Source organism: Hoplias malabaricus, chromosome 14 (assembly GCF_029633855.1).
Source record: "Hoplias malabaricus isolate fHopMal1 chromosome 14, fHopMal1.hap1, whole genome shotgun sequence".
In the NCBI taxonomy this organism is placed as follows: Eukaryota; Metazoa; Chordata; class Actinopteri; order Characiformes; family Erythrinidae; genus Hoplias; species Hoplias malabaricus.
The window spans coordinates 34,104,129-34,335,833 of record NC_089813.1 but is presented as its reverse complement, the minus strand read 5'-3'; the positions used below and the strand labels follow the sequence as shown (position 1 = coordinate 34,335,833).

The 231,705-nt window shown below is 37.9% G+C and overlaps 16 protein-coding genes and 2 long non-coding RNA genes across 34 annotated transcripts; 3 read left to right on the top strand and 15 right to left on the bottom strand.

Moving 5' to 3' along the window:
- Positions 1-964: 964 nt before the first annotated feature.
- Positions 965-9,502, bottom strand: elovl7a (ELOVL fatty acid elongase 7a). 2 transcript variants are annotated; one of them, XM_066643929.1, is made up of 8 exons: positions 9,431-9,502; positions 6,308-6,390; positions 5,381-5,571; positions 4,151-4,231; positions 3,744-3,800; positions 3,535-3,640; positions 2,627-2,763; positions 965-2,511 (listed from the first exon to the last, which is right to left on the bottom strand). In XM_066643929.1, exons 2-8 carry the CDS (start codon positions 6,369-6,371, stop codon positions 2,269-2,271), a joined length of 879 nt encoding a protein of 292 aa, XP_066500026.1. In that variant the 5' UTR covers positions 6,372-6,390; positions 9,431-9,502; the 3' UTR covers positions 965-2,268. The 2 variants fall into 2 exon arrangements, with proteins under 2 accessions (XP_066500026.1, XP_066500025.1); XM_066643928.1 differs by having other exon boundaries at positions 9,418-9,490.
- A 577-nt stretch (positions 9,503-10,079) lies between these two features.
- ercc8 (excision repair cross-complementation group 8) lies at positions 10,080-21,785 on the bottom strand. Its single transcript, XM_066643383.1, has 12 exons — positions 21,305-21,785; positions 20,260-20,355; positions 19,365-19,466; positions 18,952-19,075; positions 18,590-18,671; positions 16,738-16,806; positions 16,325-16,391; positions 14,308-14,411; positions 13,518-13,642; positions 12,666-12,863; positions 12,045-12,140; positions 10,080-10,428 (listed from the first exon to the last, which is right to left on the bottom strand). The coding sequence occupies exons 1-12, from the start codon at positions 21,379-21,381 to the stop codon at positions 10,366-10,368; spliced, it is 1,203 nt and encodes a 400-aa protein (XP_066499480.1). The 5' UTR covers positions 21,382-21,785; the 3' UTR covers positions 10,080-10,365.
- On the top strand, positions 21,715-23,689 carry ndufaf2 (NADH:ubiquinone oxidoreductase complex assembly factor 2). Its single transcript, XM_066643385.1, has 4 exons — positions 21,715-21,946; positions 22,922-23,011; positions 23,120-23,160; positions 23,275-23,689. Exons 1-4 carry the CDS (start codon positions 21,832-21,834, stop codon positions 23,512-23,514), a joined length of 486 nt encoding a protein of 161 aa, XP_066499482.1. The 5' UTR covers positions 21,715-21,831; the 3' UTR covers positions 23,515-23,689.
- A 100-nt stretch (positions 23,690-23,789) lies between these two features.
- On the bottom strand, positions 23,790-25,401 carry smim15 (small integral membrane protein 15). Of its 2 annotated transcripts, none has more exons than XM_066643387.1 (2): positions 25,247-25,352; positions 23,790-24,570 (listed from the first exon to the last, which is right to left on the bottom strand). In XM_066643387.1, the coding sequence occupies exon 2, from the start codon at positions 24,539-24,541 to the stop codon at positions 24,314-24,316; it is 228 nt and encodes a 75-aa protein (XP_066499484.1). In that variant the 5' UTR covers positions 24,542-24,570; positions 25,247-25,352; the 3' UTR covers positions 23,790-24,313. The 2 variants fall into 2 exon arrangements, with proteins under 2 accessions (XP_066499484.1, XP_066499483.1); XM_066643386.1 differs by having other exon boundaries at positions 23,797-24,570; positions 25,254-25,401.
- Positions 25,402-25,546: 145 nt separating this feature from the next.
- Positions 25,547-29,434, top strand: LOC136665703 (transmembrane protein 252-like). The gene is made up of 3 exons (XM_066643384.1): positions 25,547-25,651; positions 27,639-27,931; positions 28,855-29,434. Exons 2-3 carry the CDS (start codon positions 27,657-27,659, stop codon positions 29,171-29,173), a joined length of 594 nt encoding a protein of 197 aa, XP_066499481.1. The 5' UTR covers positions 25,547-25,651; positions 27,639-27,656; the 3' UTR covers positions 29,174-29,434.
- Positions 29,435-29,608: 174 nt separating this feature from the next.
- pgm5 (phosphoglucomutase 5) lies at positions 29,609-52,979 on the bottom strand. Its single transcript, XM_066643382.1, has 11 exons — positions 52,525-52,979; positions 49,546-49,708; positions 48,923-49,069; positions 48,691-48,816; positions 48,362-48,552; positions 47,686-47,840; positions 40,921-41,036; positions 39,848-39,983; positions 38,449-38,632; positions 35,825-35,962; positions 29,609-31,648 (listed from the first exon to the last, which is right to left on the bottom strand). The coding sequence occupies exons 1-11, from the start codon at positions 52,780-52,782 to the stop codon at positions 31,559-31,561; spliced, it is 1,704 nt and encodes a 567-aa protein (XP_066499479.1). The 5' UTR covers positions 52,783-52,979; the 3' UTR covers positions 29,609-31,558.
- LOC136665706 (uncharacterized) lies at positions 35,863-41,413 on the top strand. The gene is made up of 3 exons (XR_010795303.1): positions 35,863-35,968; positions 36,902-37,001; positions 40,947-41,413. It is a non-coding gene; the product is annotated as an uncharacterized lncRNA (long non-coding RNA).
- A 1,644-nt stretch (positions 52,980-54,623) lies between the features above and the next one.
- Positions 54,624-55,687, bottom strand: foxd5 (forkhead box D5). The gene has a single exon (XM_066644804.1). It carries the CDS (start codon positions 55,647-55,649, stop codon positions 54,663-54,665), a length of 987 nt encoding a protein of 328 aa, XP_066500901.1. The 5' UTR covers positions 55,650-55,687; the 3' UTR covers positions 54,624-54,662.
- Positions 55,688-57,440: 1,753 nt separating this feature from the next.
- cbwd (COBW domain containing) lies at positions 57,441-71,757 on the bottom strand. Of its 2 annotated transcripts, none has more exons than XM_066643337.1 (16): positions 71,569-71,757; positions 70,548-70,647; positions 69,746-69,832; positions 68,392-68,488; positions 68,164-68,255; positions 67,252-67,311; positions 66,601-66,638; positions 64,708-64,754; positions 63,357-63,443; positions 63,091-63,135; positions 62,639-62,695; positions 61,340-61,391; positions 59,507-59,575; positions 59,312-59,377; positions 59,005-59,134; positions 57,441-57,993 (listed from the first exon to the last, which is right to left on the bottom strand). In XM_066643337.1, the coding sequence occupies exons 2-16, from the start codon at positions 70,639-70,641 to the stop codon at positions 57,932-57,934; spliced, it is 1,083 nt and encodes a 360-aa protein (XP_066499434.1). In that variant the 5' UTR covers positions 70,642-70,647; positions 71,569-71,757; the 3' UTR covers positions 57,441-57,931. The 2 variants fall into 2 exon arrangements, with proteins under 2 accessions (XP_066499434.1, XP_066499433.1); XM_066643336.1 differs by having other exon boundaries at positions 57,442-57,993; positions 70,548-70,715; positions 71,569-71,754.
- A 1,913-nt stretch (positions 71,758-73,670) lies between these two features.
- Positions 73,671-79,017, bottom strand: LOC136666617 (tumor necrosis factor receptor superfamily member 5-like). 2 transcript variants are annotated; one of them, XM_066644921.1, is made up of 8 exons: positions 79,002-79,017; positions 78,783-78,908; positions 78,539-78,694; positions 77,715-77,799; positions 77,437-77,633; positions 77,035-77,057; positions 74,053-74,084; positions 73,671-73,943 (listed from the first exon to the last, which is right to left on the bottom strand). In XM_066644921.1, the coding sequence occupies exons 1-8, from the start codon at positions 79,012-79,014 to the stop codon at positions 73,907-73,909; spliced, it is 669 nt and encodes a 222-aa protein (XP_066501018.1). In that variant the 5' UTR covers positions 79,015-79,017; the 3' UTR covers positions 73,671-73,906. The 2 variants fall into 2 exon arrangements, with proteins under 2 accessions (XP_066501018.1, XP_066501019.1); XM_066644922.1 differs by lacking the exons at positions 73,671-73,943; positions 74,053-74,084 and adding an exon at positions 76,793-76,925.
- A 2,151-nt stretch (positions 79,018-81,168) lies between these two features.
- Positions 81,169-88,443, bottom strand: LOC136666492 (tumor necrosis factor receptor superfamily member 14-like). The gene is made up of 8 exons (XM_066644694.1): positions 88,203-88,443; positions 87,921-88,004; positions 87,702-87,827; positions 87,456-87,611; positions 86,458-86,547; positions 85,772-86,362; positions 83,978-84,027; positions 81,169-83,871 (listed from the first exon to the last, which is right to left on the bottom strand). Exons 1-5 carry the CDS (start codon positions 88,249-88,251, stop codon positions 86,477-86,479), a joined length of 486 nt encoding a protein of 161 aa, XP_066500791.1. The 5' UTR covers positions 88,252-88,443; the 3' UTR covers positions 81,169-83,871; positions 83,978-84,027; positions 85,772-86,362; positions 86,458-86,476.
- On the bottom strand, positions 85,772-144,306 carry LOC136666491 (tumor necrosis factor receptor superfamily member 14-like). 2 transcript variants are annotated; one of them, XR_010795371.1, is made up of 8 exons: positions 144,005-144,306; positions 142,947-143,030; positions 142,728-142,853; positions 142,481-142,636; positions 141,473-141,557; positions 141,171-141,377; positions 140,735-140,757; positions 137,303-137,670 (listed from the first exon to the last, which is right to left on the bottom strand). XR_010795371.1 is itself a non-coding variant. In XM_066644693.1 (7 exons), the coding sequence occupies exons 1-6, from the start codon at positions 144,042-144,044 to the stop codon at positions 141,209-141,211; spliced, it is 660 nt and encodes a 219-aa protein (XP_066500790.1). In that variant the 5' UTR covers positions 144,045-144,306; the 3' UTR covers positions 85,772-85,794; positions 141,171-141,208. The 2 variants fall into 2 exon arrangements, 1 of the variants encoding a protein (XP_066500790.1); XM_066644693.1 differs by lacking the exons at positions 137,303-137,670; positions 140,735-140,757 and adding an exon at positions 85,772-85,794.
- Positions 116,715-118,912, bottom strand: LOC136666330 (tumor necrosis factor receptor superfamily member 14-like). The gene is made up of 6 exons (XM_066644440.1): positions 118,701-118,912; positions 118,419-118,502; positions 118,200-118,325; positions 117,953-118,108; positions 116,948-117,037; positions 116,715-116,853 (listed from the first exon to the last, which is right to left on the bottom strand). The coding sequence occupies exons 1-5, from the start codon at positions 118,747-118,749 to the stop codon at positions 116,967-116,969; spliced, it is 486 nt and encodes a 161-aa protein (XP_066500537.1). The 5' UTR covers positions 118,750-118,912; the 3' UTR covers positions 116,715-116,853; positions 116,948-116,966.
- A 2,351-nt stretch (positions 144,307-146,657) lies between the features above and the next one.
- On the bottom strand, positions 146,658-160,999 carry LOC136666256 (tumor necrosis factor receptor superfamily member 5-like). 3 transcript variants are annotated; one of them, XR_010795354.1, is made up of 10 exons: positions 160,751-160,999; positions 156,212-156,295; positions 156,010-156,135; positions 155,763-155,918; positions 154,922-155,006; positions 154,629-154,825; positions 154,223-154,245; positions 152,332-152,381; positions 152,043-152,233; positions 146,658-147,473 (listed from the first exon to the last, which is right to left on the bottom strand). XR_010795354.1 is itself a non-coding variant. In XM_066644352.1 (9 exons), exons 1-9 carry the CDS (start codon positions 160,794-160,796, stop codon positions 152,197-152,199), a joined length of 804 nt encoding a protein of 267 aa, XP_066500449.1. In that variant the 5' UTR covers positions 160,797-160,999; the 3' UTR covers positions 150,056-152,196. The 3 variants fall into 3 exon arrangements, 2 of the variants coding, with proteins under 2 accessions (XP_066500449.1, XP_066500450.1); XM_066644352.1 differs by lacking the exon at positions 146,658-147,473 and having other exon boundaries at positions 150,056-152,233; XM_066644353.1 differs by lacking the exons at positions 146,658-147,473; positions 160,751-160,999 and adding an exon at positions 156,864-156,919 and having other exon boundaries at positions 150,056-152,233.
- LOC136666254 (tumor necrosis factor receptor superfamily member 5-like) lies at positions 160,930-178,775 on the bottom strand. Of its 6 annotated transcripts, none has more exons than XM_066644348.1 (11): positions 178,698-178,775; positions 177,699-177,861; positions 170,980-171,312; positions 170,665-170,787; positions 170,139-170,294; positions 167,551-167,676; positions 165,974-166,129; positions 165,804-165,891; positions 165,328-165,503; positions 165,195-165,242; positions 160,930-161,064 (listed from the first exon to the last, which is right to left on the bottom strand). In XM_066644348.1, the coding sequence occupies exons 3-10, from the start codon at positions 171,128-171,130 to the stop codon at positions 165,199-165,201; spliced, it is 1,020 nt and encodes a 339-aa protein (XP_066500445.1). In that variant the 5' UTR covers positions 171,131-171,312; positions 177,699-177,861; positions 178,698-178,775; the 3' UTR covers positions 160,930-161,064; positions 165,195-165,198. The 6 variants fall into 6 exon arrangements, with proteins under 6 accessions (XP_066500445.1, XP_066500442.1, XP_066500446.1 ...); XM_066644345.1 differs by lacking the exon at positions 160,930-161,064 and adding an exon at positions 162,795-162,973; XM_066644349.1 differs by lacking the exon at positions 160,930-161,064 and adding an exon at positions 162,795-162,973 and having other exon boundaries at positions 165,804-165,885.
- On the bottom strand, positions 161,126-228,441 carry LOC136666252 (tumor necrosis factor receptor superfamily member 14-like). Of its 3 annotated transcripts, none has more exons than XR_010795349.1 (11): positions 228,343-228,441; positions 222,700-222,824; positions 220,341-220,753; positions 219,629-219,754; positions 218,942-219,097; positions 218,750-218,837; positions 218,046-218,221; positions 217,917-217,960; positions 217,755-217,795; positions 213,150-213,392; positions 161,126-162,800 (listed from the first exon to the last, which is right to left on the bottom strand). XR_010795349.1 is itself a non-coding variant. In XM_066644343.1 (11 exons), the coding sequence occupies exons 3-11, from the start codon at positions 220,576-220,578 to the stop codon at positions 216,892-216,894; spliced, it is 1,122 nt and encodes a 373-aa protein (XP_066500440.1). In that variant the 5' UTR covers positions 220,579-220,753; positions 222,700-222,824; positions 228,343-228,441; the 3' UTR covers positions 216,692-216,891. The 3 variants fall into 3 exon arrangements, 2 of the variants coding, with proteins under 2 accessions (XP_066500441.1, XP_066500440.1); XM_066644343.1 differs by lacking the exons at positions 161,126-162,800; positions 213,150-213,392 and adding exons at positions 216,692-216,999; positions 217,112-217,256; XM_066644344.1 differs by lacking the exon at positions 161,126-162,800 and having other exon boundaries at positions 212,893-213,392.
- Positions 183,971-186,730, bottom strand: LOC136666562 (uncharacterized). 3 transcript variants are annotated; one of them, XR_010795383.1, is made up of 7 exons: positions 186,627-186,730; positions 186,025-186,097; positions 185,402-185,872; positions 185,064-185,295; positions 184,905-184,966; positions 184,523-184,669; positions 183,971-184,407 (listed from the first exon to the last, which is right to left on the bottom strand). It is a non-coding gene; the product is annotated as an uncharacterized lncRNA (long non-coding RNA). The 3 variants fall into 3 exon arrangements; XR_010795381.1 differs by having other exon boundaries at positions 184,905-185,295; XR_010795382.1 differs by lacking the exon at positions 186,627-186,730 and adding an exon at positions 186,253-186,611 and having other exon boundaries at positions 184,905-185,295.
- On the bottom strand, positions 188,583-198,486 carry LOC136666146 (tumor necrosis factor receptor superfamily member 14-like). Its single transcript, XM_066644183.1, has 9 exons — positions 198,355-198,486; positions 194,708-195,101; positions 194,028-194,153; positions 193,349-193,504; positions 193,157-193,244; positions 191,690-191,865; positions 191,561-191,604; positions 191,422-191,462; positions 188,583-189,105 (listed from the first exon to the last, which is right to left on the bottom strand). The coding sequence occupies exons 2-9, from the start codon at positions 194,901-194,903 to the stop codon at positions 189,084-189,086; spliced, it is 849 nt and encodes a 282-aa protein (XP_066500280.1). The 5' UTR covers positions 194,904-195,101; positions 198,355-198,486; the 3' UTR covers positions 188,583-189,083.
- Positions 228,442-231,705: the final 3,264 nt, after the last annotated feature.

Genomic DNA, 231,705 nt, shown 5'->3' with positions numbered 1-231,705 from the left:
TTTGTGAACGAAACGCTTCTCGAAGTTCTATGCAAGTTCTAGAAAAACAAAACCCCGGAAGATTGTGAAATTCCGCCCGGACCTTTTTTAAGTCTAAAAAAGAGGACATGTCCGGGTAAAAGAGGACGTCTGGTCACTCTAGATAAATTAAAAGTTAACTTAGGCTACTTATTGTCAAACTGTGTCACTATCACTTGTGTGAAAATTAAACATTTCTCTGTAACCCACTACCTTCAAACAAAGTCCACAACGGGCCACTAAATCAATCCTTTTAAACTCTCTTTCAGTTCTAGAAAAAGAACCACATTTAACTTAGAGAAACTCCATGCCACCCAAGATAATGAATATGAATTTGCTGTTCCACCTTAAAGTGGTAAAGTGCAGCCAAGTCTGGTGCCTGAATAATTTATAGTGAAATAGATTTCGATTTTGAATGGGGCCTTGACAAGGTACGAGCCACCTGAGGCAGGCTTGTGAATAAAAAGCCATTTCCTGGAGTGACACAACATATCGGAATGATATCAGGCGAGCAGTTTCACCGTCTGAAGCAGCAATGTTAATTTACGCATGTTATTATCGTTGGTCCTTAAATATTTTACCATCCCAGACAGTGAGCATATATAGGTCCACTGGCTTAAAAAGGTTGGCACACCACTGACTGTAAACCACTGCTGGTCCACCATTGGACCACTTGTACAGTATATAAATCATTTTTAATAATTTTAAACTTTTAAAATGTATTCTTAATACTCAATATAAATATATATTTAGAAAACTTAATTTTCTAAATGCTTGATAAACATGAAGATCAGGATTATACATATATACTTATACTCCAAGCCCAAAAAATACTTTTAACATGAACAACTTCAGATTATATGATGGAACGAAAGGTTCATCTAAATGTTCTTTGTAAATGAATTATTACAGAGATCATAAAAACAACTCAAACACAATCGCCCTTTAGCAGTGAACACAGCATTTATTTATTTTTATATAAATACACATTCAAAACAGTTGTTCAATTAACTTATAAAATGTTTCCACATATAAAAAATGTAGTTTTCTGCCTTGAACAAGAAAGTCAAGGATATGCGTAATCACCAAAGAATTTACATCTACATTTTTCTCTCCTACATTAGGTGACATGCTGAAATATGTACCATTTAAAACATTTTCATGTCCACATTCGCCAATAGTGCAGTTAAGTCTAGACCTATGTTAGAATACATCAAGCCAATCAGAATATGGGTCTTGATTCTGGATCATTATTTCTCCTTCATATCCACATGCAACTGATCATACGGTCAGAAAACAGTTGATCCTAGATCAGCACTTATTCTGAAAGCTTGTCAGTATAAAACGTGCAGTCAAGAAAAGTGCACTGGCTCTTACAAGGACATTCATACAAGTCTCTGCTTCTCCCTTCTCTAAGATAAATGTTATGTACTGAAGAAAGAGGAACATAATATAATATAGCAGGAACATTGCACTATTTAAAGGCAGCAGAGACCCTATTTGTGATATCACCCTGTCTCCTAACGTTAAAAGAAAGGCCAAGGAATGCAGGAGAGAACATATATAAGGCACTGTATTACTGGGGAACCTGAGAATGTACTAGTTAATTCAACAGGCAAATGTTTTGTAATGTGGTAAATTAATCAAAAGCACAACCAACTAAACAAACATTTAAAGTATTTAGATAAGTTTAAAATATTAAGAAAAAAAAAAAGAGAGGAAGAGAGTCGGAGTCTGCAGTTAAAGCTGAAGCTCCAGAGTTCCACAAGTTTGGTGGAATACGTCGAGCTGATTATAGATTTAGAGGAAGAGTCTATCCCCTCACATCTTTCAAGTAGATTAAATGAACACTGGGCCAGTGTACAATATATATATTTATATTAATAGAGCTTTATCATCATTACAGATGTCAGCTCATAATTTAAATTACCTGAAAATCAGAGTTTCCTTCAATTATCTTTTTTGACTACATTCAGACAGGCAGTCAAACTAGATTCCTTCCTCCACATGTATGATACAGATCACATTTGATATTATCTTTGTTCTCAGCATTGCACCAGCTGTCTACGTCTAACCAAAACTGACAGTACTATGTAACGCAAGTTTGTTTTGGACCTATGAAATTTGAAAAGTAAATATAAATATCTGTAATATAAAAGTCAGTGCACAGCATGCCAGTAAACAGCAGAACCGGGGAGAACTTTGTGTAAGAAAGATTGCAGTTTCAAAAATGTCTCTGGAAAAGGCCATTTAGTCCCGTTTACTGTGGTGCACTCCATTGTTGTTGTTGTAGTTCTGTGCTTTTCTTGTAAACTGAAGACCTTTGGGCAGCCTTTTGCCTTTGATGTATGCATGATACCAGAAGTTGAGGAAGAGAAAGAAGAAGGTTACCCCATATACAACAATGATGTACATAAAGATGGGATAAGGGTAGGGGCAATCCTTCAAAAAGAAATACTGGCTAATGTGGAGAGTGATGATCACGAACTGCAGCTGAGGAGAAACAGAAAAAGAAAATCAATATAAAGGGCATGCAATAAAGTATCACTGTACTTAACGAAACCATTCAGTCTGAACAGTCCGAGCTTAAACATTACTGAATACGTACTAGCTGTATAGATGTTAAGTGCTTCTTCCACCACAGATACTTCTCAAAGGAAGGACCCAGAGCAGAAAGGCCATAATAGGTGTACATGACGACATGGACAAAACAGTTCACAACGGCATGGAATGTTCCCAGGCCACCTGAAATAAAATCAGATATTTTTGACTATGATAAGACCTCTCTTTTCTCTAACTCTCCTTCTGAACTAAGACGACTTGACCCATGTTAAATGGGTTACTGTCAAATAAAACGTCCAAAACAGCTATAATAATATGTATCAAAATAGATATGTGCATTTTAATATTTGCAGTGTTGGTAGAACTATGCTGTGCCCAATGGAAAAACTGGAATCAACCAACGTGTGGGCACCTGCAGTTTACTGAGATACCAACATTTTGTTGTTGTGCAGCAGGTAGGTGTCGCAGTCACACAGCTCCAGGGACCTGGAGGTTGTGGGTTCGATTCCCGCTCCGGGTGACTGTGTGTGAGGAGTTGGTGTGTTCTCCCTGTGTCTGCGTGGGTTTCCTCCGGTTTCCTCCCACAGTCCAAAAACACACGTTGGTAGGTGGATTGGCGACTCAAAAGTGTCCGTGTGTGTGTGTGTGTCTGTATTGCCCTGTGAAGGACTGGTGCCCCCTCCAGGGTGTATTCCCGCCTTGCGGCCAGTGATTCCATGTAGGCTCTGGACCCACCGCGACCCTGAACTGGATAAGTGGTTACAGATAATGAATGAATGAATGAATAAAAGCCTAAAATGAACTATAATTTGATGCGCTGAAAATGCATAAAGGATGAAGTATTAATAATTTATTTCTTAAAGTAATACATTTGACTTGTTTACAAAAATGCACATAATATAAAATGACATATTTGCATATCTGCATTAAATGTTTTGATAAAGGATGTTATACCTGGAGAAACCTTGACACCAAACCACCAGGTAAATGGCATTACGGAGTGATGGAAGACATGCAGGAAGCTGATTTGGTTATTCTTTTTCCTCAGGACAAAAAACACCTATCCCAAAAGAAACAAACGACCAAACAATTGATAACTGAGTGAACAGTTAACAGAAACATTTCTAGCCACTACATGCCACTGTTCTATGCTTGTCACATACCGTGTCCAGCAATTCTATGAACTTGGAAAAGTAGAACAGCCAGCAGGTGCCTGCCATCTAGTAAACAAGAATAAAGTGTGAATGTTACACATTTGCACTGGCACTCATTTACTCAGTATATTAATCTTGTCATAAAACAAAGAGGATGTCAATGTAATGCTTAATTCACTGGGACAAAATACAGTCACATCAGGTGAGAACGTTGCACTACGTGAACTATGTGATGTGCTACACTGTCACTCTGTGATGGATATCTAGCTTTAGGGATGGCGAACTGCCAGACAAACATCACACCATACACACACCCACAGTCATACCGATGAACTGTATTGATAATAAAAGAGAATGATAAAGTCTTTCCGTTCACCCACAGCAGGATGAGTAGCATTCCTCTCCTTCTCACTTACCCTCATAGCCTGTGGAGCGCGAGAGTAATCAACCAGGTCACAGCCGAAAGTGTAGCCCGTGCCCCAGCCAGACATCACAAACTGCACACACAGAGACAACAGCCCCTTATACACAGCACACAAGGTTTTTATAATAGAGAGCTGGAAACCCCCAGTGAGGAGAACTCTCATCACCACATCTGTGGTTTCTTTCTTGAAAAGCTTTGTAATATTCAGAGAAAAGGATACATTAGAATGCTACAACACAATACAAATGATTACAATAACAGCATTGTTTATGTTCAAGATTAATATAAGTGAGGTGAGAAAGCAAAACATTGTTGTTTCCAAACTACACCCTTAGAAGCCTTCATAATCCAACCAATTTATTGTTTAAATCTTGATGTGTTAGTATGTATATCAAAACTGTAGGCTTCACAAGAAAAGTAAAGGTAACTGTGATTGACAGTTTTGTATTCTGACTTACTGCCTAGGCTGGCAAAGTGGCTGATTTACAATCATGCTTCCTCGCTGTCAGTATTTAGTATTTCCCCAATGTTGAGTGATACAACTCAAATAAACCAATAGTATTTACTGCAGCCCTATAACATATCTCAATAAACGTCTTCTGCTTTCGTTTGTCTACAAGTATTTGTCTCAAACTGACACACTAGATTTACGTTCTGACATTTTAATAACAGGACTGGAGCTGTCACTGTGGAAAACAAGTGCAGTAAGCTTAAAATAGATTAACAAAAATGAGACAGAACAACATATACTTTGACTGTAAAACCTTAGTCTAATGAATGACGAGAAGGGAATACTTTGTTAACACTTGTTCCTCATGCCTCTGGACATATGTCATAGCCTGCAGACATACAGTGTGAATATAACCACTGGGATTCTTAAGACGAGGTCAAAATGAATTAAAAATAAGACACAAATTATACCATGAATCCCCCAAATCTACTGGATACAAGCTCTTCCATCAAAACCAAAACATCAGGTGTGGTGCAATCAACTATAAAAGATCTTTAGGTGTGATCTCTGCCAAACCAGATTATCACGACCTGACAGGCAACAAAAAGGAATCCAGTGTAACACGTTTCATGATGTACACACAAGTACTACACTCAGCTTCTTTTAAACGATCACAAGGAAACGTATTCCCCGTGTCAGTTCATGGTGCTCAGTTTTACAATTTGCTTCGCTGGCAATAACCAATCAGAACGTGACCTGTGGATCACTTACCTCATGAATCATGTAGATAGAGAGGATCACCACGCTAAAGTTGTAGACTATAAGGACTCTTTTCAGATCAAATGGTTTCCTGTTCTCCATGAGCTTGGGGCCCAACGACATCACAAAGTAGATATAGAAGCCGAGTATTATGTTCTGAGGCAGCATGGAGGACATGAGCAGCCAGTCTTTTGTCCTGGGATCTGAAGAATGACAATATCATATGAATTACCTTTTATATTGAGCATTTTGTGTGCCATTGTCACTGGAAGTTGGTTGTTGAAAGTACTCTTATCAATACGTAATTATCATCTTAATACAATACCATTACATTAAGGAATCATTTTAGAGTTTAAATTTAAAGTAATTTTCCAATTTCTCAAAATGTAGTCAAGACATGCTATACATCCATAATTTGGAAACGTTTTAGCTAAATGGATGGTGTAGCTTAAAGGTAACGGTTGTTTATAATCCCTTCATTCTTCAGTCAGCAGTGAATGCCCAAATCTACAATTGAGGAGTCAACTACAAAAGAGTCGATAATTTGATTCATCTAGGCTGACTCTGAGCGACGAAGCACATGAACTTAGTTAACTGCCTTTAAGATTGTTTCATCTCTGCAATAGCTATGGCTATATCATTGATTCATTCATATTCTGTAACTGCTTTGTCATGTTCAACTTTGCAGCTTTTTTGGCTAAAACATTTCTTTATAGTTGGTCCCAAATGTTGTATGATTACTGGGAATCGCATTATAACATGATTCCAGTCACATCCACCTGGCTTGCTTGTAATGACACTGGAACAGGATGTGATCACCTCATCCTTAGAGTGATTTTCTCCATTACTGTTAGACTGACAAACATTCACTAATATTTTAACAACCAAATCACGTCATTTTCATATCTGACACTTATTGTAATTGTAAATTAATGTTACCTTCCACCTGCAGGAATCTATCATATAGCTGCATAATGCTGGAGGTTAGATCAACAAGAGCCATCTCTGCCTTAATCTGGAGCCTGGATACAATAGAGAACAGGGACAGAATAAGATTCAAGAGTTAATCAAGCAAAAAAAAAAAAACATCTGATACATCCAACAGATAAAAGACAAAAGCTTTTGACTTGAGTGAGATTTTGAGCAGTATGTAATGTTACTGTGAAAACTAGGGCTGGATACCATTTAACACCAGCACAGATGCCACTTCAGTGATGAGAGATGGTTCGTAAACCCTAGACTGAAGCTTCACATGTTCAGGTCCACAGTAGGACAATCCTGCAAAGCCTCCTCCTGAGGAGCTGATATTTCGCTCCAAATGGACATTCTAATAATGCTGGGTTGCAATGTCTTTTTAAATTAAATCATGAAAATATATTTTAAGACAAACTCTAATTAGCAGACTTTGATTTTCTCAAAGTTTATAGTGTTCTAGTCTTTCTCTATGACAAACGTGCATCGTGCATTATGGGTAAGTGAAGGACACAAAGGATACACTGAGAGTGTATGAAGGATTCTTAACATTGTAAGAGGCTTCAGTGACATAACAAGCCAGAAAGACAGCTTTCTCTGCCGTTTCCTTTAAATTACACACCAAAAGTGGGCATGGCTGTAGCATAAACCAGAAATGAGTGATTAGTGCTGGAAATGGGGGGAGGTTTACTGACTGTAAGAGTTAAATTAAAATGAATGAATGGAAAACTGAACAGAAACCTAGACTACTAAAGTTAAATTAAATGTAAACCATAAGCCATATTCCTAATGCTTTTATTAACAAACTAAAGAAATACTTTTCTTCTGTTCAATCAACGCAGAACAATTCATAAACAGCAATAAAAGAAGTCAGTCGTGAGATTGTACTGAGAAAGGAATGGGAGTAACCATCTTTCTTATTGTGGACACGATGAAAGATGGCATTGTAAACAAATAAAAACCCAGCGATCCTACCACTCTCCATTCTTCTCAGTAGGTTTCAAGACAAAGAAAGGGCTGAATGTTGGGTCACAATGACCAGCAGTCAGTTGGCTGTGCCGTCAGTTGGCTCTAACTCTCTGGAGTAGACGATTAAACATTTTAAAACTTAAGGGGAATATTTGTTTAATTGAAATATATGCAAAAATGATCAGACTACGAAGGAGGTTATAATCAGTTAATCTAATCTAAATAATCTTATAATCTAAAACTTAATTTTCCATTATATAACGTCAGGATTAGTGTCCAGGACTCGTACAATATACATGCAAAGGAAAAATACAGCAAAACCCAGTGTCCCAGTGAGAGTACACAATGTACAAAATTGGGCTGTTATTTGAGTTCCTGAAGACAGGTTCTCATTCCAAGCCTAGACATAACTAATAGCTGCAGGTGAAGGAGCGAGACTGAACATCTGTGACTGTGGTTTTGGAGCATTATAGATGCAGAACTAATGTCAAAGCAAAAAACAAAAGGTCAAGCAGAGCTGCATATGTTACTCCACTACATGTTGTTTCTGACACACTGGAGGGAATAAAATCCTGAAGATATGGCAGATGACCTTATTAGTTGTAGAGGAAGGAGCAGAATGTTAAGCATCCTTTTAGGTAGGAGCGTATAACAGATTCATGGGTAAAATCATATGCTTTTTCTGTTGCAATTTAACACTGCACCATTTCAGAGTTTCAGCACGGTTATCTGCATGTACCTCCTTGTGATCAAAGTGAAAAAAAAAACAATACTGAAACTGGACACACCCACCAGATCTGGATCAAGTTCTTTAGGAGGGACACAAATCTGGCAGACACTAAGCTCTTTTGTCAGGTAGAGAGATAATACACAAAGACAAATCCAGAATCTTAAGTGAATCCACACCTCTGCAACACCCTCAGAAACACAGAGTTCGGTGAATCAACCCCAAAGGCCTTAACAAACCAAGAAAACCTTGAAATTACAAAGTTAATCACTGGCCTGCAATTTCCAAAAACCTTGCTTTTCCTAAATGACAACAACAGCATATATTAATCCCCAGCAATACTTACAAAGCTCTTATAGCTCTTATCAGCTAGAAAAATGATACTTTTTGTAGGAATGGACCAATAGGAGTACATCTGATATGTGGATGGTAAATAGTTTTCAAGGGATATGCAAATGCATAAACACAAACTTTTATGAAGTTTAGAGATAAGGACTATATCAACCTGGAGGAGCATTAAGGAGTAATACAACATTTATTGCAGGGAGTATACATTGAGTACAATGACAAAAACACCAGCATCATACAAATAATGATTTCTTTGTTCAGGACCCCCAGTAGACCACATGACACTAGGAACACTGTAAATGAACATGCATTGTTCCATTACACAAAACATAGAAACCGTGCAGTATTATTTAGTTACTGTAGTTACTAAATAACTAAATAACTTTAGTTATTGTAATTAAATTAAACGTAAATTCAGTGTAAAATGTGAAACTGCGGTTGAACGCTCCTTCAACTAGAAAGAGTTAAACAATAGCTTCTCTTCACACAGGCGCCTCCACAACTAGAGAGAAGTGGGCGCGTTCAAATAGGCGCACTACAGAGGCCGCCTACCTAGGGCACATGAGCCGAGATTGCTTTTCGAAACACAGCCAGGCTTCGTCCACTCCTGCACTTGTTGCCCTTATTCTCTGCACAGTTTGGTGCTTTCCTCATGCAGCCCATGTTAACCCCATAAAGGATTAACGAATAAACTCATCAACCGTAACAGCTTTTAAGATTATAGTAACAAAACAGTGATATAATTCGTCTACACTCGTGTTTTACCTCAAAAAAAAAAAAACAAACAAACTCCCCAGTAAATCTCGGAAGCTGTTAAAGTTGTACCATTTCATTTACAAGCTGCATTTTAATCAAAGACAGTGTCACTATTGGGGCAGAATGTATCAGAGAATACGTTAAGGCTTTGAGAGAAACAGCAGTGAATTCTTTCAAAGAACAGTAGCACTTTACAGGTTAGAGCAAGGCAGAGTTAAGTCCCATGTATTTTTTAGACAGGTGTTAAGAGAGTGTTCTGTATCTGTTTCTCTTTTACCTGTTAGACTCACCTCAGGGTCTCCTCGTCTCCCTTCTCTCCTCTCAGAGTTTCTCACTGTGGCGCAGGGCTGCCTCACTTCATCAATTAGCCTCAGCTAGGCGTTGACATCAGTGGGCGGTGTCTAAACTTAGACGGGCGACTGTGATTGGTCCATCGACGAGTCAGCGCTTCAGCTTATTTGTGAATCCATAGAACACAACGACAGGTAATAAACTCCAGAGCAGAGGTGAGCAGAAACTAGCACTAGTCTTTTTACCAGGAGAGAACAGAGTGATACTGACTGAAATAAATGTGCTGATAGATACAATAAGTCCCACTTAAGGTCTAGAAGATTCTTAAAGCAGCTTTTTACTTGGATAATGTTTAATTCATTTAAATCAAGTCACTATTGTACCTTAATGACAAAACTTGCCTAAATATGAATTTAACCCCCCACCCCACTAGGTCTCAGTTATAAAACACACTTTAAATTTTACTGTAATATCTGTAACACACTATAAATGATTTTTTGCTTTTTGGGGGAGGAAATTTTAAACATCATTGCTTTACTTGAAACTACAGATGAAATTACCAAAAAGAAAATTACCACAATTGTGAGCTTTTTACAGATTTATTCCTTGCTACATTTGGAAACACAGCAAGAGACATAGGATATTTATTTTTTTTTAAAAAAAAGGTTTATTTGAGGAAACAATACAAAAAATCATCATCATCAGTGAATATGTACATCTTACACCCCTCTCATTGTACATTGTGCAGTCCATGCTGGACAAAGTTAAGACTTAGTAGAGGTGTGGTCATTGCACCTGGCCACACCATGCAAATGAATGTGGACACTGCAGATACTGTATCTGACTTCTGACTGCACGTTCCTTTTATATAGGACAGGAGTGCCCAGACCCCTCAACGTTTCTGGATATGTGGCCATACTTGAAATTTCCATTTTTAATCTTCGTCACTGCTCCAGGCATCTTCAAAAGCTGGATTAACTGCTGCTTGGGCCCCACCCTGTGAAGAAATGTTATTAGTCGGCTGCTAAATATTCAACATGGAAGATGTTTTCCTGTGTATTTTTTTATGTTACTCACTGACCAGAGTTGAATGCTTCCAAATAATGAAAACAACCTGAAAACAGTTTATAATTATTTCTGTGTGTCTGAGTTGTAAATATTTTTTAAAGCAGAACCAGTGCAGCAGGACCTGCTGGATTGCTCCAGAGATCTTAACTCTTTGCCTGAGGTATAGAGAGGAAAAGTGAACTGTGAAGTATGTACCTTAACGATTTGTTCATCTGTTGGGGTGTCCCTGTGCGTCATCACTGACAACTACAATCTGAGTAGGATCTAAACTGGGGTATGTTTTCACAGTAAAGCATACAGTGGTGTGAAAAACGTAATCCCTCTTTTTTTATTTATTTATTCTAATAGGACATAATCCTCTCAGTCCTATTCCTGTCACAAGGAAAATTGTTCAATACATTTTTTTGAGAGTTAAAGATGAAACATTCATAAATGTTCCATGAAGCTGGTTATGCACACAGTCACACAGCTTCAGGGTCCTGGAGTTCTGGGTTCGAGCCCTGCTCAGGGTGACTGTCTGTGAAGAGTTTGGTGTCCAAAAATACATGCAGGTAAGTGGATTGGCTTCTCAAAAAGTGTCCGTAGGTGTGAATGTGTGAGTATGTGTCGCCCTGGGAAGGACTGGCGCCCCCTCCAGGGTGTGTTCCTGCCTTGAGCCCAGTGATTCCGGGTAGGCACCAGACCCACCACGACATTGAACTGGATAAGTGGTTACACACACAAACCAATGCCCATGAGAAGCACAATTGTTCAAAATAATCAGTGCATATCGTCTCTGTCCACTGACAACAGATATCTCCAAATATATAAACTTTACAGAAGAAGGAAAAAACGTTATAATTCTCAGTGGAAGGCATTTCTATTTGTCAGTTCATCACAAAATGTTCACACAATGTGAAGGACAGTTGTGTTCACGTGATGTAGTAAACCTAAAATCCACAAAAATGAAGATATATGTTTTTAATTGGACAGTACCGATATGCTGTATACAATGACTATATCCTACATTCAACATGTTCATACAGATTAGCTCACTGTAGCTCTCAAGGGAATAGTTTCTGATTTATCCACTGCTCTCCTGTGTGCATCCTCCAGCCTAGTCTGCAGAGTGTTTATCGCTTTATAACACATTTTAAAGCTTTATGTAAATGTGTAATAGTAATCACAGACTCTTTAAGGGCAACATTCTTTCAACAGTCATTTGTTTGTCTCCTTAAAAGGTTAGAAACTTCTGTCCCCAGGAGTTTATCCACTTTTGCTTCTATTGAATACATTTGTAACAGGAGACAGTAGATGAAAGTGCCTGATGCTCAACATAGAATACACCTCTACTTTTACAATACATATTTTTTAAACAGGTTCTAGGAAACTATTAAAGGTTAAAGGTAGTTCACTGTTATTATGTATGTGTGGAGACTAGCTTGTTCTGTTTGGTGGGTTGTGATGTCATAACAAAAAAGAGCTGGAAATGTAGAGACCACTTTGTTTATGTAAGTGATTAGTTAAGATATAATGGGCTGCTTTCTTTTCTACCAGGTGTCCTACCTTTACAGAACCAGACCCTTCTTCCTCAGTGTCAGACTGACGTAGCACAGGAACCCACGCCAAGATGTTACAGTCCTTCCCACCACTATAAAGCTCCTGAGGACCACACACACACACACACACACACACACACACAAGAGACATACAGGAATAATGAGTGAGTGTTCTCTCAGATACGAATTTGGTTACAGTGTCTTTGTACAACGTAATCCCTCAAGACTCGTTGCTAATTTGATTTCAGGGGAAAGGGCAGACATCCCAAAAACTGGTATAAGAGGTGGAGTCTGGAAACCACTGGTACAGGTCTAAGGTTTAACAGAAACTGTTACCTGATATTCAATGCGGTAAACAAACAAAGGGGTAGTAGGTGATATATAAAAGCTTTTTAGGAATCTATTCTATTACTCTTTCATTTCCCTAGCTCTTAACAATTATCAGGCTGTACTTCAGCAATAGTCTGGAACATTTAATACATGTTAATTAAAGTGGCTTACTGTGAAAGCTCAGAACTAATGATAAGTGTGAAATATGTTTAAAACAAACAGTATTTCATTGTGCAATTCTCACTAAAATTTAGAAATTATTTATTCATTAATTCACTCCAATATTGTATAATGTTACCTGATAGTCGGAGTGGAATTCACAGCAATCTACATTATTGTAATGTCCCCTCAGCATGGTGACCATTTCACCAGTGTGAAGCCCATACACTGCAATGGAGCTACCACATGGCACAAAGACAAAATCTGGGTTGCAGCCTCTTGACACGGTGAACTTCACGCCTTTACGGCTTTCGTTAACCACCTTCCCATAGTTTACCTTAAAAAAAATGGTAGGAACATATGTTAATTCCTGTAGCTTTTACATGACACTTCTAAAGAACACAATACTTATCACACCATTTTGAGGAAAAGTTGGAACAGAAACAATGCAGTTGTAGTCCAACATTAGTAAATGCTTTAAACTATGATAAACATTTTTTTAAGGTTTTACATGTTACACATGTCTATATCAACAGTAAACTGGACCAGTTCTGTTCCCTGTGAACATTTCAGTAAGTTAGATGAGGATGCACATCTTTCCACATCTTTCACATCCACGCTAGCCTGGGAGAGGGGGCATCCTACTCACCCAAAAGAGCAAATTCATCTCTGCCTGAGACGGCTGAAGAAGAATCACCTGGAGTCAAATGTTCGAAAGTGACAGGGCCAAGGCCCATTCAATATGAATATTATCTTTGCAAAGAGACAAGCACAAAGAAAGATGCTTTCTCCACTGCCAAAGAATGACCAACTCTTAAACGCCCTGTGGAAACGCATTGTTTTGTCCCGAGACATGAAGGGACAACATATATTTTACTAACCTCCTTATTTAGGCAAGTTCAAAAGAACACATAAAAAGGTTTAGCCTGCAGTTTCCTAGCTGCAAATTGTATTTTAACTTTAAGCAAAGCCCACGTGATTCACAGCCTACCAGTGTGTTTTCGCCTGTGGCACTGTTCCACATCCGCATTCGATCGTCTGTGCCTGTTGTCAGGAGGTAAAGGCCGTCGTCAGTAAAGCACAGACCATTTACACGCCCATCATGAGCTGTGTTCACTGGGGAGGTTACAGAAAGAATGCAAATAATATTATTAGGAATGTTCCACTAAAACTAATGAACTGAATTCACATTTTTGGGGAAACAAAATGGTAATCATCTGTTTATAAATATACACTTTCTAAATATCATACGTTGCAACAGCAAAAACAATAATGGTCCATAACATGCAAAATCCTATTTTTTATGTAATATAATATGTAAACATTGAGTAGGTTTTAGAATACACCATCTTTCCCATTTTCATATTTGGAAACTAATCTTCACACAACATATACACTTCACCAATTCAGCCAAGACTAGTATCAGTCCCTTCCATTTACACAGACATTTTCTGAGTGTTCAACCTCAGGCTGTTATTTGAACTATTTCAGCAGTAGATCATCTTCAGTATGAAACTGTTACCTGAATTATTACCTGACAAGGAACATAACATCTTGCCAAGTATGTAAAACATACAGATTTTTTTCTAAATGTGCCATTGACATTGACATTGACATGATTGAAGGATATGCATTGTCAGACATGTTGTTTAAACATTCAGCTTGTATTATTAAAATCCTGGACAATTTTGATTGGCAAAACTTTCTTAAAACATCTAAAGACCTTAAAAAACAGTATATATAGTTAATCAGTACATGATAACTTTAATTATTGAGCGCACCTGTTTCAGAAGAGGCTTTCGATTTGTCCCCGTTGTGCTGGTCTAAAGTAAATAGGCTTCCAGAGGCACGCCTCACATCCCATACACGCACCCTGCTATCAGTGCTGAGGTAAAGACACATGACATAAAAAACATAAGCCAAAATTTCAATGTAATCTATTCTCATATTCATGTAATACGCAAAAAAATTAATAAAAATAATTAATAATAATTGCTGAAATCTTGCAGTAACATGCTGCCGTGTTTGTTTAATTGTTTTTCAAACAGGCCTAGTCTCAAGGGATAAATTAGGCATTAGAGCAGGTGAGCTCCTTAACCACCTCACAGGCTGAGGGTGCACATTATTTCAGCAGCGTTCAGCAAATTAAAAAGAACATTTATTTTTATTTGACAAAAGTACAAAGATTCCCAACATTTTCTCTGATCACCTTGAAGATGTTTTGTAAACATAAACATGTTTTGAAATTGATGCTGCAGTACACTTCAAGAAAGATGGGATAATATAGTACAATAACAGTAAAATATTTATAGATAATTCATGTCACTGTATAAAAAAATAAAAAAGGGCAATCACCAAAGTTTTGCAGAAAAATGTTATGCCAAACTTCATGAAAGAATTCTCAAATAGTACAAAATGTATTTTTTTTTTATGTAAGAATCCAAAGACACTAGGTATTTTATCATCAACTATACTTAATATTATACAGGAAATCTGGAGAAATTGCAGTTCCTGTACGGTAAGGCTAGACACCAATGTTAAATAAGCATGACCTTTTAGCCCTCAGATGGCACTGCTAAGAAACTGTCATGCTACACTAATAAATATAGCCACATGGGCTTGGGAGTGCTTCAAAAAATGAAGTCCAATACTGCATCAAAAATAAAAATACAACCTGAAACAACAAAAATGCAACCTGAAAGCAATACTTCAATGCCATGCAGAACTACGAACAACTTTTCGGTGCCAAAGTTAATTTCAGATTGTCCAAATGTCAACAGAAACATCAAATATTTTCAGATTTTGTTTAATGAATGTAAAATATTCAGTGTCCACAAAAGGGACCATCCAGATTGTTAAAAGAAATATATGTAAATGCCAACATCTCTCATGGTATGGGATGTGCATCTGTGAACACAGCATAGGTGACTTGCATGTAAGAAAATTTCCACTTATGTGGAGGCAAACACTGGGCTTTTATTAAGACAAATGCTGTCATCAGGTTGACGTCTTTTCCTGGGAAGTCCATGGTTATTTCAGCTACAACAACTTGGCTTCAAAGACACTTCATAGATTTAATGTGCGTGACTGACTTGCCTGTAGTCCAGATCTGTCTCCTATAAAGCATCAGGAAGAGGGGAATCAATAATTACCAAAGACTGTCGAGCAGCTGACGTCTTGTGGGAAGCCAAAATTAAGTTTAAGTCTAATTAAGTTTGTTTTGTTTCTCAGGGCCCACAGTGTAAATGCACAAATAATATTGTATGAATATCTTCCCAAATAAATGTCTCATAATAAATGCATTCACCAGTATTGCTTTCCTCTGGATGTAGAAGGGACAGTTCTAAAATGGGTAAAGCTTACATGAGCTTTACCCTGACCAATCACAAATTAACTTTGCTCCACCCTCTTTTGAGTCTGAGCAACCTCACATTTGAGCTGGCAGCAATTCCAAGCTTCACACTCATCTCAAAGCTCACACTAAGTAAAACCTCTACTCGTTTCAAGGTTCACACAATTGAAAGTAAAAATCTAAAAATAAATAAGTAAATATAAATCTTATTTCTGGGTTGTGTTTTCTATTTAGACATTGTTGACTTTTTAAACATAACACCAAGTTTAGTATTAGAAAAAAGAATTCAACATTATCAAACTCCCAGAGATGTTCTCATTTCCTCAGTGAATAAATGGTGTAACTAAAAGGAAAGGTGATATAATACAGTGTAAAATATGATTCTTTGACAATTGTTTTGGAGTGTATTGCATGATCTGGGTTTCTGTGTGAGTGACAAAACTTACCTAGCAGTGGCCAGGATGTGCTCATAACGTGGGGACCATCGCACAGAAAGAACCTCCCCTCTGTGACCTGAACAAAGACAAATTGTAAGTAAAAGAGACTATATTACTTTTGCAAGTGTTTCACAAGATTTAATTATTAATGTTGATAGGACAATGCTGAAAAACAAACTTTCTGCGTGGACGAACTTTTTAAATATCAGTATGATGTTAGGTCTACAAATAAAGTATAAGGGTCAATGTGTTCTTCAATAATTTTTATTATTTTTATTATTATTTTAGTAGTAGTAGTAATAGCAGTAGGGGTAGTGCATATAATATTTTCAGTGCGGATATAATTAATATATGCACAAAGGTGGTAATATATAATACCCACTTTTGCTGTGCTCCTTCCAGCATTGGAATGCATTACTCACCCTGCAGTGTGTGAATACGAGAGCCCGACTTCAGGTCACAGAGCTGGACTTTAGGGTCTTTGGTACCAACTGTAAACACATAACAATTAAGAGTAGTCATTCAAACATCATAAACACACTCAATACTAACAGACAAACCTTTAGAGGTACCCTGAATGTACCAAAGTGGGATATGTACAGTTCATTTTGCTAATACCAATATACTGACAGCTTCATATACATTTAAGCATTTTGGTCAAAATGATGAATGAGAGGTAAACAAGAATAAACAACCTGCATAATGGATATGTAATAATCACACTTGTGTAATTAGCATAACAAATACATGCTTGCAACATCACACCTATCGGAAGCAAAATAGGACCCATTGTTTTCACTTATTCGATTGGCATCTTTGTTTTAAAAACCAAACCTGTTAGTCATCTAGTTTCTTGTAGATAACAGATATGAATCAAGGCAGTTTAAAAATGATGTATATAAGCTGAAACTACAGTTTTGTTTTGTTTTTTTAATGAAACAGATGTAATTCTAGGACTGACACCTATTATCTGTGTAGAAAACCACCTCTCTGTGTCAGTGAAATTTGGGAAGTTATTAAGTAATGCTGCAGGTCATGCTCAGTTTGTTAATGAGGCATTGACCTGTCAGAAAATGAAAAGAGGAAAAGATGAGGAAAGGAAAATTAAATAGTGATTTTGTTTGTGAGTGAGTGTGGACAAGGGAAATGACGAGTGTGATGTAGAGATTACAGCAAACATGAGATAATCATTTAGAGACAAAGGTGTGGGGTAGAGAGAGATATGAAGCTATGAAGTATACAAGGTTACTAGCTCTTCCTGCTCTGGTATGGATGGTGGTGACTAAATTCCGTTCATGGTTTGTATCTTCAAGGCATTCTTTCTTTCTTGTTGCACAGGAAGAGACCAAGCACAATTAAATGCATATTTTTAAATGGTCTATATTCTACATTTTATTCTTTTATTTTCATTTTTCTCTGAGATTATATAAATTACTTCTGTTCTAACTCACTATATTTTTCCTGAGCAGTCTCGGATGAAACAATCTTTATAGCTTTTGTTAATGTGCATAGCTAAACTGCTGTAGGCTCATCGGATATTCCATCCATCCATTATCTGTAACCGCTTATCCAATTTAGGGTCGCGGGGGGTCCAGGGCCTACCTGGAATCATCGGGCGCAAGGCGGGAATACACCCTGGAGGGGACGCCAGTCCTTCACAGGGCAACACAGACACACACACATTCACTCACACACTCACACCTACGGACACTTTCGAGTCGCCAATCCACCTGCAACGTGTGTTTTTTTTTTGGACTGTGGGAGGAAACCGGAGCACCCGGAGGAAACCCACGCGGACACGGGGAGAACACACCAACTCCTCACAGACAGTCACCCGGAGCGGGAATCGAACCCACAACCTCCAGGCCCCTGGAGCTGTGTGACTGCGACACTACCTGCTGCGCCACCGTGCCGCCCTCTCATCGGATATTAATGCTACTAATTATGTAATATCAACAAAAATAATTTTGTTGACTGACAATTACAAGTCAGCACTGACAATTATCTTAAGATTTCCTGTCTCTTTGTCTTAAGCTGCATACTTATTGACAACATTGAAGTTATGCTGAGAAAGAATGGGGTAGTGCTGATGTTGTGAGTTGTACTTTAGCATGTTCCAAATAATAATTATAGTATTCTTTTTTGTTAGTTTTTTTAGTTTTATCAGCTGTTGATGCTCAGATTTAGGAAAACAACAAGCAGACACACAGAATATAATAAATGCAAATGAGTGCATAATTTAAACCAAAAGTATAAAACACTGAATGAACATACCTGCTATAAGACTGTGTTTACGAGCAACAGGAGACATATGGTGGCAGTATACATTCCCTTCAAACTGGAACACTTCAGCAGGCTATTTGGATACAATGCAAATGTTAAATCAAACACTACAATCCTCATTATTCACAGGCTGAATATATGTGCCACTGTATGAACTGAAAGCCAGCATCTTGATGGAAATATAATATGTTGTGTGGTGCATAATTTTACAATTTTAGAATGTTCCACTCGGCCAAAGGAGAGTGTAAGTTTGTGGGTCTATGTTGGTTTGCATAAGATACAATGCAAAGGTAGCATGCAAAATACTGGCAGTTAGTAGATAGAGACGGTACATTTAAAAAGATGAATCAGACCTTTAATGTTTCTGTATCCCACACTTTCATGGTTTTGTCAAAAGAGCTGGATACAAACATGCCAGTGTCATGAGGGTACCACTGGACTGTCTCCACACTGAACTTGTGCACATATCGACTTGACCTAAAAGAGAAACACACAAACACAAAAACAACAGTTGGTATCACTGAGAAGCATACATTCTTTGAAAAAAAAAATATTTAAAAAGGTAACATTACTAGAATATTTCTTTAATTATGAAATATCCCATCACAAAATGCTTTTCTAAATTCAAGCTTTCCTACATCATATTTCATCTTTGTTTAGTTAATATTCACAGGACAACTTACAGGTGAGACGCGGTTTTTCTTATTTAGGAAAATACTGGCACCTACTGATCATTGGTCAAAAGACACATGCACAGGAGACTAACCTGCCCACAGTGCAAACTGCTTTGCAAGTGTAATGAGATTTCTTGCTGTTGTTTTCCAGGTCATAAATCACAATTACTCCATCTGAACCTCCCGATAACATACTGTAAATCAGAAATGTGGTTGTAAGAGGCTCACTCACTGATAACCATTGTAACCATTGAAAATAAGTATAACATTCCAATGCTGTATTTAAAAAAAAGAGAAAAAAATCATCTGTGTATCAGAGAGTAATATTTAATTGAAAATAGAATCATAATACTTTAAAAATCACAAATCTTAATATTACAGAAAAATAGAATCACAATATAAGAAATTAACATTATGAAGGAAAGCGAATTAGCTGTGTCTTAATAGTCAGTGGTATTCTAGGACCAGAGCTGAGAAACTATGTACTAAATGTTATGTATAGGAGGGTCTAGGCACAGTTTGAGTCAGTTTGATCATACCAGTGTTTTCTGATTCAGACAATCACATACAGGGTGGGCCATTTATATGGACACACCTTAATAAAATGGTAATGGTTGGTGATATTAACTTCCTGTTTGTTGCACATTAGTATATGGGAGGGGGAATACTTTTCAAGATGGGTGGTGACCATGTTTGTCATTTTGAAGTCGGCCATTTTGGATCCAACTTTTGTTTTTTCAATGGGAAGAGGGTCTTGTGTCACATCAAACTTATTGGGAATTTCACAAGAAAATAAATGGTGTGATTGTTTTTAATGTAACTTTACTCTTACATGAGTTATTTCCAAGTTTCACAAACTGGAAGTTAATATAACCAGCTATTCCCATTTTATTAAGGTGTATCCATATAAATGGCCCACCCCGTATATTTTCAATGCACATTAAAATAACTGACAAAATATAAGTCATAGCAAGACACATGACTTACTATCTCCTTTCAATCACTTCAATGTCAATAGTGTTTATTCCATTCCCATGAATTCGCTCCACATCTCTGTCATGATTTAACTCCAAACTTAGTACCCTAAAAAAGTAAACAATATTGATGTTAGAAGGACCATCATCAAAATAACGTAAACAGAGTTATGATGGCTAAGACAGACTGAAGTGGATTGGTTTAAAAAACCCTGCCTGGACAAAAAAAATTCAAGCTGTTGCTCGGCATGCTATGTTAGCCCACACCTTGATCTTCAATGATAAGGACCCCCTCAGACCAACACAAAGCAGGTATGATTAGGGTGGTGGTTCATTCTCACTGGTGCAGTGACACTGATGTGGTCCTGGTGCGAGTGGATTTGACACATCAGTGGTGCTGGTGTTTTTATACACAGTGTTCCCATACTGTCCACTCTATTACACTCTCCTAACTTGTTGGTCCACTTTTAGATATCAAGGCAGAGACAATAGCTCATCTGTTGCTGCACAGTTTGTGTTGGTCATCTTTTTTGTCAGTGTAAAATGGATACACATTAGACGGGCCCACAGTATGACTGGAATATTTTGGTTGGTGTAGTTTTCTGAACCAGCAACACTGCTGTCTGATCCACTCATACCAATGCAACACACAACCACGATCTCATTGATCTGTACATGGTCTGTGCTGGTCCTGTTTGGGGTCCAGACTATCGAAGAATAGTTATAAAAATAGACTGAAAAGTTTCAATCAATGTATGCACAGCAAAAAAATGGATGACAGTCTTTAATTGTAGAACTATGAAGTGCCCTTACATTGTAAAGTTGAGCTGATAAAAGGACAATGAAGTTGTGTAGTTTATTTAGAAAAAATATCTTTAAATTGAGACTTTAAACATACTGTGTTTTAAAGAACACTTATACGTAATAGGAACACAGTATTTTTACTTTACAGCTTCAAAATCATTGTGATATTCCAATGAGGGAGAACAGAACAATTTAAGGATTAGACAGGGCATCATAAAGCGTCTGAATGAAAATGCAATAAGTTCAAAATGTACCTCCTGGTCGACTCTGCTCGTCTCAGGCGAACTGGATCGTCCAGACCCGTCTGTCGAGCGGCGAGGAAACTGAGCATGTTTCAGTATATTAATCCACAGCCCGGACATTTAACAATTATTTACAGTTCACATTCTGAAGTATTTTATCCTGAACATGTGTGAGGAGGTGTTCCCTGGGGTTCTGAACGCTCCCCAGTGTAGCGATGATGTTTAAAATACTCATTAAAATAATATTAATATCAAAAATGTTTAACTGATTTTAAAGCAGCTTCAGTTTTGATGGTTTTACTCATTGTTTGGTTGCTGGAGCATGAAAGCTGACATGTTGGGGACGTCTGTAAACATAACTATAACGCGAGTTGTGATTGGTCAGAGTAGTTCCAAGAGCCAATCATATTAAGTGTTCTTTTGTTCCGCTAGAGGTTAGAAACACTTACACCACTGTGGAGTGCTAGCGTACCACCGCTTACATCGAGCAGCCAAAGTCAAACCTTTGCCATTAGAAATTGCTCTTAACCTTGGTCAGAATGAGCCGTTTATCCTCTCTGCTGCGGAGGACCTTCGGAGTTGTGAAAGAACACGTAGGAACTGACCATTTCGGGAATAAATATTACTACGTCCCCGAACAGAAGACATGGACAGGTTAGTTAAACACTCTGACCTAGGTTCAGTTCTTCGGCTCCCCCAGCTTATTAGAAATGGGATTTCAGTCTTTCTAATAGTATTGTAAACACCGTCCTGGTTCTCTCTGTCTGTTCCAATTATTAAAGTTTTATGTCATTATTTTCTAGGATTGAGAGATAAAGGTTTTACTAGGATTGCTGCCATGGATACCTGCAGGGCATTGGAGTTATCAGTGCCTTAATTTAGGGTACTTCCAATGAAAAATTCTGCACAAATCAAATTAATAAAGACTATTTATTATATTCGCCCTCCAACCATTCATTAAACCCCTGAAATTAATTCCCGTTATTCAGAATTGCATTTTTAGAAGTTAGTTTCGAGCAAAATGCCTCAAAAGGGATTAATATATAACTCTAAATATTTGCCTACATTCAGCACACATTTATAAATTTGCAATTGATCCCCACCTCAGTCTCCAGCCAGCACCAAACCCACATGCAGATTTGGTCTCTTAAGTTTATGACATTAGCCTTTTTTGAAGATTGAAAGGGTCGTATAAGTAGACTACAAAGTAAAAAAAGGAATCATATCTAAAGCAATAATGCCTCTAAAAGTAATATCACAGTACATAGTAAGGTGCTGTTTTTGTTTGTACCAAGGTTGTTGCTATATGATGAGTGGAGAATTATGTGACCCTGATTCCTATCACCATCACTAAAGAAAATCAATCAGTCAATGTGTTTCTCTGTAAACTTTTGGTTTTACATCAAAACAACGTATATGAAATTGATTACTTCTCAGAGTTTGAGTCATGGAGGAGAATTTGGGGTTGTCTTTTAAATGTATGGTACATTATTTCATATTTTTGGTCATTTTTGTCTCTGCTCTTGTAGCTTGGCAAGGAGTTTGAATACATACTAAACAAGCTTTGAATAAAATACTTTTTTTTCCCCTTCAACTGTCGGGTAACATCTGTTTCCCTGTGAATTTAAGGACGAGTTGTTCGGGCAAGACGAATGGTTGAGGCCTTAAATCCAACAGAATTTGAATACTTGGAAGGAAACATTCCCTCTGAATGGGATGGTAATGATTCTGGCTTAATATGACCTTTGTGTTGTGAGAATTCACATGATTGAATGATGACTGTATGCTTTTTTAGATTTTACTATTTTTTTCTTGCTGTTTTTGCAGCTTGGATTAGAGGTAGACGCAAGGATCCACCCACTATAGAGGTAGGTTTTTTCATTTTTTTAAAGCAGTAATTAGAACATATGTTGATGCCCCTTATTATGTAGACTGATGACTGACAGTGATGCTTGTCTGTTGATCACCTTGTTTCTGTGAAGGAGTTGCTGAAGAACGAACGTTACAGAGAACATATAAAGATCAAAGCTCTGGAGGCTGAAGAGAAGGACATCACACTTCAAGCCAAAGAGTATGAGGAGGGACTAGTTGCTCGACCTTTGCAGACACAAATCAAAGGTCATGCTTCTGCTACACAGTTTGGACAGCCAGAAATCAGCGAAGATCCCATTAGCACTGCCAATACTTTCCAACCTGGATCCTGGGCACCTCCGAAAAAATAGGACTTACCTGACCTGACTAGTGCTCAAATTCAGGATTGTCACTTGACAGTCCTGGAAGACTGATGAATATGTTGCTCTTGGCTGTAACTTTAGCACTTCATTAAATGATGGAAATGCTGCAGTATGTAACTTTTATAAACTTTTATAAAAAAGCAAGCATTCACAGATGTCTTGTGGAAATGTTAGTGTGTGTGTGTTGTAAATGAATATTAATCAATCCTCTGCCAACAATTTCCTATAAACTTTAATTGAAATCAGTTTTCAAATTTAGTAAGAAACAGGAATTCAGATGCTCAAGCGGGGTTTTATGCATTTTGTTGCTAGAGTGGCCTAGATAGTGATTTATCAGGAAAACACAAATGAAGCTGCATGTGGTTGTTCTGTGCAGCTTATTTAAAAATAAGTTCATAAACTTATGTATATAGTGCTTGTTTATATACTTCCGGCTAGTAATTTTGAAGCATTTCATTAGTGTTAGAGCCACAGCAAGCTTGATATGAACTTAAGGTTGTAGGGTTTTTTTTTAGTAATAAGAACAAGACATTTTGTGGATTTGTGGAAAACATAAAAAAAATAATTGGAATGAATGAGTGAGGCAATCGCAACATGTTACTGCAGTGCATTTTCCTAGAAAATCACAGCAGTCCAGCCATTGAGTACTTGATTAATCAGTCCAGACGCCATGCACTCTTCAAGAGCTTGATAAGCCCACTGTTAAGCCCTGAATCACCCTGGCACAGCAGAGAATGGGGCTCTGTTCGACATGGGAACACATGTATTGATCCCATGAGATTTCAGTTCAATCTTTCTTGGCTCTCTTGGCCTTTGCTATGTTCTCCTTTCTCCTCTTCTTCTTTTTCTGGTCACGGTCCCTGACCTCAATCATCTTCGCAAGTTTCCAGGAAAGCAAAGCACTGGCAATGAAGAGCGGTGTCAAGGCCAGAATGACAGTCGCAAGGAATCCATAGGGGTCTCTGGCTGCCCACTCCACAACATACTCTGCCCAGGCTTTGGGATCAATCATCATCTGATGAATGTGGACCTTCAATGAAAATGCTGTGAGTTGAATAAAGATAATCAGTTATTAATTACATAGTAAAACACATTTGTAGTGTGCCCTACGGCAAACATTTACAAATTTCTGTATAACATTGGCATATGTTATAATGTTTATATTATTTCTGAACATGATCATGATTTATACACACACACACACACACACACATCAGGGCGGGGGAACATCTGGGTTAATAATCTCAGGTCACAGAACATTCATGATGACCATTTCCGGGACACCTTGCCTTACGTTAAAATCTCACCATCTAAGATTTGTCAGACAGCTACTGATGATTGACCAACATGTTACAAATGTGAAAAGTATAAACGGGCTCTAGGGATACTAAAAGCTGAAAATAAACCGAGGAACTCAAGCAGCGAACGTTAACTCGCTACACACACGACATATTCTGAAAGAAATATGGTTGCTCAGCTTCTCAAAATTCAGTGAAGTTTATTAACAATGTTTCACAGATCACGAATCTTTCCCAGGGTTCTGTAAACCCACTAACATTTACAAATTTCACTGAGCGCTGACATTAGCGTGAGCTAATTATTTTTTTTTTCTCGAATTAAATACGGTTTACTGCGGTTTCCTTCTCGGTCTAGTATCACCGAACACTTCCGAAATGGAGCCAAAAAAGTAAAATAATAGCCATAATTTAAAGAGACATACCACTGACCTGTGGAATAAGGAGCGCTGTTAATTTTAGGCTGGTTGCAGACGCGGCACCAAGCTCATTCAGCTACATTTACAATGAAGGCGGAAGTGAAACGGCAATCGGACACGCTGTGACTGCTGGGAGTTGTAGTTTTTCCAGACGCATGCAGATGCTTGTACTGTATTGTCCGCTGGAGGGCAATATGCTTGTAATATAGTGAGAAATGATTTTCCAATGCTGTCTCTGTCCAGCTCTCCGTTTCAGTTCAGTGGCCTATATCCTCCAGTTCACCCACTGCTCTGAGGGTAGAGCAGATTTATTTTGCGGCTAAATTCCAAGAGGCCAAAGAAGAAAGAAAGAGCCAAAATTAGAAAAAAAAAAAAAAAAAACGAAATATAGGACAACTTCCACTTATTTTTGTAAGTGTTTATTCTGTTTATACCCCGGTTGTTTAATTTTTTGTTTTTATTTCTGCTTAAAGGCTTGTCTGTAGATAAGTCGGAGTAATTTTTTAAATACAGTTTGTTTTAGATGTGTGCAACAAAATAACATTGTTCGTTATAAACAAGAACTGGACTCTGGACTCAATGTGTGGACACAACAGTGTAGTGTTTCTTTCAGTCCATAAATAAACACATCAAAATTTAGTAATATAATAATAATAATAATAATAACAATTTTATAAATATAAATAAAGTACATATTATAAATAGACATCCTACACAGAGACATTATTTTTACAAATTATATTTTGTATTTGATAACTATGACATACTTGGAACAACATTATGAAAATTTAAAACAAATTAAGATAATTGAAGCCATTATTTAAGCATTTTCCATGTAGAAGTTCAGATTTCTGTTCATCCTGTTTTTTGTTTTGTTTTGTTTTGTTTTTTACATATTTATGAATGTTTGCTGGTCATATATAAAATAGCTTTAAATTTAATTTTCTCAGATGGACAAAGACTTTTGTGTAACAATGTAAATCTTTTTATTATTACAAACATTTTCAAGCCCTTTGTTTTTTTGTGAAGTGGTTTTTTTATTTCTAGTTTATATCTGCATTCCCTATGTCCGTATTTTATAACCCCAACCCACCAAATTAAAACAAAAAACAAAAATACAAAGAAAACAAATTGTGATTTACTTGAATTGTGTTAAAACAGAAAGCTTACACTTTCTAAGTTTGAACTTGATCATAATAAATCCTCCTGTAGTTGTGAAGATAAAGGAAGGAACAGTGATTTAAAAAGATTAGAATATCATGATAAGGGCCATTAACCTTACCATAAACTCAGCATTCACGAGATAAGACCAGATAAACTGTTTCCCTGTGAAGACATCCAAATATGTGCCATTAATAAATCATTAACATTGGTTCATTCACAAGATTTCCACAATTAGTATGCAGTGACATATTTATAGCAGCAGAAAGCTTGTCATCACACAGACGTGCTGTACGCATGTTACGGTTACAGAAGTCACAGAAGCAGAATCATCAGCGCAGCCTTCTTGGTCAGTAGTGATGTTTATGAAGTAGCTGCATGTATTTAAAAATGATATGCAATTAATATGGCACTGAGTGACATACATACTGACATGATGCAGAAATCTTAAATAAAAATGCAGTCCCCTATACATTTTAATACACATATTAATGTGCATCAGAATGCACTTTTGGGAAGTCTGTTTATTCAAAGAGGACACCCAGGGCTTGGGGTAATGGCTAAACAAACTTCCGATTGCTAGTTAATCTCCCCTATGACTTGACTAAAGATTGCCTTTTCAGCAGGTCTACATTGGTACTGGATTTATAGCCTCCCTGGTTTATTAAATGACACACTTGTACATTTGAAGTGAAAAGTAATAAAACATTTATTCAAATGATTAACCATTTCAACACTGATAAGTCTAATTGAGGTACTAGACATGACCTTTGAATTTTTCCATGAGCTAAATCTTTTTCCACTGGCTCGGATGTGCTAAATACACGTAAGAAGTCAATTATCAGGTGATAGTCTCTGGATAATTAGCCAATGCCCTGTAGTGTCTAAGACTGTGTGTGGTCACTTTTATAGTGATGCAGTAAGTCTGCTGGCACGGAGCTGAAAATGAGGCGGAATACCAGACAAGGACATGGCCTTATGTTTTTACACAAGCCTTATCAGAGATGTTTTACACAAGCTTTATCACAACACGACTTCCTTTCAAACAATGGAATGCAATGGTGTGTGTTGCTTAATTCAGACTAATTAGACCTAGACCAGTCACTATAGCAACAGGTCAGAGAGGTCAAACTTCAGAGCTTATTAAGCCCTTGCCTAAAGCATCTCTGACTTAGATCTAAGTTGCTCCGGCACAGTAGCATCTCCTCATTTACTCATGCGTTTCACGGCTCTTCAGTTTGGCAGAACCTACACCATGAGCAAGAAGAAAAACCTACTGGCCGCTGCCCGTCTAGTGATGCCCACCATTGGCTTATGTCTCATCTGTGGGGGTGCTTACATCAAATCCATCCAAGGCGATGACATGCAGATGCTGAGGGATGTCATCACATTTTTCCTCATCGTCCTGGGCTTTGTCCTGCTTTTCATTGGAGTGCTGTGGTCCCTTGGACATGGAATGAAGAACGCGATGGTCAAGTGGTCTGGGAGGAGGACCCAAGACAATGAGGTCCATGTTTTTACTGTGGACAGGTAGGACTGGATTTTCCTGTTATTTTAGTAGATGTTCTTTTGATGTATGGGCAAAACTCATATTTCATATCTGCTTTACAAAGGCAAAGAATTCTGGCCAGTTGTAAACTTATCTGTATAAACAAATCTAAATCCAAAACTCAGACTCCTGAGATGAAATGCTCTAAACAACTACTCTAAACAATGGCACTGAAAGTGCAGATAACAAGGATATCACATTGATAATTCAGTGTAAATAAACATTGTTTTGATTACAGCAGTTCTCCTATTAGTTTCTTCTAGAAATGTGTTTGGAGTTAATGAGTTTTGGTCCTTGTACTAAGCAAAGAAAGACACACTAAAATGGTTGTCCATTGTAACCAGTAGTTTTCTCTCCATCAGATTGTATAAATTAACATTAAACAGGAGAAATTAGAACTCTCCTGATTGTTTTATTCATATTTTTATTGCAACATTCCATTGCAGTGCTGTAGTAAGGATACCGATTGATTCATTTGCATTGCAATTAATTTGATTTATTTTACATAAATATCATATTCACTTTGTTTATTATTGCAGTTTTACATTATTTGAATTTCCACTTACTTATTGGTTATTATACATTATCAGTTCTAGCATTGCCACCTTATTTGTTACTTTACTTAGATATGTCACTGGTTCGTTTTGTTATTGTCAAGTGGTCAATAACACGTTTTGTCGTTAGTGTGTGTAAGTTCATTTTATGTTTTGTCCTGTTAACTGGGGAGTTGTATTGTGCCTTGTGCTGGTTTTAGCAAAACGATTATCCTCAGTAAATCTCAATAAGATTTGTAGAATAGGACCAACTTGAATCAGTATGTTATTAAAAACAGTTATTATTTAAAGTGCTGGCTAATCATTTGAAGATGTCATTAATAATGCCATTGGTAATCTTTCTTCTTCAGGGCTACCTTCTATCCTCCATCATATGAAGAGTCTCAGGTCAGAGATAATGTTGGTGAGAGTGTGGACATATGGTGGCCAGGCGTAGCTCCTCCAGTTTACTCTGAGATCTGCTGCGAGACCAGCAATGAGGACTTCAGCCATGAGGAACCACCTTCCTATCAGCAAGCGATTCTCCAGAGCCAGGCCTTTATACAAAATCCATGCGCACCACCATACAGCACCGCAGAGCCTGTGGTAGCATCCCTTGACTCTGGACTGGTCTCTGAGAGTAGGCCACTGAGTGAGGGAAGGACTTCAGAAAGTTCAAGGCAGTTCTAGGGTCTTCTGCCTTAAGACCCGTTAGCTGCCCATGACTTTTAATCAAGTCCAAGAGGAACATCTCAACTCTGGAGGAATTCAGAAAACGTGTCACATTCTTGGATGACATCTGCAAGCTTCAAATTGAACCTCTCTGTCCATACACCTTTATTTAACTGTTTTTGTAAATAAGTTGTGAGTGTGAATATACTGTTAATAGTATTGTTTATTCACAACCCTTAGGTGCCTTTATTCTTAAGGGCGTGGAATAAGTAGGAACTTGAACAAAGTAATAACCTTCAGTGATAACAATATAGCTATGACCAATATTCTGTGGAAAATGTTGGCTGAATTTGTCTCACCCAACACAATGGGTGTAACCACTATGTTAAAGCCAATGCACTGATAGGTCAATAAGCCAGTCATAGCATGCTTTATTTTATGTTTGTATTAATAAAGAACTTTATTTAAACATCCATGGTTGCTGTGTAATTAAAAGAAACTTTACATTTGATATGGGTAAACTACGTTTTTCACAAGTCAGTGGTTAAACAAAGTAATTGAATGTGGGTTGATGTGAAATGCTATGTTTCACACTGGTCGAATGAGAATTGTTCTCAGTGGTGGTGGTAGGTTGTTATTACCTGTTACAAATATTCTGCTTAACGACTGAGAAATTGTTTTGTGATAGATTTTAAATAATGTATTGTCCTTAAACATATATTTTTAAAAATCTATTTTACATGTAGTATACTGTCAGGCCAATTTGTCCCCAAGGCGATCAATTTTAAGTTTAAGAAACACCTCCATCTTTAATGCATCTCAATAGGGAATTCTGAGACACACAAAAGACAGTTTATTAAAATAAAACATAGGATACAAAAATTAAATACACTGTTATTGGTTTATGATTACGGATTACGGACTCTTTCTGTTATTCTTTAACTTAAAATTCTTAATCTTTTAAAGTGGATCACAAGTTGTAAGTATTTGGATTTCCCTGTCTGGAGGGATGAAATATAGCTCAAGAATTTTCACGTTCCAAAAAGTGGTAGTTGTAGTCTTCAAAAAGACATGCAAAATTAACCCAGTGTTAGCAGGCCACAAGCTGTAATATCAACAAAGTCAACAAAAACATACTTCATACACAACATATTGCATTCTGGACCTTAATTCTATATTTTTCATTATGCCCAATAGCATTGTGTAAAATAAGCTCACAGACATGGAGTGACAATAATTTGCTCTCTCACATTACTGATGCCACTGGAAATATTTTTCTTTTGTGTTGCAGTCCTATAACAAAAGCGCAGGTAAACTGCACACAGAAATGTCTTTTTATGGATGTGCAGATGTGGGAATTCTGAGCTAATGCATATGTCTGATATGATCTGTACATGTATTTGTAGATGGCACTGTGATGTTTTCAGTCAAATTTTAATAACTGTCTAAAGCTGTTGCGCTTGTCTAAATATGCTGATTTCATGATTCAAACCCATGCACTCTGTAAGCTGCCCATTTCTCACAACAGAATATACAAATTCAACCACTCTGAGGATTTATGGGCCCTTGAAGCAATGCAAGTATTACATGCAAGAGTAGTTGTGTACTTAAAGCAACACGAGGTAAGATTTGGTAAGGAGCTCCCCCTACAGTTGTACAGTGTAATTCACTTTTATAGCACTTTCTTGAAATTAAGGGGGGGGGAAAGGGGGAGTGGGATTACATTCCTGCACACCTCCAAATTATACACAGTGCAGGTTCTGCAGTGCTGAGCCTGGAGAAGCAATGACAGAGGATTTATTCTCACTATTACAGGTCAGTGAAGCATCACAATGACTACTTAGTGTTGCTTTAAGAAATACACAAGAGCAGTAAATGTTTGAGCTCCACTGTGGTAAATGTTCATGTGTCAACAGATTCACCTAAAATCAGAGCGGACCTTTTCATCTCACAACATTCTTTTAAACATCCTATGGACAACAAAACTGAGGCCAAAAAAAAAGCTGTGTGAAAGAGGCATTATGGGTAATAAAATACAGTAAATATTCTGCAACCTTTTGATTTTTTAGTGGTTTACATACAAGTGTGCAACATAATTCAAGCCATAAAGGCAGAGATAGCTGGAGAGAAACAGATTTGGGGTTTGGGGAAAATGGAAATAAAAGAAAAATCATAAAAGAGAGGGATGTTGTCTGTGAAACAGCAGCAAAAAAAAAAAAAAAACATACACAGTGTAAATACGCCAGTGAGAATTTGTGCAGACTAGCAGTATACGGTCATGGCTGCAGGATGGGGAAAGTGTTGGGTACATTGTGAAAGACCATAAGGAACATTGTGGAGACCAGATCCTAGAGGAAAGGCTGTCTGGTGCTTTGGCCCCAGGTGTGTATTGCTGCATACATCTCAGGTGATCACAGTAGGGCCCCTGCGTCCTGTCCGCTCGTGGATGTCTGAAATCTTCAGAGCAATGGCAATGAGAGGACCCAACACAACCTACAACAAGGCAGAATGATGTGTTACAATATATTTTGGTGCAGTGACGTAGGACTGGTCTCGGTATTAGATGTACATCAGTTTTAAAAAAGGAGAAATGTAAACATTCTTTGTGATTTTAGTGCTGTCTGCTATGCTAGTCATTTTTATAGATGCATTTTGTGCATCCTGCCATTTTTATGGAAGACTAGAGGATGACCGACATCAGCTGTCTCTGATTTTACATCTATATGGTGGACTAACAAGGTAGGTTTGCTTAGAGTGGGCAGCGTGTTGATAATGTTTAAAAACTCCAGTATTCCTGCTGTATCTGATCCACACCTCCCACACAACAAACACTGAAATACTACCAACACGCCGAGAATGATCCACTATCCAAACAGAATATGCTCTGTGGTGATTCTGATCACTGAAGAACTGGGTGAAAGCGGATTAAAAAATTATGCAATACAAAAGACGACAATCTTTAACTGTAGAAATACAAAGTGCACCTATATTGTAGGTCCAGCTGATAAGATGGAAAATGAATGTAGAAACCAGGTGTTTTTATTGTTATGGCAGATCAGTGAATATTGTTGCGATGAGAATAATCAGGTTTGTAAATGGTCCTCCCAAATGAATCACTAATTCTGTGGTAAAACGTATGAGAGTGAAATTAGGGTCTTTAATAGTTGTAAAAATATAAGATAATAAGATACTGCAAATAAAAACACTTATCTTTTTCATTTATACTATTTTTTCCACTTTACTCTCCATTTGATGATTTTTGCCTAATTTTAATTCATTTTTATATTTTCCTCTTCATTTTTCTTTATATATTATTTTTGACCCTGCTTTGACCTGGGAGGTGGGGCAACAGTGTAAGACATGCCCTGAGAAAAAGGCATGTCATGTACATTTTATGTCATACGTCGTCAGCTGTTCATCTCATATACACTACTTCAGGTGGCCAAATGTCTGTATCTGTTCATCCAACATTTCTTTTGTTAGAAAGTGTGCCTCTTTGCTGAATGCATTTTAACACTGTATTTCTCCACACTCCCACAGTAAAATACAGGAATGTCACACCACACAAGGCTAGGAAAGTTGTTTATTATAATGGATTTCACTGGAACAACCTGATTTTTGGATACAAGGAAAGTTCTGTATTCCAACATTATTTAGACTTTGTATATTATCTACAAGATTAAAGATACTCTTTCTTTCAGGTTTACTCTTTTTAACCCATTTTTTTAGATGTTTAACGTCTGCAGTAACTGTGCTAGCAGCATGAAAGGTTTGCAGATTTTCATTCTGATATTCTACCTGTTCAGAGACTCTCATAGTGACATGAGTAACTGTTACACAGTGCAGCACTGTAAAGCTTTTATTGCTATTGTTATGCATTATATGTCTGTGTCTACGCACTGCTGTCTACTTGGCAAATTTTAAATGGTAGCGATGTTTTCCTTGTAAAATAATAAAAATATATAACTGGTGGTTGGCAGGTTTTATTGGCTGGTAGATCAGGCTACCATACACCAGACAAAAACATCACGAACCCATGTGTGGTTTTATTGGATAAAATCCATCCGATTGTTCACAATACACAAAAAAATCCTTGATGGAAACAAAGCATTTTAGTTCTACATTTGTTGATATATCACGAAATATAGAACTGAAAAGCTCTGTCATTTTTTTCTAAATTTTATTCATTATTAATGAGATGGGCTTGGCAAACCTTAAAGATAAAATTATGATGAATGTATGATGAATTAGTTAGTTAGTTTAGTGTTTATTTCAGGTTTAAAGATGAAAATGCATAAATTCCTACCTTATACTGCAAGCCCAGTTAAACCTAGTAATGCATTTCTAATCCAACTGTTCTTTATTTTATCATAATGTAATCATATCATTTTTAAGAAATTATACAAAACGAAATGATTGACTCTGTTTAAAAAGATATGAATTATATGATTTATAATAAAACCAATAAAATATAACAAAATGTATAAAAAAGATCATAGAAAAGGGTTTATCCATGTTCTTTTCTGATGATTTAATGTGATTTAATAATTGTTTTCACACCTGGGTTTATATCAAAGCAAAAAAGAACTATAATTTATAGATAACACATGAACTCGTTTGCTATTTCTGTGCACATTTTTCATGCACTTTTTAACTGCTTGTTTTGCATTTAGGTTTTCATTTATCTGAATGCAAAATGATTATAACCGTAGGCAGAAGAACTCTTGCTCTGTTTTCTAAAGCAAAATCATTCTCAAATAAATCTTTTGCAAAGTTTGATTTGTCCGCACTTCAGTATAAGCACAAATCACAAACACAGAAGGAAAATAGGACCATCAAGTCCTTCCTGAGAGAGACATGTCAAATGTTTACCTTCAGATCCTGTCCGTCACGTAAGCACTGTCAATCTAAATAAAGGCAATAAACATAACACCAAGAAAAAAAAGATGTTTTCCACTTGATGTCTGCCCTTTGGTTGCTTAGTCATACAACATTCCCAGAACAGACTGTCCTTTAATCAGTCTGGATTGTGCTGGCTGCTGGCATCATTTATTTGCTGATGGACTGGTTCGGGGTTAGTTGAAGTCAATAAAATCTTACCAAGTCATGCCAAACAAGCAGACACTGCCCTATGAACAGCCTTGGGTTATTAGCAGATAGGACTATAGACGCCATACAAATAATCTTGATAAAATATTTTATCCAATAAAAACCAATCTTGCTCTCCGGCTGCAGAACCAAAAACTAATTTGAGCATCCAAACTTTTCCACCATAAAACCTCCAGACACACTCCGTGACAAGGTAACCTCATTTAACCAAATACTGCTTGCAAAAAATTTTAATCACGTCAAGTTTCTAAGAAAAAATGTCTGACTCAAAAGAAAACTTAAATAATCAAATGCACTAATAAAATGGATTAATTGATTCAGGAAAGAAAATCAGAAAATATAAACCGCTCTCAAATTTAAACTGTAAAAATGTGAAACACATCCCTGCAGATTTGAAATAAAGGTCAAGCTAATTTTGTAAATAATGGCAGCTGTAATATTATTAATAAAATGTATTTACATTTTTCTCTTTCCCAGGAATCATCTCTGATTGTCTGCTTTGTATTCCACTTATTTTTACTGTATACTTCTTTTAAAGTATAGCTTGAGTAGTTTTTGGACACTAATCCTATTTCTACTGGTGAGGAGGTGTTTTCTGAACAGTACGACAAAATACTTTTTTTAAGTGGCTCTGGATAAAGAGTGCCTGCTAAATACCAGAAATGGAAATGGAAAGGTACAAGGCTGTCACAGTAAATTATGAAAATGTGTTATTATATTTAGTTGCTGGGTCTTCAGAATCATTTTCTGTTGAATACAAATCTGTTTCCATGTTTCTAATGAATCAATAATTTGCATGTAGCACACATGCACATAAATATATAGCAGAAGCTTCAGTCACAAATCTAGTGGCTAGTGTTTTAAAAGAACATTGACTGAAGCTACATTTATATTAGGAATATTCATATTGTCACCGTCCAAAGAAAAACATATGATTATATGCAGTGGCATTTGCAGTGACCAGAACTCTCCCCAAATCACTCTGCAAATACACATATTAAAATATGAAATAGAAGTATAAAATACAGATATAACATACTGATCATTTTAAGAAAACGATGAATTGTTTTAATCAGAGGTCTATCACAATTGTGTAAAATAAATATTTAACAAAAACACTTATCAATAACTGATTGTTTTGTTAATACCTGTCGTTACCATTGATAGCAGCGTCAAAACATGAGCTTTATCATGCCGTGGCTTTGATAACACTCTGACTGCAAAGAATAATCACTGTTGCTTATATAAGTGGTCTCTTGAAACAGAAATTAGCACATCAAATATTAAACTGTCTTTTAATCATTAGCTTGATGTAAGAAAAAATGTTTACCTTCCTGATTTGAGACACTTATATATATTCTCAATAATCATATACTAGCTTTTGCAGGCAGTAAAATAAACTGGAAATTAAAACTCAGTAGAATCACAATGACATTCTAAATAAAATCTTTAAAAACATATAAAATAATTAAATAGTGATATCACTGTTTATTAGACCAGATTGTCTATATAATGTCTTTCTGTCCTGTGGTTCAATGTGTGTGTGTGTGTGTTGTTTACCTGTGTCTCCCTGCTTTGCCTCTCTGGGTCTCTCTCATAGCTCTCGGCGTAGATACGGATGGTAGCTCCCACTCCGGCCCCCGAGCCACTGAGCCGGAACACAATACGAGAAGAGTCTGTGAAGATGATCCTCAGACCCTGCAGGTGAAAAAGCAAACAGATCAGCCATATGACGATACATGGACATTTACAGTAGTGTGAAAAAAATCAGAGACCACCCTTCTTTTATTTAATTTTCCCTTTATTCAGTGAATAATGATCAGTTTTGGAGACATTTCTGACAAGAGTGTACATAAGATAATCCACTAAATGTTATATGTTTTTTTTTCTGAACTTGCAAACTCATTTAAATTAACGAAGATATCTATGATGTATGGTCTTTTACCCAGGATCTGTCAATGTCCCAGCTCATAAAAAAGGCACCAAATATCAGAACAGAAACTTTTCACATGTAAAAACCAATCAGGTTTATTTGGAGAAAAACATTTGAATGCATAAATATTTGTAAAAAAAACATTGTTAGAACATAATACCAACTTTTACAACGACCCTGAAATGGATTAAACCGAATATTATCATGAAAATATGTTTTGTTCTGCAATTATGATGATTCTCCACTAGATGACAGTAAAAGCAAAAAAAGAACAAGATAAAGCGTTGGAGCAGTACAGTAAATAAGTGTGTGTGTGTGTGTGTGGATATTCAACAAGTATAAGAATGGTATGTGATTGAATAAGTATCAGAATGGTTAAAAAAATAAAAGCCATTCAAATTATGCAAATTAGCTGCTCTCTAACCTTAATCTGAATATAGAATATGACAGAATTGACTATTCCTATTATATTGAACGGCTTTTTTTTTATCTCACACATTTCTACCAGTACTACAGTCTACTAACACAATTACAATTATGTGTGTATATTTTTTGTCATGATGCATACTTTGTAGGTGCATTTCTATCCATTGTGACTTAAAGACAGAAAGATATATTTGACACTGAATATTTGACATTGATTTTTATGTTTATAAATGGTAAGTGACCCATTTCTGTTGTGTGTGGGTGTCTGATTCTAACAGCTGATTGTCTCTTTGCTGGCCCCCCACTGGCAGCCACAGTGCCGGCCTGGGACAGCTGACACAATCCGGCCAGGAGTGGAATGTCTGTTGGAATAATACGGTACGTGCCGAGGTGTTGAGACGCCTGGATATTTAGGCTGGACAACCGCAGAGGCCAAGCTAGTCTGTGTGTGTGTGTGTGTGTGTGTGCTGGACTTGCTGTTGCCACTCTGTCAGACAGTGAAATCAGGCAGAGGGAGGTCAGTCATAGAGGATATAACACTGCATCTTTGTTACTATGCAACAGTGGAGCATTAATGAGATTCTTTAATTCATTGAATATGAAAATTACCAAAGGGTTGAGAAACAACACTGCAAAACACACAGGAATGAGTGTGAGTGGGTTAAATCCATGCCAGCATCTAAACTTGGTTTGTTTTTTCACATTAAATATCAATATATGTTAATGTGTCTAAATGCATCAAAATTATTTGTTGATAAATGTTTATTTATTGGTCTTTAGTAAATGTATATTTTTACCATTATACAGTGAAATACTGTGAGGGAGTAGGGATCAATTTCAGTCACAGCCTTTTTGATGTGAATGAGGGGCAATGTGAGGTCAGGAGTCAGGGGTCAAGAGGTGAGAGCATGGTTAGTGTAAAATGCAGGTGAAGTGTCAAAGTTACTAAACTGTCTGTGGTGACAGAGTGAGGGAATGAGTAAGTGTATGTTTCTAATAAGAGAGAGCTGTCAGTTGTGTGAAAGAAAGGTTGGGGTGGGGGCTTCCATAAATTCCTGGATGAAACACATGGAGTCAGCTGAGTAAATCTGAACAAAAGGTGGAGACTAAGTGTTCACACATTTTCGTATCACCCGATTCAATCTTTTCCTTCTCTATTCAAAAAGAAAGGGCTGTACTCAGTGACAAATCATGTGTGAAAGGTTTGATAAAAATAATATAAAAAATAGTAAATTCCTTGTTGATTCACCAGATACCTGTTACATATCCAAGCCTCTCACTACCAGCACTTGCACAACCCCAAACACACAACTTCAAACAAATGTCCCTTCCAAACACCCCTATACAAACCAGAGGACATAATAGCTAAAATGGTACTGAGATTACAGGAAAGAATATCAGTTACACTGACACATTTTTGGCTTGAAAAATACTATGCCCTGTCCAATGTCCTCTCTCGACTGAGTGTACTGTACTCTGGAACACAGACAAACCAAGACAACCCACTGCACAAGTGATTAAACTTCAAAAACGGCAGTGATCACACCTATTAAAATGTCTAAGAAAAAATAGACAATCAATGCCAACTGCCCAAAATATCTGTTCCACTACAATTACTCTAATATAAAATTGGCCTATAAACATTGATTGTGTACAGCTTGTGCACAACCTACATGTTTTTTTTGTTATGGTTTGGCTTTATATGTGACTCTATTAATAAATTGGCAATACTGAACTCTCAGAATTACTCTCAGAAATCTACAATTTCTTAGTAAAACGATCCACATTTCCAACTGTTTCACAAAAAGCATGACTTGAATCTCACCTGATTTCTGGAAACACTGCCATCCACTGGGTCAATGTACTCAAAGTTGCTGGTTTTCTCCACACTGTAGACGTTGTTTCCCACAGCAAATTTCTGATTGGTGAAGGCCTTGTCAGTGATCACTGCCTCTAGATCTCTCATGAGGTAAAATGCTGCTCTGGGATCTACACCTTCATAATCAAATCTGCCATTTTAGACACACAAACACAATATCTCACAGTGGCATACATCCACTTAAAACGTTTTCTCTTATTTAACTGATTCAAGTCATTTAACAACAACTTGGCAAAATGTCTTTAAACATAAAATAGTTATCTGTTCTTTAATTGTGTTTATATCGAGATGTATCTGTTTGGTCAGTTTAAACTAAAATGACATACTGGGGACACTGATAGTTAAACAGGGCACTAGCCTTTGACATTACTGCTGTGGGAAATTTGTATGGGAATAGGAGGATGAAGGAATATGGGGAGCTATCTGGAGTGTCTTGGCTCTGCTGGCTCTCTCTCATGGGGCGCAGCTAAATAAAGGATCTTTAATGCCACAACAACAGGCAGAGGATGAAGTGGTTGGTTTCTGTTGACTTCCAGGGAGAAGAATAGTTTTTTCCTGGAGTAGTGGCTTCCTAACCTCCCTTCTCTAATAACATGTATCAGGCTAACTCCTACAGGGACAATGCAGGTACGGGGACTTAGGGAGCTAAATCTCTGTGTTTCGATGATACTCTAAAGTGGACAATATTTATACTTGACTTAGAGAGATTTTTTTCCACCTAAAACATAATAGTGTGGTTTATCTTTATTCACGAGGAAAAAATGTACTTACTACTTTTAGTAACTCAATATATGTAAATAAATTGAATACTGTTTGATTTTTTTTATCTTCAAGTGAGTGCAACTGTTGTTTATGTTCAAGTTCCTTCAGGATTGTAGCCTTTCTAATATTTATACTACTACATTATGTGTTGTTTGAAAGGGAAGTATAGTTTCCACTTGCTGTTGCTGATAGTTGATTTATCTACAGATTTCCAACAAGCCATATCCGGCTTAGTATCTGAAAGTCGTCCTCTAGAGATAATGTTCTTGTTATTACTGATACTGGCAGCATTAGCAGTGTGTTCAATATTCAGTCTCAACATAATAGGTGATAAATTAATTACATAATTTTATATAACTTTTATCAAGTGGAATCAGTGGAACCTGCCATTTCAATCTTGTATTTGATCAGGAAGAGTAAAGTGCAGAGTTATTGCAACATACAGCGTGTGAGCAGCTGGGTTTATGCCTGGAACTATGAATAGTTTGTGGCATAAATAATTTATCACATTGATGTTATTAACATTAACTTGATGAACACTATTTTAAACAAGACAGTCAGTCAGACTGAAGCCCAACCTTACCTACAATAATAGTTGCGGCCTAGCTTAGCCCAGTGGTCCCGAACTATTTCCTCTACCCCCTGTTTGCGCACAGCTATAATAGAGAGCCACACTAGCACTGACCACAAGCCGTCCTTCTCTCGTATGTGGTCTGACCCTGTGGTGAAAGAGGCACATGGCAGTAGAATTAGAATACATTTGGTAGCTGAAAAATCATTGTTGTCACTTGCAAAAACATAGCTAATTCCGCAATGCCTACGTAATTACACAAGCCAGCCCTGTGAGTGATAACGCTGCATTTTCAAATATCGAAAACAGAAATAATGATGAGATCCAAACAAACGATTGCGCTCCTGTGATTTCGCTTGTTTCAGAAGCCATATATGGATTTGGAGGCGCACTATCTGCAGCTTTCTATAAACGATGACTCTCCTCTCCTCTGTTTCAACGTCTCCCCCTTTCTCCCTCACTAACTTCCTAATCTCCCTATCTTGCTCTTCATGACTCATCAGTAAAGGAGTTTTTCTGAGTCTGGAAGAATTTGCCAGCAGAGAGCACTCTCTTTTTCTTCCCGAGCTCAAGTTAAATGATTCACTGGCCTGTCTTCCTTTTATAGCAGAAGAATGGAGGAGGTACGCACTGAGGCTAAAGTCAAACATGCATTACAAACATAACAACCAGAGCTGCCTGAGGTGTTCCCACTCATGATGAATGAATCAACAGTGCTGTATGCTTTAGTATTTAGACAGGATTGCAGTCACAGCTACTGGTGGGCTTTGAAGGCACTACTGAGGGCCCTCACACAATATAGAAAGTGAATATAGCTTGTGTATATGCAGAGATTTAAGCGATCAACGATGTGGTCTTTGATTTTAGTCCGCTTTATAGTTTATATATCAGTGATTGCTTTTGGCACTTGTAATATATATATATATGTATTTGTGTCAGGTAATTAAGTAAATTGAAAGCAATATTATTTTTCAGTGCAGTACTTCCCCTGGTTGACATATTCAATTAAATTTTATTTACAGAGTGTGGACATAAGCCATTTTTAAGCAGGGCTTTAAAAAGTGTCTGTGTCAAAAAGGAATCACCTGTTCCAAAGCTTTCTTCTCCACAGAAAGAGCACCTGCCAGAGTCCATCAAGTTTCCAAAGAACCTCCAGCCTGCAGGAGTTTCATACAGAGCCACCTTCATAGCCTTGGCCACCCTGCAAACAACAGCATATGAAAACATCATCAAAACTCTTAAAAAGGCGGTTTTGTTTGTCTGCCCCTACCTGATTTAATATTAGTATTGTTCTGGTGTGATGATGTAGCTACACTGTTTAAAAGACAAAGTTATTGTGTATTTTGTTAAGTTTTTACAACACTGATTCACATTATAACATAGTTTTAGGGTATATATGCACCTACGGATTATATCTGCAGTGTCAGATATTTGTATTATGTTAATGTGTTGAACATAAACAGCTCTAAAGGGAAACCACGCTAAACCATGTCTTATAAATGGAAGTTAGACATAACAAGACACAAATCAAAGATGGTGATTACTGCAGTGATGATGACAATGACTGTAGAGAACGAAGCCCATAACGAAAATAAAAACTGAGAAACCACAAAGACAACATGATCAAACAAGTTATGAAAAGGTCACTGCCGGACATCATACATGAAAGCAAAGACTGAAGATGCAGAACAGAGTATTTCATCATTCGTTGCATTCATAACACTGACCTTTTGAGTTTGGAATAATACAATAATACAGTTTATAAATGTGCAACCTTAATAAGGCAAACGCAGCAGGAACAAAGTGGGCTAACCTTTTAGTTAATGTTTGTTTTGAGTTATGGCCATGGTCAAAGCCATGCACGGAGGAGATGCAGCAAGGTGAAAGAGAAAAAAGTGAGACAGGAATGGGTAGGAGGAGAACAACCTGCTAAAAAAAAGAGTATGCAGTATGAAACCACTTTCTGATACCGCTGTCTGATATATGGTACACTTATGTCCATGAAGATATTTTCTGATACCAGTTTATTACACCAGTTTGTTTAGATTATATATTAAATTATATAACTAATAAAAAGGCTCATCATCCAGGTCCTTTCAATGCTACCAAATAAACTGTTTAATTTAAATTCACTTACGAAATCTAGGTTCGTTTAGCCCCAACTAGCCCTAAATAAGCATAGGAACAACTCAAAACAAACTAATTACGCATCCCCTCCTGTTTGTTGCTCTTGGAGACTGGTCTACATACATAACTATTTTCAGACACTGTAATTTGGCATTATGGGTAGTGAGCTGCTGAGAGAAGGGAGCAGTAAAATAGTGAGCGCAGAGCCACAGCTGTTTACTCCTGGGTGGAATTACTAAATAAGAGTAAAGCGGAGTTATTCGCTGGGGGACGTGGACTGGAATGGAAAGCTTGGCACAGGGACAGCAAATGAGAAGTTCTGACCTTTCAACTTCTTGTTGACGATTTATTTGCATGGTTTAGGCCAATACAAGCAGCACCCCCAAACCTATTCACCACGAGTTGACGTTTTCGTATTGTGTTTCAGACTATGAAAGCATACCCTGCGTGAGCGTGTGTGTGTGTGTGTGTGTAAAAAAGAGAAAGTAAAATATCAAGAGAGATTGTTTTGTGTGAGTGTACTTTGAAGTGAGAAAGTGCTTGACAGAGAGATACAGTACTGTGCAAAAGTCAGAGACTAGTTTACATTTTTACAGAAATACGCAGGAAAGTCTTCCAAATGTCAGTAATAGAAACAGATTTAGTTTTCTGTCTTTCATGACCTGACTAATCAAAACATTAAGTGATGTATGGGTCTGGGTCCATAGTTATAAAGTGATCAGCAGTTTTTTTTTGATTTGCACGTTTTATTTTTTATTTTTTTCTGTTGGTCTCTTTCTAAATAGACAGCATGTTGAATAATGCTGGAATATTCGTTTAAGAACAGCACCAGCTGGCTCTGACCTCCTGGCAACACAGCTTGATCTGTGGCCCTTGGTGGCCTGAACTGAACTGACAGACCGGCAGTGTGCTAACAGTGCAGTGCCTTTCTAACTTTCTCAGGGAAAAGCTCTCCTCTTTCCTTGCCCTAAGATGGTTCTAGTTTATGTCCTGTGAAACATTTGTCAGATCCAAAAATTCCCAAGAGCAGGGAAACATCTTAAAAATGAGGACGTGCATTCCAGCAGTGTTCACTATGGCCTTCCCTCGTAGTCCCTCTTCAACATGCCATCACGGGCAAATGAATAAACAAATAAACAGACACAGTTGCCTGACAGTACAACTACAGCCCTGACTCAGGAAAAGAAGCAGAGGAATACACACATAAATGCATCTATTTTTTTGTTTTTTTGATGCAAAAAGCATCTCCTTAGTCACTAAACCAAGCTTAGCACCAACCAAGCAAATACATATGCATTATGTCATTACTCTATATTATGTCACTAAGCTTTTTAGAATATGTCATGTATATCACCTGTACTTCCAAGTGGCATAACTGACCTATTTGATCCAGACTAATAAGAAATAGTCAAGCACAACACATGAAACAAACAAACAAACAATCAAAACCCCATCAACACTCAGGTTTTAACTTTTGTTTCTGCATATGTGGGACAATATGAGAGGTGTATTTTGACTCAGCTCAATTTTACCCAACCATTTGGCCTGTTGTTTCTGTTGTTACATCTTTGTACACAATCTAAGGGTTTTCTAATCTAAACAAAATACACTGAACTCCACTGAACTAGAACGAGCTAAAATGGACTAAACTAAACTATAATATATCCTCACTGTAGTCCTTCACTCATCCAGAGCAACGAAGCAGATGTTTCCTCTCTCACTTTTCACCTTTCATAATACCACCCCACACACACAAGCCTGCATATACACCTACACCCACACACGCTCATCTTCTTCCACAGTCACACACACACACACATAGTCTGATTCCAACTACATAAACACACACTGTTAAGTGGCTGAGGGTTTAAACACCCAGCTATACTTGCGACTTTTCAGCACCTAAAAAGGCTTTCAGAAGCAGAGAGGCCATTCAGGCCACACGCTAACACAACATGAATCTTTGCACACAAACTCACCTTCTGTTCCTCAAAGCAAGCGCCCAGCCAGCTCTCAGTCCAGCCATTAATCATGCTCAGGCTGGCTTTGGAAAGACAAATTAAGCACAGTCTTCAAAAAAGTTACAGCTTCACTAGTGAGTACTCACTGAATATATTTATGTAGTTTAAGACTACGTCCAGTCTGTATCTGAATTGAGACAGGTTGTGGAAATAAATCTAAATATTACATATGAATAGGAAATATTCAATCAATATCAATTTAATTTGTTTACTGCAATCATAAATCGTTTGAAATTTAAAGTTTTGCAATTCGGAAATGTTAAAAAATCTAAGAAAATATTCTGAAACAGTGTTTTTTCTCATTTAAAATATTTAAGATTTAATTTTGCAGTAGTAGTAGTAGTGGGGCACGGTGGCACAGCAGGTAGTGTCACAGTCACACAGTTCCAGGGATCTGGAGGTTGATGTGTTCTCCCTGTGTCTGCGTGGGTTTCCTCCGGGTGCTCCGGATTCCTCCCAAGATCCACAAACACAAGTTGGTAGGGGGATTGGCGACTCAAAAGTGTTCATAGATGTGCATGTGTGAGTGAATGTGTGAGTGTGTGTGTTGCTCTCTGAAGGACTGGCGCCCCCTCCAGGGTGTGTTCCTGCCTTGTGCCCAGTGATTCTGGGTAGGCTCTGGACCCACCACAACCCTGATTTGGATAAGCAGTTAAGCAGGAGTACACAAATGGTTAGGGCTACAGCATTGCTAAAAGTGCTAAAAATATATTTAAGGACTACAAATAAATTAATTTCTAGCCAGTAAACAATGTCCTCTGGACTATGACAGCCAATCCCAGAGGCCTTACAAGCTTCTTTGTTAGAAGATAAATGTTCATTACAGTGCTCTAAATGTGAAAAAATCTACCCACTTTAATTTATGTTTTTTATGTTAATTCCATGTCAACGTCTTCATCAAATACAGTTTTATAATTAATCTGCTCATTCAATCTGCCTTCAAATGTTGTGTTACAGGTTGTAATGTACTGTAAAGATATGCTTAACTGAGGTCAAACACTAACCCTATTTTTTCAAATTTGTTTTCTGTTCAAAAGTAAATTACATGTATTTAAAATATGTTGATTTTAGCCTTTGATATTTAATGCCATATAGAGCACCCTTTCTCTAGACATAAGCAGCCTGCTATGTTACATAATTTCTGGGGTAGCCCAGTTTCATATCCGCTGCTCAAGGGCACAGCAGAAGTAAAGAACTGTACCAGTCAATGTCCCGCCAGGGATTACCAACAGGAACTGTCCAGTTCCACACACACTCCAGACCCTTGTGGACAGTGTTGACCCAAAAAGCCGATGAGCCCCCATAGATTTGAATTAATTGCTGGATTAACTTTACAAAGATAGTTAAGGACAGTGTGAAAAAGTCTGGCTCCCCATGGAAAATGAGACATCAGAGTGGAAACAAAACTAAAATAATCCTCAGTTTACTTAGCTCCATTTGCACTTTATCATGAATAGTTTGGGAACACTTGGAAAACATTTAATAACTAAAAAAAAATACATTAATACTACTACTCAGCTTTATTTATACTTAAATAAATGATAGCTCCAGTACAGAACACATTCCCAGAAATATCTATTTCTTTTCATAATAGCTTAAACTTTAAGAGTTACTTAGGAGTGTGCAGCACGTATCATGCAGGCCCACCCTTAAGGGATAGGAAGGAGAGGTCTTACAATGCTCTTAGTGCTATGATGTAGACTAACTCTAAAATTCTTCCCCCTGATCCCACTGATTTTAACTCCTTACAGATGTGCTGTGCTTTATTATACCATGTTTTACCAGAATGCTGTTAAAATAAATGTAAGCATATTTTCCAGATTTTATAATTTAATTAATTTTCCAGATTCCAATTTTAGAAAAATTAGATCGATCAAAATCCCATTTTAAGATTTTTCAGAATGTAATTTTGAGAAGCTTGGACCTAGACCTATGCATATTTTTCAGAATCCAATTTTAATCAGTCTGAGATGTTTCAGGATCTCATTGTGGTAGGTCTGTACATACTGCATGTAAGTAAGTAACTTGAACCATGTAATGAGTCATTAAACATAAGTGAGGTGTTCCATGGGAGGGAATTCTCTGTCATATGACAGGAGTGGGTGGCTTGGAATAAGATCACTTCCCACTTTATTGCCAGTGTTAATAAGGGTGTCACATTCTTCCATTACAGCCAGTTTCCTGTCATCAGTGGACATGCCAAACTTTTGTATGAGGCAGAAAGTGGGTCAATGGACATTAGAGCAAATAAAATTACAGCATGGCCTCAAGTTGATAGGCCTCACATATTTTACAACATATGTATCTCGTCTTGGTTTGAATGACGCCTGCTACTTAACAAAGTTCATTCAAGAATATGTTAATGTCCCTCAGGTCACATTATTTCATTTATCTTGGGGCAGGGTAACATTACATAAGCTGGTCTTTAGGGTGATGAAGCTCAAAGTTATTTTTGTCGGTAGGTGTAGGCAAGGATGAGCTAACTCCGTTATTCATAGAGTGTGAGTCCCCACTCCACGACTCCTCGACCCATCCCTATTTCTGCAGCCCTCAGGCTGCCCTCCGACTCCTTTAACCACCCTCTCACTGTCTCTAGAGCAATGTTACTGTGTTTAGAGCCCTGGGACTGTTTCAACTGCTCTGTAAATAGGAGGGTGGTCTTTTATACATTGTCTGCTCTAAATAAATAAATAAATAGATAAATATCATTCTTAGGGATAGTGTCCTACCTAATCTCTAATATGCCCGTTTAGAGCGTTAAACTCAGAAACTGTCGCAATGTGTAGGTCTCTAAGTGCCAAGTACCAAGTTACAATACTATATAAATATTATTAAATCTGTTTATATTAAATGATTAATAATAGGTAAACAGTTCTTTGGCTAACTAACTAATGTTATTTGTGCCGTCATGAGGGTCTGTTAGCTAATTTAGTGAGTTTTATAAATAATTTTATTATCACTACATTCACTAAACAATTTTTATGAAATTCAGATTCAAAATTAAGAAATAACTAATAGCTACTGAGAAGTCTGTTTTCGTTTACGATTACATTCTCTGATGAAGGCCTCACACAATAAATAACTTTATTGGATAACAAGCACACCCAGCCACTCTGTTTTTAAACAAATCTCTAATTTTGTTAGCTAGTTATATTTCATGCTCCCATCTTCAGTCATAAAACATCTTTAATCCATAACATTTCCACCCTGTTGAATTGAAAATGGAAGGCTGCACAGAGCCTGAGTGAAAGATGTAACTCAACAACTGTTCTTTTGGGGGGAGGTGTGATGGTAGATACATTCCTACAGCTACTTAACCACAAGCATGAACGAAAGACAGCTCAGTCCATTGTAATGTACGTGTGTGAGGCTAAATGTAATAGTCCAATATAATGCAGTACTATACAAAAGTAAAAGACCATCATATCACGTGTTTCACTTGCAGAAAGCATAACCCTTAACCACAAGTTTTTGGTTTTTCAGGGAAAGGATGCTGATTAATACAACTTTTCAACTCAACAGACAATTTGAAAGGAAATTATACAAATTATATATAGCCTCTGTCTTTTGAACAGTACTCGGTATACAGTCTGTTACTGCCTGATATTATCCTTCATTTATCCGTTTGTTTTCATTGTAAAAATGAAACCAATGCAAGGTAACAGTTGAGTGTGTGTCTAAATGTGTGTAAGTTTCTCTCACCTGTCCAGGGCAGTGCTAGTGGGCATGCTGCGGGCAAAACCGCGAATGCCCACCTGTCTGAAATAGGGGACACAGGACAAGTTGGCAGCCATCACTGCCAGAGAATCTGATGGATTCACAAAGAATCCATTTTGACCAAGAATCATACAGCGATCCTGCACAGAAGAACCAGACAGAGGACATTTTTACACTGAAGTTTTGAATACAGGAACATCAATGAAGAAGTACATATATATTTTAGTACTGTTTAAGAAATAATATCAGTGAATCAGACACAAAAATAATCAATAAATTAAACGAAAAATAGCTTCTAAAATACACATATATTTAATCATTCTAATTTCCTCTAAAATACAATTCCAAGATTATTGATTAAGCCTTATTGTCAAAATTCCAGGCAGTTTCCACTACAAAAAAAACTCAAATAAACCTCACAATATAAACAGTGCCTTGAATCAAATAACACTCACATAATAGATTGAAAAAGCTGGAATTCTCCTAACACAGCTAGAGAGAGCTGGCAATGATCAAGCTATAATAAGGTTTAGTAGTGTTGGCTAGCATTGTAATGGCCGTTTGATAAAATGAAAAGCATGCAAATGTTCTTCATAAATCTGTTCTTGATATCTTCTTCTGCAATTACAAAAGTCAGTTTCAGATGGTCAGAAACACTCACTCCATCTGCATCGAATGCTGCCCCAAAACCAAACTCTCCTCCCTTCATGGAGTCCATAAGGGACACAGCGAATGCAGGGTTAGGGTTGGGGTACTGGCCCCCAAAATCTTCCAGTGGAACACAGTTAACTGCAGAGTTAGCAGGCGCTCCAAGCTCATCGCACAAAATTTTCCTGACATAGGGTCCCATCACTGAAACAATAAAAAACACAACAGTGGGGTTCTTTTAATTTCAAGTGTGGTCACTCTGGATATTGGATTAACTCTCATATAATTAGCATTTATATGTAAGTTATGGGCAGTACAGGATGGTTCAAGAGAATTCTCTACCTCCATTCATAGCATCTATTCGGATCTTCAGCTGTTCTGGACCTGTCAGCAAGCTCTTGATGGCAGCAAAATCAAAAATCCCATGCAGCATTTTCAGGTAAATCTCAACGGAATCCACAATTTCAACTGCAAAACAAAGATACAGGTGGTTGCCTTTCACTCACAACAAATGACTTTCAAATACTAATGAAATAAGCAATGATGGATGTAAAAGCTGAACACGAAACCGAACCCCTGAATGGCTTGAACTTATTCTCTAGGTCAAAATCTTGGCGTCCTAGGCGTGACAGGTCGATGTGTAGGTCGGGACAGATGGCATACTCTTCCAGAGTGCGACTTACTTGGTAAATCCTATCCATCACAGTGTCTGGTGAAGGACCTGAAATAAAGGATCAACAAAAGGTTTTATATTAAAGCAGGGCATTATATTTCAGCTCAAATCTATTTATCTCAACTTATAATTACGTTGTTGTGCCACTCTTTATCCTTTTGAACTAAACTAAGGGTTCTTTTGAATGATACTTTTTAAATAATATTTGAATATTAAATCCAGGTGTTAAAGAACTGGAAACTAAATCAACAACTATCAGCCTTTTTAGAGTAATAGTCGTCTGCAGAAAGAAGTGTGGATTGAGCAGACCTGGACACACTCCTTTTAAAATGTTATTATGCTTCACACCACATTTCTTGAAAATTCCTCAAAAGCTGTGACATATATCATGGCATATACTCTGAGAATTAGTAGTATTGTAAAATGTATGTGAACATATTTTTTAGGACATTCACTCTAAACAAGAACCATATGATATTATATTTCTGCATCCACGGGTATTGTATAGAAGTACGTCTCCTCACCTCCATTAGCGATATTGAATTTGATGCCAAAGTCTCCAGCTGGACCCCCTGGGTTGTGACTGGCAGTTAGAATGATCCCACCAATGGCTTTTATTTTCCTGATGATGCAGGACACTGCTGGCGTGGACAGGATGCCATTGTGCCCAATCACTAGTCGTCCTATCTGTGAAATGGACATGGGATTTTAGATTTCCAATGAGATGTCAACAAAAAAATATTATCATATTCTTCACAAATCAATAGATGTAGCCCCTACACGTTTCACTATGTAAATAGTGGCAGAAATAAACACTGCTGTCTCTCTGTTTTGAATCATCACACACAGAGCACATTCAGAACACACTGTCACCGTTGACAAAACTCAGAAACAGTTTTGACAAATGTAATTATCTTGGCCATTTGAAATTGTAGAGATGCATTAATTTCTAAGACTGAATGCACCAGGCAGGTGTACAAATGATGTAACTGGTACCAATACTGATTTTAAGAAGTGGAACATTTGATATAAATAAAAACATTGGCCAGTTTTCAATCAATATTAATTAATATCAATGTCCAAAATAAACTGGATCAGTAACCAACTTGTAATATTAATTTTGTTGCTGTCCAATGAAAAATATGTATCTACCCAAAGAGTGACTTTAAAGGAGAAGGAAAGAACCTTCTTAACTTTCATTTGAAATAAATGTGAAGTCATTTTGGCACATTTCTATTGGTCGGTTGGTGAAGGACATCTGCTGTGTTCAAATGATGTAGTCAACTAGAAATCCACAAAAATAAAGATACATGCTTTTATTTCGACAGCAATCATTTATTTGTTCAAAGCATCTTTATATAAATATTAATATAAGCTTTAGGCTTCGTTGGCCCAGTAGTATTTTTGTGTAGCCCTTCAGGATAACTGAGAGACAGTGGAATGGAGGAGATGACACCGAGGAACCTAAAGCTGTGAGTAAGGGCCTATTGGTGTGGCATGCAGAGGTTATCATAGCAAGAATAACTGGGTCTGAGGTAGGCTTTAAAACCTGCAACCTTCAGAGGCGCCAGCCTCAGCTACTGTTGCATACCAGAGCGACCAGCACATCCCCCCAAACACACTGGCACTCAGAGGTTGGAATTAAACTGACATGAGAAAACTGTTTTACAAAGAACCAAATGGCAATAGTTTCATCTGTAACCAGAGAAAACTGACTACAAGTCAGTTGCTTTGAACATACTCTCCAATACCTTATTTTAGCCAAAGGCCTATACATTGTGATCATTTCTAGGTATGAATCATTCAGCTGAGCTGCTTGTTACCACATTTCTAGACTTTATTCAGCTTGAACACTGCGTTTGACCACAGGAAGCTGGACAATCACAACAATTCACTGACTCACTTTTACAAGAGCATCATTTTTACCTTCTATTTATAGTGAATTATCTGCCTCTTCACATCGGCATGTTTAATGATGACCCAGCGCACTGTCACTCCTCTGTTTCTGACATTGCTGTTACACTAAGCTAATCTGCTTTTCATTAGGCTAAATGCTTAGCTTGATGCCTGCAACTTACTGCCTGTATTGGCCAGATTCAGGCCTGGGGAGCATGAAGAGTATTCTAAGAGTAACCCTTAGAGAACTGTATCCTTATAAGGTGTTGGTTCTGGATACACAGTGCTGGGGAAATCACAGCCTGAATGTTACATGCCCTTGAGACTTACTGAGTTTATATGTGTGAGCGAGATAGAGAGTGTAATTGAGTGAAAGGGTGAGAAAGATTCTAGAGTGAGTGTGGTTGGTTAACATCCACAAATGCTAAACATACTACACATAGATATTCACGGCTAACAAAAGACAATTACACTGTAATTAGGATTTAATACTCAGACTAAACTTGACAAACACTTCCTTGAATGTAAATGTGTTTTTAGTAGCTGTGCCGAAGAGTAAAAGTGGCTTGGCCCTGGTCCATCTCTCTGGGTTTCCCCCTGCTGCTGGCCTGACCGGGAGGTTAACCAGAGGAAAGCAGCGCGTGGGCAGGAAAGGGATGGAGGAGGGATGGCACAGCAGATAAGACATGATGCTCTTAGCTGGACCAGTAGAAAAATATGAACTTTTTCCAATGATGTGATCATTTTGAATGCTGTCAGATCTGCTGCCAAATGGATGATTAAAGTTCAGTTATGCTCCCATTTTCTGTGCTGCTTTACACTAATGGGCTACAAAAAAGCACTAAAAAGCCAAACAGAGACAAATGAACTTTCGCCAGGGGTTTTTCCAGCCTAGGCAAGGACTAAACATTGTCCAAAGCTACACAACACACTGAAAGGAGATTCTCCATTAATAGGAAAATTTTGCTTAATCTCTGACTGGGAAACAGACCCATGGTGTCTAATGGGAAAAAAAGCCAAGCATGAAATACAGCTGCCATCACTTTCCCTGCCAAATATGCCTTGTGTCCGTTGGATACACTGGAAATTGTTCTTCTTTAGCTGAACAGAACACGTAACCTGCAAATGTCAATATTGCTGCCAGTTATCTTGTACATACAAGAAGGCTATGTTCACTAATAACAAGATATTAGCTTAAAACATTTCAAAATTCATTAAAGAGGCACCAAATATGTTCCCAAAGAAATCTTTTTTCAGAGCTTTCACATAAATATGACAATTACATAAATGCTAAGCATACAAATGAAAGTTTACTGGTCTATGTGTGTAACAAATATAATGGATATATTTACATATAAGGCATTATATCCCTAGTTATCACTCTATTTTTCACTGGAATGGGTCATTTCATATATAATGCACTGAAAGATTTCTCTGTGACTCAGTAACAAAACTTACTAAACACAGTTTTCAGCCTCAGTAGGAGTAGTTTCATATTTTCTAGTTCTGCAGGCAGTATTTCTGCAGTTATTTCCCCTCTGTGTGAGGGAGGGGAAGCTTGAAGAGGTGAGTGTTAAGAGTTTAAACATCTCAACGGCAGTATTTACCCCATTGGCAGCAGACATCTGTACAATAACTTCAATAGCAGCCCGGCTGAAGTATCTTCCGTCGCTCCCTACCACCATGGTGCATCCCTGTCGGTCCCTCAGGTCGATAGAGGAGAGGACGCTCTGGATGTAGTTCTGGAGGTAGTTTTTCTTGCTCTCAAAAACCGCCGTTTTCTTCCTCAGTCCGTTAGTCCCGGGTCTCTGGTCGTCGAAGGGGCTCGTCTGAATGGTCAATACGGGTATAGGGTTGGTCTCCATGATTCCTATCGAGACAAAATTGAATCCTTTTACTTTAAAAGAGTGCGTCTGCTTCACTAGCAGCACACAGAGAGATATTTCCCTTCAGCGGAGTTTTCACCAAAATAATAAACAAAGTGTGCGCATGAGCAGGAGGGCTGTGAGAGTACATCAAAGAGCCAATGTGAGGTTTAAAGACGAAGAAAGTTGAGGGTGTGTGTGTGTGTGTTAGAGCTCTGAAGCTCAGCAGTGTCTAGGACACTTCTGTCAGGAGATAAAGTCAGAGGGGTGTACAGGACTCCTCCAGTCATCGCCCCCTGACAGAAATAGCCCGTGTGTGCGCGCGCTCTCGACGCCTCTACTGGCCATAGCACTCAACGACTCCGGCCTGAACCCCTCAGGAACAAACAGCTGATAAAAAACCAACACAACCATTTTACAGACAACTACAGTAAGGTTTGCAGCACTGATATGTTACATCCCAGTCCACCCTCTTTAGTGGGGCCCACGGTGAGAGCATGGGCTAGCTGGGTTCCGTACGGGCATGTGTTGTGTTTCGGTTGGTACATGTGGGTCTTAGTGGCCATTAGATGGTCACAAGAGGACTGATTGTGTTGGATAAATGTGGGCAGTCTCTAAATACGGGGCCCACCTGGGGCCATGGTGAGTTGTCTCAGAATATAAGAATATATAAGTCATTCTTGTCCCTTCACTGACCCTGGATCAGTGGGGTTTAACATTAATCATGATTTTAAGGTGTAATATGACGAAATTAATAGGCAAACACTATACGTTTTAAACAATCTGCGAATCCTTCATAACGTTAACTTATTGTAAATCTGAACAATAAACAAAACAAAGAAAAAATAAAATGTAGGGTGTGGGCCCTTATGGAGTGTGTAATTACTTTATATCTTTATTCTTTTTTTGCCTGTACCACTTCAAAATACCAGTTTACTGAATTTACCTTCTAATATTGTTCGTTTTCAAATAAAATTAATAAAATGATCTGAAAAACGTGTGATACATGGGAGTTTTACCTGAATAAAATAAATATGGGCATATAGTATTCAGTGAAGCTGAGCTAGGCTTAGTGTCATAATACAGGTCTGCATCAGTATTTACATAAATAACGACTGTATTCTAAGGAAAATGTGGTACCCTGTTCATTCAAAAAATATTGTATTTTCTCTACCGCGAAGTCTTAAATATTTAAGATGACGATTCCTCAGTCAGAAGCGCTTTGATCCCTGACTCGAACGCCCTCTTCTGGACATCAGGTCTAACAAAACTCCAGGGTCCTGAAGGTATTTTCACAACCTGATTTCACACCAAGCATTTTAAACTGTATTAGCTCTAATGATTCACTCCTAACTGAGAATAAGCTATAGGAATACTCATGCAGGTAGAAAATGCCTAAACATTGGATGTCTATATTATTAATACATTTTAATGTACATTTATTTGTTTTTTTCCTTAACTACTTTTCTATTATATAGAGATGTTCATTCTATTGCTTCTTTTTTCGTATAAGTCATGTCTAAATTATGACATTAATATATTGTTTTTAAACTATCAATACATATACAAGGAAAGTAAGCACTAAAAAACAACTCACATGTACAGTTCATCTTTAAAATAATATAATAGTCACATTTATTTTGAAGGGACACAAAAAAGGTAACTTAAATGACACAATTTAAAAGCATTTTTATCAAACATGTGACACTCACATATATTTATATATATATTAACATCATGTGTATATATTTATATACTTATTTACATTACAACTGCAATTTAAAAAAACAAATTGTAAACAACAACCATGCAGCTGCAAACTTTTGCAGAGTTTCGCAATGCACTTGTTTTTTGTCCAGAAATAATGACAATCCCAGCAGTTAGGAGTAGGCCACCCGGAGTGTTTCTGCAAATGGCACCGTGGTCAGAGCAAAAGGAGTCCGTGCCCCTGGAAGCCACTGGGGAAAAACAGAAGAGGGTGGTGGTCTTGGACAGAGGTACTCAGGTAGGAGTTGAGGAACAGAGCATTTGAGTCCTGTATGGCTTGATTTAGCCATGATGCTGTCAATACTGAAAGAACACTTCTGAGTTTGGGCTTCAGGCCTTTGCTCAGGCAGACAAACCTCTCTGGAAATATTCTGATATTGAAAGCATGGGGCTGGTAGGATCATGCCTTCTTGGCTTGATACAACAACACCATCTTGGGCTGGGATGTATCTGAGGGGTGTTCCATGTGTTAGAACTCCTCCAGACACACAGTAAGGCCTCCCGTATGGTCCATAAGCAACATCTGGGTAAAGTAAGAGTCCATCTTTGGAGTACTCTGGTGCGTTCCTCTTGAACCTCTTCCTCCTACGCAGGAAGCTACCATTGTCAAACATGTCCTCGGAAGCAGGGTCCAAGGACCAGTAGTTACCCTTCCCTGGATTGCCGGGTTCTCTTGGGATCTTGATGAAACAGTCATTGAGGGACAAATTATGCCTGATGGAGTTCTGCCAGGCAGGGAATTTGGCCTTGTAGTAAGGGAACCTGTCGCTGATGAAGTGGCAGATGCCGCTGAGGGTCAGTTTCTTCATTGGGCTTTGGAGGATTGCCATGGTGATCAGGGCGATGTAGGAGTATGGAGGCTTGATAGAGCTGCTCCTCTGCTGGATTGAGGTTGAGGATTGGTCTGCATTTGAGGTTGGGCTTTCTGGGCCAAAGCTGCCCTCGCTTTCAGCGGAAGATTCCTCTTCAGAGCTGCCTCCTTCCACACTGGGCTCCATTGATGAAACCTCCATTAAAACCCTGCTTAAGTCCTCTTGAGCCAAGCCTGTTTCCTCGTCAGCTGGCAGTTTAGCTACCATATCCATGGAGAGGGTCATCATTCCACAGATCAGTAGTGTGCTCCTTTGAGTGTGTGTGGTGTGTCTTGGCTCTGTGGCTGGTGGTCTAACAAGAGTATGGAGGTTCAGCCTATTTATGAGGGTCCAGCAGGCCACCCTGCTGCCCAACAGCCAATAGGAGCACAGAGCCCCCACAGAGTCACAGCTTTTTCCAGGTGTGTGTGTGTGTGTGTGTGCTGGGGAAGCTTCTGACCTGCTGTAACTCACACATTTCAATCTCCACTGTAAATCAGGTAATTGTTGTCAACTTAGTAATTTAGCTCAAATGGCTTAACCATATTTGTAAAACAGTTTCATTCCCATATGTGGTACGTGTTCCCTATCAACTTTAAATTTTCCTTCAATCCAAGACAGTTGGCTAGACTACACATCTGTTACAAAGCTCAACAGATTAACCAAACTAAACTGCAGCTTCTCATTTAGAAATAACAATGTTCTGATTGAAATGAATGAGAAGAAACGTGCTTGATTAAAAGTAGTCAGGCAATTGCTTTTACCATTAAAATATGGACAGAAAAGCAAGCAGTTAGCTGGTTGGGCTTACTATAGATGTATAGGAAATAGTTAAAGGATTAGCTAAAATTATTATTATTAGAAATAATATTAGTAGTATTATGTAGGTATAATTATTAGTTGTATTGGGAGTACTGGAATTAGCTAATTATTAACAGCAGAAAGCATTGGCGTAGTAGATTTTAGGTTTAGTAGTTAAAATTAAAATATTTAATAGAAGTTGGAGAATTAGCATTAGCATGAGTAGTGGTGGTGGAAGGCGGATAAGTATAAAACCTAGTCTTGGGTGTATTTCTATTAGCAAATTCGACATACTTAATGATTTATTAAATCTAGACTAGATCTAATATCACACCACAGCTTTTCAATAGCCCAGTATTCATGTTAATGCTGTTTGTCACCAGCGCCACCTTCTGTCGACGGCTGGTCTCGCCTCTCAGGAGACTGTGGAGTGACAGTGGAAATGGACGTGACTGAGCGCAGCTCCCCGCAGAGCTTCCCTACAGCAGCAGCTCATCAGCATCAGAAAAGAGATCAGAATAGAGGAGGAAACACAGGGATCTCAGCAGGACACCGAGCAAAAACACTGACCTGATCTCAGCTGCAAATCAGACACAGACACTTCCTCACCTGAGAGAACTTTCACCACCCAGAAACACTGTGAAACATCTCATCCATTATACAGTAGCACAGAAAAGTACGTATCTTTTAATAATTTCTAACAAAATCTCAACTGTGAAGAGTACTTTTGAGCACAAGGTGGACGTTAGAGTCCACAAACTTGTATCTGTGCCTAATTTTAGAGTTTTTCCATTAAAATCTATGAATATATTAACATAGTGTTAGGGGATTTAGATCTTTTATTCATTAATGATAATCGTGTATTTGCTCTTAACACTTTTGCATAACAACTACCGCATAATACTTTACAGTAAATTCTATAAAAGGCAAAGCAATATTAAGTTTGAGTCAGAGACGTTGAGTTTTGATCTGGGCAAAGCTAATGTTTTATATTCTCCTTAAAATATTTTTTCTCACAGCTCCTAAATGGCTGAATGGAACAATGAGACTCTTGCTGTTCCTACATTTAAATACTGGGTGTTAAATTAGTGCTAGGACTAAGTGAAGAGCTCACACATTGAAGCACTGCTAACATATAATGTGAAACGTTAGAAAAAAACTCACCACAAAAAAAGTCAGTTTATTTAACTGTCAGGGAATTGATTTGCTTAGTTTAGAGCTGAATGTCACAAATTCTGAGTGTAACTACTACACAAGTAAAACACACTAAATGAATAGTTACCTTTTTGTAATGAATACTGAGTGGGTGTTATCTTTAGAACATGCATTTTACAATCACATCCAGTTCTGACGTCTTGTTTAGATTAGTTTTAGTTGGTGCACCTTCTCTGGATGAACAAGTTTTCCAGTAGTTTTTCAGTGATAAATAAATAAACAACAACAACAACATTTCATTCAAAGCCATCTCTATATTTGAAAAATGGAGCACCTCATTTTTATGACACTTTTCCATCCTTTAAGGGCTATGCCTTTATTCAAGTCATAATCATGAGCACAAATCTCTGGGCATGTCAATGTAGACTATGACCTAATCCTAATCCAGATTTGAAAATCACAGTTTAAACATCAGAATAACCGTTATGTCCACTGTGCTTCCCTCATTATCTTATTAAAAACAGATACTGAGGAGAAAACAAATCCTTTAGTTAGTCCTTTGATTCAAGAAGCCTCTACTCATTAGAGACCAGAGCGATGAATTCTTTCTTCAAAATGTCTCCATCCAGATTGCGGCCTAAAAAAAATTTAAAAAAAGTAATACACATTCATATACATGTACAACTACTGTACTCTTAAAAACTAAAATAAAGTAAAAACCATAGGTCATAAGCATTAGATTAAAAACAGATCTACAATTGAATTCTTTATTAAACATTCATTCATTCATTATCTGTAACCCTTATCCAATTCAGGGTCACGGTGGGTCCAGAGCCTACCTGGAATCATTGGGCGCAAGGTGGGAATACACCCTGGAGGGGGCGCCAGTCCTTCACAGGGCAACACAGACACACACATTCACTCACACACTCACACCTACGGACATTTTGGAGTCGCCAATCCACCTACCAACGTGTGTTTTTTTGGACTGTGGGAGGAAACCGGAGCACCCGGAGGAAACTCACGCGGACACGGGGAGAACACACCAACTCCTCACAGTCACCTGGAGTGGGATTCGAACCCACAACCTCCAGGCCCCTGGAGCTGTGTGACTGCGACACTACCTGCTCATTAAACATTTCTTAACAAACTTATACAATGACTGGAGTGCCAACAGAACTCAGTTCTTCTAAATGCATTATTCCAGACTACACATTAATAACCCTCAATAAAACAAACATGCTACATTTATTTAAGTTTATTAAATTTTTTATAACACTGAAATAAATCAGAAACGACGTGTTTGGTGTCCTAATATTTGGAATTTAGTACCTATGTATCACGTCTGCTGTCTAATGTGGGCCAGGGATTAAAGTTGCACTGCAAATTTAACTTTGATATTTTAAAATAAGTTGCTGAGTCACATCATGGTTTGATTGGGATGAGAAAAATATGTGGTTGTACGTATTGTAGAAAAGGTTTGGGTGCCTGTTAAAGTATAGGATTGCAAAGAAATGTTAGCCTCATAGTTCTAAACTTTCAGTCAATAAACCAGCCTAAGTCTAAGCGAATGAACTAAGAAGGGGATGAAAAAAAATTAAGAACTGTGAGGTAATAACAGTAGGGCAGGAAAAGTTGTAAGTCTCACCAATGAAGACCAGTCGATTGACCCTGGGTTCTCCATCTGTCCAGGCCTCAGGCGTCTCATCCAGCTCGTAAAGCTCATGAACACCCTGCAGCATGGCCTTCTTCTGCTTCCCCTGAAGCGACACTATGCCCTGCCACAGAAACATAAAATACTTAGCTGTCAAAGCAATCTAGAATTATGTTCTACCTGCGTAATATCAAGATAAACAATCAGAGCAGGGTACTAATAAGTTCTACTCAAAGGAGAACAAATCTACCTTATTTCCAGTGACACTGTAGTCAAATATTTATTTACTGTGAATGCTCACCTTTAAACGAATGACATTCATAGCTAATCCTGCTTTGTTTTTAAACATCTTCTCCCATAAAAGTTCCTAGAAATATAAACAGGAATGAAAGAAATAACATCAAATCTATGTAATATTTAACAGGTTTGTATGAATTGCTGTTACTTGTTTGCGTTTGTTATTTGTTTTGTTATTTTTAACAGGAGTTGTGAATACCTGAATAAACACGTTTAAGTGGTCCTCAGAGACATTTCCAGGAACTTCAAAAGTGACTGTTAATATATTCTATATATGAAAAGAAAACAAAGTTTAATAAAAAACATTCTTAAAAGTAAAAAAGCTACATAGATAAATAGAACAATTAGAATGAGAAGAATATAGAAGATAATAAATAAAAAATAAACTTGTTAATTTATCCAAATACATCTTCAAAAATGTGGACACATTAACAGGGCAAGAATTAATAGGATTTCTCTAAGTATCACAAACACAGTTAATGTCTTATCACCAAATGTGTCAAAACGGTTAATTTCTACAAGAGCTCAGTATCCACTTTAGCACACAATCTCTGTCAACTTGTTTTACTTCACCCCCAAACTTGTGAACTTCCCTAGGGCATTACAAGGCCACTCTGCAGATATTTAAAGCATTGTTTAACAGTGTTGAAGTTACACACTTCCTTTTTTCCTCTGGAATAACAACAGAAAACAGAGCACTCGTTTGCATGAAAAGAGCAATGGGGCTCGTCTTGGTGTGGGGAGGGGAGAGAATGGTAAGGTTAAATGCGGGAAAAGAGAGCCCATGCTAATACTAAAACAACCCCAACGCCCCCCACAATTAGCCCCCACAGTGAATGCAGGCAGGAGTTATAAGGAAATGGAAGATATTTAACCTTGAGTAAATCCAAGCTCACAGGTAGGAAGCAGTTTTGAATATAGCCCCTAAAGCCCCAACACCCACATGTTTTATGCCCGTGTTTTATGAGTTCAGTCTTTGGCAGTAGGTTCTATACCAAAGTGAGGGTTGGCTAGTTTAATGACATAGTTTTACTGAATTTAGCAAATGTTCTACATTACATTCCAGTAAACAGATGCCAATCTGAGAATAGAAAGTTACTCAGTTTTGTGTAATCTGACCATGCACGGTAGGGTCATTGTACATTTGCTAGTGTCACAGAAAGAAGACACAAGAGTATTCTTTGTTTGTAGTGTGAAATAACCATCAAACACTAAGATAATTCCTCTAAATTATTAACTTTTGAAGAATATCCCAGCAGACACGTAAGATATGCTTACGTTTAGATTCAGATAAAAATAATCCTTTTTAAAAATTGCATTAAACTGTAAACGTATATAGTATAGTTTTGTTTTGATAAATCTTAATTTTTCCCAGTTGTCTTAAAGTAACATAACATTTATTTTATAAGAAAGATCTCTTTTTTTGTATGACTCTCAAAACATGAAAGACCAACTCTGAGAAGTCCAGAGACATTTAAATCTTTTTTTGATCAATATCGCTTAAATACTGACACCTCTAGTAATGCAAGTCTGTGCGATTTTATTGAAGAAAGTAACAGTAAAAATAAAATACACAAGTATCAGCAGAATATATTCTTTAAAGCAAAGAATCATGTCTATCCATGAGGTTTAAGAACAATCAACTGACTGATGAAGGGTAATAAAAAGTCTGAGGAGCATTAAGGAACATCAAATAACCCTTTTCAAAAGCAATGAATGGCCCACAAGGACAAGGAAGGAAGTGGTGTTTGACATTTAGGTCAAAGGACTGTGGGAATCTTAAGGTTTAAAGGTCTACATAGAGGCTCCTTTTCATTTTGAAGCACCATAATCAGGTGCAATCTTAAAAATAAAGTCATCTAATAGAATTCTTGGGAGGAAAATCATATCATAAACAATTTCTTCTCTAAATAATTGGTGACTGCTTCTGTAAAAACTCAAACTAAAATTAGTTAGAAGACTTTTTTTTCGATGACAACTCTCCACACTTCAGAATGTGGTGAACATTTTCACACAGAAACGGGCACTTCACCTTGTCAAGATGTGGTTGTGTTGTTTTCACTAGCTGCAGCTTCTCTGTCAACCTGAATAGCACAAAACACTAGTTTTCAGAGCAATTTCAATAAGAAGCAACTGCAGTGATTGATGTTAAATGCTTTACAAACTCAATGCCTTCTTGGTAAGTACCTAGGGTTTACAGCCTTAGCAAAATCCCTACAAAGAGAATAAATCGCCCATATTATCCCATGTCTACAAACTGGCGAGAGAAAAAGAGAGGGTTTTATGTGGGTAAAAAGAGAGTAGAATGTGAGAGAGTAAGAATGAGAGAAAGAGAGAAGTCCATGACCCCTAAGGGAGGGTAAACATTGGCCTGTGGATTATTCTCTCTGCTGGGAGTACCACACAGGCGGAGCAGAAGGGGGGGTCACACCAGACAAGCATCCACCCCTCAGGGGGGCAAATGGGGCACGGGGAGGCTGAAAGGCTATGTGTGTGGACAGGCGTCTGAAGAGTCCTCCCCTCTTTGGAGCTGTTCTACACTCTGGGCTTTAATCCTGTGCAGCTGGCCTCTACCATTCACATTAACAGCACTCCTCTGCTCAGCAGTTAGCCACTGTCCTGTGTTATAACGTGGGTCATCTCATTAAAGGACCACTTTGTGGGGATGAACAAGTGATCTATCTTTTACTCCCAGATTTCGCCATTGTTGTTGACAATACCAAGCTAAACTACTGCATCTGCATTTCACTGTAACTGCCTGATCAATACCTCTGAGGCTTTTCTAATTGTATACACTTCTAATGTACTGTAATTTATGAGTTATATAGTTAGCAGTTGTTATCGTTTTTTTATATATATATATTTTACCAAAAATATTACTAAAATAAAGTATAAAAATGACAGGGTAAAAGTTACCATTCACTGCAGTGGGGGGAAAATAATAAAAGCATAAGAACTATAAGTAAATCTTATTAGCCTGTTTTATGACATCACAAAACTAATTTAAAACATGCTGCTATTGCAGCTTTGTTTCCATTCATGGACTGTGTGCACTGGGACTTTAATAGCTTTGCTTCACATTAGATATGACATCTATGACACAGACCTTTCAGTATGTTAGTGTTTCCATTTTCAGCTAACAAGTTTATTTTACCCAGAGTTAAAGCATTAGCCACAATTTCTCACGCTAATCAAGATACAAACATGATAAAGTATGCTGCAACAAGATCTGACACAATTATACCATTGTATCATATTAGAATGATACCATTACAATACCTGTACCTTGTATTGATTATTAAAGCTATACCGAATTCACAAAACACCATACCTTACTCCATCTTTTGTGTCAAATGAATGCAGATCTAATACCTCAGACAAATCCACCCTAGGAGGAGAAATTCATGTCATTTTCATAAAATTTTACTGAAAGCAGATTTTGAAAACCTCATGCCACTTATTTCAGAATAAACCTATAATTTAAGTAAACTGTTAACGCAAAACACTGTGCATCAAGATACAATTTATTCCTCAGCTCTGTCAGATGATTCTCTGAGCAGACTGAGGCAGCAAAGAAAAGGATATAAAGGGGCTTGTGCAATATCACGCATGATGGGTTTCAATTTTCTTACCGGATCAGAACAGTAAAGAAAACACTGGTTATAGTTTAAAAAAAAAATCCATGGTTTTCTTTCGTCGTAGAATAGACAAACCACTTAAGGTGATATGTTTACTATTTATTCTACAGCAAAATTAATGCCAAAATTTGACATGAAAACTCACTTAGACCTATTTGTTTCCAAGATTCGGACGAGACCATTAATGGACCTGTGGAGCAGAGAAAAATAGATACTGAGATATATTAATATTGGCATCAAAATGAGCTTTACATTTTTTATTAATACATTAACATACTTAAAATCAGAAAATTCAGAAGATATTTGTACATAATGAAGCAAATTCCAACTCAAGTCTCACTGGGAATTTGAGACAATCTCAACATGAAACCGTATGTTAAACCATGAACGTGACTGAACATGAATTCATACCTGACAATGTCTCTGAGCTGACTGAGCTCAGCCTCATTCACCAGATCTGTCTTATTTATAATGGTTAGGTCAGCAAGGGCTATCTGCCTGAAAGAGAAAAACCAAACACCAGTGAACGTGGCTCGCAAATAATGTCCCTTTCCTTTGTTTGTACGAATGTGTGTGTGTTGAGTATGGGTTTATCAGGTCCTACAAGATCAGAGGACAAAAGGAAGTGTCTATTGTCGTTTCACATGTTGTAAGCAATAGAGCAAATGAGTGAACACCGAGTGAGAAAGAGACAAGCACAACAGATCAATGCAATGAAGATCTCAGTTTGAGCTTTTTTTTGCACCATTTATGACCCTTTTCCAAACCATATCCACTGATGAACCGTGTGTGTTTGTCTAGAGCATAAACACAGTTTCTTTGTAGTGGTGTGTCTACCCCCACACTGTTGTCTTAAAGCGCGTGGGTGGCATGGGACCAGCATCGCTCAAAAGGTGTTTCCATTTTGTTCAGTAAGAAAACATAAACAGAGAACAGAGGCCACAACAACAGTCTCAGACACTTGTGAGCCTTTCAGCATGTCTCTAAACATATAGCCAATGAGAGAAGACACTCAGAACTGTAAACAGTTCTGGTGGTACAGCAACAAGTCATATAGCTGATTACAAGAAAATCATGTTTAATGTTTATATTTCTTTTAATTCTTCCAGCATCATAAAAAAAGCCTTCAATTAAATGTGTAAAAATTATATCACTGAGCTGATTAAAAATCTTGAAGAAATCTCTTGACATAGCTGTGCTTCTAGTTCAAGCTGCCTAAGCTGCCACCGATGTATTCTTCATCTGCCCAATATATCTTCTCTGATACACTGACAAAAGCCTCTTTTAGACCCAAATATTTACTGGATGATTGCTTTTTAATCATACTTTTTAGCTTGGTAGGGCTAATGAGACAAATATAAACAAAGACACAAATGTTTGCAGTTGACTTGAGAATGGAAAGATAAAAGAAAAACCACGTGAACTAAAGTGAAAGGGAAAAGAACAGCTTTTCAGCATTCAAATATAGGAATGGCACACTAACCCAAGTTTTTGTTTTAATGTGTATTCTCTGTATATTTTACAGGCACCAGTACATTTAAAATAAAATTACTTATTTACTTTAATTAATTAAGAATAAAATGAAATGACAGCTTTCCAAGCATTAAATCTAGCTGCTGAAAATCCTTCTGTATAAAAATATGTTGGTTTCATGTACAGGATTTAAATCTAACACTTTAAACTTTAAATCTCATTTCAGAATGCAGTGAAGTCTATGAACTACTTTTAATTTTACCCATGACTAGGTTTAACCTGTGTTTACCTTGCAGCTTCATTAATAAGGCCATCTGGTTTCTCCTCAATAAGATGCTAAATCAGAAAAAGTAAAAGGAAGTGAGAACAAGGAAAATATGCAGAAGAAACGTGTTGAATGAAAGCTTTGATATGTTTAACACATGTGGGTATCACACTATAACACAATAATTACATACTGTATATTCATGAACATGTAACTTATTCTATAACTGTCATAAACGTGAAAGCTGTGTGTGTGACCACTAGGAGTGTCAGTACTGATTATATTAACAACTGAGTAGTCTCCTGATTATTGTGACTGTTTCCAAACAATATAAAATTGTTTTTTACCGAAGCAGGCTTTACACAAAAAAGTAAGATTGCGAAACGCCACCAATGCATCATTATTATTAATTTATTCACAAAATATTTTAACAGATATTTAAACACTAATTTTAAAAGCACATTCTCCTATTGAATTATTCCTGAAGGAACGCGATGGAAATATATGTCCTATATGGGAGTCTTTGTAGAGGTAATCATTTATCCACGCCTCTGGCTTGGGCCATTTCAATCTAGGCCCTGACATATGTCTTATCCATCACAAGATCACCAAAACTCCCCATGTTTATGATAACTTCCAAAGAGTTTGCTCATTGAAAGGATAATCTATTCTTTCTTTTCTCTTTAAGGTTGGCAGAAGATGGGGACATTTCAATGCCTCTGATAAATCAGTAATAACACTGACCCTGGGGACCAGGCCTGTGTCATCTACGAGATGCATCATGCCTGTCCATCGAGTGCTGGACACTAGAACTCAGCCCTAGTCACAGCAATAATGCCTTTGAGCCCAATAGGTTTTGCAGTGTGTGTGTGGGTGTGTCAGGTCTCATTTGACCCTCAACACAGGCATAAATACATGCATATGCACACACCCACGGCTACACACCTCTCCCTCTGTGATGAGCATATCAGGCTTCAGTGTGTGAGTGGGCGCAGATGTGACAGCCCCATTACAATGATCTGCTCTGATTTCCCACAATTCCTCCAGTTTCTGTCAACCCCTCCCCAGAGGCCTGAAGGGTCTGAGGTGTCAGCTGGGCCGTAAACAGGGGCGACCTGCCAGGCCTGACACCCTTTAAATGACGCACTATTATCCAGGTGTCACTATCACTGTCCTTCTCCTCGACTGCACTGGAGGCAGAAAGGTGTGAGGAGAGGGGCAGGAGAATGGACACTTCACATCTTCAGCACAAAGAGAGGTGACATGATTAAATTAATGCAGAGAGGTCGCATTCTCAAACTGCTTCATCTCAGCGGAGCACCACACCGCACCCACAACTCTGTATCTCCATTATTAATCAATTACTATGAATTTTCTCACATGATCAAAGGGCATCAAAAGACTATTCTACCATAAAGTTCTCAGCTTCTCCTAGTCTCATTGTTTATGTTTGACAGGATTTTTCATTTCATTTCATTTGTTAAAATATTTTATTCTACCAAGGTGTAATTCTATGTTACAGCCATGATTTTATTAGTAATGGTTCCCAGCATTAACTCCAAAAATCATGACAAAACATTTTAAATTATAAACAAATATGTTGTCATATTTAGACAGCAAAATACTTGAAGATGGCTAGAGGCAGATCAAGTATTCTTTTATCAGTTTTGAACGTGTAACAGCATATTTTATAATTACTGGGTATTTTCAGCTTGAATTATTAGGGTGTTTATATTTTGTGCTTTATCACAGTGTATAACTGTTCTGTTTCTTTCTGTTTGTATACGATTTTTAAACTTTTTGGTGCTGGGTACTTTTGTTCTATTTACTGTTAGTGTAAACACTGAATTTGCAATATTATCCAAATATTAAAATATGATTAAAAAATAAAAAAATATAATGTTTAATGTCACTCACCTGCATTCCATATTTTGCATCAATAATGGTAATAATTCCTGAAAGCGAAAAGATTAATCAATACATACCTGACAAACAAGGAAATCAAGATCAATTCTGTGCTTTGTCTGCTTTGCAATTTGTGGCTCTTATGTTACAATAGCATCAGACTGAACAGAATGAGGTGCAGCATGGTGGTGCAGCAGGTAGTGTTGTAGTCACACAGCTTCAGGGACCTGGAGGTTGAGGGTCTGTGAGGAGTTTGGTGTATTCTCCCTGTGTCCATGTGGGTTTCCTCTGGGTGCTCAGATTTACGCCCACGGTCCAAAAAAACTGGTTGGTAGGTGGATTGGCGACTCAAAAGTATGAATGTGTGTGTGCGATTTTGTGTGTGTGTGTCGCCCTGTGAAGGACTGACGCCCCCTCCAGGGTATGTTCCTGCCTTGCGCCCAATGATTCTGGATAGGCTCCAGACCCACCGCAACCCTGAACTGGATAAGCGTTTACAGGGAATGAATGAACAGAATTAGTCATTTTGACATTTCTAAAATGAAAACTAAAACGAAATACAAGCTCTCAGTAATTCTAAAACCTTCCTTTCACTTCTGCAGAGATTTTATTAAATATTTAACATTATTCTAAATAGGTCCAAAATCATGTTCAAATCCTTACCATCCAGATAAAGATCACTTCCTAGTTCAGCATCAACCCAGAACATAGAGGCAACAGCTCCTGTACAGGAAAAATGTCAAAATTATTGGAACATCTCCCCAATATTTAACACACAGTTATAACGGTGTACTGTGTGGGTGATGTAAAGTAAAAATAGAAAGAAGCAAAATAAAATGAATTTCCTTGTAGTAGATTATTAAAAGTTTAGGCTTAAACTGGAAGCTTATGGCACTGGTGTGTACTTTAAAATGCATTACCAAATTTCACGGGTGGTTTAACTTTTTCAACAACAAGCTCTGTTTTGTTTGTTTCCATGCTATTCAACTTTTTAGGTTTAAGTTATTTTACAGATTCATGTGACAATGTGGGCCTATCATGTTCACATAATGGACTTTTGTTGGGCTGTCAGGGTAGAATAAGAAAGCACTGTTAATATTTGATAGGTTAGTAATGAAAGCAATGTTCTTAAAAGACATTGGATGCATAACCATTTAGGATACAACCATCTTTTTAGAACATGTTGGGGGGGTCTTCCCATGGGCACACCACAGAGTGACAGGACTCTCTCAGCCAATGCCAAGACAGTGTAGTGGGAGGAGACTAGGCCTGAGCACTTGGTCAGCCTCGGACACTAAATTGTCTGTCAGACCCTGCCAACACTAGCCCCTGACACATGTCAATCATGTGCTCGATCTCTCTAGCAGAAATGCTGCCCCATGACTTCTCCATTGATTTCTATTTAATCTAACCTCTAACAATTTGATGATGAATACACAAACTGCAACTTCTTGTTGTGATGTAGACATAAGCAAAAAAAGGCCTTAATCACATAAATGGTTATAAAATAATACAAAAACTGTATTTTTATAGATGTAATTAGAAATATCAAGCAATTAGCAACATTTAAATTACCCGGATCTGCCAGTCCAGTTGTCTCCAGGAGAATGTAGTCAAACTTTCCTTTTTTCTCCATTAAATTTTCAATTGCTTTCAGCCCATTATCCCTATGCATGGAGTTTAAAAACAGGCAATATTTGCATGAATGCATGAAACATACAGTTTATACTTCTTATAATTCAGCTTTTTACATGCAGGCTAATTATTAGAAAATCAACACGACATCATCAACATGTGTCGTACTTCACTGAGCAACACAGGCAGCCATTCCTGAGCTCCAGCCACTCTTCATACAGCTCCCCTGCCTGACTCACTGACAGGGACTTCTCCAGTGCACTTCCTACACATCACACACAGACACAGAGAAACACAGAGACAGACAGACAGAGGGTTAATTAGTTAGTTAGTACTTGACTCCATATCTGACCATAGGGCCACATACATGACAACAAAGGGAGTAAGATGTAATTCATTTACTAATACAGTTTTATTTTAGATATGATGAGGCTGCTATCTATTTAAGTTCATCATATGTGTTGCTTAAGTTTTGTTACTGACAGGAATTTTAGGAGTGCTGATGCTTTCATATTGTTGAATAATTCTGTTCTGGACTTTGCAGTTAGGGTGTGTTGCCTCTCATGGCCAAAATCAATACAATCCAACATTAAATAATTTAGCGCAGGAGGTAGTGTCGCAATCACAAAGCTCCAGGGGCCTGGAGGTTGTGGGATTGATTCCCGCTCCGGGTGACTGTCTGTGAGGAATTGGTGTGTCCTCCCCGTGGCCACGTGGGTTTCCTCTGGGTGCTCCGGTTTCCTCCCACAGTCCAAAAACGCATGTTGGTAGGTGGATTGGCGACTCAAAAGTGTCTGTAGGTGTGAGTGTGTGAGTGAATGTATGTCTGTGTTGCCCTGTGAAGGACTGGCGCCCCCTCCAGGGTGTATTCCCACCTTGCACCAATTGATTCCAGGTAGGCTCTGGACCCACAGCGACCCTGAATTGGATAAGCGCTTACAGATAATGAATGAATAAATTAATTAAATGTTTTATCGTAAGTTGAGTTTGGGATGTTGCACAATATGGGGCTTCTTCTCCTTTTACTAGATACATATAAGTTAATCTAGTGTGTCCAATACAGCATCGTGTGTACACGGCTTGGTCCCAGTGGTTGTCAAGGTAAGTCTGCGGTTTTCATCCAATAATGGGATTTGCTTCGTGTAATTTATTATCATGGCATGTATCTCAATCACTTTGCCATTTGTCCTTGATAAAGGATGACAGACAGACAAACAGACTTATAGAATGAAGACTAAAGCAATCTAATAATGCTCCCAGTCATTCTTAGTTCCATTATAAAAAGAGCTAACTTCAGATATTTTGTCCATGGCAAAGATAAATACTTTTAATACATTTCTCAAGAATTAAAAATATTGCCTTAATTTTCTCAAGCCAAGACTAAGTGTAGGCTCTGCTGCCCTCTTCTGGACAATGCATTTTAATTCAATGTAAGAGGCAATCGCTATGAAATAATTTCTGCTAATCCATTTACAAGTCAACAGTGAAAAAAAATCCTCTCATTCACAATGTTTTTCATTACCTTCACCAAATTCATTGAGTATGACTGCTATTCTTTTGTTGTGCTGCTCAGTAAGGATGTAGTTCAAAAGTGTTGTTTTTCCTGCACCTACAAAAGACAAATAAAAAAAGGAATATTAAACGCAAATGATAAATATAACATTTAGGTCACAAGCATGGTTTGCATTTTAAAATAATTCACAGGAGATAAATACTGTACGATATCTTTACTTAAAGTGGTGTAAGATCACTGGTTAATACTTTGTGAGTGGGCGGCACGTTGGCGCAGCAGGTAGTGTCGCAGTCACACAGCTCCAGGGGCCTGGAGGTTGTGGGTTCGATTCCCGCTCCAGGTGACTGTCTGTGAGGAGTTGGTGTGTTCTCCCCGTGTCCGCGTGGGTTTCCTCCGGGTGCTCCGGTTTCCTCCCACAGTCCAAAAACACACGTTGCAGGTGGATTGGCGACTCAAAAGTGTCCGTAATGTGTGAGTGAATGTGTGTGTGTCTGTGTTGCCCTGTGAAGGACTGGCGTCCCCTCCAGGGTGTATTCCCGCCTTGCGCCCGATGATTCCAGGTAGGCTTTGGACCCTAAATTGGATAAGCGGTTACAGATAATGGATGGATGGAGTAGCCAAGTTCATTACTGACTTTGGCCCTGTTCTTAACTTCAAAATCTAAATCTAAATCTAAATCTCTTGGAAAACAATTCCACATCCAAACACAAATACCCTATTTATGGAAGACTAGGAAGATCTCAAAAATGTAACTCATCTTGGATGGTGCACAAACATTCTGAATTCTCAAGCACTCAGGTAAAGTACTCACCTAGGTAGCCTGTGATGATGGTCACGGGTATTTGTGCTGTAGATGTTGTCTTTTCTTCAATAGGAACCAGTTCTGGACAGTCATCCTCATCCATCAGGACCTTAGAGAATTATGAGGAATTTATGTTTCGGTACAGCTCCCAACATGCAGCTCCATTCACAGAAATGTCTGGAAGCAATAGTAGTGTTATCAAAGTCTTTAAACCTCAGGTGGATCATATGAAAATCCCAGGCCTAGTGGACAATTAACCGCTTGTATTTACTTGCATTTACTTCTTTATTTTCAATTAAAGGAACAATTATATATTCTCCTTTAGGATTCTTAGTAAATAATGAAACACTTGCATTTACTAATTTCCAAAATCATATATTTTCCCCTAAGAAACTTGTCGAACAATTCTTCATAACATTTCTTACTAAATTTGTTTTATTGATACCTAGCAGGTGAGTTGTATCAGACATTACTTAAATATGGTAACCTCCATGCAGAGGACCCACTCTGTGCATCATAAACTGCTTTATTCGGGGACTACAACGCAATTTGGTTCTTCATGTCAATATTTTATTATGGTAAAACTAAATTTTAAGTAATTAACTATAATTAATTAAGTAATAATCTGACAGATCTTTCCAGGTAACAGGGAGTGACATTTTTCATAACATGAATATATTATAAAAAAAAGTCTTATATGAAACGGATCAAGGGTCTAATATGATTTTGAACGTTGTGATGGGCCGGGGCAGCTAAAATGTTGTGTCCTCAAATGTTGTGCAGTACATGTTTATCCATGTCTTGGGCTTATTATTCTAAAAGCTGCAGTGTGTTGAGAATGACGGTTTCCTTGTTTCAAAACCGCCCTTCTCTTTATTTCACAGACATTGTCTTAATGTAATTTCAGTTTGACACAAATAGCAGCAAGACGGAACTAGGGGCTCGCTCCCGAGTAACAACTCACACAAATACGACACCACACAGCCACTACCGCAGCAGGCTTCACACACGGAAAAACAGAAACACTTACGTCTTTCGTTATTGTCTTTTAGCACGGTTTTTTAAATCATATTATACAACGAGGCTGGTGTAACAAACAAAATCGTCCCTCTTCTGCAGAAGCTCCTGTTAAAAGTTCCTGGTCTCCAATCAGTGAAACGCCAGGAACTAGCTCCCGCCCAGACAGAGGGGAGTCAAACTCTAGATACATGGCTCTGGTAAACACTACGGTTCTTAGACGAACCTGGAATTCGTTTCTTATTCACAGACCGAAGTTATCTCCTTATTCGCAGATTCAGTGATCCGCGTTGAACGAAAGGGAGCGTTCAATGTGCACATAATGCTGCGCATGTTTTGAACACTCCATGGACAAATGAATAGCATTTTCATTTAGCATTAGTATTTTCATGGACCCTCACAACACATAAAACAAGCCACAAATTTTCTTCCTTTATTTAATCACAGTTAATTTTGTTTATATAACCCTAAAGGTCTCTGCAGTTTTAAACACTTTAAACGATTTTAATACAGTAATAAAATAATTGAATATATATGGTATAAAGATTTGAAATTGATTAATTTTGATTTTATTTTTTAAAATTCACCAGTCAGAATAAATCAAAATAGGTAGGTTATATATAACTACCATCCTTAGCCTACAGTTCAGCTTTGTGAATTGTGATATACCGTGCTTTCCCTTTCAGTTCACTCAGATTTATGAATTAGCCCCTAAGATGTAGGAAATCTGTCAGTACTAATTCACACATCTCACACTGTATTTGAAATCCTGCAGTTTCAAACAAATAATGCTCAGCCTTTGTGCCATATGCTTATTCCATTTGTAATACATTTTTCTAGTATATAAACAACAAAACAACAGATGTTAACAAGATAAAAAAAAAAAACTAGATTATCCCTTGACATATTTACAGTTTTTCTCAATTGCTAAAACACAAAACTCTGTTGTCTGAATCAAATTCTCAGTGTCCTAAACCCATTTATTAAAATTGTCACCCATTTGGCAGAACCATAAGCATATTTCACCTAGTTGGTCACAATAGGTTCACTCTTTTGACAGAAGCACTTTTCACTTATTAAGACACAATTTACAAACATATTTTCACCCACTAAAACACATTTTGTACTGTGATGCACTTGGGTTGCATAATGGTAAGCACGGGTAGCAAAAGTGAAACTCAAATAAAGCACCAGTGTCACAACATAAACACAGCCACTCTAAATTGATCATTGACATGTGACAAATGATGTGAAGAAACCAATATAAGCCAGTACAAGGGTCCCGGTCGTAGAAGTTTCACTATGGATAGAAACAGAGAGGCAGAGTAAGGGGAAGAAGTGGAAGAAGAGGAGGGACAAGACGAAGAAAGATAATTTCAGATGAAATACGGAAAACCATCATTGACCACTTTCTTGTCCATGGATTGACTATGAGGGAAGCAGGACTTCAAATTCAGCCCAACCTGAGTAGATTCAGTGTCCACCATATTTCGAACTGTAAAAAGGTTTTTCATTACATGATTTTCCTAAAACATTTGTAAGCTTAGTGCTGCATGTAATATTTTGTAATGGCATGTTCTTTTGTGGGCGGCATGGTGGCGCAGTCACACAGCTCTAGGGGCCTGGAGGTTATGGGTTCGATTCCTGCTCCAGGTGACTGTCTGTGAGGAGTTGGTGTGTTCTCCCTATGTCTGCGTGGGTTTCCTCCGGGTGCTCCGGTTTCCTCCCACAGTCTAAAAACACACATTGGTAGGTGGATTGGCGACTCAAAAGTGTCCGTAGGTATGAGTGTGTGTTGCCCTGTGAAAGACTGGCACCCCTCCAGGGTGTATTCCCACCTTGTGCCCAATGATTCCAGGCTCTGGACCCACTGCGACCCTGAACTTGATAAGCGGTTATAGATAATGAATGGGTCTTGAAACAGCAGAGGCTGAGCATACTGTGTTGCATAATTTGAAGCAGACATTACCAGAAATGTATGAATTGCCAGGTTAGACATATCTGTATAACACTTAAAGTTTAGCACTATTTATTTCAAAACAATAATAATAATAAAGTTTATTAAAAATTGTTAACAAATAAAAAAATACAAAATTCAAAGTAGTAATTGCCACAGTAGTCTACAATTATCATAAGTGAAAATACAACACTCTACAATTTTCACTTAATTCTCCTTAGTGTCTCTTGCTCTTGTTTTTGCCATATGTTATCAGTACTTTTCAAGTAACTTTGAAGAAAAATGCTCCACAGTGGGCAAATGCCATCAGGCCACGGGGAGGCAAATAATACTTAAACAGTAGTCCATGCCCACCATGTTTTAAAAAGTGCTCTTCAAAACTCGTAAGTCCACTTCATAGCAGAATTGTATCCTCTTCTCTGTTTTCTTCTCTTGAAGAAGCAAAAGCAAAAAACATATAAATAAGCAAATAACTTATTTTCCATGACAAAAAAAAAAAAAAAGCTGTTAATGTATAAGCAGAGGCAGAGTCATACTTACTGTGTATTTTGTGAGGTTTCTGGTACAGGTACCTGTTAAACACACGCAGGAGAAAAAAAAATACACTCAGAGTCAATCTTACCCAAATAAAATGTATAATCAACATATATGCTCATATGATTTTCACACCATTGCTATTTTAATGCTACACTAAATATATTGTTGGTCCTCCAATAAAGATGTCCTAGCTGATGTACTGGTATAGATTTTAGATTTTTAGCACATCAGGAATTGGAAACTTACACTAAAACAGGGGCGTCCAAAAGGACAAATGGGGCCCGCTATAAGATTTTAATTGGCCCGTGGCTTCACATTAAATACATCATTAGTTGCCCGCTGGAACTTGGCAGTTTTTGTTTCACCTGACGGTGGCAGCAGTGCGCTAATGTATAGGATACGGCACCACTGTGTTTAGGAACTTAGCTTAAATGCCATTCATTTCTCTGGGCCAACAAAGTAATTCACAGAACGACATTTGGTGATGGCTGCAGCAAAAGAAATGCAAAGCTCACAGTGAGAACCGAGTGATTTCAAGAGATCAGCGAAGTATCAGCAATAAAATGTTGCCCTTTACACACTTTTGATATCCTGAAGCAGTTAATGCTTTAAAATGAAATCCAGTAGTTAATATAAACTGTTTGTAAACTTGTGTTTTTCACATTTTAAATACACTTTTATAAATTATGAAAAATATACTTGGAAAGAGAGACTGGCCCTTACATATCTTGATATGATCCCGTTTGGCCACCTTTGAAAAACCATTTGGACACCCCTGCACTAAAACTTTCATTCATTGTTTGTAACCGCTTATCCAGTTCAGGGTCGCAGTGGGTCCGGAGCCTACCCGGAATCATTGGGCACAGGGATGCACCCTGGAGGAAACCAGAGCACCCAGAGGAAACCCACGCAGACACAGGAAGAACGCATCAAACTCCTCACAAACAGTCACTCGGAGCAGGACTTGAACGCACAACCTCCACTTCCCTGGAGCTGTGACTGCGACACTACCTGCTCTGCCTCGATGCTGCCCTTACACTAAACCAATGTTATAATTTTGTATATCAATTCTGCCCTTTATAGTTTCAGAGAACCAGCCACATTAATACTGAATATCATCCTACCTCTCACATTCAATGATCACAACAGTGATTCTCAAACTCTGGTACCTTTACCACTGGTGGTACATGAAGCAGCAAGAGGTGGTAAGAGGGATTAATTAATAACTGAAACTGATATCTAAGGTTTTCATGTAAATTACATAATATTTCATGGGGTCTCATTAAAATTTGTTTGTGTTTTAAAAATACAACATGGCCTAGGCATACACTGTAGTTCATTATGACTGAAAGGGAAGGTGGCGAGAGGGGGCTGGACAGGAGTTCCCCCGCGGTTTTCCACTGAGGGAGGGAATGCAAGCCATCAGTATTTTGTGAAATCCATGTAAAGAAAGCCCAGTTTTAGTTCCTTACTGGACGTAAACAATGTATAGAGACAGACGTGGGCAGTTGGGACTTTATTACAAAAGGGCAATGAGAAAACAAGAAAAACAAACCGAGACCAACCCCAACAAATACTCTGGTGCCCCGAAGGACATAATCGAGTGGCAAAAAGAGAGAGAAACAAAGCGAAAATTCTGTTTACGTGAAGACGAAATAGAGGAAAACGCTCAGCAGAAGAAACATGGCTGTTCCTCACATTAGAGTTCTACTGTTTAACACGGCGCTTCCTTGACCTCCTGACACAAGCTCCAAGAGCTGCTATAAGCACCTGCTCAGAGTGCCGCGCCTTTTTACTTATAGCATTTTTAAGCACATAACTAATATTTAATTGACTGCTCTTCTTGCTTTTTGTTTCTTTCAAAATGCTTAATATCATTTAACAAAAAATCTGTATTATCTCGATATTTTTATTTATTAATTTTGTGAAAAAGAATGCAGATTTTAAGTAAAAAAAAAAACATGCAAAAATTTAAAAAAATTTCACCTTATTCACCCCCACCTGCCCCTGGAAGGGAGGAAGAACCAGGCGCACACTTGTGTCAGTGATCATATTCAAAAGGTGGTATTTTGAGGTTTTGGTTTGATAAGGGGTGGTATTGGTTATAAACAGTTTGAGAACCACTGATCTACAGTTTATGTAAATTAACAAATTATTCAATAAACTACAGGCATTTAACAAGAAAAAAATTCATAGTCAATATTGTAAGTCATAGTCAATATTGCAAAGCTGATAACCTTCATTTCAAATAATGTTTGGACATGGCACCTAATTTTGACTAGTGAGGACATTCAGCACTCATTATAGACTTTAAACCACTGCCAGATGCACATGCACAAGACCAGTCTCTCTCTCATCCTCAGCTGTCTCTTAAAAGGGCAGGCAAGATGCCAGCCAAATTTAACGAGGCAGAGGATCAGCAGACAAGAAGCCAGAAGCAGACGAAAAGGTGCTCACATGGTTGAGGTTCATTGTGGAAGCAGAAAAAAAAAGAGTTTGTCCAACTGTGAGTTTGGAGGACATATATCATTGCTGTCCTATTAAAAACATGTATCTCCATTTTTGTCAATATTTAGTTTACTATATCATCTGAACACTTCCCTTCGCATCGCATGAACATTTCATGATGAATTAACTCATAGAAATGCCCCAAAATTAATTGGAATAAAATCTTTTTACACTCACTTCCATTGAAAGTTAAGAAGGGTTTTTCCTCCTTTTAAAAAGTTATTATCTTGGGAGATGTGTGTTTTCTGAGTCGTCTGGTTTCCTTCCCCAGTCCCAAAACATTTGTTGGTAAGTGAATTGACAATGCAAATATGTCCATAGATGTGAGCGTGTCATGGATTGGCACCCAGTCCAGGGTGTGTTACTGCCTGGTGGGGGGAGAAGTGATTTTGGGAGGGCTCAAGACCCACTGTGACCCTGAACAGGTTAAAGCAGCTACAGAGAAAGAAAATTTCTATAGAATTTGTTAGAACTTACTGATAGTCCATTGCTGTGGTTACCTAAATACAAACAAAACAATCAGTAGATAGCAGAGCACACTGCTCTAATATGTATTTTACTATGAAAAACAATACGCAATATATATAACAATAACTATATAAAAATACTATTCATAGATTGCACACTTACTATGTCAGAATAAAATATATTTGTCACATTATTAAGTGTTTGAATCAAACATTCACAGTCCCAGAGAACAATCTCTTATACAGAGTCTTACATACATGAGCACATGCATAATACAAATTCATCTGTGGATTAAAAGCTAAAGTTTGTACACTGGTGTATTATAACTGTATAAATGTAATAAATAAATTAATATATTTAACTGATTAGACATGCATTTTAATTAAAGACAATTAATAAAACAATACTCACCATACTTTTTTTGATGGTTTTTCTTATCTGATTGACCAATATATTTTTTAAATAAAAATGACAAACAAAAAAACAAAAAAAAAAAAAACAGAACTGCAGTTGCTATGAGACTGTCTCTCCTTCTCGATGTTGGTTTGCATTGAACATCCTTTACAGAATTGCCTTCTTTCTCCATGACCTCATCTCGGATTGAACAACTTAAAGAAACGATTGAAAATTGTTAAAAGGTTGAGAGACAAATGAAACTGTAAAGCTCACATGAGTAATGTTTAACTTACTTTGTCCATCTGGTGCAGTTCACCCCCAGTGGAGAATAAAATCCTTCTGGACAGGGGTGACACACAGTATCTGAGGTTTTAGTTCCTGTGAATAAATATAGAATCCTTCAAAACCTAGAAGACCCTTAATGGGGTCTAAAGTGTCATACATTGTGTGCATGGATAAAAAGCAGCTTGCACCTACATTGGAATACTAATGCCACTCCCAGACTGTGCTCAGAGAGCTCTGATAAGTGCATTTTGTTGATTCTGAGGAGTGTTGTATCATATTTCTGCTTTTTCCATTTAAACATTGCGGAACACTTCTTATAACACCCAAGTTTATAATTGTTAATAATAATAATGAACATGTCACAATGTGTTCTCAGGGGCTATAACTGCTATGAAGAATCTAGTTAGAAGTATTTTATCATGTAGACCTCTGAGAGGTCAATATCCACAATACTTAACAAATTTAGCACTTTCCAGCAAACATTAATGTCAAAATTATAATTGGATATTGTTCTAAATCTTTTTTTATATACACCACACATGAGTGCTTGGGATTTTCAATAGAATGTTCAGTGACATGGCAGAGTTTTTGAGTCAGTCAAGCTGGTGATCACTGTTTTTATGGAGTTCTTCACAGATATATTATTTGAAGTTGATGAACTTTTAATAGACTGGTCTCAATAAAAGATGCTCAGTGTTTTTAAAATGGTTTCAAACTCAGATTCCACCCCTGGCTTTACTGAGGCATATGTAACTAAATCTCTAAATGTAAATACAATCTAAATACCTATACTTGTCAATGATCAGGGAAATTCTGAAGCACCAGTACTCACCTGGAGTTTTTATTTCCTGCCCTTCATGACATTTTGTGTGATTCACTGCAATTGTACATTCCATCTCTGAGAAATCTGCACAGTGATATCCATCCATAACCTCACAGACTGCATTGCTTATAGTGGAACAGGGGCGTGAAAAATAAAGTCCTTGCTCTGAAATGGCACATTGTAAAACAGACAGGTTAACAGAACATTAAAACAATACACACCAATGGAATATACAACAATAAAAGATTCTTACCTTTGCTACAAGTTTTGCAGGAAAAACATTTCTCAAGGCAGTTAGGTTCATTCATAAATGTTCCTTCGGGGCAAGGTTTGCATACAGTACTGTTATCACCAACACAGTCCCTCAGCAGGACCATCCCTATCCAAGCATTCAGGGGATAAAATCAAATGCATTAATCATTATACCTGCACATCATTTTAACATAAACGATATGGCAGAGTTAGTAAATACCTATGGGGCACATGGGACAACATTCTCCACTTAATGATCGATATTCACTCTGGTCGCACCCATATATGAGCACAACATGAGCAGCTGTTTGGACAGGAAAAAAAACATATGTAGTTGGGTGTAAGCTTGAGTAAAATAAGTAAAAATACATTTATTTAATATATTAGTAGTTACACAAAGCAGCTACACATATTTCATTACTTGAACTTCACACTGTGTCACAAATTTGGCCTAAAAACTTATATAAAATTAAATATTTTTCCACTTATAAGGTTTTGGTACATTTATGTTTTTGGTTAAAATCAAGAACTAAAATAAAAAGAAAACAAAATTAAGTTTGACTGTACCAATTATGTTTACATTACAATCAAATTTATTTTGATTACTAATCAATATTTATTAATGTAATATAAAGAGTAGGTTCATTCGTTTGTTTTTCTTTAAGAACTTAAAACTGATCAAGGTCATTGTGGGTCCAGATCCTACATGGAATCACTAGGCAGAATGCAGGAACACACCCTGGACAGGCCTAACCAGTATGCTGCTTGTATACTAGTTATTAGCCCTCTCCAGGGTGTAATCCCACCTTACGCCCAATGATTCCAGGTAGGCTCTGGACCCACCGCGACCCTGAACTGGATAAGCGGTTACAGATAATGAATGAATGAATGAATGAATGAATGAATGAATACTAGTTATTATACATTCATCCAAAAATTCTCCATCATGTTGATAAACAACTGATAAACTAGGAATTGTATAGTCTATGAAATTTATTGCTAGACTGATCTGTATTGACATAAGAAGTAATATTCAATATAATTATTTTTAAAAATTACTGCAGCAACTTTTATCACAAGGATTTTGCCAACATTATAAATATTACTACTGTACTGGATGTTTGTGAGACATATAAGGGTTATGGGTCTCAAATCACAGACCAGTATTTATATGCTGTACTAATGAAGGCTACTTCTCAAAGAAATATAAAGATTTAATTCTGTGACAGGTCACGCTGCTAGTAATTTTCACTTGCTTTTGTTTTCCTCCATCTTCCGTTACACATAGCTGCTCAGCTTTAAGCACGCCTGATATACTGCGGGAAAGTTGGTTTCATATTCGACATTCGTTTGAGATTCTGAATTCCGCCATTTTTTTTACTCCGGTAAAGTTGGTTTCATATTCGCATATTCAGATTTCTTTCTTCAATAGCTCTCAAACGGTGCATACAAATGACTTAATACTTGCAAAGTATTGTTTTTGGGATCCAAGACAAGCAACTACAACTCACTTTATGTCAGAATTGTTTGCCATTTAAAAAACACGAAATATATTGTTTTCTATGGGCTGCCGCCATCTCCGCGAGAGCTAAGGGACCGTTTACAAACTACACTACATAGTAAAAACAAAGGTGACGAACCTCACACATGATGTATACTACATCTCTTACCTTGATAAATTTAACCATTACTGGCCCGTGGTGATACATTTTTCATTACAAATTTCAAATAGCTTTTGAAATTTTGATGATATTGTTTCTATACAATTTGTTTAGAAACAATATTTTCAAAAAAATATTGGACAATTATTATTTTGAATGTCATTTACTCAAAAAGTATACAGTAAAATCACTTCATATTTCATAGACACATAGTATAGTAAACACAGAACTGATATCTGTTGGTTGTGTGGACTACTTATTAGAAATTACCATATTATAAAGCAGTAAACTTGACTCATGTTAAAAAACAATGGACAATAATAGGGATTTTGAATATCATTTACTCAAAAACTATACGGTAAAATCACTTCATATTTCATAGGTACATAGTGTGGTACACACAGAACTGATATCTGTTGGTTGTATGGACTACTTATTCAAAATTTCAATTTTATAAAACATCAAACTTGAGTTAACATTAAAAACAATGGACAATTATAGGGATTTTGAATGTCATTTACATAAAAACTATAGAGTAAAATCACTTCATACTTCATAGATACATAGTGTAGTAAACCCTGAACTGATATCTGTTGTTTGTGTGGACTACTTATTAGAAACGATCATTTTATAAAGCAGTAAACTTGAGTCGTCATTAAAAACAATGGAGAATTATTGTGATTTTGAATATCATTTACTCAAAAACTATACAGTAAAATCACTTCATATTTCATAGGTACATAGTATGGTAATCACAGAACTGATATCTGTTGGTTGTGTGGACTACTTGTTAGAAATGACTATATTATAAAGCAGTGAACTTGACTCATGTGAAAAAACAATGGACAATTATGGGGAATTTGAATGTCATTTACATACAAACTATACAGTAAAATCACTTCATATGTCATAGGTACATAGTATGGCAAACACTAAATTGATATATATTGGTTGTGTGGACTACTTATTCAAAATAACCATTTTATAAAGCAGTAAACTTGAGTTAACATTAAAAACAATGGATAATTATTGGGATTTTGAATGTCATTTACATAAAAACTATACAGTAAAATCACTTCATACTTACATAGATACATAGTGTAGTAAACCCTGAACTGATATCTGTTGATTGTTTGGACTACTTACTAGAAATGACCAATATATAAACCGGTTAAATGCCGTTACTTTCTTTAAAATGAAGGGCATAAACTCAGGTCTTCACGCGCATTGAGTATTACCGTTTTGTCACTAGTATACGCGCACTAAAATCTGACGTGCGGCTAGTTTAACCGTGTTTTCTCAAACGGCGGCTGGCTTAATCGCAGTCCTAAACGGAAAGTACCTTCTATTATTCCAAAAGTATGCAAAGAAAAATAAATGAGTGTTAATGATAGTAATTATACACAGTATGATTTGTAAAATATCTGATTGCAGTCCATTAGAGCTTCACAAAAGAGCCAGGTAAAATAATTAGGTGTAAGGCGTAATGAGAAAGAATTTTCTTTTAATAATGTGAAAGATTATGATTTATTACAGTAACAACATGTGCGCTACAAACAACAAACGGTGGCGCTACAGTGTCACACAGCTCCAGGGATTCGGGGTCCGCTATAGTTATGTATTCATGGGCTTCCTCCCACAATTAAAAAAAATAAACATGTAGGTATCTTTCAAAATTGTCCATAGGTACGAGTGTGGTGCCCTGTGAGTGACTGGTATAGAGAGGGCCACGGCATTGAAAAAAAAGATTCTGAGAATAAAGTCAGAATTCTGAGAAAAATCTCGGAATAATTCGCTGCACGTATAATGGGGCTGACACAAAGTGGAACGCTGTGTGTTGCTTAAGTCATACTATGGTATAGATTTCAGGAATAAACACTCAGTTCTCTTCCACATCAGAACCACATATTTAAACCCTGCATCGGTGCACGAACCCGTTTATTCGGAAGAGGGCGTGTAGTTTCACAAGATACAATTAATGATCATGAAAATGATAGAATGAACTCGGGCGTACCACTATTCTCCATCACGTTACAGCTCATGGACTCGTACAATGAACTAAAGTCTTATGCATCGCAGTCAGGGGCTGCACTGACGGGGTCATCATGTCATGTGGATGCGTTTAATAAATAATTCTGTTCATTTCACTGACTGCTTCTTTCACAACTCACTCATGGCGCACAGATTGAGTCTGTCTGTCTACATATTATAGAAAATAATAACCCAAAAATATATATTCAAAAATATATCTCTGTATTTTCGGAATTATACAGACGCTTTTTACTCAATTATTCCGAGATTTTTTCTCTGGATTCTGACTTTATTCTCTGAATCTTATTGTTTTTTTCAATGCCATGGCCCTAAAACTCTGTCGTAGGAAACTCCATCGTAATAATCATATCTTTTCTTTTGAAAGATATATTAAGACTAGTGGCTGCAGTGGAACAAGTGATTGACAAGTAACTCCTGTTGTCGATTGACTTAATGAAATGTGATTGACAACGAAAGTCTAGGATCTGATTGGCTGCAGTAGAAAATGATTGACAAGTGCCCCCCCAGCAGCATAACATATATGACAAAACTGGAAAGAAAACATTCCAGTCAAATGCAAGACTTACTGTACAAGACTCATGGTGACACACGTGTCAAAAGCGAGTGAGGATGGAAGCAGAAAAGAAGAATGTGGACATAAGGAGCCATTTTTCAAAGAAATTCAGACAAGCTCACACAATCTCACATATTTTATAAAAGAAATATGTCAGCATTTGACCCTATGCTTCTTACATGTTCCAAAGCCTGATGATATCATTTTAGCCCGGTACCTACCACTAATACTTCCAAATGGCATCAATGCAAAAATTGTGATAGATCTGCATTGCAGGAGGATCAAAACACACTTGATTTTCAGGCAGGGGGGGATGGGGGAGTGTGGAGGAATTAACAAGCAGATAAACAGAATTTATCATGAAATGAACTTACAGCTGCGTTTATAACAACTCAAACATACGTACAAACATCTGTACAAATGTTAAATCTTTTATAAGATGCCTTATAATAAATCAATTAGTTAGTATCAAAACCTCAGACTGCAAAAATGTCATGTTTATTTTTTTTTAAATCTATCTATTATTTTTTAAAATAAATCTATAAGTTAGAATTTTCACTTAATTCTATTTAGTGTTCTTATTTTTGCCATATGTTTTTCATATGTACTCTTATTTACCCACACTTACTGAATTTGTCCTTTTCCATGTAACCTTGAAGCAAACTGCCCACAGGGTACAAAAGCCCCTCAGTACACAGGGGGGCAAATAAGTGATAGACCTTAAACAGCAGTCCAACTACCACCATTTTTTTAATATGAAGTGCTCCTCAAACCTCGGAAGTCCACATCATGGTGGTATTGTATCCTCTTCTCTGTTGTCCTCTCTTGAAGATGCAAAAGCAAAAGATAAATAAGTAAATACATAAATACATTTTTTTCCATGGCAATAATAGGATATTAATGTATAAGTAGAGGCAGAGTCATACTTACGGTAAATTTGGTACTGATGAACTCCCATGTGATGTTTCTGGTATAGGCTTCTGTGAAACACACACAGCAGAAAAAATATACACTTAGAGTCATTCATTCATTCATTATCTGTAACCCTTATCCAGTTCAGGGTCACAGTGGGTTCGGAGCCTACCTGGAATCATTGGGCACAAGGCAGGAACACACCCTGGAGGGGTGCCAGTCCTTCACAGGGCGACACACACACGTTTGAGTCACCAATCCACCTACCAACATGTGTTTTTGGCCATTGGAGGAAACCCATGTGGACACAGGGAGAACACTCCAAATTCCTCATAGACAGTCACTTGGAGTGGGACTTGAACCCACAACCCCAGGATCCTGGAGCTGTGTGAATGTAACACTACCTGCTGTGCCACCCTGCCACCCCACTCAGAGTCAATCTTACACAAATAAAATGTTTAATCAACTTATAATCTTGTATGATTTTCACAGCATTGCTATTTTAATGCTATACTAAATATATTGTTGGTCCTCCAATAAAGATGTCCTAGCTAATGTGTTTTTGTCACTATTGAGTTCAGCTTATGTTGTGTAACGTTAAGAGTCAAAATTGGATTTTTAGCATATCAGGAATTGAAAACTTCCACTAAACCAGTGTTATATATTTGTATATCAATTCTGCCCTTTGTAGTTTCAGAGAACCAGCCAAATTAATCATCGTATGTCTCACATTCAATGATCTACATCAGTGGTTCTCAAACTGTGAAAATCTTTTTATGTTTTCATGTAAATTACATAATGTTTCACAGGGTCTCATTAAAATGTATTTGTGTTAAAATATACAACATGGCCTACGCATACACCATAGTTCGTTGATAAGTTAGGTCTATAAGGGAAAGGTGGCAAGAGGGGCCTGGAAAGGTGTCACCTTGCGTTTTCCATCAAGGGAGGGAACACAAGAAATTTCCTTATGCAGGTGGGCCCCTTGGAATGGAGGAAAAACCGAAAAACCAGGGGCACACGTGTCAATGATAAGACTCGAAGGTGGTTCTTGGTCAGTATTGTAAAGCTGCTAACCTTAATTTCAAATAATGTTTGGACATGGCACCTAATTTTGACTAGTGAGGATCTTCAGCACTCATTATAGACTTTAAACCACTGTAAGAGGCACATGCACAAGACCAGTCTCTCTCTCATTCTCAGCCGTCTCTTAAAAGTGCAGGCAAGAGGATAGCCAAATTTAACGAGGCAGAGGATCAGCAGACAAGAGGCCAGAAGCGGATGAACAGGCGCTCACAATCCATGGTTGAGGTTCATTGTGGGAGCAGAAAAAAAAGAGTTTGTCCAACTGTGAGTTTGGAGGACATATATCATTGCTGTCCTATTAAAAACCTGCATCTCCATTTTTGTCAATTTTTAGTTTACTATATCATATGAACACTTCCCTTCACATCGCATGAACATTTCATGATGAATTAACTCATAGAAATGCTCCAAAATTATTTGGAATAAAATCTTTTTACACTCATTTCCATTGAAAGTTAAGAAGGTTTTTTCCTCCTTTTAAAAAGTTATTATTTTGGGAGATGCATGTTATCTGGGTCATTTGTTGTTAAGTGAATTGACAATTCAAATATGTCCATAGGTGTGAGTGTGTGACGTCCTGTGATGGATTGGCGCCCAGTCCAGGGTGTGTTACTGCCTAGTAGGTGAAGAAGTGATTTTGGGTGGGCTCCAGACCCACAGTGACCCTGAACAGGTTAAAGCAGTTAGAGAAAGGAAAACATTTCTATAGAATTTGTTAGAACTTACTGATAGTCCATCACTGTGGTTACCTAAATACAAACAAAATAATCAGTAGATAGCAGAGCACACTGCTCTAATACGTATGAAAAGCAATATGCAATAGATATATAAAAATAACAATACAATAATAACTATATAAAACACTATTCAAAAATGGCACACATACTGTGTGAGAATAAAATATTTTAGTTACATTATTAATTGTTTGAATCAAACATTCACAGTCCCAGAGAACAATCTCTTATACAGAGTCTTACATACATGAGCACATGCATAATACAAATTCATCTGTTGATTAAAAGCTATCTAATGTTTGTACACTGGTGTATTATAACTCACAGCTTATGTATTAAATAAAAAAGTATATTTAATTGAGTAGACATGCACTTTAATTAAAGACAATTAATAAAATAATAATGTTTTTGGTGGTTTGTTTTATCTGATTGACCAATATATATTTTATAAATAAAAATGATAAACAAAAAACAAACAAACAGAACTGCAGTTGCCATGAGACTATCTGCTTCTTGATTTTGGTTTGCACTGAACATCCTTTACAGAACTGCCTTCTTTCTCCATGACCTCATCTCTGAACAGCTTAAAGAAACGATTGAAAATTGTTAAAAATACAGAAGATAATTAAAGAGAAACTAATTAAACTGTAAAGCTCACATGAGAAATGTTTCACTTACTCTGTCCATCTGGTGCAGTTCACCTCCAGTGGAGAAAATCATATAATCTAAAAAAATTGGCTTGACACACAGTATCTGAGGTTTTAGTTCCTGTGAATAAATACAGAACATTTTAAAACCTAGAAATCTTCCATTATGTGCATGGATAAAAAGGGAGCAACATAAGGCAAAATATGTTAGTCTGTAATTTATCACATATTTAGTTATTATACAAAACTATTAAAGGAGCTTAAAGCTTCTACTAAAAATAATCTTGCACTTCAAGGCCCCAATGTAAATTTACAAATCATTTCTTAAGAATATCTTCCCTAAGTTTAATAACTGACATTTATATTTCACCTGTGTTGCTCTCCTCTTAATACAGAATAGCAGTCCTGACATATTATAAATAAGGAGACAGGTCAATGGGAGTTCTCATAACACTGTTTATGTCTGTTAAATATAACATCTCATCAAAAAGAGTCAATCACCTTGCTGCCACACCACAAGCATCAAGCCTCATATCTAGTAAACCCAGCTCTCAATCCAAGCCTCACAGTGAACCCAGCACTGGTTCCGAATTTCAAACTAAGTACATCCAGTGCTTATTGCGATTCTCCCAGCGTGTGCCATCATTTTGTGTACCTTTAAATGGGCTGTTAACTCGATTACAGAAATCAAAACCAAAACCTTAGTAAACCCTAAAGATTTGTGAAATCACGAACACAATTTAAAATAAAAATAAACCACAGCTTCTCTGCCTCAAGGCTGTGTGTTGCAGTGGTAACGTAAACAAAATTGTGTCTGCCAGTGATAGAAGGCTGTCAGTCACGCACCTTCATTAGAATATTAATGCCATTTCCAGATTGTTCTCAGAGAGCTCTGATAGCCATTTTGTAAAGGTTTCAAACTGAGATACCACCACTGGCATTACTGATGCATATATACCCAAATCTCTAAATAATCTAAATACCTATAATTTTCAATGATCAGGGAAATTCTGAAACATCACAACTGACCTGGAACTTTTATGTCCTCCCATTCATGACATTCTGTGTGCTTCACTGCCAATGTGCATTCCATCTCTGAGAAATCTACACAGTAATATCCATCCATAACCTCACAGACCGCATTGCTTGTAATGGAACAGGGGCGTGAAACATAAAGACCTTGCTCTGAAATGTAATGTTGGGAAACAGTCAGTTTATGACAACATTTAAACAAGTATACACACCAGTGAAATGTACACTAAAAACTATGCTTACCATCGCTACATGTTTTACAGGGAAAACACTTTGCCAGACCATTGGGTTCATTCATAAATGTTCCTTTGGAGCAAGGTTTGCATGCAGTAGTGTAATCACCAACACAGTCCCTCAGCACCACCATCCCTACACAAGAGTTCAGTAGACAACATCAAATGCATTGATCACTTTATCGTCACAAAATGTTAACATTAATGAAATGACTGAATCAGTAAATACCCATGGGGCACATGGGACAGCATTCTCCACTTGCTGAACGATATTCACTCTGGCCGCACCCATAAATGAGCGCAATATGAGCAGCTGTGTGGAGAGAAAAAAGGGCATGTAGTTAGGTGCAACCTTGAGTAAAAACACATTTATTTAATATATTAGCAGCTACACAGTTTTCGTCACTTGAACGTCACACGTTACGCGTTTTTCGCATTAAAATTTTCAGACTCTCCCAATTTGCAGGGATTGAGACAAACCTAAAAACGATTCCCCTCCAACTTCGCTTACCAAACAGGTACAGGAGCAAACTAGGGCATGGGTTCGTCTTTTTCATCATTCTCTTTCGAGTAAAACAAAGAACTATAAAGATTTAACTCTGTGACGCTGTTTGTCGTTTTGTTTCCACTTGCGTTTTGTTTTCCTCCTTTTTCTGTCGACAAACTGGAACTCCGTCACTCCACAAACGAAACTAAAATGGCTGGGACAAGGATATCCCTGCAGGCCGGAGTCCGCTCCAAGTGGGCGGTACAGCTCCAAGTGGGGGCGGAAAAACATTTTAAGCACGACTCAAGCACGTCGCTGGTTTCGGGATATGTAGTTGGCATAAAGGCTCTGGAGATGACCCAGAGGCTAAAGAACCCTTTTTATTTGTTTATGAAAACAGGGCTGATATGGAGCTGTTTCTAAAAGCTTGTGTTGATGAGCAGGGTCTCAAGGTCAATGCGATGTTTGTGGTTACGCCATGCCCATCACCCCATATTTTCACTGCAGGGCACCTTATACACCACAGTTCAGACAGTGTGTATAGTTTGATACTTTTAGAAACCTAGGCTGTCTGGTTAACTGTGATGTCCTGCTTTGCGTAAAATGCCCTGCACAAAATAGGTATCCTAGTTATTTTCTATCTTCTAACAAATTTCTATAACTAATGCAGCTCAGGTTGCTCTGTTTGAGCATTGTTTGGAAGTGTAAGAGAATGTCAGTTCCTTGGGATATTGTGTTAGATTTTTGTGTATTTTGTAGTGCAGCTGTATACCTCGTGACCATGTAATAACTTTTGTTGAGACTGCTGTGAGGCACATTCATTTATTCAGTTTATTTCAGAAATACACCATATGTACAAATATTTGAGGTCAAATTTGTAATGAACGTATTCTACATTAAGTTGCACCCATTAATAACACAGATGTGCACACACTGCCTCTCTAATCCCTGTAGAGAAAAACTGACAATAGAATTGGATTCTCTGGAGTAGAGAAACATTAATCTAATGCCAGGCGAAGAATATATAGCACCCCAGCACTGAGCTGTGCTGATGAACCCATATTTACTGTCATGTCTCTTGTTAGGAAGTGAGTAGTAGGATATATGTAAGCAAACATTATCATTCTCAGTTAAATGGTTATTCTCTTTATTTATTGCGAGAATTTCACATATTAAGCCAACCACAAACAAGTCTGTAAATCACATAATGCTGAAAATGTACTCTATATAATGTACTTAATGTTTAAAAGGTACAATATTAACACTGAAAACAAAACTGTTATGACATGGTCACCAGGCACACAGCTGTACTACAAAATACACAATAATCTAACACAATATCCCAAAGAACTCACTGACATTCTCTTAAACTTCCAAACAATGCTTAAACAGAGCAAGAGCCTAGGTTTCTAAAAGTATCAAACTATACACACTGTCTGAACTGTAGTTCAGTAGTTCACTTGGAAAAGCTTGGTCAAGCCAGCCCCCACTTAGTTTTGGTGGAACTTCGTATTCTGAACATTACGGTAAGAGCATGCAAAGGACCAAATTTCAAAATAAAGGCCCTTTGAATTGTCCCATTTCTGTAAATTTATTTCGAAATTTAAATAATTATTACAAAGAAATCATTAGTTTGCACAGAACAATTTCACTACATAATCATAGTACCACATCTGATTATGGCACTCACTGAATATCAAGTTATTCTGATGTGTCATTTCAAAATAAAGGCCCTTTGAACTGTCCCATTTCTGTAAATTTATTTCGAAATTTAAATAATTATTAAAAAGAAACCATTAGTTTGCACAGAACAATTTCACTTCATAATCATAGTACAACACCTGATTATGTCACTCACTTAATATCAAGTCAATCTGATGTATCATTTCAAAATAAAGGCCCTTTGAATTGACCCATTTCTGTAAATTTATTTCCAAATTTAAATAATTATTAAAAAGAAACATTTAGTTTGCACAGATGTATTTCACTTCATAATCATAGTACCACACCTGATTATGTCACTCACTTAATATGACGTCATTCTGATGTGTCATTTCAAAATAAAGGCCCTTTGAATTGTACCATTTCTGTAAATTTAATTTCAAATTTACATAATAATTAATAGGAAAACTTTAGTTTGCACAGATTAATTTCACTTCATAATCACAGTACAATAGCTGATTATGGCACTCACTTAATATGACGTCATTCTGATGTGTCATTTCAAAATAAAGGCCCTTTGAATTGTCCCATTTCTGTAAATTTAATTTCAAATTTACATAACTATTAAAAAGAAAACTTTAGTTTGCACTGAACATTTTCACTTCAAAATCATAGTACCACACCTGATTATGTCACTCACGTAATATGACGTCATTCTGATGTGTCATTTCAAAATAAAGGCCCTTTGAATTGTCCCATTTCTGTAAATTTAATTTCAAATTTAAATAATCATTAACAGGAAACCTTTAGTTTGCACAGATTAATTTCACTTCATAATCATAATACAACACCTGCTTATGTCACTCACTTAATATGACGTCATTCTGATGTGTCATTTCAAAATAAAGGCCCTTTGAATTTTCACATTTCTGTAAATTTAATTTCAAATTCAGATCATTATTAAAAGTGAACCATTAGTTTGCACAGAACATTTTCACTTCAAAATCATAGTACAACACCTGATTATGTCACTCACTTAATATGAAGTCATTCTGATGTGTCATTTCAAAATAAAGGCCCTTTGAATTGTCCCATTTCTGTAAATTTAATTTCAAATTTACATAATCATTAAAAGGAAACCTTTAGTTTGCACAGATTAATTTCACTTCATAATCATAGTACCACACCTGATTATGTCACTCACTTAATATAACGTCATTCTGATGTGTCATTTCAAAATAAAAGCCCGTTGAATTGTCCCATTTCTGTAAATTTAATTTCAAATTTACATAATTATTAAAAAGAAACCTTTAGTTTGCACAGAACATTTTCACTTCAAAATCATAGTACCACACCTGATTATGTCACTCAACTAATATGACGTCATTCTGATGTGTCATTTCAATATAAAGGCCCTTTGAATTGTCCCATTTCTGTAAATTTAATTTCAAATTTAAATAATCATTAAAAGGAAACCTTTAGTTTGCACAGATTAATTTCACTTCATAATCATAGTACAACACCTGATTATGTCACTCACTTAATATGACGTCATTCTGATGTGTTATTTCAAAATAAAGGCCCTTTGAACTGTCCCATTTCTGTAAATTTATTTCCAAATTTAAATAATTATTAAAAGGAAACCATTAGTTTGCACAGAACAATTTCACTTCATAATCATAGTACAACACCTGATTATTTCACTCACTTAATATCAAGTCAATCTGATGTGTCATTTCAAAATAAAGGCCCTTTGAATTGACCCATTTCTGTAAATTTATTTCCAACTTTAAATAATTATTAAAAGGAAACATTTAGTTTGCACAGATGTATTTCACTTCATAATCATAGTACCACACCTGATTATGTCACTCACTTAATATGACGTCATTCTGATGTGTCATTTCAAAATAAAAGCCTGCTGAATTGTCCCATTTCTGTAAATTTAATTTCAAATTTACATAATTATTAAAAGGAAACCTTTAGTTTGCACGGAACAATTTTACTTCATAATCATAATACAGCAGCTGATTATGTCACTCACTTAATATGAAGTCATTCTGATGTGTCATTTCAAAATAAAGGCCCTTTGAATTGTCCCATTTCTGTAAATTAATTTCAAATTTACATAATAATTAATAGGAAACCTTTAGTTTGCACAGATTAATTTCACTTCATAATCACATTACAATAGCTGATTATGGCACTCACTTAATATGACGTCATTCTGATGTGTCATTTCAAAATAAAGGCCCTTTGAATTGTCCCATTTCTGTAAATTTAATTTCAAATTTACATAATCATTAAAAGTAAACCTTTAGTTTGCACAGATTAATTTCACTTCATAATCATAGTACAACACCTGCTTATGTCACTCACTCAATATGACGTCATTCTGATGTGTCATTTCAAAATAAAGGCCCTTTGAATTGTCCCATTTCTGTAAATTTAATATCAAATTTACATAATTATTAAAAGGAAACCTTTAGTTTGCACGGAACAATTTCACTTCATAATCATAGTACAACAGCTGATTATGTCACTCACTTAATATGAAGTCATTCTGATGTGTCATTTCAAAATAAAGGCCCTTTGAATTGTCCCATTTCTGTAAATTTGTCAGGACATAACAGAAAGCTGACAGTCGCGGTACACAGTAAATAGTTCTTTTAATGTCGTTATCCAAAAGAGTAATCACAAGGCAGGCAAAGTTCAAAAACAGGAGCAAACAGTACCTCAGAGGATGGACAAAAACCGTAGTCAAAAACAGGCAGAGTTCGAAAACCAGAGAATACAAACAATACCAAAAGGGACAAGGCAGGAGACGTAAGTCGGGAACACAGGCAGGAAGTAGGCAACAGGAAACCGTCAGACAAAGTACAAGGGAACGCGTTGTATGCATGGGAGAACCAAAGCAATACTCGGCAGGGAACAGTTCACTGAATGGGGTATATATAGGGAGACAAACAGGTGTGTGTAATTAGAATTCTGGTGAGGGAGACCGGCGGGTAGTCATGTGACTGACAGGTGCATTCTGGGAATTTGAGTCCTGAGATGTAGGCGTGACAGTACCCCCCCCCCCCGAAGGCACCGGAGGAGGCCTGGAACGAGGACGGCCACGACGACGACCACCCAGCGGAACGGAGTTACCGGAGCTAGGGACGTCTGCACATGCGGAGGGCTGAGATTGACCTGGGTTTCTGGATCGAGACATAGGAAGGGACGAAGCGGGATTAGAGACTGATCCTCTCGGGCGACCTCTGGGACGGGGAGCCGGCTTCTCAGGATGACGAGAGTGAAACGCCAACACGAGACCCGGATCGTAGATGTCCTTTGCTGGTACCCATGAACGCTCCTCCAGACCGTACCCTTCCCAATCAATAAGATACTGAAGAGTTCCTCCACGTCTACGTGAATCCAGCACCTCTCGCACAGCATATGTGGAAGAGTCCCCAAAGTTCACTGCCGGGGGCGGAACGTCGTCGGGCTGCAACTCATTCAAAGGGCCTGGAACCACAGGTTTGAGGAGGGACACATGAAAGGAATTAGCAATACGGTATTGTGCAGGTAACTCCAACTTATAAGTAACTTCATTAATTTTACCAGAAATAAGAAAAGGACCAATGTACTTGGGAAGGAGCTTCCTGCACCTCCCCTCAAACCTGATATCCTTTGTAGCCAACCACACCCTTTCTCCAATCTGGAATACCGGAGAATTCGATCTGTTCCTGTCAGCCTGTTCCTTATATCGGGAAAGGGCCTCTGTGATGTGTAGATTGGTTTCTTCCCACACCTCCTCACTGCGTCTCATCCACGAGTCGACTGATGGAATCCCAGATGTTGCTGCAGTCCAGGGTGCCAACAGGGGTTGATAACCTAATATACACTGAAAGGGCGTGAGACCTGTAGTCGAGTTAACCAGGGAGTTTTGTGCTATTTCTGCCCACACCAAGTACTGGAACCAGTCTTGTGGATTCTCATGACAATACATTCGTAAGAACTTTCCCAGCTCTTGATTAACCCGTTCACACTGGCCGTTGCTCTGGGGATGATATCCAGAGGTGAGACTAACATTTACCCCTAAATGTTCAAAGAAAGCTTTCCAGACATGTGAAGTAAACTGGGGACCTCGATCGGATAAAATATCTTCAGGAATTCCATAATGACGGAATATATGTGTATATATAGCTTTAGCTGTATCCAGGGCCGTGGGTAATGAAGGAAATGGTATGAACTTAACTCCTCTAGAGAACCGATCAATGACTGTGAGGACTGTAGTACATCCTTCCGATAGAGGTAGGTCCGTGACAAAATCAAGCGCCAAGTGCGACCAGGGACGTTCTGGAACAGGTAGAGGCATTAATTTGCCTGCCGGAAGGGTTTTAGGTGTCTTCGACTGAGCACAGACTGAACAAGATGCTACAAATTCATGTACATCCGCTCTTAATGACCCCCACCAATATCGTGCTAGAATAAGCTGTGTAGTGCGTCTCTCTCCGGGATGACCTGATGACAGTGACGAATGGGCCCAGGTAATCAGCCTATTACGAAATTCTGGCGGTACATATGTTTTGCCTTCAGGACAAGCTTCTGATACTCCTTTTGACCTATCTTCCTGTGCAATCAGTTCGTCTAATTCCCATCTGTGAAAAAAAGGCAATAGGGTGTAACTTAGGAAGTTCCCCACTACGTTGAGATAGTACCGCCCCTACACCCGTTTCCGATGCGTCAACCTCAACCACGAAGGGGAGTTCAGGGTTCGGATGTTTTAATATGGGAGCAGTAGTGAAAGCTGTCTTGAGACGTTCAAAAGCACCTTGGGCCTGAGCAGACCAACACAAACGATGGGGACTACCCTTCAGTAAGGCAGTAAGTGGAGCTGCAATAGAACTAAAATTCCTAATAAACCGTCTGTAGAAATTCGCAAATCCTAAAAAGCGTTGAAGCTCTTTCACGTTAGTTGGGACTGGCCAGTTCACGACCGCCTCAACCTTCTGGTCGTCCATGACTATACCAGACACACTGATAACATATCCCAAGAATGAAATGGTTTGTTGATGGAATTCACATTTTTCTCCTTTGACAAAAAGGTTATTCTCCTTTAAACGCAGAAGCACCTGACTGACCTGTTTTATATGTGTTTTAACATCTGGAGAGTAAATCAAAATGTCATCAATGTATGCAATTACAAATTTTCCCAACATATCCCTGAAAATGTCATTGATAAATTCCTGGAACACAGATGGAGCGTTTGCCAGCCCATAGCTCATCACTAAATACTCATAATGTCCTTTGGTAGTACTAAAAGCAGTTTTCCACTCGTCACCCTCCTTAATTCGAACAAGATTGTAGGCACTACGAAGGTCCAGCTTGGAGAATATGGTAGCACCTCTAAGTTGTTCTAATGCAACTGGAATAAGGGGTAGAGGATATACAAATTTTTTAGTTATATCGTTCAGAGCACGATAGTCTATACAAGGTCTTAATCCACCATCCTTCTTTTTGACAAAGAAGAAACCCGAAGATATTGGAGACTTTGATGGACGTATAAACCCCTGTGTTAGAGCTTCTTCGACATACTCCTCCATGACTCTCTCCTCTTCCAAATTCAAAGGGTAAATACGTGATTTGGGTAAGGTAGCACCTTCTACAAGTTCTATCGCACAATCATACGGCCTATGCGGGGGTAGTTTAGTAGCTTTGGTTTTACTGAAGACTTCTAAGTATTGGGAATATGCGGGAGGAATTTTTACTGACATGGTTGACTCTGGACTCTCCACGGAAGTGGAATGGATAGAAATGTTTTTAAGGGCTAAACAGTTTGTTTGACATAAGGATGACCAGGATGTGATTTCGCGTTGGCTCCATGAGATAGCTGGGTTATGAATTTCTAACCATGGTAGGCCCAAGATAATCTGAAAATCCGCCTTGGGTAATACCAGGAACGAAAGCCACTCGTAATGCAGGAAACTTGTTTTGAACCAAACAGGAACTGTCTCTTGTGAGATGAAATCTCCTCCAACGGGAAGGCCATCAAAAGCTCGAACTTGGATCTGTTTGCACAACTGTTTCGTCTTAATTCCCAGCCGGGAAACGAGGGATTGTTGAATGAAGTTTCCTTCGGCTCCAGAATCTATTAGTGCTGGAATGACAAGAGAAATTCCTTGGCAGTACACTTTGACAGGTATGAGAAAGGATTTTGATATTAACCCTTTTGTGGGTACACTCACCAAGTTAGCATGTGAAGTCCTCTCCAGGTTTTGAATCCGGACTCGCGGAGGACAGCGTGTACAATCACGACGAATATGATCAGATCCTCCACAGTATAAGCATAGTCCACCGTGGAGGCGACGAAGGCGTTCTTCTTGAGAAAGTCGCATAGTATCGCATTGCATAGGATCCGAAGGAGGACTAGGACAGGGAGCTTGACTTTGTACCGGGCGGAAAGGAAAACCAGGAGCGGATTGAAGCTTGACAACATCTTGTCTTTTACACGGTGTCCGGGGACGTTTTTGCAGGAGTTGGTCTAGGCGGATGGATAAAGAAATTAACTGATCCAATGTTAATCCGTCATCTCGACAAGCCAGTTCCGTGAGTATTTCTGGATTCAGACCATTCCGAAAAACATTAATGAGTGCAGGTTCATTCCAACCACTCCCAGCAGCAATAGTCCGAAACTCTAACGCATAAGCGGCAGCCGTTCGAGCTCCTTGCTTAAGTGTGAGAAGGATCTCACCACAAGAACGTCCCTCCGTAGCATGGTCAAATACTTCACGGAAAGTAGTGACAAATTCGGGATACGTGTTACTAACTATATTGTCCCAAGTAGCGGTGGCCCACTCAAGTGCTTTACCAGACAGACGGGAGACCAAAAAGGCGATTTTTGCCTGGTCGTTACTGGGAGGAGAATTCTCAAAAAATATAGAACATTGCAATAAAAATCCGCTACATTTAGCCGGGTCACCTTCAAAAATCTCCGGTTTACTGACAGGATAACGAGAATTCAAACTGACAGACACTATAGGAGGACTGGGATTAGGGCTAGGAGCAGGAATACGAGCTATAAGGGCGTTCACACTCTCCAACACTTGTTTCAGCTGGAGCTGTTGACTCTGTTGTTGTTGAGCGAGGGAATCAAAAGATTGAGTCACGCTAGCCAACATTTGCTGGTGTTGACCTAGCATCTGGCCCTGACTAGTTATAGCCGTTCTGACGGCATCTGTGTCCGCTGTCTGCATGGTGGCCGAGTATTCTGTCAGGACATAACAGAAAGCTGACAGTCGCGGTACACAGTAAATAGTTCTTTTAATGTCGTTATCCAAAAGAGTAATCACAAGACAGGCAAAGTTCAAAAACAGGAGCAAACAGTACCTCAGAGGATGGACAAAAACCGTAGTCAAAAGCAGGCAGAGTTCGAAAACCAGAGAATACAAACAATACCAAAAGGGACAAGGCAGGAGACGTAAGTCGGGAACACAGGCAGGAAGTAGGCAACAGGAAACCGTCAGACAAAGTACAAGGGAACGCGTTGTATGCATGGGAGAACCAAAGCAATACTCGGCAGGGAACAGTTCACTGAATGGGGTATATATAGGGAGACAAACAGGTGTGTGTAATTAGAATTCTGGTGAGGGAGACCGGCGGGTAATCATGTGACTGACAGGTGCATTCTGGGAATTTGAGTCCTGAGATGTAGGCGTGACAAAATTTAATTTCAAATTTACCTAATAATAATTATATAAATTTGGAAATAAATTGACAGAAATGTGAAAATTCAAAGGGCCTTTATTTTGAAATGAAACATCAGAATGACGTCATATTAAGTGAGTGACATAATCAGGTGTTGTACTATGATTATGAAGCGAAATACATCTGTGCAAACTAAAGGTTTCCTTTTAATAATGATCTAAATTTGAAATTAAATTTACAGAAATGGGACAATTCAAAGGGCTTTTAATTTGAAATGACACATCAGAATGACTTCATATTAAGTGAGTGACATAATCAAGTGTTGCACTATGATTATGAAGTGAAATTGTTCTGTGCAAACTAATTGTTTCTTTTTAATAATTATATAAATTTGGAAATAAATTTACAGAAATGGGACAATTCAAAGGGCCTTTATTTTGAAATGACACATCAGAATGACGTCATATTAAGTGAGTGACATAATCAGGTGTTGTACTATGATTATGAAGTGAAATTGTTCTGTGCAAACTAAAGGTTTCCTTTTAATAATTATGTAAATTTGAAATTAAATTTACAGAAATGGTACAATTCAAAGGGCCTTTATTTTGAAATGACACATCAGAATGACTTGATATTAAGTGAGTGACATAATCAAGTGTTGCACTATGATTATGAAGTGAAATTAATCTGTGCAAACTAAAGGTTTCCTTATAATATTTATGTAAATTTGAAATTAAATTTACAGAAGTGGGACAATTCAACTGGTCTTTATTTTGAAATGACACATCAGAATGACGTCATATTAAGTGAGTGACATAATCAGGTGTTGCACTATGATTATGAAGTGAAATTGTTCTGTGCAAACTAAAGGTTTCCTTTTAACAACTATGTAAATTTGGAAATAAATTGACAGAAATGTGAAAATTCATAGGGCCATTATTTTGAAATGACACATCAGAATGACGTCATATTAAGTGAGTGACATAATCAGGTGTTGTACTATGATTATGAAGTGAAATTGTTCTGTGCAAACTAATTGTTTCTTTTTAATAATTATGTAAATTTGGAAATAAATTTACAGAAATGTGAAAATTCAAAGGGCCTTTATTTTGAAATGACACATCAGAATGACTTCATATTAAGTGAGTGACATAATCAAGTGTTGCACTATGATTTTGAAGTGAAATTGTTCTGTGCAAACTAATTGTTTCTTTTTAATAATTATGTAAATCTGGAAATAAATTTACAGAAATGGGACAATTCAAATGGCCTTTATTTTGAAATGACACATCAAAATGACTTCATATTAAGTGAGTGACAAAATCAGGTGTTGTACTATGATTATGAAGTGAAATACATCTGTGCAAACTAAAGGTTTCCTTTTAATAATGATCTAAATTTGAAATTAAATTTACAGAAATGGGACAATTCAAAGGGCTTTTAATTTGAAATGACACATCAGAATGACTTCATATTAAGTGAGTGACATAATCAAGTGTTGCACTATGATTATGAAGTGAAATTGTTCTGTGCAAACTAATTGTTTCTTTTTAATAATTATATAAATTTGGAAATAAATTTACAGAAATGGGACAATTCAAATGGCCTTTATTTTGAAATGACACATCAGAATGACTTCATATTAAGTGAGTGACATAATCAAGTGTTGCACTATGATTATGAAGTGAAATTGTTCTGTGCAAACTAATTGTTTCTTTTTAATAATTATATAAATTTGGAAATAAATTTACAGAAATGGTACAATTCAAAGGGCCTTTATTTTGAAATGACACATCAGAATGACTTCATATTAAGTGAGTGACATAATCAAGTGTTGTACTATGATTATGAAGTGAAATTGTTCTGTGCAAACTAATGGTTCACTTTTAATAATAATCTGAATTTAGAAAAAAAAATTACAGAAATGGGACAATTCAAAGGGTCTTTATTTTGAAATGACACATCAGAATGACGTCATATTAAGTGAGTGACATAATCAGGTGTTGTACTATGATTGTGAAGTGAAACTAATCTGTGCAAACTAAAGGTTTCCTTTTAATAATTATGTAAATTTGAAATTAAATTTACAGAAATGGTACAATTCAAAGGGCCTTTATTTTGAAATGACACATCAGAATGACGTCATATTAAGTGAGTGAAATAATCAGGTGTTGATTTGAAAATTAGAACACCCCATGAAAGCCTTTGTCTTTTTGAACATATTTAAACATCTGTACATTTGACTTTCATTTGAACAGCACTGAGAAATTGAGCTTATACAAATAAAACTGAAGAAATTACTTATAAACATAGGCTGTACAATGTCCCAGCTAGCAAGGTAGATCTGGGCCGATTCTGGCTCCGGCTCGCCACTGTCGGCTGGCTCCCGTCTAGGCGTGAATGCGGCACCCTGTATCTGGCCCAGTTCCGGCTACACATTGCCACTGTCGGCTGGCTCCCGTCTCGGCGTGAATGCGGCACGCTGCATCTGGCCCAGTTCCGGCTGCACGTTGGCACTGTCGGCTGGCGAGGCGATTGCCATCGCAGTTAGCACACTACACTGATCAGAGCATTTTATTAAATACTGCGTATTAATCGTATGTGGCCCACATCTAAAAATAAAAGAAAATATTGGTAACTGTCTGGAAAACGCTGTAATAAGTGAAGTTATGCTAATAACATAATTTTTGGAGTAGGACCACGCCCAAACTCCTCCTCTCAGCCCTATATATACCCTGCAAATTCACGTCATTCCTGCGACAGACAAACTCGCCTCATTCAGTTCAGGAGACGGATCTCGACTCGACTGCTTCACGACGTCAGCTCGCTCCTCCGCGCTGAGTCATTCCTGCTGATCCCCATATTCGGAGCCGTGTTCGGCCTTTATCAAGCCCACTGAGCCTCCTGTTTTAAACTCGCTCCTGCTAAACAGCTATGGGACTGCCCGGTATCTGAAGTAATGTACGCCCGTTGTCATGCCTGCAACCGCTTCAACTGTTTTGTGCTCTGCTGTCTTACCCGCTCCGGATCGGTGCTCTGTTCTCCGCTTCTCCTCCCGCCGCATTCGGCCTTCCGAGTGACCCCCCGCATATCCCTCCGACGCTGGCGAAAAGCTTCGAGCCTCCCCTTAACTTCATCTTCGGCTACACTGCCACGGGACTGCCTCGCGTTTTGGGGAACGCGAATCTACCGTCGTCACGGCTGCGGCTCCACATGTACGAGCTCTACAGCGCCTTGAGACTCCCATTTCCTCCTCCCCGGCAGAACAGCCTCGGCGTTCCAGCAACGTGCTCCGAAACAATGGCGTCGCCCACTCAGCTAAAGAGAGAGAAACCCGTCTGCCGGTGTAAGGATCCCCCGCGCAGCAATGCGATGACATCACAACCGTCTATCTCCGACGCCCCCTGCTGGAGTATCCTTCGTCTTCCCGTTACCCTTTCTGGTCGTGTCTAAGCCGGAGACATTAGCCTCAATGTCTTATAGTCTTTGCTTTCTCACAGGTCGGTGCCTTAGAGGGCTGTTTTGATAATAATATAATCACCTGTGCTGAATTGGATAATGGCTTAGAATCTGCATTATTTATGCACATCTCCCATGCAGTAGTTTACCTACACTGCTTGCCAAACTGGTCCTATCTGAAATGTTTGGAAAAAAAAAAAAAAAAAAACAGGGCAGCATGTTTAAGCCTCCATTCCAAATCGGCTCCTCTTTCCATCTGAACTCTACCTTGATTGACAGCATCGCACCCATTTAGACAGCCCTCCAAGTTCATTTCGTTCTCTCTTATCCTCTCTACGCATCATCCCACCCCTCCCTTTATCATCCCACCCCTCCCCCTTTTTTCTTTCTTTACATCTGTCTCTACGCATCATCCCACCCCTCCCTTTATCATCCCTCCCCTCCCCCTTTTTTCTTTCTTTACATCTGTCTCTATGCATCATCCCTCCCCTCCCCCTTTTTTCTTTCTTTACATCTGTCTCTACACATCATCCCACCCCTCCCTTTATCATCCCACCCCTCCCCCTTTTTTTTTCTTTCTTTACATCTGTCTCTACGCATCATCCCACCCCTCCCTTCATCATCCCACCTCTTCCCCTGTTGCAGCCGCAGCTGCATGCCTCAGACCTTCTAGCTCGCACCCCTCGATAGGTGCTGCGGCGGGCCCGTCACCTGTCCAGCGCTCTGACCACTCCACGCGGTCTACTCTTCGTAGGTCTACTCTACGCATCATCCCACCCCCCCCTTCATCTCCCCATTTTTTCCTCATTGCAGCCACTGCTGTATGCCTCAGACCTTCTAGCCCACGCCCCTCTATAGGTGTTGCGGCGGGCCTGTCTCCTGTCCAGCGCTCTGGGCACTCGACGCGGTCTACTCTTCGTAGGTCTACTCTACGCATCATCCCACCCTCCCTTCATCTTCCCACTTTTTCCCATTGCAGCCGCAGCTGTAAGCCTCAGACCTTCTAGCCCACACCCCTCTATAGGTGCTGCGGCGGGCCTGTCTCCTGTCCAGCGCTCTGGGCACTCGACGCGGTCTACTCTCCGTAGGTCTACTCTACGCATCATCCCACCACTTTTTCCTCATTGCAGCCGCTGCTGTATGCCTCAGGCCTTCTAGCCCACGCCCCTCTATAGGTGCTGCGGCGGGCCTGTCTCCTGTCCAGCGCTCTGGGCACTCGACGCGGTCTACTCTCCGTAGGTCTACTCTACGCATCATCCCACCACTTTTTCCTCATTGCAGCCGCTGCTGTATGCCTCAGACCTTCTAGCCCACGCCCCTCTATAGGTGCTGCGGCGGGCCTGTCTCCTGTCCAGCGCTCTGGGCACTCGACGCGGTCTACTCTCCGTAGGTCTACTCTACGCATCATCCCACCACTTTTTCCTCATTGCAGCCGCTGCTGTATGCCTCAGACCTTCTAGCCCACGCCCCTCTATAGGTGCTGCGGCGGGCCTGTCTCCTGTCCAGCGCTCTGGGCACTCGACGCGGTCTACTCTCCGTAGGTCTACTCTACGCATCATCCCACCACTTTTTCCTCATTGCAGCCGCTGCTGTATGCCTCAGACCTTCTAGCCCACGCCCCTCTATAGGTGCTGCGGCGGGCCTGTCTCCTGTCCAGCGCTCTGGGCACTCGACGCGGTCTACTCTCCGTAGGTCTACTCTACGCATCATCCCACCACTTTTTCCCCATTGCAGCCGCAGCCGTAAGCCTCAGACCTTCTAGCCCACACCCCTCTATAGGTGCTGCGGCGGGCCTGTCTCCTGTCCAGCGCTCTGGGCACTCGACGCGTTCTTCTCGCTGCATGGCTTCCTCATTGCTGATTCAATTTCTTTCCATCCTCTTCCCCTGCTGCTGCTCTATGCCTCATACTTTCCAGCTCACACCCCCTCTATAGGTTGCTGTTGCGGGCCTGCCTCCTGCCTGGCGTTCTGGGCATTCTATGCAGTTTCCTTGTTGCACAGCTTCCTCACCCTAGATTCGCTCTCATCCGATCGGCTCATTCTCCCAGCCTCTACATCAGCAGCTTGCATACTTCATGGACGCTCATCCCAACCTCTTTCATTTGCGGCCACGCCATACCCCGCCTCTAACATTACAATTCTCATTTTTCTAGTTAGGTGCTGCTGCAGACCCTCATCCTGACTCCTCTGCTGATGTGCTTCTCCCAACCTCCGGCTCCCAGTTTATACTCTCTTTTCAGATGCTGCCGTGGACTATCGTACCAGACCCTCCTCTGTGCTGCCTTGCTGCTCACACTCTACAGCTTCTAATTCCTGCTCTGTTTTCAGGCGCTTCGGTGGACCTTCATCCCCCACTTCTTACGGCTGCACTACTCAGAGTCCCTGACTTTCCAGCTCATCATCTTCCCGGGCGCCGTTACAGGCCATGTCCTAATCCTCCGCTTTGCATCTGTCCCGCACCCCGCCTCTTCCTTTACAGCACACCCACTCTCCTGATGTGGACCTTCATCCTAATTCCCTTCCCCTCGTGGTTTCGCTGCATCCTGCCTCTTCCTTTACAGCCCTCCTCTCTCATGCCACAGACCTTCGTCCCAACCCCATTGCTTTGCGGCCGCACCATTCCAGCCTATGCTCTCTCCCTAGGTTACCTTGGACCGACACTTGATGCCACCTAGGGCACCTGTTATTTCAACACCCTCTAGGCATCTTCGTTATCTTGTAGTCAACTTTCTACTTTGCCACCTTGCTTGAGCACCTCTGCATTTTTTGGATTTCCTCTTCCAGAGTTTTCTCCCGTGCGACAAAATGACTTCCTTTCTATCTCGCTTTCCTGCGGTGCTGACCTTTTTGGGCTTCTTAACTGGCCTCATCTGTCATCCCTCTAGATCACCATTCCGTTCTCTATTCTCTCTATGCCATTGGAAAGGCACCACCAGGGGGCACACTTGCCAACGAAGAATATCTCGCTTTATTAACACTGCCCCTCTGTAGTACTTGACTTCAAGGCTGCTACTAATCCACTTTTCACCCATTATTGCCAGCCTCAGACCCCTCACTATTACCCAATCACCATCAATTACACTGAAGTAGAAATTGGACTTAGCAACACTATGTCCAGTGCATGGCGGCCTAGATAAACGTCACTATTATTGTTACTCCGTAGCAAAATGACATTTAGCTGGTGATACGTTAAAAATTCTATTATTAGTTGATCAATTTGATTTCTGCCAATGCGATGATCTTGTCCATCTTAAGACCAACTTCGACTTTATATCACTTCTCGCAATCATCACCTCTTTACCACTGCGGCATCTGAATACTCGAATTACCAGTCACACTAGAATTTCCGTTATCATAATCAACAAAGGACATTCAACTTACTCATGCTATTTTCTCTACCGTCTCACATGACACTCAGTCATACACCAGTTAATTAAAGGTAGTTCATTCAAAGACTCACTAACCCCTTCATTTCACCTAAACACAATCAGGACACCAATCAAACCCTTGACCAGAGTACCTGAACCTATCCATTCTGTAGCACTTAATGACCAGCATTCCTGTAAATTTTTGGGGGTCCGGCTTCATACGCATTCATAAGCCGCCCTAAACTCTTCCCCAAAAGACTTCTGAGTTTGCCTCCCCGTTTCAGCCTCTGAGGGCGTGGTCCGTACTAGCAAAGTGAAGTTATGCTAATAACATAATTTTGGGAGTAGGACCACGCCCAAACTCCTCCTCTCAGCCCTATATATACCCTGCAAATTCACGTCATTCCTGCGACAGACAAACTCGCCTCATTCAGTTCAGGAGACGGATCTCGACTCGACTGCTTCACGACGTCAGCTCGCTCCTCCGCGCTGAGTCATTCCTGCTGATCCCCATATTCGGAGCCGTGTTCGGCCTTTATCAAGCCCACTGAGCCTCCTGTTTTAAACTCACTCCCACCTCCACCACATCTCCACCCTTTTCTCATATTACTTTATCCAACGGGGGGGTCCGGCTTCATACGCATTCATAAGCCGCCCTAAACTCTTCCCCAAAAGACTTCTGAGTTTGCCTCCCCGTTTCAGCCTCTGAGGGCGTGGTCCGTACTAGCAAAATGTTATTATTTTAACTTGTTAAATGCCATACAGTTATAGGTAAGCTCTGTATTGTAATATTTTAGAATATTGATGTAATGACTGGGACACGAACGACAGAAATGATTATGATAAATAGGGTTAATAAGGAGACAGTGCTGTGCTGAAGGGAGGACATTGTTATTTACGTTTTTGAAGACGACAGCTTTAAAATGAATGAACACTGAATGAGAAAACAGAAAGTGGCAGAAGCAAACCACTGTAAAAAGAGAAGAAGAAGAAGAAGACGACGAAGATTCGCGCTCTTTCCTGTGACCACGGCACGCGAACAGCTCTCACCGGCCTCAGGGAAAAGCTTCATCCCGTAAGTATTTCAATTCAACTTTATATTTTCGGATACGTAAATATTTTGGTATCGCCCAAATGTAGTTAACATCGTTAATGTTACGTGCGTTATTCTATAAACTGCTATAGGTTACATACATAATATTGAATCGTTTTTTTTTTTTCAAATGACAAACTTTATAGCTAGCGATAGCCTGTTTAACTCTAGCTAGCTCTTTTTTTCTCTGACAGAAAACATTTAAATTACATGACAATCGCTCTTACAGGAGTTATTTTAATTTGAGTAATTATGTGGTTTCATGGCGTATTTTACAAGACGATGTGAGCATTTTTGTGGGGTTTTTTTGTCACACAGAACCGCATCCCTCAGTATGAGGAATAAAATAAGAAATAAAACTGCTTAAACACATTAAGGTACTAGCTAAGTAGGTTAAAATACAATCCCAATCTCAGTGCTGGTTTTTGGTGTAATGTAATGTTTTAAATTTATAATTCCACATACACTAATACTTTGTTAGGGAGTAACAGTAATTTTGGGCCAGTGATTAATGGGTTGAAGGAGGTTATATTGAAAACGATAGAAGCCTATTTACTGAGAGAAAACATTAAACAAAAGCATGTGAAGTAGTTTATTATTGGAGCTGTGGAGTTAGTTAATTTATTCAAAATTAATTATGAACATGAACTAATTAATTTTCTTATGTAATTATGTAAAGATGGACTGCAGTAAGAAAACTATGGGGCAGTGAAAAATGCAGGTGGGCAGGGAGAAAAGCAGATGGGAGGTTAATTTAAGTTATTTAAATGAGATCTTTAGCATCGGTTGTAGCATATTCGTTTGTATAATTGTTTGTACTATAACCTGATAATCTTTTACATTTGAAGTTCTGTAGTTAATGAATCTGCATGCATAAGCAGTTTAGTTTTTCATTAAATATTTTTAAAGAAAATATATTGAAGAGAACAGAACATGTACATACTCTCTATATGTTTAATTATAGAGCTGGAATTCAACAAGGAGTACAACTGACTTTGGCAGAGAGGATTTGGCAAATTTTTCATGGACGCAACCTAAATACTCAGCTCTACTGCTCCTCCCACAAATGTATGTTTCTTACAAATGTGGCACCATTGAGAAGGGAAATTAACAGGTTTTTCAACGGTATACAATTTATTGCCAAGAAGCATTGTTACAACAAATAAATAATCTGCAAATGCAAATTTCTATATAAATGTTTATAATACTATTAGAAATAACCAGACATTGTGAATATACACACTGATATTCAGTGTTTAAACAAACACAATTTTATGAATTAAACTCTGCACTTTGGGATATTATATTTGTACTACACCTTCTGTAAAATCAATTTCAGATTCTTGATAATCGGACAATTAAAAAATAAAAATGCCATAGGACATTTACTCCACAGTTCATCTTTCCACATATTCATCATGTCACTTGCTATGTTCACAGGGCCATGGCCAAAATTCCACAGTAAAATTTCTTCATCTTCAGGATATCAATAGTCTGTTATATTGTGTCTTTACTGAGCCTTTCAGATTTTAGAGACAGTTTGAAAATAAAAAGAAGGAAGTGAAACGTGTAGTTTTTCCACGGTATGGAAGTTGTGTGCGAAAGAATGCAACTACTGCATCATTTAAGGTGAAAGAGAAAATCCTTATGAATCGATTGCTCATCCTTGGTGTCACGGATGTGTATCTGAATTATTTGTAACTCATATTTTGGTATCTGAATTTCGTCTACCGAATTTGAGCAACTTCAAAATATATTGTTTGAAATTTTTAAGCTTGAATAATAACCGTGAAAACGTGTTCTTGAAAATTCACGAGTTCAGTTCATGAGCAATTATATTCAGAAGCATAATTGTGAAGCAAAATATTCAGAGGTGGAAATCTCAAAAGCAACAAAATTCAGATGCCTAATTTCAGTGCAAAAAGACAGATTTGCTTCCATACACCTCCCGCCCAGACAGAGGGGAATCAAACTCTAGTTACATGGCTCTGGTAAACACTACGGTTCTTAGACGACGCTGAAGTTGGTTTCTTATTCACAGGCCGAAGTTATCTCCTTATTCGCAGATTCAGTGATCCGCGTTGAACGAAAGGGAGCGTTCAATTTGCACATAATGCTGCGCATATTGTTTTGAACACTTCATGGATAAATGAATAGCACTAAATACAGAAATGAATTAACTCTTTACCCTCACAACATATAAAACAAGCCACAAACATGTACCAAACCTTTTCTTTCTTCCTTTATTTAATCACAGTTTATTTTGTTTATAAGATCCTAAAGGTCTCTGCAGTTTTAAACACTTTAAATAATTTTAATACAGTAATAAAATAATTGATTGTATATGATGTAAAGATTTTAAATTGATTAATTTAGATTTAATTTTTTAAAATTCACCAGTCAGAATAAAACAGAAAATAGCAGGTAGGTTATATAGAGCTATCATATCGTGCTTTCCCTTTCAGTTCACTCAGATTTATGAATTAGCCCCTAAGATGTAGAAAATCTGTCAGTACTAGTTCACAAATCTGACACTGTATTTGAAATCCTGCAGTTTCAAACAAATAATGCTCAGCCTTTGTGTCATATGCTTATTCCACTTATAATACATTTTTCTAGTATATAAACAACAAAACAACAGATGTTAACAAGATAAAAAAAAACTAGATTATCCCTTGACATATTTTATATAATTTCAGTACAAATTCCAACTCAAAATTTACAAACTTGTGTTCTTTTTGTATTTTTATAAAGAATGTATAAAATGTGTGAAAGTAATGTAAAAACCTGTGTGGTTACAAACACTTGGGATTTAAAAATAAGCAGCTGAATTTATTTAACTATTAATAACTATTTATATTATTTTACCTATTTGTGACATTGTTCATGCTAAAAACATCAAATCTATAAAATGGGATGGTGTTCAAGAAAAAATAAACATCCACATTAACATCTCAAAACTCCATATATGTTCTCAGTCAACAATAAAAACCATTTTATTTATAAGCTTTTAAGGGCATCCTGAAAATATTGTAGTGAAAAATTCTGAAACATTGTTCCTCTAAAATAGGAGCAATTTTAACCCACTCCCAGTGTCTATGTATAGCAGCTTCACAGTTTAGATGGTGGTGCAGCAGCTAAACAGTGGGTTCGATTCTCACTCCGGGTGACTGCTGGTGAGGAGTTGGGGTGTTCTCCCCATGCCTGTGTGGGTTTCCTCCCACATTCCAAAAACACACGTTGGTAGGTGGATTGGCGACTCAAAAGTGTCCATATGTGTGAGTGTGTGTTGCGCCCCCTCCAGGGTGTATTCCCACCTTGTGGCCAATGATTCCAGGTAGCTCTGTGACCCTGAACTGGATAAGCGGTTATAGATAATGAATGAGTACCGTATTTTTCGGACTATAAGGCGCACATATAATCTTATGATTTTCTCAGAAATCAAAAGTGCGCCTTATAGTCCGATGCGCCTTAAGCATTACGGCCACCGTAGTCAGGATCCTTGCTGAGCGCGGTAATACAAACAGCTCTGTGCGCTGGAGCCCTGTGTGTCATCCGAGCTTTCAGGAAGTCTGGAATAATCACTGAAGAGCTAAACATCAGCAACGAGACCGACTCAGATAATGATGAGGGGGACCCGAGCATGCTTGATGCCAATTAAATTGATACTGAAGATGAAGAGTTTGGTGGATTTGTGGTGGAGGAATGAACTGAAAAAGTAAATGTATTGATTTGCAGTTACAACTGAACAAGTTGAGAGTTTTTGTGAAAGAGTTAAATAAAGTTTGACTTACGGTCTGGGCTTTGTTTTATTTAATGCGCTGCGCCTTATAATCTGGTGCGCCTTATATATGAACCTAGACGCCTTAGCAGGCCCTTATTGATAATGCGCCTTATAGTCCGAAAAATATGGTACCTCTGTTTTGCATCACACTGCACCTGTATGTTCTTAGCAAACAGAATTAAAACACCTTCCTGAAACTTATTTTATTCATTCATATATATAAAGGGTTTGTGGTTTCTTCTGGTATTTTTCTTATTTCCATCTTTTATTTTGAGCTCTTAAGACTCCTCAGATCATAGCTGTTGTTTTCTCTCAGGAATCCCAGAGAATTGTCCTAATACTAAGTTAGTAATACTAATACTAAATTACTACCTAAATGTATTGTTTGTAAGGTGGTTATAGTTGTGTTTCTGAGATTTATCAGAAATAACAGGACCATACCCCCTGAATTCAATGTAACTTGGTATCTACCTGCACAAATGAAAGTGTTTTTTACAGGGTGTGTCCTGAGTCTTGAAACAGCAGAGGCTGAGTATACTGTGTTCGCTTCACATAACGTGAAGCAGACGTTACCAGAAATGTATGAATAGGGGGAACAGGGTTAGGTCTAACCTTGCTGAAACTGACTGGGGAGGGATGTAGCTTAAATGGACACACAGATATTAGCTATTAATTCTAGAAACTGTAAATATTACATTTTACTTCAGTATATTTAATATCATGTTATAAATTGTTTAATGTTACCCTGCGAGCTGAAACACCTATTCACCACCTTGTTTTGTATTTTCCACTGCATCAGAAGATGTGTGCTCTTACTTACACAGGGTATGTGGCTGCTTCTGGAACACGGTGCAGTTTATGAGTTATTTGCTACAAGGCGTAATGGGGCTATGAAAGCAGAAACCACAAATAAAACCTGTTAGCTCTCATTAATACAGCATGGGTACTCAAGCTCACCTCTTTTCTAAAATAAATGGGTCAGCAGTTGACCCTATGCTTCTTACATGTTCCAAAGCCTGATGATATCATTTTAGCCTGGTATGTACCACTAACACTTTCAAATGGCATCAATGCAAAAATTACGTGATAGATCTGCATTGCAGGAGGATCAAAACACTTTTGATTTTCAGGCAGTGGGGGGGTGGGGGAGCGTGGAGAAGTTAAAGAACACAACAAGCAGATAAACAGAACCTATAATGAAATAAACAGCTGCATTTATAACAATTAACTCAAACATATAAACATCTGTAAAACAGTTAAATCTGCCTTATAATGAACCAATTAGTTTACATAAGCTATTAAAACCTCAGACTGCAAATAAGCTGTTCACGTTTATTTTCCTTTGTTTATAAATCATATGTTGACAGGTTAGATGTCTGTAAAACACTTAAAATTTAGCACCATTTATTTCAAAACAATAATAATAAAGTTTATTAAAAATTGTTAACAAAAAATTAATTCAAATTAGTAATTGCCATATTAGTCTACAATTATCATAAGTGAAAAATACAACTTAATTTTCCTTAGTGTTTGCTCTTGTTTTTGCCATATGTTATCAGTACTCTTAGAGTAACCTTGAAGAAAAATGCTCCTCAATCCACAGTGGGCAAATGCCCCTCAGTCCATGGGGAGGCTAATAATACTTAAACAGTACTCCAAGTCCACCATATTTTAATACGAAGTGTTCCTCAAAACTCATAAGTCCACTTCATGGCGATATTGTATCCTCTTCTCTGTTTTCTTCTCTTGAAGAAGCAAAATCAAAAAATATATAAATAAATAAATAGCTTATTTTCCATGACAAATCATTTTCACAGCATTGCTATTTTAATGCTACACTAAATATATGGTTGGTCCTCCAATAAAGATGCCCTAGCTGATGTACTTGTGTGTTTTTGTCACCACTGAGTTCAGCTTATGTTCTTTTACCATATTACAAAATGAGAAAAACAAACCAAGACCGACCCCAACAAATACTCTGGCGCCCCAAAAAACATAATCAAGTGGCAAAAAGAGAGAGAAACAAAGTATAAATTCTTGGCGCTTGTGTCAGGAGGTCAAGGAAGCACAGTGTTAAACAGTAGAACTCTAATGTGAGGAACAGCCATGTCGTTTTCCATCAGCTGAGTGTTTTCCTCTATTTCGTCTTCACGTGAACAGTCCTGACACAAGCGCCAAGAGCTGCTACAAGCACCTGCTCCGAGGGCTGTGCCTTTTTCACTTATAGCATTTTAAAGCACATAACTGATATTGAATTGCCAAATGTAACAAACTTAAATTAATTTTGTGTAAAGAATGCAGATTTCAAGTAAAAAAATGCAACAAAAAAGGCAAAAATTTAACCAAGACTTTGCCTTATGCCCCCCACCTGCCCCTGGAAGGGAGGAAGAACCAGGGGAGCCCTTGTGTCAGTGATAAGACTCAAAGGTGGTACTTGGAGGTTTTTTACACTGATAAGGGGTGGTACTTGTTCTAAAAGTTTGAAAACCACTGATCTACAAGATCTCAGTTTATGGAAATTATCTGATTATTCAGTAAATTACAGGCATTGGCTAAGAAAAATTTCACAGTCAATATTAAGTCATAGTCAATATTGCAAAGCTGATAACCTTCATTTCAAGGACATTCAGCACTCATTATTGACTTTAAACCACTGTAAGAGGCACATGCACAAGACCAGTCTCTCTCTCATTCTTAGCCGTCTCTTAAAAGGGCAGGCAAAATGACAGCCAAATTTAACGAGGCAGAGGATCAACAGACAAGAGGTCAGAAGCGGACAAAAAATCCATGGTCGAGGTCCAATGTGAGAACAATAAAAAGAGCAATGAGTTTGCTTGTCTGTGAGTTTGGAGGACATGTATCACTGCTGTCCTAATTTTTAAAAAAATGTATCGCAGATTTTGTCAATTTTTAAACTATGATTGGACACAGCAGCTTTCCTTCACATCGTGTGAACTTTTCATGATGAATTAACTCATAGGAATGCTCTAAAATTACTTAATCTCACTTCCATTGCAAGTTAAGGTTTTTTCCTTTTTTTAAAAAAGTTATTATTTTGGGAGATGTATGTTTTCTGGGTCATCCGGTTTCCTCCCAAAGTCCCAAAACTTTTGTTGGTAAGTGAATCGGCAATGCAAATATGTCCATAGATGTGAGCGTGTGATGGATTGGCGCCCAGTCCAGGGTGTGTTACTGCCTGGTGGGTGGAGAAGTGATTTTGGGTGGGCTCCAGACCCACAGTGACCCTGAACAGGTTAAAGCAGTTACAGAGAAAAAAAAAATCTATAGAATTTGTTGGAACTTACTGATAGTCCAACGCTGTGGTTACCTAAATACAAACAAAATAATCAGTAGATAGCAGAGCACACTGCTCTAATCTGTATGAAAAGCAATATGCAATAGATATATAAAAATAACAATACAATAATAACTATATAAAACACTATTCAAAAATGGCACACATACTCTGTGAGAATAAAATATTTTAGTTACTTTATTAATTGTTTGAATCAAACATTCACAGTCCCAGAGAACAATCTCTTATACAGAGTCTTACATACATGAGTACATGTGTCACGCCTTCGTCCTGTCATGTCTGTTGTCCCCGCCATGTGCTTTATTTGCACATGGCTATGTTTTGTTTATGTTCGAGTCTCCGCCTTTGTTCCGCCTCCTTGTCCGTGTCATCTGTTAACCCGTCCTTCTCGTTATCTGTCTCAGGTGCGTCTCGTTTGTGTGAGTATTTAAGCCCTCTTGTCTCTCATCCGTTTGTCGTACATTTCCCCTTTATCCTGTGTTTAGTTGGTCATGTTATTTAGTCTGTCCGTCTGTCTCTAGAGTTTCCCCGTTTCTTCTCCTTTTTCGTCGTGTCGCTTTTCGTCCGTCTGTCCTGTTTTCCCTGTCCAGTTTCCTTTGTTTTATTTAGCTTGTTTGGCTCCTTGTTTGTTTGTGTCCTGTTTTAGTATCGTTGTTTTGTTTATATTAAATTATCCCGTGTTTTAGCGAATGCGTCCGCCTCCCTCAATTCGCCCCTCGCTCCTGACAGAATGTACGACCCTCAGGACGCAGCTAGCACGGACTATTACATCAAAGGTTGTGCCGTTCGCCGGACTCCATTCCGCACAGGCCACAAAGATCCTGTGGAGGAGGCTTTGAAAGCGGCCTCGGAATGGAGTCGCCTGCTCCAGCTCCTGCCTGGCGCTGTTCCGGATCCTATAGCGGTGGAGTCGACTCGGGAATCGAGTCGTTGCGCCAGCGGGAGTCGAAAGAGTCGGCGGAAGAACCGTGCTGGAGTTCCCCCCTCGCTGGAGGATTACCCCCTCAGGTCCGGGGAAATTTTTGGGGGGGCGTTAAGGGTAGGGGCTGTTAGCCTCACCTCCGTACCTCTGAGGCCTGAGGCTAACAGGGGCGCACCTCGAGGTGATCTAATGGGTGCGCCTGTGAAACCCCCTAAACCCTTTACAGCTCCAGCGCGAGCCCGGCGAGCAGCACAAACCCCTGTCCTCGAGAGCGCGGCGCGCGGCTCTCCTGTCTTCGTGAGCGCGACGCGCGCCTCTCCTGCCTCCTTGGACGTCGTCGCAGGTCCCCCTGCCTCCTTGGACGTCGTCGCAGGTCCCCCTGCCTCCTTGGACGACGTCGCAGGTTCCCCTGCCTCCGTGGACGACGTCGCAGGTTCCCCTGCCTCCGTGGACGACGTCGCTGCAGGTTCCCCTGCCTCCGTGGACGACGTCGCTGCAGGTTCCCCTGCCTCCGAGGACGACGTCGCTGCAGGTTCCCCTGCCTCCGAGGACGACGTCGCTGCAGGTTCCCCTGCCTCCGAGGACGACGTCGCTGCAGGTTCCCCTGCCTCCGAGGACGACGTCGCTGCAGGTTCCCCTGCCTCCGAGGACGACGTCGCTGCAGGTTCCCCTGCCTCCGAGGACGACGTCGCTGCAGGTTCCCCTGCCTCCGAGGACGACGTCGCTGCAGGTTCCCCTGCCTCCGAGGACGACGTCGCTGCAGGTTCCCCTGCCTCCGAGGACGACGTCGCTGCAGGTTCCCCTGCCTCCGAGGACGACGTCGCTGCAGGCTCCCCTGCCTCCGAGGACGACGTCGCTGCAGGCTCCCCTGCCTCCGAGGACGACGTCGCTGCAGGTTCCCCTGCCTCCGAGGACGACGTCGCTGCAGGTTCCCCTGCCTCCGAGGAGGACATTGCAGGTTCTCCTGTCTCGGTGATGGCGGCACCCGCCGCTCCAGTGTCCGTGATGGCGGCACCCGCCGCTCCAGTGTCCGTGATGGCGGCACCCGCCGCTCCAGTGTCCGTGATGGCGGCACCCGCCGCTCCTGTCTCGGTGATGGCGGCACCCGCCGCTCCTGTCTCGGTGATGGCGGCACCCGCCGCTCCAGTGTCCGTGATGGCGGCACCCGCCGCTCCTGTGTCCGTGATGGCGGCACCCGCCGCTCCTGTGTCCGTGATGGCGGCACCCGCCGCTCCTGTGTCCGTGATGGCGGCACCCGCCGCTCCAGTGTCCGTGACTGTGGCTACGGCCGCTCCAGTGTCCGTGACTGTGGCTACGGCCTCTCCTGTCCCCGTGACTGTGGCTACGGCCTCTCCTGTCCCCGTGACTGTGGCTACGGCCTCTCCTGTCCCCGTGACTGTGGCTACGGCCTCTCCTGTCCCCGTGACTGTGGCTACGGCCTCTTCTGTCCCCGTGACTGTGGCTACGGCCTCTTCTGTCCCCGTGACTGTGGCTACGGCCTCTCATGTCCGTGTCCGTCGGTCGGCCCGAAGGACTTCAGGGCCGATCCCCAGAACTGTGCCCAGGCTGGTTCCTCAGACTGCCCCTCAGACATTAGCCAGTCCTGGGCACCCCCCTGTTGTATTGGTTCCCCTGTCTGTCCCTGTCTTGGTTCCGGTCTCTGTCCTTGTCCCAGTACCCGTGTCTGCCTTTGTGTCTGTCCCGGTCCCTGTTACTGTATTCATGTCTGTCCCCGTAAACGTCTTGGTCCCTGTTCCCCTACCAAGTCCAGTCCAGTCTCCTGTTAGTCCTGTCCAGTCTCTGTTTCGTACCCCTGTCCAGTCCCCGTTCCAACCTTCTGTCTTGTCTCATGTCCAGTCCCCTGTTAGTCATGTCCAGTCTCCGTATCTGTCCAACGTCCAGTCACCCGTCTTGTCTCCAGTCCAGTCTCTGTCTCAAACCGCTGTCCCGCCTCCTGTCCAGTCCCTGTTTCAACCCTCTGTCTTGTCTCACGTCCAGTTCCCGTATCCGTCCAATGTCCAGTCACCTGTCTTGTCTCCGGTCCAGTTTCCCTTTCAATCCCCTGTCCAGTCTCCGTATCCGTCTAGTGTCATGTCACCTGTCCTGTCTTCTGTCCAGTCACATACCCCTGTCTCGTCACCAGTCTCTGCTCCCATCCAGTCCCAGCACCCCGTCCTGTCATCAGTCCCGTCTCCATTCCAGTCCCCTGTTCTGTCACCTGCTCATGTCCAGTCTTCTGTCCCCAAACGTGTCCAGTCTCCGTATCCGTCCCACGTTCAGTCCCCTGTCTTGTCTCCAGTCCAGTCTCCCGTCAATTCCCATGTGTCCACTCCTGTCCTGTCCAGTCCGTTCTCGTCTCTTGTTACCCCCCTTTGTCAGTCTCCTGTCATGTCCCATGTCCCGTCTCGTATAGTCGGTCGTGTCGTGTCCCCAGCTCCTGTGTCGGTTCCCGTCCTGTCCTGAGTCCTGTCACCTGTGGGTTTGTTGTCCTGTCTTGTTTTCCGTGCCCTCTCCAGTGCCAGCTCCTGGGGGGTTTAGGAGTACGCGCCCGGGAGTTGCGCGTTCTTGGGGGGGGCATCTGTCACGCCTTCGTCCTGTCATGTCTGTTGTCCCCGCCATGTGCTTTATTTGCACATGGCTATGTTTTGTTTATGTTCGAGTCTCCGCCTTTGTTCCGCCTCCTTGTCCGTGTCATCTGTTAACCCGTCCTTCTCGTTATCTGTCTCAGGTGCGTCTCGTTTGTGTGAGTATTTAAGCCCTCTTGTCTCTCATCCGTTTGTCGTACATTTCCCCTTTATCCTGTGTTTAGTTGGTCATGTTATTTAGTCTGTCCGTCTGTCTCTAGAGTTTCCCCGTTTCTTCTCCTTTTTCGTCGTGTCGCTTTTCGTCCGTCTGTCCTGTTTTCCCTGTCCAGTTTCCTTTGTTTTATTTAGCTTGTTTGGCTCCTTGTTTGTTTGTGTCCTGTTTTAGTATCGTTGTTTTGTTTATATTAAATTATCCCGTGTTTTAGCGAATGCGTCCGCCTCCCTCAATTCGCCCCTCGCTCCTGACAACATGCATAATACAAATTCATCTGTTGATTAAAAGCTATCTAATGTTTGTACACTGGTGTATTATAACTCACAGCTTATGTATTAAATAAAAAAGTATATTTAATTGAGTAGACATGCACTTTAATTAAAGACAATTAATAAAATAATAATGTTTTTGGTGGTTTGTTTTATCTGATTGACCAATATATTTTATAAATAAAAATGATAAACAAATAACAAACAAACAGAACTGCAGTTGCCATGGGACTGTATCTGCTTCTTGATTTTGGTTTGCACTGAACATCCTTTACAGAACTGCCTTCTTTCTCCATGACCTCATCTCTGAACAGCTTAAAGAAACGATTGAAATTGTTAAAAATACAGAAGATAATTAAAGAGAAACTAATTAAACTGGAAAGCTCACATGAGAAATGTTTCACTTACTCTGTCCATCTGGTGCAGTTCACCTCCAGTGGAAAAAAGCAAAAGCTCTAAAAAAATTGGCTTGACACACAGTATCTGAGGTTTTAGTTCCTGTGAATAAATACAGAACATTTTAAAACCTAGAAGTCTTCCATTATGTGCATGGATAAAAAGGGAGCAACATAAGGCACAATATGTTAGTCTGTAATTTATCACATATTTAGTTATTATACAAAACTATTAAAGGAGCTTAAAGCTTCTACTAAAAATAATCTTGCACTTCAAGGCCCCAATGTAAATTTACAAATCATTTCTTAAGAATATCTTCCCTAAGTTTAATAACTGACATTTATATTTCACCTGTGTTGCTCTCCTCTTAATACAGAATAGCAGTCCTGACATATTATAAATAAGGAGACAGGTCAATGGGAGTTCTCATAACACTGTTTATGTCTGTTAAAGATAACATCCCACCCTTCTTCAAAAAGAGTCAATCACCTTGCTGACACACCACAAGCATCAAGCCTCATATCTAGTAAACCCAGCTCTCAATCCAAGCCTCACAGTGAACCCAGCACTGGTTCCGAATTTCAAACTAAGTACATCCAGTGCTTATTGCGATTCTCCCAGCGTGTGCCATCATTTTGTGTACCTTTAAATGGGCTGTTAACTCGATTACAGAAATCAAAACCAAAACCTTAGTAAACCCTAAAGATTTGTGAAATCACAAACACAATTTAAAATAAAAATAAACCACAGCTTCTCTGCCTCAAGGCTGTGTGTTGCAGTGGTAATGTAAACAAAATTGTGTCTGCCAGTGATAGAAGGCTGTCAGTCACGCACCTTCATTAGAATATTAATGCCATTTCCAGATTGTTCTCAGAGAGCTCTGATAGCCATTTTGTAAATGTTTCAAACTGAGATACCACCACTGGCATTACTGATGCATATATACCCAAATCTCTAAATAATCTAAATACCTATAATTTGCAATGATCAGGGAAATTCTGAAACATCACAACTGACCTGGAACTTTTATGTCCTCCCATTCATAACATTCTGTGTGCTTCACTGCCAATGTGCATTCCATCTCTGAGAAATCTGCACAGTAATATCCATCCATAACCTCACAGACTGCATTGCTTGTAATGGAACAGGGGCGTGAAACATAAAGACCTTGCTCTGAAATAAAATGTTGGGAAACAGTCAGTTCATGACAACATTTAAACAAGTATACACACCAGTGAAATGTACACAAAACAAGTATGCTTACCATTGCTACATGTTTTACAGGGAAAACACTTTGCCAGACCATTGGGTTCATTCATAAATGTTCCTTTGGAGCAAGGTGCGCATGCAGTACTGTAAACACCAAAACAGTCCCACAGCACCACCGTCCCTACACAAGAGTTCAGGAGACAACATCAAATGCATTGATCACTTTATCGTCCCAAAATGTTAACATTAATGAAATGACTGAATCAGTAAATACCCATGGGGCACATGGGACAGCATTCTCCACTTGCTGATTGATATTCATTCTGGCCGCACCCATAAATGAGCGCAATATGAGCAGCTGTGTGGAGAGAAAAAAGGGCATGTAGTTAGGTGCAACCTTGAGTAAAAACACATTTATTTAATATATTAGCAGCTACACAGTTTTCGTCACTTGAACGTCACACGTTACGCGTTTTTCGCATTAAAATTTTCAGACTCTCCCAATTTGCAGGGATTGAGACAAACCTAAAAACGATTCCCCTCCAACTTCGCTTACCAAACAGGTACAGGAGCAAACTAGGGCATGGGTTCGTCTTTTTCATCATTCTCTTTCGAGTAAAACAAAGAACTATAAAGATTTAACTCTGTGACGCTGTTTGTCGTTTTGTTTCCACTTGCGTTTTGTTTTCCTCCTTTTTCTGTCGACAAACTGGAACTCCGTCACTCCACAAACGAAACTAAAATGGCTGGGACAAGGATATCCCTGCAGGCCGGAGTCCGCTTCAAGTGGGCGGTACAGCTCCAAGTGGGGCGTAAAGCTCCAAGTGGGCGGTACAGCTCCAAGTGGGGGCGGAAAAACATTTTAAGCACGACTCAAGCACGTCGCTGGTTTCGGGATATGTAGTTGGCATAAAGGCTCTGGAGATGACCCAGAAGCTAAAGAACCCTTTTTATTTGTTTATGAAAACAGGGCTGATATGGAGCTGTTTCTAAAAGCTTGTGTTGATGAGCAGGGTCTCAAGGTCAATGCGATGTTTGTGGTTACGCCATGCCCCTCACCCCATATTTTCACTGCAGGGCACCTTATACACCACAGTTCAGACAGTGTGTATAGTTTGATACTTTTAGAAACCTAGGCTGTCTGGTTAACTGTGATGTCCTGCTTTGCGTAAAATGCCCTGCACAAAATAGGTATCCTAGTTATTTTCTATCTTCTAACAAATTTCTATAACTAATGCAGCTCAGGTTGCTCTGTTTGAGTATTGTTTGGAAGTGTAAGAGAATGTCAGTGAGTTCCTTGGGATATTGTGTTAGATTTTTGTGTATTTTGTAGTGCAGCTGTATACCTCGTGACCATGTAATAACTTTTGTTGAGACTGCTGTGAGGCACATTCATTTATTCAGTTTAATTTATTTCAGAAATACACCATATGTACAAATATTTGAGGTCAAATTTGTAATGAATGTATTCTACATTAAGTTGCACCCATTAATAACACAGATGTGCACACACTGCCTCTCTAATCCCTGTAGAGAAAAACTGACAATAGAATTGGATTCTCTGGAGTAGAGAAACATTAATCTAATGCCAGGCGAGGAATATATAGCACCCCAGCACTGAGCTGTGCTGATGAACCCATATTTACTGTCATGTCTCTTGTTAGGAAGTGAGTAGTAGGATATATGTAAGCAAACATTATCATTCTCAGTTAAATGGTTATTCTCTTTATTTATTGCGAGAATTTCACATATTAAGCCAACCACAAACAAGTCTGTAAATCACATAATGCTGAAAATGTACTCTATATAATGTACTTAATGTTTAAAAGGTACAATATTAATACTGAAAACAAAACTGTTATTACATGGTCACCAGGCATACAGCTGTACTACAAAATACACAATAATCTAACACAGTATCCCAAAGAACTCACTGACATTCTCTTTAACTTCCAAACAATGCTTAAACAGAGCAAGAGCCTAGGTTTTTAAAAGTATCAAACTATACACACTGTCTGAACTGTGGTGTATAAGGTGCCCTGCAGTGAAAATATTGGGTGAGGGGCATGGTGTAACCACAAACATCGCATTGACCTTGAGACCCTGCTCATCAACACAAGCTTTTAGAAACAGCTCCATATCAGCCCTGTTTTCATAAACAAATAAAAAGGGTTCTATAGCCTCTGGGTCATCTCCAGAGTCTTTATGCCAACTACATATCCCGAAGCCAGCGACGTGCTTGAGTCGTGCTTAAAATGTTCTTCCTCACCCACTTGGAGCTGTCTCCGGCCTGCAGGGATACCCTTCTCGATTTTTTCAACCTGAATTTGGACGTGATCACCCGTAATCTCTTTACCAGCTCAAGTCTGAATGAGTCCAGTCAACAACCAATGAAAACAGAGCCCAGACAGTAAACATAGGCCACGAGTACATGCTACATATCTTCAGCTCCTACGTAGAGACCATGCTGTCCACGTCTTCCCATCCATGTCTTTTTGGATCTACAAAAATATCAATATAGATGACAACCGCAGAGTACATACATGTTAATATGTGTCTCCTAGAGAATGCAAGCCGCATGTTTGGTTCAGAAGTTTGAGGCCATGTAGTTATGGAAGCAAATCTGTCTCATCACACTTTGAAATATTACCACCTTTGAATTTATAGCACTGAATTTTTTAAAATTCCACCTCTTAATATTTTGCTTTGCAGTAATGCATCTGAATATAATTGCTCTTGAACTTGTGAATTTTCAACAACACGTTTTCACTATTATTATTCAAGGTTAATAAATTCAAATAAAAGAATCAAGCTTAAAAAAAATCTAACAATATATTTTGAAATAAGTTCAGACGAAATTCAGATACCAAAATACGAGTTACAAAAAAGTACACATCCGGGACACCAAGGATGAGCAATCGATTCATTTGGATTTTCTCTTTCACTTTAAATGCTGCACTAATTACATTCTGTCGCCGCTAGATGGCGAAATACGAACACAACTTCCACACCGTGGAAAAACTACACGTTTAGCTTCCTTCCGCGGATATTATCTCTTTATTTTCAAAGTGTCTCAAAAATCTGAAAGGCTCAGTAAGACACAATGTAACAGACTATTGATATCCTGAAGATGAAGATATTTTACTGTGAAATATTATATAATGGCCCTGTGAACATAGCATGTGATTTGACAGAAAATATGGAAACATGGCCCAGTTCCGGCTGCACGTTGGCACTGTCGGCCGGGGAGGCGATTGCCGTTGCAGTTAGCACACTACACTGATCAGAGCATTTTATTAAATACTGCATATTAATCGTATGTGGCCCACATCTAAAAATACTGGTAAATGTCTGGAAAACGATGTAATAAATTTTAAATAAATAGAGTCATTATTTTAACTTATTAAATGCCATACAGTTATAGGTAAGCTCTGTATTGTAATATTTTAGAATATTGATGTAATGACTGGGACACGAACGACAGAAATGATTATGATAAATAGGGTTAATAAGGAGACAGTGCCGTGCTGAAGGGAGGACATTGTTATTTAAGTTTTTGAAGACGACAGTTTTAAAATGAATAAACTCTGAATGAGAAAGCGGAAGGTGGCAGAAGCAAACCGCTGTGAAAAGTGTTTTCTGTGACCGCGGCGCGCGAACAGCTCTCACCGGCCTCAGGGAACAGCTTCATCCCGTAAGTATTTCATCCATCCATCCATCCATTATCTGTAACCGCTTATCCAATTTAGGGTCGCGGGGGGTCCAGTGCCTACCTGGAATCATCGAGCGCAAGGCGGGAATACACCCTGGAGGGGACGCCAGTCCTTCACAGGGCAACACAGACACATTCACTCACACATACGGACACTTTCGAGTCACCAATCCACCTGCAACGTGTGTTTTTTTGGACTGTGGGAGGAAACCGGAGCACCCGGAGGAAACCCACGCAGACACGGGGAGAACACACCAACTCCTCACAGACAGTCACCCGGAGCGGGAATCGAACCCACAACCTCCAGGCCCCTGGAGCTGTGTGACTGCGACACTACCTGCTGCGCCACCGTGCCGCCCGTAAGTATTTCAATTTAACCTTATATTTTCGGATACGTAAGTTTTTTTGGTATCGCCCAAATGTAGTTAACATCGTTAATGTTACGTGCGTTATTCTATAAACTGCTTTACGTTACATATATAATATTGAACCGTTTTTTTTTCAAATGACAAATTTTATAGCTAGCGATAGCCTGTTTAAGTTTAGCTAGCTCTTTTTTTTTCTCTGACAGAAAACATTTAAATTACATGACAATCGCTCTTACAGGAGTTATTTTAATTTGAGTAATTATGTGGTTTCATGGCGTATTTTACAAGACGATGTGAGCATTTTTGTGGGTTTTTGTGTCACACAGAACCGCATCCCTCAGTATAAGAAATAAAATAAGAAATAAAATTGCTTAAACACATTAAGGTACTAGCTAAGTAGGTTAAAATACATTCTCAATCTCAGTGCTGGTTTTTGGTGTAATGTAATGTTTTAAATTTATAATTCCACATACACTAATACTTTGTTAGGGAGTAGCAGTAATTTTGGGCCAGTGATTAATGGGTTGAAGGAGGTTATATTGAAAACGATAGAAGCCTATTTACTGAGAGAAAACATTAAACAAAAGCATGTGAAGTGGTTTATTTTTTTCAAAATTTACTATGAACATGAACTAAGTCATTTTCTTATGTAATTATGTAAAGATGGACTGCAGTAAGAAAACTATGGGGCAGTGAAAAATGCAGGTGGGCAGGGAGAAAAGCAGATGGGAGGTTAATTTAAATTATTTAGATGAGATCTTTATCATCGGTTGTAGCATAATTGTTTGTATAATTGTTTGTACTATAACCTGATAATCTTTTACATTTGAAGTTCTGTAGTTAATGAATCTGCATGCATAAGCAGTTTAGTTTTTCATTTAATATTTTTAAAGAAAATATATTGAAGAGAACAGAACATGTACATAATCTCTATATGTTTAATTATAGAGCTGGAATTCAACAAGGAGTACAACAGAGGTGACTACCCTTGAGCGTTCTTTCACTACACTGCACGTCCTGAAGATCCCTGTTGTCCAGGCTGACAGAGATGAGGATACAGCTGATATTACCATCATTGTTGAGGGCAGTGAGGCATTGACAAAGTGTGACAAAACAGCAGAGGCTTGCAAACTGTTGATGGAACTGATAAGTGCCATGAATAAGTGTCAAATGTGTACTTCCACACATTTGAGGAAACTCAAACTGTTTTAAAGTACTTTCTGCCTTTTTTTTTTTTCACTTTTCCAAACCTAATGGTGAATTTTAAGCGATTTGTTATATGGCTTTAGCATAGTATATTTTTAAAGAAAAGTTTTAATTTAAATGGCAGATCTTAGGGTGTAAAACCAATTGTTTTTTTGAAAAACAGTATTTGAATGTTAACTGGACTTAGCAAATCATGACACTGCCAATTACAAATTTCAATACCAGTTACAAATGTATTTTCTATTTACTGATTTTATGTACTGTTTGTATACATTGCAATTGCTGTAGGTTTCTATTGTTTCAAGGTTGTATGAAAAGCACACTTACTGATATTACATTGTCAGATATGTTGTCATTGTGGTGGTACCCTCAGTTGGACATATTTGTACATTTAAGTAGGGAACATGATTATATTATAATTGTAGATTTTAAAATGTGTTGATTTCATACACCCTGTTTCATCTCCAGGACTTTTATTATGTTTTTTATATGACATTTCTATAATGAAATACTACAAACATGTATGTCTCCCTCTGGAGAAGAGAATGCAATGTACCTTTAAGTAACAATACTGGACTTTTAAACACTTGTACCTTTAGTGACCAATAATGTACCTTTTTTTCTTGAGAGTGTAAGTTTTTTAATAAAGCAGTAATTTCACCATGAACACGATTGTACCCTTTTCTGAGGGAAGGGAGGTGTGTGTGTTTGTTGGGGGGGTGGGGCGGTGTATAGAAATAAACTATTACAACCGATAATGAGCCAGATCTGGGCCGAGTCTGGCACTAATGGCGTGCTTCTGGCTCAAACTCGGTCGTGGTCCGGTTATCGCAATTTAGTTATGGTTTGCCGGACTGAGGCCGAGTCATTTGAGTCGCGCCTCAGCCACAACACCCGGCTGAGTCTGCGCTGAGAGTTTCCCAGACTCGGGCCAAAACTATCGGTCCACTCTACGGCCTAGACAATGCCGACTCCGCGTGCCGGCATCGGGCCGAGTGTTTTTGTTCCGGCGTGCGTGATTCGGCCCGAGTGTTGGCCAATTCAATTTTGCTAGCTGGGGTAATTGACTTTGGCAGAGAGGATTTGGCAATTTTTTCATGGGCGCAACCCACATACTCAGCTCTACTGCTCATCCCACAAATGCATGTTTCTTACAAATGTGGCACCATTGAAAAGGGAAATTAACAGGTTTTTCAAAGGTATACAATTTATTGCCAAGAAGCAGTAACAACAAATAAATAATCTACAAATGCAATTTCTATATAAATATTTATGAGAATATTAGAAATAACCAGACATTGTGAATATACACACTGACATTCAGTGTTTAAACAAACACAACTTTATGAATTAAACTCTGCACTTTGGGATATTATATTTGTACTACACCTTCTGTAAAATCAATTTCAGATTCTTGATAATCTGACAATTTAAAAATAAAAATGCTGTAGGTCATTTACTCCACAGTTCATCCACATATTCATCATGTCACTTGCTATATTCACAGGGCCATGACCAAAATTCCACAGTAAAATTTCTTCATCTTCATGTATATATATCAATATGGATAGTCTGTTATATTGTGTCTTTAGTGAAACTTTCAGATTTTTGAGACACTTTGAAAATAAAAAGAAGGAAGTGAAACGTGTAGTTTTTCCACGGTATGGAAGTTGTGTTTGTATTTCGCCATCTAGCGGCGACAGAATGCAACTACTGCATCATTTAAGGTGAAAGAGAAAATCCTAATGAATCGATTGCTCATCCTTGGTGTCCCGGATGTGTATCTGAATTATTTGTAACTCGTATTTTGGTATCTGAATTTCGTCTACCGAATTTGAGCAACTTCAAAATATATTGTTTGAAATTTTTAAGCTTGAATAATAACCGTGAAAACGTGTTCTTGAAAATTCACGAGTTCAGTTCATGAGCAATTATATTCAGAAGCATAATTGTGAAGCAAAATATTCAGAGGTGGAAATCTCAAAAGCAACAAAATTCAGATGCATAATTTCAGTGCAAAAAAAATCAGTGCAGCAAATTCAAAGGTGGTAATATTTCAAAGTCTGATGAGACAGATGTGCTTCCATACACCTCCCGCCCAGACAGAGGGGAATCAAACTCTAGTTACATGGCTCTGGTAAACACTACGGTTCTTAGACGACGCTGAAGTTGGTTTCTTATTCACAGATCGAAGTTATCTCCTTATTCGCAGATTCAGTGATCCGCGTTGAACGAAAGGGAGCGTTCAATTTGCACATAATGCTGCGCATATTGTTTTGAACACTTCATGGATAAATGAATAGCACTAAATACAGAAATTAATTAACTCTTTACCATCACAACATATAAAACAAGCCACAAACATGTACCAAACCTTTTCTTTCTTCCTTTATTTAATCACAGTTTATTTTGTTTATTTGATCCTAAAGGTCTCTGCAGTTTTAAACACTTTAAATAATTTTAATACAGTAATAAAATAATTGATTGTATATGATGTAAATATTTTAAATTGATTAATTTTTATTTTATTTTTTTAAATTCACCAGTCAGAATAAAACAGAAAATATAAAGGTAGGTTATATAGAGCTATCATACCGTGCTTTCCCTTTCAGTTCACTCAGATTTATGAATTAGCCCCTAAGATGTAGGAAATCTGTCAGTACTAATTCACACATCTCACACTGTATTTGAAATCCTGCAGTTTCAAACAAATAATGCTCACCCTTTGTGCCATATGCTTATTCCACTTATAATACATTTTTCTAGTATATAAACAACAAAACAACAGATGTTAACAAGATTAAAAAAAAACTAGATTATCCCTTGACATATTTAATATAGTTTCAGTACAAATACCAACTCAAAATTTACAAACTTGTGTTCTTTTTGTATTTTTATAAAGAATGTATAAAATGTGTGAAAGTAATGTAAAAACCTGTGTGGTTACAAACACATGGGTTTTAAAACTAATCAGCTGAATTTATTTAACTATTAATAACTATTTATATTATTTTACGTATTTGTGACATTGTTCATGTTAAAAACATCAAATCTATAAAATGGGATGGTGTTCAAGAAAAAATAAACATGCACATTAACATCTCAAAACTCCATATACGTTCTCAGTCAACAATAAAAACCATTCTATCTATAAGGTTTTAAGGGCATCCTGAAAATACTGTAGTGAAAAATTCTGAAACATTGTTCCTCTAAAATAGGAGCAATTTTAACCCACTCCCAGTGTCTATGTATAGCAGCTTCACAGTTTAGATGGTGGCACAGCAGCTAAACAGTGGGTTCGATTCTCACTCCGGGTGACTGCTGGTGAGGAGTTGGGGTGTTCTCCCCGTGCCTGTGTGGGTTTCCTCCCACATTCCAAAAACACACGTTGGTAGGTGGATTGGCGACTCAAAAGTGTCCATATGTGTGAGTGTGTGTTGCGCCCCCTCCAGGGTGTATTCCCACCTTGTGGCCAATGATTCCAGGTAGCTCTGTGACCCTGAACTGGATAAGCGGTTATAGATAATGAATGAGTACCGTATTTTTCGGACTATAAGGCGCACATATAATCTTATGATTTTCTCTGAAATCAAAAGTGCGCCTTATAGTCCGATGCGCCTTAAGCATTACGGCCACCGTAGTCAGGATCCTCGCTGAGCGCGGTGATACATACAGCTCTGTGCGCTGGAGCCCCGTGTGTCATCCGAGCTTTCAGGAAGTCTGGAATAATCACTGAAGAGCTAAACATCAGCAACGAGACCGACTCAGATAATGAACTGAAGTCAAGCCAGCCTCCACTTGGAAAAGCTTGGTCAAGCCAGCCCCCACTTAGATTTGGTGGAACGTCGTATTCTGAACATTACGGTAATAGCGTGCAGAGGAACAAATTTCTAAATAAAAGCCAAAAGTCAATGACAGGAAATGTATGTAATAATAAATAATTTTCTAAACAAATAATAAATGGATAAACAACAAATATTTGCTATTTTGTGGAAATGATGAAGATTTTAGGACATGACTCTCAAGTCACTCTGATGTGCCATTTAAAAAAAAGGCCCTTTGTGTAGTCCTATGTCTGTAAATTTATTTCCAAGTTTAAATAATTATTAAAAATAAACCTTTAGTATGCACAGAACAATTTCACTTCATAATCATAGTACAACACCTGATTATGTCACTCAATTAATATAAAGTCATTCTGATGTGTCATTTCAAAATAAAGGCCCTTTGAATTGTCCCATTTCTGTAAATTTAATTTCAAATGTAAATAATTATTAAAAAGAAACCTTTAGTTTGCACAGAACAATTTCACTTCATAATCATAGTACCACACCTGATTATGTCACTCACTTCATATGAAGTCATTCTGATGTGTCATTTCAAAATAAAAGCCCATTGAATTGTCCCATTTCTGTAAATTTATTTCCAAATTTAAATAATTATTAAAAGGAAACCTTTAGTTTGCACAGAACAATTTCACTTCATAATCATAGTACCACACCTGATTATGTCACTCACTTCATATAAAGTCATTCTGATGTGTCATTTCAAAATAAAAGCTCTTTGAATTGTCCCATTTCTGTAAATTTATTTCCAACATTTAGATCATTATTAAAAAGAAACCTTTAGATTGCACAGAACAATTTCACTTCATAATCATAGTACAACACCTGATTATGTCACTCATGTAATATGAAGTCATTCTGATGTGTCATTTCAAAATAAAGGCCATTTGAATTGTCCCATTTCTGTAAATTTAATTCCAAATGTAAATAATTATTAAAAAGAAACCTTTAGTTTGCACAGAACAATTTCACTTCATAATCATAGTACCACACCTGATTATGTCACTCACTTCATATGAAGTCATTCTGATGTGTCATTTCAAAATAAAAGCCCATTGAATTGTCCCATTTCTGTAAATTTATTTCCAAATTTAAATAATTATTAAAAGGAAACCTTTAGTTTGCACAGAACAATTTCACTTCATAATCATAGTACCACACCTGATTATGTCACTCACTTCATATGAAGTCATTCTGATGTGTCATTTCAAAATAAAAGCTCTTTGAATTGTCCCATTTCTGTAAATTTATTTCCAAAATTTATATCATTATTAAAAAGAAACCTTTAGATTGCACAGACCAATTTCATTTCATAGTCATAGTACAACACCTGATTATGTCACTCATGTAATATGAAGTCATTCTGATGTGTCATTTCAAAATAAAGGCCATTTGAATTGTCCCATTTCTGTAAATTTAATTTCAAATTTATATCATTATTAAATGTGAACCATTAGTTTGCACAGAACAATTTCACTTCATAATCATAGTACCACACCTGATTATGTCACTCACTTAATATGAAGTCATTCTGATGTATCATTCCAAAATAAAGGCCCTTTGAATTGTCCCATGTCTGTAAAATTAATTTCAAATTTAAATAATTATTAAAAAGAAACCTTTAGTTTGCACAGATTAATTTCACTTCATAATCATAGTACCACACCTGATTATGTCACTCATTAAATATCAAGTCATTCTGATGTGTCATTTTAAAATAAAAGCTCTTTGAATTGTCCCATTTCTGTAAATTTAATTCCAAATTTATATCATTATTAAATGTGAACCATTAGTTTGCACAGAACAATTTCACTTCATAATCATAGTACCACACCTGATTATGTCACTCAATTAATATAAAGTCATTCTGATGTGTCATTTCAAAATAAAGGCCCTTTGAATTGTCCCATTTCTGTAAATTTAATTTCAAATTTAAATAATTATTAAAAAGAAACCTTTAGTTTGCACAGAACAATTTCACTTCATAATCATAGTACAACACCTGATTATGTCACTCAATTAATATAAAGTCATTCTGATGTGTCATTTCAAAATAAAAGCCCATTGAATTGTCCCATTTCTGTAAATTTATTTCCAAATTTAAATAATTATTAAAAGGAAACCTTTAGTTTGCACAGAACAATTTCACTTCATAATCATAGTACCACACCTGATTATGTCACTCATTAAATATCAAGTCATTCTGATGTGTTATTTTAAAATAAAAGCTCTTTGAATTGTCCCATTTCTGTAAATTTAATTCCAAATTTATATCATTATTAAATGTGAACCATTAGTTTGCACAGAACAATTTCACTTCATAATCATAGTACCACACCTGATTATGTCACTCACTGAATATGAAGTCATTCTGATGTGCCATTTTAAAAAAGAACTATTGTAAATGATCACATTTCAGCTATATTCACTCCGGATGTTGGAATTGTTATTAAAAGGAATCCTCCAGTTTGCACACACCACTTTCACTTTATAATGAAAGTACACCCCCTAAATATATGTCTCTCACTTAATATCAAGTCATTCTTGTGTGCCATTTCAGATTAGGACCACTGTAATCAATCAGATTTAAATTATATTCACTGTAGATGTTGAGATTGTTAATAAAAGGAATCCTCCAGTTTGTAAACACTACTTTCACTTCATAATGATAGTACAGCACATGCAAGCATCAATCATTTAATGTCATACTATTTTAGTGTGTCTAATTTGTTCATCCACTCATTACATCCAGATCACATTACTGATATAATGCACGACGCGGTTCCTCAGCGCCTTCAAGAGTAGTCGACTCATGTACCGAGTGATTACTCCAGTGTGAATCGAAGGAACTGGCGTTAGAAGCGTGCTGGAGTCACCCCCTCGCTGGTGGATTACCCCTTCAGGTCCGGGGAAATTTTTTTGGGGGGGTTAAGGGTGGGGGCTGTTAGCCTCCGACTTCAGGACAAGGGAAGTGAGGCTAACAGGGGCGCACCTCTGGGGGATCCATGGTTAAAGAAATCCCTCAAGAGTTCGCCCATCAGACCCCCTAAACCCTTAACAGTTCCAGTACAGGACGTCGTTGCAGGGCCCCCTGCCTCCGTGGACGTCGTCGCAGGGCCCCCTGCCTCCGTGGACGTCGTCGCAGGGCCCCCTGCCTCCGTGGCGTCGTCGCAGGGCCTCCTGCCTCCGTGGACGTCGTCGCAGGGCCCCCTGCCTCCGTGGACGTCGTCGCAGGGCCTCCTGCCTCCGTGGACGTCGTCGCAGGGCCTCCTGTCTCTGTGGACGTCGTCGCAGGGCCTCTTGTCTCCGTGGACGTCGTCGCAGGGCCGTCTGCTCCCAAGGACGTTGCTGCACTCCCTCCTGATCTCCAGGAGAAGCTTGCAAGCCTCTTGGCACGTCTGGAGGTCTCCATGAAGGCGGCACCAGCCGCTCCTGTCTCTGTGAAGGCGGCACCAGCCGCTCCTGTCTCCGTGAAGGTGGCACCAGCCGCTCCTGGACCCGTGACTGTGGCTTTTTTTACACATTTAAAATATTCCGAAAGATGGTTCTTCATGGAACCAATAGTACTTCTCCTATGGCGTCACTCAGTGAATGTCACGATTAGCGGGGCAGACTGACGGAGGCGGACGCACTTGCTAAAACACAGTAATTTTAATGAAACAAAAGATACAACAAAACAAAGACTGGCAACTACGGAAAAAACTAGACATATGAAATGAATTGAGGAAAACAACAGAGACAGACCAAACTAAGAAACAAGACACAGATACACTGGAGGCGAAACAACGATACTTAGAGGAAAGAAATGACAAGGCTTGGGGAGAAAAACAAAATGACATGACTACAAATGAGAATTGCACAAACCGACATGACTTTGGAATCAAAATGAAACGACTAGGAAACAAAAACAACCTGACTTGAAGTGGGAGAGAAACAACATCATATGACTATGAAAAAGGAAGAAACAACATGACTGGGAAACTAAACGAAACGTCTTGACTAGGAAGTTAACAACACAAAACAAAACGACATGACTTGACTGGGAAAGAGCAAAACAAATGACCGATAACAGGAAGTGACACAAGGGAACTTAAATACTACATACAAACGAGACACACCTGAGACAGATAACGAGGACAGCGGACAAGGAGGCGGAACAAAGGCGGGACATGGGCGGAGACAAGGACAACAGACACAACATAACAGACACAGGAGCTGGGGACATGACCGGACCGGATATAGGAGACTGGACACAGGACAGGACAGGAGGCTGACAAAGGGGGGCTACAGGAGAAGAGACTTGGGACAAGACAGAGGACAGAAACGGGACAAGACAGAACTAGAGACGGGTGATGAAATACTGGAATGAAGAGGGGGACGGACTGGAGACAAAACTGGAGAGCAGACGGGACTGAACGGGTGACTGAAAAAAGGGAAAAGGAGACAGGACTTGAGACTGGAAAGGACTAGACAGGACACATGAGACTGGACCGGAGCAGGAAACTGGACAGGGTGCTTGACATTGGATAGGACAATGGATGGGGACGGGGATTGGACGAGACTAGGAACTGGAGTCGGGACAGAAGCAGGTGACTGAACAGGTTTAGGGACAGAAGACTGGACATGGGCAGGTGACAGGACAGGGGACTGGAATGGAGACAGAACATGTGGCAGAACTGGGTAATGGGACTGGACAGGAGCAGAGACTGGTGACGAGACAGGGGACATAACTGAGGACAGGACAGAACCAGAGACAGAAGATTGGACAGGAGCAGGGGACAGGACAGTGGACTGGAAGGGAGACAAGACAAGTGACTGAACAGGGGACAGGACATTTGATTGAACACTGGATGTATACGGGGACTGGACATGAGGCAGGACAGGTGACGGGACTGGGTGTTGGGAATGGACAGGAGACTGGACTTGAGACAGGACAGAGGGTTGAAATGGAGACTGGACTGAAGACAAGACAGGTGAAGAGACAGGTGATAAGACATAAGACTGAAATGTGGACTGGACTGAATTAACAGGGGACTGGATAAGACTTGGCAGGGGAACAGGGACCAGGACGTTTACCGGGACTGACACGAACACAGTGACAGGGACGGGAACAGAGACAAAGGCAGACACAGGTACAGGGACGAGGACTAAGACAGGAACCAGGACAGGAACAGACATGGGAATCAAAACAACTGGGGGATGCCCAGGACTGGCAAATGTCTGAGGGGAAGTCTGAGGAACCAGCCTGGGCACAGTTATGGGGACACGACCTGAAGCGACCAGAGCCACAGTCACGGGTGCAGAAGCGGCCGGAGCCACAGTCACGGGTGCAGAAGCGGCCGGAGCCACAGTCACGGGTGCAGAAGCGGCCGGAGCCACAGTCACGGGTGCAGAAGCGGCCGGAGCCACAGTCACGGGTCCAGGAGCGGCTGGTGCCACCTTCACGGAGACAGGAGCGGCTGGTGCCGCCTTCACAGAGACAGGAGCGGCTGGTGCCGCCTTCACAGAGACAGGAGCGGCGGGTGCCGCCTTCATGGAGACCTCCAGACGTGCCAAGAGGCTTGCAAGCTTCTCCTGGAGATCAGGAGGGAGTGCAGCAACGTCCTTGGGAGCAGACGGCCCTGCGACGACGTCCACGGAGACAAGAGGCCCTGCGACGACGTCCACGGAGACAGGAGGCCCTGCGACGACGTCCACGGAGGCAGGAGGCCCTGCGACAACGTCCACGGAGGCAGGGGGCCCTGCGACGACGTCCACGGAGGCAGGAGGCCCTGCGACGACGCCACGGAGGCAGGGGGCCCTGCGACGACGTCCACGGAGGCAGGGGGCCCTGCGACGACGTCCACGGAGGCAGGGGGCCCTGCGACGACGTCCACGGAGGCAGGGGGCCCTGCAACGACGTCCTGTACTGGAACTGTTAAGGGTTTAGGGGGTCTGATGGGCGAACTCTTGAGGGATTTCTTTAACCATGGATCCCCCAGAGGTGCGCCCCTGTTAGCCTCACTTCCCTTGTCCTGAAGTCGGAGGCTAACAGCCCCCACCCTTAACCCCCCCAAAAAAATTTCCCCGGACCTGAAGGGGTAATCCACCAGCGAGGGGGTGACTCCAGCACGCTTCTAACGCCAGTTCCTTCGATTCACACTGGAGTAATCACTCGGTACATGAGTCGACTACTCTTGAAGGCGCTGAGGAACCGCGTCGTGCATTATATCAGTAATGTGATCTGGATGTAATGAGTGGATGAACAAATTAGACACACTAAAATAGTATGACATTAAATGATTGATGCTTGCATGTGCTGTACTATCATTATGAAGTGAAAGTAGTGTTTACAAACTGGAGGATTCCTTTTATTAACAATCTCAACATCTACAGTGAATATAATTTAAATCTGATTGATTACAGTGGTCCTAATCTGAAATGGCACACAAGAATGACTTGATATTAAGTGAGAGACATATATTTAGGGGGTGTACTTTCATTATAAAGTGAAAGTGGTGTGTGCAAACTGGAGGATTCCTTTTAATAACAATTCCAACATCCGGAGTGAATATAGCTGAAATGTGATCATTTACAATAGTTCTTTTTTAAAATGGCACATCAGAATGACTTCATATTCAGTGAGTGACATAATCAGGTGTGGTACTATGATTATGAAGTGAAATTGTTCTGTGCAAACTAATGGTTCACATTTAATAATGATATAAATTTGGAATTAAATTTACAGAAATGGGACAATTCAAAGAGCTTTTATTTTAAAATAACACATCAGAATGACTTGATATTTAATGAGTGACATAATCAGGTGTGGTACTATGATTATGAAGTGAAATTGTTCTGTGCAAACTAAAGGTTTCCTTTTAATAATTATTTAAATTTGGAAATAAATTTACAGAAATGGGACAATTCAATGGGCTTTTATTTTGAAATGACACATCAGAATGACTTTATATTAATTGAGTGACATAATCAGGTGTTGTACTATGATTATGAAGTGAAATTGTTCTGTGCAAACTAAAGGTTTCTTTTTAATAATTATTTAAATTTGAAATTAAATTTACAGAAATGGGACAATTCAAAGGGCCTTTATTTTGAAATGACACATCAGAATGACTTTATATTAATTGAGTGACATAATCAGGTGTGGTACTATGATTATGAAGTGAAATTGTTCTGTGCAAACTAATGGTTCACATTTAATAATGATATAAATTTGGAATTAAATTTACAGAAATGGGACAATTCAAAGAGCTTTTATTTTAAAATGACACATCAGAATGACTTGATATTTAATGAGTGACATAATCAGGTGTGGTACTATGATTATGAAGTGAAATTAATCTGTGCAAACTAAAGGTTTCTTTTTAATAATTATTTAAATTTGAAATTAATTTTACAGACATGGGACAATTCAAAGGGCCTTTATTTTGGAATGATACATCAGAATGACTTCATATTAAGTGAGTGACATAATCAGGTGTGGTACTATGATTATGAAGTGAAATTGTTCTGTGCAAACTAATGGTTCACATTTAATAATGATATAAATTTGAAATTAAATTTACAGAAATGGGACAATTCAAATGGCCTTTATTTTGAAATGACACATCAGAATGACTTCATATTACATGAGTGACATAATCAGGTGTTGTACTATGACTATGAAATGAAATTGGTCTGTGCAATCTAAAGGTTTCTTTTTAATAATGATATAAATTTTGGAAATAAATTTACAGAAATGGGACAATTCAAAGAGCTTTTATTTTGAAATGACACATCAGAATGACTTCATATGAAGTGAGTGACATAATCAGGTGTGGTACTATGATTATGAAGTGAAATTGTTCTGTGCAAACTAAAGGTTTCCTTTTAATAATTATTTAAATTTGGAAATAAATTTACAGAAATGGGACAATTCAATGGGCTTTTATTTTGAAATGACACATCAGAATGACTTCATATGAAGTGAGTGACATAATCAGGTGTGGTACTATGATTATGAAGTGAAATTGTTCTGTGCAAACTAAAGGTTTCTTTTTAATAATTATTTAAATTTGAAATTAAATTTACAGAAATGGGACAATTCAATGGGCTTTTATTTTGAAATGAAACATCAGAATGACTTTATATTAATTGAGTGACATAATCAGGTGTGGTACTATGATTATGAAGTGAAGTTGTTCTGTGCAAACTAAAGGTTTCTTTTTAATAATTATTTAAATTTGGAATTAAATTTACAGAAATGGGACAATTCAAATGGCCTTTATTTTGAAATGACACATCAGAATGACTTCATATTACATGAGTGACATAATCAGGTGTTGTACTATGATTATGAAGTGAAATTGTTCTGTGCAAACTAAAGGTTTCCTTTTAATAATTATTTAAATTTGAAATTAATTTTACAGACATTCATTACCGTAATGTTCAGAATACGACGTTCCACCAAATCTAAGTGGGGGCTGGCTTGACCAAGCTTTTCCAAGTGGAGGCTGGCTTGACTTCAGTGATAATGATGAGGGGGACCCGAGCATGCTTGATGCCAATTAAACTCTGATACTGAAGATGAAGAGTTTGGTGGATTTGTGGTGGAGGAATGAACTGAAAAAGTAAATGTATTGATTTGCAGTTACAACTGAACAAGTTGAGAGTTTTTGTGAAAGAGTTAAATAAAGTTTGACTTACGGTCTGGGCTTTGTTTTATTTAATGCGCTGCGCCTTATAATCTGGTGCGCCTTATATATGAACCTAGACGCCTTAGCAGGCCCTCATTGATAATGCGCCTTATAGTCCGAAAAATACGGTACCTCTGTTTTGCATCACACTGCACCTGTATGTTCTTAGCAAACAGAATTAAAACACCTTCCTGAAACTTATTTTATTCATTCATATATATAAAGGGTTTGTGGTTTCTTCTGGTATTTTTCTTATTTCCATCTTTTCTTTTGAGCTCTTAAGACTCCTCAGATCATAGCTGTTGTTTTCTCTCAGGAATCCCAGAGAATTGTCCTAATACGAAACTGTATTGTTTGTAAGGTGGTTATAGTTGTGTTTCTGAGATTTATCAGAAATAACAGGACCATACCCCCTGAATTCAATGTAACTTGGTATCTACCTGCACAAATGAAAGTATTTTTACAGGGTGTGTGTCCTGAGTCTTGAAACAGCAGAGGCTGAGTATACTGTGTTACATAACGTGAAGCAGACGTTACCAGAAATGTATGAATTGGGGGAACAGGGTTAGGTCTAACCTTGCTGAAACTGACTGGGGAGGGATGTAGCTTAAATAGACACACAGATATTAGCTATTAATTCTAGAAACTGTAAGTATTACATTTTAGTTCAGTATATTTAATATCATGTTATAAATTGTTTAATAAATGTTACCCTGCGAGCTGAAACACCTATTCACCACCTTGACTTGTATGTTCCACTGCATCAGAAGATGTGTGCTCTTACTTACTCAGGGTATGTGGCTGCTTCTGGAACAATGTGCAGTTTATGAGTTATTTGCTACAAGGCTAACGTAATGGGGCTATGAAAGCAGAAACCACAAATAAAACCTGTTTTCTCTCATTAATACAGCATGGGTACTCAAGCTCACCTCTTTTCTAAAATAAATGGGTCAGCAGTTGCCCCTATGCTTCTTACATGTTCCGAAGCCTGATGATAACATTTTAGCCTGGTATGTACCACTAACACTTTCAAATGTCATAAATGAAAAAATCATGTGATAGATCTGCATTGCAGGAGGATCAAAACACTTTTGATTTTCAGGCAGTGGGGGGATGGGGGAGCGTGGAGAAGTTAAAAAACCCAACAAGCAGATAAACAGAACCTATAATGAAATAAACAGCTGCATTTATAACAATTAACTCAAACATACAAACATCTGTAAAACAGTTAAATCTGCCTTATAATCAACCAATTAGTTTACATAAGCTATCAAAACCTCAGACTGCAAATAAGCTGTTCATGTTTATTTCCCTTTATTTATAAATCACACATTGACAGGTTAGATGTCTGTAAAACACTTAAAATTTAGCACAATTTATTTCAAAACAATAATAATAAAGTTTATTAAAAATTGTTAACGAATAAAAAAAAATACAAAATTCAAATTAGTAATTGCCACAGTAGTCTACAATTATCATAAGTGAAAATAAAACACTGTACAATTGACTTAATTCTCCTTAGTGTTTGCTCTTGTTTTTGCCATACGTTATCAATACTTTTCAAGTAACTTTGAAGAAAAATGCTCCTCAATACACAGTGGGTAAATGCCCCTCAGTCCATGGGGAGGCAAATAATACTTAAACAGTAGCCCAAGTCCACCATATTTTAATGCGAAGTCCACTTCATGGCGATATTGTATCCTCTTCTCTGTTTTCTTCTCTTGAAGAAGCAAAAGCAAAAAATATATAAATAAGTAAATAGCTTATTTTCTATGACAAAAAAAGCTGTTAATGTATAAGCAGAGGTTTGTAAGGTTTCTGGTATAGGCATCTGTTATACACACACAGGAGAAAACTTATATACACTCAGAGTCAATCTTACCCAAATAAAATGTTTAATCAACATATATGCTTGTATGATTTTCTATTTGCTATTTTAATGCTACACTAAATATATTGTTGGTCCTCCAATAAAGATGTCCTAGCTGATGTACTGGTGTGTTTTTGTCATAACAGAGTTAAGCTTATGTTGTGTTACCATAAATGTCTAAATTGGATTTTTAGCACATCAGGAATTGGAAAGTTACACTAATGCAGGAGTGTCCAAAATCCGGCCCCCGGGTCAAATGCGGCTGGTGTAAGATTTTAATTGGCCTGTGGCTTCACATTAAAGAATACATCTTTAGTGGGATGCTGGCACTTGGCATATTTTTCTTTCACCTGATGGTGGCAGCAGTGAGCAAATGTATGGGACATTGCACCACTGTGTTAATGAACTAAGCTTAAACTCCATTAATTTCTCTGGGCCAACAAAGTAATTCACAGAACGACGTTTGGTGATGGCTGCAGAAAAATAAATGAAAAGCTCACAGTGAGAACCGAGTGATTTCAAGAGATAGAGAAGTATCAGCAGTAAAATGTTGCCCTTTACAGATTTTTGATTTCCTGCAGCAGTTAATGCTCTAAAATGAAATCCAGTTGTTAATATAAAATGTAAATTTGAGTTTGTCACATTTCAAATACAACGTTATAATTTATAAATAATATACTTAGATATAATATATTTGGACACCCCTGCACTAAAACTTTCATTCATTGTCTGTAATCGATTTTCCAGTTGAGGGTCGCGGTGGGTCTGGAGCCTACCCAGAATCATTGGGCACAGGGCCGGTACACACCCTGGAGGGGGTGCCAATCCTTCACAGGGTGACACACATACACACACACACACTTTTCAGTCACCAATCCATCTACCAATGTGTGTTTTGAACTGTAAAAGGAAGACAGAGCACCCAGAGGAAACCCACGCAGACACAGGGAGAACATGACAAACTCCTCACAGACAGACACCCAGAGCGGGTCTTGAACCCACAACCTCCACTTCCCTGGAGCTGTGACTGCGACACTACCTGCTGCACCACCATGCCGCCCTTACACTAAACCAATGTTATATTTTTGTATATCAATTCTGCCCTTTATAGTTTCAGAGAACCAGCCAAATACTGAATATCATCATACCTCTCATATTCAATGATCTGAGCTAGAGCAAGAGGTTGTACGCCAATTAAAGGTTTCATTAATAACTGAAAATCTAAAGTTTTCATATAAATTACATTTTTCATGGGGTCTCATTCAAATTTGTTTGTGTTTTAAAAATACAACATGGCCTACGTATACACCATAGTTCGTTATGACTGAAAGGGAAGGTGGCGAGAGGGGGCTGGACAGGAGTTCCCCCACGGTTTTCCACTGAGGGAGGGAACGCAAGCCATCAGTATTTTGTGAAATCCATGTAAAGAAAGCCCAGTTTTAGTTCCTTACTGGACGTAAACAATGTATAGAGACAGACGTGGGCAGTTGGGACTTGATTACAAAAGGGCAAAGAGAAAACGAGAAAAACAAACCGAGACCAACCCCAACAAATACTTTGGGGCCCCGAAGGACATAATCGAGTGGCAAAAAGAGAGAGAAACAAAGCAAAAATTCTGTTCACGTGAAGATGAAATAAAAGGAAAACACTCAGCTGATGGAAAACACCATGGCTGTTCCTCACATTAGAGTTCTACTGTTTAACACTGCGCTTCCTTGACCTCCTGACACAAGCGCCGAGAGCTGCTATAAGCACCTGCTCCGAGTGCCGTACATTTTTCACTTATAGCATTTTTAAGCACATAACTGATATTGAATTGGCAAATGTAACAAACAAAATCTGTATTATCTCTATTTTTTTAACAACTTAAATTAATTGTGTAAAGAATGCAGAGTTCAAGTAAAAAAATGCAACAAAAACAGGCAAATATTAAACCAAGACTTTGCCTTATGCCCCCCACCTGCCCCTGGAAGGGAGGAAGAACCAGGGGAGCCCTTGTGTCAGTGATAAGACTCAAAGGTGGTACTTGGAGGTTTTTTAGATTGATAAGGGGTGGTACTTGTTCTAAAAGTTTGAGAACCACTGATCTACAAGATCTCAGTTTATGGAAATTATCTGATTATTCAGTAAATTACAGGCATTTGCTAAGAAAAATTTCACAGTCAATATTAAGTCATAGTCAATATTGCAAAGCTGATAACCTTCATTTCAAATAATGTCCAGGCATGGCACCTAATTTTCTAATTTAATTTTCTAAATTTTTTTAATTTTGGCACCTAAGGACATTCAGCACTCATTATAAACCACTATAAGAGGCACATGCACAAGACCAGTCTCTCTCTCATTCTTTGCCGTCTCTTAAAAGGGCAGGCAAAATGAGATCAGAAGCGGACAAAAAATCCATGGTTGAGGTCCAATGTGAGAACAATAAAAAGAGCAATGAGTTTGTTTGTCTGTGAGTTTGGAGGACATGTACCACTGCTGTCCTAATTTTTAAAAAAATGTATAGCAGTTTTTGTCAATTTTTAAACTATCATTGGACACAGCAGCTTTCCTTCACATCGTGTGAACTTTTCATGATGAATTAACTCATAGGAATGCTCTAAAATTACTTAATCTCCCATTGCAAGTTAAGGTTTTTTCCTCCTTTTAAAAATTATTATTTTGGGAGCTGTATATTTTCTGGGTCATCCGGTTTCCTCCCAAAGTCCCAAAACTTTTGTTGGTAAGTGAATCGGCAATGCAAATATGTCCATAGATGTGAGCGTGTGATGGATTGGCACCCAGTCCAGGGTGTGTTACTGCCTGGTGGGTGGAGAAGTGATTTTGGGAGGGCTCCAGACCCACAGTGACCCTGAACAGGTTAAAGCAGTTACAGAGAAAAAAAAAATCTATAGAATTTGTTAGAACTTACTGATAGTCCAACGCTGTGGTTACCTAAATACAAACAAAGTAATCAGTAGATAGCAGAGCACATTGCTCTAATATGTATTTTCCTATGAAAAACAATATGCAATATATATATATATATATAACAATAACAACACAATAATAACTATATAAAACACTATTCATAGATTGCACACATACTATGTCAGAATAAAATATTTTAGTTACATTATTAAGTGTTTGAATCAAACATTCACAGTCCCATAGAACAATCTCATACAGAGTCTTACATACATGAGCACATGCATAATACAAATTCATCTGTTGATTAAAAGCTATTTAAAGTTTGTACACTGGTGTATTATAACTCACCACTGATGTAATAAATAAAAAAGTATATTTAATTGAATAAACATGCACTTTAATTAAAGTTTAATTAAAATGAATAAAAAAATACTCACCATTTTTATTTTAGTGGTTTGTTTTATCTGATTGACCACTATATTTTATAAATAAAAAAATGATAAACAAAAAAACAAAAAAACAAAAAACAGAACTGCAGAATTGCAGTTGCTATGAGACCGTCTCTCCTTCTCGATTTTGGTTTGCACTGAACATCCTTTACAGAACTGCCTTCTTTCTCCATGACCTTATCTTTGACTGAACAGCTTAAAGAAACGATTGAAAATTGTTAAAAATACAGAAGATAATTAAAGAGAAACTAATTAAATTGTAAAACTTACATGAGAAATGTTTCACTTACTCTGTCCATCTGGTGCAGTTCACCCCCAGTGGAGAATAAAATCCTTCTGGACAGGGGTGACACACAGTATCTGAGGTTTTAGTTCCTGTGAACAAATACAGAACATTTTAAAACCTAGAAGTCTTCCATTATGTTCATGGATAAAAAGGGAGCAACATAAGGCAAAATATGTTAGTTTGTAATTTATCACATATTTAATTATTATACAAAAGTATTAAAGAAGTTTAAAGCCAATTCTTCTACTAAAAATAATCTTGCACTTCAAGGTCCCAATGTAAATTTACAAATCATTTCTTAAGAATATCTTCCCTAAGTTTAATAACTGACATTTATATTTCACCTGTGTTGCTCTCCTCTTAATACAGAATAGCAGTCCTAAAACGGGTAAGGTCAGACATATAAATAAGGAGACAGGTCAATGGGAGTTCTCATAACACTGTTTATGTCTGTTAAAGATAACATCCCACCCTTCTTCAAAAAGAGTCAATCACCTTGCTGACACACCACAAACATCAAGCCTCACATCTAGTAAACCCAGCTCTCAATCCAAGCCTCACAGTGAACCCAGCACTGGTTCCGAATTTCAAACTAAGTACATCCAGTGCTTACTGCGATTTCTTCCAGCGTGTGCCATCATTTTGTGTACCTTTAAATGGGCTGGTAACTCGATTACAGAAATCAAAACCAAAACCTTAGTAAACCCTAAAAATTTGTGAAATCACAAACACAATTTAAAATAAAAATAAACCACAGCTTCTCTGTCTCAAGGCTGTGTGTTGCAGTGGTAAAGTAAACGCCAGTGATAGAAGGCTGTCAGTCACGCACCTTCATTAAAATATTACTGCCATTTCCAGACTGTTCTCAGAGAGCTCTGATAGCCATTTTTTAAAGGTTTCAAACTGAGATACCACCACTGGCATTACTGATGCATATATACCTAAATCTCTGAATCATCTAAATACCTATAAATGTCAATGATCAGGGAAATTCTGAAACATCACAACTGACCTGGAACTTTTATTTCCTCCCCTTCATGACATTCTGTGTGCTTCACTGCAAATGTGCATTTCATCTCTGAGAAATCTGCACAGTAATATCCATCCATAACCTCACAGACTGCATTGTTTATAGTGGAACAGGGGCGTGAAACATAAAGACCTTGCTCTGAAATGTAATGTTGGGAAACAGTCAGTTCATGACAACATTTAAACAAGTATACACACCAGTGAAATGTACACTAAAAAATTATGCTTACCATCGCTACATGTTTTACAGGGAAAACACTTTGCCAGACCATTGGGTTCATTCATAAATGTTCCTTTGGAGCAAGGTTTGCATGCAGTGCTGTAATCACCAACACAGTCCCTCAGCACCACCATCCCTACACAAGCATTCAGTAGAAAAAATCAAATGCATTGATCACTTTATCGTCACAAAATGTTAACATTAATGAAATGACTGAATCAGTAAATACCTATTGTACACATGGGACAGCATTCTCCACTTGCTGAACGATATTCACTCTGGCCGCACCCATATATGAGTGCAATACCAGCAGCTGTGTGGACAGAAAAAAGGGGTATGTAGTTGTGTGCTAGCTTGAGTAAAAACACATTTATTTAATACATTAGCAGCTACACAGTTTTCATCACTTGAACTTCACACTGCATCAAAATTACATTTTGGCCTAAAAGACCTAAATATTATATTAAACATTTTTCCACTTATGAGGTTTGGTCCAATTGGATGATATGCTGATTTATGATTCTGGTTAAAATCAAGAACTAAAATAAAAAAAAATTAAGTTTGACTGTACTAGTTATGTATATATTAGAAATCAAGTTTATCTCGATAACTAATCTGTATGTGTTATAGTAATATAAAGAGTAGGTTCATTCATGTGTTCATTTTTATTGAAGAGTTTAAAATTGATCAAGGTCATTGTAGAAACAAATATATTTATTTATTTATTTATTTATTTAATGACTGCAGCAGCTTTTGTCATGAGGCTTTTGTATTATAAATATTACTACTGTACTGGATGCATGTGGGACATTGTAGAAGCAATAAGAGTTTGTATGTGGGTCTCAAATCACATACCAGTATCCGGTGTACTAATGAAGGTACTTCTAGTGGTTGTGTACAGTGTGGTACAGTATGGCAAGCCGTTTTAACAGCTATAAGCCTACCCCTATTCCCAGACATGAAATTGTCATTTGTCCTTTATTTAAATATACGCAAAAATATGAATTGTTTTAGTACATTAAGCCACGTTAACCGTTTTTCACATTAAACTTTTCAGACTCTCCCCATTTGCAGTGTCTTGGATCCCAAAAACAATACTTTGCAAGTTTTAAGTCATTTGCATGCACCGTTTGAGAGCTATTGAAGAAAGAAATCTGAATATGCGAATATGAAACCAACTTTACCAGAGTTTCATTCATTCATTCATTATCTGTAACCGCTTATCCAGTTCAGGGTCGGGGTGCAGTGTTTGAGACAAACGTAAAACTAGTCTCCCACTTCGCTTACCAAAGAGGTACAGGAGGAAACTAGGGCATGGGGTCATCATTCTCTTTCGAGTAAAACAAAGAAATATAAAGATTTAACTCTGTGACATGTGACATCGTTTGTCATTTTTTTCCACTTGCGTTTTGTATTCCTCCATTTTCTGTCAACAAACTGGAACTCCGTCACATATTCTTGCTCCTCTTTAAGCATGCCAGTCCACTTCGACGAGGGACAGCCCCGATACGGACCATATCGTGATATTCGAAGAAATTTACCATCTGTACATTTTAACTCAATACACAGAAAAACCACAAACGAAACTAAAATGGCGACAGGCGGGGCCTCATAAAGGGCAAGTCCACCAACTTTTCAAAATGTACACAAAGAAAAAGAATAGTAGTGTGATAGTGATATTAATTGGTCATTCTAAATTTATTAAAGTAACAACTTGACATGGGCGGTACGGAATTTGTAAAGACACTGTCTCGAATATAAAATGTATTTATAAAGTGTTGAATCTGCGTTTGTGGATCAAGGCACTCGCCTGTTTTTCGTGACGTGTTTTTGTTCATTTCCTCTCGCGGGTTTTTGGATTTTTAAAGGAATTTCGCGTTTCACCCGATCCACAAATGTGGGCAGCAGGTGAACAAGTTGGCACTGTTGATTTAGGACGTGTGTGGCGAATGGAGACGAAATTGCGCGATGCCAGAAATCCATAGGGTGGAGCTGGACATGATCCAACGTCTCCCTCGTCTTGTTTCGTTGGATTGATTAAACCATAACTGTTAACTATATGCAATCATTCCATACTGATACATATCAATTCACTAATCAGGTATTCAGATAATTAATCTGGCAATTAGTTGGATTAATGGATTAATGGTTTTACAAAGATTTGTCAGTTTTATTTTTTTTTTCTTGTGTGCTGCTTAAAAGCTTAAGTGTCTGTGAGGTTTCTTTTCCTCTCTTCACGGGTGCAAATACAAAGCTGACTAGATTGTATTATAATTTTTAATTCTGTGATGCAGAAGGTGATGGGAAGTTAAATATTACATATGTCTTATATATGAAGATAATGATTATGTTATTAATCCCTCAGAATGAGTTAATGTTGAATCTTATTCTTGTATTTCTCCTGAACCTGTGCGACTTAATCAACGTAAAATAATTCAGAGATGATACTACACTAATTATTTATCAATGAGAAAATCTAGATTATTTTAGAAAATATTCATTCATTCATTGCCTGTAAGCGCTTATCCAGTTCAGGGTCACGGTGGGTCCAGAGCCTACCTGGAATCATTGGGTGCAAGGCAGGAACACACCCTGGAGGGGGCGCCAGTCCTTCACAGGGTGACACACACTCACACCTTCACTCACACCTGGACACTTTTCACCAATCCACCTACCAACGTGTGTTTTTGGACTGTGGGAGGAAACCGGAGCACCCGGAGGAAACCCACACAGACACAGGGAGAACACACCAGACAGTCACCCGGAGTGGGACTCGAACCAACAACCTCAAGGTCCCTGGAGCTGTGTGACTGCGACACTAGCTGCTGTGTCAACATTTTAGAAAAAACAATGTTTGTATTAATTATCATTAATAACTATTTAATCTTTGTGCTAATTATCCTCAGTGACTATTTAGTAAGTAGTTACTTGAAGCTTTTCAATTGGTGTTTTATTGGAAAGTTCTTAAAAAATTGCAGACAGTAGCATCATGTTCTTACGTAAACAGACACCCAGTTAAGCTAACAGCACAATGCATCTACACATGCTGAAATGTGTAGAAATTACTATTTATTTATTTATTTATGGAAAAAGCACATGAAGTAAATACTTTGAAGTGCACTGATTCAGACATGAAGGACTGATAAACTGTATGGTTCTTCAAACTTCATCCCTATTTTATGTTCCCCAGTGGTATACATACATCTTTAAAAGATTGCAGTTGTCTGTGGTGGATTTGCATATTGATTTACTGGAGAAACAACAGTGCCACCTAGCGGCGACTTGTTCGCCTGCTGCCCACATTTGTGGATTGGGTGAAATATGAAAGTCTCAAAATCCAAAAACCAGCGAGAGGAAATGAACAAAAATACGTCACGGAAAAGAGGCGAATGACTTGATCCACAAACACAGATTAAAAACTAAATACATTTTAAAATCGAGACTGTGAATTTACACGTATATGTAATATATATTTAAATAAATGTAGGCCTATTTATTTTAGCATAAAATTATGATATATCTATTAATCAAAAGCATGTATTCATAAAATGAAATATATGTGTACACATTTCAGACCGTGATATACAGATTGGGATATTATATTTGTGAACAGTGAAACATATGTGACTTGTGTTTAATTTTGTGATTAACATTTATGCATTTGTCAAATATTTTCAGACTAATTTCTCTCCATAGGGACTAGCACCCTGTCCAGGCTCCAGACCAGATCCTGAACTGGACAAGCAGTTACAGACTATAAATGATCTGATTTTGACTATTCATATTATGCCACTATTCCTTTTTTGTGAATGTTCTGCTCAGTGAGTGACTGAGAAAACGGCAACGGGAACAGGAGTGTACTGTGAAAAAAGCTCACTTATATACTTCCTTCCCATGTAGAGAAAGTTTATTGTGCATCATTGTTTATTGTGTATTTATGTAACAAGAGTGTCTTGAGAATGAAGAAAACTATGCAGAAGAAATGTATAAAGTTGTGCAAAGCCTTTTTCTATAATAAACATTTTTTTCCTATTCTTAGAATAGGAAATTTAATATTTAAGTCTTAACTTAGACTTATTGCCAGATTTTTCTAAAATAACCAGATCTCTCCTTCACAAGACGGGTATGCTACATTACATTTTTAAGTCTGATATTTAGTTTTATGATGGTTAGGGAACTGGGCTTGTAACCGGAAGGTTGCCAGTTCGATCCCCAGAGCCGGCAGGTCATGACTGAAGTTCCCCTGAACAAGGCACATAACTCCAATCTGCTCTCCGGGCGCTGTGGCTAGGGCTGTCCACTGCCCCCTAGTGTATACTAGTGTGTGTGTGTGTTTCAATGTACAGATTGGCACAGTGACCAGTAAAGTCATTTTAATTCTTATTCTAATGATACAAATTCCAACATGATTTTGATATAATAAATCCAGAACCTAGAAATGTGGCACGGTGGTGCAGCAGATAGTGTCGCAGTCACACATCTCCAGGGACCTGGAGGTTGTGGGTTCAAGTCTCCAGGTGACTGTCTGTGAGGAGTTTGGCGTGTTCTCCCAGTGTCTGCGTGGGTTTCCTCTGGGTGCTCTGGTTTCCCACCACAGTCCAAAAACACACATTGGTAGGTGGATTGGTGACTCAGTAGCGTCCATAGGTATGATTGAATGTGTGAGCGTGTGTCACCCTGCAAAGGATTGGCGCCCCCTCCAGGGTGTGCTCTCACCTGGCGCCCAGTGATTCTGGGTAGGCTCAAGACCCACCACCTTTTCAGAAAATGAATAAATGCAGAGCGTTATAAAAAATATTCTTAAGAAAAGTTGATTTAACACTATTTTATCAGCATTGCATAGGAAACACAAGGTGGCTAATGGGACATGGGACTACTGATTGATTGTGAATAAATATTTTAAAATGCACATTATAAAAACAAATTGTAATAGGTACTTGTATTCCAATTTTTAACTATGCATATGAATTACAATACAAATTTCATTGTACAATTAAAATTACAAACGCTATACACAGGTCTATTTGGAGTTGTCAGCTGGAAGGAAACTCATGTAGGATGTGAGGAGCTCTGACTCCAGAGTGTGTTTCAGACCAGTTGCAGAATATCAAACATTGTAGATTTTTTTCGACCTGACTTTGGACGCGATCACCCGTAATCTCTTTACCAGCTCATGTCTGAATGAGTCCAGTCAACAGCCAATGAAAACAGAGCCCAGAAAGTAAACACAGGGCTCAAGTATTTGCTACATATCTTCAGCTCCTACGTAGAGACCATGCTGTCCACGACTTCCCATCCATGTCTTTTTGGATCTACAAAAATATCAATATAAACGACAACCGCAGAGTACATACATGTTAGTCTGTGTCTCCTAGAGAATGCAAGTCGCATGTTTGGTTCAGAAGTTTGAGGCCATGTAGTTATGGAAGCAAATCTGTCTCATCACACTTTTAAATATTACCACCTTTGTAGCACTGAATTTTTTTGCACTGAAATTATGCATTCTGTCGCCGCTAGATGGCGAAATACAAACAACTTCCATACCGTGGAAAAAACTACACGTTTAGCGTCCTTCCGCGGATATTATCTCTTTATTTTGTCTCAAAAATGTGAAAGGCTCACCGAAGACACAATATAACAGACTATTGATATCCTGAAGATAAAGAAATTTTACTGTGGTAATTTTGTGTAATGGCCCTGTGAACACAGCATGTGATATGACAGAATGCGGAAACATGAACTGAGGGGATACAGTCATGTGAAAATTAGAACACCCCATGAAAGCCTTTGTCTTTTTAAACATATTTAAACATATGTACATTTGACTTTCATTTGAACAGCACTAAGAAATGGAGCTTATACAAATAAAACTGAAGAAACTACTTATAAACATAGGCTGTACAATGTAATTGACTTTGGCAGAGAGGATTTGGCAAATTTTTCATGAGTGCAACCCACACACTCAGCTCCACTGCTCATCCCACAAATATATGTTCCTTACAAATGTGGCACCATTGAAAAGGGAAATTAACAGGTTTTTCAACGGTATAAGATTTATTGCCAAGAAGCATTATTACAACTAATAATCTACAAACACATTTCTATATAAATATTTATAATAATATTAGAAATAACCAGACATTGTTAAAATACACACCGACATTCAGTGTTTAAACAAACACAACTTTATGAATTAAACTCTGCACTTTGGGATATTATATTTGTACTACACCTTCTGTAAAATCAATTTCAGATTCTTGATAATCTGACAATTAAAAAATAAAAATGCCATAGGAAATATACTTCAAAGTTCATGTTTCCACATTTTCTACCATGTCATGTGCTATATTCACAGGATCATGACAAAACAATTCCACAGTGACATTTATTCATCTTTAAGATTTTGATAGTCTTTTATACTGTATCTTCAATGAGCCTTTCAGATTTTTAAGACACTTTAAAAGTAAAAAGACAATGTCCAATTAATTAAGCCAAATACACAATTTACCCACACATTTAAATTAAAAGCTATGTTCACATGAGCATTACAAAAAAATCCACAGTAAAATTTCTTCATATTCTGGATATTAATAGTCTGTTATATTATTTCTTCAGTGAGACTTTCAGATTTTTGAGACACTTTGAAAATAAAGAGATAATATCCACGGAACGAAGCTAAGTGTGTAGTTTTTTTTAACGGTATTGAAGTTGAGTTGTTATTTTGCCATTTAGCGGCGATAGAATGCAACTACTGCATCATTTAAGGTGGAACAGAAAATCCGAACAAGAAACTGGCGAATAAGTGGCCAACTTCAGTGTCATATGAGCCAACCAGACTTTATGATTCTTTATGAACGGGGCTCTGATGCTGCGTTCGAGTGGTGTCAGAAACTGGGAAATACTATTTTTCCGACTTGTAAATTGCACCCGAACGGCAGAAAAAGTCGTATTTACCACTGGTAAATGATACACTAGATGCTAGATGATACACAAGTTTACGAGATGTGACGTATACCGTGACCTTTTACCCCTTCCCCTGGAGAAAATGGCAAATGTGCATTTGAATAGATTTATTATGCATATTTCCTGTAATTAAGACAAACATTTAGATCTGATTTGTTATTACTCAATAACCTCTTAGTTGTTATTTAATGATAAATCACTTTTTGGGGACATGCTGTGTACAGTGGGTGGATATACTTAACAACAGGTCGGTAAAGTTAGGTTTAAATTGGATATTCAGCGGATATTCAGGTTTCGCCTTTCCCCTGCTCACAAGCAACGTCCTAACGGAACCTATTTAAAATCGTATACCATGCACATAGATGAGCAGAGAGCTAGTGATACTTATAAAGACTCAAAACATAACGTACACATCAATAGCCAACCTTCTCAATTTTATTTATTTATACATATGAATTTTTAGTTTTAAGCAATGTACACATTGTAAATATATACATGTAGTGCATTTATAGCAAATAAACTGTTACTGTGAAGCATCCATATTACTTACAAATTTAAAAAAATAATTGTAGTTCATAGAGATATACCTTACCAAAATACTACAAATTTTATTTCGTAAAATGTGCCTCTGTTCAATTTAAATGATTTTTTTGTCATAAAATTTATTGATAGTCTCAGACATTCATATGGCATACAGATCTAAAATCAGTTGTTGTCTACAGAAACACATCTGACCAACATACAGTTGGTCTTTAGTTTTTAAAATGTGTCTTTGTTAAATTTTGCTAATTTTTTAAAAGTTACAAATCGCTACTGTGAGACATCCATATTATATATGGATCTAAAACTGGTTCTAGTCTACAGAGGCAAGCCTCTGTAAGTGCTGAAAAAATTGAGAGATCTAAATTCTTTAATAATTTCTTAAAATTCTGAAATCATTTTTTAACAAACCAAAAGTTGTAGTCTGCTTGCCAGATATGTTGCTGTACACTACAACTGATTTAGGATCTGTATACTATACTAATGTCTCACAATAGCAATTTCTTACATTAAGAACTTCATTAAAATGCATTTCAGTATTTTAACAAACCAAAGGTCGTACGGTTTATTCAGATGTGTCTCTGTACTTTACAAGTGATTTCAGATCTGCATATCATATGGATCTATTACAGTAGTGATTTGTTTAACTGAAAATTAATTAAAATTTGACAGAAACATATTTTACTAAAGTGAAGGTTGTAGTATATTGGTCAGATGTAGCTCTGTAGACTACAACTGATTTTAGATTTGTATACCATACGGATGCCTCACAGAAGTGAATTGTAACTTTAAAAAAATTTATCAAAATTGAACAGACATTCATTAATTTGTTATCTGTAAGTGCTTATCCAGTTCAGGGTCGCGGTGGGTCCAGAGCCTACCTGGAATCATTGGGCGCAAGGCGGAAGTACACAATAAAGCCTCGGAATATTTCGCTGCAAGTATAATACCCACGAGGCTCCATCACATTACGGCTCATGGTCTCGAACAATGAACTAAAGTCTTATGCATCGCAGTCAGGGGCTGCACTGACGGGGTCATCATGTCGTGTGGATGCGTTTAATAAATCATTCTGTTCACTTCACTGACTGCTTCTTTCACAACTCACTCATGGTGCACAGATTGAGTCTGTCTGTCTACATATTATAGAAAATAATAACCCAAAAATATATCTCTATATTTTCGGAATTATACAGACCTTTTTTACTCAATTATTCAGAGATTTTTCTAAGAATTCTGACTTTATTCTCTGAATCTTATTGTTTTTTTCAATGCCATGGCCCTAAAACTCTGTCGTAGGAAACTCCATCGTAATAATCATACCTTTCCTTTTGAAAGATATATTAAGACAAGTGGCTGCAGGGGAAAATGATTGACAAGTAACTCCTGTTGTCGATTGACTTAATGAAATGTGATTGACAACGAAAGTCTAGGATCTGATTGGCTGCAGTAGAAAATGATTGACAAGTGCCCCGCCAGCATCATAACATATATGGTATGATGTGGTATGTGGTATATGGTATGATCATGAAATGATAAATTCATTTATAAATCATGTTGGCAGGTTAGATATGTCTATAAAACACTTAAAATGTAGCACCATTTATTTCAAAACAATAATAATAATAAAAAAAGAGATTAATAAAAAAAAATATTAGAAATAAATACAAAATCTAAATTGGTAACTGCCACAGTAGTTTACAATTATAAGTGGAAAAAGAAAATTTAGAAAAAAAATGAGAATTTTCACTTAATACTCTTTATGGTTTGTTCTTATATTTGCCATATGTTATCATATGTACTCTTATTTACCCACACTTACTGAATTTGTCCTTTTCCATGTAACCTTGAAGCAAACTGTCCACAGGGTACAAAAGCCCCTCAGTACACAGGGGGGCAAATAAGTGGTAGTCCAAGAAGTCCAAGTCCCACCATTTATTTAATATGAAGTGCTCCTCAAACCTCGGAAGTCCACATCATGGTGGTATTGTATCCTCTTCTCTGTTTTCCTCACTTGAAGATGCAAAAGCAAAAGATAAATAAATAAATACATTTTTTTCCATGGCAATAATAGGTTGTTAATATATAAGTAGAGGCAGAGTCATACTTACGGTAAATTTGGTACTGATGAACTCCCATGTGACGTTTCTGGTATAGGCTTCTGTGAAACACACACAGCAGAAAAAATATACACTTAGAGTCATTCATTCATTCATTATCTGTAACCCTTATCCAGTTCAGGGTCACAGTGGGTCTGGAGCCTACCTGGAATCATTGGGCACAAGGCAGGAACACACCCTGGAGGGGGTGCCAGTCCTTCACAGGGCAACACACACACACGTTTGCGTCACCAATCCACCTACCAACATGTGTTTTTGGGCCATTGGAGGAAACCCATGTGGACACAGGGAGAACACTCCAAATTCCTCACAGTCACTTGGAGTGGGACTTGAACCCACAACCCCAGGATCCTGGAGCTCTGTGAATGTAACACTACCTGCTGCGCCACCATGCAACCCCACTCAGAGTCAATCTTACACAAATAAAATGTTTAATCAACTTATAATCTTGTATGATTTTCACAGCATTGCTATTTTAATGCTACACTAAATATATTGTTGGTCCTCCAATAAAGATGTCCTAGCTAATGTGTTTTTGTCACTATTGAGTTCAGCTTATGTTGTGTAACGTTAAGAGTCAAAATTGGATTTTTAGCACATCAGGAATTGAAAACTTGCACTAAATCAATGTTATAAATTTGTATATCAGTTCTGCCCTTTGCAGTTTCAGAGAACCAGCCAAATTAATCATTGTACGTCTCACATTCAATGATCTACATCAGTGGTTCTCAAACTGTGCTACATGAAGCAGCAAGAGGTGGTACACCAGATGACCTTGAAAAATGTACTATAATTAAAGGATTAATTAATAACTGAAAATCTTTTTATGTTTTCATGCAAATTACATAATATTTCACAGGGTCTCATTAAAATGTATTTGTGTTAAAATATACAACATGGCCTACGCATACACCATAGTTCATCGATAAGGTAGGTCTATAAGTGGAAGGTGGCAAGAGGGGCCTGGAAAAGTATTTCCTCGTGGTTTTCCACCGAGGGAGGGAACGCAAGAATTTTCCTTATGCCCCCCACCTGCCTCTTGGAAAGGAGGAAAAACCGAAAAACCAGGGGCACACGTGTCAATGATAAGACTCCAAGGCAGTTCTTGGTCAGTATTGTAAAACTGATAACATGGGCATGGCACTTAATTTTGACTAGTGAGGACATTCAGCACTCATTATAGACTTTAAACCACTGCCAGATGCACATGCACAAGACCAGTCTCTCTCTCATCCTCAGCTGTCTCTTAAAAGGGCAGGCAAAATGACAGCCAAATTTAACGAGGCAGAGGATCAGCAGACAAGAAACCAGAAGCGGACGAAAAGGTGCTCAATAACCATGGTTGAGTTTCATTGTGGGAGCAGAAAAAAAAGAGCAATGAGTTTGTCCAACTGTGAGTTTGGAGGACATATATCATTGCTGTCCTATTAAAAACCTGCATCTCCATTTTTGTCAATTTTTAGTTTACTATATCATCTGAACACTTCCCTTCGCATCGCATGAACATTTCATGATGAATTAACTCATAGAAATGCTCCAAAATTAATTGGAATAAAATCTTTTTACACTCACTTCCATTGAAAGTTAAGGTGGTTTTTTCCTCCTTTTAAAAAGTTATTATTTTGGGAGATGTGTGTTTTCTGAGTCATCCGGTTTCCTCCCAAAGTCCCAAAACACTTGTTGGTAAGTGAATCAGCAATTCAAATATGTCCATAGGTGTGAGTGTGTGACGTCCTGTGATGGATTGGCGCCCAGTCCAGGGTGTGTTACTGCCTGGTGGGTGGAGAAGTGATTTTGGGTGGGCTCCAGACCCACAGTGACCCTGAACAGGTTAAAGCAGTTACAGTGACAGAAAATTTCTATAGAATTTGTTGGAACTTACTGATAGTCCATGTCTGTGGTTACCTAAATACAAACAAAATAATCAGTAGATAGCAGAGCACACTGCTCTAATATGTATTTTCCTATGAAAAACAATATGCAATATATATAACAATAACTATATAAAAATACTATTCATAGATTGCACACTTACTATGTCAGAATAAAATATTTTTGTCACATTATTAAGTGTTTGAATCAAACATTCACAGTCCCAGAGAACAATCTCATACAGAGTCTTACATACATGAGCACATGCATAATACAAACTCATCTGTTGATTAAAAGCTATTTAAAGTTTGCACACTGGTGTATTATAACTCGCCACTGATGTAACACATACAGTTATATATTTAACTGAGTAGACATGCATTTAATTAAAGACAATTAATAAAAAAAATACTCACCATCGTTTTTTTTGTGCTTTGTTTTATCTGATAGACTACAATATTTTATAAATAAAAATAATAAACAAAAAAACAAAAAACAGAAGTGCAGAATTGCAGTTGCTATGAGACCGTCTCTCCTTCTCGATTTTGGTTTGCACTGAACATCCTTTACAGAATTGCCTTCTTTCTCCATGACCTTATCTTTGACTGAACAGCTTAAAGAAATGATTGAAAATTGTTAAAAATACAGAAGATAATTAAAAGAGAAATAAATGAAACTGTAAAAATTATATGAGAAATGTTTCACTTACTCTGTCCATCTGGTGCAGTTCACCCCCAGTGGAGAATAAAATCCTTCTGGACAGGGTTGACACACAGCATCTGAGGTTTTAGTTCCTGTGAATAAATATAGAATCCTTTAAAACCTAGAAGTCTTCCAATAAGTGCATGGATAAAAGGGGAGCAACATAAGGCAAAATATGTTAGTCTGTAATTTATCACATATTTAATTATTATACAAAACTATTAAAGACCCTTCTACTAAAAAATAATCTTGGCTTAATGTAAATTTACAAATCCTTTCTTAAGAATATCTTCCCTAAGTGTAATAGCTGACATTTACATTTCACCTGTATCACTCTCCTCTTAATACAGAACGGCGAATTTTTTTGATTCTGAGAAGTGCTTTATGATATTTCTGCTTTTTCTATTTAAACACTGATGAACACTTCTTATAACACCCAAGTTTATTATTATTAATTTAGCATTATTAGTAGTATTATTAATATTTCACAATGTGTTCTCAGGGGCTTTAACTGCTATGAAGAAGTGAGTTAGAAATGTTTCATCATGTAGTCTCTGCGAGGTTAATATTCCACAATGTTGAACAAATTTAGCACTTTTCAGCAAACATTACTGTAATTGAATGTTGTTCTAAATAACCATATTACAGATTGTGATTATTTGTTTTAGATACAGCACACATGGGTGCTTTGTCAATGGAACTTTCAGTGATATGGCAGAGTCAGCCAAGCTGGTGATCACGGTTTTTATGTAGTTCCTCTATTTTAAGTTGGGGGACCTATACACAAGTGTCCATTTTTTAGATCCAAATGTCAATGATCAGGGAAATTCTGAAACATCACAACTGACCTGGAACTTTTATTTCCTCCCCTTCATGACATTCTGTGTGCTTCACTGCAAATGTGCATTCCATCTCTGAGAAATCTGCACAGTAATATCCATCCATAACCTCACAGACTGCATTGTTTATAGTGGAACAGGGGCGTGAAACATAAAGACCTTGCTCTGAAATGTAATGTTGGGAAACAGTCAGTTCATGACAACATTTAAACAAGTATACACACCAGTGAAATGTACACTAAAAAATTATGCTTACCATTGCTACATGTTTTACAGGGAAAACACTTTTCCAGACCATTGGGTTCATTCATAAATGTTCCTTTGGAGCAAGGTTTGCATGCAGTGCTGTAATCACCAACACAGTCCCTCAGCACCACCATCCCTACACAAGAGTTCAGGAGATCATTTTACCAGTCCCACTATGTTAACATTAATGACATGACTGAATCAGTAAATACCTATTGTACACATGGGACAGCATTCTCCAGTTGCTGATTGATATTCACTCTGGCCGCACCCATATATGAGCGCAATATGAGCAGCTGTGTGGAGAGAAATAAGGGTATGTAGTTGTGTGCAAGCTTGAGTAAAAACACATTTATTTATTATATTACACCAATAAATTAAGACATCCCTTTGCAGGGAGAGTCTAAAAGTCTTAACGTGACTTAATGTACTAAAACAATGACCAATGAAAACCAAATTTTTCTCAATTACTAATGATCATAAGTGCTCTATACTGTTGAAATACGTAACCGGTGACTCAAACAACGACAAAGGAACACTAAACTTTTCTCAATCACTACTGATAAGAAATCTGAAACGGTGCATGAAAAAATAACATAGGCCACGTTAAGCATATAGGTTTAAATGGGAAGAGAAAAAAAGCTTTTTTCAGTTTCAGTTACAGGGTAAGTGTTTCAGTAGTAGAGAGCACTTATTCATTGTGTGCGTCACTGCAGTAAAGTTGGTTTCATATTCGACATTCGTTTTACATTCTGAATTCCGCAATTTTTTTCACCAGTTACCAAACGTATATTCATCGGTACAGTTGCAGATTCCTAATGTAACAAAGGAAACCAAAAAATGACATCCATAACCTTTACTTACTAAACTGTACTTGCTAAGATTAAGCCAGAAACGCAGCCGATTTTCGCTGTTTTTATCCCTGCACCCAGTTCCAGCGTTAGGGACCGTCGCACAATTACTAGAATAAATGTATAGTGTTTAATGTTAATATCCAAATATTAATCTCTTTCCTTATTGTACCTAATGATGGCACATCAACTTGCAAATGTACACAGTTTTATTCCTTACATACTAAGACTAATTTTGGTGAAAAATTGTTGTTGTTGTTACTATTATTATTATTTGTTTGTTTAATGAATTCAATAACCAAATAAATATTAGAAATTATGGGACAAAATGATATCAAAACAACCTAGAAATGTGCAGATATTTATTCTTTATACATTACAAGGCTTATTTTGGTGAAAAATTAAGTTATTTATTTTATAATGATTAAAATAACCATATAAATCTATTTTTCTCTCACGTCGTTGGACCTAATGATGTCAAACCAACTTACAAAAGTACAGATATTTATTCTTCAGACATTACAAGGCTTGTTTTGGCAAAAATTCTGTCATTTATTGTATAATGATTAAAATAACCATATAAATCTATTAATCTCTCACATTATTGGACTTAATGTTGTCAAACCAACACAGAACAATATTTATTCTTTACACACTACAAGACTTGCTTAATTTATAATGATGTTAATAGCCAAATGAATCTACAAATTCAAAAGAGTTGAGACATTGTGCAAAATGTAAATAAAAACAAAATGCAGTGATGTGCAAGACAACATTTTAAATGTTGAAACTGAGAAAGTGCATGACTTTTTGAAAAACATTTGCTCATTTTGAATTTGATTCCAGCAACACGTTCCAAAACGACTGGGACAGGGGCATGTTTACCACTGTGTTACACCACACTCTGTAAGTGTTTGAGAACTGAGGAGACCAGTTGCTGTAGTTTTGAAAATAAACTGCCTCTGATTCATGGTTGTTATAAGAATTCAACTGCTCAACAGCTCAGGGTCTCAGTTATAGTGTTTTTCATTTGATAATGCACCAGATGATTTCAGTTGGTGACAGGTCTGGACAAATTTAGCTCCCGGACTCTTTTACTAAGAAGCCATGCTGTTGTAACTAGGGCTGCAACAACTAATCGATTAAATCGATTAAAATCGAGTGGTAAAATAGTTTGCAACTAATTTAATAATCGATTAGTTGGGTCCAAGTTATTATACACATAGGTACAGTTGCTACACGTGACGAACTCGGTCACAGCAGAGGATAATGTTAGCACAAGCAGAGAGAAAAATGTACGACCCAAGTCATCAAAAGTATGGGAACACTTTACATTACATTACCGCCTTCAAGGAACAGCTATGTGCACAGCTGATCTCGCATGGCACAGCAGCACAACATCACTGCATGAGCACCTGAAAAGGAAGCCTGTTGGAGCTGTGTATGCAAGTGATTAAGTATAGTAAGTTAATCCTATTTTTTCTCTCACTCAATGTTACTAGAGCCTGCTAGAGTAGTTAAACAACATTTGTTTTTCTTACTACATTGATATTACACTCACGTTTAGCGAACAAGCCTTAGCACCCCCGAGTTTTCTCTTCCACCTTAAATGTGTCAGCTCGACCAGCCGTAGTTTTAGTCAAGCTAACGTTAGCGACAAGTTCTATTTTTTCTCTCACTCAATGTCACTAGAGCCTGCTAGAGTAGTTAAACAAGATGTCTCATTTTTAGTAAATTTATATCACTCTTGTATTTAGCGAGTTTTCCATTCCACATTAAATGTGTCTGCAGTTACATTCAGAGTAAAAAAAAAAAATCCAAACATTTTTTAAATAATACATTTAAAGCCTTTTTCAAGGTCTTTTCTGACTGGCATTGCGTGTTAGTGTTTGAGTATCACAGCCAAGTGTATATTACATTACATACACTGTGTTAAATATTGATATAATAAAATTAATGTAACTGCCGGGTTAATTCTTGATGCAAACGCTAATTTTTAATAATGGTAGGCTGTGTGCTCCTTATACAATTACAACATTAGTTCTCTAAAAACTTAAATATCTTAATATCTGATCATGTGTTAGATGAATTTCCCTTTTATTCTGGCAGCATCACCCAATATCCTTTTATCTAATTTCAATTTGCCTGCATTGTTGTCTGCATTTTAGATCAGTAGTTATTGACTTAAAAAAAGATGTATATTCATATCTACACTTCCTCTCTCACCTCAGATAAAGACAGCCCAGCATTGTTGACTATGTTTTGAAGAAGATCTGCACACCACAGCAAGCAGCTGTTCTCACTGATGGTATCCTGAATATGCTAGTAACAGACAGCAAACCAAATTTGGCTTGTCTTCATTTTTATCCGATTAATAATCAATTAATTAAAAAAATAATTGACAGATTAATCGATTATCAAAATAATCATTAGTTGCAGCCCTAGTTGTAACCCATGCAGAATGTTCATTGGCCTTGTCTTACTGATATAATCAATTATATCAGTCCCCCTCCACTGTGGTCTGAAAACTTGGTGTCACCCTTGACTCTTCTCTCACGTTTCATTCCCATGTTAGTTCCAAAAACCTCATTCTTCCACCTTCGCAACATTGCTAAAATCCGTCCTTCTCTTTCCCAGTCTGCTGCTGAACGCCTCATCCATGCATTCATCTCCAGCTGTCTTGACTATTGTAACGCTCTTCTTTCTGGCATTAACTCCTCACTACTACATAAACTCCAAATGGTCCAGAACTCTGCTGCCCGTCTCCTCACCCACACCCGGTCCCACCACCACATCACCCCAGTTCTCCACAACCTCCACTGGCTTCCTGTTAAATATCGTATTCAGTTCAAAATCCTCTATCTCACCTACAAAGCTCTCAATAACCAAGCTCCCTCTAACTTATCAGGCCTTCTTCAACCATACACACCTTATCTCAGATCTTCTTCAGCTGGTTTACTCACCCTTCCCCCATCCAAGCAGCGTAGTCTTGGTGACCAAGCATTCTCCAGACGTGCCCCATGCCTCTGGAACTCCCTCCCTCCAGAAATTCAACAGTCAGCATCTCTATCGCTCTTCAAATCCAATCTTAAAACACACCTGTTTGCGGCTGCATTTAATCTCTCTGTTTCTTGACTAGCCTTTGTTGTTTTTACGCTTGTTCCTGTTTTGTAGCATTGTGTGGTATGTAGTGTTATTTGTTCTTCTTGTTTTGTTTGATTGTGGATTTGATTGTCTTTATGTGTTCATCTGATTGTAAACAGCGTCTTTGGGTTACTGAAAAGCGCGTTAAAAATTCAATTTATTATTATAATTATTAATTACATTTATTCTAGTAATTGTGCGACTGTCCCTAACGCTGGAGGTGGGCGCAGCGATAATCGGCTGCGTTTCTGGCTTAATCCCAGCAAGTATAGTTTAGTAAATAAAGGCTATGGATGTCATATTTTGGTTTCCTTTGTTACATTAGCAATCTTCAACTGAACCGATGAATATATGTTTGGTAATTGGCGAAAAAAAGCGTAATTCTGAATGTCAAACGAATGTCCAATATGAAACCAACTTTACCACAGTATCTGAAACCGCTTATTCAGGTCAGAGTGGCGGTGAGGGCACTTATGATCAGACGTAATTGAGGTGAACATTTGGTGCCCCTTTTAGTGGGTTTAAATGGGGAAATAGCTTAACGTAAAATATATTATTTTCCCTTCGAGTTACCAGTTCATTGTTTCAGAAGCAGAGGGCATTTATGATCAGTAGTGACTGAGAACATTTGGTGCTCATAGGTCGTTTCAGTACATTAATCCACGTTAAGCTTTGTTCACGTTAAACGTTTTAGACTCTCCCCATTTGCAGTGTTTCAGACAAATGTAAAAATTACTCTCCTCCCACTTCGCTTACCAAACAGGTACAGGAGAAAACTAGTGCATGGGGCCGTCTTTTTCATTATTCTCTTTCGAGTAAAACAAAGAAATATATGTGACGCCGTTTGTCATTTTCACTTGCGTTCGTTTTCCTCCTTTTCTGTCGACCAACTGGAAAACTCCGTCAGACGTGCCTGTTCCTCTTTAAGGTTGCCAGTCCACTTCGACGAGGGATATCCCCGATATTATTCGAAGAAATCCACCATTTTTAACTTTTTCACTACATAAGCCACATAGGAAACTGTTTTTAAAATGGCGACGGTCCGCGCCTCTTAAAGGGAAACTCCCTTCCTTTGTTCCAAAAGTATGCAAAGAAAAATAAATGAGTGTTAATGATAGTAATTATACACAGTATGATTTGTAAAATATCTGATTGTAGTCCATTAGAGCTTCACAGTAGCGCCCAGGCAAAACAATTAGGCGTAAGGCGTAATGAGAAAGAATTTTATTTTAATAATGTGAAAGATTATGATTTATTACAGTAACAACATGTGCGCTACAAACAACAAACGGTGTCACTATCACACAGCTCCAGGGACTCGGGGTCCGCCATAGTTATGTATTCATGGGCTTCCTCCCACAATTAAAAAAAAACATGTAGGTATCTTTCGAAATTGTCCATAGGTAAGAGTGTGATGCCCTGTGAGTACTGGAGTCAAGCTATCCGCACTTTAGAAACACGGTCAAGTCATCCGCGCTTCAAGTCCGAATGCACGTATAGGCGCGTCATTACGGTTTTTCATTGCGGAGAACACCACATCCGCTTTGGGACAGATAGTAGTGATGGGAATTTTGGCTCTTTTTGGGGAGCCGGCTCTTTTGGCTCCTAAATGGCTCTGTTTTACCACTTATTTCCACTGGTACAGAACAATGTTACCTACATTTTACATGACTATATGGACAAAATATTATTGTTCAATATTAAAAATAATAAATAATGTTGCAATGGCCTACTGTTTTATGGCTGTCTTGTAATAACTCACTGATTGCACTCACACATTCACTTGTATAAATAACTGGATTTTTATTTAAACACCTTAATAAAAAACACTTGTAAACTCTGAAATACAGCCAATGGAACCCAAAAGGTAGGTATTACAAAATAGCTTATTAAATTAAATAATCATCCGTTTCTGGGTAATAAAATAAACAAATACTCTGCAAAGTGCAAAACAGCATCATTCAACGGTAGTGATTAAAACAACCACAACTGTCAACAAACACTTAACTGATTTAACATTTTCTTCAAGTATGTTTGGAAGGCAGATTGGCATTCAGGAAAACCAAGTGGCTCAGCTTGGAGGGTTGGAGCTTGCTTGTTGTTCTCTGATTGGTAAATGACAAGCCTTCGAAAAAAAAATGGCTCGGTCTTAGACGGTAACCGGCTCTCATCGTTCACTTGCAAGAGTAAATTAGATTGTCAATCAATAATTTAAAATGCACATCATAAGAACAATTTTCAATGGTACTTGTATTCCAATTTAACTATGCATAGCTGAATTACAATACAAATTTCATTGTACAATTAAAATTACAAACGCTATACACAGGTCCATTTGGAGTTGTCAGTTGGAAGGAAACTCATGTAGGATGTGAGGGGCTCTGACTCCAGATTGTGTTTCAGACCAGTTGCAGGATATCAAACATGGTAGATTTTTTTCGACCTGACTTTGGACGTGATCACACGTTATCTCTTTACCAGCTCATGTCTGAATGAGTACAGTCAACAGCCAATGAAAGCAGAGCCCATAGGGCTCAAGTACGTGCTACATATCTTCAGCTCCTACGTAGAGACCATGCTGACCACGTCTTCCCATCCATTTCTTTTTGGATCTACAAAAATATCACTGTAAACAACAACTGCAGAGTACGTACATTAGTCTGTGTCTCCTAGGGAATGCAAGTCGCATGTTTGATTCAGGAGTTTGAGGTCATGTAGTGTATTATCCCTGGTCAAATATAGTGCTCCTGGACTGTCCCAGTTTCCATAAAATTGGCAAAGAATTAAGTCGTTTAGTGTGAAATACCTTACTTATAACTTAAGTTATCTGTAGAGGAGGCTAAATGTTCTAGGCAACACAGGGGACTAGGGAAGATGGCCTGTCATCATGAAGTAGTAGTGGTCACAGGGGTGTCTCCTAAAAACTTCTTACATTTAGAAACTATCAGATAACAGATTTAGCCTTGGGTTTCCTCCTCCCTGGAAAAAAAGTGAGATTATTTATTATCAACAAAAATTATTTAAAAAATATTCCTTTTAAAAATGTAAATTAATTTCTGAATGCTCAATTCTTTTATAGTATCAATATTGAATAATGAATATACATTTGATCCTTTTGCTGTAGATTAAACAAAATAAATTAAATGTTCTGTTCTAAGTTTTTGCAGTTAACTAGTATATATTTCATCTTCAGGACTTATATTTTTTATTTTATTAACTTTTGTCTATAATGAAATGTTCACCTCTCCATCTGGAGAGGAGGATGTAATGTACCTTTAGGAAACACAAATGGACTTTATCACCACTGCTGCTTGTTTAAAGGTACATTTACATTGTTAGTACCTCTAGTACTTTTTTTTCCCTAAAGGTTTAGTTTAACTTTGGAAGAACTAATTTTATTGATTTAAAACAAATATCCAACCAGTCCAGGAATGCAATTAGTGGGCAATTTAATACATTTATGGACAACAGTATTGGGACACACCTAGTCACTAAATTCAGGTGTTTTATTAAATCCCTGTGCCACAGGTTTAAACAAAAACAAGCACAGTCATGCAGTCTGCCTTTACAAAAGTGGATTTTGAAAGATTTGCTCAAAGGATCTCAGTGAATTTTAGCATGCTTCAGTAATAGGATGCCACCACGGCAATACACTAGTTTGTAGAATTTGTTCCTTTCTAAATATTACTGTAAACAGATTGGAAAATAAGAAATGTAAGTATTTTGGGAAAAAAGCAACTCAACCACGAAGTGGCAGACCACTTGAAGTTCCACAGCATGGTCACCAAGCACTGAGGGGCCCGGTGTGTAAACATCTGCTGTATAAATAACTGCAGAGTTCCAAACCTCTTCTGGCATTTAACAAATAACTAAGCACACAGAGATTCGTGGCAGGAAGTTTCCTTGTTTGAGCAACTGAATGCAAGCTTTACATCATCAAGAACAACATCAAGTATCAGATAGTGTGCACATCAGTGTAAATGTGTTCTATATAGTGAAGTATAACATTTCTATGTTTGGCAAAAGCCAGAATTATCTGCCTGCCTTCATTATGTCAACTTTAGTTTATTTTAGCGTGTGGCTCAGGCCCCTTAGTTCCAGTGAAGGAAATCTTAATGATTCAACACACCAAGACTTTTTAAACAACTGTATATGGTTAACATTTTTTTACAGACTCCATTTTCAGAAATGTTAGTACAAAAGTATATGTGATGTAGTCATTCTCCTGAAGCTCTTTTTAACTGACAAAACCACAAAGAAAATATTTCCAGTGTTTCTAAATAGATTGTGTTTTGTAAATATAAACACATTCAGGATCTGAGGCCTGAAGCACACGACAAAACATTTGGGACAGAGGCATGTTTACCATTTTGTCACATCACCTATCTTTTTTATTACACTGTTTAATCATTGCCCTGCAAAGGACAGGCACTCACTCCAAGGTGTGTTTGTCCCTTGCGCCAGGGTAGACTTGGGACCCACCGCAACCCTGAACTGGATAAGTGGTTACAGAAAATGAATTGGGTTACGGTGGGTTTGGAGCCTACTGGGAATCACTGGGTGCAATGTAGGAACACACCGTGGAGGGGACGCCTGTCCATCACATGGACATTTTGAGTCTCCAATCCAACTACCAACAACCGAAGCACCTGGAGGAAACACATGTGGACACGGGGAGAACACACCAATCTCAAAACAGAAAGTCACGGGGCTTGAACCCACAAACCCATGAACCTGGAGCTGTGTGACTGCAACACTACACTGTGCCACCCAGGCCTGTCTTGCAGAAATAACCATGGACTTCCAAGAATAAGAGTTGTTCTAATGGCAGCCCATGTCTCTCTAAAATCATAATGTTTGCCTCCACATCAATGAAATACATCTCATATATGCAAGCCACTTGTGTCATAGTCACGGGTGTACTTTGTAGTTTATTGTAGTTTTAATGTAGTTTTTCACTATCATTTTAAGCCTGTGCCAACTTTTTTTTTGGAGTGTGTTAAATGAATCATGGATTTAATAGAATCAGTACTTTATGTTACTTAGTCATGTTCAGAAAACATGGGCTTCAAAGTGGAAATTTCTCTCTTAAAAAAAAAACCATTTAATTAATTTTAAGTCAATTAATTTTAGTGGTTATTATAATATTAAGATAATATACTGTAACGTTTAAAAGCAGTTAATCCAAGATAATACTTACTCCCTCAGATGCTGTTTCTTCTTTGTTTTGGAAGCTTGTTTCCTTGAGCTGATTCAGAAACACAGAAACAATGTGTTAAAACGTAAAAATAAGACAGAAATACTACATTTCAAGCCATAATTGGGACCCTTACCTGTACAATATTTAATGATGACCTTCCTTTTAAAGAAGATAAACACTGCTGCAGACAAAAGTAAAACCACAGAGAACAGGGGTCCAGCTATAATAACAGCAGAAGTTTTACGTCCACATTCAACATCAGAAACCTTTGTTCCTGGCTTTATTTCTGTAAGTCCTGAATCTTCACACCTATCAGAGTGAAACAATGGAAATGAGTACATAAAAGTACATAGTTGGTCTAATGGAGCAAAACTATACAAAGACATTCAACAATATATCATCAGTTCTCCCAAACAGATTTACAGAGGAGAGGGATTATGACTGTAGCTGGAAATCTGCCAATATACATTGGAGTTTAAGAAAACTAAAACAAACAAACAATCAAACAAAAAACCGTATGTCAGAGTTGGTTCTGCACTGTGTAAGATAAGTGCCTTGTCATGGTCAGGAGACTGAAACTGAAAACTGTCAAAAAAAAACAGCACTTACTTTGTATATGTTGAACAAATGTGAAGTAAGCCGTTTGAATAGGTCCCATCTGAGCATTCTCCACATTTGGTATCTGTAAAAGCTGTTCCTGCAGAACATACAAATCCTGTTTTCAGTCACACTAAATACAGTGAACCCCAGTTATGTAAAGTATTAAACACTTAACCAACCTCTTTGTTTTATGTACTGTCCTGGGAGACAGGCTGTGTGTTTTGTGGCTAAAGAACAGCTGCCTCTGTTTTTTTCTAAGCAGTAGTGTCCATCTAGTGGCTCACAAACTGTGTCTGATGATCGAGTGCAGGGAGTCATTACTCTTAAACCATGACCTATGGAAAACAAGAGACTATTTATTCATTAATTTGTATGTAACCATTAATTAATTAATTATCCTGTTCAGTGTCACAGTGGGTCTGAAACAGATTCATTTGGGTGCAAGACAGGAACACCCCCCTGACCAGGCCCATCACACACTCTCATTCACTCACACACACCCCTCTGGACACTTTCTAAAATATCCAATCCACCTACTAAATGATTTTTGGACTGCAGAGGAAACTCTCACAGACACAGAGAGAACACATCAAAATCTTCAACTCATCTCTGACCTCACAAACATAATGATATATTTAAGACATAATTTTGTCACTTTATTTTACTGTGCTTTACACATAAGTAAAAACACCTGAGAAAATATGTTCTGGAAAAACAATTCCACATTTTAGAAGCTGTACTAGAAAATTATCTCCAGCAAAGCAACTGTAAGTGAATTGTTGTAGAAAACAATTTTTTTACTTTGTGTTTGTTGACAAATATCCTTAAATGATGATTAGTTAAATTAGCATTTATAACTACATACTCATTGTGTGAAATCCTGTACCCTATATGCATGTATATGAATGACTAACCAGTATTTACATTATTAATTACTTACACATGTAGTTAAACATTTTTGCTTGATTCTGCACTACTAACTCATATGATAATTACTCCTCAAAACATATTATAAGCTAACTTCACTATATGGCATGATAACTTGATATTGACACACAGTTTTAATTCTTAACGTCTAACCTTGAACAGATGTGCACTCCAGAATTGTAACACACTGACATCATAGTGTTGGGCATGGAGGCCCTGATCTGTAGCTTCTGTTTGTGGCCTTGAAGTGTATTTCTAACTCCCTAAATTTTAGTCTCTAGGGAAAAAGTGCTGAGAAGAGAGGCCCATGGTCAGCCTGACCAGATAAAGAATGTCTTCAGGGTCACAACAGGCACCTGAATATTGCACGTGAAGAGCTGAGTAATAACACGTGAAATTATGCATATTAATATACGCTAATCAGCCAGAAACGCCTCACCACAGGCTATGCGTCACCATGGGTATAACTGTTCAAGTCAGATGATGGGAGGTCAGAATTTTCACTTGGGAGGGGTATTAGACTGTTCTCAATGTGTAAGTTCTCCTGGATCCAGTATTTTGGTAAATAAATACTTTGATTTGCTTTGAACTTCACTCGACTGGTGTCTGCGACTCTCTCGTAACGGACACGCCTCCCCCGAAGAGGGAGAGTGTATTTTGGACCTTTTTTTTTTTTTCTCATTAGTTGGTAAATTTTAAATACTTTGAGAACGGTCCAAAGAAACATTTTTATCTTCAGAAGGCATTTGCAGTTTTACTTTAAAGAACATGTTTTGTATCACATTAAATACAAAGCACACAGAAATATTCTTATGAAGGACAGACTTACCAGGATTACAGACTGCACATCTGAAACAATGTAAGAGGCTATTGGGTGCATCAAGATAAGTTGAATCAAGACAAGGAACACAAGTTGTGCTGGTATCCTCTGTGCAATGCCTATAAACACGGTTCCCTAAAAACAAACATGTCATTATTATAAAGCATGACTGAATTTTAATAGATATCATTTTTAAGGAGAATGTTCTGTACCAAATGTGGGTCCTCACTCAAAATAAAATCTCATTCCTCCAGAATTACTTTATCTGGGCATTGTGGCTTTTTTGACATCACAGGCTCAGACAAATTTATTACAGGTCACATACCACAGAACTTTCCTGACTTCATTATAACGAAAATTCATAAGTAGAATCTAAATAAATTATTCACTCTAGGGCTGGGCAATTAATCAAAATTGAGATTCAGAACTTCTAATCAACATAATCTTGTCTATATTGATTATATTTATTATTATTATTCTGTTATGTTTATGATTCTGTTCAGTCACAGTAGAAAAATTATTTAAAGATAAAAGTACAGTGTGAGTCACTTTTATCTGAATACCTCAGTAAGTAATGGGTGTGGGGGCCTATCTTTTAGGCTATATGGCTGCGTCTGAAATGGCATACTCCCATACCAGTTAGTACACAACACAACGTATTGTGTCCGAATGCCTAGAACATGTCAGATAGTATGCAAAAGGTTCCCAGATGTCATACTTGATCGGGAGAGATTTGCTAGTATACCCCCTCAGGACACTATCTGAGCAAATTGCAGACTGTGAGACATAGATTGGGATGTGTTCAGTGTGAACAGTGAAACATATTTGTGACTTGTGTTTTATTTGTGGATTAACATTTACACATTTGTAAAGTATTTTGAGACTAATCTCTCTCCATAGACATATCCCATGATTCACCTGGAGCAGCAGAGTAGAGCAGTGAAAGGCAGACACATGGGAGCAGACAGTAAAGTGTCAGTAAAACGAAAAATCTATACTAATATTTCTCAGGAAATACTCAACCTGTAATATATAAAATATATACAGTGGAACCTCTACTAACGAACGCCTATACTAACAAACTTTCCAAGATACGAACCGGGCATTTGAATATTTTTTGCCTCCACCAACGAACCATGACTCTAGAAACGAACCCGAGCCTCCACCGAGCCGGCGGCTGGAAATGGCCTCTGACCCCAATCGGCGAATCGCCCAGACTTAAGTGAGCTTTTAAGATTAGCAAATTGTAGTTTTAGCAATTTAGCATTAGTGTAAATAGCAGACATCAAAATTCGGGCTAAGTTAAGCCGTATCTACGCTTTGTCTCCCCACATTCACCGCCTACTCTCGGTTATTCCACCCACCCCCCACCTCCCGTCACACAGCCAGGGCCTGTGTTACTCCTTCAGCCAGTCGTCACGTCATCGATATGTAACTACTTAAAACCTTATTTCTTTTTTATTACTGTTTCCACTGTATTTCTCTGTAGTAATGCTACATGTATTTTTTTTTACTAATTTGAGAGTTTTGTAAACATATATCAGTTCAAAAAGGGTGACTTTCGGGGTGCGGCTGGAACGCATTAATTGCTTTTCCATTATTTTAAATGGGGAAAATCGACTCGAGAAATGAACTTTTCTACTTACGAACCAGGACACGGAACGGATCAAGTTTGTAAGTAGAGGTTCCACTGTACATGTATAAAATACATACATAATGTATAAAATACATAACCATACATACTGTGGCGAGCAGAAAACCTATTTTACGTGTTACAAAGAGATGGAATGAGTTTATGATTGTTAGTGTAGGAGCTGAGGCAAGGGCATAGAGTTAGCATGGACGACATTTATTCACAAACAATATTCCAGGTTTATTGCAACGATAAAATATTTCACCACAAAGTAGTACCTAGACAAACTGAAAATGTACATCACATTAAATGTGGTCAGCATCCAAGAATATGGTCATAAATGTTCCTGGGTGAAGTGAACTTTAGCTTCAGCTCCAACAAGAGATTTTACAACACTTAATGTTCGCTGAACGTGGCTTAATGTACCAAAACACTGAGCTATCCACTCAGAGAGATCAAAGCTGGCCAAATGATTTTTAAAAAATAAACAAATAAAATTTGAATTTAAATCTCAAATGATTTTGTTTCTGTCTTCTCCCTAAATTAGAAACTCTTTTAATAAGTATTTTTTGTATAATTAAGTAATTTATAAGTTATTGTATTAAACTTAAATGTGAAGTGACATAGTTCTTTTTTTTAAAATAAGAATTTTTTTTAATCAAGGACTGAATGGTTCTGTCTGCTCTCTAAATGTGTATAAATTGTATAATTAAAGTATGTGTGCAAAGTTAAACATTGTTACTGATTAGTGATATTTAAAAAAAAATTTCTAAAAAAAAAATCAAGTGCATCTGAGGTAGCATGCATACTAGATGCTCACATAATAGAAGTGTATACTAGTTTAGTGGTTAAATAGTACATTCTTACTCCAAGCTAGTATGTTTTCAGGTATGCCATTTCGACTGCCATATTGGATCAAGGGCAAGTTTTACCAATGAGAAAGTGGTCACCAAATTTCACTAACCTCTTTGTTTTATGTACTGTCCTGGGAGACAGGCTGTGTGTTTTGCAGCTAAAGAACAGCTAATTCTCTTTTTTTCTAAGCAGTAGTGTCCATCTAGTGGCTCAAACACTGTGTCTGATGATCGAGTGCAGGGAGTCTTTACTCTTAAACCCTGACCTGTGAAAAACACAAAGAATATTCATTAGTTCATTTTGTAAACTGGAGCACCCAGAGGAAACCTATGTGTACACAGGGAGAACTCTTCACAGACAGTAACATGAGGTCAGGATTAATCCCTCAACCCCAGTAACAAAATTTTTATTTAGTCAAAACACTTATTGTTCATTACACCGCAATAAAGAATTCCTGAGAGATTGTTTGCTAGAATGCAATCCCACATTTTTAGGAGCTAAATTAGAAAACTACTTTCCACCAACAGATCTGTAAGTAATTTATCATTTGCAGTTTTACTGTAAATAACATGTTTTGTGTAATATACACAAATAATAATACAAACCACATAGAGGTCTACTTATGATAGACTTACTAGGATCACACACAGTGCAGTTAAAGCAGAGTGAAAGGCCATTGGGTGCATCAAGAACAGTTGAATCAGGACAAGGAACACAAGTTGTGGTATCCTCTGTGCAATGTCTATAAACACAGTTACCTAAAATCAAACATATCATTGTTATAAAGCATGTCCAAGATTTCTAGCGGCGCCCTTGACCTTTAGTGACAATAATGTACCTCCACGGTTTTTCTGAGAGTGTACCCTTTGTGACAAACATATGCCTTTTTAAACACATTTATGTTCAGTTCTACCATACTTCTATATACAATGTCTCAGATTTTGACTTACCAGGTGCACACATGGGACAGCATTTTCCATCGATCTCATACTCTACTCTGCCACAAGCACCATAACACAGTCCAAAATTCAGAATGGAAAAAGCAAAAATAAATAATATGTCAAGTCTCTTGTAACAGCTAATGAAATAAAAAATAGACATTTCCACAGAACATTTGATCCATTCCTCTGTTTTGTTTCATATCATTTCAGATTAAATCCTTTTCATGTTCAGTTCATGCTGATGAGATGTCTATAATTGTAGAAAAAAAAATATTTTCAGTGTTGGAAGTCTGTTGTCTTCTGGAAAGTCTTAGTTCATTGTTTCCATTCTTTGCTGAAAACCTAAAAAAAAACCCAAATATTTTAGAAAAGCAGAAATCCAAAATACCTTTTTTTAATGGAAATGAATACTCAGTCGATAAACACTGAGTTGATGAGAATTATCATTGTACCAAAGATTAAAGTCCACATTAAATTACCAGATGAAGCTTATATAACTCACACTGATAAAAAATAATCTATTTAATAAAACAAGTAAAAAAATGTTAACCTTTCTGTACTGTCACATTAAACATAACACATGCTGAAAAACAGATCCCACAAACTCCAGAACAGAACCCACCCAAACCTGAAAGGAATGTGGGGAAAACAGTCAGCAGTTTGTCCACAATATTCAATGTAGAATTTTTATTCAATTATTCAACCCTACATTTTCTTTAACTGCTTCATTGATGTAATGGTTTTGTGGGTCTGGAGCCTTTGTAGGAATCAGAGCCCAGTAAACATTTAGCCATAGATTCAACGTTGAAATAACTTAATGACTGCCGTCTAATCAACGTTCTCTTAAGGTTGAAAATGAAAGTTGAAAAGACGTCCAAACACAGACATTGAAAAGACGACTATTAGACGTATTTTGGACGTCCATTGACGTTATCAATTGGTCCCGAAATAAATTACTTGTATAAAACGCGTTTTGGACGTCCACTGACGTTATCGATTGGTCACCATTTAACTAACTTATTAAGATGGAATTTGGACGTCCATTGACGTTTAAAATATGTCCTTGACGGACAGACTACTTTTAGACCTATTTTGAACGTCCAGGGACGTTCCTTGTTTACTGGGAGAGTACAAGAAATCAATGGTGTAAATTTGATCTTGACATTGTTGGGGACCTTTGAAGCGAGTAATACTCGCTTACGACTGGAAAGGTTTCCTTCCATCGGTTTTGGTGCTGCTAACTATGAAATCAGCTTTGTGCCAAAAAGAATCGCACAAAAAAATCACCTCAAACATAAAACTTATAACTTGCAAATAAAATATCCAGCTCTTTGTGCTCCATGACTTTTGCGCATGAACTCCGAGTGCCTCAGGGGTGCCTTCCCATTGGCTAATGAGTTTTTGAGTGACAACTCAGTGTACTGGACGTTGTTCATGACTCAACTGCAGCAGGCGTGTTATTTATGGAGAGAGATTAGTCTCAAAATACTTTACAAATGCGTAAATGTTAATACACAAATAAAACACAAGTCACAAATATGATTCACTATTCACAAAAGAACACATCCCATTTTGTGTCTCACAGACTGCAATTTGTACAAATACAGTTATATTCATAAATACATGTTTTTGGTTTTCATATCACAATTTTATGCGAAAATAAATACATTTGTTTAAATTTACATTGAATGTATTTGTAAAGTCGAAGTCTCAAATTTAAAATTTATTTGTAAAATGTTAAATCTGCGTTTGTGGATCAAGTCACTCACGTGTTTTCCGTGACGTGCATTTGTTCATTTCCTCTCGCGGGTTTTTGGATTTTGAGACTTTCCTCTCGCTTTTCACCCGGTCCAAATACAAATGCAGCCGGATCCACAAATGAGGCCAGCAGGCGAACAAGCCACCGGTATGTGGCCCTGTTGTTTCCCCCAGTGTCTCAGGACTGACCTGTTGCTCTCAGGGCCGCAATGAAACAAACCTAAATAAAAGTGATGACCAATGAGAAGCGCATAATTCTGTTTCGGAGCCGTGGGGTATCTGCCCCTCCCTCCGGCTGAGGGAGAACATCTGTCTGAAACAGATCACCCGTTTTAACAGTCCAATCTCAAAATTACGAAACATATCAGTCCAATAAGCAACACGGGTTTAGTCCAAATACGGGATGATTTTCACGTATTTTATTTGACAACCCTAGTCTGCAGCGAAATTAGGGAAGTTCCGCTGGATTTTAACGTCGTTAAATTTAGGGCACCTTCAAAAGCGTTCCACAGTGATCCCCCTCCTAACTGTCTGTGATATGAAGCTGAATTCAGTGGTTTCGGGGCTTTTTGTTCGAAGTTCCACATTAAATGTTGCGCAAACGCGTCTCCATTTAAGTTGTCCCCCACGTCCTAAAACATCAGTGCCACCTAGCGGTGGCTTGTTCGCCTGCTGACCACATTTGTGGATTAGGCTGGATTTGTATTTGGACCGGGTGAAAAGCGAGAGGAAAGTCTCAAAATCCAAAAAACTCAGAGGAAATAAACAAATGCATGTCACGAAGAACACGTGAGTGACTTGATCCACAAACGCAGATTCAACAATTTACAAATACATTTTAAATTCGGGACTTCGACTTTACAAATTTATTCAATGTAAATTTAAACAAATGTATTTATTTTCGCATAAAATTGTGATATATCTATGAAAACCAAAAACATGTGTTTATGAATGAAACTGTATTTGTACAAACTGCAGTCTGTGAGACACAAATTGGGGTGTGTTCATTTGTGAATAATGAAACATATTTGTGACTTGTGTTTTATTTGTGGATTAACATTTACGCATTTGTAAAATATTTTGAGACTAATCTCTCTCCATAGTTATTCGGCTTTGGGACTTCGCATGTGCTGAACGTTGCTGAATAGCTCTCATAGAATTTCCCCTTTCCTAATTAAACATATAGCCCTTTTTTGTTTAAACTGCACACTATTAGAACATTTTACATTTTTTGTTACTTCACCCGTTCTTGTTTATTAATATTTATAATACTCAATATTATAATTATTGCTGATATTAATCATTATTGTTAATAATGATTAATGATTTTAACGAATCATTCATATTTCCTCATAAAATGAGAAAAACCCAATGGACTTTGCAGAAGTTAATTACAACTTTATTAAATTTGCATTCATTAAAGGAACAGGAACATCTCTCCCAGTAAACATTTAGCCGTTGATTCAACGTTGAAACGTAATGACTGCCGTCTAATCAACGTTCTTTTAAGGTTGAAAATGAAAGTTGAAAAGACGTCCAAACACAGACATTGAAAAGACGACTATTAGACGTATTTTGGACGTCCATTGACGTTATTAATTGGTCCCGAAATAAATTACTTGTATAAAACGCATTTTGGACGTCCACTGACGTTATCGATTGGTCACCACTTAACTAACTTATTAAGATGGAATTTGGACGTCCATTGACGTTTAAAATATGTCCTTGACCGACAGACCTATTTTGAACGTCCAGGGACGTTCCTTGTTTACTGGGCTCACACTCCTTATTTTCATGTTTCTCTTTTCTCCGACCTCATGTAACACAAAATGCACATATGAAATTTGTTAAAAAAAGAGTAACTCTTATCATCAAAAAAAATTTGAGCATTTAAATCTTAACAGCCGTTGTGGAATAGGTTCAATATATTATTACACGGGACTCTGAACAGGAGCTCAAGCACTCATATTAAATATTTTACAAATAAACAGAAATAAATGCAATTTTTTTTCTTTTTAGACGGAACTACCTCAATATCTGCATTGATATCGTGGGACTTTGCAGGTATTTATGTAAAATCTCTCCTGTGTCTCTCCACTGCTGAGTTGCAACGTGGAGTACGCATGCGCAGTCCAAAATACCTTGGACACTGAGTTGGCACTCAAAAATTAATTAGCCAATGGGAAGGAACCCCTGAGAAAACCCGCCCATTTGTTTGTGCCAAAACTGCTCGCAAAACTCAGGGATCAGGCACACAAAACTGAGAGAGCCCTCGAGCAGAACTCGTGCAGCACAAAACTCGGGGAGCACGGGCAGAACTCGAAGGACTCCGCACAAAAGTCATGGAGCACAAACGTCGGAGCTGGATATGTTGTTTGCAAGTTATAAGTTTTATGTTTGAGATAAAAAAAAAATGTTGTGCGATTCTTTTTGGCACAAATCTGATTCCATAGCTAACAACCACAAACCACAGAGACTCACATGACATCAGGGAGAGGCACAGCCAATCACACTCGCCATATGTGTTATGAGGAGGTAAGACTCGAGTAGAGAACGTGATTTAACCCTTTCTGCTCCTCTAGGTTAATGAGTCGTTGACAGATCTGTTGTTTTTTTTTTTTTTGGAAATTGGTGGGGGTCACCCCCGTCCATGCTAATTCTACGCCCTTGCCAGAAATATTCTGTGTTTTATACATTGTGTGACTGACTGCATAATGGCCTGCATGACACGAATCTCCGGCCTGCATTCAAACCACTGTAGGAGCTGCGCTTTTAAACCCCCCAAAAATCTTCCCATAATGGAGAGGTGTTTTGCTTTGATGCACAGGCATAAGCAAATACTAATGTTAGTGAAACAGCCTGCTGCACTGTTTGGCACTAAATATCACCAAATATCATTACTCGAAAACTGCAAAGGTCAGTTAGTTATTCAGGGGCACGTACGTACCTGTTACCTCCACATTATCTATACAGAGCTTTCTAAAGTCCACTAAAGCCTTTCACTTAAATAAAACAAACCTAATCAGTTTCTGTTTTAGGGTGGTGTCGCAGTCACACAGCTCCAGGGACCTGGAGGTTGTGAGTTTGAGTCCTACTCCGGGTGACAGTGAACAGTTCGGTGTGTTCTCCTCGTGTCCGCATGGGTTTCCTCCTACTGTCCCAAAACACGTCGGTAGGTGGATTGGCAACTCAAAAGTTTCAGTGAGTGAATGTGTGCCTAGCGCCCCCTCCAGGTAGGTTCCGGACCCACCGTGACCATGAACTGGAGAAGCAGTTTCAGAGAATGAATGAATGATTATGTTCATTCATTCATTCATTATCTGTAACCCTTATCCAGTTCAGGGTCGCGGTGGGTCCAGAGCCTATCTGGAATCATTGGGCGCAAGGCGGGAACACACCCTGGAGGGGCGCCAGTCCTTCACAGGGCAACACACACACTAATACCTACGGGAGTCGACCTCACAATCTCCATATGGCTGGAGCTGTGTGACTGCGACACTACCTGCTGCACCACCGTGCCACCCGACTGATTATTTTATTGAATTATTATTTTATTGATTTATTTATAGCTGATGAATTGATAACCCAGTGAAATGTCCCCTACATAAGGTAATGGTTGTCTTTTTAACAAACATTGTGTAAGTGAATGAATGGCTGTGTGAGTGAATGTGTGTGTGCCCAGATATGGATTGGCGCTTTATCCTGGGTGAAACCCTAGTGCTCAATGCAGTCCTCCAGGTGGACGGTCGTTCCTGGACGAGAGTACACTGTTCTCGTTTGGCTGCCTCTTTTCGTCTGTTTGTGTGTGTGGATTGAAAGGTGTGTTGATTGAAAAAGCGTCCTTGGGTTTCTAGAAAGGCGCTATATAAGTGTAATGTTAAATAAATAAATGAAAGCTCTCTGAGCACAGTCTCCTCTACTAAATCAACTAGAGGAAATGTGTCCAGCCCTGGCCTTAGAATAGTAACTATCTTGCTCATATTATTTTCTTGTTCAGACACAGATTATTTCATTATCATAATCCATATTCACGTGTGAAGGTATTTCTCTGATGGACAAAGCAGTCAGTTTCTGCTTTTACAGAAATTCACCGTCTGTACTTATAACAACACAAATACCGTGGACACACCTGACTGTTAATGCCTGTGTGAGGAGTACATCTGTAAAACCTGATTAACTTTAACATGACACGAAAACAGATGGAATCTCTAGGCAGGACACCAGAGAGCCAGAGTGAGTGGGTTAGTCAATATATTTATTAAATGAGACTGTGACTGGACTTGCCCCCATTACACACAGCTCTGTGGTGTCAATCAGATTTTATATAAAAATGTAATTATTTCTGTATAAATGCACTGCCATGATGAGCACTGAAGTTAGAAAAAACCCAAAACCTTTGCTTGGTTTGTGTCTTTTGCACTCGATTTATTGGAATAAATATCTTGCAAGACCTTGACTTTTTAACAATGTGGAGCAAAACTTCACTTCAAAACTCACTTCAGTTTTAAGATTTTTCTGTCATATGCACCTACAAAAAAGTAAGGTTTTATGGAATGCAACAATAATTGGTGTCTTTTCCATATATGAAATATTGTCTAATGACTTTATTTTCAATGAACCTCATAACCACTTAAAGGAGCAGTCTGTAATACTGAAAGACTGTATTTAAAATGGCTACAGCAGTCCATATTTAAAACACCACATAGATTTTTCTGCCCCCATTCCACTCCTACCCAGACGCAAAGTCACAATGGTTGTGGAGATTGAACCTACAAGAATGAGCATCAGTATGTCCTATGTGTAAAAGTGTACATAATTTCACTACAATATCTACCGACCACAGCAAAAGGCAAAAAAAATCAACCACAATTATTTTCCAGTAATTTACCAGCATCATATTTGAATTTCCATTTTACTTTACTTTTTTAATTTTCCCTTCCACACGATGTAGAGGTTTGCTTTTTACTCACAATTTTCATATTAAAACGTTTGGTTTGACTTCAAATGTACATGGCTAATTTCCTCAAATGTCCCTTCATAGTCTTCTGAAGGTTTCCTGGTGGTCCTACAAAAGTCCTGTAACAAGGTCCTACAAAAGTCCTCTTCATGTGTTCTGGTGTTCCTAAATACGCCCTATAAGAAAGTCAAAAGAGACTTATAAAGGACTTTCCTCATATGTCCCATCATAGTTCTCTGAATGTTTCCTACAAGAACGTCTCCTGTAACGTTTTGGCGAGCCTAAAAAATAACGTCCAGGGGACGTTTGCAGTGTTGGTTCTGAGGACCTTTTTTTTTTTTTAGCTGATTGGTTACCTATTTAGCAGCTTCTTTTTTTTTTTAAAGTTTTTGAACATATAATTTTCAGGACACTACAGCACTCCCGAACACTGGACCGTGTGGCGACTGCTGCGTTTAAAGGGCGGGTCTTCTGGCGGCAGAACCAGTCTGCTCCCCAGTTTTATTAATGACGTCCACTTCTCTTTGCCACAGCTCTGCTCCAGTTGTTAGTGATTGTATTTTTTACCAGCAGTTCTTCCCAAGTTGTATAGTGATCGCCAGTAACTGGCTTTCGCTTATTTTATCTATATTTTCACAGACTACTCTTTCTGTTTTTATTTTAGTAAAGGATCGCTGTCAAATAATATTCTCAAATATAAAATACCCCGGGAAATAAATCACTGAAATTCAATGAAAATCAATGAAATAAAGAAATTCAATGAAAAATCAATGAAATAATGAAATTCAATGAAAAATCAATGAAATAATGAAATTCAATGAAAAATCAATTAAATAAGGGCAACACAAGCAGGAAGTGTTTTTCTCATCGGTTTTTCACATTAAGTTACAGTTTAACACAGGACTAAGTACAAGAGTCAGTTAAATGTTGTGTCACTCACAGTTTAAGAAGCACATCCAAAACCAAACACGGTGAACATTCGCGTTTTTAAAAAGTGATTTAATGTGCTCACCTCCGCGAAAGCTGTTCTGTTCAGTTCAGAGTCGGATCCTGGAATTGTTTGGAGCGAGACACAGGAGGCGCTCCATTATGAACCACATCAAAGTGAAACTATGTCCAAAAGCCCACACCCACTCCGTCACGAGGTCCGCAGAGAGTGAGTGAAAAAACAACATGAAGTGAAAGTCTTTATTTACTGTTTGGGGTAAAGGTTAATCGGTTTTCTTTTTTGTTATTTTTTTACATTTATGGTTTATTAAGATTTTTGGCAGAAAAACTGTTTTTTGCGTATTATAGGAATTTATTTGTTTTGCTTTAAAATTAGGCACTCTTACAAACACACTGATTCATTTAAAACAGGAATTAAGTTCATATCTTTCATGTCTTTATGAAATATGACAGTGTTTTTGGAATTAGATATTTACAGTTTTTTACAGTACATATTTAGTTCCATATATACTTTTCCTTGCACTACGCTTAATTAAAAAAATGCAGAAGTACAAGGAAATTACCACTCGTGCAACTACAATGAGGATGTTTCAGTTTATACGACCTGTACACTTGCGACTCAATCACTCACATTATGCACTCTATGCTTCACAAAAACCTAACGAGCTTGCAGATCCTTCACGTATGGCAAGCCGTTTTAGCATTAAATTGTGCGACTGTATTTACATTACAGATATCTGCAATTCATTTATAACTAGACATAATTCTAAATTAAGATATCTCTAATTATAGGCAAAATAACAATTTGAGATATCTTGAATTACATTTTGAATAGTATATATAATACAATAGAAGCTCCAGTTCAAGACATCTAAAATGAATTACTATCTTAAACGTACATTTCAGATATCTATAATTAAATGATGACTAGTCAAAAAGTAAATTAGAGATATTTTGCCTTTTGTTCTGACAAGTCATAATGATGGCAAGCCGTTTTAGCTTTTAATGATTTTTTCTTGATATCAAGAATTCAATTTGCACATGTGACAATTCCACTGTTATTAGTAAAAAAGCTATTTTTTATAGTAAAAATTTAAATCCTACTAGTAAGATTTCAGTTATCACTAGTGAAATTGAATTTCTGATATCAGGAATGTAATATTTACTAGTAAAAAAAATAAATCCTTCATATCAGAAATTAAATTTTCAGTAGTAAAAATAAAATGTCTGATATCAAAAATTGAATTGAATTATCACTAGTAAGAATTACATTTTCACTAGTAAAAATTTAATTGTTGATATCAGAAATTACATTTTCACTAGTGAAAATGTTATTTCTTATATCTGCAGCTAACATGATTGTGTGTGTAAACAAATTGAATGTTAGACATGCTCTATGTATTGCTCATTCTTTAAATAGTCAAAAAGTCCTTTAATGACGTACCAGGTCTGTTTGAGTTGAGAGCAAAATGCCACAAGAGAGTTACTTATTTCAGAACAGGACCACTGCAAAAGAAACATTGACACAAGTACAGAAGCAGATGGGGAGAACTGTTCATATTCATGATCATAGAGGTGGACACCAGGTGGAATAGCACATATAGCATGCTGGAGCGCCTGTATGACCTTAGAGAGCCAGTTGGAGCAGCTCTGGCTCCTCTAACGATCGAAATAACCCCGCCAACATCTTTGGAGTATGCCACCATCAAAGAGACTATTCAGGTTCTCTATGTATTTCAGCAGACTACCGTAGAGCTTTCAGGGGGGTGAGTGCATCTAAGGTTATACCTATGCTCAAGAGGCTTAACCACAAACATGGCAAAGCAACTTGGTGCCAATCTGGTAGGCCGGGTCATAGACAGATCTTTGAAAACAGAGGCAATAACTGTGATGACCGTGCCCACTCTGCTGGATCAAAGATTTAAAAAGCTGGGATTCTTGAGCTCCATAAAATTGGATGAAGCATTAACCAGGCTGAAAGGGACTTGTGCTGAACTGATAAGATGTACTCCCTCTTCAACCCCCCTTCAGCTACCAGAGACTTCACACACAGGTCAATCTTCAGACAAAGTCTTTTTTCAATTTAGTAATATTATGGATTATCAGTCATTGAGAGTTTTTTCCCTTGTACACGTATAGGTGACCTTTAGCATCTGCTGGATACCGCTGTAGGACAGAGCAGGCAGAGCTCAAGTGCAACGAGTGAAGTAGACCATTACTTGTCTGAAGTAAACTTGGCAAGACATGAAGATCCTAGCCTGGACATGGAGCAAATAAAAACATCAATTTCCACATATGTATCAGCTTGCACTGACATTTTTATGCCCTCCAGCCTCCTCAGTGCCACGTGAAAGGGTATTCTCTAAGGTTGGGGAGTCAAGAAATTATTTTGTACCTTTCCCCATACTTCTCTGTTACAGTTTACTGTTCTTCACTCCCAGTTCCATAAGCACTTTTGCATTCAGTGTCGTTGTACATCATTTATTTATTTATTTATGTATTTATTTATTTATTTATGTATTTATGTATTTTTAGTGTTCAACAACCCAACTAAAATATTTACATGCAAACACAACTTTTATATTTATTGAAAAAGATTGCCTAAAATAGTTCATTTTATACATAAACATTCCAATGTACTCTGGCTCAGGATTAATTTATGTCATATATCCCTTTGCACAGCAGTTGTCACTAGTGAGAACGATTCAATGAGGCTTTGGGTAATGAACCTTTGCTTTGAAAAACACCTTTGGTTCATGAAGCCTCGTTCTGCCACCACTAACTAGAAGACATATACATAGACCTAGACCTAAACCTAATCCTAAACCCCACCAAAATTACCCACCAACAGGAACCACAGATGTGTATTATCAAAAGACAACTCAAACAAGAAACACCTGGGAACTAGTTAAGATGCGTGACACTAGAAACAGAAGGGAAGGGTATCACATGACCAGGGAACAAGTAGGAACCATGCACAACACAGGAAACAGTCACATGAGAAGGGGAGCACAAACAAGAAACAATACAAAACAGAACACGACACCAGGCACATAGGTCACATCCCATAAGACAGTTTCACTGACCTGTTTATCCCATTATATAAAGTTTTAACCATTCTGGCAAAGATTGGCCAAGATTTAAAATAATAAATGTATCAAAAATAAATTTGTGACTAATTGTGTCAAATGCCTTGTAAAAATCAATAAAAATAAAATGACTACCTTCAAGGATTTCACGACAAAGCGATCCAATATCAGACAAATATTACTTGAAATATGGCAACCTTTTATAAACCCACATTGACTAATAATAGAGTTTACATCTTGAGTCGTTTGGCCAGAACGTGTGCAATGATTTTGTAGTCATTATTAAGTCAGGGTACAGTGGCGGATGCTGGTCTTTCAAGGAGGGGAAGCTCAATTTCGGCCTACATCATAAAATGTGTCGGTTTATTTATACATAAATTCTACCCTCCATTTCTTTTCAAGAAAATGATCTGTGACTCTGTCGTACCAACAAGGCGTCTTTTCCAGGGACTTGACTAATGGCCAGCAGAGCTAGGCTGCTTAAACGGCCTTGGCCCATGTGAAATGTGTCCGCCTGTGAGTTCTTTGTGACGGTGGAGGGGCTCAGCAGCACCCGCTGGACAGAAACTGCGATAGAAGTCAGTCTCCAAACACAAGCAGCTACAAAAAACCCACCAGAAATAGAAGCTCGATTTGTCGCTAGTCGTTTTTAACAAAGAAAATGCCGCTAAGAGGATTAAGAAAGTCTGGTTCAACTCAGAACAGAATGAAAATGTAATGCTCCCACGGACCTTTACACCAAAGGATCGCTGATTCGCTGTCAATCAAAAAGGGATTCAGCCTCAGGCAGATCATCCAATCATCATGCAGAAGCTGAGCGTCCGGGCCAGCCGAGGCCAGCCCACTGCCCCATAGACCCCCAGAGACGCTGAGCGTCTGATGGGCGGGACAAAGCCCAGCATTTATCCAATGACTCGTTTCGTTTCGATGCACTTCGCTGCTTCGCTATTGAACTCTGTGGACGCTCAGCGTCCTCACTGGTTAAAGCACTGTGAATCTGCAGGAAAGTCGCGTCTTTACCAGTGATAAGAAGCTGATTCAACAAAAGTTGAGCGCGTTGTAGTGCATATTTATTCAGTGACATGTACACATAACAGTATATATTTGATCACTTATTTTTTGACATTTTAGGGGAAGCTGAGCTTCCCTTGCAGTCTTAGAGCAATCGCTTCTGGTAGGATAATAAGACACCAATTGTCAATTAACAAAATGAAATGTCCTTGTTAGTGTAATAATCCCTTCCCAGTAAATATTTAACCGTTGATTCAACGTTGAAATAACGTACTTGACTGTCGTCTAATCAACGTTTTCTTAAGGTTGAAAATGAAAGTTGAAAAGACGTCCAAACACAGACGTTGAAAAGACGACTAAAAAAGTCACATTAAAGACGTCCTTTTAAAGACGTTATTTCAACGCTGAAATCACATACCTAAATGTCGTTCAATCAGGGTTTTTTTAAGGTTGAAAATCAAAGTTGAAAAGACGTCCAAACACAGACGTTGAAAAGACGACTAAAAAAGTCACATTAAAGACGTCCTTTTAAAGCCGGTATTTCAATATTGAAATCACATACCTAAATGTCGTTCAATCAGCGTTTTTATAAGGTTGAAAATGAAAGTTGAAAAGACGACTAAAAAAGTCACATAAAATACGTCCTTTTAAAGCCGTTATTTCAACATTGAAATCACGTACCTAAATGTCATTCAATAAACACTGAATTAAAGTTGAAAAGACATCCAAACATAAACTTTGAAAAGACAAGTAACAGAGTCACATTACAAATGTACTTCCAAAGTACAGTAGGTTCCATTAAGAATTTAATGGTTCAGACTGGATTTTAATGGTGTCTACATCTAATAGTTTTCATCATGTAACTCATTAGCACTTAATGGTTCATAATAGTTTATCCATTATTTCTTTTAATAGTTTCTATTATGTAACACTTCTATTAGTATTTAATTGTACCTGTCAGTTCACAATCCCGGTTGGAAAAAACATTACACCCATAGGTAAAAGCAAAATATTTATAAACATATTTATAAACAAAAAATATTACAAATTTTTGTAAATAGCCCAAAATATGTGACTCAAACATGGCATGGCATACATGTATATATATATATATAAAAAAAAAAAAAATATATATATATATATATATATATATATATATATATATATATAATGAAAATATAAAAAAAATAATATTCTGTATTCAATTACACATGTAAATGAAACAAAAAGTTGCATACTAAGAAAATGAAGTACAGATTTGAACAAAGTATAGAGTGTACAAAAGTTTGTCACTGGGGCTGTACCTCTTTTAGGTACAATACAGTACCTTTCAGTATTCTTTTATGTAGTCATGTTTTTGTACTAGTTAATGTACTTGGAACCATAAGGGGCTAAAATGTATCATTAAAATTAGCTTTATATATACCACCCCAGTGACAAACCATTTTGTACCCTGTGGTGACTAAAGTGTACCAGAATTATTAACACAAACATTCATAATGGGCGGCATGGTGGCGCAGCAGTTAGTGTCGCAGTGACACAGCTCCAGGTGACTGTTTGTGAGGAGTTGGTGTGTTCTCCCTGTGTCCACGTGGGTTTCCTCCCACAGTCCAAAAACACATGTTGGTAGGTGGATTGGCGACCTTCCATAATCGACAGTGTATGAAACAATTACTTATGTAAAAAAGGCAAAATCAAAAATATAGCAATGTTTAAAATGCATCTCTGGAGAAATGTCATGATGTTTTCAGGTGTGCAGGGTATTCAATTTTGAAGTCGTGATACATACAGGTGTTTGTGAAGAAGGCCTCATCTACTGCACTATGACAGCAAACCTCAACTCAGCTTTCACCACACTCTGGCTTCCTCTGGAAACACTAGTTTCCCAGTCCTGATCTTTCAGCTGAATTATCAGATATAATGTTGTAGGTTCACCCTACAGAAAAACAGAAATAGACTTGGCATGACACACTAAGACATAATACTGACTTTCCGTTGACTGTGACTATTTCAGTTGGTGTGGCAACAGTTTATCATACTTAATGAGGGGGTCAGAGTTGTAAGTCAAGAAAAACAAGTTTATTCTTGAAGTCAATGCCTATACATTTATTCATTCATTCATTATCTGTAACCCTTATCCAGTTCAGGGACGCGGTGGGTCCAGAGCCTACCTGGAATCATTGGGCGCAAGGCGGGAATACACACTGGAGGGGGCGCCAGTCCTTCTCAATGCCTATACATCATGAAGAAAAATGCTTTAATAATGATCCCATACCTATTAACTATTAATTTACATTGGTGCCTCCCTCTGGAGTTTGGTGTTTTCTTACTGTGTCTGTATGGGTTTGTGTGCTCTGTGAGCTCTGTGTGCTCCTGGTTTCCTCCCATGATCCAAACACACATTGGCAGGTGGATTGGCTACTCAAGTGTCCATTGTGTGAGTGAAATTGTGGGTGTGTGGTGCCCTGTGAAGGACTAGTGCCCTGTCTAGGGTGTGTTCCCACCTTGCGCAGAGTGACTCCAGGTAGTATGTAAATATCTTGTACCCACCACAACCTTGAACTGGACAAGCAGACAATGAATGAATACATGAATGAATGAAAGCACAGAAGCCACATTGATGCAATACTTGTTAAATTATTATTTAGGTCAAATGTTTAAATCAAACCTGTAAGCTTTGAAGTCTTCTCTCATCTCAACGTCAGTGTGGCGATGTGTATTTTAGGGAGTACAGCTGTAAATCCATTGCTGACCTGGTGAATTTTGTTCACTGTTAGAGTATGGATTCCATCAACCTCATCAGACAACTGTAAAAACAAAACAGAACACAATAGATGAAAGCTTTATTATAATAATCCAATAAATTATATGAATAAAGACAATAGTGTAGCGCAAATAAGATTAAGGAAACGATATTAGACAAATATTAATATAAACTAATACAAATCTATTATTATATTATAGTATTATATTATAAATATTACACATATTATATATAATATTTTAAGAATTATAAAAGATACAATAATACTTATATGATGTTGGTTCACTTGCTACCAGCACTGGGCATTTGGTGACAATGCTGTTGGTGCATCTGTTGACTTCCTTGCCTGATAAAATTACCGAAACTTTCAGATCTCTGCAACATTGAAAAGTGGCACATTTTCTAGCTTTTGCCTGAGTGACATATGCAAGGTGTGCTGGAGGATGGACAGTATTGACTCAAAACGTATGCTTTCATTAATAATCAGATCAGATATTACTAATTCTACAATATAAAAAAATACATACTTGCATTAGTGTTCCCCACAACATTTATATTTCAAAGTTGGGAACATGAACATACTCCAAGTTAGTTGGATACCTGAGTGGGAAAAAAATTGTCAGTCTAACAAAATATTGTATCATATGTAAATGTTTTATTGAACCTGATAAAATTATATGTATTGATTTTCTAAGTAAAAGTAATAACAGAGTACAATACATCGATATTTTACACACAACGTCAGATAAAAGTACCGTTCATCTGATGATTTTCACATATTTGGAAAAGCACAAATGTGGCCTGCGCAAATGGTATTGTATGATTTTACTTTCCAGCCCAGCACTTCTTTTGATATTTGGTTAACATTCGCATTGTTAGCAAGGTGGCTTGCATGTAACTGCAACCCAGACCTGCTGAAATAAATGTCAAAAACATTACTGTTAATAATATAATATTACTTTGAATTTTTTATACGGAATGGGTTAACTATTATCCTCCTCTACTCCTTCACTTGTCTTCACTGAGATGCTAACCTAGCATAGCCGTTGCTTTGCTAGAGCTCTTTAAATACTTATACTTTACCAGAATGAGTGAAACTAAAGTTTTATTAAGATTAAATATCACTTACCTCTGAATATACGAACCTCCTCCGCTGTTTTTGTAATGCCTGCTTCCACAAACCGTTGAAAAATCATCCACTGAAACTTATTTTGACGCTGTATTTAAACTCAGAGTAACCGTTATCTGAAGGGGGGGGCTCTCTCTCTCTCTCTCTCTCTCTCTCTCTCAACTGATTTAAAACGCATTCCGGACGTCCACTGACAATATTAATTTGTCCCAAAATAACAGACACATTTTGGACGTCCACTGATGTTATCAGTTCGTCCCAATATAACTGACTTGTTTTAAACGCCTTTCGGACGTCCACCGACGTTATCAATTGGTCCCGGTATAACTGACTTGTTTTCAATGCATTTTGGACGTCCATTGACGTTATCAATTGGTCCTGAAATAACAGACTTGTTTTCAATTAATTTTGTTAATGTCCTTGACGGACCGACTACTTTTAGACCTTTTTTGAACGTCCAGGGACGTTCCTTGTTTACTGGGAAGGAGCGAATGGGGCAGAGACCAGAGACGTGCGCGCACTAAATTGGAAAACTCTCCCACGGGATCCTTAAAAACCCGTAAGACACTGTTTCTGTAAATAAAGATGTATTTGCACCTTTAACCGTGTCTGCGGAGATTCTTTTCCATCACAATACAGTAAAGTTAACAATATAAATATATAAATAAGACACAAATCACAAATATGTTTCACTATTCACAAATGAACACATCCCAATCTGTGTCTCACAGTCTGCAATTTGTACAAATACAGTTACATTCATAAATACATGTTTTTGGTTTTCATAGATATATCATACTTTTATGGGAATATAAATACATTTGTTTAAATTTACATTGCAAATATTTGTAAATTGTTGAATCTGCGTTTGTGGATCAAGTCACTCACGTGTTTTCCGTGACATGCATTTGTTCATTTCCTCTCGCGGGTTTTTGGATTTTGAGACTTTCCTCTCGCGTTTCACCCGGTCCAAATACAAATGCAGCCGGATCCACAAATGTGGCCAGCAGGCGAACAAGCCACCGCTAGGTGTCACTATTGTTTTAGGACGGGGGCCAACTTAAATGGAGACGCGTTTGCTCAACATTTAATGTGGAAGTTTGAACAAAAAGCCCCCAAGCCGCTGAATTCAGAATATCACAGGCAGTTAGGAGCGGGGGATCACTGTGGAACACTTTTAAAGGTGCCCTAAATTTAACGACGTTAAAATCCAACTGAACCTATTTTGCTGCAGACTAGGTTTGTCAAATAAAATACGATAAAACCATCCCGTATTTGGACTAAACCCGTGTTGCTTATTGGACTGATATGTTTTGTATTTTTGAGATTGGACTGTTAAAACGGGTGATTTGTTTCAGACAGATGCTCTCCCTCAGCCGGAGGGAGGGGCAGATACCCCACGGCTCCGAAACAGAATATGCGCTTCTCATTGGTCATCACTTTTATTTAGTCAATCAGCAGCCAGAGTTAGCTGTCTGTCATTTACTGCGGCAGCCAATGGAGTCATAGTCCTGCCTACAGGAGGTTGTTTAGCTCAACTATATATCTCTGCAGGCCGGAGGCCAGCAAGTGAGAGGGACGTACGCAGCAAGTGAGCGATCTATGTTTTGTGGGAAGGCGAATATAGGAAAAGCAGCCTTTGTGATTTGAAAAAAGGGCATAGTTTCTCTCCAACAGAACTAGGTACCCCCTACTAGTTATACAATGTAAAATATTAGGTTTCAGTGAAAACGAAATACATAGCACTTCTGAACTGCTCTCCATCATGGACGTTCTATGGAGGTATATTTGGGGCAAAGTACCTGAATATCTGCGACAGTGACATTTGTAGTTCTAGAAAATAGTAACATGTGTAATATCAGTAAATTTGAAGTCACAGGGAAAATCGCTTTAGGAGTTGCAAACCTGTAGAAATTATTTCCCCTCCCACAAATACAACTTCACAGTTACACCTTCACAAATCATTTATTGCAGGTGCACAAATACAATTCTACACACACAAGTACACACATATCATTCACTTACAGTTTTGCTACAATTACAGCAGTGAATATGGTGCTAATATACTTTCACACACTTCACAATATGTGCAGAAGTATTTGAATATTTGAATCTGTGCAATGTGAGTTACATACATGTGTTTTTTATTTTAGTTTTTTTGTGGGATATTTGTCTAACAAAAACACCAGTCAATGAATACACCTGCTTGAATCTGCGGCTAGCCAATATACTATATGAAGGGCTTAGTTACAAGTCTTCATGCACATTAAGTATTACCAAGTCTCAAGCCTCAAGTCAATGCTGCTCATGGAGTGAGCTTAAGTTATCTGTAGAGGAGGCTAAATGTTCTAGGCAACACAGGGGACTAGGGAAGATGGCCTGTCTTCATGAAGTAGTAGTTGTCACAGGGGTGTCTCCTAAAAACTTCTTCCATTTAGAAACAATCTGATGACAGATTTAGCCTTGGGTTTCATCCTCCCTGGAAAAAAAGTGACATTATTTATTATCAACAAAAATGCTTTAAAAATATTCCTTTTAAAAATGTAAATTAATTTCTGAATGCTCAATTCTTTTATAGTATTAATATTGACTATTAAATATACATTTGATCCTTTTGCTGTAGATTAAACAAAAAAAATGTAAGTGTTCTGTTCTAATATATATATACACACACACCAGCAGGTAGGTAGGTAGGTAGGTAGGTGTGTGTGTGTGTGTGTGTGTGTGTGTATATATATATAGGGGTTGGAAAATGAAACTGAAACACTTGGGAATGACATATACAGGTCATGCACAGTGGTCAGAGGGATTTTAAGCCATTCTTCTTGCAGGATAGTGGCCAGGTCACTACGTGATGCTGGTGGAGGAAAACGTTTCCTGACTCACTCCTCCAAAACACCCCAAAGTGGCTCAATAATATTTAGATCTGGTGACTGTGCAGGCCATGGGAGATGTTCAACTTCACTTTCATGTTCATCAAACCAGTCTTTCACCAGTCTTGCTGTGTGTATTGGTGCATTGTCGTCCTGATACACGGCACCGCCTTCAGGACACAATGTTTGAACCATTGGATGCACATGGTCTTACTGGTGCAATGTGCAATTAATGAAGATTGGCCACCAGGCTGCTCCAATTTAGCCATGAAACCTCCCACACTGAAATGACAGGTGTTTCAGTTTCATTGTCTAACCCCTGTGTGTGTGGGTGTGTGTGTGTATATATATATATATATATATATATATATATATATATATATATAAAACATTCATAATTCATAGAAAATCATGAAAAAATTGATTTCAGCAATTCCATTCAAAAAGTTTGTATATTATACTCATTCATTACACACAGACTGATATATTTCAAGTGTTTATTTATTTTAATTTGATGATTATAACTGAAAACTAATGAAAACCCTAAATTCAGTATCTCAGAAAATTTGAATATTACTTAAGACCAATACAAAAAAATGCTAGACAACTGAAAATGTATGAACATGTACAGCACTCAATACATAGTTGGAGCTCCTTTTGCCTGAATTACTGCAGCAATGCGGCGTGGCAAGGAGTCAATCTGTCTGTGGCACTGCTCAGGTGTTATGAGAGCCCAGGTTGCTCTGATAGTGGCCTTCAGCTCTTCTGCATTGTTGGGTCTCACATATTGGTCTTTATTTTATGTGATGTAGTCATTCTCCCGAACCTCTATTTAACTGACAAAACCACAAAGAAAATATTTCCAGTGTTTCTAAATAGATTGTGTTTTGTAAATATAAACACATTCAGGATCTGAGGCCTGAAACACACAACAAAACATTTGGGACAGAGGCATGTTTACCACTGTGTCACATCACCTGTCTTTTGTATTACACCGTTTAATCATTGCCCTGCAAAGGACAGGCACTCACTCCAGGGTGTGTTTGTCCCCTGCGTCAGGGTAAGCTTGGGACCCACCGCAACTCTGAACTGGATAAGTGGTTACAGAAAATGAATTGAGTTACGGTGGGTTTGGAGCCTACTGGGAATCACTGGGTGCAATGTAGGAGCACACATTGTCCATCACATGGACATTTTGAGTCTCCAATCTAACTACCAACATGTTTTTGGACGGTGGGAAGAAGTTACCGCAGCAAAAACCAGCAGCCACACCAGCCCTTTGCAGATAAGATTGCCCACCCGTGATGTAGTTTGATGTAGTTTTAATGTAGTTTTTCACTAATATTTTGAACCGGTCGCAATTTTTTTGGAGTGTGTTACAGGAATCAAAGTCAAAAAGTGTTAATATTTATAAAACATGGAAACATTTTCTTTGTACTTTTGTCAAAAATATTTGAAAATTAACAGATGCTTTTACTGCATTTTACAAAATGGCCCAAACTTTCTGGAAATGTGGTTTGTAAAAACTAAGGCATATGAAATAATAAGACATGTTAAAATGAACCTTTTATAACATTTTTGTTATATTTACTGAAAAGTTTAATAGATGTTCCATAATGTGAGAATTTATGGTGAAAAATTATTGATTGGTCTATTTAAGTCAAATCAATAATCTACAAATGTGTAAGGTAAACTATGTAAGTGTGTTGATGTGTGTGCAAAGGCTTGGTGTATGGGGTATCCTCTCTAGTTTAGTCACAGCTAATTCACACCTGCAAATCTTTTTTCAGAAGCTAACTTGATTTAGTTAGTGGTTCCACAAGTACATACAAAGTATTACCATTAAAATATTACCATATATATCTATTGGGAATGCATAGGGCCATGAATCTAATAGTCAATCTTTTTTTTATGTTACTTACTCATGTACAGAAAGCATGGGCTTCACTGAGGACATTTTTGTCTTTAAAGAAAAAACAGTTAAATTAATGTTAGTTGTTATTATATCATTAAGAATATACTGTAATGTTTAGAAGTAGTTAATCCATAGATAATACTTACTCCCTCAGATGCTGTTTCTTGTCTTGGAAGCCTGTCTTCTTGAGCTGATTGAGAAACACAGAAACAATGTGTTAAAACGTAAAAATAAGACAGAAATACTACATTTCAAGCCATAATTGGGACCCTTACCTGTACAATGTTTAATGATGTCCTTCTTTTTTAAGAAGATAAAAACTGCTGCAGACAGAAGTAAAACCACAAGGAACAGGGATACAGCTATAACAACAGCAGAAGTTTTATGTCCACATTCAACATCAGAAACCTTTGTTCCTGGCTTTATTTCTGTAAGTCCTGAATCTTCACACCTATCAGAGTGAAACAATGGAAATGAGTACATAAAAGTACATAGTTGGTCTAATGGAGTAAAACTATACAGAGATATTCAAAAATATATCATCAGTTCTCCCAAACAGATTTACAGAGGAGAAGGATTATGACTGTAGCTGGAAATCTGCCAATATACACTGGAGTTTAAAAAACAAAAAAAACAAAACTGTATGTCAGAGTTCTGTCTCTTCTTTCTTTTATCTCTGTTTCTGTTTTCCTCCTTGGTTTCCTTGTGTTTAACTCTTAACACAGTGTGGACTGTTTGTTTTATGCCAGGATCAGACTACACAATATTTTTGTCTTCCACAACGTCACTGTGTCAGATTAGTGCCTTGTCTTGGCCAGGAGACTGGCAACACTACACCTTTGACACGGACCAGTCTTTGCGTGAGTTCAAAAGTCCCACAGGAGGAAGGACAAGAAACTGTCAGTCATGACTACAGAAGCTCCTGTCATATGACCAGTTCCTTATTGTATGTAGTTTAAATACCCTGGGTCTTTTTTTGCTTAGTTTTGTCTGCCATTCCTTTTTGTCCTGTGATGACTTTCTCTTCATTTTTTTATTTTAGATTTTCAATTGTTTCCTTATGGTGTCTCTCTCATGTTGTGGTGTTACTCTATAATCTGCTCCCTCATGTATTTTTCAGGCTTGGCTTATGTTCATCTTTGTTTGTATGTATTCAATGTCTGTTTTCCCCTGGTATGTGTTTCCTTTAGTTTGGGACATTTGTTTCAAGATTATCTTATTTCACATTCTTGCTTTTTCCAAGTTTGTTTGTATAATTAGCTCTTTACTCCCCTCGTGTGTACTAGTCTCATTGACATTTTCTAATCTCTTTGGATCTGTCTCATTTCTTTTGGTCTGTTTTGGTTCTTTGTCTTTCTTCTTCGTTTTGTTCACTTTGAGCATGTTATTTTGTCCTTAGTTTGTTTACTCTCACCTTTTAGGCTCTTATGTTTTCTGGTCTCTCTATACTTTATATATTATGCTTATTATATATTTGGTTTTTCCTCATGTTGTTGTTTTTATTTATATTACTTCTACTTGTAATTACTTAATTATTTCCACATCACATCTAGTGCACTTTCATAAGACTATACTAAATCACTCGTGTTTGCTGCCAATCCATAACTAAAAATCTACAAATGTGATTATTGTAAAATAATGTTTATACTGCATTCATATCTACGTTTAAAAATTTCCTGATAATGACAATCATCTTCAGATCAGAATAACCCCTTGTGCCACTGTAAAAAAACAGCACTTACTTTGTATATGTTGAACAAATGTGAAGTGAGCCGTCTGAATAGGTCCCATCTGAGCATTCTCCACATTTGGTATCTGTAAAAGCTGTTCCTGCAGAACATACAAATCCTGTTTTCAGTCACGCTAAATACAGTGAACCCCACTTATGTAAAGTAGTAAACACTTTAAAAGTATTGCTAGGAAATTTCACCAACCTCTTTGTTTTATGTACTGTCCTGGGAGACAGGCTGTGTGTTTTGCGGCTAAAGAACAGCTGCTTCTGTTTTTTTCTGCGCAGTAGTGTCCATCTAGTGGCTCACAAACTGTGTCTGATGATCGAGTGCAGGGAGTCATTACTCTTAAACCATGACCTATGGAAAACAAGAGATTATTTATTTATTCATTAATCTTTATGTAACCACATTATCCTGTTCAGTGTCACAGTGGGTCTGAAACAGGTTCACTTGTGTGCAAGGCAGAAACACACCCCTGACAGGGCCCATCACACACTCTCGTTCACTCACACACACCCCTCTGGACACTTTCTAAAATAAACAATCCACCTACTAAATCATTTTGGACTGCAGAGGAAACTCTCACAGACACAGAGAGAACACATCAAAATCTTCAATTCATCTCTGACCTCACAAACATAATGATATATTTAAGACATAATTTTGTCACTTTATTTTACTGTGCTTTACACATAAGTAAAGAACACCTGAGAAAATATGTTCTGGAAAAACAATTCCACATTTTAGAAGCTGTACTAGAAAACTATCTCCAGCAAAGTAACTGTAAGAGAAGGCATTTGCAGTTTTACTTTAAAGAACATGTTTTATATCACATTAAATACAAAGCACACAGAAATATTCTTATGAAGGACAGACTTACCAGGATCACAGACTGCACAGCTGAAACATTGTAAGAGGCCACTGGGTGCATCAAGATAAGTTGAATCAGGACAAAGAACACAAGTTGTGCTGGTATCCTCTGTGCAATGTCTATAAACACGGTCCCCTAAAAACAAACATGTAATTTTTGTAAAGCATGACTGAATTAGTTTTGAAAAAAATCATTATTTTAGAATTTTAATGGGGAAGTTAAATGTTCAAATCTTTTTAAATATGTGAATTTATATATGTCAAAGGGATTTAATTTATCATTTTGAACAAATTCTATTGGAACATTCATCACACTCTTTCCTTTGTGTAATTACTTTCTCTGGGCATTGTGGCTTTTTTGACACAGGCTCAGACAAATTTATTACAGGTCACATACCACAGAACTTTACTGACTTCATTATAACGAAAATTCATAAGTAGAATCTAAATAAACGATTCACTCCCAAGTCCATTTGCCCCATACATGATAATAATTTGAATACACTGAATTTGTGATGCGACAAAAAAATATTGTATTCAGGGCAGGCGGTCAAACTAGAGTTAATATACATTTAAATATATTATAAATGATTTGGACCTAAAAAAATAGATATATGGGGAAAATGTATAATATGTGCCCTTTAAACACATTCAGTTTTAACATACTTTATGTCTCAGATTTTGACTTACCAGGTGCACACATGGGACAACATTTTCCATCGATCTCATACTTAGCTCTGGCACAAACACCATAACACAGTCCAAAATTCAGAAAGAAAACAGCAGCGATGATAAAAAAAATGTCCAAGTTAGTGATCATTTTCACTTGCAGTCTCTTGTAATAGCAAAATAAATAAAAAATAAAGGTTTCCCCTGAACATTTCATCTGTTCCTCTGTTTAGCTTCAGATCATTTCAGATTTACATCCTTTCCTGTTCTGGTCATGCTGATGAGATGTTTATGAATGGTAAATAAACTACAAAATATTTATTTTTCTTTTCTTCAATGTTGTGAGATCTGCTGGTGGAGCCCATTGTCTTCTGTCAGTGTCAGACTCCAGAGTTTTCATTCTTTGCAGAAGGAGCTGAAAAAACAACAAATATTTTAGAAAAGCACAAATCAAATATATATAAATATGTGTGTGTGTGTGTGTGTGCGTGTGTGTGTGTGTGTTTGTGTGTCTGACTCTCTAGTGCAGGGAGTCTTTACTCTTAAACGCTGACCTGTGAAATACACAAAGACTATTTGTTAGTTCATTTTTATGTAACCACAACCTGTACAGGGCCACGGTGAATCCAGAGCCAATCCAGAATCATAAGGTGCAAGGCAGGAACACACCCAGAACCTGTGTGTTAATGCTGTTTCCCCAGCACAGAAAATATTACTAGCAAAAACAGACTAGTAGAATGTACATGGGAATTTGTGCATGGCCCAAATGACCTCTGTTTAAGAACCAACAGCTCTATTATTACCATTCCAAAAACACACATTGGTAAGTGGATTGGCAACTCAAAAGTCTGAGTGAATGTCTGCCTGGCGCCCCCTCCAGGGTGTGTTCCAGGGTAGGTTCCAGACGCACCGTGACCCTGAACTGGATAAGCAGTTTCAGACAATGAATGAGTTTCTGTTATTTAATTATTATTTTATTCATTTATTTTACAGCCAAAAGTCATTATATGTCAGTTTTCACAGTCCTGTCTTTTTAACAAAATTATTTAACTCCTTTAATAATACAGCAACACACAAGTGACTGTACTTTCACTTTTCTGGACAAGAGCGGAATTCAAAAGGATCCTCTCTGTGCGTTCACATTCATGTAATACCATTTATACAGCCAGACCTACAGGAACATATTCTTATTCTGACAATGACAGCCACATAAATACAAGGCAGCACAACAAATACAAATATAAATATAATATAAAATACATTTTAAAAGAAAAATAATAAATATACTCAAATCAAAATTAAACTCTTCTCTAGTAAACTCATCTAGCATTTAATCATGTGCTCTTTTGATGATCAGACAGCTGAGCAAATCTGCGTAAAATTTTCTTGCTCCAAGGAAGTACCTGAAGTGACATAACTCAGATCAGTTTGATTTGTCCTTCAGTAGTTCCTGATTCTCAGGCGGTGTTGTGGGCGACATGGTGGCTTAGTGGATAACCTCCCAGTGCCGGGATCTTGGGTTCAAGTCCCAACTGGGTGGAGTTTCCATGTTCTCCCCGTGTCTGTGTGGGTTTCCTCTGGGGTCTCTAGTTTCCTTCCACAGTCCACAAACATGGAGGTTAGGTGAACTGGCTTCTCTAATAACTGTCCTGGTGTGTGAGTGAATGAATGGCTGTGTGAGTGAATGTGTGTGTGCCCAGATATGGATTGGCATTCTATCCAGTGTGAAACCCTAGTGCCCAATGCAGTCCTCCAAACTGGACGGTCGTTGCTGGTTGAGAGTACGCTGTTTGTGTTTGGCTGCCGCTTCTCGCCTGTGTGTGTGTGTGGACTGAAAGTTTTGTTGATTGTAAAGCGTCCTTGGTTTTCTAGAGAGGTGCTGCATAAGTGTAACACTAAATAAATAAATAAAAAAAAATCTCTGAGCACAGTCTCTTCTGAGAAATCCACTAGAGGAAATGTGTCCAGCCCTGGCCTTAGAATAGTACCTTTCTTGCTGATATTTTCTTGTTCAGACACAGATTATTTCATTATTTATCATAATCCATATTCATGTGTGAAGGTATATCTCTGATGGACAAAGCAGTCAGTTTCTGCTTTTTATAGAACTTCACCGTCTGCACTTATAACAACCCAAATACCATGGACACATCTGATTGTCAATGCCTGTGTGGGGAGTGCATCTATAAAACCTGTTTAACTGTAACATGACACGAAAACAGATTTAATCTCTAGGCAGGACACCAGAGAGCCAGAGTGCCACATTTTTAACAATGTGGAGCAAAACTTTACTCACTTCAGTTTTAAGATTTTTCTGTTATATGCACCTACAAAAACTAATGTTGTTTTATGGAATGCAACAATAATTGGTGTCTTTTCCTTATATTATGTTAAGTATTGTCTACTGACTGAATCCATAATTTCTGTTTTCCTTTATTTTCAATGAAGCTCATAACCACTTAAAGGAGCAGTCTGTAATACTGAAAGACTGTATTTAAAATGACTACAGCAGTCCAAATTCAAAACACTGGATAGAGTTTTCTGCCCCCATTCCACTCCTATCCAGACACAAAGTCACAGTGGTTGTGGAGATTGAACCTACAAGAATGAGTATCAGTATGTCCTATGTGTAAAAAGTGTACATAATTTCACTACAATATCTACCTACCACAGCAAATGGCAAAAGGGAAAACAAAACAAAAAAATAAATAATACAAAAAAGTAAGCAACCACCATTATTTTCCAGCATCATATTTGAATTTCCATTTTACTTTACTTTTTTAATTTTCCCTTCCACACGATGTAGAGGTTTGGTTTGATTTCAAATGTACATGGCTAATTTCCTCAATTGTCCCATCATGGTCTTCTGAAGGTTTCCTGGTGGTCCTACAAAAGTCCTGTAACAATGTCCCACAAAAGTCCTCTTTATGTGTTCTGGTTTTCTTAAAAACACGCTATAAGAAAGTCAAAGGAGACTTATAAAGGACTTTCCTCATATGTCCCATCATAGTCCTCTGAATGTTTCCTATAAGAACGTCTCCTGTAACGTTTTGGCGAGCCTACAAAATAACGTCCAGGGGACGTTTGGATGAACCTTTTTTAGCTGATTGGTTACCTATTTAGCAGCTTCTCCAAAACAAAACAAAAAAGTTTTTGAACATATAATTTTCAGGACAGTACAGCACTCCCGAACACATGACCGTGTGGCGACTGCTGCGTGTAAAGGGCGGGTCTTCTGGCGGCAGAACCAGTCAGTGCGCTCCACAGTTTTATTAATGACGCCCACTTCTCTTTGCCACAGCTCTGCTCCAGTTGTTAGTGATTGTATTTTTACCAGCAGCTCTTCCCAAGTTGTATAGTGATCGCCAGTAACTGGCTTTCACTTCTTTTATCTGTATTTCACAGGCTACTCTTTTTATTTTTATTTTAGTAACGGATCGCTGTCAAATAATATTCTCAAGTATAAAATACCCCGGAAAACATTCCTGAAATAAGGCCAACATAAACAGGAAGTGTTTTTCCCATCGGTTTTTCACATTAAGTTACAGTTTAACACAGGACTAAGTTCCAGAATCAGTTAAATGTTGTGTCACTCACAGTTTGAGAAGCACATCCAAAACCAAACACGGTGCAAGTTTGTGGTTTAGAAAGTGATTTAATGTGCTCACCTCCGCGCTGAAAGATGTTCTGTTCACTTCAGAGTCGGATCCTTCTGGAACTATTTGGAGCGAGACAGGAGGCGATCCGCTATGAAAGACACCTAAGCGAAAATATGTCCAAACGCAAACACCCACTCCGTCATAAGGTCCGCAGAGAGTGAACCAAAAAGCAGAACATGGAGTGAAAGAAGTCTTTATTTACTGTTTGGGGTAAAGGTTAATCGGTTTTCTTTTTTGTTTCGAGGAAGTTGTTTTTACATTTATGGTTTATTAAGATTTTTGGCAGAAAAACGGCTTTATGTGTATTATAGGAATTCATTTTATTTGTTTTGCTTTAAAATTAGGCACTCTTACAAAGACACTGATTCATTTAAAAGAATAATCAAATTAATATCTTTCATGTCTTTATGAAATATGACAGTGTTTTTGGAATTACATATTTACATTTTTTATAATACGCATTTAGTTCAATATATACTTTTCCTTGCACTACGCTTAATTTAAAAGGAAATTACCACTCGTCAAACTAAGACGATGTTTCTGTTCATAATACATTTATACTTATCCCCCCTGTAGTCTTGTTTCTCGGTGGCCAGAGGTTATTGAAGTGGGCAGTTTAAGGTAGTGGGAAGCACGATGGTGGTGTGATTCCACAGTGAGATTTTAGTTAGAACAAATATATTTAAAAAACAAAAAAGCTACACACAATATTCAAACCTGTTTACAGGGCCCGGTGGCACAATAAGTGGTCAATCACTCACAGTACGCAGTCTATGATTCACAAATTGCTAATGAGCTTGCAGTCAATTAATCCTTCACACAAGGTCTATCTCCCTCCTTTCATCACCAGGTCCTGTTCACTTCTGTTGCTGGATGACATTTAAAGAACTCTTATCTCCCTGAAGTGCTGTTTTAGAGTTACTTTTTTGTAAAAGCAATGTAAGATAAAATATTTGGGAATGACCAGAGTTTATCCACTGTGTCAATTGTTGAATGGTGTACAGGCTCTTTACAGGACACCACTGGGAATTCATAAAGTATCAGAGGTGCTGAGATTACTTTACATACTTTTACATAATCTGTCCATGCACAGCTCTATTTGATGTAAACACAGAGGAACTTGAAGCTGCTGACATTCTCCACAGTGGCTTTTTTGATGGAGATAGGTGGGTGCACTCTCTCCTGCTTCCTGTGCTCCAATATGCTAAATGGAGAGGGCTGTGTACGTGTCTCAGAAGGGTTGTAGCAGTGATCCAGTACTGCATGTGATACTCTGAAAGTACTTGGGAGAAACTTTCCTCAGGTTTAGTTTTTTAATGTCAATCAAGTGGACTCTCACCAAGCAATGCTGATCGAAAAAAAAAATGCACCACCTCCTTTGCTTTTCACAGAGAGGCTCATGTTCTGTCCATGTGATGAAGAGAAAACCCTGTAAACTCAGTGGTTTGGTCTGGAATCTCTGCAGACATCCAGGTCTATTTGAAGCAGTTTATACAGCAGTCCCTTGTCTCTCACTGAAAACAGATCAGTGCCTGAATTTACTCAGTTTGTTGTCCAATAGGGTGGCAATATTTTGGTTTTCAAAAAAGAAGAGACTCTGGACAGTCAAACCTGCAATGGGTCTAAGGTCTGGTTAGAGGGGGTTGATGTAAATAGTTGCATACATAACCATGTAAATATGTTGTTGAACATTAATACATAAACAGATCCATTCTAACAAAACAATTAACAAATGATTTCCTAGACAGATTATCTTGTTCTTTTCCATTCAACCTTTGGCCTGTGATGGAATTTGTTTATTGAAATGATTCATAATAAATTAAAGGGATTGTTAATTTCATCTATATCAGAAAAAGCCATATATGCTTGTGTGACTCAGGTTGTTTTCCCTTCTTGAACACTATGTGAAGGCAGCAGGCTTATGTGTGTATGTGTGCCAGATAACTGTGTGCTGGCACATCTTGACCTTCAGTTCCCTTCCTCTCCGTACTGAGTTGAGATAACTGAAGCTAGTTGCAATGGTCTGGAAGGGGACTCTCGGAGCAGAATGTGTCAGAACATCAAAGATAGTTAGAAACAGAGTGAGCACCTGCGTAATGTAACTTTGTTCATGGCCATGTACATATATGGTTCATGGACAATAGAATGATTTCATAATTAGGGAGGGGCTAGGGGTATAAAGGCTTTGTGATAAACTGTCCCAGGGGAGAAGGGGATTTGAAGTCTATGCATTGCATTTCCTTTCTCCAATAAATTTGTTACTCACTTTGATACCGACTCAGAGACTCAGTTTTTCATTTCTGTCACAATTTTCCACCACTGGCCCTAAACACAAACTAAACTGTAAAAGAAATCTTTGGATTAAGAGGACAAGTCTGTGGTCCAGTGCTACTGGGATGCAAGCCGGGAGCTGAAAGTGAGGGTGTCTGATTTTGAAAGACCTGAAACACCCAAGGCATCAGCAGGTAGTGTCGCAGTCACACAGCTCCAGGGGCCTGGAGGTTGTGGGTTCGATTCCAGCTCCGGGTGACTGTCTGTGAGGAGTTGGTGTGTTCTCCCCGTGTCCGTGTGGGTTTCCTCCGGGTGCTCTGGTTTCCTCCCACACGTTGGTAGGTGGATTGGCGACTCCAAAGTGTGAGTGAATGTGTGTGTGTCTGTGTTGCCCTGTGAAGGACTGCCGCCCCCTCCAGGGTGTATTCCCGCCTTGCGCCCAATGATTCCAGGCAGGCTCAGGACCCACCGCGACCCTAAATTGGATAAACGGTTACAGATAATGACACACCCAAGGACCTCGGGAAACATCACTGATGATGTGTCCCAGCTCGCAGTCACAGAATGTATCTTAAAACAGACAGGTTTTTTGGTAGGGTAACACTATCAGAATTGAAGACCAATATTGATATTTTTAATGTAAATATCTGCAAATGCTAAGAGATAAGCATTTACAATCTATAGTAATTAGAATAAAAGCCACCTGGCTTAGCATTACATATTGTCTAACATTGCTCACAAAAATTCAGCTTGAAAATCAGACTGATCTAGACTAATAAAACTTGAAATCAATCCTTAATCAATTTTTAAGAAGCGTAAAATTACAAATTTGGCTTTTCGCATGCCTAAAACTTCCACATGATAAAATGACAGAACCACATGGTTTCTTGTGGTTTATTGCTTTAATAAGTATTGAGCTTTAATTAATTAGAAATGTGCAAAACAAAGAAGATTTGAAAAACAACCAGAAATATTATTTTGTCTAATATTGACTGCATTGTTTCAATAATAATAAAAAAAAACATTTATCAATTCCCAATGTGTCTCACCTCCTTTTGGTCAACATAGGTGTCTTTGAGGAGGGTGCTACCTTGGAATGGAAAAATAAATAATAATAATTTCAGTCATATAGTGTTTTTCTTTCTCCATTTCATTTTCTTGTTTTAATTCTAAAAGAGCACACATTAAATTACAGCTAACACACAATATTTAGCTAACTGTAAAAACCCAAAATACTTATAGGTCCCAGTCCTAATTCAGTGTCGTCTTTGTTCAGAGCTGCTAGGAAAACACAGCGGTTTTAAATGAAATATAAAAAATTAATACAACATATTGTTCTCAACAGTTAAGTTGTAACCAACCTGGTAACTAACTATGGTATACCTCCTCCTATCCTCTAGGGGGCAGGAGGGAGGTTAACATGTCTAGGGGTATAAATAGGGGAAGCCAAGTAAGAGTAGGAGAGCGTTGACCTACAGGCACATGTACGCTCTGCTTGGAAGACCTCCTTGTGAGAAACTTTAAGTTTCAGGCTCATTAAGGAGGTTCCTAATGCACGGATGGCTGGGAATTGATGAACTGCTTGGAGGTTTTGCCATACCCAAGTTCCTTCAAGTTTATATCTTCCTCCTGCTGCTCATCCTTTGTGGACTGCATTTCAACTGGTGGGACTAATTATCTCCTTTTCCATTAAGGATCTACCCAAACCTAAGCCCATGCTCCTATAGGATAAAAGGACTGTGTTTTGAGGAGTTATTTGTTTGTGGGTTTTTTTCTTTTGGTTTGTTTAATTGGTTATTTGGTTTTGTATACGTTTTTTTTTTTGTATGTTTATGTTGTATGAATATATACATTTTTTTTGCTTGTTATTAATGTTGTAATATTATGAGTAAGATAATTAGTAAACACTATACTAGATAAAAGGTCTCATTTCAGCTACCTTGTCTTCATTTAACACTGTAGCATTTATGCAGTCCCATGTGGTATCCCCCTCATATTTTTTGTAGCAAACATTCAAACAATATCATTTAGGGTAATTGTTACAAAGTATTAAATCCTTACCTGCACATTGGACAAACATACTTTTTTTTTTTTTTGGTGAAACATATCTGCTGCTGCCACTACAGCCACAATTATAAGAACTGAAATTGTGACTCCAACTATCAGATCAGGGGATGTTTTATTTCCACATTCAGCATCAGTAGAACTGGTTCCTGCCTTCATTTCTGTAAGCCCCAGATCTTCACAACTGTTTAAAACTGAATACTGCATTCAGTGTTCAGCGATAGTTCTTATTGTCAACACAGAGGAAGCTCCTCCACATTCACTGCTATGCTGTCAGTCATTAGACCATGCCCCTCTCCGCTGATGTGCCGCCTCCCACGCGAGAAAATGGTCAGAAGTCTGAAACTGAAAAACAATCCAAAACTGAAGAAAAAGGATCTGAAACTGAAAATAAGATCTGTGACCGAAAAAAAGATATGAAACTATAATAAATTAAGATTTCAATCTGAGAACATAAAATCTGCAATTGAAAAATACAAGAATTCAAATATCAAAATATATAGGAACATGAATTGAAAATATATGATTTATTCAAAAAAAAAAAAAATTGAATTAAAATTCCATTTAAATTGAAAATCATCATCCTACACTTTTTAAATTTTTAATGCACTGTTGTATTTTTCAAAGTTCAATCTCAAGATTTGAACTTTCAGTTTCAGATTTTTTTTCAAATGAACAAAACTTTTGACCTTAATATAGCTCCATACAGTGTGAGAGACAGCTATCTCTCTCTCTCCATGGCCCTCTGCTCCCAGACACGGCTCACACAGAATGAGCTGCAAATGTACAAATTGTGTTGCCATGTTTGCTTCTTTTTACGGTTAATTTATTCCTTTTTTCTGAACTCCTGCACTGAGTTCACATAATTGATTGAGGAATTCAGCTTTATTCAAACAGTAAACACATGTCTTATGAATGTATTGCAAGTGACAAAAGGCACATTTGGACCCGGAAACGGTGAAACGTCACGCATGGCATCACACTTAACAAGCTGATAGGCCTCCGACATGTGCTTACACCCTAGGTTTCAGCTCCTATCTCCCATCCCTTCAAAAACATTTGGGGCCATCCTAATCACGTGGGATAATATAAGGAGACCCCCCAGTGGATGGAGTATGTCACTAATCTTATTCCTAACATTGTCCTATTCGTATAACTGTTTTATTTCTTATCACTTTTATTCTCACAGCTCACCCTACTAACTAATAGTTATTCCAGATTCAGAAACTTCACAGCTGTGAATCAATGGAAATGACTAGCTTGGTGAAAAGTGTGTAGCTGTTTTGGTGGAGCAGTACCATACAGAGATAAAATCTATAACTGTGGTTTTATTATGAAATTATGTGTTTAGATTGTCATTATTCGTATCTTTTTTTGAAAATCTCCTCCTAATATTATTAATTAAGATCAGAATAACCCCTTGTGTCACTGAAAAAGTGGAGACGTACTTTGTATGTGTTTGACAAATTTGAAGAGAGCCATTTGAGTAGGTACCATCTGAACATTCAGCACATTTAGTGTCTGTGAAAGCTGTTTCTATAAAATATACAAGTTCTGTTCAGTTACAGTAGAAAAAAAAGTCAGACTCAATTATTTAAAGAGAAAACTACAGGATGAGTCAAAAGATGCAGGACACTGTTTTATATCAATACTCCAACAAGATGGATGAGGGGTGAGATGGCCTGTCTTTTAGGCTATGTCCCGAAAACCATCTTGAAAGCTGCCATATTGGATTAAGGGCAAGGTTTTCCAATGAGAAGGTGATCATGAAACATATTAAAGAAATAAAAGGGTGTCCTGTGACTTTTGACTCACCCTGTATTATACAAGTTATTGCTGGAAAGTCTATTATTATTATTTCACCAACCTCTTTGTTTTTTTGTACTGTACTTTGTACTTTTGTACCTGGGAGACAGGCTGTGTGTTTTGCAGCTAAAGAACAGCTAATCCTCTTTTTTTCTAAGCAGTAGTGTCCATCTAGTGGCTCGAACACTGTGTCTGACTCTCTAGTGCAGGGAGTCTTTATTCTTAAACCCTGACCTGTGAAAAACACAAAGACTATTCATTAGTTAATTTTTTATGTAACCACAACCTGTTCAGGGCCACGGTGAATCCCAATCCAGAATCATAAGGTGCAAGGCAGGAACACATCCTGGACAGGGCTCCCGTACAACACATAGCATCAAACACTCACACCTTCACACCTCTGGACACTTTTTGAACAGCCAATCCACCTACAAACATATGTTTTTAGACAGTGGGAATAAACTGCAGCACCCAGAGGAAACCCATGTGTACACAGGGAGAACTCTTCACAGACTTTAACCTGAGGTGGGGATTAAACCCCAGCCACAAAATTAAAATTTAGTCAAAAACGTTTATTGTGCGTTTCCTGCGTGTTACACAGCAATAAAGAATTCCTGAGAGATTGTTTGCTAGAATGCAATCCCACTTTTTTAGGAGCTAAATTAGAAAAATACTTTCCACCAACTTAGTTGTAAGTAATTTGTTATTTGCAATTTTACTGTAAAAGACAGACTTACTAGGATCACACACAGTGCAGTTAAAGCAGAGTGCATTTCAGATTAAATCATTTCAGATTAAATCCTTTTCATGCTCACTTCATGCTGATGAGATGTCTTTGATTGGTAGAAAAACAACAACAAAAATCTGTTTTATTTTCAGTGTTGGAAGGCCATTGTCTTCTGGAAAGTCCTAGTCCATAGTTTCCATTCTTTGCAGAAAACAAATATTTTAGAAAAGCAGAAATCAAAAATATTTCTTTAGGGAAATGAATACTCAGTTTATAAACACTGAGTTGATGAGAATTATCATTGTACCAAAGATTAGAATCAACATTAAATTAACAGATGAAGCTTAGATAATAATTTATGATTTTAAATTTAAAAAAATCTATTTAATACCACACATTTATTAAAAAAATGTAACAAGACTTTAACCTTTCTGGTCTGTCTCATGAAACATAACACATGCTGAAAAATAGATCCCACAAACTCCAGAACAGAACCCACCCAAATCTGGGGGTCTGGTTGTAAGGGACAATACAAGACCCACTTGGAACCAAATTAAAAGGCCCACGTGGATGATCACATGATGAGGGTAACACAAGAACAGGAAGATCACATGACCAAGGGAATACATCCAGGAACCAAAACAAATCAATTTCACTGAGTCAAGGTTGAGTCTCAGAGAGTGCACTTTAACACACTCCATCTGTATCAACCTTCCAATGAATATGCTTCTGTTTTTCCACTGTTATGTGCAGGGGATGTACCATTTTCCATAAGCAGCTTTCTGAGAGTTCAGCTTGACTAATACAACAGCATCAGCCTTACTTATAAGATTGTTCTGTTTTTTTCAGAACTTATTTGTTAATGCTGTTTCCCCAGCACACAACAGCACAGAAAATATTACTAGCACAAACAGACTGGTAGGATGTACATGGGAATTTGTGCTTGGCCCAAAAGCCTTCTGCTTAAGAACCAACAGCTCTATCATTATTTGAAAACTGCAAAGGTCAGTTAGTTATTCAGGTGCACGTATGTACCAGTTACCTCTGCATTCTCTATACAGAGCTTTCTAAAGTCCACTACAGCCTCTCACTTAAATAAAACAAACCTAATCAGTTTCTGTTTTAGGATGGCATGGTGCCGCAGCAGGTAGTGTCTCCGTCACACAGCTCCAGGGAACTGGAGGTTGTGGGTTCAAGTCCTGCTCCCAGTGACTGTCTGTGAGTTTGGTGTGTTCTCCCTGTGTCCGCCTGGGTTTGCTCTGACCGTCCAAAAACACATGTTGGTAAGGGGATTGGTGACTCAAAAGTGTCTGTAGGTGTGAGTGAATGTGTATGTCACCCTGTGAAGGACTGGGTAGGCGTTGGACCCACCGTGACCCTGAACTGGATAAGTTTCAGACACTGAATGAGTTTCTGTTATTTAATTATTATTTTATTGATTTATTTTACAGCCAAAAGTCATTATATTTCAGCTTTCTCACTCCCATCTCCTGTTATAGCTGATGAAGCGATATTCCAGTGAAATGTCCTCTACATAAGGTAATGGTTGTCTTTTTAACAAACATTATTTATCTCCTTTAATAATACAGCAACACACAAGTGACTGTACTTTCACTTGTCTGGACAAGAGGGGAATTCCAAAGGATCCTCTCTGTGAATTCACATTCATGTAATACCATTTATGCAGCCAGACCAACAGTAACATATCCTTATTCTGAGGATGACAGTGTCAGAAACAGAGAGGACAAAAAAGTCAAAGACAAGCCACATAAATATGAGGCAGCACAACAAATACAAATATAAAATACATTTAAAAGAAAAAAAATTAATACACTCAAAAACTCTTTTTTGATGATCAGACAGCTGAGCAAATCTGCTTAAGATTTTCTTGCTCCAAGGAAGTATCTGAAGTGACATAACTCAGATCAGTTTGACTTGTCCTTCAGTAGTTTCTGATTCTCAGATGGTGTCCTGGGCGACATGGTGGCTTAGTGGGATCGCCTATAGAACGCCGTTGGGCTCTAAACGTGTGAACACATGCGCGTTAACACGTTATTAAAATTTTGCGTGTTAACACGTACAATTTTGTCGCGATAACGTGACCAAAAATGACACGTTTACACGCTTCTTAAGGTTTTCGCCAATGGGAGGCCTCAAATCCGGGCGTACTTACATATTCATGATAGGATTTACATCACACACTGTAGCTGACAGGAAACATAAATCCTTTGTGAACGTAGTCCCTACGTTTCATCTGAATTATTCATAACATAGTGAGCTAAGCGCTGACCTATGGCTACATTGAGCCCTACGTGAGCAGTGTGAAGACAGCAATACTAGTAAGCTGATCCCCATAGCAACTGGAAGTTTATTTTTCACAATAAAAGAATCTGGTGTTTAATACCTTAAAATTTATAAACATGCATATTATTCCATCCATCATCTGTAAGCGCTTATCCAATTTAGGGTCGCGGGGGGTCCAGAGCCTACCTGGAATCATCGGGCACAAGGCGGGAATACACCCTGGAGGGGGCGCCAGTCCTTCACAGGGCAACACAGACACACACACATTCACTCACACACACGGACACTTTCGAGTCGCCAATCCACCTGCAATGTGTGTTTTTGGACTGTGGGAGGAAACCGGAGCACCCGGAGGAAACCCACGCGGACACGGGGAGAACACACCAACTCCTCACAGAGAGTCACCCGGAGCGGGAATCGAACCCACAACCTCCAGGCCCCTTTTTTTATATGTGACTGCGACACTACCTGCTGCGCCACCGTGCCGCCCAATGCATATTATTATATAACTTAATTCATAACATGCACTAAAGCTTTTCATAGTTTTATATCAAACAAGCATCACTATTCTCTCACACTGTGTGTGACACATACCGAGGAGTAATTCATTCACATTGATAAATGATGCGCATTCCTTTAATAGCATACTGCTAAAAAATTCGGTGTCAATACAAACCCATAGTGAAATTTCCAGATCCTCCTCTTTCTGTAAACATGTATAATATGTTTAAAGTTACATTAATTTACTCATGTTTTATTTAATTATGTGTATCTACTTTTATATATTCATTAAAAACTTGAGAGGTTAAATCTCCATCAAAATGGAATTGAACCAAAAAATCTGAATTAAAAAACGGCTTTTTTCAGCAGTAAATTCTGTGGTGGTTGAAGTGAGGGGTTTATATATATATATATATATATATATATATATATATATATATATATATATATATAAAACACCTCATTCAACAATATAATGTATTATATTTAAATATGTATAATATTTAGAGACCAATGGCGTTCCATAGGATCTTGGGTTCAAGTCCCATCTGGGTGGAGTTTCCATGTTCTCTCTGTGTCTGCGTGGGTTTCCTCTTGGGTCTAAGGTTTCCTCCCACAGTCCAAAAACTTGGAGGTTAGGTGAACTGGCTTCTCTAAAAACTGTCCTGGTGTGTGAGTGAATGAGTGAGTAAGTGAATGAATGGCTGTGTGAGTGAATGTGTGTGTGTGCCCAGATATGGATTGGCGTTCTATCCTGAGTGAAACCCTAGTGCATAGTGAAATAAATAAATAAAAAATAAAAGTTCTCTGAGCACAGTCTCTTCTGAAGAATCAACTAGAGGAAATGTTTCCAGCCCTGGCCTTAGAATAGTACCTTAGAATAATATCTTGCTGATGTTATTTTCTTGTTCAGACACAGATTATTTCATTATTTATCGTAATCCATATTCATGTGTGAAGGTATTTCTCTGATGGACAAAGCAGTCAGCTTCTGCTTTTACAGAACTTCACAGTCTGTACTTATAACAACCCAAATACCGTGGACACATCTGATTGTTAATGCCTGTGTGAGGAGTGCATCTGTAAAACCTGTTTAACTGTAACACGATACGAAAACAGATTAAAGCTCTAGGCAGGACACCAGAGAGCCAGAGTGAGTGGGCTAGTCAATATATTTATTAAATGAGACTGTGACTGAACTTACCTCCATTACATACAGCCCTGTTGGGTCAATCAGATTTTACATAAAAATGTAAATATTTCTGTATAAATGAGCACTGCCATGATGAGCACTGAAGTTATAAAAAACCCAAAGCCTTTGCTTGGTTTGGGACTGTCTTTTTGTTTTAAGATTTTTTTGTCATATGCAGCAACAAAAAACTAATTAAGGAATGCAACAATAATTGGTGTCTTTTCCTTATATTGCGTTAAATGTAATCTAATGACTGAATCCATTATTTCTGTTTTCCTTTTTTTCAATGAAACTCATAACCACTTAAAAGAGCAATCTGTAATACAGAAAGAATGTATTTACAATGGCTACAGCAGTCCAAATTCAAAACACTGGATAGATTTTTCTGCCCCATTCCACTCCTACCCAGACGCAAAGTCACAATGGTTGCCAGGTTGTAGAGATTGAATCTACAAGAATGAGCATGAGTATGTCCTATATTCAACCTATTTACACAGAAAAGTGTACATAATTTCACTACAATATCTACCTATGACAGCAAAAGGCAAAAAAGTGAGCAACCACCATTATGTTCCAGTAATTTACCAGCATCATATTTGAATTTCCATTTTAATTTACTTCTTGATATTCCCTTCCACACAATGTAGAGGTTTGTTTTTTATTCACAATTTTCATATTAAAACGTTTGGTTTGACTTCAAATGTCCCATCATAACTGTGGTAAATTTGGTTTCACATTCAACATTTGTTTGAGATTCAGAATTCTGCTTTTTTTTTCACCAGTTACCAAACGTATATTCACCGGTACAGTTGCAGATTCCTGATGTAACAAAAGAAACCAAAAAATTAACTGAGCAACTGAAATCTTGTAACAAAAAAGAATCAGAAACAGTTCACTTTCAAAACAACAGCAACTGGTCTCCTCAGTTCTCAAACACTTACAGAGTGTGATGTAACACAGTGGTAAACATGCCCCTGTCCCAATCGTTTTGGAACGTGCTGCTGGCACAAAATTCAAAATGGGCAAATGTTTTTAAAAAAGCCATAAACGTTCTCAGTTTCAACATTTAAAATGTTGTCATTTACATTTTGCACAATGTCTCAGCTCTTCTGCATTTGTAGATACATTTGGCTATTAACATCATTATAAATTAAATAAGCCTTGTAGTGTGTAAAGAATAAATATTATTCTGTGTTGGTTTGGCATCATTAGGTCCAATGACATGAGAGAAAAATAGATTTATATGAATATTTTAATCATTGTGAAATAAATGACTGAATTTTGCACCATAAATAAGAATTGTGTGAAGATTAAATATCTGAACTTTTCTAAGTTGTTCTGATCCCAAATTGATCCCACATTTGGTCCCATAACTTGAGAGTTTAACAGATTTATTTGGTTACTGATTTCATTAAAAAAGCACAATTTTTCACAATTAGCCTTAGTATGTGAGGAATAAAACTGTGTACATTTGCAATTTGATGTGACATCATTAGGTACAATAAGGAAAGTGATTAATATTTGGATATTAACATTAAACACTATACATTTATTCTAGCAATTCGTGCGACGGTCCCTAACGCTGGAGCTGGAGAGAAGGTTATCTCTGCAGGCCGGAGGCAGCTCCAAGTGGGAGGTACAGCTCCAAGTGGGAGGTACAGCTCCAAGTGGGTGGTACAGCTCCAAGTGGGCCGTACAGCTCCAAGTGAGCGTGGAAGAACATTTTAAGCATGACTCAAGCACATCGCTGGCTTCGAGATATGTAGTTTTCGTAAAGGCTCTGGAGACGACCCAGAGGCTAAAGAACCCTTTTTATTTGTTTTTAAAAACAGGGCTGATATGGAGCTGTTCCTAAAAGCTTGTGTTGATGAGCAGGGTCTCAGGGTCAATGCGATGTTTGTGGTTACGCCATGCCCCTCACCCCAGAATTTTTAAGGCATGGAAACTGGACTGTAGGGCCCTCACCACAATTCTTAAGGCACAGATACTAGACTGCAGGGCACTTTATACACCACAGTTCAGACAGTGTGTATAGTTTGATACTTTTAGAAACCTAGGCTGTCTGGTTAACTGTGATGTCCTGTTTTGCGTAAAATGCCCTGCACAAAATAGGTATCCTAGTTATTTTGCTTCTTCTAACAAATTTCCATAACTAATGCAGCTCAAATTGCTCTGTTTGAGCATTGTTTGGAAGTTTAAGAGAATGTCAGTGAGTTCTTTGGGATATTGTGTTAGATTATTGTGTATTTTGTAGTACTGTGTTAATATTGTACTTGGAAACATTGAGTATATTATATGGAGTACATTTTCAGCATTATGTGATTTACAGACTGGTTTGTGGTTGGCTTAATATGTGAAATTCTTGCAATAAATAAAGAGAATAACCATTGAACTGAGACCAAATGTACTGAGAATGATAATGTTTGCTTACATATAGGCTACTACTCATTTCCTCACTTACTACTCACGGTAGTGCGGCAGGTAGAGTTGCAGTCACACAGCTCCAGGTGGTGGGTTTTGGGAGCTGAATTAGATAAGCAGTTTCAGACAATGAATGAATGAATGAATGAATGAATGAATGATAGTCCTTCTACAAATTCACATGCACAATCCAGGTAATAATAAAGGGAGGCTTTCTGACAGTCTAAGCCAGTGTTATCCAATTCTAACCTTATTCTACCTGTTTAAACAAACTTGATTCAACTAATTTTGTTAGAAGGTGTTCTAGGTCCTGGTTCTGATGCCAAATCAAAGCATGTGTGATCATCTGAATGCAAAGAGTAATACATAATACTCTACAACAAGGACATACTTCTATAAAGAATCATTTAAAACCATGCAAAGGAACTAAATGAAGTACAGTGAACTTCTCTGAATGTCTATTTATATTCTTAATTGAGCCAAATTTCCTGAAAGGTTGCACCATTATCTTGGAATTCATTAAACAATAACTAAATTACAGTGAATTTCCATCTTATTAAGTTCACTTAACTTGTAGCTACAGGCACTGACTCTATTGTCATATACACCCACTATGACTGAGTGCTCATGGTAGGTTTACTGAATATTAAGATTATTTGCAAATTATTAGCACCATTTCTCTCATGTTCATTAATGGAAAGGAGCTGCTTTATATATTTATTTGAATAGTGGGCCATTTTCTATAGTGTTACTTAAAGCTTTACACATTTAAACTGATTTTAATCCAATACTGTGCTGAGTACAAAACAAATAATACAGTCCTATAGTTCTGTAATCAAATTAAAATAATGATTGTAGACATGAGAGACCTAATGTCTCATGACTCATTTTTTTATGCCTTTTCTTTTTGGATCTACAAAAATATCAATACAAGCGACAACCACAGAGTACATACAAACCGGATTCCAAAAAAGTTGGGACACTAAACAAATTGTGAATAAAAACTGAATGGAGATGGCAAATGTCAATATTTTATTCGTAATAGAACATAGATGACAGATCAAAAGTTTAATCTGAGTAAATGTAACATTTTAAAGGAAAAATATGTTGATTCAAAATTTCACAGTGTCAACAAATCAACAAACCACACAGTGGTAAAAAAATGGCCTTGTTGACGCCATGAAATTTTGAAACAACATATTTTTCCCTTAAAATGATACATTCTCTCAGTTTAAACTTTTGATCTGTGATTTGTGTTCTATTCTGAATAAAATATTAGATGTTGTCACCTCCACATCATTGTATTTAGATTTTATTCACAATTTGTTTAGTGTCCAACTCTTTTGGAATCCGGTTTGTACATGTTAGTCTGTGTCTCCCAGTGAATGCAAGTCGCATGTTTGGTTCAGGAGTTTGAGGTCATGTAGTGTATTATCCCTGGTCAGATATAGTTCTCCTGGACAGGTTTGCCCCAGTTTCCATAAAATCGGCAAAGAAGAGTCGTTTAGTGTGAAATACCCTGGCTGTTTATAATCCAGACCGTATCCACCATCGTTACAGGTTACCTGTGGCTCTGTGCAGTATGGAGTGAGCAGATAACTTAAGTTATCTATAGAGGAGGCTAAATGTTCTAGGCAACACAGGGGACTAGGGAAGATGGCCTGTCATCATGAAGTAGTAGTTGTCACAGGGGTGTCTCCTAAAAACTTCTTACATTTAGAAACAATCTGATGACAGATTTAGCCTTGGGTTTCATCCTCCCTGGAAAAAAAGTGAGATTATTTATTATCAACAAAAATGATTTAAAAAATATTCCTTTAAAAAATGTAAATTAATTTCTAAATGCTCAATCCTTTTATAGTATTAATATTGACTATTAAATATACATTTGATCCTTTTGCTGTAGATTAAACAAAAAAAATGTAAGTGTTCTGTTCTCATATATACACACACACACACACACACACACACCAGCAGGTAGGTGTGTGTGTGTGTGTGTGTATATATATATATATATATATACAGGGGTTGGACAATGAAACTGAAACACATGGTTTTAGACCACAGTAATTTATTAGTACGGTGTAGGGCCTCCTTTTGCGGCCAATACAGCGTCAATTCGTCTTGGGAATGACATATACAAGTCCTGCACAGTGGTCAGAGGGATTTTAAGCCATTCTTCTTGCAGGATAGTGGCCAGGTCACTACGTGATGCTGGTGGAGGAAAACGTTTCCTGACTCTCTCCTCCAAATCACCCCAAAGTGGCTCAATAATATTTAGATCTGGTGACTGTGCAGGCCATGGGAGATGTTCAACTTCACTTTCATGATCATCAAACCAGTCTTGCTGTGTGTATTGGTGCATTGTCGTCCTGATACACAGCACCGCCTTCAGGACACAATGTTTGAACCATTGGATGTACATGGTCTTACTGGTGCAATGTGCAATTAATGAAGATTGGCCACCAGGCTGCTCCAATTTAGCCATGAAACCTCCCACACTGAAATGACAGGTGTTTCAGTTTCATTGTCTAACCCGTGTGTGTGTGTGTGTGTGTGTGTGTGTGTGTGTGTATATCTGTTCATAGTTGACCTCAGTGACCACCAGGTGTGTGTGTGTGTGGTCACACACACACACACACATTCATAATTCATAAAAAATCATGAAAAAATTGATTTATTTCAGCAATTCCATTCAAAAAGTGAAATTTGTATATTATACTCGTTCATTACACACAGACTGATATATTTCAAGTGTTTCATTCATTCATTCATTATCTGTAACCGCTTATCCAGTTCAGGGTCGCGGTGGGTCCAGAGCCTACCTGGAATCATTGGGCGCAAGGCGGGAATACACCCTGGAGGGGGCGCAAGTCCTTCACAGGGCTATTTCAAGTGTTTATTTCTTTTAATTTGATGATTATAACTGACAACTAATGAAAACCCCAAATTCAGTATCTCAGAAAATTAGAATATTACTTAAGACCAATACAAAAAAAGGATTTTTAGAAATTGTAGACAACTGAAAATGTATGAACATGTACAGCACTCAATACATAGCTGGAAGTTCCTTTTGCCTGAATTACTGCAGCAATGCGGCGTGGCATGGAGTCGATCAGTCTGTGGCACTGCTCAGGTGTTAAGAGAGCCCAGGTTGCTCTGATAGTGGCCTTCAGCTCTTCGGCATTGTTGGGTCTCACATATTGCATCTTTCTCTTCACAATGGGGTTAAGGTCAGGCCAGTTTGCTGGTCAATTAAGAACAGGGATACCATGGTCCTTAAACCAGGGACTGGTATCTAGTCCTGTTGGAAAATGAAATCTGCCACTCAATAAAGTTGGTCAGCAGCAGGAAGAATGAAGTGCTCTAAAACTTCCTGGTAAAGGGCTGCTTTGACCTTGGACCTCAGACAGTGGACCAACACCAGCAGATGACATAAATAACCAACCAGTCCAGGAATGCTATTAATGGCAATTTAATACATTTATGGACAACAGTATTGGGACACACCTAGTCACTGAATTCAGGTGTTTCATTAATTCCAGTTGCTACCGGTTTAAACAAAAACAAGCACATAGTTATGCAGTCTGCCTTTACAAAATTCGAGAATTGCTCAAAGGATCTCAGTGAATTTTAGCATGCTTCAGTAATATGATGCCACCATTCAATACGCTAGTTTTTACATTTTAGACAATTGTATATAGTTTACATTTTTTTTACAGACATAATTTCCAGAAATGTTAGTACATTTTGAAAAATGCAATAAAAACCAGTATATGTGATGTAGTCATTCTCCTGAAGCTCTAATTAACTGACAAAACCACAAAGAAAATATTTCCAGTGTTTCCAAATAGATTGTGTTTTGTAAATATAAACACATTCACGATCTGAGGCCTGAAACACATGACAAAACATTTGGGACAGAGGCATGTTTACCACTGTGTCACATCACCTGTCTTTTGTATTACACCGTTTAATCATTGCCCTGCAAAGGACAGGCACTCACTCCAGGGTGTGTTTGTCCGTTGTGTCAGGGTAGGCTTGGGATCCACCGCAACCCTGAACTGGATAAGTGGTTACAGAAAATGAATTGGGTTACGGTGGGTCTGGAGCCTACTGGGAATCACTGGGTGCAATGTAGGAACACTCCCTGGAGGGGGCACCTGTCCATCACATGGACATTTTGAGACTCCAATCCAACTACCAACATATGTTTTTGGACCGTGGGAGGAAACCAAAGCACCTGGAGGAAACACATGTGGACACAGGGAGAACACACCAAACTTAAAACAAAGTCACCCGGTGCGGGGCTTGAACCCACAAACCTGGAGTTGTGTGACTGCGACACTACACTGTGCCACCCAGGCCTGTCTTGCAGAAATAAACATGAATTTCCCAGAATAAGAGTTGTTTTAATGGCAACACATGTCTCTCTAAAATCATAATGTTTGCCTCCACATGAAATACATCTCATATATGCAAGCCACTTGTGTCATAGTCACGGATGTACTTTGTAGTTTAATGTAGTTTTAATGTAGTTTTTCACTATCATTTTAAGCCTGTGCCGAATTTTTTTGCAGCATGTTACAGGAATCATTTTCAAAATGTGTTAATATTTACAAAAAATGGAAATATTTTCTTTGTACTTTTGTAAAAAATCTATAAAATTTACAGGTGCTTTTATTGCATTTTACAAAATGGCCCAAACTTTCTCGAAATGGGAATTTGTAAAAAAAAAAAAAAAAAAGTCCTATAAAATAATTTGTAACATGTTAAAATAAAAATTTATAATTTTTTTTTTATATTTGCCCTGGCCCCTGGGTCTGTTCCTCATGCAACCATTTTAAGAATAAAAAGAAGAAAAAGTACATTATACTGAAAAGTTTAGATGTTCCATAATGTGAGCATTTATGGCGAAAAATTATTAATTGGTCTATTTAAGTCCAATCAATAAATTATAAATGTGTAGGGTGCAGGTAAATTATGTAAGTGTGTTGATGTGTGTGCAAAGGCTATATATATATACATACCTACACACACACACACACATACATACAGGGGTTGGACAATGAAACTGAAACACCTGTCATTTTAGTGTGGGAGGTTTCATGGCTAAATTGGACCAGCCTGGTGGCCAATCTTCATTAATTGCACATTGCACCAGTAAGAGCAGAGTGTGAAGGTTCAGTTAGCAGAATAAGAGCACAGTTTTGCTCAAAATATTGCAATGCACACAACATTATGGGTGACATATCAGAGTTCAAAAGAGGACAAATTGTTGATGCACGTCTTCATGATGTATCAAGAGCCACGTTATCCAGGTGTCAGCAGACCACCAAGAAGGACAAAACTCATCCAAAAGGATTAACTGTGGACGCAAGAGGAAAATGTCTGAAAGGGATGTTCAGGTACTGACCCGGATTGTATCCAAAAAACATAAAACCACGGCTGCCCAAATCACGGCAGAATTAAATGTGCACCTCAACTCTCCTGTTTCCACCAGAACTGTCCGTCAGGAGCTCCACAGGGTCAATATACACGGCCGGGCTGCTATAGCCAAACCTTTGGTCACTCACGCCAATGCCAAACGTCGGTTTCAATTGTGCAAGGAGCACAAATCTTGGGCTGTGGACAATGTGAAACATGTATAGAGCGAGTCAGGAAATGTTTTCCTCCACCAGCATCACGTAGTGACCTGGCCACTATCCTGCAAGAAGAATGGCTTAAAATCCCTCTGACCACTGTGCAGGACTTGTATATGTCATTCCCAAGACAAACTGATTGTATTAGCCGCAAAAAGGGGCCCTACACCGTACTAATAAATTATTGTGTTCTAAAACCAGGTGATTCAGTTTCATTGTCCAACCCCTGTATATATATACACACTATGTTGCCCTGTGAAGGACTGGTGCCCCCTCCAGGGTGTATTCCCGCCTTGCGCCCAATGATTCCACGTAGACTCTGGACCCAACCGCGACTCTGGACTGGATAAGCGCTTACAGATAATGAATGAATGAATGAATGAATATGCTATAGCTGAATTATACCTTATTTTGGCATGTAACCTATTGGGAACACTTAGGGCCATGGATTTAATAGAAGTCAATACTTTATGTTACTTACTCATGTTTAGAAAACATGGGCTTCACAGTGGACATTTCTCTCTTAAAAAAAAACACAGTTAATTAATTTTAAGTCAATTAATTAAAGTATTATCACATTAAGACAATATACAGTTGAATCTACTGTAATGTTTTAAAGCAGTTAATACAAGATAATACTTACTCCCTCAGATGCTGTTTCTTGTTTTGGAAGCCTGTCTTCTTGAGCTGATTTAGAAACACAGAAACAATGTGTTAAAATGTAAAAATAAGACAGAAATACTACATTTCAAGCCATAATTGAGACCCTTACCTGTACAATGTTTAATGATGACCTTCCTTTTAAAGATGATAAAAACTGCTGCAGACAAAAGTAAAACCGCAAGGAACAGGGGTACAGCTATAACAGCAGCAGAAGATTTATGTCCACATTCAACATCAGAAACCTTTGTTCCTGGCTTTATTTCTGTAAGTCCTGAATCTTCACACCTATCAGAGTGAAACAATGGAAATGAGTACATAAAAGTACATAGTTACTATACAGGGATATTCAACAATATATCATCAGTTCTCCCAAAGAGATTTACAGAGGAGAGGGATTATGACTGTAGCTGGAAATCTGCCAATATACACTGGAGTTAAAAAAACTAAAACAACAAACAGTCTTTTAGGCTCTTATGACTTATGGTCTCTCTATACTTTATATATTATGCCTACTTATATGTTTATTTTTTCCTCATGTCGTGTTATTTGTTTTAGTTCGACTTGTTTCCAAGACGTTGTGTAAAGAAATTCCTCGCATCTCAGCAATTACTTCCTCGTCACTTCTAGTGCACTTTCATAAGACTATACTAAATCACTCGTGTTTGCTGCCTGTCCATACACTAAAAATCTACAAATGTGATTGTTGTAAAATGTTTACACTGCATTCATATCTACATTTGAAAATTTCTTGTTAATGACAATCATCTTCAGATCAGAATAACCCCTTGTGCCACTGAAAAAAACAGCACTTACTTCGTATATGTTGAACAAATGTGAAGTGAGCCGTTTGAATAGGTCCCATCTGAGCATTCTCCACATTTGGTATCTGTAAAAGCTGTTCCTGCAGAACATACAAATCCTGTTTTCAGTCATGCTAAATACAGTGAACCTCAGTTATGTAAAGTAGTAAACACTTCAAAAGTATTGCTAGGAAATTTCACCAACCTCTTTGTTTTATGTACTGTCCTGGGAGACAGGCTGTGTGTTTTGTGGCTAAAGAACAGCTGCCTCTGCTATTTTCTAAGCAGTAGTGTCCATCTAGTGGCTCACAAACTGTGTCTGATGATCGAGTGCAGGGAGTCTTTACTCTTAAACCCTGACCTATGGAAAACAAGAGACTATTTATTCATTAATTTTTATGTAACCACATTATCCTGTTCAGTGTCACAGTGGGTCTGGAACTCACACAGATTCATTTGGGTGCAAGGCAGGAACACACCCCTGACAGGGCTCATTACACACTCTCATTCACCCACACTCAAACATACCCCTCTGGACACTTTCTAAAATAGCCAATCCACCTACTAAATCATTTTGGACTGCAGAGGAAACTCTCACAGACACAGAGAGAACACATCAAAATCTTCAACTCATCTCTGACCTCACAAACATAATGATATATTTAAGACATCATTTTGTTACTTTATTTTACTGTGCTTTACACATAAGTAAAGAACACCTGAGAAAATATGTTCTGGAAAAACAATTCCACATTTTAGAAGCTGTACTAGAAAATTATCTCCAGCAAAGCAACTGTAAGAGACGGCATTTTCAGTTTTACTTTAAAGAACATGTTTTGTAACACGTTAAATACAAAGCACACAGAAATATTCTTATGAAGGACAGACTTACCAGGATCACACACTGCACAGCTGAAACAATTTAAGAGGCCATTGGGTGCATCAAGATAAGTGGAATCAAGACAAGGTACACAGGTTGTGCTGGTATCCTCTGTGCAATGCCTATAAACACGGTTCCCTAAAAAATAAACATCTCATTATTATAAACCATGACTGAATTTTGACAGATATCATTTTTAAGGAGAATGTTCTGTACCAAATGTGTGTCATCACTCAAAATAAAATCTCATTCCTCCATAATTTTAATGGGGAAGCTAAAATGTTCAAAACTCTTTATATATGACGCTGTAAAGGGATTTAATTTATCATTTTGGACAAATTCTATTGGAACATTCATCACACTCTTTACTTTGTGCAATTACTTTATTCGGGCATTGTGGCTTTTTTGACATCACAGGCTCAGACAAATTTATTACAGGTCACATACCACAGAACTTTACTGACTTCATTATAACAAAAATTCAAAAGTAGAATCTAAATAAATTATTCACTCTAGGGCTGGGCAATTAATCAAAATCGAAACACTCCGAACTTCTAATCAACATAATCTAGTCTATATTGATTATATTTATTATTTTTATTCTGATATGCCCTGATATGGACCTGAAAAAAAATTACATATCTATGGAAACTGTATAATATGTGCCCTTTAAACACATCTATGTTCAGCTTTAACATACTTTATGTCTCAGATTTTGACTTACCAGGAGCACACATGGGACAACATTCTCCATCGATCTCATACTCAGCTCTGGCACAAACACCATAACACAGTCCAAAATTCAGAAAGAAAACAGCAGCAATGATAAAAAATATGTCCAAGTTAGTGATCATTTTTCCTTCTGCAGTCTCTTTTAATAGCGAAAAAAAATAAATAAACGTTTCCCCTGAACATTTCATCTTTTCCTCTGTTTGGTTTAATTTCAGGATATTTTGGATCATTTCAGATTTCACATTTAGATCCTTTTCATGTTCTGTTCTTGTAGATGAGATGTTTATGAATGGTAAATAAACTAGAAAAAAAATCTTTATCTTTCAAAGTTGTGAGATCTGCTGGTGGAGCCCATTGTCTCCTGGAAGATTCAGACTCCAGAGTTTTCATTCTTTGCAGAAGGAGCTGAAAAAACAACAAATACGTTAGAAAAGCACAAATCAAGTAATATATATTTATATATAAATATTTGTTTGTAGCAAAGTTTAGAATCAACATAAATTGAATAAATTACCTGAATACCAGATGGATCTTAAATAACTCTCATCAATATAAATAAATGGCAAAAAAAATATGAAGCAAAATATAAACACTCCCTCAATACAAACTGACTGCTTATTAAAGAAAACACTAAACACGGTGGACTGTCTAAATGAGTGTCCAAATTTTGTCATGAATCATAAAATCTGCTGGAAAAAAAGATCCCAGAAACAGAACCCAGAAGAGGAAAACAGTGTATATATATCAGCATAGTTTGTCCACAAGATGTGTTTCAAAGCATAATTTCTATTAATTTATTCATCCAAGCTTCATTTATGTCAGTGTCTTGGTAGGTGTGAAGCCTGGGAATCAAAAAGTGATTTTTTCCTCTGCATGGTACCTACTCTGCTGCTTTTTTTTTTTTAATTTTTTTGCTTTTCCACTAGCCAAATTTGGTCTCTGGAACCAGTTTTTAGTAGACGAGTAAATCTTGCAGAGAACTGAATTATCAATCGCAATGACATGTAGAATGCCCAGCATAAACAAATCTATCTCCAATTTACAGCACCAATCCCATTTGTTATCATCTGATTCAAAATGGCAGATAAGAAAATTATGCCGTGGTCTTCTGAAGAGGTTCAAACAACCCTTGGATTGTTGATTGATGAAAAGCAACAGCAAAAGGCAGACATGCAACAAGAAAAAAAGACTGCTGCTTTGTGAGAACTGGGGCACAGAGCCATGTCAATAAATAAAATAATTAAAACCAGAAACACGTGCATACACAACATTACCGCTGTTGTTGTTGTGATTTTCAAAGCCTGCAGTTCCCGTTACAATGTCCATCTAGTGGCTCAAACTCTGTGTCTGACCATCTAGTACCAGTCCTTCACAGGGCAACACAGACACACACACATTCACACCTACGGACACTTTTGAGTCACCACCTATCAACATATGTTTTTGGACTGTGGGAGGAAACCCACACGGACACGGGTAGAACACATCAACTGCTCACTGAGAGTCAGCCGGAGCGGGAATCGAACCCACAACCTCAACCTGGAGCTCATGGAGCTGTATGACTGCGAAACTACCTGCTGTTCCACTGTGCCACTGACTATTCCTTAGTTTATTTTTATGTAAGCACAACCTGTTCAGCACCGGTGAATCCCAAGCCAACAGAATTATAGGGTGCAAGGCAGGAACACACCCTGAACAGGGCTCCAGTACATCACATAGTATCAAACACTCACATTTTTCACACCTCTGGACACTTTTTGAACATTCTTGACACTACCAATATATGTTTTTGGACAGTGGGAGTAAACTGGAGCACCCGGAGGAAACCCACATGTACACAGGGAGAACTCTTCACAGACAGTAACCTGAAGTGGGGATTAAACCCTCAACCCACAGTCACAACATTTTTATTTAGTCAAAAACATGTATTGCATGTTTGTTGGGTGTTACACAGCAATAAAAAAAATCCTTAGAATTTCTAGGGGAAAACATTCATGGGGCCCAAGATTTCTAATGCCAATGCCAGTCTAAACTGTTTTTCTGAGATTTATATTCAGTTCTACCATACTTCTATATACAATATCTCAAATTTTGATTTACCAGGTGCACACATGTGACAGCATTTTCCATCGATCTCATACTCAGCTCTGGGACAAGCACCAATACACAGTCCAAAATTCAGAATGAAATAAGCAACAATAAAAAGTATGTCCAAGTTAGTGATAATTTATGTCTTTGTGCAGTCTCTTGTAACAGCTAATGAAATAAATAATAAACATTTCCACAGAACATTTGATCTGTTCCTCTGTTTGGCTTCAGATCATTTCAGATTAAATCCTTTTCATGCTCACTTCATGCTGATGAGATGTCTTTGATTGGTAGAAAAACAACAACAAAAATCTGTTTTATTTTCAGTGTTGGAAGGCCATTGTCTTCTGGAAAGTCCTAGTCCATAGTTTCCATTCTTTGCAGAAAACTAAAAAACACAACAAATATTTTAGAAAAACAGAAATAAAAAATATATTTTTTTAAATGAATACTCAGTTGATAAACACTGAGTTGATGAGAATCATCATTGTAACAAATATTATAATCAACATTAAATTAACACATGAAGCTTAGATAATGATTTATGATTTTAAATTAAAAAAATCTATTTAATATTAAACATTTATTAAAAAATGTAACAAGACTTTAAACTTTCTGGTCTGTTTCAGGAAACATAACACATGCTGAAAAATAGATCCCACAAATTCCAGAACAGAACCCACCCAAATCTGGGGGCCTGGTTGTAAGGGACAATAAAAGACACACTTGGAACCAAATTAAAAGGCCCACTGGTAGAATGTATATGGGAATTTGTGAATTGGCTTCTCTGATAACTGTCCTGGTGTGTGAATGAATGGCTGTGTGAGTGAATGTGTATGTGCCCAGATATGGACAGGCGCTCTATTTTGGGTGAAACCCTAGTACCCGATGCAGTCCTCAAGGTAGTCGGCTGTTCCTGGTCGAGAGTACGCTGTTCGCGTTTGGCTGCTGCTTCTCACTAGTGTGTGTGACTTGAAAGTTGTGTTGATTGTAAAGCGTCTTTGGGTTTCTAGAAAGGTGCTATTATAAATAAAAGCTCTCTGAGCAGTCTTTTCTGAGAAATGAACTAGAGGAAATGTGTCCAGCCCTGGCCTTAGAATAGTGCATATCTTGCTGATGTTATTTTCCTGTTCACACACAGATTATTTCATTATTTATCATAATCCATATACATGTGTGAAAGTATTTCTCTGATGGACAAAGCAGTCAGTTTCTGCTTTTACAGAACTTCACCGTCTGTACTTATAACAACCCAAATACCATGGACACATCTGATTGTTAATGCCTGTGTGGGGAGTACATCTGTAAAATCTGTTTAACTTTAACATGATACGAAAACAGATGGAATCTCTAGGCAGGACACCAGAGAACCAGAGTGAGTGGGTTAGTCAATATATTTATTAAATGAGACTGTGACTGGATTTACCTCCATTACATACAGCCCTGTTTTGTCAATCAGATTTTATATAAAAATGTAAATATTTCTGTATAAATGAGCACTGCCATGATGAGCACTGAAGTTAGAAAAAACCCAAAGCCTTTGCTTGGTTTGTGACCTTACTTTTTGCACTCGATTTATTGGAATAAATATCTTGCAAGAATGTGACTTTTTAACAATGTGGAGCAATACTTTACTCACTTCAGTTTTAAGATTTTTCTGTCATATGCACCTACAAAAACTAATGTTGTTTTATGGAATGCAACAATAATTTGTGTATTTCCTTATATTATGTTAAATGTAGTCTAATGACTGAATCCATTATTTCTGTTTTCATTTTTACAATGAAACTCATAACCACTTAAAGGAGCACTCTGTAATACTGAAAGAATGTATTTAAAAAGGCTACAGCAGTCCAAATTCAAAACATCAGATAGACTTTTCTGCCCGCATTCCAGTCATACCCAGACGCAAAGTCACAGTGGTTGCCAGGTTGTGGAGATTTAATCTACAAGAACGAGCATCAGTATGTCCTATATTCAACCTATTTGCACAGAAAAGTGTACATTATTTCACTACAATATCTACATATCACAGCAAAAGGCAAAATAGTGAGCAACCTCCATTATTTTCCAGTAATTTACCAGCATCATATTTGAATTTCCATTTTACTTTACTTTTCCTTTTCGATATTCCCCTTCCACTCGTCTTTTTAAGATGCAGAGGTTTGCTTTATATTCACAATTTTCATATTAAAACGTTTGGTTCGACCTCAAATGAGCCAATTTACATGGCTAATTTCCTTAAATGTCCCATCATTATACTCTGAATGTTTCCTAGAGGTTCTATAAGAACGTTTGGCGACCCTACAAAATGACATCCAGGGGACGTTTGCAGTGTTGTTTACGAGGACGTTTTGGAGACCTTTTTTATTAGCTGGTTGGTAACCTATTTGTCCTACAGGCTGCAGCGAGACATACTTGACCCATTTAGCTGCTTCTCCAAAACAAAAGACAGTTTTCTTTGAACATGTAAATTTTGGACAGTAAAGCACTCCCGAACACAGAAGTACTGTGTGGTGACTGGTGAGTGGAAAGGGCGAGTTTTCTACTGCGGTTAAGCCAGCCGCCGTTTGAGAAAACACAGTTAAACTAGCCGCACGTCAAATTTTAGTGCGCGTATACTAGTGACAAACCGGTAATACTCAAGGAGCGTGAAGACTTGAGCTTATGCCCTTCATTTTAAAGCAAAAGTAACGGCATTTAACCGGTTATATATTGGTCATTTCTAGTAAGCAGTCCATACAATCAACAGATATCAGTTCAGGGTTTACTACACGATCTATCTATGAAGTATGAGATGATTTTACTGTATAGTTTTTATGTAAATGACATTCAAAATCCCTATAATTGTCCATTGTTTTTTTTTTACCCGAGTCAGGTTCACTGCTTTATAATATGGTTATTTCTAATAAGTAGTCCACACAACCAACAGATATCAGTTCTGTGTGTACCACACTATGTACCTATGAAATATGAAGTGATTTTACTGTATAGTTTTTGAGTAAATGATATTCAAAATCCCTATTATTGTCCATTGTTTTTTAACGAGTCAAGTTTACTGCTTTATAATATGGTCATTTCTAATAAGTAGTCCATACAATCAACAGATATCAGTTCGGGGTTTACTACACTATGCATCTATGAAGTATGAAGTGATTTTACTGTATAGTTTTTATGTAAATGACATTCAAAATCCCTATAATTGTCCATTGTTTTTAATGTTAACTCAAGTTTGATGTTTTATAAAATTGTAATTTTGAATAAGTAGTCCATACAACCAACAGATATCAGTTCTGTGTTTACTATACTATGTGTCTATGAAATATGAAGTGATTTTACTGTATACATTTTGAGTAAATGACATTCAAAATAACAATAATTGTCCAATATTTTTTTTTAACCTGAGTCAAGTTCACTGCTTTATAATATGGTTATTTATAATAAGTAGTCCATACAACCAACAGATATCAGTTCAGGGTGTACCACACTAAGTGCCTATAAAATATGAAGTGATTTTACTGTATACTTTTTGAGTAAATGACATTCAAAAATCACAATTAATCTACATTGTTTTTAATGATGACTCAAGTTTACTGCTTTATAAAATGATCATTTCTAATAAGTAGTAGACACAAACAACATATATCAGTTCAGGGTGTACCACACTATGTACCTATGACATATGAAGTGATTTTACTGTATAGTTTTTGAGTGAATGACATTCAAAATCACAATAATTCTCCATTGTTTTTAATGATGATATAAAGCAGTGGACTTGACTCATGTTAAAAAATAATGGAAAATTATGGGAATTTTGAATGTCATTTACTCAAAAACTATACAGTAAAATCACTTCACAATTTATAGGTACATAGTGTGGTACACACTGAACTGATATCTGTTGGTTTTATGGACTACATATTAGAAATGACCATTTTATAAAGCAGTGAACTTGACACGTTCAAAACAATGGACAATTATGGGATTTTTGAATATCATTTACTCAAAAAGTATACAGTAAAATCACTTCATATTTTTTAGGTACATAGTGTGGTACACCCTGAACTGATATATGTTGTTTGTGTCTACTACTTATTAGAAATGATCATTTTATAAAGCAGTAAACTTGAGTCATCATTAAAAACAATGTAGATTAATTGTGATTTTTGAATGTCATTTACTCAAAAAGTATACAGTAAAATCACTTCATATTTTATAGGTATTTAGTGTGGTACACCCTGAACTGATATCTGTTGGTTGTATGGACTACTTATTAGAAATAACCATATTATAAAGCAGTGAACTTGACTCAGGTTAAAAAAAAATATTGGACAATTATTGTTATTTTGAATGTCATTTACTCAAAATGTATACAGTAAAATCACTTCATATTTCATAGACACATAGTAAAGTAAACACAGAACTGATATCTGTTGGTTGTATGGACTACTTATTCAAAATTACAATTTTATAAAACATCAAACTTGAGTTAACATTAAAAACAATGGAAAATTATAGGGATTTTGAATGTCATTTACATAAAAACTATACGGTAAAATCACTTCATACTTCATAGATACATAGTGTAGTAAACCCTGAACTGATATCTATTGGTTTTATGGACTACTTATTAGAAATGACCACATTATAAAGCAGTGAACTTGACACATGTTCAAAACAATGGACAATTATGAGATATTTTAATGTCATTTACTCAAAAACTATACAGTAAAATCACTTCATATTTAATAGGTACATAATGTTTTACACTCTGAACTGATATCTGTTGGTTGTGTGGACTACTTATTAGAAATGACTATATTATAAAGCAGTGAATTTTAATTATCATTAAAAACAATGGACAATTATAGGGATTTGAATATCTATTACTTAAAAACTATACAGTAAAATCACTTCATACTTTATAGGTACATAGTATGGTACACACTGAACTGATATCTGTTGGTTGTATGGACTACTTATCAGAAATGATCATTTTATAAAGCAGTAAACTTGAGTCATCATTAAATACAATGGAGAATTATTGTGATTTTGAAAGTCATTTACTCAAGAAGTATACAGTAAAATCACTTCATATTTTATAGGTACATAGTGTGGTACACCCTGAACTGATATCTGTTGGTTGTATGGACTACTTATTAGAAATAACCATATTATAAAGCAGTGAACTTGAGTTGTCATTAAAAACAATGGAGAATTATTGTGATTTTGAATATCATTTACTCAAAAAGTATACAGTAAAATCACTTCATATTTTTTAGGTACATAGTGTAGTAAACCCTGAACTGATATCTGTTGATTGTTTAGACTACTTACTAGAAATGACCAATATATAAACCGGTTAAATGCTGTTACTTTCTTTAAAATGAAGGGCATAAGCTCAGGTCTTCACGCGCATTGAGTATTACCGGTTTGTCACTAGTATACGCGCACTAAAATCTGACGTGCGGCTAGTTTAACCGGGTTTTCTCAAACGGCGGCTAGCTTAACCGCAGTAGTTTTCTGGCGGTCGAAACACTCAGTCCGCTCCACAGTTTTATTGACGTCCTCTTACTAAGGTGAGTCAATAACCAGTAGCCAGTAACTGGCTTTCGCTTCTTTTATCTGTATTTTTACAGGCTACTTTTTCTATTTTTATTTTAGTAAAGGATCGCTGTCAAATAAATATTCTCAAATATAAAATACCCCGGGAAAAAAATTACTGAAATAAGGACAGCACAAACAGGAAGTGTTTTTCCCATCGTGTTTTTCACATTAAGTTACAGTTTAACACAGGGCTAAGTTCCAGAATCAGTTAAATATTGTGTCACTCACAGTTTGAGAAACACATCCAAAACCAAACACGATGAAAGCTCGTGGTTTAAAAAGTGATTTAATGTGCTCACCTCCGCGCTTAAAGCTGTTCTGTTCAGTTCAGAGCTGGATCCTTCTGGAATTATTTGGAGCGACAAAGAGGAGACGTGGTTTCCTGAACCACATCAAAGTGAAACAAAAACAGAACATGAAGTGAAAGAATGCTTTATTTACTGTTTGGGCTAAAGGTTAAACGTTTTTTCTTTTTGTTTCGATTTATTTTTACATTTATAGTTTATTAATGTTTTGGCAGAAAAAGGCTTTATGCAGATGACTTGAAAATTAGGCACTCTTACAAACACACTGATTCATTTAAAAGAGGAATCAAATTCATATCTTTCATGTCTTTTTATGAAATATGACAGTGTTTTTGGAATTACATTATTACAGTTTTTTTTTACAATACATATTTAGTTCCATATATATATATATGAGTGATAATATTAAACTTTACTTCAGTCTGGGAATGACACATAAAGACATACTGCAGTCACTGGCATTGCAAAGAAAAAAATGTATTCCAAACAAGCAGGAACACATCTCGTACAAGTAGTATGTATTCTAATTGTTTGAAGGTACTGCCTGATTAAAAAAGTGGAATCGGATGTGTTTCTGTCTGGTTGGAAACCCTTGGTCTAAAACGTCTGTATAGGACTATATTTGCACACTAGTCAACAAATCTGTATGTAACTATAGTTACTATACTAACTATAGTACATCAGTTTTCAAAAGTAACCACCAAAAGGTATTTTCAATCAACAATAGCAGAGTCCTACCTTAATCAGTATTCTTCATCTCTGGTCCTGGAGGGCTGGTACTGTTTGGTGAAGAACCATCATTAAATTTTCCAGGTTTAGTAGGTGTGATTAAAATCAGAAAAACTTTGGTGGACACCAGTCCTCCAGGACCCAAGCTGAAGTGCCTTGATCTCAAGAAACAAACACATTTGTACACATTTTTTTTTTACATTTAATAAATGCAAAAATGCTGTCTGAATCCATAAATACTAATTGGCAGTTTAATTCTGTACTTTGAAACACACACATTTTATGTAGCATTATGTTTCTGTAAATATAAAGATATTTCAGAATATTGCATCTAAGGGACTATATTATTATATTTTGAACCACATCAAACTGTGGATTTGCTGGCACACCAAACTAATGTTAATCATATTTTATAAGAGAAATAATAGCCAAATAGTTGCTGTTGTTGTTTGTTTTTCCAAAATGAATATTTATCTTACATTTTTGACATATGTCATACATTTTAGGTATGGCATGATATGTCAATATGTGTATATTTCAGACATTTGTAGCTCCACACATAACATGCTATTAAACATTATACATTCAACAGAACACATACAACTTCCAAATGCAGTCCATGAACATTATATACACACAAAACAAAAAGGTATCATGTGTATAATCTCATCAGTCCTGCCTAGCATATAATGGTGATCAGGAATAAAATCCTACTGCACATGCATATATTCTGTAAGGTCTGAAATACTTAACCAATGAACAAACATTAAACCCTTTTATTTAACATTGGGTGAAGCAGTGCATTTATTGTATGAGTTCGCAAAAAAAAAAAAAAAACAGCCACAAAGAAGATGACGATTCTTGTGTCTGATGATTTTAGTCATAAAACTGCTCCACAGTCAACCTAAGAACACAGCAAGAACACAGTTGTACTGCATAATTTGAAATATAATCAATTGATTCATATTCTGCAATAACATTTGTTTCATAATATGAACCACCGAAGTTAAAGCTGCAAAACTTTAAATGTCTAGGACAGTGGCCAATGTCCTTGACAATGGTTTGGAGGACATTTTAAAAAATATATTTAATATATGTAAACATAATTTCATTGAGATGTGAAAACATCTAACAAATCAAGACTTACTCTTGTTTTATGGGGTTTAAACAATGTCCATCACCCAAACTGAACTGCTGAGAATAGCATTGAAGTCACTGCAGAGGTCTGGGTAATTCTGATAATTGATGAGCAACACGAGAACGCAGCCACATGTATAAGCTTGAGGCCGGCATTAGAACTCACTTGTTTCTATGAAGTGCACTGTAATTTCACTTCCAATGAGAACATCTGCCCCAGTGCAAAAACGTAGGAACTGCTGTAAAGTGTTGTCATCTAACTCCTCTATGTACCTTTTCAGGAATCGTGCTACACAACTCTGGATATTGATTTCTTTTGGAAAACTCAGAAGATGCTTCACACGCTTAGCAGATGGAATACGCTGTTGGATGATCTCTGTCACTTTCTGTGGTGACAGATTCTGTGCTAGATCCTTGAGAACAGGCCTCCAACAATCAATCACAAACATGGGGGTTTGGATAAGTGCTTTGTGTCCCAACTGCATCAAAAGTGGGATTACATTTTCTATAGTGGGAGTCTGGAGGAATGGGAAGATGTATAGGGAAGTACTTCTCTTCAATCCAACATTTGACTAGATTTCTCACAATGGATTTACACTCATTAATTTGATACTCATGCTGGAGAAAAGGGGCCTTGACATCAGCACCCAATGTGTGTCTGCTGTAAAAGTCTTTCCAAAATTCTGATAAACAATCACGAAAAACACCTAAACCAAGACCTTCTTCCAATGCTCCATTAGGAAGTTTCATTCGTATGCTTATTTTTTTCTCCATTATAGCTGGGTCATTAAACGCATCCCATCCCAGTTTAGGTTTCTCATCTTCTTCAACTGGAAATGTGTCATCTAAATTCACAATACCACTAATTTGCTCTCCAACTGTGACTTCCTCATCAAATAAGTCTTCAGCAACTGAGTTTCCCAAGCTTACTTACAAGCTTACTCTGTACTGCGTGAGTAGAATTTTGATTCTCCAATTGTTGCCCTGACCAGGTGTTGCCCTCTCCTTGTTCTTGTCTGATGATGCCTTCAGAAGATAACAGAGACTCTTGCCTTTCTGCCTGTATATTGCTATCATTTCCCTCATCAACTTTGTGTTCTTCACTGCATGTTAGCTGCAGAACTGGAAATTCCTGATTTGTGACCCTCTGTCTCAAAAGTCAAATCGGTGTCTGCTACAAAAGTCAAGTCAATAGTTACATAGTTAGAGACTGCTGACTGCTGTGGGGCAGTATTCTGAAAGTTTACATCTGTTTGTGTCCCTTCCTCTATGGTTAGATCTTCAGAAATCGGCATTGCTTTCATCTGGCTGTGTTTCCTTCTAAAGAGGTACAACTTCAGAATTTTAACTTTGCTCTCCTCATTCAGATGTTCCACGGTAAGGTTTTTGTTAAGCTCCCTGTGTGAGAAATCCCAGATGTCACAGTGTAGGTCTTTCAACATTTGCAAAAAAAAGTTTCTCAGCTATTTCCTTAACTTCACTCAATTGTGT

What these genes read in the sequence shown, in the direction of transcription:
- LOC136666491 (XM_066644693.1), bottom strand. Translation starts at nt 144,044, where the DNA reads ATGATGACCCCATGCCCTAGTTTCCTCCTGTACCTCTTTG. An exon ending in CTGTCCCATGTGTACAATAG is followed by an intron (nt 142,854 to 142,946) that starts GTATTTACTGAT and finishes ATGCTTGTGTAG; the next exon opens with GGATGGTGGTGCTGAGGGAC. An exon ending in AACTGCACCAGATGGACAGA is followed by an intron (nt 141,378 to 141,472) that starts GTAAGTGAAACA and finishes CGTTTCTTTAAG; the next exon opens with CTGTTCAGTCAAAGATAAGG.
- smim15 (XM_066643386.1), bottom strand. Translation starts at nt 24,541, where the DNA reads ATGATGATTGATCCCAAAGCCTGGGCAGAGTATGTTGTGGAGTGGGCA.
- ndufaf2 (XM_066643385.1), top strand. Translation starts at nt 21,832, where the DNA reads ATGAGCCGTTTATCCTCTCTGCTGCGGAGGACCTTCGGAGTTGTGAAA. An exon ending in CGAACAGAAGACATGGACAG is followed by an intron (nt 21,947 to 22,921) that starts GTTAGTTAAACA and finishes TGTGAATTTAAG; the next exon opens with GACGAGTTGTTCGGGCAAGA. An exon ending in CATTCCCTCTGAATGGGATG is followed by an intron (nt 23,012 to 23,119) that starts GTAATGATTCTG and finishes CTGTTTTTGCAG; the next exon opens with CTTGGATTAGAGGTAGACGC.
- foxd5 (XM_066644804.1), bottom strand. Translation starts at nt 55,649, where the DNA reads ATGATGACCCTCTCCATGGATATGGTAGCTAAACTGCCAGCTGACGAG.
- LOC136666492 (XM_066644694.1), bottom strand. Translation starts at nt 88,251, where the DNA reads ATGATGAAAAAGACGAACCCATGCCCTAGTTTGCTCCTGTACCTGTTT. An exon ending in TTTGCTCCTGTACCTGTTTG is followed by an intron (nt 88,005 to 88,202) that starts GTAAGCGAAGTT and finishes CTCTCCACACAG; the next exon opens with CTGCTCATATTGCGCTCATT. An exon ending in CTGTAAAACATGTAGCGATG is followed by an intron (nt 87,612 to 87,701) that starts GTAAGCATAGTT and finishes ATTACATTTCAG; the next exon opens with AGCAAGGTCTTTATGTTTCA.
- cbwd (XM_066643337.1), bottom strand. Translation starts at nt 70,641, where the DNA reads ATGGATGAGGATGACTGTCCAGAACTGGTTCCTATTGAAGAAAAGACA. An exon ending in CATCATCACAGGCTACCTAG is followed by an intron (nt 69,833 to 70,547) that starts GTGAGTACTTTA and finishes TGTCTTTTGTAG; the next exon opens with GTGCAGGAAAAACAACACTT. An exon ending in CACAACCACATCTTGACAAG is followed by an intron (nt 59,576 to 61,339) that starts GTGAAGTGCCCG and finishes TTTCATATATAG; the next exon opens with AATATATTAACAGTCACTTT.
- LOC136665703 (XM_066643384.1), top strand. Translation starts at nt 27,657, where the DNA reads ATGAGCAAGAAGAAAAACCTACTGGCCGCTGCCCGTCTAGTGATGCCC. An exon ending in CATGTTTTTACTGTGGACAG is followed by an intron (nt 27,932 to 28,854) that starts GTAGGACTGGAT and finishes TTTCTTCTTCAG; the next exon opens with GGCTACCTTCTATCCTCCAT.
- LOC136666330 (XM_066644440.1), bottom strand. Translation starts at nt 118,749, where the DNA reads ATGATGAAAAAGACGAACCCATGCCCTAGTTTGCTCCTGTACCTGTTT. An exon ending in TTTGCTCCTGTACCTGTTTG is followed by an intron (nt 118,503 to 118,700) that starts GTAAGCGAAGTT and finishes CTCTCCACACAG; the next exon opens with CTGCTCATATTGCGCTCATT. An exon ending in GGAGGACATAAAAGTTCCAG is followed by an intron (nt 117,038 to 117,952) that starts GTCAGTTGTGAT and finishes ATTTATTCACAG; the next exon opens with GAACTAAAACCTCAGATACT.
- LOC136666252 (XM_066644343.1), bottom strand. Translation starts at nt 220,578, where the DNA reads ATGATCCAAAATATCCTGAAATTAAACCAAACAGAGGAAAAGATGAAA. An exon ending in AAGAAACAGCATCTGAGGGA is followed by an intron (nt 217,796 to 217,916) that starts GTAAGTATTATC and finishes TTTTTTTTTAAG; the next exon opens with AGAGAAATGTCCACTGTGAA. An exon ending in GTGGAAACAGGAGAGTTGAG is followed by an intron (nt 217,000 to 217,111) that starts GTGCACATTTAA and finishes TTGCGTCCACAG; the next exon opens with TTAATCCTTTTGGATGAGTT.
- LOC136666254 (XM_066644348.1), bottom strand. Translation starts at nt 171,130, where the DNA reads ATGTCTATTTTTTATTTCATTAGCTGTTACAAGAGACTTGACATATTA. An exon ending in CTGTCCCATGTGTGCACCTG is followed by an intron (nt 170,788 to 170,979) that starts GTAAGTCAAAAT and finishes GTTTGATTTTAG; the next exon opens with GTAACTGTGTTTATAGACAT. An exon ending in ACAGTACATAAAACAAAGAG is followed by an intron (nt 167,677 to 170,138) that starts GTTAGTGAAATT and finishes GTTTGTTTTTAG; the next exon opens with GGAACCGTGTTTATAGGCAT.
- ercc8 (XM_066643383.1), bottom strand. Translation starts at nt 21,381, where the DNA reads ATGCTCAGTTTCCTCGCCGCTCGACAGACGGGTCTGGACGATCCAGTT. An exon ending in CGAGCAGAGTCGACCAGGAG is followed by an intron (nt 20,356 to 21,304) that starts GTACATTTTGAA and finishes TTACTTTTTTAG; the next exon opens with GGTACTAAGTTTGGAGTTAA. An exon ending in TCGTATTCACACACTGCAGG is followed by an intron (nt 16,392 to 16,737) that starts GTGAGTAATGCA and finishes GTCTTTGTTCAG; the next exon opens with GTCACAGAGGGGAGGTTCTT.
- pgm5 (XM_066643382.1), bottom strand. Translation starts at nt 52,782, where the DNA reads ATGGAGACCAACCCTATACCCGTATTGACCATTCAGACGAGCCCCTTC. An exon ending in CAGCATTCGATGCAGATGGA is followed by an intron (nt 47,841 to 48,361) that starts GTGAGTGTTTCT and finishes TCTTCTGTGCAG; the next exon opens with GATCGCTGTATGATTCTTGG. An exon ending in GGCCGCAACTATTATTGTAG is followed by an intron (nt 38,633 to 39,847) that starts GTAAGGTTGGGC and finishes CTAAAATGGCAG; the next exon opens with ATTTGATTATGAAGGTGTAG.
- LOC136666617 (XM_066644921.1), bottom strand. An exon ending in CTGCAAAACTTGTAGCAAAG is followed by an intron (nt 78,695 to 78,782) that starts GTAAGAATCTTT and finishes GTGCCATTTCAG; the next exon opens with AGCAAGGACTTTATTTTTCA. An exon ending in AAACCATCAAAAAAAGTATG is followed by an intron (nt 77,058 to 77,436) that starts GTGAGTATTGTT and finishes GTTTGTATTTAG; the next exon opens with GTAACCACAGCAATGGACTA.
- LOC136666256 (XM_066644352.1), bottom strand. Translation starts at nt 160,796, where the DNA reads ATGAAAAAGACGGCCCCATGCACTAGTTTTCTCCTGTACCTGTTTG. An exon ending in AACTGCACCAGATGGACAGA is followed by an intron (nt 154,826 to 154,921) that starts GTAAGTGAAACA and finishes CATTTCTTTAAG; the next exon opens with CTGTTCAGTCAAAGATAAGG. An exon ending in ACCACAGACATGGACTATCA is followed by an intron (nt 152,382 to 154,222) that starts GTAAGTTCCAAC and finishes TGTGTTTCACAG; the next exon opens with AAGCCTATACCAGAAACGTC.
- LOC136666146 (XM_066644183.1), bottom strand. Translation starts at nt 194,903, where the DNA reads ATGAAATGTTCAGGGGAAACCTTTATTTTTTATTTATTTTGCTATTAC. An exon ending in CTGTGCAGTCTGTGATCCTG is followed by an intron (nt 193,505 to 194,027) that starts GTAAGTCTGTCC and finishes TGTTTTCCATAG; the next exon opens with GTCATGGTTTAAGAGTAATG. An exon ending in CCCATGCTTTCTGTACATGA is followed by an intron (nt 189,106 to 191,421) that starts GTAAGTAACATA and finishes CTTTTTTTCCAG; the next exon opens with GGAGGATGAAACCCAAGGCT.
- elovl7a (XM_066643929.1), bottom strand. Translation starts at nt 6,371, where the DNA reads ATGGCTCTTGTTGATCTAACCTCCAGCATTATGCAGCTATATGATAGA. An exon ending in CTATCTACATGATTCATGAG is followed by an intron (nt 4,232 to 5,380) that starts GTAAGTGATCCA and finishes CTGTGTGTGCAG; the next exon opens with TTTGTGATGTCTGGCTGGGG. An exon ending in GCGCTCCACAGGCTATGAGG is followed by an intron (nt 3,801 to 4,150) that starts GTAAGTGAGAAG and finishes CTTGTTTACTAG; the next exon opens with ATGGCAGGCACCTGCTGGCT.